The 288,358-nt window shown below is 41.2% G+C and overlaps 1 protein-coding gene and 1 pseudogene across 7 annotated transcripts; one reads left to right on the forward strand and one right to left on the reverse strand.

The window, feature by feature from the left end:
- The first annotated feature begins 10,216 nt into the window (after positions 1-10,216).
- Positions 10,217-209,720, forward strand: KHDRBS3 (KH RNA binding domain containing, signal transduction associated 3). Of its 7 annotated transcripts, none has more exons than XM_008955444.4 (11): positions 10,218-10,747; positions 73,974-74,092; positions 94,865-94,981; positions 100,983-101,129; positions 109,669-109,808; positions 134,592-134,787; positions 160,222-160,304; positions 197,963-198,021; positions 199,886-200,035; positions 201,430-201,488; positions 209,121-209,720. In XM_008955444.4, exons 1-9 carry the CDS (start codon positions 10,660-10,662, stop codon positions 199,975-199,977), a joined length of 1,041 nt encoding a protein of 346 aa, XP_008953692.2. In that variant the 5' UTR covers positions 10,218-10,659; the 3' UTR covers positions 199,978-200,035; positions 201,430-201,488; positions 209,121-209,720. The 7 variants fall into 7 exon arrangements, with proteins under 7 accessions (XP_054972953.1, XP_054972951.1, XP_008953692.2 ...); XM_003830072.5 differs by having other exon boundaries at positions 10,219-10,747; positions 199,886-201,015; XM_055116974.2 differs by lacking the exon at positions 10,218-10,747 and adding an exon at positions 10,765-10,976 and having other exon boundaries at positions 199,886-201,015.
- On the reverse strand, positions 177,271-179,308 carry LOC100984873 (microtubule-associated protein RP/EB family member 1-like; annotated as a pseudogene).
- Positions 209,721-288,358: the final 78,638 nt, after the last annotated feature.

Raw genomic sequence — 288,358 nt, forward strand, 5'->3', positions numbered from 1 at the left:
CCTTTATTCCTTCTCCAATGCCCCAAACACTTGCTTGTCTTGGATCTAACAGGGCAAAGGAAGTTCTCTCAGAGCTCAACAGGGTGCTGTCCGTGTGCCCAGTTCTGATCAGGCCTCACGTTTCCCTTGAAGGAAAGAAGAAGGGAGTTCAACAGGTATTGAGCACACACTGCGTGCAGCTCGGTGCTTTACATATAATTGGGGACATTGAGTGTTGGCAAGTGCCACACACTGTCCCAATTACTTTTCATGTCATTGAACATTTAATTCTCACAATCACATTACATGGTGGGGACAATTTCTCTCTGTTTTGTGGATAAGGAAACTGAGATACTAAAAGATTAAGTAATTAGCCCAAGGACGCAGAGCCTAAAAATGGCAGAGATGGGATTTGAACCCACAAATGCTACTTTGAGAACCTGAGCTCCTAGCCATTGTGTCTACAGCTTCCACAGGGTAGCAGAGGCATAGAAAACACACCACTTTAATATTCACAACTACCTAGTGAGGTGACCACTTTTCCTCCCGTGATACTGATTAGAGAGCTTGGTTCAGAGTGGCCTGTTAACTTGTCCTAGCTCACATGATGAGTTAATGAGAGAGGCATGGAGTGAAATTCTGGGAGAGCCCAGAAACTGTGCTCTGTCTGTGGCACCAGGATGCCTCTCTGTCTCTGGCTTCTCAACCAGAAGCCACGTGTATGCATAACCTGAATGAGGATACCAAACACTGCAGGGAGAAAACATAATTAACCAGAGTAGAAATCCAGTAAGCCAGTGCCAGATGTTTCAGGTAAAATTATTTACTACAGCACATTGCAAAAGGGTTTGGTCTTCTTTGCCTCCTCTAGATCTACTCTACCTTTTTCAACCACAGTCTCTACCCTCAGAGGTTTGCCTTTATGGAATACATCAGCTGGGCTCCCCTGATCCCTGACTTCGGTTCCAACTCAGCCAGTGGGAGGCATTCACAGGAGATCAAAGGGTGGAAGAGTGAGGTCAGGGTGTTTAGTGCCTTGGCTCCTTCCTGGACCCGCCCCTGTTCAGCAGGGCTGGTGTCTTCTATCTTCAGCCACAGCTTCTGCTGGAGGCCTGCTCCCACCTCCACAGCTCTCTCAGGTTCTGACATCTGCTCTTTCCTGGCTTCTTTAGGCACAGGATGAGAAGGTCTCCCACTGGTGGCCTAGATGGCCAAACTCTTCCCTTTGTATCTCTTTGCCTTACCCACACCTTATAAATAGCTGTTTATGAAACTCTCTTTAATGACTCCTTTTGAGTGCACCATTTGTTTCCTGCCAAGATTCTGACCAATATATGAAATAATAGGATACAGGAAAGAAAACACAAGATTCACTGTAGCATGATAAGAAAAAACTCAGAGGTCAGGCGTGGTGTCTCACACCTGTAACCCCAGCACTTTGGGAGGCCGAGGCAGGCAGATCATGAGGTCAAGAGGTTGAGACCATCTGGCCAACATGGTGAAATCCTGTCTCTACTAAAAATACAAAAATTAGCTGGGTATGGTGGCCTGCGCCTGTACTGCCAGAACTGGGGAGGCTGGGGCAGGAAAATCACTTGAACCCAGGAGGTGGAGGTTGCAGTGAGCTGAGATCCCGCCACTGCACTCCAGCCTGGTGACTGAGCAAGACTCCATCTCAAAAAAAAAAAAAAAAAAAGAAAAAGAAAAAAGAAAAAGTTCAGATTTGTTTTGTTGGAAACTATGTGCTGGGGGAAAGTGAGCATTTTGTGTGCATTAGTTCATCTCAGCCTCACAATTGGCCTGTGAAATGGTCATAATATTGATCCCACTGTGAGGCTTAGGTTTTCAGTAACTCTCCAAGAGGAAACAAGACCATATCTAGGTGATGCTGAGGTTCACAGTGCATCTGTTCCTGCTCAACAATGAGCAGAGGCATAGTGGGGAGACGAGAGCACAGGGAGTCAGCATCTCAAGAAAGACCTCCAAGCTACAGCTGAGCCCATGGAAACATCTTTGGTGCCTGTAAGAAAGAAAGGGCCACAACAGGGGGCGCACACCTGCCTTCCATCTAGTCTCCCTCCTGGTTGCTTACAGCTAGTCCCCATCCAGCACTAACTTGAGCCACAGCTTCTCCCTCAGCCCCACAAAGGAGGGACTTCCTGCTCACGCCACACCTTGTTCTGCCTAGAAGACTCTACTTCTTCCTAGTACCCAGAGTCCACTCAGAAAGGCAGTCCCGTCCTCCTGCCCTCCCTTTCCTGTATGTTCTGATTCCCTGGGTCATACCTGGCTGAATTGTAAGATACAATGCAGGAAAGGGAGTTTTGTTTTCTTGAACCAGCAAAAAATGCACAACCCTATTGTTTTATTTCTTTAAAGATTGTGAGTGCCTCCTCCAGATCATCTGAGAATTTGATGGTAGTTGTACAGTAATAGGGCCAGGAGTTGAAGTAGTCATGATAATTGCAGAGGCCACCTCGGAGAGAGGCTATCAGTTGCTTCCTAAACATCAATTGTCTTCTATTCCTTACTGAGGAACTCTACTTTTGTTGGAGGATGCGATGTGCCCAGGGAAAACACTATAGTTACCAGTTCTGCCCCTTGCAAGTAAGGGTATCCATGTGTGATACAGTTTGGTTAATGATACTTAAGCAAAAGCCATTTGATGAGGCTTCCAACAAGGCATCCTATCAGCTGCACAGACTCAACAGGTGCTGCAAATTTTCCCTTTAGCTCTTTCCCTTTTCCTTACTCCTGCCTGGAATCAGGTCATGATGCCCATGGTGGAATGAAGACAGCCCATTTTGGCCCCCTAAGTTTGATGAAGCAGAAAGATGGCAGGGGCGTGGCACACTAACAACATCTTGTAGCTGCTGCCCCTGGCCTGGACAGCCTACTCTGGGACTTCATGGGGAGGAGGGTAAGACAAGGGTGAGCCTATTTGGTTAAGCACTTACAGGTGTGTTTTCTAATCCACGTCCCAGAATATCTTCTTCTGACTCTGTACTGCCCAGTACCACAGCCACCAGCCACATGTGGCTAATGAGCATTTGAATTGGGGCTCTCATTAGTGAATAACTGGTTTTAATGTTATTTTAACTAATTAAAGTTAAATTTTAAAATGGAAGCAGTGTAAGATTTTTTTTTCATTAAACACAATTTTATAGTTTGGATAGAGCCGCATTTTACCTTAGGTGTTGAAAATTTTACATTGGATTGACATGCACTGTAGGTGCAAACTACACATCAGATTTCAAAGACTTAGTCAAAATAAATAAGAATGTAAAATATTAATATTTTAAAATTATTGATTATATATTGAAACAGTATTCTGGATACATTGGATTAAATAATTCTATTGAAACTAACTTCATCTATTTCTTTTCACATTGTCAACTGGCTTCTAGAAAATTTAAAATTAAACATGTGGCTCACATTAATTTTGGACAGTGCTGCTCTACTGATGCTGCACCCATTCTGTGCCCCTGGAGTGTCAGGTTCTGTGATAAACACTTTAAATACATGCCACTCATGGAGGTCCTAAAGTAACTGTTTGCAGGGGAGGGGGTAATACTGCCTTCATTTTGCAAGTGCAGAAAGAGAGGCACAAAGAGGCTGCCTTGCCCCAAAGCTCCCAGATTATTAGGGGCAGGCGCACAGTGGTATCAGACTCCTTAACTTGTGGCCTCAACCGCCATATGCTCAAAGGTAACTTACTCTTGAACTGTGCACAGATCATGATAGTCTGTATATCTAAGTTGCTAATGCTTGCAGACCAACAGGTATGGCTACGAAGACTGAGAGAGAATTTGCTCTCAGGATAAGATTTGCCAGAGGAAGCTGGAGCGTTGCACATGCCAGCTGTCATTAGAGGTGTGATAAAGTTGATCGAGGTTGCCCAGGTATAACCAGTAACCGCAATCTCTCCATTAACAACAAGCAATGGATTTTGAGGCATTCTGTCTCCCCTTGGTATAAATCCAGACATGGTGGTGATGAGGGCTGATATTAGTGGGAAGGCTAGTGCTACGCTAGAGAAACGCCAAAGAATGAAATTCACAGAGACGTTCAGTGAGTTTGCAGTTGAGTCACCAACAAAAGTCAACTTTGATTTCAAGAAAAAATGTTTCTCTTGTAATTCAGTGATCTAACTTAAGTCCACAATCTCAGCTTTATGTCCATTCTTTTTCCACAGCCATTTTTGTTAAGTTTGTTTCTTCCTTTCTTAACTAAAGAAAAACACAAGCCCAAGCTGGCATTTTTCTATGAAACCCGGATGTGTTCACATTTGCAGTGGACACTAAACACTTTATCACTCCCTTGGTAGCTGTTCGGACACTAAGGGTAACTTGACACTGACAGAAATATTTTGTTTCTGATTATTTTGCCAAACTCAGATATGTGCAGTTTTGCTGTAAAACATTCTACTAATGTGTACAGAATTGTTTCGTGTGTATCTCTATGCATCCTGACAAGAAATAGTGGACTAGGAGATGGACACAGATATTTTTACTACTGTGGCAATAATGTTTTACATTTCAACAGTGCTTTCCAAATCACAGCATCTTCCAAAGCACCAGAGGTGGTGATAACTTGACGCATTGTTGAAATACAGCAAGTACTTTGGCACTCCAGCATCACATATAACCTTTTACACCAGGAAGCAAAGGATGGAGGGTTTTTGCTGCATTGAGAAAAATAATAAAACACATTTCTGTGATGGTTATGTCCAAGAGCTTAGAGCACTTTTCAGGGTTTTCTCTGCAAATCTTTATTGTTCTCATCAGACCTCAACAAACAACTGCTATTAGCTACCCTTTACAAGCTCAGAAATAGGGACAGAGAAAGCTTTGGATTCTGAAAATATTACCAAGTCAGGCAGTGACGGGGTCAGATACGGGCCCTGTCGCCTCTCATCCTTGGCTCGTCTGTCCCCACCTGCCTGTGTACAGGATGGCCAGCTGACCCTGGACACACCAATTCGCGTTATTTTCCATCATTACTTTTTGTGCTTATATTTGAAATAGAGAAAGACTTCACATTGAGAAACGTCCCTCCTTTAAGCTTGCCTTATTTTTTTCTCTCACTCCTCCTATTCTATATACCTTTCTTTAATCTTCCTTTGGTTCTCCTGCCTTCTTTTTCTCCATCACATTTTTCTTTCTCCTCCCCTTTTCTTTGTCTTTTTCCATTTTCACTGTCTTCCACATAAGATCATCTTTCACCATCCTCCTTCCTAGGATGGAGTTGCAATCCTATCTGGGGTTTCCTTCTCAAACTCAAGTGGTTATCAACCCCAACGCAAACTTTGTGGGGCATGTGTCTCCACATGTGGCCACTAGGGGGTGTGTGCACAATATCTGTGTGTGTGGTTTTTTATTTATTTATTTATTTATTTTATTTTTTTAAGCTGCAGAAAGAGCCAGAATGGCTCGATTCTCTTGTCAAAGAAGAGAGCTGATGAGAGAAACTGAGGTTTCCATCCACCAAATACTGACAGGAGGGTATAGATTTGCAGGGCAGATGGATACAGAGACAGAAAGACAGGTGTCTTCAGGTATGTGAGTGACTGGGATTGAAGGTCTGATTGTATCCATCCTCACATTGGGTGGAGTGTGTGTTTGTGTGTGTGTGCGCGCATGCGCGTGCGTGTGCATGTGTATGTGTGTGTATACGCATGCAAGCATGTGTCCAATTCTCCACTTACTATCTCTGAGTCACTTAAACCTTCTGAGCAACAGTTTCCTCATCTCTAAAAAGTGGTGGCTTGTGACTACCTGAATGAGGGAGTTTTTTGGAGCTTGTTTGAGTAAAATACAAGAGAGCCACTCATAGACCAAATAGTCCTTGGTGAAGGCACTCCAGATCTACACTGGGCTTTGAACTGTGTGAAGCCTCCCAACTTTGAAGAGTTGCTTTGTGTCCTCCCCCACTTGTGTCAAGGCTTTTCAGCCACAGTTACAAGTTTTGAAAAAGTATTTCCTGCTGTAATTGACTGGAGTCAGGGATCAGAGTCAACACTCTTGTCTTCCTCCCTGACACATAAATGACTGATTTCTAGGTAAGGATGTGCCATCTTTTGGTGCCTGCCTTACATGACAAATGAATTGGCCTCAGATGGCTGGGTAGCATTGCTGTTCTGGGACTGCATTTTGGGAGACACGGATCCAGAATGAATGCTGAGTGCTTGCTGTGAACTGACCTCTGGACCAGGCACTGGGGCTGGGCAGCTGAGCAGGCTCTGAGGACAGTGTGAAGGCAAAGGGGTCCACAGATGATGAGGACCAGATGTGTTAAGTGTGAACAGGAGCACAAACAATGCTGGTGGAGAGGACAGAGAGTGGAAAAGCTTTAAAATGAACGTGGTGCCTATGTGAGCTTAATGCTTCAATTTCAACCTCAAAATGATCCTGTGAGGAGGATAGTAAGCAAGGCAGCTGGGGCCAAGCTGAGGTCTCTCTGGCCTTTGGTACAGTCGGATTAGGACTTCACAGTATGGCACTGCAGAGTTTTGGAGTAACTGGGATAGGATCCACCTTTCTTAAACAAAACAAAGAGGAAGCTTGTAGTGTGAACAGCAGTGAGAAGCTTGTAATGTGAGCAGCAAATATGAAAACTTCCTCACAGACACACTCCCTACATTTTGTGTCTCCTCTGATGACACTGAGTTTGCTGCAGCTGTGTCTGACTTATTGCAGTTAGTGTCAAAAAGGCCAGGGACTTGTCTTTCTCTCCCCAGGAGTCAGTAGGTGGGGGAAGAGGAGGCAGGTGTGGATTCTGGCAGACAGCGCTATGGCAGTGGGCTGGGGCCACAGGGACTTGCTGTGTTTTCTGAGATGGCCCAGTGTCACTGAGTGGGGTGGGTTTGGGAAGTACCCTTTTGTCTCTGGGGCTGAGAAGCTAGTCCCAGACCTGGATGTGAGAAGAAAGAGCAGCCACAGTTCCTTATTGCAGTGCGGGGCTTCCCGGCCAGACCTGAGCGCCTGGTCAGTCTAACCACAAACTCTGCAGATGGAGTAAGCAGCCCCAGTGCCCTGCCCTTAAGGGCCTTTGGAGAAGTCTGTTCTGTCCATGGCTATGTCCCCTGTACCCAGAGCAGTCTCTGCACATAGTATGTGCTCAGTGAGTACTGGTGTATTCTACAGAGACCTCTTTCGGCCTGGAAGCCAAAAGACCTGAGCGTGAGTACTACCTGCAGCAGCTTGTAGGAAAATCACCGCTTTTCCCAAGACCTGATTTCTCCTTTTCAAAAGAATCAGAGGGTTAGCGCCTGCAGGACGGTGATCTCATGAAGATGAGCAGAGCGTGCAGCACAGCATGGAGGTGCCCCACAGCCAACAGCTCAGCCAGGTTGGTGGGTGGGGACAATTTCCTGAGCATCTCACAGAGACATTCATCTCCCTCCTCCCCGGAGGACCCTGCATGAGCACTCACAGCGCTTGGCACCTGCCCTCTTGGAAGGTTCTTGGAGAAGGAGGGTCTGGAGCAGAAGATTCAGTGCCCTTGCTGTCAGTTTCCCAGTGCATAGCCCTCCTCCACAGCTGCTGGTGGACTGACTCTGCCAGCTCAGATCAGGGAGGGATGAAGAGCCAGTCAGGAGTGTCCCAGATTGCTACCTGGGAAGGCAGAACCAGGAAGGGAGAGAAAGAAGGGTCAGAGAGTCAGGTGGGCCTGGGATCCCCGCTGACAGCTGTGGAGCCTTAAGCAAGGTGGTATTAAACTGTCTCGCGCCTTAGTTTCCTTCTTTGTAAGTGGTGATCAATAGAATTTTCCTTACAGGGTGTTGTGAGAACCATAGCGAATCCTAAGTCATAAACATAGGGCTGGCACTTAATAAAAATAGTGATTACTCAAGGTCTGGACTGTCACCGGGGCAGATGGTCTGAATGGAAGACACAGAGGGAGAAGAGCTGTTAGAAGAGAGAGAGTCTAAGTGTTCCGATGAAGCCGCTGGGCATCCAGGCCCCATTGTCCTCTTCTAGCCTCATCCCAGACATTCTCTGTCCCCCTTTCCCCCTTTACAAGCAGCTTTCAGGGAACCCTACCATAGAATGTAAGTCCTGTGACACAGGAATATAAGCCAGAGGTGTATGCTTCCCTTCAGTTGTAAAAGGAAAAGACAATGTCCTATGAGTCCCTCCTGTTGTCCGGCAGGACTACTGGCATACCCCTGGTTTTGGGGGTGTGGACTGGGAAGCTCAGGCTCTAAGTTAATTAACAAAGTGGCATAGTGAGGCAGGTAGCAGCCAGGATGCAGCCATCCACACTCCTGCCCTTCTGGGTGAGGGTGGTTTGGGAAGTGCCCTTTTTGTTTCTGGGGCTGAGAGGCCAGTCATAGACCTGGGATTGAGAAGAGCAGCCACAAGCAGCCTACAAGCCTGACGCTGGGCCCAGGTCAGAAACAGAGGTGCGACAGTCACAGGTCCTTCACTCAGTTGGCCAGGCCAGGGCGAAGCACCATGTCCAGCAGTGAGGAGTCCACAGATGGGTGTCTGCCCAGCGTCCCTGGAGTTACAGCTGAAGGGAAGGCGAGGGAGGCTCAGAAGGCCCAGAGGACAGCCTTGCAGCCGGAAAAAACCCAAAGCAAAGATCAGCTCAGCATTTCCGATAGGCAGAGTGCTGTTTTGGGTATTTCATTATGAGTTAACATATTTATTCTCATGAACTTCTTATGAAATAGGTTTGGTTGTCATCTCCACTTGACGGATGAGGACCCTGAGGTGAAGAAACTTGCCCAAGGTCACAGCTAGTGAGCAGCAGACCCATGATTCCAAATCCAGGCTGTTTAACCCCAGAGGCTTTGCTTTTAACTGTGCCATTTTTCTGCTTCTTGCAAGTTGAGACTGAAGAGAGCCATGAAGAAGACTCTTACTGGGGACTCTGAAATGACACCTTACCCGGGTGAGGAGTGGAGCCTTGAGAGCGAGGGCAGTTGAGTACTCGGGTCTGGGACTTAGAGCTTCCAAGATTTCTACCACCTCCCACTCCCCTCGGGTTTGTAAAGCTGCCTCCATTTGCATTGGGAGTGCGGGGGGCTGCCTGGGGGACTGTGGCGATTGTCTCAGGCTATTGGCTGAGAGTGGTATGCCACTGACTTATTCCTCCAAGAGACATTTCCAGTACCCTCCATCCCTGCCCCCTGTACTACACACTGGTGACCTTCCCCCTCAAAAACAAAACTCAAACTCTGTCCCTGATGCTCATGGTCTACTGAAAACCGAATTACAGCTGTCTGTGAATGACCTCTGACCAAGCTGGGGGGACACAGAGAAGGGACTTGTGACTTGCTTTGCCAGGGAGGTCCTGAGAGGCTGTCCAGGGAAGGTGACATTGAGGCCGGGACTTGAGCTGGGTGTTTGAAGGCAGGAAAAACGGCAGGGCAAGGACTGGAGTCCTTGGCCTTCCTGGGGGACGTTTATTCCACATGCCTCGGGAAATCTGAAATGGCCTTGGAGAGCATTTGCTGGGGGTTGGGGGTGGGCGGAAGGGGACAGAGAGCATTGCCACTGACAGGCGGGGCGTCCCAGGGCCTCTCCCCAGGAGCGGATGAGCTCAGACGCGGCTCACTCAGCTGTGTCCAGGCACAGCCGGTTTATGACCTAAGAGAATGACAACCCAGGAGCAAGTCGGGATGACAAAGACACCCAGAAGGGCACGCGCTTTTATGTAACCGACCTCTGAGCTGGCGGATCTCAGGAGGTTGGCGCTCTGAGCTCAGGCGCGGAGAAAGGACGGCGCCCCTGCCTTACTCTCTTATAAATACGAGGGGACAGCAACGCGACATAACTTAGAGAAGTCCAGGAAGCTTTAGAGAGCAGGGCGGTCCCGCTGCTATTCCTCAGAGCGCGACTGGGGCGAACTGGGGCGCCCTTCCCAGCTCCAGCTCGGCCCTTGTCCCCTCTTCCCAGGATCACTCGCTGGGTGACCTTGGGCGAGCCACTTGACTTCTCTGAGCCCCAGTTTCCCAGTCCGTGCATCTGAAAGGCTGTAATAGCGTCGTGGGGCTCCCCACTCGGCCCTCAGGGCCAAAGGTGGGCGCCGGACACGCGGGAGGAGCCCCTGGACGCACCCCCTCTCGCAAACGCCCGGTTAGTCCCGGCTGACTCGCAGCGGAGAGCGGCCCCAGGAGGCGGCGCGCGGCGGGGCGGTGGGCGCCAGTGCGCAGGCGCGGCGCGGCAAGGCGGGGCGGCGGGCGCGGGGCGGGGCGGGGCGGAGCCGGGCGGGGCGGGGCCGGCGGCAGGCGCTGGGCGCTCAGCGCGGTGGCTCAGAGTGCGCGGGGCGGCGCGCGGCGTGCAGGTCGCCGCTGTGGCTCGGGTGCTGGCAGGTGCTGGCGGGACTGGCGGGGATCGCCGTGGACTGCCTCAGGGGCGCCGCAGCCCGCTCGGCCCGAGGGCCCGCCTAACCGCGCCGCCCGCGCCCGCTCCTCCTCAGCCCGCGCCCGGAGCGCGGGGGCCGCCGGCGCTGGGCACTCGGCGGCCACCGGGGATCGGGGCTGAGCGGTCGGTTCCCGCCCCCGTGCCGCCGCCGCCGCCGCCTTCCGGCCGACCGCCCGGCTTGGCCGCTGCTGCCGCGTCTGGCCCCCGGGTCCCCGCCGCTGGGGGCGCGGGCGGGGTCGGGGGTTGCCGGGCGCCGCCCCCCGTGCGCCTGGAGTCCACATCCCGGGCCCGGCGGCCGGCGAGCATGGAGGAGAAGTACCTGCCCGAGCTGATGGCGGAGAAGGACTCCCTGGACCCCTCCTTCACGCACGCCCTGCGCCTGGTGAACCAAGGTGAGGCGCCGGCCGTTAACTGCCGGCCGGCGGCGGTTGGGGGCCGGGTGGAAACGCGGGGGCCCGGGGGGCCCCTCCGTGCCCTCTGCTGTCAGCGGACGCGGCGGAGACGGAGGCCCGGGTGGCCTCCGGGGTCGTTTGCACGGGGACCTGGGAGGCTGTGGGACACCTAGGGGAAGACCCTGATGTGAATTTTGGGGACTTGGAAGGAGAAGGCTGGGGCGCATGGGTGAGACTTGAAGGAAATCTTTGGGGACTCGGGGACACCCAGGGGAAACTTCTGGGTGGGGGACAGCGACCATCTGGGGGCTTCGTTGGGGACGAGGTTGAATTATGTCATGGAAGGGGAGCGTGTTGGACTCGGGGAAGTAGGGCGTTTGGTTTCTCTAAGGTACTGGAGAAAAAGCTGGAGGAAAATGGAAGGACTTGAGGGACTCAAATGCAGAAGAGGTGAAGGGAACAGGTGCTTGCATTGTTAGCGAAGTTTGGGGACCTTGGAAGAGGGTTGGTGTCAGACCCCAGCACCCGAGAGGAGAGGAGCTCCGTGGTCCCAGGGGAGGAGCCCAGTTCCCCCTCCCAGCCCTTTGTCTCTCCTGTGTCCAGACTCCAGCAGCCCTGGCGGGGCAGTCAGCCCTCCCAGGGGATGGGCAGCCCATGCCAAGCCTTGCAGGCTGGCCCTTGGAGAAGTCAGTAGGGGAGAAGAGGCCGGCAAAAGAGCACCGTTCCGGAGGGCGTTGGGTTGGGTGACCCTCATTGGTGGCTGGCTTGAGGTTCGGAATAGTGGTGAAGGGAGTCCTTGCCATTTTCACACGACTCCAGCCAGCTCAGGGTGTGAAAGGTCCTAGGAAGTACTGCGTGTCAGGGATACAGAGGTTTCTGGAGGCACGCCTACCCGGGACAGTGTTCCCCTGGCTGTCTTCTCCTGTGGCTTCCTGAATCATCTGCTGGCATGCACGGTAAATTAAGCCTTCCTTCCCGGGAGCAGTCTCCTACTTTTCCTGGAATATGTGTTTCAGATGAAGATGGGTGTGGGTGCCACTGGTCTGTCTTTTCTCTGGGAAATGGCAGCAACATGATCTGGTCAGATCTGTTACCTTTTGCAGGAATTACTGTGCACTGACAGTCTGTGGTTCCCTAGATGAATCGGATCTGCTGCTCTTAGTGCTCGCCCTGGCTCTTTTATTGTTGGAAGTGAAAGATGAGGCAGACATATTCTATTTGTATATAGATACCTATATTTTAAAACAGTGACCTCCAGTTTTTGCCTGTTTCAACCAGTTCTTCAGAGTAGAGTGTGTGTGTGGTTGACCGATGGCGGAGGAGAGACTCTACTGTCTCCAAGAATTTAAGAATATTTGAATTGTTGAACAGAAATAGACTTATAGAGCTCCCTCATTTTATTTTAATTGCAGGCTTATTTTTATTTCTTTAATAAAATGGGCTTGTGAAAAAGTGAATGGGCATGCATTCCTAAATAAAAGAAAAAAATTTAAGTTTTATTTCTATGCCCTCTGAACAGTTCTGCAGTTGAGTTTGTACTCCTGTGCCTGATGATTTACATGTATCTTTTATTGCCTGCTGGGCTGTCATCTCTGTGAAAGAAATTTCTTCATACATTGCATGAGATCCGTGGCATTGGAAATATTCCGGACTGTGGACTCAAGTGCATTTTTCCTAATAAAGAAGCTGAATTAAAGTTAGGTTGTACTCAATTAAGGAACAGTTAAACTGAAAGTACAGTGCGTTATCTTATTTTAAAAGTCAGAATTATTTTCTCTGCCGTGTTGCCATAGTATTGTGTTGCTAAAACGTCCAAAATTCTTTTGGATTCTGTGTTTTTACCAGTGTTAATGGCTTCCAGTTACTTGAAACAGATATTTACTGGGGAAATGTTGCCATTTAGTGTTTTTTAGGTATTCAACTTGATAAACTTACTTTTCATAGAAGTAATTCTTATAAGAAGTATATTCCTTGCATGTGAAGGAAGGAGGAGTTGCTGCTCAGAATCTTGTCTTACTGTTAGTTTAGATGACTTCAGACTGAAACATTTTTCTCCTAAATCACAGGCTGATATTTGGAATGCAGAGCTTTATCATTTAAAACATTAATTACACTCTTATGTAACTCCAAAATTACAAGTGTTTTAAATCTGAAGCTACGTGATTATGAGGAAGCTTTGATTTTAAATCCAACCAACTTGTTATGGGCTATTTTTTCTTATTTAGTTATATTTGTGTTTGCCTCTAATGCAACTGTGTTTTCAGCAGTTATTCACATTGGAGTTGGTATTTCGGCACTAAATTGTAGAATGGGCCAGCATGGCAAACCTTAGCGTGCCATGTAATAAATATGTTTTATGGTATCTCTAAACTCTAACAAGGCCTTACGTTTGCATAGTATTTTAAAGTTTCCAAGGCGCTAGTTTTGTCCTCACACTTGCATTCCGGTAAGGCAGATGTTCATGTCTTCTCTTTTCAGGAAGGCAGCTGAGGATCCCAGCTATCTAAGCTTTTGGGCAACTGAGATTTAATTTGAAATCTCAGGTCTTCTGTCTCTGAAGACGTTGTTCTTTCTTATTTTGCCTTCCTAAAATGTTGGAATGAAATACTTCTCACTTGCTAACTTCAGACCCTGCAGAAATCAATATAATTAGTATGATTGTTTCCAACTGACTTAAATGTATAGGAAATAGTATATATCCTTTAGGACGTTTATCCTGATTTTTACAGAAAGTTTCTGTCTGCACTTGCCTTCTTTGAAGAAGCAAACATTCACGGTAGATTTATCTTCCAGGATTTTGATACTGAGGCCAAGAGGCAGTTTTGAATTAAAGCCCTCCTGTGACTAGTGTATTAGTTTAATAATCAATGCATTATGATAATGAAGCAGTTTATAGATGAGGTGTAGTCGTTCTTTAAAAATTCAGTGTTCGTAAAGATTGATCAACTTCCTAACTGAATTACTCTTTTTCTTTCTTGAGCTAGGATGACAATAAGAGATATACTCCTGTCTGGTATACATTGGCTTTTATATTTTTCCAGACTTGTGTTTCATCGTGGGCACTGATTGCTGATTTTATTTTCATTTTACCAGAATAACTGGTTCTCCTCCTCCACCTCCTAAATGAATTTGTTACCTGAATATTTATTTATTTATTTTTTTGAGACGAAGTTGCCCAGGCTCTGTTGCCCAGGCTAGAGTGCAGTGACACAATCTAGGCTCACTGTAACCTCTGCCTTCTGGGTTCGCACGATTCTCCTGCCTCAGCCTCCCGAGTAGCTGGGACTGCAGGTGTGCGCCACCATGCCTGGTTAATTTTTGTATTTTTAGTAGAGACGGGGTTTCACTGTGTTGGCCAGGCTGGTCTCGAACTCCTGACCTCGTGATCTGCCTGCCTCAGCCTCCCAAAGTGCTGGGATTACAGGTGTGAGCCACCGTGCCTGGCCTCTGAATTTGTTTCTCTAACAAAATTAGTGGTTAATGTTTATTTGATGTTAAAAGTCAGTCAAAGAAAATAGGCTTTGGGATCCCACTCCGGACCCCGCCTTGGTTCCTGTAGGGTGAATTGACATTGCAATTCTTGCCAAGGAGAGGTTAATTGCAGATGAAAGTGGTGTTGCATGTTTTATATTTGCTAGTAGGGGATGTGCTGACTCTTACTAAAAAACATCTTTAGAAATGTCTTATGCATTATAATTTAATCCAAGTCTCTGATATTGGTTTGGATGGTTTTCAATACAAGCCAAGTAACCATTAAATAAGATTACATAACGCTGTATTTTTAATTATCTGATATAATGTGTGGATTGGTGGCTGGCTCACTGCCAAGTTACATTTAGTTGTCGTTGATTACAAGAGAAAGTGGAGCTGAGGATTCAAGATTAAGGTGGTCCAGATTTGTGTCTAGGTTGATAAAAGTATTTTGTTGGTATATCAAAATGGTTTTTATATCAGATTCTCAAATATTACAATTCTTAGCATTACTTAGAATAAATATGGAGGATAAAAATATATTAAGGAAGGATTATTATTTTATGTACATCTCTTTGTAATCCACAAAACCCAGGGGCTTAAAACTTGATTTTTGGGGACCCCTTTTGGAAAACATTTCGGATTTGCTTGAATGTCACAGACTTGTAAAGTAGAGAGTAAGAATGAGAACTGCAGAACTGTATTTAGGTATGGTGCCTTCATGCTATAGTTTGTGATTTTCTGTTTCATCCAAAGGAGGATGTGATTATTTAGTTTTTAGTTTTTTATTGTTTTTCTTTGTGTTATCAGTTTTTTTGTTTTTTTTTTAAGAAAATGCGATCACTCACAGTGTTAGATATGCCATTTCTGAGTTTTATACAGTGTATTATGATTAAAAGTGACCCAGTGATTGTGAGTTACAGGGTTTTGGTATTGGACATTAGTAACAGGCTTATAGAGAACCTGCCATGCTGGTTCTCTGTGTTGGGTCCCAGGGGTAGGGAGGAAAAACAGTCTGCACTGGTGAGAAGCTCCTGCTCTCCTCTGTGTGCGTTTGAGAATGAATTTTCGGTTTGTAGATGCCCTCTTTCCTAAGGAACATCTTAGTCCTTCAACTATGCTGAAATATTTAATGATTGGATGGCTTAGATTTACTGTTAATAAATCAGCTTGTGGACATTTTTGAGGCACTTGTTGGTACTGGGTCATGTTTGTAATCTCGATACTGGTAACAGCTCAGAGATGGAGAGGTTATTAGCCTAGTTTTTCAGTTGTAGAAACCAAGATTCTGACAGCTAAAGTGACTTGTCCATGGTGACATGCTTATAATAAAATGTCAGAGTGAAGGGTCAAGCTTTGTTCTTTTACAGGTCCATTGTTCTTTTTACCATGTCCTACTGACTCTCAGTAACACTGAGAGTCTAAAGGGCTAAGTTACTGGCCAACCTGTGATGGTATAATTAGTGAATGATAGAAGGAGAATCAAAACCCTGGCTTTTTTATGTGCAGTTTGTTTTTCCTCTAGCCTGTGCTGAATTGAAAGATAAATTATATAGCATCCATTTTCATACTTCATTCTTCACATTTCTGCCGTAAGATAAGTCCTCTGACCTTTTTCAAAATGGGTTGGATTGCCTGTTTTCTGGTGTCACACAACACCTGTTGCTCTTACGGTGTGATCCTCATCACACTGCTTTGTTTGGATCTTTGTCTTTCTTGGTAAAGAGTGAGTTCCTCGGAAGACAGGGCCTGGTCTTTCCTCTGTATCTTCAGCACCTAGCATACGTCTGAGCACAGGGCCCTTGGGAACTCCTGTCTTCATTTCAGTGTTATGTGTTAATTATCATTAAGGGTAGCAGAATCAGCAAGTATATTTGGAATTTAGCAGTCAGTAAAGAGCTTTGCTTCTTACAGCTTTAGAGGACCTGAATTGGAGGTGGGGATGAAGTCAACAGTTCTGCCCATATCAATGAAAGAAGGTTCTGAGTGAAATGCAGGGTTGAACAAGCAGAAAAACATCCCAGTGCTCTTTAAATGTGGTTGCACAGTAGGGATCCTTCTCTAGGAGATAATGAGAAGATGTTGTCAGATCTGCTTTGAATCAGATGTTTATTTACTTTTATTCTTTCTTAAGGAATTTATGAAATCACTGCACTCTCATCAATTTGCTCTCCTTCTCTAAACTCCTAATGATATTTCTCATGGCAGATTAAAAACAGAATTTTGGAAGCCCTAGTCACATGCCAAATAAGGTTTCTTACCTGAGAGAGTTATCCGCGGTTTCAGATGCCAAAGGGAAACTCAGAAAGCCAGAGGAGCGATTGAAACCGCAAATTGAGTGCCAACAGCAACTTTGATATCAAAAGCCCCATTTGCCTGTTGTCACCAGTCCCGCTGAGTGAAGATAGAATGACTTATATCTTCTACCAAAACAATAGAAGGAGAGTGTTCCTTGGCGTTGGGGATGATGATTATAAAAGCCACCAATTTGAGGCTCTTCCGTGCCAGCTGCTTTCTGTGCATTCTCTCTCATCCCCGCAAGATCTTGCAAGGTAGGAGGTTTTATTCCCTGCATGCCTCCTTTATTTTTTTCAAATGAGGCCTCTAAGGCTCAAAAACACTAAGTAACTTGCCCAGTCAAGGTACACAGCTTATAAGTAGTCAGGCTGAAATTTTAAACCAAGTCTGCAGTATTTTGTTAAGATACTTTAAGAAAAGAGGTAAAAGGACAGAACTCAACATTGTTGTTTTTAAATAAATGTTTCATTATAGCAGAAGCCTCTTAGGAATTTCCATTGGTGATGAATTTTTAAAAGGGGTTACTGAAAATGTGTTTTACCAAAAAGGCAAGCTCACTTTTTTTTCTCCAGTGCTCTCCGGCAGTCTTCAGTAGGCATTCAAAGTAAGGATTTTTAAATATGTATATATTTCAGTGACCAAAAAGAAAATAGAAAAATATTCCATATAGAAAGCCAGTGAAATTCTTGCTGAAGTTCTGTCTCCTGAGGGAGCCTCCTAGAGGTGCAGTGCTTTTTGTATTTTAATACTTTGCTTATCACAAAAACAGTCGAGAGTATGATATCAGGGATTTATAGTCAGTTTATGGTATATTTGTGAATTCTTCATTCTCTAAAAATAGGTTCACAAAAGAAAAAAAAGTATTCCCACAGATAATGCTTTTGGCTTTCTGGAAGGGGGGAATATGTTTAAATATACTTGCCCTGCAGTTGCTAATGATAGTAGCTACCATTTATCAAGAGCCTTTTCTGGTTTACGTGCTTTATGTATGTTATTTCATTGAATTAGTTTAACAGTCTTAAAAGAGTAAGTCATTTTACCTTATTTTATAGATGAGAAAACCGAGGTCAGGAAGGTCACATAATTTGCCTAAGAACACATAGCTAGTAACTGGTGAATCAGGATTCAGATCCTTGTCTGCCCAACACTATGACACTATGTAGGGCACCTGTTAGCATCAGATAGAGGTGGAAGCTTTGAGTATGTCTTGTTTTTCATGTTTTACTTTTGTGGGGAATTTGGATTATGCAGCTCTTCAAATTAAATGCCTAGTATTGGACTGGGTGAGCAGGGCAGTTGCGTACCGTACAGAGGGCACACAGGGGCATGGCAAAACGGCATAGGAACTTTCTGACCAGTGGCAACATCTGGTGGGGAGCATTTACTTGGGAAACAGTGTTACTCAACAAGGAATGAGCTGGTGCAGAAAGAGCCATGTGATTACAGGTGACAGCTTTCTAGTCTGTAATCCCCTGCAAGTTACTTTATTTCTCAGAGCCTCAGTTTCCCCATCTGTGAAATTGGGGACCTTATGCCTTCTTTGTAGGGTTGCTGTTTTAGACGTAAGTACAGTGTCTAACACATAGTAGGTGCATAATAAACGTTACCTGCAATTTTTATAAAATGTTGTAAGACAGATGTGTGAGTATCGGCATCACTTTTCAGATATAATGTATATAATACAAATTCATACATAAATCATCTACTTTCATTTCTTAGGGTAATTTTATGTTGTTAGAATTATTTTAGTTTTCCAATCCAGGAAATACTGAAGGAGAAATTCAGTCTTTAGGAAGCTTCTTTCATTAATATCATGCACAAAATTAGCAGCAGCTCTGATTGATTTTTATTATGCTATTCAAGACACAGCACCTGAAGCTTAAATTAACAAATGAAGCTTCCATAAACAGTTTTATGACTGCATATCTTAAAACATGTCTGGACACCCAGCAGCCTCTCTCCACAAGCACAAGATATCTTACTCTGAATTGGTAAGCTGTAAATTTCCATAATTTTTTACATTTCCATAATTTTTCACCAATCAGCCCCTGCTGCTATTTTAAGAATTTTAAAAGGTGCTCCTAGCATATTATTGATGTTCTTCCTTGATATGATAAAGGGCAAGAGTATGTGAGGGCACCCTTTTAAATGTCTGTTTTCGATATATATCTTACACTTGGGGTCACTGTTGATTCGAGCTCCCATGGGAGAAAATATAGAAATTATGATGAAGATAAGGGGCAGTTTTCATTTTCATCATTTTCCTTGTTCTTTCTCTGCTTCAATGTTTGTGCCGTTTGTGCTCTGCTTTTCTTCCACTAGATGGCGCTCCACATAGCTAGGTTACCTTCTTTCTTTCGCATTGGTAGCTTTTTCTGAACTGAAATGAGTCTTGATCGATAAACGTGCATTGCTTTTGATTTTCATGCATTGGTATTTTTCATATTATTTATATCTTAAGAGGCATACTTGCTAATCAATATTTGCAGAAAGCCATGCCTTTTTTTGTAGCTACCATTGCTCAAGCGCCTAAGGTACGCCTGGCACTGTAGCTAGGTTCTTCACACATTTCTTCATTTAATCCATGACTTTCACGTGAATTTAGTTTTGTTGTTCTCATTTTACAGGTAAGAAGTGGAGGTTAGAGGGATTTATAACTTGTTCGAGGTCACAAAGCTAACTTATATTATAGGGATTAGTGTGCCCTAAAGAAAAGTATACTCCAAAAACATTAAATTGAAAGCTTTTGTCAAATAACTTGTTAGGATAGTCTGACTTACGGTTACTGGCCATGGTAATATGTTTATTTTGGGGGAAAATTATACTCCTCACAGTTAATTTGCTTTGGAATATATAAATCAAATTCCCAAATCCGATTTGTATAAGAAAGCACACAACAGTAACAAAAGATTTGTCAGTTGGTGTGCAAATTTCTGCTTCCTCTTGCCTTCTGTTTACTGACTTGAGTGGGCTGAGACTTGATGAGTACTAGCTATAAAATGTGGGAGGAATTTTGGACAAAGCCAGGCTTCCTGTTTTAGTAACTTTTAGCAGGGCTGAATGCTGTTAACGAGTCCCCAGGACTTAAAAAATTTATCCTTTCATTTTATTCATTTATTCAACACATATTTGTTGAATTGCTGAGTTGACCTGTGTGTTCTGGACCATGACTTTACCTCACCGAGCCTCTATTCCCTCATCTGCACATGGCAGGCAGGATGCCACCTCAGTGGTTGTCGTACATTTTAAAATAACTAAAAGAGTATAATTGGATTGTTTGTAACAGAAAGGATAAATGCTTGAGGTGAGGGATACCCATTTCCCTGATGTGGTTATTATGCATTGCATGCCTGTATCAGAATATCTCATATGTACTCCATAAATATGTACACCTACTGTGTACCCCCACAATTAAAAATAAAAATTAAAAAAGATTAAATGACAGTGGTTTCGTATTTGTTTAATTTCACTATAAATTTTTAACATAGAATATATTTGTTGTATCTAAGATGAGATTATTACACATATATTTCTGTTCCTCATATATTATCTTTTACAAATGAATACTTAAATACCTTGGCATGTATTTATTAAAAATAAGGGCCTTCCCTTTCATAACTGTCACACAATGATCCAAATTAGGAAGTTTAACAACCACACAGCGCTGTTATCTCATCTACAGTTCACATGCTGATGGCACCAGTTGTTCTGGTTTTGTCTTTTACAGGACCCAAGTCAAGATCACACATTTCGTGTAGTGTCAGGCCTCTTTAGGGTTTCAGTTTGCAGTAGCTGCTTTGTCCGCCTTTGCCTTTCGTGATAGGCATTTTGGAAAACTATACAAAAACTATACAGGCCAGTTTTTTGTAGAATGCTTCTCCATTTAGGTTGTCTGATGTTTCCTTAAAATTAGATTTGTGTCACACACTGTCTTGGCAGGAATGCCACCGAGGTGATGGTAGGTCCCTCTCAGCCCCTCGTACCCGGGCACACCACGTCTGTGTCGTGATTGGTGAAGAGTTCGATCACTTGGTTAAGGTGGTGCCAGTTTTCTCCTCTGTGAAGTTACTACTTTCCTTTGGTAATTAATTAATACTTCTGTGAGGAGATACTTTAAGACTATGTAAATAAATATCCTGCTCCTCATTAAACTCTCCCTCACATATTTTAGATCCATTAACATTTCTTACCTGAATTATTACTGTGATGGTTGTAAAATGGTAATTTTCCAACAGTCATTCCATCTACATTTATTGGTTGATATTCTACTGAAAAGGAATCTTTTCTGCTCCTTCTTTCTCCCTCTTTTTTTCAATCCCTCTCTCCCTCTTTCTTATTCAGTCGTATCTGTCTTCTAAATTCATGCATTTTTCTTTAATTCAGTGGGTTATAATCCTTTACTATCACTGTGTAAATTGAAGCTCACATTGTTTAAGATTTGGCCATTGAGGGCCCTTTGCTCTGGCTCCTGGGTCCATTGGAGAGGATCATCCCCTAAATTGGCTTAGTATTTTTTTAATCTCTGTAACAGCAACTTGTTCTATGCTCATCTTGTTCTTGCTCTGCCCTAGCCCTCAAATGAGCCATTTTCCCCAAAGGTGCCCTGGTTTCTTTAGTGTGGAATGTTGTTTAGAAGCCAAGATCTGGGTGCTGGTAGTCATTGCTTTCAGGCTCTTTCATGGACAGCTGGGAAGTAGATGCCTATCTGTGGCTGTACCTTCATTGTCTTTATGCTAAACTCTACGCCTAGGGACAGCAAACTTTTTCTATAAAGGCTAAAGAGTAAATAGTTTGTGGGCTGTGCATTCAACCTCTGCTGTTGTAGCAGAAAAACAGCCACAGACAGTATGTAAATGAATGAGAATAGTTGTGTTCTGATAAAACTTTATTTATAAAAACAGGCAGTGTGCCATGAGCTGTGGTCTGCTTACCCTTCCCTGCTCTCAGCAGAGAAACTAGGAGCCCAGGCTTTATTACCAAACTTGGTAAAATTCATTTGTACCCATGCCTTCCAAAATAGGGGCACAATAAAAGTTATTTGCATGAATGAATTAATGATAATTGTGGGCTCTTTCTATTGCAGACCTCTCATGGCTCTTTTGGACATCAGTCTCTTATGACTTGTCAATTTGTTCAGGTCCTTATTTAAAGATGAGAGGCTTTTAGAAACATAATGTGCACAATATGCAAAATAATACTGAGAAAAATGATTTTATAAACTCGTGAGGGTATTTTTCTTGTCATGATGAAATAGTTACCTTTCCCTAATGAAAGCATATCTCAAGGTATAGCCATACTGAGGCAGAGCACATGGCCCCTGCTTTGGTCTGGTGTTGCTGCATTCTGCGTAGGGTCAGCTGAGAGGCAAGACTCCAGCACCAATCAATTGGGTGAAAAATTTCAAAATTATACCCCTTTTATTGTCTCAGAACTGTTTCTTCACAGTTTTCTTTATGTAATTTATTGCTCTAATTCATTCAAAAAAGGATTTTATTACAGCAGTGAGAAATCAGGGAGTGATCCCATTCTCAGAGAAGAGTATGCCATTAGGAAGGACCGTCTGTTTTTTTTGAGACGGAGCCTCGCTCTGTTGCCCAGGCTGGAGTGCAGTGGTGCGATCTCGGCTCACTGTAAGCTCCGCCTCCCAGGTTCACGCCATTCTCCTGCCTCAGCCTCCCGAGTAGCTGGGACTACAGGCGCCCACCACCATGCCTGGCTAATTTTTTGTATTTTTAGTAGAGATGGGGTTTCACCATGTTAGCCAGGATGGTGTTTTTTTTTTTTTTTTTTGAGACGAGTCTCGCTTCTTCGCCCAGGCTGGAGTGCAATGGCGCAGTCTTGGCTCACTGAAACGTCTGCCTCCCAGGTTCAAGCAATTCTCCCGCCTCAGCCTCCCCAGTAGCTGGGATTACAGGCATGTGCCACTATTCCCAGCTAATTTTTGTATTTTTAGTAGAGACAGGGTTACACCCTGTTGGCCAGGCTGGTCTCAAACTCCTGACCTCGTGATCCACCCGCCTTGGCCTCCCAAAGTGCTGGGATTACAGGCGTGAGCCACTGTGCCCCGCCAGGACCACCTATTGTTAAAGCACAGAGACTGCCATCAAGGTGATGTCTGACACTGGAAAGAAACCAAGCGCTAGAGTACATCGCAGCCGATGCCAGCAGCTTGAGCATGAAGATGGAGGTTCATTCAGTTTAATGTGTCTCTGATGACTCTAAAATAAATCAGGCTTTAATTACTGCTTAAATTTTTATTTAATTTCAAAAATTCAAAAGTCGATTTTAAACCTGTTGGTGCGTAGCTTCTTTGGTGTTCAGCAGGCTATTCGTCTTCCTCTCTGTGAGAAGCAGCATGAGGTTCTGCTTGCTCCTTTCTCTAGAATCCAAAGGAGTGGTTTAACGTGCTGGGTCACAAAACAATCCTTGGATCTGTGGAGCATCCTGGCGTGCTGATAAAGGAAACCGAGCAGGCTTCTTTCCTCCCGTGGCTTTTATCTTCTGGGTCTTGAAGTGCCTTATAAGATTTTGATTTAACAAGTTTTACTGTTTTTTTTTTTGTTTGTTTGTTTTAACTTGAGAAGTACTAAAGTGCCTCTTTCTCTCTTAGGCTCATTAGGAATGTCTCCTTTTTGACATGCTGCCCATCGTTTGGTGTACCACCAATTCAGAACCAACAGCGATAATCCCCTGCCCTGTGTTACACGGTTTCTAATAGCTTCAGAGAATAAGGAGACAAAAAAAGAAAGTCATGCCATTAACAGTCGATTGATTGTATTCTGGATTGTATTTTTCTCATCCCTTTTTCCCCCTTGGTCTGGGTTTTGCTGCTTTTTTTTTTTTTTTTCTTCTTTCCCTGAGACAGAGTCTTGCTGTCTCACCCAGGCTGGAGTGCAATGACGTGATCTCGGCTCACTCCAACCTCTGCCTCCCAGATTCAACTGATTATCCTGCCTCAGCCTCCCAAGTAGCTGGGATTACAGGTGCCCGCCAGCACACCCAGCTAATTTTTGTAGTTTTAGTAGAGACGAAGTTTCACCATGTTGGCCAGGGTGGTCTTGAACTCCTGAGCTCAGGTGATCTGCTTGCCTCGGCCTCTGAAAGTGCTGGGATTACAGGCGTGAGCCACCCCACCCAGCTGGGTTTTGCTTCTTAAATGGGCGAAGGATGTGTTGCTACCTATGGAAATAGTAAGCTTGAATAGCTTCAGTTTCTTCATCTATAAAATGGTCATGAGAGAATCTGTGTAGCATGTCTGGTATATCTGTAAGTACTCAAAAGTTAATTAGGCGAGTAGGACAAGTTTTCTTGTTTTCCTCCTTCATGGAGCCCAGCATGGAATACTAGGCCCAGAATTGATACTCGTTGTATACTCGTGAAATGTTAACTTAGAAGAATGTGCGTGAATTCTTGTCTCACCTGTCTTAGGTAGGGCACCATGTTACTTCCAATAAAAGGTCCATGGCAGAAAGTAGTCTTTTAGGTTTGGAGAGTGAACATTAAGGCAAAAGAGTAGCATAATCTATTCAGGCTTCAGACTTTTAGACCCTTTCAGGAAATCACTATTTATAGACTTCTGGGGGAAACACCCCTAAGAGAAGACTGGTTGGGTGTCTGTTTCTCCACAGTCTTTCCTACTGGATTGGAGAAGTTGCTGTTATTTCTCCCCTTATTCAGTAAGGATCACATGCTTAGGCTGGGCTGAGTGCTGGGATGCAGAGCAAGCTAATACTTTATCCCTGCTTAAAGAGTGTTCAGCTCAGTGGGGAAGTGGCCAAATTAAAAGACATTTATATTGTGGGGTGGAAGGGCTGTAATAAAGACAAGTGCACACGGCACTATGGTGCTGCATGGAGCTTTGTTATTCCGATCTGGTGAGGGAGTGGGGACTTGTGTGTGACTCCTCACATAGTGGTAGAAACATCCTGGGCTCCAGAGTGTGATGGAACTAATGCAAGTTCACTTCTCAGAGTCTCTCTGCTTAGTATTAAACCATGGCATCTCTGAGCTCGTAGGGCTCCCTGTCTGGCTTACAGTGTGTGGTAAATGCGTCCCTGTTCTCTTCGCTCGCTCTCTGTGTGCCAGCTACTAGTGTAGTACCGTCCTCTGTGCATGCAACATTGCATTTATCACACTGCGATCGTGATGATTGGGTGGGAGTTCTTTCTCCAATGAGAATCCAGCTGCCTTACAAGCAGGGAATCTGACTCATTACCTTTGATTCCTTCTCCAGTGCTCAGCGTGGTGCCTGGGAGATAGTGGGCACTCAGTAAGTGTGTGTAGAATGAATAGCCAGTTGGTCTCAGCTTCCTCATTGTGGATGACAGCAATGAATTCATTCTTTCAGAATGCAAGTGAAAGAAGATTGAAAAAGTGTTTTCTCTTTATTAGAACTTCCAGATACTGATTTTGAGGAGAGATCTGCCATTTTTAAGATAGGTGTACCAAGAGTGTTCATTCTATGGCAGCGTGGGCACTAGCCTCGGCTCTGGTACTCAGACTCAATTGGAGGTACCCCTCTGTCACGGAAGAGTTACTGGGCCCAGGTACATACCTTCACTGCTCTAAACTCCAGGTTTTCACTTTGTAAAATAGGCACGACACTACCTCCAAGACACCAGACACATGATGATGATTCAGTGACCTGCATCAAGATGGTGCCTACTAGACTCCAGGCCCTAGAAAGCTGGGGCATTTATCCTTGCTGGGTCTCCAGTGCCCAGAGCTGTGTCTGAAATGCAAAAGACAAACTGTGTTTGTTGAATGAATGACGTATGTGAAAGCTCTTCCTAGCAGTCTTATTTGGAGAATAAAGCAAATGCAGGAATGTGTGGAGAAATGGGACAAGAGGATTAGATAGGGACTAGGATGAAGGGCCTCATGCATGGCTAAGGAGTGCGAATGTGTTTTAAGGTTCTGGATCACAGCTGAAGGATGTCATGCAGGAGAATGGCGTGCTCAGCTCTGTTTCAGACGGATCGCTTGTGGGTACTGAACAGGGAGGTTGAAACGTTTTGTATTATGTGAGTTTAGAATTACATGTGGTCTTTCTAGACACCAGCCTTACTAAAATGCATTGCCCTGCCTTTGAAGTTATGGCTGAGGATGAGATCACTCAGGGAGTGTGTGGAATCAAAAGGGAAAGGACAGGGGAGGGATCCTTGTGGCTCTATCACCATTGAAAGGTTGGGCAAAGGAAAAGAATCCCTCAGTTCTTCCTTTCCTTGCTTACTTAGCATGACTAAATAAAAAGTTTACTGAATTCTGTAAATTACACCTAAAACTGTTTATTTGAAAAGCTTTTTTTTTTTTTTTTTTGGTGATGCATTTTTTAAGTAGGAATCTTAAAACTCATTACTTCCAGTGATGCTTACCTGTATGCTTCTTGAGCCATAAGCTGATGAGAATTTGGAGGAGAGACCTTTGGTACAGAGAGCTCAGCAAGTATGGTGGAGTAGCTGGGGTGTCACAGGCTCCTCCGTCCGGAAAGCTTCCTGGCTCCTCAAAGCTTCTCTTCATTGGTGACCACGTAGCTTCCAAATTGACTTGGACTTGGTTCACACTTTCTGTTTAGATGACGTGCTTTGTGGCTTCCCATCCGCACCAGCGTATGCATGCTGAAATTGCTGCTTTCGTTCTGAATGTTTTTGGTTAGTGTTGCTACTTCTGGTAGTGGTTGGACTTAGATCTTCATGTCCTGAATATGAATCCTGTTGCTTGATGAGGTCTAGGTCATGCCTCGGGGATACTCTGAGGATATATGTGGAGTGCAGAGACAACATTCTAGACAGATATACACTTTTTATTATTAACAAACTTTGGCCACAACCTTTGATGTATAAATTGCCGGATTTCCCCAGTCCTTTCCTTGCGGCTTTGGACAGGAGCAGGCTCACTTGTCTGCTTCAGGCTGCCTTTCTCTTGGGTTGCACCTCAGTTCTTATTTATTTATTTATTTTGAGTGGAGCATAGGGGCCTCTTCCAAAATGGGTAGAGCTCAGGGGCTTTCTTATTGAAATGGCCACGTGATAAAAACGGGCTGAAAAAGGAGAGTTCCAGGAGAAAAGCCCAGAAAAGGGCCCCTCCTCAGAAGACAGCCTTTAAGCCTCTTGCTTACTGCATGGAAGCCCCACCTTCTAGCACTGAGGCCCGGTCTGATCTTCCAGAGGAATTGGAGGAGTCCATGAGAATGGCCACCATTCTTGCTTGCTGCTGCTGATGTTGCAGTTTTGAGAGAACAGCAGGATCCTTGTTGTCCTCTAGAGACTTGAGTCTATCACTGACATTTTTTCAGTTCCTTTGCTCATAGACCATACGAGGAATTAGTGATGTGTCAATTGAGAGTTCACAATCTCATTGTTCATTTAATTCACTTTATAGTTGTCAATTTCTGTGTGAGTAACCTGTAAAAGACACCTTTCCAGAAAAGTTTTGCTGTCTGTTTGAAAAAAAAATCTTTATAAACTTTCCTAATTATCTGGATTTGGATTCCTTATTTGGAGAGAAAATGTTGGCCCCAGCTTACATCACATTTACATAAATAAAGCAGTATTTCTTCTGATTAAACCAAATCCCAATATTCACAAGAGATTTCATACCACCAACTTTGCCTGGAAGCCTGACACATGCAGTATGCATGAATCGAACCAGATGCCCAGTGGAAGTATGCAGTATGTCTTGTTTAGTTTCTAAGAATTCAGACTTCATTTGAGTTGGCTGATTCTCCTAAACTCAGGTACTTCTGTGCTATGCGTTATCTCTTATTTAACACCATTGGCCCAAAATGTTAATGAGCCAGTTTATATTGCTTAATAGTCTCTAAATTCTTTATGGCAAGTCCTTGAAATCAAGCACTGTTAAGAAGATAACTCAATTTAGTTTAATAAGAAGTTGTATTCTTAAGAGATTTTATTTTAGAATGAGGTGTATCTGTGTAGGAAAAAAAATGCTTTTTCTTTTTTCAAGTTTCAGATTCAAATGTTCTTTGAGACCTATTTGAAATAAGATGGAAAAACAAAGTGAGAGTATATTGGTTTTCTATGGCTGCCATAACAAATTGCTACAAATTTGGTGGCTTTATGACCATGGGGTCCTGGAGCTCAGAAGTCCACATGGCTTCCATTGGGCTCGTGTTAAGGTGTGGGCGCTGCTGTGCTCCTTTCTGGAGGCTTCAGGGGAGAGTCTGTGCCTGAGCTTTCCAGCTCTGGAGGCTGCTTACATTCCTCGGCTTGTGGCCCCTTCCTCTGACTTCATAGCCAGCAACCCTAGGCTGAATGTTTTCGCTCTGCCATTTCTCCACTCCTCTCTCTTCCACCTTTCTTTTCCATTTGTAAGGTCCTTTGTGCTGACATTGGGCTTGCCTGGATAATCCTGGATAGTCTCCCTATCTTAAGGCTAGGTGGTTACTAACTTAGTTCCATCTGCAGCCCTAATTCTCCTTTGCCATGCGACATAACATTTACAGGTTCTGGAGGTTAGTATGTGGATGTCTTTAGGGGAGCCATTATTCTGCCTACCACAGAGGTATGACTGTGTGTGGCAAAAAACTGTTTATCAAGTATCTAGTGTATCTTCAGCCTGTTTTGTTTTGGTTTTTGAGACGGAGTTTCGCTCTTTTGCCCAGGCTGGAATGAAGTGGTGTGATCTCGGCTCACTGCAACTTCCACCCACTGGGTTCAAGCAATTCTCCTGCCTCAGCCTCCTGAGTAACTGAGATTACAAGAGCCCACCACCATGCCCAGCTAATTTTTGTAATTTTAGTAAAGATGAGGTTTCACTATGTTGGCCAGGCTGATCTTGAACTCCTGACCTCAGATGATCCACCCTCCTCAGGCTCCCAAAGTGTTAGGAGTATAGGTATGGGCCACCACGCCTGGCCTTCAGCCTGGTTTTAAATCTCAAATTATACATCAGCGGTCCTAGAGACATTAAGTGACTTGTCATTGTCACATAATTATTAATAATAATGATCTGTGATTTGTTGAGTTCTTGCTAAGTGTCAGATACCATACCAGGACATTTATAGGCCATATTTTTCCCAACCTCAATATATCCCTCTTAGATGCATGACATAAATTCCATTTTACAAGTGAGAACACAGGCTCTTCTGGAAGTTGTGACTGATGCAGTGTCACATGGCTAGCTGATAACCAAATGCTTTGGACTTCATCAGTCTGATTCCCAAACCCATGCTGTTTCTACTAAATTACAGTAGATTAAAATGGAGCGGACTTATGGAGTTACTTTGTCTTGCCTCCCACATCACAGTGCAGTCTTACCTGGACAATCTGTGTAGTATTCAGAGTGCCTGTCAGGGTGTTTGTCAGGTTGTTTGGTATCATATGTCAAAATGACCAGGTAGTTAATTAATTGACTTGACAAATTTTCTTTGTTTTCCTTCCATCTTCCCGCTTTTTTGTTTTTCTTGAGATGGAGTCTCGCTCTGTCACCTAGGCTGTAGTGCAGTGGTGTGATCTTGGCTCACTGCAACCTCTGCCTCTTGGGTTCAAGCGATTCTCCTGCCTGAGCCTCCTGAGTAGCTGGGATTACAGGTGCGCGCCACCACGCCCAGCTAATTTTTGTGTTTTCAGTAGAGATGGGGTTTCACCATATAGGTCAAGCTGGTGTTGAACTCCTGACCTCGTGATCCACCCACCTTGGCCTCCCAAAGTGCTGGGATTACAGGCATGAACCACGGCGCCCGACCCCCATTTTTATTAATAAGAATATATTGTGCTCCTCTTTAACTGCTGCATTTGTTTTTCCCCCAAACACTGTCTTCTTATCTTAATACACTGCAGTTTGGGAAATGGAAATCAGTATCCTTGCACTTGCTTTTCCCTCTGCCTTTTCGTGCTAGGTGTGTTGTATTATCTAAAGCGCCTTTTAGGTAATAACACTGTTACCATTGAGTAGATGGGGAAACCGAGCATCAGAAAGGCTAACTAACTCTCAAGGTTATGTAGTATGTAGTAGAGCAAGAACTTCAATTTGTGTCCATTTAGTTTCAAGGCTCTGTAGCTCATGGCCTCAGAAACTTTTCACATTAGGTGGGTAAAAAATATATAAAAATATAGAGTAAGGATAAAAAAGGTAAATGACATTGAAAGATGGGAATAGAGGAAATGTTGAAAGTATAGTAACTTATTTGCCAAGTGAATTATACCAGCAATTGATATAGTAGAAGTTCAGAAGAGAAAGATTATTTTAGGCTGTGGTCATTGTTGATGGCTTATGAAAGAGAAGAGATTATTTCATTTCCATAAAATTTATTCTGGGATATTCATAATCAGAAATAAAATATGTAATAATGACAATGATAACTACTATTTATTGCACATGCAATTCCAGGATCTGTTTTCCAGATCTTTTCATATATTATTTAATCTTTGCAATAATGTATATAGGTTACATATACAGATAGATAGATACAGCCATATATAGATAGATAATAATTATCTTATAGATATTGTTTTATAGATAATGAAACTAAGCCTGAGAAGTTAAATCTTAGTGTTTACTGATATGTAGCAGGGCACTATTAAAACTGAGCTCTGTTTTGACTTCAAAACCTGTGCTTTTTTTGCTGTGCTGTAAAAAGTGTATCTTATTCACAGATTTTTGCTTCCGTTCTGCATATTCAACATGGTCACTTGAAATGATTTCATAAAATATTGGAAAAATGTAGAGAAACTAAAAGTTTCTGACATAATAAGTAAACAGATGTAAAGAATACTCAGAGAACACAAATATACATATTTAAAAGTAAGGCTAAAATGTGCTTGACTTATATTGACCCTGATGAGCTCAGTGACATGAAACAAACTAGGACTTGATTCAGTGATTTGTTTCCATTGCTGTCTTCAGTAGGTTGAATTATGGCCCCTAAACATGTCCTTATCCATTCCCCACAGTTTGTGAATGTTACCTTATATGGTAAAAGGTGCTTTGCAGAAATGATGAAAAATCTTGAGATGAAGAGATTATCCTGGATCATTTGGGTGGACCTGTTATCACAGTGGTCTTTATAAGAAGGATGTGCAGGAGTCAGTCAGATAGGAGTATCACAACCAAACTGGATTGGCGTGATATGGCCATAAGCCATGGATGCTGCAGTTTTCAGAACAGGGATACCGTGTTCAGATGTGTCCTCAGTATCTGTCCATGGCTTGTAAGGAACCGGGTGCTCAGCAGGAGGTGAGTGGCTGGTGAGTGAGCATTACCACCTGAGCGCTGCCTCCTGTCAGATCAGCACCGGCATTAGAGTCTCATAGGAGTACAAACCCTGTTGTGAACTGCACATGTGAGGGATCTAGGTTGCATGCTCCTTATAAGAATCCAATCCCCCTGCACTCCTGTCTATGGAAAAATTGTCTTCCATAAAACTGGTCCCTGACACCAAAAAGGTCAGGAACTGCTGTTCTAGAAGATGGGAAGGGCAAGGAAAAGGATCGGAGCCTCTAGAAGGAATGCTGTCTTACATACCCATTTTAGATTTCTGGCCTCCAGAACTGTAAGATAATACATACATTTTTGTTACTGTGTTAAACCACTAAGTTTGTAATAATTTGTTACAGTGACAACAGGAAACTAACACAATGGCTTTAAATAATTATGAACTTTTTAATAATAATAGTTGGAGACTTCAATATCCCACTTTTAATGATGTATACAACAACTAGGTAGAAAATTAGTAAGGAAATAGTAGATTTGAACAACATTGTAAGCCAACTAGACTCAACAGACATCTGTAGAATCTGCCCCCTGGTAACCACAGGAAATGCGTTTTTCTGAAGTGCACATGAGGTGTTCTCCAGGATAGACCACATGCCAGTTCATAGAACAAGCCTCAGTGAGTTTTAAAGGATTGAAATTATGCAAAAGATATTTTCCAACCATAGTAGAATGGGATTAAGAATCAATAACAGAAAGAAATTTGGGAAATTCAAAAATATGTGGAAATTAACAAACTCCAAAATAACCAGTGAGCCAAAAAAGAACTCATAAGTGAAATTAGAAAATATTTTGACATAGATGAAAATGAAGACACTACATGTCAAAACTTAAGAGATGCAACAAAGCAGTACTTAGAGGAAAAGCCCTATATTAAAAATAAAGGTAAATCTCAAATAAGTTACCTAACCTTCCATCTTAAGACACTGGAGAGCAAATCTGAAATAAGCAGAATGAAGGAAATAACACAGGTTGGAATGGAAATTAATCAAATAAGAGAATAGAAAATTAACAGAGAAAAGTCAACAAACCGAAAGGTGGTTCTTTGAAAAGATCAACAAAATTAACAAAACTTTAGCTACATGGACTAAAAAGAAAAGAGAGAAGACTTATGTTCTGTAGATGTCTGTTAAGTGTAAAATTAGGAATGAAAACAGAGGACATTCCTTCTGACCTGATGGATTCAGAAAGGATTATAGGGAATACTATGAACAACTATATGCTAATAAATTAGATACCTTAGATGAAATGGACAGATTTCTTGAAAGACACAAATAACTGAAACTTGAAAATCTGAATATACTGGTTTATAAATTGTTAAACAACAACAAAAAACCTACTCGTTAAGAAAAGCTGAGATCCAGGTGGCTTCACTGGTGAATCCTAGCAAACATGTAAGGAAAAATTCTTAATTCTTCACAAACACTTTCAAAAATCAGAAGAGGAGGGATTGCTTCTGTCTTAGTCCTTTGGCATGCTATAACAAAATTTCTTAGACCGAGTAATTCATAAGCAACAAAAATGTATTGCTCAGAGTTCTGGAGGGTGGAAAGTCCAAGATTAAGGTGCTGAGAAATTCCGTGTCTGGGGAGTGCCTGTTCCTCATGAATGGCACCTTCTATGTGTCCTCACATGATAGAAGAGTGAAAGGGCAAACAGGCTTTCACAAGCCTCCATTGGCATTAATCCCATTATTCATGAGGGCAGAGCCCTTCTGACTTAATCACCTCTGAAAGACCCTACCTCTTTATACCATCACCTTGCAAGTCAAGTTTCATCATATGAATATTGGGGTGACACAAACTTTTAGACCATAGAAGCTTCCCAACCCATTCTTTGAGGCCATTATAACCCTGGGTCCCAAGTCAGAAAAAGACATCACAAGAAAACTACACATCAGTATCTCTTATGAATTTAGATGAAATCATCTTCAACAAAATATGAGCAAACCAAATCTCAGAACATATAAAAATGGAGGATTATGCACCATGACCATGTGGGACTTATCCTAGGAATGCAAGGTTGGGTTAGTATTCAAAAATCAAGTAATAGAATACCTCATATCAAAAGAATAAAGGACACAAACCTCATAATCATTTCAGTGGATAAAGAGAAAAGCTTTTAACGAATTCTGACCGCTTTCATGATAAAAAACACCCAACAAATTAGGAATAGAAAGGAACTTCTAAAAGCTGATAAAGTACAATATATGAAAACCCACAGGTACCATTATATTTGTGAAAGGATCAGGAACAAAGCAAAGATGTTGTCTTTACCACTTCTATTCCACATTGTCTTGGAGAGTCTAGTCAGGGCAGTTGGGCAAGAAAATAAAAGGCATATAGATTGGAAAGGAAAAGGTACAACTAAGTATTTGTAGGTGGTAATCTTGTGTGTAGAAAACAAGGAATCCACTAAAAAACTACTAAAACAAATTAATTTTAGGACATTTCTCCTTCCCCCTCCCCTTTGTATTTAAATTCAAAATGGAATATGTCTTCTAATAATAAATGTAGTATATACTTTACTGGATTATAAGTTTTCAAGATTCTTGTCTGTTTTGTAGAACCCCGTGTAAGTACCAACTGTACAAATGTCTAGTACATAGAAGGCACTCTTTACATACTTGAATGAATGCTTATTATAGAAAAAAAGTGGAAGATGTAAAAAAGGTAGAAAGGAAAAAAAAGAGAAACGTGCTTTCCATAAAGCAATCAATTTGAGATAACCATTGGTTATATTTTAGATAATTTTCTTCATTCTCCATATGAAATTTTATATTGAGTTTAATATTCTGTCGTAGTCATTTTCTTAAGTCGTCAGAAAGTTGTGAATACTGTTTTTCATAGCTGTGTAGTACTTCATGTTACATATGTCATCATATTGTTAACTGATTCTTCACTAATGAGCACTTCCAGTTTGGGAATTATTAATAATCCTGATTTGTCTGTCCTGTCTTTACACTCTGTCCATCTCTGTTCTTACCTTGATTGGCTTCCTAACCACCAGCATTATTCTTCTCCCTTTTCAGGTTTGCAATTTAAAAGGTAGCAGTGCAACAAGCAAATCCAATGAAGTCATTCTTTTGTTTAAAAATGTTTCATTAGTTATCAGATTAGATCTTCAAGATTGTTTTAGGATGGTATTCACTGCCCTGCTTACCTGTCCAGTCTTATTTCTGCCACTCCTCTCTTTGACCCTGAGGTTACAATCATGCTGGATTTCTTGTCTGATTCATGAAAGCCACGAGATATATATATGTATATATTTTTTTAATGTAAGCCTTCTGTGTACTGTTTTTTTTTTTTTATCACAGGTGCTTTTTTATCTTATGTGCATATCAACTCATATTCCTATGGACTCAGTTCAGGTGTTATCACCTACAGGAAACTGCATTGTCACCCACTTTAAATTATGGCTTGAGTACCCACTTCTGATCTCTTAGAGCATGCTGCATACCTCTGTCATAGTCTCTGTCACACTGGATTGGAATCTTCTTTATGTCTCCCCTGTAGAGGGTATGCTTTGTGAAGGCAGGGACTGTGTATGCACGGTGCTTGAAATGAAATAGGTCTTCCATAAACGTTTATTCAGTAAATTCTGCAGTGAAGCTCTTTGTACACAAGTCTACCAGCCAAATAATTTCTTTAGGAGAGCTTTTTAGAAGTTGAATAACTAGGTCAGAGTTAATCAACATTTTAAAGGTTCTTGACTTACATCATCAACTAACGTTGTCAAATTGATTTATAGATGAGTTGTATTAGTTACACTCTGCCATCATTGCATGTGAGCACTTAAGTGGGGCCTTCTAAATCATATTTTGTAGTTAAGATAATTGGTGCTGTCACTGCTTGGGCCATGGCTGTTTAGGAAGATACCAAGTAGAAAACATTTATTTGGCAGGCTTGCAGCCTGTCACCGTTTATGAGTGCTTGGTAATGGGAACAAAATGTGCCAAACTAGACAACTGAAGGTTTGGTTTTCCATTTCCCGTCCTGGTGTTTGGTTGCCTTTCAAATAGAATTTGTTGTTCCTTGATACTGTTAAATGGGCAGAGAGCTTTCTTTGGCACTCAGCATAATGATCTAAACAGTAATAGGCACTCTGCCAGAATAAATGCTTTTCAGAATTTGGAAAAGCTGTTGGAGAAGCACTTCTTTCTGGTTTTCTTCTGGGGTTTGTGAAGTTAATAAAAGATGTCATTAATGTCACTGGACTTTACATTAATGTATAACCTCAGAGTTGCTGATTAACTTATTATAGTGGCTAAAGTTGTCCATAGGCAGAAAGAAAAATAATTAACAATAATATATGCAGTCTTTGGATTTGCATTTGATAAAACCTGGAGTAGGATTACAGAGCATTTCCCAGTGTTGCCCTGGGAAATGGGAAATGGTCAGATTTTTCTTTTTTAAGCCTTAGTACGTAAGAAAAGAGGGGGAGGGTAGAATGAGCTCTTGGTTACCAGACTGGTTTCTGGAAGAAACCTCATGTCCTCTGAAATAATTCTTTATCAGTTACATGCTCAGATTGTCCTTATGCTTCTGCAGACCCAAATGTACCTACGTGTCATCTTCTTTTCCCAATCTCCATTTACTTTTTTGAGTTTTTGGGCGTGTGTGTATGCTGGGGTGGGTGAGAGGTGGCATTAGAGACTGGAAGCTTGCTGTTTGAGATGATGATTTCATTGTTTGGACAAGGGGTCTGATAGAATGGATATAAAATGGGCTCTGCAGCTATTAGCTGTGAGGATTTGGGCAAGTTAGCCTACCTCTGCAGCACTTTGCACCTCTGAAAAGTTGACTAACACCACCTAGTAGGTAGCAGGGATGTTGGGAGGTGTATGTGAAGGTCAGTGGCAGTAAATGAAGTATTTGTGAAGCACCTTATTAAACTAGTGCCTGGCCAGTAGTAGGTGCCCAACAAATGCTAATTCCTTTCTTTTTCGTAAGGCTGTTTCCATCAGAACATCTAGGAAAGAACGATGTGCGTAAAATAACAGGTAGTGCTTTGTTGTTCTCATGCTTATTCCTGGAGACAATATAATTATTTGTTTTTTTTTGTTTCTCAGCATTTCTAGACATCAAGTATCTTTCTCCGCCCCCCAACCCTGTATCTCTTTTGCATTAAAAAGAAAGGTCAAAACTGAAGGGTTTTCTCTATCGAATTGTATTTATTAATTAAATACTCTTTGCAACTGGCTGATATTTGAAAGTTGCTGATTATATTTATGGACTCTTTTCTTTTACATTAAACATGTGGCACAGTGGTCTGACCTGTCTGAAAATATCTTCTTCTCAAACCAGTAATTATTACAGTTGCGTTGTACAGCACTGAACCCAAAGCATGATGGATTGTGGCAAGTAAACACATTCTGCTGCCATTAGTGGTTTGTTGTGGTTTGTAACTGCCCATGCTGGCTGTCATTGCCATCAGATTGGGGTATAGTAAGATGTTGTCATGGTGGCTATGGGAGAAAATGGAGGGAATTTTCTGCCCTTCGGAATCTGAAGCTAATTAGTCCCTGGAACTAAATAGTATAAAGCATAGACTTCAGATTCGTACTCTGAGTTTGCATTATTCTTTACTTTTCCTTTATGAACAGAGGAGGATATTCATGTCATGAGGGTATCATATCCTTATGATAGAGGATATTTGTGTGATGAGGGCATCAGCCTTAGGTGCCTGGTTCTGTCCCCTGCATGGCCTCCTCCTGTCCATCTGCCATCTCTTGCAGGGCTGAACTTACTCTTCCAGATTTGGAGATACTTGGAGTGTTTGATGCTTGAATCCTGTCATGACCTGCTTATTCTCTCTCCCTATCTAGGGCTGTTGGGACTGTCTGTTTCTGAGCCTGGACAGGACATTTTTAGATATGTTTAGAGCATAAATGAAGAATTCCCATTGGTTTTGATGTAAGATGACTTTGAATGTTCACTATTTTTGGAAGACAGGATAGCATGGTGATGAAGATGAGGCCTCTGGAATTGGACCGCTTAGGTTTGGGTCTGTCTTATCCCTGTGGCTTACTAGCTGTATGTCCTGGGGGAAGTAATTTAACCCCTCACTACCTACATTTCCTCAGTAAATTAGAGGTAAAATGTGGAATAGGTAAAAATAACCACCACAAAGACTTAATGTGAAGTAATATGCTAACATATATAAAGCACTGAGAAATAAAAATAAAATCCTAAGCCACCCAACTGACTGGGCAGACCCCTCTTGGCCAACGGGACCCTAGAAAAACTTTAAAAACTAAGTTTCCCAGCCAAGATAAGATGGAAGGCCGATCACGCCTTAGTACACTCCCTTCCTCACCATCGCTGACCTTCTTCCTTAAGAGTTAAACAGGAACCAGCCCTGGAAAATGAAGAATGGAAGACTTTGGCTGACCCACTGCCTGACACCTGGGCTAGGCCCCTCCTCTCCGCCGGCTGTGCCTGGCAGCCACCTGGTTGTGGTTACAGAGTTTGCCTCCTGAGACCTGACCATTGCCATGAACTGGCTCTGGCCAGTTTCCAGCGGTTGTGCACAACCTGCCTCTGTGTCTAAAACTTCACCTTTGGACATTTAGAGCCTAATTTTACTGCATTTAATGTTAACTCTCTACCGCAAAGTGAACATGGCATTTATGTAATATGTATGTTTGCTCCCCTTTCATGTTTGCTCCCCACATATGTGACTCCCCTTTCATGAATATTCACAGCTCCTCCTATAAGCTGTTAAATATGTATGTTTGGCCAACTTGCTTAGCATAAAACTTCTGTTCTCCCCTTTCTTCCTCAAAGTCCTGCTTTAGATTTCAGCCAGAGGCTCAGCCTGCAGGTTGCAACCCTTAGAAAGTTCTCCTTTCCAAATTTATATATTTTAAGTTGACAATGTTTATTGCCTGGGAGGTAGTAACATTTATTAAATGCTAGCTATTATTATTATTATTTTATAGATGCTATTTGTCGAGTGCTGTGCCAACTGTGGAGCACACGAAGATAAGAAATAGCTCCTGACATCAGAAACGCAGTTGACCAGGATGTGTACAGTGGCACTGTATACAGTGTGATAAATGCTGTGTACAGAAAAAACCCTCTCTCTCCATCTCAATTATCCTTCTTACTCAGTTCAGTTTTCTTCAGTGCGCTCCTTTGCCATCTGACACATGATCCATTTATCATGTCTGTCCCCACTACAATATCAACTCTGTGTAAACAGCACTTTGTCTGTTTATTGCTATATCCCAGCACCTACAGCAGTGACTGACATGAAGGAGACATTCAATAAAAGATATTGAATGAATGAATATTGAAAGTGCTCTGGGAAGAGAAAACAATAAATTAATGTGGATGAGACAAGAAAAATTACACAGAATGGTAGTTTTTAAGTTGGGCCTTACAGGATGAGTAAGAGTTTGCCAGGTATCTACACGGTAGAGAAGGACATTTCAGCCAGAAGAGCCAAGGTTTAGAGATAAAGTATGACAGTCTATGGCATGAGTGAGGGGAAGGGGTCACACATGTTGTCACATCGGATCATTTGAGGGCTAGTTTTCCTGGATATTCATTTTTCTATTTGATTACTTTTTGTCAATCCCATGTTCTCATCTAAGTTCTTGCTTATTGCAGGAATTTTTTTATATGATAGGTTTATTTTTCTGTGTGAAGTTAATTTGCAAAATACCAGCTATTCCTCAGTGATATAATCACACACAAATAGGACTAAATAATGATGATAAAGATAAGGGTGATGACGATGATGATGGCATTTGCAAAGTCCTTCACAGTGCCTTCACGCAAGCATTTTCACCTGTTACTTCATTTTAGCATCCTGATAACACTATGAGGTATGCAGGATTGATTGGCATTTCAAGTTTATATATATATATATATATATATTTTATTTTTCTAGAGCCTCAAAATATAATGTTTACAAAGATACACCAGCCAAGAATCCTTTTAATACTACCAAGGGCCTTAGCTCCCGTCTGGTGTCTTTGTTGTTGACTTGTGTTAGGCAGTAAAGCAGTCTGGACCAGAGGGCACAGAGCAGCATGCCAGAGACTCCATTTGGGTTCCCAGTCAGCTTTCTGAGAGTGGCCGTAGTCATGAGGCACTCCTGGACTCATCCTCTTCATGTGGTCTAATGGTTTGAGAAGCGAAGTAGAAGAGGTCAGTGAGACAGGGGGTGACGAGGTGAGTCTCTTTCCAGTACATTTCTAATCACTTATTTTTCTCTTTGAAGGTACCATTTTTTTCTCTAGAATGGAAGCTCTATGAAGGAAGCGTTTTTGTATTACTCACTTTTGATTCCAGATAGTCAAAACAGTACTTGACATGTAGAAAATAGCAAACATTTTGGATGAATGGATGCTAAATAGGTGGTAGCTCAGTTTGTCTACAAGTAGTAGTACATTTTGCCCTAGGGCTCATCTGAGCTCCAGTTCTTGGATAAAGGGGAGATGAGGGAAATTTACACACAGCCCAGAGATTAGAGGTTTGCTAGTAGGAAAGGCAGATGCTATCTTCATTTTCTAACTGAAAAGACTGAGACTTAGAGAGGTTAAATAACTTGCCCAGGGTTATATGACAGGTTAAGTGGAAGAACTCTTTTCAATCCCAGGTGTCTGATATCCAGTTGAATGGCTTCCTCAGCTTCATTAGAAAGGATTACTAATATTTGTTTATATGGAATCTATGCATATTTAGATATGTATGTCTTGTGTTTTGTCTCCCAGATGTTTTCAGCATATTAACACAGTTTGAATAATATTCCTTGGTGGTGTGTACATTCATTAAAAATTGACATGCTTAATTGTGACAGAAATTGATGTGGAGAAATATTGTTATCAGATAAGATCAAACGTGAAGCATACTGCACACAAATACTTATTTTAAAAAAATATATCTGATGAAAGATACATGTTTAAAAGACTCTTGTCTTTTATTTTATTTTCTTAAAGAGGATGGTTTGAGCTAATGTTTGGACAAAATTATTTTTCTCTCCTATCAGGTATTTTGACCATAAACCTTTAGACCTATTTAAAACAAATTTTCTTCCTTTATTCTTTCCTTTATATTTCTTTAATTTTTCTCAGCATTCTATATCTTTTAAATGTCATATATTCATTGTCTAAGTATATTTGTTATTTGACACCATTTGTATTTAACGTTACATGTAACACACGCTTCTTATGTTTGCTAGGCTGTAGTATTTGTTCCCAAAAAGAAAGATATTTTAACAGCTCAATAAATGAAAGAAACGTGGTTCCTCCTGCAGCCTATCATGTATACCTGGTAAAGCTACTTATTTAGTAAGTAGCTTAGAGGTGCTGCTGGTTCCCAGGAGGGCCATTCTTGTGTCTCTTTCTGCTCATTGTTGGTTTCCTAGCACATGGTGGGCTTTAAATTTCTGTGAAATAAGTGAATTTATTAAATACCTACTATAGTAGATACTGTTCTGGGCTAGATAGAGGAGAGGAGGGGAATAAAGATGATATTCTGCTTTCAAGATGTACATAGACATGAAAAATACATTAAGAGAATAAGGTGTTACCATGGTGATCCTATCATGGTGGAAGCGTGCCCCAAGCATGGGGAGAGCCCTTGGAGAGCACAACTCATGGATATGTTTGGAGGCAGTTTTCACAGGAATGGTACATTTGAGATTGTGTTGAAAGTGTAAATGGGATGGAAGGAGAAAAGGGAGACAGGATAATAGCACATACAAAGTCCTGGAGCCTCGATAGTCCATGGTGGATTTCACAGTGGTGAAGAGTTATGGGTGGATGGCTGCTGTAAGGAAGGGAGAGAGGATGAGCGAGAACTTTCAATGTGACTAATTCCACCTGGGTATCTGTACTGATTAATGGAATGTGGACATTGCTCTAAAAGCAAGCAGAGTAATCTTTGTAACTCTGTTGGATTTAAGGGATTGCTCATAAGATGATTAGATCTTGTTACACAGAAGTGCTTCAAAAATTATATCAAATCATTGTTAAAAATTTTAATTTTAATGTTTTATTGTTTTCACAAATTGGTGCTGTGTGTGCATGTGCATAGGTGCATATGTCTGTATACATGTGTATGTATAAGTGTGTATGTGGGACATCAGTATTCAGAAAACATCTCTATATAGTATATAAGTATGTTTATATGTAAAATTGCATATATAGTTATATGTAAAATTACGTATTTTATATAGTTAGATATATTTGATTTTAACTGGTACATGTGCTGATACTGATCATGCTTTGCTTAAAGGAAGATTACTACCGTATTGATTTCAGAAACAGAACTAAGCGGGGAATGAATTTTTTAGGTCTTTGGGTTGTTATTGCCAAATTATTGAATAAGTAGCATTGTCAGGTATACGTGATAAGTTGCAGGAGGAACCATATTTATTTCATTTACTGGGATGTTAAAATAACTGTCTTATTGTGAATAGATACTGCAGCCTGGAGAGACAAAAAGTTTGCAGACCGACTTCAGATTCAGCTTATTAGGAGAAACACTTAAAAAAAAATTTATGCTCTTATGCCTACTGGTGTTTGGATTCAGCATCTAGAGATTAGAGAAAGTTAAGGATAACAATTCTCAGTGGAGTTCCAGGCATCCTTTTGAAAAATTATGTCATCCTTAACAACAGGGTGGGTTGAGAAATAGACCAATATGAGGAAGCAAGCCTACTGATATTCATAGTATAGACTTCATATTTGATCAGGAGTCTGGCTGTTACCAGAAGCATAGAAAGAGTAGATGTACAATTTGCAGCTACTAAACAGCATCCATGATTTGAATACTGTATGGCATCGTAACTTAAGGAAAAGGGGCTTGATTCTTACTGTAGTCAGCATCAAGGTAGTTCCTGCCTTGCTTAATAAGTGATGCTTATGCTTAATAAACATTTTCTGAATGACTGTTAAATGTTTGTTCCCAGCTAAGCCTGGGTTCTTAACCCAGCACTGCTAATTATTAGTTGTGCAATGTTGGTTACTTCTTTAAGCCTTCTGTATTTTTCTAAAAAATAAAGGAACTATTGTGTGTAAAAGCCCAGTAATGTACCTGCTTTTAGTGAATGACCATCCAGTAAATGGCAGCAGCTGTTAGTGTGATTAGTATTTTTAAATTATTGTGAAATTTTAGCTAGTAATATATTTAGAGAATTTCTTTTTTCTTTTTTGGTAATTCTGTCCAATGCCTTCCCCAACTCCTTTCAAAGTTTGCCTTACTAGCTAGACTCTAAACCCCAAGAGGACAGTGCCTGTTTTTTTGTTTGGTTTTGTTTTAAATTTACCACCATATCTGTCATGGTGCTGGACAGATAATGTGTGTGTGGTAAGATAGTGTGTGTGGTAAGATAATGTGTGTCTGGCCTAGACTTAATATGTGTGTATTTGTACTAGTTTTTAACAAAAATAGTTTAAAAAGTAAAGCTATTGGCCAGGCACGGTGGCTCACGCCTGTAATCCCAGCACTTTGGGAGGCCGAGGTGGGTGGATCACGAGGTCAAGAGATCGAGACCTTCCTGGCCAATATAGTGAAACCCTGTCTCTACTAAAAATACAAAAATTAGCTGGAAGTGGTGGCACACAGCTGTAGTCCCAGCTACTCAGGAGGCTGAGGCAGGAGAATCGCTTGAACTCGAAAGGTAGAGGTTGCAGTGACCCGAGATTGCGCCACTGCACTCTATCTAGCCTGGCGACAGAGCGAGACTCCATCTCAAAACAACAACAACAAAAAAGTAAAACTAGAGTCAAAAAGTTAAAAAACAAAAGTTTATAAAGTAAAAAAGTTATAGTAAGGTAATATGAATTATTTATTGAAGAAAGAAAAATATTTGTTAATAATTCAGTGTAGCCTAAGTATACAGTGTTTGATAAAGTCTACAGTAGTGTGCAGTGATGTCCTAGGCCTTCATACTCACTCACTCTTCAGAGCAACTTCTGCTCCTACAAGCTCCATTCATGGTAAGTGCCTTATACAGGTGTTCCGTTTTTTATCTTTTATAGCATATTTTTACTGTTCCTTTTCTGTTTTGGCTAGATTTAGATACATAAATACCATTGTGTTACAGTTGTCTGCAGCATTCGGTACAGTAACATGCCATACAGGTTTGTAGTTTAGGAATAATAGCCTACACCATGTAGCCTAGGTGTGTAGTGGACTGTACCCCTAGGTGTGTGTAAGTGCACTCCATGATGTTCCCACAGAAACAAAATTGCCTAATGATGCATTTCTCGGGCAGATCCCCATCATGAAGTGACACATGACTGTTTATGTTACCAGTATGGATCTTCCCTTGCCTCCCCTTCCTCTCTAGTGGCTTTTAGAAGAGAATTGCTTGCTTTTCACAATACTCCAGTGATGAGAAGTGATTGATCCCTAGTTCCTAGTCATCAGCCTAAGAACACATCCCCTTTTTTCTCCTGTCTCCCTACCTCTTACCTGGCAGGGAGAAGCTCCTGCCGTTCCCGTCTTAATAGTGTGAAAGTCACTTTTTTAGGTTTATAGGCTGCCTGTACATATTGAAGGTTAGAGCCAGTTTTTGTCCTCAAGTTTAAAATTCAGTAGGGACTAAAGTGTGGACAGTTGGTTATCAATATTAATACCTGTATCTTCAGAGTTAATATACCTTTTCAGATAATAGTAATAAATGAAAATAATATGACTTATTAAAAATCAAATGGGAAGTTTCTCTTTTTGTTTTAACCAAAGTTGTGTTTGTTTCTGAAGCTCCCATCTGTAGGTAGTGTAGAATATGAATCACAAGACCAATTTCTGATTTTTTATGATTAAAGGGATAAGACAAAGCTTAGATAATACAGAAGAGAGGATAATAGCTTGAGTATGGAGTCAGTGGGCAACATGCTGATAAAGTGTTCCTGGCCAGATGAACCTGCTCTGTGGAAAGAATTTGTACTCTGTATTGTGTGCTCCATTTAAAAATTGGTAATACATGTAATTCAGAAATCAGGAATTTTTATGTTGGCATTATTAAACATTACTTGTCAGAGATACGTGTGTTTCTTTGCGTTTCTTTGGTAGTCACAGACTTAGGTATCTGTTTCATTCTGTTGCTGAAAATGTGACTTCAGCCTTAATTTATGTATATTTTTTTCCTTTAATTTTAAGAATGCTTTTTCTGCATTGATGCTTTCTTATTTTGTACTGATGGTATTGCTCTTCTCTGCCTCATTTCTCCAAATAATTGTGAGCTTTGGAGTTGGGTTTTTTGTATGTGTTTCTATGCCTGTCTGTATCTCTTTCACCTTTCTTGAGAGGAAGAGGGATAGAAAGGTAGAATATCTTCAGTTGCTTTTCACGTCCCTAGATAATTGTGAGGTATCTATTTTTGTGTATGTGGCACTTTACTTCTCCAACCACTGTTAGGTACCTAAGGAGGGAAATTCTTTAGGTTTTAGGAAAAACCAAAACAGCCCCCACACCAAAAAAAAAGAAAGAAAAAAAAATGAACTGGAACTCATGCATTCAGTTAGCTTTATTCCATTTAGGTAAATTCTTAGGGCTGGATAAAGGTAAACAATTCTACTGTGTGTATGTATGTGTGTATACATTTAATTTTAAACTACATGCAAGAAAACTGCCCTGGTTTACAAAGCTAAGGACCAGAGAGCCCCAGGAGAGAAGAAGGGGCAGTGGTTTTCTTGGTTGGAGAAGAGAGTTGACATTCATATTCATAGATTAGCACAGTGGTTCTCAGTGTGTCATTCATGAAGCCCTGGAGGTTCCTGAGACTCTCACAGGGGGTCTTCAAGGTCCAAATGATGTTTTATAATAAGACAACGTTGTTTTAGCCTTTTTTACTATGTTAACATTTTTACTTATAATTCAGAAGCAATGGTAGGTGAAACCTAAGCCTCTTAGCAGAAATTAAGGCAGTGGCAAATTAAGGCAGTGGCACCAAACAGTACTGGTAGTAATTTTCTTTTTCACTGCCTGGTGCCAACTTCTTTTTTTTTTTTTAAGCCAATTTTACTTAAGAATGTTCCTTGATGGAGCAATAGAAATTATTAATGTTATTTAATGTTGTTCTTTGAGTACCTTTTTAAAGAAAAATATTTGTTTGTGACAAAAAGAGAAGTCCATATGTATTACTTCTTGTGGATACCATAGTACTAGATAGTTGTCTCAAGGAAGGTATCAAATAGAATGCTGATAATTGTTTGGCAAAATTCAGGGATCCCTATGATCCAGTAATATGAGATAATGGATATGAAAGTACTTTAGGTAGTAGATTATTAGGATTATTAGCACTAGACACGTGGATTGTAGTACTTAGCTTTGCTTTGTATTTTTTTTAGCTGAACTTTGTGTATCTTAAAATGCATTTCACATTTACTTTATGACAGTAATTCAAATACTTGTATATCTGTGGAACTAATCAAGATAGAGACAGCTTTATGTCTGGAGAAAGATGTAAGATATATTAAAGAAATTGGGAAGCAAAAAAGGAATATTGAGATATATGTTCTACTTCCAAATTAATCTGCATATTTGAGGTGAGGATCAAAATTCATTAGTTTACATATATATATATATTTCCTCTAAAACCATTTGTTAAATGAATGTATTTTCTCCACTGAATGCCTCTCTGTCAAAAATCGATTGACCATATGTGTGTGGGTCTAATTCTGAACACCATTCCGTTCTGTTCCTCTGTTTGTTTTTCCTTAAGCCAGTACCAAGTTATATTGATTATTAGAGCATCTTAGTAAGTTCTTGAAATCAAGTAGTGCAAGTTCTTCAACTTTGTTTTTGTTTTTCATAATTTTCCTCCCTGTTTACATAAGGACCTTGTATGCAAGATCCTTTTGCACATGTATATGTGTTTTAGGATCAGCTGACTGATTTCTGCAAAAACAGTCTACTGTGCTTTTGATAGGGATTGCATTAAATTTATAAATCAGTTTTGGAAGAAATGATATCTTAACAATATTGAGTCTTCTGATCCATGGACATGGTATATGTCTTTATTATTTACATCTTTTTAAATTTCTACCAGCAGTGTTTTGTGGTTTTCAATGTATAGGTCTTACACACATTTTATTAAATTTCTCCCTATTTCATATTTTTTGATGTTACTGGAATTTTTTTTTTTTTGAGACGGAGTCTCACTCTGTCCCCCCAGGCTGGAGTGCAGTGGCACGATCTCGGCTCACTGCAAGCTCCGCCTCCCAGGTTCACGCCATTCTCCTGCCTCAGCCTCCTGAGTAGCTGGGACAGTGGGTTTGTTGTAGACTCCTTTGGATTTTCTGGATAGTTTTTTTTTTCTCCCAAATCTGAATTACTTTTATATTTCTCTTTCTTCTCTTATCATACTGGCTAGGACCCCACTACAGTGTAGAGTAGATATGGTAAAAGAGGACATTCTTTCTTTTTTTCTGATCATAGGGAAAAATCATCCAATCTTTCATCATTAATTTTGATATGTGTAGGTTTTTCATAGATGTTCTTTATTAGGTTGAAGAAGTTTCTTTTTATTCCTGTTTTGCAGCAAGTTTTTATTATAGTAGTTGTTTAATATTTTAAAATACTTTTCTGCATCTCTTCAGTTGATGATATAGTTTTATTGGTCTGTTAATGTAGTGAATTACATTGAATATTTTCCAGTGTTAAGCCAGTCACCTACTTGGGGTGAGCCACACTAGGTGATCATGTATTATCCTGTTTAAATATTGCTAGATTTCAATTTGTTAAAAACTTAGTAATAACTTTTTCATCTTTCTTTATGAAGAATGTTGGTATGTAGTTTTCTTTTTCTTGTAAAACTTTTGTGGTTTTGGTATTAGGCTAATAAAATGAGTTGGGAAGTATTCACTCTTTATTCTGGAAGAGTTTGTGTACAATTGTTATCATTCTACCTTACATGAGTTCACCAGTGAAGCCATTGGACCTAGAATTTTCTTTGAGAAAAGTTTTTAAACTATGAATTTAGTTTCTCATATATAGAAGGCGTATTCATGCTATCTTTTCCTTTTTGAGTGAGCTTTGGTAGTTTAAGGAAATAATCTCATCTGAATTATCAAATTTATTGGTGTATAACTGTTAATAATATTCTCTGATTCTTATAGTGAATGTAGGATCTGTGGTGGTGTCAGTGTTATTCCTGACACTATTAATTCTTTACTCTTTTTTTTCTTAATCAGTCTGGCCAGAGGCTTATGAATTTTATTGAGCTTTCCAAACTATCAACTTTTGGTTTATTTTTTTCCAATATTTTGTACTTGTAATTTCATTGATGTCTTCTCGTTATTTTTTCCTCTTCTGTTTCTGTTTTTTTTTTTTTTTTTTTGAGACGGAGTCTCGCTCTGTCGCCCAGGCTGGAGTGCAGTGGCGCGATCTCGGCTCACTGCAAGCTCCGCCTCCTGGGTTCACGCCATTCTCCTGCCTCAGCCTCCTGAGTAGCTGGGACTACAGGCGCCCGCCACCACGCCCGGCTAGTTTTTTGCATTTTTAGTAGAGACGGGGTTTCACCGTGTTAGCCAGGATGGTCTGGATCTCCTGACCTCGTGATCCACCCACCTCGGCCTCCTAAAGTGCTGGGATTACAGGCTTGAGCCACCGCGCCCGGCCCTCCTCCTTTTGTTTCTTGAGCCTGATTTACTAGTTTCTTCAGTTGTCAGCTTAGATCATTGAACTGAACCATTTGTATCAATGCAGGATCCTGAGCAAGCTGGTTTTCTGCCCTTCCTCCAGAGGCAGATAACCTTTAGTGTTGGTGCTGTATGTGTGTGTAGGCTAAGTTTTTAAATCTTCCATAGTGGGTTCAAGAGAATGTCTTATCCCCTCCACCATCGCCATTCTCTCACCCAGGTGACCTATGGCTTTGGTTCCAACCCTTTGGCTGGAAGCTGTGGGGAACCTGTGGAGGTGGAGGAAGGCATTGATGGTGAGGGTTACTGACCTTGCCCTGGGGGTAGATGGTTTTTGCTTTGATTGAGAGTCTGTGATAATGCAAGCAGAGTTTGTTGTTGTTGTTTATCTAATCTCCACTTGTACCACCTAGAGGAGCTCTCTTAAGTACCCTTTCTTCTCCCCTAGTCTTGCTTGTGAGCATCTAAGTGGAATTCTGTGGAAAATGTTGGAGAATGAGTGTTTTCTCCTCGGTGTTTTAAACTATTACAGGAGCCCACATTTAGCCTCTGACGATTTGATAAGATTTTGATTGTTTTCTTCCTGCTTTCTTTTGTAGCTGCCACTTCTGTGCTCTGCCAAAGGTGAAGCATTTCTTGGGTCTCATCTCTCTTTGGAGGGGCTTTAGAATTCCACTCACCTGTTTTTGTGACCGTAACTCTCTGATGAGCTCAAAAATTATTTTGTCAATTATCCAACTTTTTGTCATTATTATGGGGCAAGCTATGTTCTCTTGCTGTTTTCTAAATCCTAAGTAGAAGTTGAATCTCAGCCTGCCAGGCTTTTAAATGCAAGCAGTTAATTACCTTTAGGACTCAGAGGAATAGCTGAATTAGAGGTAGGGGAAATATATCATGACAAGAATTAATTATATCAGGCAGAACATGATATCAGTGAGAAGACGATATTTTCTTCTTCCAGAATTTGTGCCAGTAAACAGCACTTTTACTCCCACTTCACCCTAGTGTCTGTTGGTCCTTTGCAACTTCTGATTTCACTTATCATATTCCACCATGATTTTTTTCTTTACAAGTTTGTTGAAGCTACCAAAATCTGAATTCCTAAAGGTTAGGGGCTTATTTTAATCATTGTTTCCCTAGCTGCAGTTTAGTGCCAGGTCTGTGGGCCATCACTGGATGGATAGGTAGATAATTGGAGTGAGAAGAGTGGTGAAGAGTGGAGAAGAGTTGTGTAGGAAGAGCCGATCTTGGCCTCTCCGGAGGTAATTAGAGAATTGGGGGAATGAATCTCTGAGATGGAAGTAGTTACTTGGGTTTTAAGTGTAGATATGTGGCACTTTTAATATTTTAGAAAGTGTAGTTTAAGCAAGTAAATATTACTTTTGAAATGCAAATATGTGCTACAGAGATATGTATTCCCTTCTAGGGAAGTAAAAGTAGACTCTGCAGATGAGCCAAGGGCTGTGTGAGATAGAGCACACTGAGTCCTTGAGCTGAGGGGTGCATTTAACTACAGCTAGAGAGATATATGGGCATGGATCTAGTATGAGAAAGCAGAAGTAGGAAGGAAAACTGTAGAGAGAGGGAAAGGTCATGCAAAAAAAAAAAATAGCAAAAGATAATCAGTGACTTGAAGAAAACTCTTCAGAAGCATTTTTTTTTGAGACGGAGTCTTGCTCTGATGCCCAGGCTGGAGTGCAGTGGTGTGGTCTCTGCTCACTGCAGCCTGTGCCTCCTGGGTTCAAGCAGTTCTTCTGCCTCGACCTCCCAAGTAGCTGGGATTACAGGCACATGCCATGTCACCCGGCTAATTTTTGTATTTTTAGTAGAGATGGGTTTTTGCCATGTTGGCCAGGCTGGTCTCGAACTCCTGACCTCAGGTGACCCTCCCGCCTTGGCCTCCCAAAGTGCTGGGATTACAGGTATGAGCCACCATACCTGGCACAAGCATTTTTTAAAACAAGTAATAGGGGTTTGAAAAACAAAATCTGTAAATATCCACTAGGCTGAACATGAAGGAGGCTACTTAATAGGCAGGTGGCTGCCTTGGCAGTTTCTTAACTTAAATTTCCATGTCCTGATGTATATATTTTATTTATTGCTATGTGATCAACTACCTCAAACAAAGTGGTTTAAAACAGTGTGGTGTTAACCCAGCTGGGCCAGACACTCAGCATGGCTCATCCCATGGCTGCTGGTCGGCTGGTGGTCAGTGGCTGGGAACTCAGCTGGGAGCTTAGCTGGAGTTCTTGGCCAACTAGCTTGCCTATTGCTTGCCCGTAGCTTGCCCATAGCCTTATCATGGCTTGGGCTTCTTAGAGCACAGGGGCACAGTTCACAGAGGGACTGTTGCAAGAGTGAGCAATCAAGAGGCTAAGACAGGATCGAAATGCATCTTATGACCTAGACAAGGAAGCCCCAGAATGCTACTTCTGCCACATTCTTTTGGTTCAGTCAGTCAGTAAAGTGAGCCCAGACTGAAGAGGAAGTGAATTAGACACCTCTGTCCTTGGAAGGAGCAACAGAGGGAAGTTGGGACCATCGTCGTCATTTGAATGGTGATGAGCACAAACAAGGCTTCACTCTTTTACAAGGCAGACTAGCCCTCAGAGCCCATTGGTATCGTCCAGTTTGAATATCCTCACTTCATTCCTGGACTGCTCTGAGTGCCAGTTGAGTCAGAAAATCAGCTATGCTGTTAACAGTGGATGTGTCGGAAATGCTCCGGCCGTCCTAAAGGCAGGTTTAGAGGAGTATTTCTGACGAGGAGATTGTGTCTTGTGACCTCAGCAGCCCCTGCTTGCATGTCTTTTCTGCCTCTTCATCGCTACATTTTAATGGCTGTTTTCAAGGCCTTTAGGGTTTGTAAATGTTTCTTTTCTGCATGAATTCAGCCTTATTACCTTTTATCACAAGCATCACAAGCATCTCTTGTGGTCTCTTACTAATAGGAAGTGACATACCAGAAAACTCTTTTCTTGGGCGTGAAGAGGGAGTCACAGGCACAAATTATAAGGTTATTAGGACAAAAAAAGTAATATATCAAAATAAATTGATAATGTTTTACTATAAATGCCTAAAACAGCAGACATTTATTAATGTCTTCCATATATCAAGCACTGTGCTTAGGAGTTGCTCTTTATGCACTGAAGTTATTTAATTTTTTTCAGTAACCATGGTATGTAAATAATATTTTCCTCCCTTTTACAAATGAATAAAGTGTTAACCAAGTGAGTAAGTTACCTATCTGAGGTCGTAAAAAGCTAGAAATTGGACATTCTGTTTGTATTATTCCATTTGACTTCTCAAAAATACATTCTTATTCTGTTAATAATTGAGCCACTGTTAGAGGATTTACATGTGATAATAGGAAGCAGTGCTGTCCTTTTGCACTTAATTACCATGGCATGATGGTGCCTTCCTTCCTTGATGCTGCCCTGTGAACCTAGGTTGGTGGCTGGCTTCTTAAGCTAATGTGTTCATTAAAGGATGATGCATGGCTCTGTATGAAGGGGATGAATGGGTTAGAAGACGTTCTCAACCTCAGAGATGAAAAAAAAAATACAGTTCTATCTATATTGCACTGCGCCAAGGAACTGAAGCTTTATTACATAAAACACACTTTCCTTGGGGATTGTTTTGGGGATGACAAATAAGAGAGCTTTTTAGTTTTAATTAAGGAATGCCTCAGCAGCAGTCTTCTAAGTGGTTCAACTACCGTACTGCATTACTTCTCACGAAGCAAGCCATCCTCCCTAGGGTGGCCAGAATGATCTTTTATCAACCAGACCTGATCACATAATTCTTGTGTTGAAAACTTTTCAAGAGATCTTAGTTTACATGTCCTTTCTTTGATCTGAAGTGGACTGGATTGAGCCCATCTGCTGATAGATTTCATAGCCCTGCCTACACACCTGTTCAGAACATTCATTAACCTTTGCTGTAATTGTCTCCCTAATGGCTTCCTTCCCTGCCTGCTTTGTTTCTTGAGCATCAAAACTTTGTTTTTCTTGTTTCTGGAAGAATTCTGCAGCCAGTATATAGTCTGTAAAATGTTAGAGGCATTCTATAAATCAATGAATGAAAATGGTTTCAAGTAATGGTGAAAAGTTGTTTTTTCTTCTTTTTTTAAAAATATCATTACGTATGCATAGATTAATCATTCATTTAGTCATCTAAAATACGTTAAATATATACTCTGAAATACGGAGGGTGCAGAATTAAGAAAGCCCTTGATCTGGTCCCCATGCGCACAATCAGGTGTGGAGACAGAACTAATACCTGTGGGGAGCGTCGTGGAAGCATTGCACCAATGTACCTGTCATGGACAGAACTGGGTATTGTTTTAAACAAATCTGCATTACTGTACATTTGAGTTAGATCCATTTTAGAGTGGTTTTGCTCATTTTATATACTCTTAGAATTGACTGACTTAATATTTCTCATACCCTACAACCACAGATCAGTTTTGGTGCCTATTCTAGTGGGCAGGCACCTGATTATACAGGTAAAAGAGGTGGAACATGGCAAAGAACACGAGAGAGTGCAGTTGTGGTTGGGAAGGGTAGGTACTTTCAGTGTCTTTTTTTGGTGTCATTGTGATGTGCATACAGGAAATATAATGACAATACATATAGGTAATACCAGTATCTTCTATGAGGCATTGTTTGTATTTGTTTTCTGTTTTAGCTCCTTACAGCAGTCCTGCATATTAAGCATATTATTAGGTATATTTTGTCAATAAAGAAACAGAATGTCAGAAATTAATTTTGCTAAAGTTACGCAGCTGCTAAGTGGTGGAGCTGTAATTTAAATCCACTTCTGCCTATTCTTGAGTCAGTCTTTCTCCTAATCCACCTTAATGCTATTAAAACTCCTGATAGACTTGGCTACATGTGTATATGTTCTTTTATCTACACAAAATGCAAATTGCAACCCTTTTCTTATCTGGAACTTGGTCTTTCATTTTAATTTCCTCTTTTTGGAGATATAAAATCTTAGATACGGGATATAGCCAGCAAGCAGCATTTTTGTATGACACATTATCTACACATCTCAGTTTGTTCTTTCATTGCATTTTTTAAGTTATTCATTTTCACTCTAGAAGCATCAGAATGTTTTAAAGGCATTTATCTTATTTACTTTCTCTTTCTGGGTTTTTAACCCTGCCAGGAGGGAGGAGGTTGCTCTGAATTTTATTTGATCAAAGAGACTTTTTATATCATGTGACAATGAAAACTATTTTTAAGCAATTCCATTTTTTCTTTATCTGGTCATTCCTGTGCTAGAGTTCTTACCCCCTTCTAACCCCACAAAATTAAAAATAAAATATAAAGTTGTTTTGTGACATTTAAAGTAAAGTTTCCAGTTGTTAGCCTATAACAGTTACAGTTTACAGTTGCAAGTTTATAGGAGTTAAGACTATATAATGGCTATAATTACCTTCAGGAGTTTGAAATGGAAAATCATGTTTTCCTGTTTAGTGATTTTTTCATATCATTAATTGAAGAAAGTATATCACTCATCCCAGAAAATCACTGCAGCTGCTGATAGACTTAGCCCCCAAAACATGGATTTCAAGAGGAGATGAAAGTTTAGCTCAGAGGTCAGAGGTCAGCGAGAGAAAATTCAGTTCATTGTGAGGTGTCATAAGCCAGGATTTGGTAGTTTGGTTCTTTTTTTTTTTTTTTTTTTTTTTTTTTTTTTTTTTTTTTTGTAACTAAAGCGGTTAGAAGTAATAGAGTGGAGCACGTAGTGTGCTTCATATTGTGTCTCTTAAAGTTTTTTGTTTCCAAAGAATAGAAACTGACTTTGGCCAAACAACAAAACAAATTTGTTCAGAAGGATTTGAGGAACTCCTAGGGCTGATGGAAGACAATGGAAGTAGGTTTTTAAATGCGAGAACAGAGGCTACTCTGAAGAGGAATTATCTGGAAAGGAAGCAGAAGTTCACCTTACTCTCTTCAGGGAAGGCAGTTAGCTCTTAACTACGGGCCTTGGCTGGGCTGGGTGGGAAGAGGCAGGGAGCTCTGAAGATACTTCCTAGAAGAAATGAAAAATAAAGCTCAGAAAACTTGTGGTTTAGTTAAGGTCACTCAACTAGTTTATGACAAAAACCAAAAGAGATCTCACATCTGCTGATGGTTTAAGATTCTTTTATGTATTCATTTCTTCATCCGGTACTTGCCACAATCCAGGTGCTCTGCTGAGGGCTGGCATTTAGCCACGAGTAAGACAGATCTAAACAATTTATGGTAAATGCTACAAAGTAGTATAGGGTGAATGCTTTTGAAAGATGAGTAAAATGATTAACTAGGAATTAGTGGAACCTTATATTAAGTATATCGTGCTTGAATTAAATATTCTCACTAAAGAATGTGGTGACCATTGTTTTAGCCAAAAAACATGGACCTTTTATCAGATACAGATTCAGTACCTACTTGTTCTACTTAACTTGATAGGGAAAAAAAAAGACCCTCCTGCATTTGTTTCCTTCCTTTGAAGATTAATTAAGATGGTATATTGAAAAGTGCCTCAACTGTGTCTGCTGTTTGGTAGGCTCTCAATAAATGCTGGTTCCCATCTCCTCCTGTCTTTAAACCATAGCTAGAACAGTTTATGGTTGAAAGATATTTAACTTATAAAACAAACAGAAGCAAAATAGCTGAATTCTGAGCTCTTTTTCTTTATTCTGTTATGTTTTCTTAGAATTTAAGGTCTTCAAACATATCCAGTTGGTGACTCTTCAGTGTACATAAAGGCAGGATGCTTTGGCATTCAGACTTTTAAAAGGCTACATAAAATACCAGTCATGATATGGATCATGTTTTAGACAAAGTTTTTTTCTTTTAGCATATTGTTTCTATGAGTTGCAAAAATTATTTCCTGAAGAATCAAATGTAGCTATTTGTCTGACAAACAAGAAACTTAAAAGGTATCAAAGAATGCTTAAGATATCTGAATACATTTGAAAGAACACGAATTAATTCAACAGATTTGAGCTGGAAGTAAGATTAGAGGAAAAGAAAAAGTCATACTATATTTTTTACCTATTGTTTAGTAAGATTTATAACTTTTACCAGTTATCCAAAAATGTAGCTTATCAATTTTTTTTTCTCTAGCTCACAGAAAAGTTTGAGTGTAGGGATTTTTTGTTCTTCTTCTTTCATAGATATCATATAGTAGAATTTTCTTTAATGTCTTACATTTAGTCTCAGAGACGTCTTGTCCTTGCAAAATGATCTTGTAATCACAAGAAGACATTTTCATATGCTGTTGTATAGTAATTCTCGCTTTTTGCACTCTTCGGTCCTTGGCCTTATAACGTATGAATTCTTTCACTGAATTCACACTGTCACATCTTGCACTTTTTGCACGCATTATTGAAGCCTTTTAATTTGCTTCACTCTGCTAACATAGGTAGTTGCAAGACCTGTAGAGGATTTTAAAACCACTTTAAAAAATACATATATTTTTATTCCTGACATCTTGTTGAGATATTCTTGTTTAAGTTGTTTAACCTTAATAATATTAATAGCATTTGACACTAAGTCATCAGAACAGAACAGTCACAGGGCATTGCCATTAGGTACAGTTTTGTCTCTTTCCGAGCTATGAATCTTCCTGCTACTGCCCTATATAAATGTCTCCCTAGACTTCCCAGTCCTGTCATAAAGGAACTTAGCATAGCGTTAAAAGTCCTTCCCAATCTGTCTACCTTTTCACTTTATCACCAGATACTCTCCCCTTGTACCTTTATGCTTTTGTCTCACTGCTGTTCTTTATTCTTTGAGAACATGGATATATCTATGAAGTTTTGCCAATGCTGTTCCCTATGCATAGGATACCTCTCCACATATCCAAGCCCATTTGTTTGGGCTCTGCTAGAATACTACTCATTCTGAAGTTTCCCTTGATTTTTTGACCTAGAAGTGTTTGTCTTCTATATATATTGTAATATTTTATTTGTACTTTTTATAAAAGTGCTTACAATTTAAATTTATACTTTACATTGTGAGTATCCACATGTAGTCTTCATTAAATCTATGTTTCTTGAGAATAGGGTCGGCATCATATTACACAGTAACATAACTACCGTTTATTGAGCTCAGCGATGCCTGTCTCCAAAGTCCGTGTGTGCTTTTTCCAACCCGTCGAGCTGCTGCTTAGAATTATTATGTATTAGGGAACATTGAGAGCATGTTGTAAGCACTCAGTAAATTCTGTTCAATGAAAGAATAAATGTCTCGATTTCAGTGGAATCTCTTTCTGCTGATCACCTCTTTTCCACTTCCTTTTTGTTTTTTAGGTGTATTCTAGATGTATTCTGTAGTAACCTCTAGCCACATGAGGCAATTTAAATTTAAATTAATCAGAATGAAATAAAACTAAGAATTCAGATCTTCAGTCACACTAATCACCTTTCAAGTGCTCACTAGCCACGCATGTGGCCAGTGGCTGCTATATTTGACTGCACAGACATAGAGCATTTTTGTGATCATAGAAAGTTATCTTGGACAGTGCTGGTCTTCATGTTTTGATTGCCATCAAGGTCATCACTGCACATCTGTGGTATGACTGTGTGATATACTTTTAGGACAGGAATAACATAGTAGACAAAAGCGTCATACATAAATATACCTGTGTATAATATAATAAAACACTTCTCAATGTTAGGTTATTCCAGAAGTACATTTTTCTGTAGACCTTGGGCACATGCACAGTTCTCTTAACTGCTTTAGGGAAACTGCTTTATGCAGTTGCTACTGTCACGGCACTATGGAGGGAAGCCAACATATTTTTTCCCTGAAGCTTTGAGCTTAAGAGAGCTAGCCAGGCTACAAAAGGCCTAACTCTGTAGCCCTGGTTTAGATGGAAAAGTTCCCTGTAATGACCCTTGTTCTGTAACTTACATCTGAGGATTAAACGTGGCCTCCTGCGTTGGAATTGCCTTGGGACCCTTGAAATGGTCACACTGACACAGGAGTAGCTCTTTCACGTTCTGAAAGTTTTTTTTTTTTTTTTTTTCTTCCCCCGTGAACTCATTTAGTTCCACCTCAGCTAGTGAGGTAGTAGGTGATCTTCATGTTACTGATGCGAAGCTGAGTCTCGGAGAGGTTAAGTAACTCACCCAAATAAACCCAAAGTATAAGTTATGATAGTAGAGTTCTGGAACCTCCAACTTCAAGTACAAAATTCTTGTAATTTTAACACGTCCATACCCTTGTCAATGGTAGGACTGCCACAATTGATTGGTTTTCTGAGTCAAGAGAATTTGGAGTTACTATAATGATACTTTAATCTTTTTTTGTGATCAGCATATTTAATTCTAGTTATATTCATATTTAAATTTGTATTACCTCTTATTAGCTCTCATAAATATGTAGAACTGAAGGGTGCAGTAAGTTAGAGTTTGTTATGTGTGGTTTCTAGAAATGACACTTGAGGTGTGCTGTTAATCACAACTCTAGAGGTAGACCTCAGCTTGCCTAAGCGATTGTCAAGAGGACCGAGAGCCTTCTGACTTGCTTTTTGCTTTTTTCTCAGTGTCATACTGTAAGTAAGTGCTGGCATGTGATTTGAACTTACGTTTTTATTAGTTTTTATTACTTCATGTCTCACTAAATTAAGCTCCTCTTTCCATATCATTATTAATTTTGACTCTCTTACTGCAGGTGTCAAAAAGCTAGACAGTTGTGCTTGTCTGGAGGCTGTAGGTTAGTATGCTGTTGTGGGAGTGCCAAAGCAAAAACAGGTGACAAAATAGCTCGTTTAAACGGTCACTTAGGGCTATTTTTGCATTTTCCTCTAAGGAACTTAATTTTACGTTCATTTTATGCCTCCTGTTTTGGCTTCATTTGTTCCCAAGCTTGAAATCATGGAATTTAACTTGGCTGGTTGTAGCATTTGTATGTAATACCTGTAATACAGTTTCTTTGTCAGAGGCATAATTAACAATATGATTTGTACATCTACTGCCTTCTGGTATTCACAACAGAGTTTGTAAACTTAATTAGTTCTTGGAATAGCAAATGTTTTGAAGATGATAAACACTTTCCCTCTGAATAATGTGTTGAATGGTTGTATATTCATAGAAATTTACTCTATGCTACTCAAATTAGAATGCTGATAGGTATGCTTCTCAAGGTAAACATCACCTGCAGTTGCATATTCCCAGATTATATTGTCTTCCTGTACTTTTCACAGGGGAAATCAGACATTTAGCTCAGATAATTTAGCCTCCAGGAATATTCATTGTGGCTTCATTGTATAGAGAACATCTATGCTAATGTCATTACATAGATGCCATTTTCTCAAACTTTGATGGTGATCATGATGATATATAGTAGGGGAGGAGTGGGTAATAACCAGGCACACCACTATAGCAGTACTTCACTTATTCTCTGCTCTCAGCTCTTCAAGATGTAGTCGAGACCAAAGAAGTAGCAAGAAAGCACTCTCAGCAGCTCCAAGAGATGCTGCAAAAAAATATGCTGATGCCCAGGAAAGCTTGTCTCACCTTTTCTTTAGGGCCTTATTAACCATCAGTACATCACAGTTCTTAAAAAGTTTAGCTATTTGGTTTTCCAAAAAGCAATATTGAAGTAGAGGGAACAAATTAGAAAGACCTCAATGCCATTAGATTAGTGATTTTCAACCCTAGGAGTTGGGGATGGGTCATACATGCCTGCGTTTTCCCCCATTTTTATGCATGGAGAAACTAGAGCTCAGTGAGGCCAAGTGATTTGCCAGAGGTTCTCTAGTGCTGAGGCTTGGTCTGTCCTCCAAAACCTTGGCCTGTCTACCACTTCCCTGCCCTGCTTGTGGTCCCTTGGGACCCTTGAGAGATCTCCTTCAGGGCTAGCCTAGTCTCTGGCACATTGTACTTAAGACCTCCCGCCTGCTGATTCCCAGGTACTTTCCACTATACTTCAGGCATTTACTAAGAGGGTGTATCAATCAGGTAAACAGAAATCATGCCAGATATTTTAGCAGAGAGGATTGAATAGCAGGAATTGGTTAGACAGGTGCTGGTTGACCCAAAAAGCAAATGGGGAGTACTGAAGTGATACAGAAATAGTAACAAAAGGTTAGCAGCAAGCCATCACCCTCAAGGCTGGAAGAGCAAAAGAAGTAATTTGGAGGAAGTAGGACCAAGGCCCTGTTGGTATTGTTACCTCAGGAGCTTGAAGAGGGTCCTCACAGGGCTGGGACTCAGACCTCCGAGAAATGGGTCCTGGCTTGCTGAGGAGGTATGGTGAGCGTGGTTCTGGGAATGTAGGGTAAAAAAATCACTGTAACTGCTAGAATTTAGAACCATCACTCTGATCTGCTGCCAGGAACTGGAAACACAGTGGAAAGGAACAAGTCCCCTACCTCACATTCCCGATTCGCAGAACCTCATAGGGAGCCACTGGCAGAGGAGAAATGAGGTTTTCCAAATCTCTACCCAGCATTCCAGGACAGTGTATAGGCGGGTAGGTGTGGAGCTAAGAGACCATAGCTTAATAACTGGCATAGATGGCTTGTTTGTGGAAATGAAAGATGACTTCCACTTTTGTTAATTCAAACCTTGAGTATTCTTAAACGTTCATCAAGTCTCACCATGCTTTTTCATAAAGAATATCATCATTTATTCACTTGTATTCACTCAACAAAAATTTCAGAATGTGTGTTCTATTCAAGGTGCAAAACTAGTGACTGGGGATAAGATGATGAATAACACAGTTTTACCTGTCAAGCTAGTCAGCAGGACAGATGATAAAAATGTGTGTAACTCTCAGGGTTGAAAGGAACCTCCAAGTCCAACCTTCCATCAGATGATTGGATCCTTCCTTCTGTAACTTTCCTCTTTTTTTTTTTTTTTGAGATGGAGTCTTGCTCTGTTGCCCAGGCTGGAGTGTAGTAGCGCTGTCTCGGCTCACTGCAACCCCTGCCTTCAAGGTTCAAGCAATTCTCCTGCCTCAGCCGCCCAAGTAGGTGGGACTACAGGCGCCTGCCACCACACCTGGCTAATTTTTGTAATTTTAGTAGAGACGGGGTGTCACCATACTGGCCAGGCTGGTCTCGAACTCCTGACATTGTGATCCTCCCGCCTTGGCCTCCCAAAGTGCTTGGATTACAGGCGTGAGCCACTGCACCCGGCTGAACTTAAAAATATTTTAAAGACAGTTAGTTCCATCCTTGGTCAAATTTATTGTTAGAATCTTCAACTCAGTAATTTGTACTGGACCTCTTTTCTCTATAATTTCTATCTTTGGTCCTAATTGTACCATTGGTTTTTTTACTGACAAATCTAACCCTTTTTTTACATAATATACAAAACTACTTGTGTTATAAGTTTGATTCTCTCCTGAATCATTTATCCTGTAGGATAAACATTTTCGTTTATTTCAGCTGGCTTTCCTAGGCAGTGCTCTTCAACTTTTTTCTATTATTGCCTCTTTTATGGAGCCTTTTAGACATCTTTTTTCCTAATTATCTGCCCGCCCCAAATAAACAGACTGCAGATATATTCTATATTTGTTTATGTGTCATGGACCTTTGGTGAGCTGGCAACCGTAGTTCCTATAATTATTGACAAATTCTTCAAAGGGATCTAGTGGAATGCTTTTCTAGATTCCTGGCCCTGTTATTAGTCTTAGTGTTAGTATCTTAGCTAGTCATGTGTAATAAAGATCATCAAACTATTCCACCTCCTGTTTTTAAGATGAGAATAGAAGACAGTCAGATATCCATCTAAGGCACTTATTGTTAGTTTTAGTCAAAGTAAAGATCTGTATTTATTCTTTGATTCTGTCTCATTTGCCCAGACGGGCAATGTGAAATGACTAGGAATCTGTATATTCAGCCCTAAAGTAGATCAGTCTGTTTTCAGTAGATTTGGCAAGTGGAACCCTCTAGAATGCGTAATTTTTTAACTAAACACTTTATGGTCGAAGGACAAAATGAAAACAAATGCCATTGACTGGCCATGGTGTACTTATTTATTTTTTTAACGAAATCCCTACGTTTTTAATGTGTAACTTGCCTCAGAACGTGAGTGTCTACATTTAACTTGACAACATCCCTTAAAGGAAACCCCCAGTGGGAATGTCCACTGTGAAGAGAGAGCATCTGACTCTAGGCGGAGCAATATGTAAAATGTGACTGGAGAGTGACCTAGTATGCATAACACTCCCTGTCTTTAAATTGATATGAGAAGACAGGTCCCATTTTCAGTAATTCTGTAGCTCTATGCTGAGATATTTCATTTCCACAGAGGCTGTGACAAAGTCTGTGCAAACTGATTTTTCATCAGTGTCTTAATTTTCTATCATGAGTAAATCTAAGTGACAGGATGTATATTTCTGCTGTAATTGTGTTTTGCTTTTAAAAAGTGTTTTATGCCTGTTTGGCCGTTTTCAGGTGGCTTAGAAAAAAACATTGAGTATGAGTAGAATTCTTTATATAAAAGTGACCCCCTTTAATATCATCATACGGAAAATATGATTTAATGTCTTAAGGTTCTTTTCCCGCCCTGAATTTACTCTGAGCCTTTACTGTGTAAACAGGGACTGGTTCAGAAACCGATGTAAAAATGTGTGGACATATAATAATAAATCCTATTTTGAATTTATTTTAAATAGTGTCAGTGTATTATGGTACATCTAACCAACAGAAAATATTCGTTTGTAGTTCTATTAGATATGAAAGTAATAGAGAATAAGGTGCTTGTATTATATGGTTGTTATAGAATATCATTAGTATAGTCATATTTCTATCTCAAAGTGTGATAATGCCAGCGGGATAAATGAGAAAGACATTGAATCTTCACACAAAGGAAATGGGTTTTATAATGAGTGCAGTCTGAATAGAACTAATCACTTTCTTGGATCATTACTTCACCTAATCATAAAACCTTTTTTAATTCAGATCCTTGCAGGATTCTAATTGGTGACCTCTGGAGCCTGATAATTGTTTAAGGTAGCTGGTCTTTTGCAGTATACTTAATGATGTTTGCAATTAAAAGTGAGAAATGTGATTTAACCCACAGGTGTAAATAAAAATGTAGATTTTCCTTTTTCAATCTTTAATAGTTACTCCCATCCCCTCCTTCCCAAAGTTAGTGACTTAAGTCATTACTAACTTGAATTAGTCCAGTGCACTGGTTACCTCATTTAGTCTGTGGACTTACTATTTATTTGATAAATGCATTGGGTTATATTAAGAATAATCCTCAATTATTTAGAATAGCTAAGGGACTGGTCTGTTTGGGAAGACAGGAACTCCTAGCCTCTTTTTTCCTGTTGTTTAGGTATACTTTCCTGCTTGTCATTTTTGATTTAAGTAAAAACTTAGCCAGTCTTTCTAGCCAGTTTCCGTAAATATTTATTTCAGAACTTTCCTGACTACCAGATAAAAATGAGTCATTAGAAGAGAAACTCACCAGTATTCACCATTGGGACCAATAAATCTGTAGGTGAACCTCAATCTCAGTCATTTGTTGTCCTCACCACTGTGCATAATAGCATGATATAATTTAGTTTGTACTATTGTACATTTATGATGTTTTTATGTTCCTCTTTTACATATCTTAGTAAATGGGGGTCATTAAATGAATACAGTTGACTATCCCAATAGAATTCCATATATTTGTTGGAGGTGAAACTTAATTTGTTTCATTGACTTGTTTCTTGGAAGGTTTTATTTTGTTTTGAAGCCAGCATCTTGTAATTTGGTATCTGGGGAAACAAGCAAAACCTTTGAGAGTCGGACAATGCTGGAACCGAACTTTAGTTCTGCCATTTATTAGGTGTGGGAAAAAGGGAGTGGTAATTTCTGTCCCGGCACTCTGAGAAGTTATGAGGACTGAATGTTTATAAAGCCTCCAGTATAGAGTCTAGAATATGATAATTATTCAACTTGTTAGATTCCTTCTACCAGTTTTAGGGAACATCCCATCTTCAATTTCTACTCTTTGGTCCTTATTGTTTTAAAATTTTAACAAACCTATGAAATTTACGAATGTATTTAAATTTGTTAGAATATAGTACCAAAATCCAGTAACCTACTCATTTGTGAAGACCTTTGAGTATTTCCTCTTGTTTAAGGATACATTTATCTCATTGAAGCATTGAATGACTATGTCTTATCTTTATGTTTCTCTTTCCTGTCATAATGCCTTTCATTTTGTGAATGACTACGTATAATTAAGGAGAAATTAATGTGACAAATGCTACACTGGTAGCATTAGTTTTCTTAAGAATTGTACAAAATTTTAATAATTCTGAGTAGTGTTTGGAATTTTTAAATGTATCTGGATTTGGTTCTCTGGAATCATTTTGGTGTCACAAATTCTTCTTGAAATCCATTCTATAAGATAAGAGCTATTGATAGATAAACTTAGGTACATTGAAATTTTCTTTTTCCGTTTTTTTTTTTTTTTTGCGTAAAGACCTGGGTGTCTCTCTGTGCAGGCTGGAGCGCAGTAGTGCAGGCATAGGTCACTACAGCCGTGACCTCCTGGGCTCAAGCGATTCTCCTGCCTCAGCTTCCAGAGTAGCTGGGACTACAGGCACGCACTACCATGCCTAATTATTTTATTTTTTGTAGAGACATTGTTCAGGCTGTCTTGAACTCCTGGGATCAAGTGACCCTCTTTCCTTAGCCTCTCAAAGTACTGTAATTACAGGTGTTAGCCACAGTGCCTGGCTAGGCACATTGAAATTGTAATGCCTTTATTTGAGCAGACGTGAATTGGGCAGCGTCGGAGCTCAAGTGGTTCAGCGAAGGAGAGTGAGGGCAGAACTTTTATAAAATGTTTGTAGAAACAAGACAAAGAAAATATTTGATTGGTTAAAGTGGAAAGTCCCTAGTTAGAGGATAGTTGATGGTGCTTTTTCTGAGACGGAGTCTCATTCTGTCGCCCAGGCTGGAGTGCAGTGGCATAATCTCGGCTCACTGCAACCTCCACCTCCTGCGTTCAAGTGATTCTCCTGCCTCAGCCTCCTCAGTAGCTGGGACTATAGGCACATGCCACCATGCCTGGCTAATTTTTATATTTTTAGTAGAGACGGGGTTTCACCGTGTTGGCCAGGATGGTCTCAATCTCCTGACGTAATGACCCACCCGCCTTGGCCTCCCAAAGTTCTGAGATTACAGGCTTGAGCCACTGCACCCAGCCAGTTGATGGTTTTTGATTGGTAGTCTCTAGTTCCAGGTTAGTTGGTGGTTTCTCATTGGTTAAGCTTAAGTATTCTCTTCCTAGTCTGTGGTCATTCACTCTAAGTTGGGTTTCAGTTTGCTTCCGTATGAACCGAAAGCTCTGGAGCCGTCTCAGTGTACTGGCCTCCTCTCTCCCCCCCACCTTTTTTAACAGTATAAATAAATCATCACAAATTAGGATTGTATTTTAAATAAAACTATATTTGCTTTGTGTGTTGTAGTTTCAAAGCACTTTCATAGGCATTTCTTTTGATACTTGTAATAACTTGGTGAGTTTCCCCAAAATGTAATAATCCAAAACATTTTTTCTCACCCCAAATCAAGATCTCTCTGCTACAGTAATACTAAGAAAGTAGAGGAAGCATGGACATAGGAATCAGATAACTTGGGGCTGGAATCCTGAATCTCTGTTGGATGTGGGACTCTAGCTTAGTCACTGGATGTCTATAAATAGTCATCTCCTTTCTGTAAATGAACATTGTATCTACTTTGCAGCAGTGTTGCAGAGATTGACTACTTGGAAGATAGTCGTTAAATAAATTCCAGCTGCTAATATCATTGTAATATTTTTGTTAATTAGCCATGATGGGTAGAATTAATTAATTTCTCCTTCTCTCCATCCTCCTCATTATTCTTCCTTTCTTTTCCTCCTGTCTTCCTTTTTGGAAATTTGACTGTCATTTTCTCGTGTGTATGTTTTAATCTTATGTGTTGTATGTATATTTAAGGACATTTTACGCACAAATATTTGCTCTGTTTTTTTTGTTTGTTTGTTGTTGTTGTTGTTGTTGTTTTTGGAGACAGTGTCTAGCTCTGTCACCCAGGCTGGAGTGCAGTGGCGCGATCTCGGCTCACTGCAAGCCCCGCCTCCTGGGTTCACGCCATTCTCCTGCCTAAGCCTCCCGAGTAGCTGGGACTACAGGTGCCTGCCACCATGCCAGGCTAATTTTTTTTGTATTTTGAGTAGAGACGGTGTTTCACTGTGTTAGCCAGGATGGTCTTGATCTCCTGACCTCGTAATCCGCCCGTCTCGGCCTCCCAAAGTGCTAGGATTACAGGCGTGAGCCACCGCACCCAGCCCTGCTCTGTGTTTATAAAAATCAGTTTTCCAAGCATTTGTAATATTTAGAGTATCGAGTGTTTCTTTCTCCCTAGATGGTATATTTATGCGTATTTATGATGAGCTTATTTGTCCTTATTAGACTGATATGTGTCTCTACTCTGCTGTGCCATTTGTTCATGGAATATTACTTGCAAGATTAGGCACTGTATGAATCAATCTAGTTTGGGTAGTTATAGTGTGTTCAACTCTGGTTTGAATGTAATGAGGATTCAGTTAGGTTTGGATTGCTTAAATAAAATAATTCTTTAGTGAAAACGTTTGTCATGTTGGAGGTTAAAAAATTCCTTTTCAGATTAGCAGCTACAGTAACATTTTAGCAATTTGTCCAATAGAATTTACGATGGCTGTAAATACTCTTTATATTTCTTTTAAAAACAATTTAAATACTCCAGCTGGACTGTTGTACTATTTTGAAATAGATTTCTGAATGTTGAGCATCTTAGCTTTTCATTTTATTATAGATTTGGGCCAATGCCTGTCCTTTAATTAAACTTTACACAAGAGTTAAGGTGTTTGGAAAAGTCGAGGGGGGGCGGTAATAACTCTATTGATTTTATTAATTTCCACACTAGTAGGTCATTGTGCAGGCTGATTTGAATTATTCAGTTATTTTCTGACCCTTTTTTGAACTTCTATTAGTTCTTATAAAACAAGTTACAGTTTTTAGAAGAGCAGTTTTCAGCAGTGACTGCTAGCTAACTCTTTACAAACTCACTATACTCCTTTAAATTATTTTAAACATTCATTCATTCATTTATTCAACCATTTAGTAACCATTTGTGCAGCCGTTATCCTAAATCACTATGCTAAGTGTTAGAATATAACAAAAATGAATAAATAGATGTTCTTAACCTTCCATGAGCTTACCATCTTGTTGGGCATAGGAAGTGTGAACAATGAGTATATGAAAATATACTCTGTTGTGGTACAAGTTTTATACAGCAAAACAGGTCATTGCGAAGGATATTATCAATTCATCTGTGGGGTGAAGGGGAAGTTGATGTTTTAATTAAGCGCTGGAGGCTGGGCGCAGTGGCTCACACCTGTAATCCCAGCACTTTGGGAGGCCGAGGCAGGCAGATGACAAGGTCAGGAGATCGAGACCACGGTGAAAACCCCGTCTCTACTAAAAATACAAAAAATTAGCTGGGCGCAGTGGCAGGCGCCTGTAGTCCCAGCTACTCAGGAGGCTGAGGCAGGAGAATGGCATGAACCCGGGAGGCGGAGCTTGCAGTGAGCCGAGATTGCGCCACTGCACTCCAGCCTGGGCAACAGAGCAAGACTCCGTCTCAAAAAAAAAAAGAAAAAAGCTGGACACAGACTTGCAATTTCTAGGTTGCTCAAGAGATATAAAGTTAAATTAGATAAAATCTCACCCCTCAAGAACTTACTGTCTAGTATAGGCATGTACGGTATTTGGCAAATGCCTATATAGAACTTAACTGGACCAGGTATTGTTGTTCTTTGCAAATATTAAATTATTTAATCCTCATAAAAAACCCTATGGGGGGCAGGCGCTGTTATTTCTACATTTCTTTGATGAGGAAATTGTGACTTATAAGTTACTTTCTGACAGCCATATAATTAAGTACCATAGCAGGGATTCAAACTCAAGCAGTTGGATCCTGGCTGCATTATTTCAAAGACTCTTACTCTCTGAGGTTTTATGTTTTTGTTTTTTTTTACTGAGAAAGTTCTTATTACTTAGCAGTTAAGAATTCAACAATGAGCAGTGTTCATAAAGGTGTCTTGGATGCAGAAAGTGGACCCTTTTGCCATTATTTTTATCTCTTCAATTTTGGGGGCCAGAGTACCAATTTTTACCTTAATTTAAAACCATGGAAATTGACCGTTTACATTAGGGGATAACCATGCAGGACCTTGGAGTATTTTTTGATTTAATCATCTTAGGCTTCAGTGACTAAAGAGCTATAGTCATGTCTCCTCTGCCCCTCTTTTTTTTTTTTTCCTTCATCTACTTTATGCAAAGATTGCTTCTGTTTGACTCCTTTGTACTCACTTAACTCTGTAATTTGCTTATTTTGATGTTAGTGGAATTTATATTTTCATTTGGATTTGGACCTAGAACTGTCTCCTGATATCACACAAAATTCCTTCAGCCGTTCCTTTAAGTCCACTTTGAGAGCTCACTAAAGATCACCAGTACTGAGGTTCTGTAATTTCAAGCTGTTCTCTATACATTGAAGCAGTGCTTCCCGCAGAATGACTTGGCTGTAGGAGAATAAAGTGAAGGGATAAGCAGATGTGGCTACATTAAGAACGTCCAATACTTGTGATTTACAGCTTTAGAACATTTTCACATCTCACTTCAGGAAAGAAGGAAAAAAGAGATTAAAGGGTGTAGTCTTTAATTATTTACAATAGCTAAGAGGTGGAAACACTCCAAATATCTGTCAACCAATGAATGGATAAACAAAATGTGTTATATAGCTACAGTGGAATATTATTCCGCCTTAAAAAGTAAGGAGATACTGCCACATGCTGCCCCGTGGATGAGCCTTGAGGGCATTATGCTAAGTGAAATAAGCCAAGCATGGAAAGACAAATACTGTATGATTCTTCTTATATGACACAGCTAAGCAGTCACATTTATGTAAACAAAATAGAATGGTAGTTACCAAGGGCTGGGGGGAAGGGAAAATGGGGAGTAGTTTAATGTGCATAGGGTTTCACTTGTGCGAGACAGAAAAGTTCTGGACATCTGTTGCACAACAGTGTGGATGGACTGAACAGCACACTTAAAAATGGTTGACTATAAATTTTGTGTTCTTTTAAATAACAGTTTAAAAAATAAAAGGTATGGGCTTGAAGTCAGATATATCTAGATTTGAATTCTGACTGTGCTATTAGCTCTCTAACCTTTGCAAACTTCTTAACCATTTCAGTCCTCAGGATCTCACTGTAAAATGCAGGCGGCAGATCATATATTTGTTAGCATAAAGAGATAATTTAAGTCAAACGCACAGCCCTGTACTTCATGAGTCGTCATCAACAAAGTAATAATTATAATTTAATTACTGCTGGTATAAGTGACCCCTTAAATAATTTTCATCATTTTTCAATATTTTGCTGTGTAAATTTATGTATGGTGAGCTCAGATGGATATTTTTGTATGTAAAGGAGGTATTAGAAATTCCTTTTAAAGATTCCTTGTGGGGCTGGGCGCGGTGGCTCACGCCTGTAATCCCAGCACTTTGGGAGGCCGAGGCGGGCGGATCACAAGGTCAGGAGATTGAGACCATCCTGGCTAACACGGTGAAACCCCGTCTCTACTAAAAATACAAAAAATTAGCCAGGCGTGGTGGCGGGTGCCTGTGGTCCCAGCTACTGGGGAGGCTGAGGCAGGAGAATGACGTGAACCCGGGAGGCAGAGCTTGCAGTGAGCCGAGATCGAGCCACTGCACTCCAGCCAGGGCGACAGAGCGAGACTCCGTCTTAAAAAAAAAAAAAAAAAAAAAAAAAAAAGATTCCTTGTGTTTGCTAAAGATGAAGGGTTGGAGTTTTATTGTTGTCATTGTTGATTTTTTTTTTGTTTTTGCCTTATCAGGTCCTCTTTCCACCCTTCCTACTCTGCTCTGTGCCCAAAGGCTGATATGCATGGTACAAGACCTGTATCATAGATATATTTACCCTCTGGCTTTGAGCTGGGTTAAGAGCTATCCACTAGCGGTCAATAGCAGAAGCTTGGCAGGAGAGAGAAGTGAGCCCAAAGTGTATATTTGCTTTGGCCCTTCCTGCTGTGTCACCACAAATTAACTGCTTTCCTGTGTGCAGTCTGTAGCCCCATCAGGCTACCATATTAGTCTCTTTTTCTTTTCCTTTCCTGGCCCCCGCATGCCATTTTAGATGGGTAAAATATTCACGTGCTTAAGAGATTTAAAGCAGTGCAAAAAGAGATACAGTGAAAAGTATTTCTGTACCCTGTCTACTTTGTCCTCTCCATGCCAAATAGATAACTAGTTTCTTATACTGTCTTTTGTTGCTTAACCACAGGGATGTGTGTTCTGAGGAATGCATCCTTAGATGATTTTGTTGTTGTGGACCATGATAGATTGCACTTAAACACACCTGGATGGTGCAGCCTGCTTGCTGTACACATAGGCTAGGTGATATAGCCTGTTGCTGCTAGGCTACAAACCTAGACAGCATGTTGCAAAGCCAGAGTACATGTTACCATACTGAGTACTGTAGGCAGTTGTAACACAGTGGTAAGTATTTTGTGTATTTAAACATAGAAAAAGCACAATAAAAATACAGTGCAAAAGACAAAACATGGAATACTTGCATAGGACACTTACCATGAGTGGAGCTTGTGGAACTGGAAGTTGCTCTGGGTGAGTCAGTGGTTGAGTGGTGAGTGAATATGAAGGACTGGGTCATTACTGCACACTTTTATACATCTGGCAGCATGGAAGGTTTGTTTACACTATCATTGCCACAAACATGTAATGCTTTGTGCTGCAAGGTTACCACAGCTAAGCCATTACTAGGCAGTAGGAATTTTTCAGCTTCATTATAATCTTACAAGACCACTGTCATATATGTTGACTGTAATGTCACTACATGATGTAAAACTGTATATCAATAGGGAGATGTTTTCTGTGTGTATATAAGTAAACATTTGTTTCTTACATTGTGTGTGTGTGTGTGTGTGTGTGTGTGAGTAAACAGTGCATTTGGTACCGATCTTTGACTATCAGAACATGAAGTTTCCTCATTTTGTGCAGTAGCCACATGCTATTTTATTCCAGGGTGTGCTCTAGCCTACTTACCCAGCTCCTGTTGATAAGACATTTAGGTGGTTCCCAGTGCTTTGCTATTAAAGACAATGCGGTAGCGGATAATTTTGTGAGTAATATTCCACATCTATCTAAGTATATATGTAGGTTAAATTTCTAGAAATGAAGTTGCTAGAACAAAGGAAAAATAATCTGTGTTTGATTATATGAGAGAAATGAAGCTACTTTAAAAATTTTACATTACTAAAATTTTTATATTGGAAACTTATTTAAATGCAAAGATTATTTAGCTATTTTTAGAATATTAGTGGACTTTAGTATATCTGGTACCTTAAAAAGGAGGCCGTTGCTTAGGAAGTTCTGTACTAGACCAAAGCAAAACAAATGAACAAACAAAAAACAATACAGATATTATTACTGAAAACAAGAATTCTGCAGTGAGAGGTTTGGTGTACATGGTTTGAAAACATAGCATTTTAATCCCCTACATTATCTAAAACCTTAATCACACATTTGCTTATTATTTCTGAGCTAGGAGATGGTATTGGTACCTTAAGCTGTTTGGTACCAAATGTAATCTGGGGATTAGTGAAAGTCAAATCCCCTATGCATTCGTCCTTGAAAATCTGATTGGGTTTTCTCTATTGGTGGCCTCACTTTGCCACAGTTAACTAGAGGGTCACATCCATCTTGGTGGATCTCAAGCATCTTTCCTCCCTCAGGGAAGATGAGAGCGGTAGTAGCAGGGGTTTTTGAATATGCAACTCTCAGTTAGGGACAGGCATAAATCCTTGAGACAGCTGTCTCAAGATTTCGTAGATAATTTTGTGCAATTCTCCATTTTATGTATTTCTGGATTTCAAAAAAAAATTAAGCTACTTATAATGCTCATTCAAGTAGAAAATAAAAATTGTTGATTGAACAGCATCTGCTAAAAACAAGAAAAGTTTTAACCAGTTTTGAATTGTATATTGGAAGGCACAAGGGCCTGAGAAAAGTACAGCATTCATGATTTAAACCAGGTCTGTTTGACTCCCGCGATGGGGCTCAGGGCTCTTTGCATTGTTGTGTGGTGCTTTAGGCTTGTTAAATGCAAACCTATATGCTTCTGATATGGCATCAGGCTTAAAAAATTTAAAAAAAATCTTAAAATATTCCAACATCATTCAAAATTTAAGATAGAAACAGTGCATTCTAGCAACTTAAGATTTGTAGGATGCTGTGTATATGTAGAGAGGAAATTAGATATTTTATATAGATTTTCTTTCATTTTCCTTTTTAAAATAATAGATGATCTGAAACTAATATGTGATAAAATACGTAATTCCTAATTTTTAAAAGCTTACCTATATGATTTTCTTACGACAAAATGTTAAGTGACACTGACACAAGGAAGAACATGTGGAATTCTGAATTAATGGATTTAAATATTGTACATCTGGTGTGAGTTTTCAACAATTACTAAACTACTTTGTTTTTTGTTGTTGTTGTTGTTGTTTTTGAGACGGGGTCTTGCTCTGCCGCCCAGGGTGGAGGTGCAGTGGCAGGATCTCACCTCACTGCAAGCTCCGCCTCCCGGGTTCACGCCATTCTCCTGCCTCAGCCTCCCCAGTAGCTGGACTACAGGCGCCTGCCACCACGTCCAGCTAATTTTTTGTATTTTTTAGTAGAGACCTTGTTAGCCAGGATGGTCTCAATCTCCTGACCTCGTGATCCACCCGCCTCGGCCTCCCAAAGTACTGGGATTACAGGTGTGAGCCATCGCGCCTGGCCTAAACTACTTTGTCAATTGAAAAGGAGGCAGTTGAATCTATTTTGACACACATACACATACCATACAAAAAAAAATTTTAGGACGTTTCAGTGTACCTGATTTTGTTGAATCGTCTAACTATGCCAAAGGTATTTCTAATTATTGCATAAATAGATAATGAAAGGTGGGATTTATTTTCTTCTAATTAAAGCTGAAGTCATGAATTGTTATACCCGGAGCAGCTGATGTGAGACTTACTGCTCTTTCCTGAAGAAAACAAAACCAGTGTAGCTCATTGATACCATTGGTGCTACAATTTTCAAACTGTGTGTGTGTGTCAATTCTATTCATGGAAAATTTCTGAAAGAGTATATAAAAACAGTTGATTACAATTATTTCTGGAGTTGAAGTGATAGGAGAAACCTTAAAAAAATTTTATATCCTGTCATATTGTTTTAAATTTTTACCATGTTCATGTATCATTTTTATAGAAAAAATCAATAAAATTAAAGGTACTCTTCTATTTCTGTGTATATTTTTCCTTTACAGGTTCCACTTAAAATTAATTTTTCAGGATCAAAACATAGTGTAGTACAAGAAAGCAGACAAAATGACAAATTCATTTATTTGGTGACTTAGTCTTTATCTCTTCTTGGAAGCTTTGATTAGAAGCTGCAGATATAATTTGCTGTTTCCTTCTCTTAGCCATCCTTTCTTATCTTCAGTTTCTACCCTGCTTCCTTCCGTCTCCCCCATCTCATCACTCTTAATCCCTATTGTATAGTGTTTTCAGACACTTACCAATTCTTTGATGCCAGCTGTGTATCCAGTAATTCAATTCTGAAGCTAACTGCGGAGTTAGCATCAGGCCCCCTCCCCTCCGCACAGATCAAGGGCTTAATCCCACAAGACTGCTGACACTTCAGATGCCAGCCACAATGTAATGCTCAGGCTACCCAGATTTCTGCCTAACTACAAATTTGGAGGCTCCAGGATCCTTCCTCAGGTTTGGTAATTTGCTATAATGACTCACAGAACTCAGGAAAGCGCTTTGCTTACTGTTAGTGACCAAAGTTTCATCAAGGAGTGAGAGGCTTTGTCAGCATTTGTAAGTCACATGAGATCCTAAGGTTTTAGAACCAAATCGTTGGATATTCTAGTTCCCTTTTCTCATTTTAAACTTGAAGAACCTGCATCCTAACTGATATACTTTTTTCTAATTGCAAAGACAATTATTAGCAGATCTGAGACGAGAATCTAGAATTTTTATGTCCCATTTAGTGTCCTTTAAATTGTAATAATTCTTTGTTGCTCATTCAAAACCTTTGTTTAATAGACAATCATTTAGTTCGAAATGGGAGGCTGCATATTATGATGGAGTGAAAGCTCCTCCGTGGTATTATGAAGCCCATTGGCTGTTTCAGTGGTGACAGAAGCCCCAGGCCCAAAGCCTCTAGCTTAAATAAATCTTTCATTTATCCCAAGATACTGTAAAAATCTTTCTTACTTGTTTTTCTGATATGACATAAAAATGGTGGGAGAGACTGCACAGGCACCTTGTCTTTGGAGCCAAACAAATCTGAGGGTAAATCTTAACCTTTGCCATTTATTGTGAAGTCACCTCTTTGAACCTCCTCTTTGTCATCTGTCTTGAGGATTGAATTATGTCATGAATGTGAGGTATGTTGTTCAGGGATGGCACATATTAAATTCTTAAATGTTCCTAGCTTAACAAGCAAAATGGATAAATACGTGTATTCCTTTGTACAGCTGATGACGTCTTTGATACCTTCTCCAGGCTGTTCTTTATCCTTCTCTGAACCTGGGTGTCTATAGGTTGGGGCTTGGAGGTAACAGTACTCATTCATTCAGCATTCATGCAAGCACCTAATTTTGTATCTCTTGTGCAACCAAATACCGTGGGCCATAGGGTGGATGAAACTTTATGCTAAAATTTTCTAGGATCTGGAACTTGCTTAGTTTAAGATATTTAAGAGTGAATAAATAGATTTTTACCTAAGAGAAATTTATGTTACAGAGGGAGAGGTAGCACATTTTTTTTTCCATCTAAGGGTAGCAGTAGAGTTGCACGTAAAGTGCTTTGTGAGTATCAAGGTGAGAGTGATTGATTCTTCCATTCTTGCCACCCCATTGAGGAAAGAAACACTTGCACAGAAAAGGAGATTTAATGTGGTTGAGTCTCGAAAGGAGATGAAGATGAAATCATCATAACAAGTAGAGTGAAGAGCATTAGTAAAGACATTAGCATATAGTTGATATGTGTCACATGCAAGGAGGGAAGATTTGACTGGGGAGGTGGGCTACTGGAAGGTTGTCTAGGGTGTTTAATGCCATCGTAGAATCAGTTCTTGGTTGTAGAAGCCTTGAAAAGCCAGGCAAGATTGATAACTAGGGATGTTCCAGCACTTTGTATCACTGAACTGTGAATACTTAATGGCTTTTCTTGTTTATTTGATCAGCCTTATCTAGTTATCCAGAAGACCTGAAGTAACTTATTTTTGTGTTGGTTATCTGGTCTGTTTTTCTCCTCTGTTGGTATGAGCAGTTGAGATTTGACTTTGTAGAGCCATGATACATGCATTTATTCCATTTATGAAGAATCATTGATGAAACCGGAAATGTACTTGAAAACATTTGCCTCAATTTAATAGTCCATACTTCAGTAGTAGTTGATTTCATGCCACTACAGAGCTAACCAGAACACCCAGCCCCTGCATTTCTGAGTCATACACTTCATGGTTATCTTTTTGCCTCCACAGAAATAGAAAAGTTTCAAAAAGGAGAAGGCAAGGATGAAGAAAAGTACATCGATGTGGTGATTAATAAGAACATGAAGCTGGGACAGAAAGTGTTAATTCCCGTAAAACAGTTCCCTAAGGTAAGACAGTGAGGTCTACACTGCAGGTATTTTAACCTGAATCAAAGGGGAGCAGATGTTTAATTTATATTCTGTTTGGTGTTTTTAGAGATGTTTTCTCTTAGCATCCCCCTACACACACTTTTAAAGTTAATTAAAAACTTAGTAAATTTATTCATTCTATCTTTTCCCTTTAGTGTGAGTTACAGATTCCTGAAAATATATCCTTTTGAGTCAAACTAGCAGTGTGACTTTGGGAAGCCTCTTCAACTTCTTTCCACTTCAGTTTCCTCATTTGTAATATGAGGTTGGATGGTTTAAAATTAAATGAGATAATCTGTGTTAAATGCTTGGTACATAAAGGTTCAAAAATATCATTGTTTATGTTTTATTTAAATGCTATTTTTCTTTTGTCTTCTGAATGTTCATATACATGATTCTTGCATACTGTTGTGTGTATTAGTAGTTCATTTCTTTTTATTGATGAATAATAATCTGTTACCTGAATATATCATTGTTGTTTATCCATTTGTCTAGGCACTTTTAATTTTTTGGTTACTATAAATTAAATTTCTCTGAACACTTTTATACAAGTTGTTTCCTTTTCTTTTTCTTTTTTTAACGTTGTATTTTGTTTTAAGTTCTGGGATACATGCGCAGGACGTGCAGGTTTGTTACATAGGTAAATGTGTGCCATGGGGGTTTGCCCCATCACCTAGGTATTAAGCCCCACATGCATTAGCTATTTATCCTGATGCTCTCCCTCCCCCTGCCCCCATGACAGGCCCCACTGTGTGTTGTTCCCCTCCCTGTGTCCGTGTGTTCTCATTGTTCGGCTCCCACTTATCAGTGAGAACATGCGGTGTTTGCTTTTCTGTTCCTGTGTTAGTCTGCTGAAGATAATAGCTTCCAGCTCCTTCCATGTCCCTGCAAAGGACATGATCTCATTCCTCTTTAGGGCTGCATAGTATTCCATAGTGTATATGTACCACATTTTCTTTATCCAGCCTGTCATTGATAGGGATTTGGGTTGATTCCATGTCTTTGCTATTTGTACAAGTTGTTTCATAACCAGATATGTTTGTTACTCTTTATTAAATACGCAGTATTGAAAATTGTTGTGTATTTAGTATTACAAGAAATTGTCATACTTTTTTCCAAAGCACTTATACCTTGTACCATTTCCACAAACAATGTGTGCAGGCTGTAGCTGCCTCATACCCTCATCAGTATTTGGTGCTGTCAGCCTTTTTTATTTTAGCCATTTTGATGGTATATTGGTATCTTCCTGTGGTATGAAGTTGCATTTACCTTATGATTGATCATTTTGTGCAATTTTTCATATCCTTATTGGCTATTCATGTATTTGAATCTTGAAATCTTTGCCAACCTCAAGGAAATGTTAGAGTTCTTTATAAGTTATACTCTTCTGTATTTTCTCTAAAAATGTTATTGTAGCTTTTACTTTTAGGTCTATGATATATCTCAAATGAATTTTTGTATATGGTATGAGATAGAGGCTCAAGTTCATCTTTTTTCCCATATGGTTATCTAGTTTTTCTTGCACTATTTGTTGAAAGATGTTTCCCTCCACTGATTGTTTTGGTGCCTTTGATGAGACAATCAGGTGAGCATGTAAGTGGGGGTATATTTCTAAGCTTTTAGTTCACTTATTTTAATCTATTTATGAATCCTTATGCCAGTACCACACTGTCTTGATTACTGTAGGCTTTTACATAGTGATACATGAGTTTAGGTAATGTAGTTCCTCCACCTTTGTCCTTCTTTTTCAGGATTACTTAGATACTTTAGATCCTTTACAATTACATATAAATATAAGAATTTCTTTGTTAATTACTACAAAACCATCTGCTGGGATTAGAATTGCAATTGCATTGCATCTGTTGAGCAATTTGTGGGAGATTTGACATCTTAACAATATTGAGTCTTCCCTTTAATTTCTGTCAACAGCGCTTTGTACTTTTTAAGATAGGAGTTTTGTATGTCTTTTGTTAAACTTATTCTTAAATATTTTGTGTTTTTGACACTATCGTAAATTGAATATTTTTAAATTTCTATTTTCCAGTTTTTTTTTCTAATATAAAATTTTGTATGTTAACCATGTCTCCTGCTACCTTGCTAAATTTAAATTCACTTATTCTAGTAAGTTGTTTTGTAGACTTCTTAGGATTTGTCATGCACATCATTATACCATTTGCTTAAATAGTTTACTTCTCCCTTTCCAGTTTCTATGCATCTTATTATTTTACTTGCATTATTTTGTCTAATATCTCCAGTGTAATGCTGAAGACAAATGAGGACAGTAGGAATTATTCCTGTTTCTAATCAAGGAGGAAAGCATGCAATTATTTTAACATTAAGAACAATATTAGTTACAGGTTTTTTTGGTAGATTTCATTTGCTAGGTAGAGGAAGTTCCCTTCTGCTTCAGTTTTACTGAGAGTTCTGATCCTCAGTGGGTGGTAAATTTTTTTGAATGCTTTTTCTACATCGATTGAAATAAACACAATATATTTCTCTACACTGTTTATATGGTAGATTTTAATGATTGATTTTTAAAACTAAAACCTTTGTATTCTTGGGTTAAACCCTACTTAATAGTGATATATTATCTGTTTTATATAGTGCTGGATTCAGTTGCATCTTATTTTAATGAGTGATACTGACTTATACTATTTTTTTTTTTGATACAGAGTCTCGCTCTGTTGCCCAGGCTGTAGTGCAGTCACGCGACCTTGACTCACTGCAACCTCCATCTCCTGGGTTCAAGTGATTCTCATGCCCCAGTCTCCCGAGTAGCTGGGATTACAGACATGCATCACCATGCCTGGCTAACATTTGTATTTTTGGTAGAGATGAGCCTTCTCCATGTTGACCAGGCTGGCCTAATGTGATTTGCCCACCTCTGCCTCCCAAAGTGCTGGGATTACAGGCAGAAGCCACCACTCCCAGACTGACCTGTACAGTTTTTAAAATAATATTTTTGTCAGATTTTAATGTTAGTGTTATGCTAGTTTCATAAAATGACTTGGGAAGTGTTTCCATTTTCTCAGAGAACATATATCAGATTGGTGTTACTTATTCCTAAATATTTGATAGATTCACCAGTGAAGCAATCTGGGCCTGGAGTTTGATAATGAATTCAGTATCTTTGGTATGACACTAGACAGATTTCCTATGACATCTTTCGTGAAAATTTGTTTTTAAAAGGATTTGTACATTTTATCATAATATTTCAGTTACTACTTCAATTATTTTTCTGATCGTTTCTCCTCTCATTCTTTTGAGATTTCAATTACACATATTTCAGCCTTTTGTCACTCTCACAAAAGTTTCTGTGGCTCTGTTTTTTTTTTTTCCTGTCCTTCAGATTTTATAACTTTTACTGCTGTATCTTAAACTCATTGATTCTTTTCTGTCCTCATTTTGCTATTAACCCACCAAGTAATTTTTTTATATCAGGAATCGTAATTATCTGTTTCAGAATTTACATTTGAATCATATATACATGTATGTATGTAAAAACATTTTTTTCTCTCTTGGGATTTTCTATTTTTTAATTCATTGCAAGTGTTATTTTCCTCTCTGTCACAGTACGGTTAAATAGGTCCTTGAACATCTCTGTCTACTAATTTCTAAGTCTTCTAAGTCTTGGCCATCTTAGATTTATTTTGCACTGGGAGTCTTTTATCTTGATGAAGAGCCGTATTGCTTCAGCCCTTTGCATTTTGAGTAATTTTGGATTGTATGCTGGCTATTGTGAATGTACATTGTAGAAACCTTGGATTCTGTTACTTTCGCGGAAGAATTTTGATATTTTTGTTTTAGCAGCTAATTAACTTGGTTGGATTCAGGGTATAAACTGTGTCTATTGGGTAAGAGTTCAAGTCTCAGTTCATTTCTTTCCTTAATTTGGCTTTTTGTGTCTAATTTTTGTCACGTGATTCAGAGGCCAGCCAGAGATTTCAGAAGATTTTATACATAATATTTGGTTATCTGCAACTCTGACCGTCTTTTCTAGTATTCCCCCCTCACATTTCAGCACTATGGTTTTCTCAGTCTCTGCCACTAAGGCCAAAAGCTTTAAAATGAGTAAATTCACCCCAGGGTATTTCCTTTGCTGAAGTCATAACTTTCTTTCAGAATCTGCCTGTTTTCGATCAGTCTTCAGTGCTTCAGACAGTTAACTTTTATATTTTGCTGTGAGTTTAGGAGTTTACAGTTGATATTTATAGGTGGGCAGCCTGTTAGGAATGTTCTCAGCCATACCTGCAGAACTCAGGGGAATATATGTGTCTTGTAAACAGAAAATTACGTTACGAACATTTCATAGACAGACTCATTACTCAAACAAAACATGACTGGTGGAAATCTTTGTATATTGATTCTTTGTGCTCAATATGCTCTGTATACTTAATATGCAATAGATAGAAAGATGACCAGATTATAGACCCTGTCTTTAAGTAGTTCATAGTCTAGTTGATGATGATTAACCTGAAACTAATACTTTGTTGTCTCCAAGTTTGTAAATGAAATAAAATAAAGTGCAGTCATGTGCTGCATAGTGATTTCAGTCAATGATGGACTGCATATATGATGGTGATCCCATAAGATTATAATACTGTATTTTTGCTGTATCTTTTCTATGTTTAGAAATATAAATATTTACCATTGTGTGACAATTGCTTATAGTACTTAGTACAGTAGCATGAGGTACAGGTTTGTAGCCTAGGAACAATAGGCTATACTATATAGCCTAGGTATACAGTAGGATATGCCATCTAGGTTTGTGTAAGTGTACTCTTTGATGTTTGCACAATGAGGAAATCACCTGACAATGCATTTCTCGGAATGTGTTCACATCATTATTGACTCATAACATCAATAAAGTGTATGAAATAAAATCTCAAATATTGTTTTTCATTGTCAGCTTTGAGGTAAGGGAAGAAAAATTATAATATTTAAATTATAATTTAAAATTTAATTTAAAATTTAAATTATAATTTAAAAATTATAATTTCTGTGTTTGAGATTAGAGTCCATTTCAAGTACTTACAATGTCTGAAGTAGACCATTTAGAAGTTACTACTTTCAGGATACTGAAAAACAATATTTCTGCTTAGCATAATGGAGCATACAGGTTTCAAGCCAGCCCTGTTTCAAGCTAATATAGCACTGCAATCAGTCCTAAGAAGAAGCTTTCATGCTTGTGTCAGTTAATAGAATGAACTGGAGGAAACGAAATAGCTGGAATAGCTGTGAGTAGAGAATAGTGTAGTGTGGAATTAATGCTGATGGTACACTTCCAGCTTCTGGGGCAAGAGAGAACTACTGTTTGTGAAACTCCATCTGATAAAGTGATTTCCATTAATTGAATAATTTCTCTTCTGTTAATGAACCATTTTCAACACTCTTTCAATGGCACAGCATTGGACACATGAATCATTTAGTGTTCAGACCTTAATGTATATTCACTCTCTTGAGTTATGTATCTGAGCTTGTAAAGGGTGAAATTCTAAATGCTGTTTTATGATTTTTTTAGAAGTTCTTTTTAGAAGCTATGGAAATTGTTCTCCATGGGTTTTTTTTTTTGCAGATAAACCTTAACCTCTGGTGCTGATCAGCGCCAGCTTGGAACATGGTCAATATAAACCCCAAATCAACATTGGAACAAGGTACCCTGTCTTTGAGGACCTACAGATACATTATGGTTTAGGGTTTACATTTTTTTTTTATTCACTGGTTCATCCGTCAGTGGATCCGGCTCTGTCTATACCTAGCATTTATTAAGAGTCTTCTCTGAGCCAGACATTGTTCTGGGAAAATCGAAGTGGTTAAGTCATGGTCTTTGGGCTAAAAAACTGCCAGTTTTTTTGGTGAATGCAGATGAATAAGTTAATATTAATAATACAGGTTGCCCTGAAAGAACAAAGAAGAGGATCCTGGTGATAGGCTCAGAGAAGGCTGCTCTAAGGAGGTTGTCTCTAAAGAGTCTGGCTGGCTGGGGTCAGAAGTGAGATAGTGAAATTGAAGGGTGGTGACAGAGGAGCACTATATTGAAGCACAGAAGGCATTTGGGGAATTACAAGCCATTTAATTTGACTAGACAGATTTTTATAGAAGACATAAATGAAGTTGTAAGGGAGCAGAATGTGGGTGGCATTGGCCAAAGGTCCTGCAAAGTTAAAGTAGAGAATGACATTTGAACTGTTTTAGATGATGAGGCTTCTCCAGGTGCTTAATGATGGCAAACTATTTCAGGAGAGGGAATGCCACATGCATAGTCATGCTGGAGTGAAAGAATGCATAGGGACCATTTTAAAAAGTGAGTTGTAATATGACATTAAATACGTTATATCTCTATGCATAATGCTCTGTTTTAAGTGTCTGTGCTATAATATTAAGTGAAAAAAGAAAAGTCAAGATACAGAAAATCCAGAATCCAAGTTGGGGAATTATTTGAAAAAGCGAACCAGAATCTTAATAGCAGTTGTTTTTGTGATATTTTTCTACTTCACACGTTTCTGTACATGAACGTTTTAATAACTTAGTGTAACCTTTATTAATATAAAAACATTTTCCATTTTTTGGGAAAATGTGCCTGAGGTTTTTACTCAGGAGGTATTTTTGTACTGTGATTGTGATTCTCAAGGTTTAGTGTGCTATGTTAAGTCTATAAGTTTAAATTAGGTTTATTAAATTTATTAATTCGATAATTGTTCTTTTAGCCTCTAAGCATTCTCATCTGTGTACATACTATCTGCAGTAACTTTGTCTTAACCAGCAAAAGTTTTTCTAGAATCTGAATGTTGGGAATGTGATATATTTGTTCTCTTCATATAAATGGTTAGGTCAAGGATCTTTGAGAGATAAAACATGTCTGTTCCTGGTGTTTCAGGGAAACTTTCTTTTTTGAAGTGGGCTTGCATTTTTTCCTTGTAGTATGTCATAGACAATTTAAAACCCTTTAAATTACTACTTGGTAGAAGCCTATTCCATGGAAAACATCATGGATTTACAGATTTCCTAGGATAGTGAATATTTTACAGTCATAGAGATATGTTAAATGTTGCCATTTTTGTTGCTCCTGTTTGATTTTCAGAGACATAATATTTTTTCAGATAATTTATGTGAAAATGATTTTTGATGTTCACGTGGTAATTTACCTCTAGAAATAAAGTGATAATGTATATGTAGGCTAGTTTTTTGTATCCACAGTGCCAAAATTAATTTGGTTGTCTTAGACCTTTGTGGTGCTATAGCAAAACACTGAGACTGGGTCATTTATAAAGAACAGAAATTTATTTCTTACATTTCTGGAGGCTGGGAAATCTAAGATCAAGCCACCTGTATTTGGTGTGTGGTGGGGGCCCTCTTGCTGCCTCCTCGCATAGTAGTATGCGGAAGAGCAAAAAGAGCCTCAGCTAATTAATTACCTTAGCCCTTTTAAAAGGCTTGAATCCATTCATAGGGGCAGAGTCCTCATGACTTCAGCACTTCCCAAAAGGCCCCACCTCTTAATTACCCCCACAGTGGCCATTTTCAACATGAATTGGAGGGGAAACATTGAAACCATAGCAGCTGGCTAGTTGGGATTTTGAATCTTGTTGACATCAAGGCAGCCTGATATTAAAAATAATCACTTAAGGATACATTTAGTTACTATGAGTCACTCCTAGTATTCATTAAATCTTGGGCCTATGATAAAGTAGAAAGGCCACTATGGATTATATAAATTTAGAGAAACTGGTTGGCGCATAATGGCCATTGTTTTATGATGGACGGTTCTCTTCTACTTTCTCATTTTGTCAACCTACATCTTGTAGTGGGAACTGGAAGGAAGAGAACCGGTAAGCGGCAGCAGGAGGAGTAAATCTTCAGAAGCTACATTTGTCCTGTTCTCAGAGGCTCTGGACTTGGGTCTTGTGACACAGCCCCTATCTGTGAGAATTGGGAAGTTATTTAGGTTGGTATTTACAAATATGACAGCATTTCAGATGTATTGTGGAGGGAATTAAAATCTTAACGTTTGCTCTCCTTACAGTGCTTGATTATTGAGGCAGAAAGCAACACTTGAACTTAAATTTGAAACTTAAAGTGAAAATAAAATTGAAATTTGAAAATAAAATTTTCAGTAAGATTGAAACTTAAAGTGAAATCCAAAAACAGCCAGGCATATATTGAGGGGTTCCTGAAATAATCTAGTGATATTGTTTGGGGGCATATTATTATCATTGGTGTTATTTTCCTGAGCCAATGAATAATTAAAAATTTGATTATAATCCTTATATATAGGCCCCCTAAAATTTTTATTACATTTAAAAGACTAGAAACAGTCTATTACATGTATGTTTGTCACAAAGCAGTAAATTTAGAAATTAAAGTGTGTGGGCCGGTTGCGGTGGCTCATGCCTGTAATCCCAGCACTTTGGGAGGCTGAGGTGGGCAGATCACGAGGTCAGGAGATTGAGACCACAGTGAAACCCTGTCTCTACTAAAAATACAAAAAAAATTAGCCAGGCGTGGTGGCGGGTGCCTGTAGTCCCAGCTACTTGGGAGGCTGAGGCAGGAGAATGGCGTGAAACGCGGGAGGTGGAGCTTGCAGTGAGCCGAGATCATGCCACTGCACTCCAGCCTGAGCCTGGGGGCACAAAGTGAGACTCTCATCTCAAAAAAAAAAAAAAGAAAGAAAAAGAAATTAAAGTCTGTGATGAATTTTGTTATATTTAACTCTTTAATTACATCTCTGCTTACTTTGAGGGTACGTCATAGAGGATATATCTCTATGTCTATTGCTGAACCAAAAAGCAAAAATATTTTTAGTGGTTTAGCAATATACTGCTGGGCTTATATATCTTGGATATTACTATACTGATTATTTTGGCTCTGGGCTCCATAAGGATCACCAAATTGGACCAACTGAAAATTGCATGACTATACTGGTATTGGAGATAGGAAATGTGCACAGAACATAATCCCTCTTTTCTAGGATGCAGTCTTCTGGAGGAAAATGGCAAAAATTCATGCTGTAGATTGAACTATAAATTTCCATTAAAAGAAATAATCAATATGTAATTACATGAAAAATGGACACATAATACAAAGGCAGACTGATAATCATGGTTACAGAGAAAGAAGTCAGGCTTTTGAGCCAGCCTGACCTGTGCTTTCTGGCACTGGGTGCATCACCTGTCTCTGTTCTGACTGTTAGACCAAATGGCCACTGAACACTTCCACTTGGATACCCCACAAACATCTTAGAGATTTGCCATGTCCATATCTGAACTTCATACCTCCTCTTCTTGGCCAACCTTGACTTTTTCCTGCGTTTTTTACTTGAGTAAATGACAGACAACAGTGTATTTGAGTACTCGTGCCAGATACCAGGACATAATTTTTGTCTACGCACTTCTCTCTCATTGACCTGCTTGCCTCCATCCTTCAGATACCATTCATTTACTTTCTAAATTATCATCTATCTCTCTTTACATTTCATTTCACTCCTTAATTTAGAACACTGTCACCCCTTACCCTGTCTATTGCAATAGATTCTTTGCTGTATCAGTTTCTTGCCTTTGATTTTAAATCTTTCATATCATTCTCCCCACTTGTAGCCTGACTTTTGTAGTCTGGGATTTTCTGAATTAACGGTTTCATGTTTATGGGCTTCATAGCTTGTCCTCCACACACTTCCTCCTGGAATATCCAACCTTAAGCAAATGCAGATAGCAAGTATGTAAGTTAGCTTATTTCAGATTGTATATTACTTGCGTGTGCCTGTGTGTGTGCATGTCTATGTTTTTTTTTGCTGATATTATATTCTGGAAAAGTTACTTGTACACTTCATTGATCTTTAGAATTATTAACGTCTAAATAAGTTGGGCTGTTTATCATTTAGAAATGGATATTAGGTTAAAATTACAGTCAATGGAGTAACACCAAATAATCTCAACCACTACTAATAATACCTAGTGATCTGTAGTTGGAAAATTAATATATTTAAATAATAGTATTTATAGCTTTAATATAGTAATCTCTGCAACAACAACAAAAAAATCAATAAAAACCTTATTGAATAGTGCTATTCAATTTGGAGAAAAATAAGCTTTAACTCCATAAGTATTTATTGAGAAACGATTATATACGAAAAATGCTTAATTAAATGTGGGTCCTACTTGCTCTCAAATAATTCATAATCTAATAGGGGAAACGATAAATTTTACTAAATAATATAGGATAAAGATTGAATTAATATTACAAAGGTAGAGGCACAGCATAGAATTTAAGGACGTGATGGAGAGTTATTTCTAGAGAAATAATTATGGATGAAATTAAATTTAGTCTTTAAGAATAAATTCAGGACATTAACAGACATGAGGGAGAAAGGTAGAGTAACTGTTGGGCTAGAATGACTTCATTATGGGGAATAGTGGATCATAACATTCGTTTAAATCATAAGGAATATATTCTGGAATGCCTTCAGTGCTTTACTTGGGCGTGGAATTGTATATATCTCGAAGAGAATCCTGAAATATTTGTGATATTGAAATAAACACCTAAACACAAGTTTGGAATGACTTATTCTTAGGACATTAAAATGCCCACGTAAAAAGCGATTGTTATTTTCAGGGGTGATTATCAGGATCTTGAAAATGATTATCAGTAATGCAAAGCTTGACTCAGTTAGCAACTATGCTAAGAAACAAGTGTTTTGTTTCTGAGGAGGCTACTTCATTTCATGTGAATGCCATGGTCCCAAGTCCATTGTTAGGTTTACTATTGTTTAGAGTTTGGCATTTACTACACTGATATAATTCAAATGAGATCAGAATCCTGAATACTAAGAATGGGGATTTATTTAAGTAATCATTGTGTTAGTGGTCAAATTATTAAACTTAAAATGTCCCATTGAGCTAATAAAAGTATTGATGGGTTCTTTCAAGAGGATAAAGGGAAAATAAACCTTGTTTGTTCTCCCTTTGTATTTTTGTCCTTGGGCAGGAAATAGGTAAGTGTAGATTATAAACTAAAGATGTTCTTTGAAAGCTTTCGTTCTCCCCAGTAAAGTACAGAAAGCAAGTGCTTGAGTGGTGTTCTCCAAAGAGGAGTGCATGCTAATACATTTGGGAGCTGGGAAAATACAGTAGAACTTCTATTTATGTGTAGACTTCTGTTATGTGTGTGTACACACACGGAGTGGTTTTTTGTGTGTGAGGCATTATTCTAAGCACTTTACTATTAACTCATTTAATCTTTATAACATAAGATAGACATTATTATTTCCTGTTGACATGTGAAAAAAAATGGAAGAACAGAGAAGTTGAGTAACTTGCTAAAAGTTACTAAGTATCGGGCACTTGAATCCTAGAAGTCTGACTCCAGGGCCTATGCTTTTAAGAAATTAAACTTTATTAATATTTAGTGCATGGATTAGTACAGTACCCTTACATGATTCATCTAAGTCCAGTTATATGCACTTTGAGACAGTATCCTGAAGTGAAAGGGGCTATTCCACAATGCAGGTCTCACAAAGGTATTAGTATTAGATAAACAATGTGAATTTATTTCGCTAGATGTGAGTCCGAAGTAGAATGTAAAATGGAGGATATAAAGAATTTTTTTTTAAATGTTTAGATACAGTGCAAGGTACAGTTCTCAATTTACATTGGTTGAACTCAAGATTTTTTTACTTTATGATGGCGTGAAAGCAAAACACCATTTATTAATTCATTTGCTTTCAGTGTACTGGGGCATACAGCTATTTATATGTGCCTGGTTGCAGATTTATGGATTATGTTAGCTAGTTTTAATTAAACATGTCCTCCAGTGGGCAAATATTACTGCAAAAGACACTGTTAATTAAAGGTTGTAGATAAATACAATCTAAATTAGTGGCAAAACCAGAGAGCTGATCCTTCTTTTGTGCCTAGTACAACTCAGCCTTATAAAAAGATTAAAAACAACTATGATCCAGTTGGATATGACAAGAACAGTCTTCTCAGTTGGAGCTATTTCTCTACATATGGTAGTGTTAATGATGAATCTCTTGGCCTAGATAAGTATTGCAGTATTAACCAGTGATAGAACAGGCATATGATTTTTAGATAGATAAATGTGTGTGTGTACACACACACAGTACCCATTGAAGGAGCAAAGGTGTAAATGTGGGTGGGGATAATTCTTACATTGCCTAACTTAAGACTGTGGAATATTTGAGGTAATAACCTATAGGTAGTATTTACATTTGCTGTCACCATGGAATGTACTGATGGACCTGCTTTATGGCCTTCTTCCTTTCTCACAGTTTCTTAGCTGTTAAACTGATTTGAGATATATACTGATCCTCACTTACAATGAGGTTTTGTCCCAATAAGCCACTTGTAGGTTAAAAATATTGTAAGTCAAAAATGTATTTGACACACCTAAGCTACTGAACATCAAAGCTTAGCCTAGCCTACCTTAAATATGTTCGGAACACTCAACATTAGCCTATAGTTGGGCAAAATCATTTAACACAAAGCCTGTTTTATAATGAAGTCTTGGATATCTCATGTAATTTATCAAATATTGAACTGAAATTGAAAAACCAGAATGGTCGTATGGATACTGGAAATAAAGTTTCCTACTGCACGTGTTTTGCTTTCACACCATCATAAAGTCAAAAAATCCTAAGTTGAACCATTGTAAGTCGAGAACTGTCTATATCTTGTACTGTATCCAAACATTTTTTAAAAAAATTCTTTATATCCTCCTTTTTACTTTCTACTTTAGACCCACCTCTAGAGAAATAAATTTACATTGTTTATCTAATACTAATATCCTTTATTTTACAATTCTTCTCAGGTGTTTTTTTTTTAAACATTTTTAGATAAACACTTAGAACTTAAGCTCAATTACAAGTCCTTGTTGGCCAGTTAGACCCCATATACCAAAAATGTGCTTCCTTTCATCTCCCTGTGTGGTATATTCTAGGTTTTGTTTTAATTAACATCTTGGGTAGTGATTAATACTTTTGGGGCATTAATTTCAGTTGGCATTTGTCATTCACTTTTGTATGCATGAAATATTCCTTGCCTGTCATAAGTTACATGCTGTTCTAGACAGTCATTGAGGTAAAAAGATGAGTAAGACAGGGTTTCCGCGCTCAGAGAAATCACCACCTTGCTTCCCAACTTAGGAAAAAGAAGGCAACAGGCAGGTAGCTAGCCAGGCCTTAGAAAAGACCATAATGTTTGAGGGTATTAAAATTTGACTTTTTGATCAGTGACTGCTTTGTCATTTTTATCAGTGGTGTAGTGTATATATTGTGCTCTGCCCCAATGACCATACATGCAAGCCTTCAGGCCCTGCGTGGTGCCCTTCCCGGAGTTTGTCTGACTCTGCGTCTCGCTTACCTGATTGCATGCAGCAGAATTGACACAATGCCAGTTCCAAGCCTGAGCTTTAAGAAAGACTTCTAGCTTCTGCTTTTCTCATCTTGGAAATCAGACACCATGCACAAGCCTATTCACGCTGAGGCTGCCATGGTAAATGGAAGCTTAAGATACTCAGGTGAAGAAGAGTCAGGCAAACCAGCAGGAACTAAGGTCCCCGCTGACAGCCACCACTAACTCATGAGCCTGTCTGCCCCCAGCAGTGCCGAAGTTGCTGAATTGTGAGCAAATAAATAAGATGGTTATTTTTCAAGACCATTCAATTTGGAAGTAGTTTGTTATGTAGTAGTGGATAACCAAGATAGCCTTTAAAGTGGAACTTTTCTGTGCCTAATTTTCTCATTTGTGTGAAAATCAGTTAAGGTTGTGTGAAAATCATATAGTTTATACCTGTTAATATACCTGTTTATTATATTAACTATAATAAATTATTATATATAGTTAAACTATATATAAACTATTATATATAGTTTATACCTGTTACTTGCAAATAGGGACTCATAATTTCTGTAGAATATAGTTTGTTCTGAAAAGAGTTTTGATGTCTTTAATTGAATATAACATTATGTCTTTATGGGATAGAACAGTTATTATATATTTATATGTGTGTTGGGTCAAGAAGTTTAACTCAATTGCAAAATGCTGTATAAGAAATTTTCTTTTTTTATCCTATGGGTCACTTAACTTTGCAGAATGTGACTTTTCTTTTTAAATACCAGAAGGTATCCCAGTCCATTTGTGCTGCCGCCATGAAATATTTGAGACTGAGGAATGTATAAAGCACAGAAATTTATATTCTCACAGTTCTGGAGGCTGGGAAGTCCAAAGTCAAGGCACCGGCAGGTTTACTGTGTGGCGAGGGCATGGTCCCTGCTTCTAAGATGGTACCTTAAACACCGATTCCTCCTGAAGATTAGGCTTTTGTTCAGGAGAAGGACATAGGATAGGTGGCTCTGGGCAGATTTCAGCAATCCCTTATCCCCCACTATCTCCCCAGGGGAAGTGGTTTCTTTATTTTCTTTAATTTTCTCTGTCAGTGCCTGGGGGTAGGAGGGATTTTTTTGCAGAAAAAGCTTTTAAGAAGGTTTCAACTTTTCTAATTGGGTGGTTTCCAGGGCTTCATACTCTCATGCTAGCCCACCCCCAGATGAGCAAATGCTTGAGTTTTATTCCTCCCTGTAGATTCCTGGACAGAGATACCTACAGGGAGAAATAATTTTTGCCCATGGACTTCAGTGTTAATTTGCTTTCTGTCCAGTTTTTTTTGTTTGTTTGTTTAAAAGGTGGATGTGACGTTCCTTCCAACTCTGTACTTCTGAACTGAATGTGCAGTTCTTGGAGCACAGCAGTTTTGAGAAGCTGAAAGAAATCCAGAATGGCTAAAATTAAAAGCAGAAATGTGGTGAGGCTAGAGAGGTGAGCCAGAGCTAGCATGCTTCGGAAGGGCTTTTCACAGCAGTAGCAAAACACTAGCACTCAGGTTCGCAGGACAGTCACATCGTTGTATTTTAAGCAGAGGTGTAATATGGGCAACTTGTGTTTTAAAAAGACCTTTCTGTTGATTGAAGGAGATGGAAGTGGATACAGAGAAAGGACTCTACAGTGGTCCAGAGAGAGCAGATGAGGGCCTAGACTAGGGTGGTTGTGGGAGGACTGAAGAAAATGGACAGATTTAAGAGATGTTTAGGAGGTAAAATCATTAACATATAACTAATTAGATCATTAACATGTATTAAACGCCCTCTCTATTCATGTTGGAGAGATAAAGCAGTGAACACACAGGCCTAGTCAGTGCCCTCATGCAGTAGGTGGCAGGCTTCAGGCTTGAGTTGCTGCGAAGACAGTGGCACCATTTGCTGGGCTAAGGGACTCTGGAAGAAGAGCATGTTTGAAGCTATGGTGGCGGAGTTTCCAAGTTCAGTGTTGAGTGTTGTGTTAGAGGTCAGTAAGATATCCCTTTATTATACTAATCAGCTTTTTGGTGAGCACTCAGTTATGGGAAACCTTTTAATGGAGACCGTGACAGGTTCTTGAGATTTAGTTGTTTATGAAATGACAGCTTAACTGTAATTGCTCCCCAAGGAACAGTGTCATGTCACAATTATAGTTTAGATCAATTAAAGCTAGTTCAGAAAGGCGCTTGGTCTTTACCAGTGAATAATATAATTATTGTAGCTTATACATCATGCAGTGAAACTCAGATATACTTACTATATGTTGTTATACCATCTTCATAATCACTTGAAAACCAACTCAGGGTATGTGACTTTTCCTGATTAGTGGAAACAAGCAGTTCAGCTAATCTTTAATGGAGAAAATAATGGGACTTTGGATGGTTTGTGTTTAAAAATGTAACATTTGTGTGTCTGTGAGAGATACAATAATTGACATCTGGAGAAAAATTATTAGTCTTAGGAATGATAATTTGTAAATTTGTAAAATGATAATTTCCATGTAAGTGAACAAATAAAATTATTAATGAATATTAATATTAATAAATGAATATGTATTAATGGACAAATGAGGTTATTTATACAAATGAATATTAAAATGTATTTTCTTATTTCTTACTGTCTTGCAGATATAGTTTTTAAAATAAAAAATCAGGACATGGATAAGGGGAGATTTTATTTGAAAAGGTGACTGCAAGACCACAGAAAGGGACTATTGGCAATAGGGAGAGGGGATATTAAAAAGGGAGAAAGCACTGACCATGAGAACTGTAAGTTATATCTCAGAAGTCAGGCAGAAAAAGGCTTTCCTTTCATGGGTGAAGTGATTGAGGCCAGAATGGTGTGGGGCAGTGCGATGAATGGGTGGTAGTGGCAGGATGGGACAGTGATCAGAGAACACTACCCTGAGCTTGGCCTGTTTTCCAAAGGGGCTTTTGGGTGGAGCTTGTCTGCTAGTTCAGATTGAAGATGGGTCAAAGTTCAGGGGTCTGGACAAAGGAGAGAAGTGGAACCGAAGTTTAACTAACTCAGGACATATGTCTTTTTCTGATTGACCAGTGGAAACAAACAGTTCAGATAATTTTTAAGGGGCAAAATAATGGGAATTTTGAGGGTTTGTGTCTGTCCTTGCTGTAGGTAAATAAAGGGTCCTCTGTGAGTCTTATCTAAGTTATGTGGGTAAGAGTGGGCCTTTGCAACAAGCACTTTCCAGAAACACAAAAGGGTGGGGAGATTTTGTAATCATCACTGTTTTTAGGTGCACAGGGCTGCTCAGGTAAACTTCAACATTGTCACCGTGCTTAACACTTTATCTGATATTTTATTCTTCATAATGACCCTGAAATGTAATGACTTTTATAAGCCACACCTGGTAAATGTGAAACTGAAAACTAGAAATGCTGAGAAACCGCTGTGTTCACATTGCTGATAAGATGAGGGCACTGTATGATGACACCCCTTCAGAACCCATAGCAAGTGGGACATCAGGAGGTGTTATGGGACTAATGGCAAAGAAGACAACTATGCCGCTTTCGTTGTTTATTATTTATATCATCCAGAAAGTCCAAAATACATACTCAGTCCATCTATTGGTTAGGCCTTTTCTTGTTGCGAATACCGACTATGACTAGCTTGAAGGATTTTTTCTTTAAAAAAAGGAAAACAACAAAAAACAACAACAAAAAAAACCTACCTTAGGGTGTCCTATAGAATGCGTGGAGGAATTGAACTTGCAAACTGAAAAGACAGTAATAAGGGCTTTAAGCCTAAGAAATGGTCTCTGGCTTTTCCCTCTAGCAGTATTTCTTACCTGGGCCACAATTGACATTTTAAACAGGACACTTTGGTGAAGGGCAGGACCATCTGTTTCTGATGCCTGACATAGGCCTTTGCCCCTGAGTCCCAGTAGTGACCCTAGTCATTGTGACAACCAAATAAACATGCTAAATATTTCCAAGTGTCCCACAGGGAGGTGATGCAACACCTGCAGTTTGAGAACCTGCCGGAGCAGCCAAGCACATTACCATTATTGTGACTCAGCTCTCAGGACATTCAGTATCCACATAATCAGTTCTAAATTTCAGAATCTCTTGATTTCCAGTCAAAGGCCAATTCCTCGGCCGATCTGGGTGGCCTGGGCCAGGTCATGCCATTTTCAGTGTGGTGGCTCCCTTGGTAGCCTTGTCCCACTTGCCATAGGTTCTGAAGGGGATGCAGTTCCACAGTAGGTGGGTCTTGTTCAGATAAAATTGTATATATCCACAACAGTTAAATTCATCTATTTATTACTTACTAATTTGGCATCAAGTATACGCAATCTGCTGGCTGCTCTCTTAGGTGATTTTCTTATACTTTCTTACTTAATTCATGCGACCTGCACCCACAGTAGGTAATATGGTCTGTGTTTTGTGGATGAAAAGTCTGAGACTCAGGAGGCTTCATTTGACTCAGGAGATAGAAGTAACTTGACTAGGGAGATACATGGTTGAACAGAGTTGAGAGGAAAAAGAAGGGAAAATAAAAGTGTTTCTGGTTGTCACAGTATTCATTTATGTACTTTTTGTGAACAAAACACTAACAGAAGTTAAGTGGAAAAAAGAAACCCCTAAAGGTATATAAAAGTCATATAAAATGCTTTTTCTTTTTACCTGGAATGCTGTCAAGTGACCTTTAATCAATCATATCTTTCTATGGACTTCAGATTCTTCTGTATAAAATTAGATGTTTGGATTGGATGATTTCTAAAGCCTCTTAATTTTTATCACTTGGGAACTATTTGACCTAACTTAAGATGCAAGATAAATATGACTATTTGACTATCAAAATTTATTTTTGCTCCATTTTTGAAACCTATTAAAATAAATATAAATGAAATAAAAAGGCATAAATTTATGAAGATCACAAGAATGGGAGAGTGAGACAACAATAGGCAAATGATGTCTGTAAAATTTTGGTGCTTGCAAAATAAATAGATAAATGGTAACGGAGACCAGAGAAAGCAGAACCCTGAGCTGGCAGACGGGGAAGAATTCAACCAGAAACATGTTCATTACTGTGGGAAAACTCGAGAGCGCTCAGGAATTGTAGGTAGCAATTACTGTAAACGTGGATTTATGGATTAGAACTGACAAGAGTAGACTTGGTTGAAAGGTATAAGAAGTAGTTAGATCACAAGATGTTCTCATCTTATAAAACCAGGCATCTGCCCCTCCACACTCTAGCAAAAGACCAGAGGTTTCCTGAAGAGGTTGAATTGGACAACTGTGAGGCTCCAAGATACAGACAGATACAACTGAGGATGAGGGTGAGATATCACACTGAAAATGAGGGAATTGTTTCCTTTAAATAAAAGTGTGCGTGCTTAGTGATGGGATTCCCAGTATTCTGGCAGCTGGGCTTACACCTCCTCTTAAGAGATTGAGGAGTTTCTCTTCAGGGAAGTGCCTCGCCCAAGTGAAACGAAATACAGATACTGATATTTCAGTAGCTCTTGATAAAATAACTCAGCTGCCATATTTGCAATGAAGACTACTGTTGCCAAGTCCCATGTATGAAAACACAACTTCCAGTCAGCAATCCGGAATTTTTAAGAACAGATAGTAGAGGATTACCAGACATCTGAGGAAATCCCATAAAAGAGAAAGAGACCAGCCCACAAAATGGGGAAGGGGAGACTCTTGGAAGAAGCAGATACTTTAAACTCCAAGGCGGGGACAGGCTGCTGTCATCAATATCTTCAGAAAGGATGAGAAATTTAATTGTTTCCACAAAGTATAACAAAACACCATAAAGAAGAAACAGCTTTAAGACAGTCCTATTCGTAAACATTTGATAGCAAAAATGAAGGAATCAGTAGGTATATAGGAAATGTATTTAAATTCTCCAGAAAGTAAAACAGAGAGACACAAATAATAAAAGAGAAATTTAGAGATAGCAGTCCATCTCAGGATGTCCAATGTCCAAATAATAGAATTTTCAGAAAGATAATAAAAGTAAATGGGGAGCTAGAATCAGGTGGGATTGTATGGGTCAGTACCCAGTCCCATTCTTGCTCCCCATTTACTCCACTTTTTCACTCTGTAGTAGTATTAGACTTTGTAAACTCTGCAAGTATAACTTTTATATTTAAAAATATTTTACGGAAAATGGCATTTTAACAAGCAAAAAATAATTACATGCAAAGATTAAAAATATATATTTGAGTTTTGGTTGAAGACCAATGAAATTAAAAGTTGGAAGGAAAAAATACCACTTAGATTTTTTAAAGTGCTAAGTACTTATTTCAGGAAAATTACTTCAATTGCCATAGTTAGGTAAATTGAGGAACAATTTTCTCTCAGAAACAGCAGCACAGCAGTGGCATGGATCACGGAAGAAGTGGCTGCTATGTGAGTTTGTAATCAAGCATCTTGCCAAGGCGAACAGCTTCCTCCCTGCTGATTTTCTATTTGGTAGCAAGAAGTAGTCATGATTTACCTTAATTATAGCAAGGCTTTTAAAAATTGTGTGAAATTCCTGATTTTTTTTTTTTGTATTCAAGATGTGTGTGTTGAGTGTCTGTTATCTGGCAAGCATTGTTTTAAACAGTTTATTTATACTGACTTATTTAATCCTTAGAACAGCCCTATGAAGGTAGGTCTTGTTGTCATTCCTATTTTACAGATGAAGAAACTGAGGTATAGACAGGTTAGGTAACTTGCCCAGGTTTACTCAGCTGGCAAACAGAAAAGGCTAGGTTTTAAATCATGGTAGTCTGGTTACAGAAGGCATACCCTTAATTAATTCACTACTATTCTGCTTGTTAAGGAACCACAGACATCTAAGTTTAAATAAATTGCCCGCATTCCCATAGCTAGTTATTTTAGAAGCAATGAATTTTATTGTAAAGCTTCCATCAGCCACCGAATGCTTAAGAACTCATCTAAGCCAGTCCTCTCATTGATTGAATAACTAGATCTAAGGGCTGACCAGGTAGAAGAACCAGGTATTCCACAGTGACCAGTCTAGTGCATATTAGAGACACCTGGTGTCATTTTTTCTCACCTACATTCTCATCCTAGAAGTGTTCATTCATGGTGATATTTAACGTGTGCTGAAACTGTTAGGATAGCAACCGAGGAATTCTGGGAAATTAGCTTCATTCACAGTTGTGGAATATAGCCATCACTGAAATAAATATAAAGAAATATATCAGGGTTTTTTATTTTACGTTTAGCCCCGTTTTATGTGGTTTGTGGGAAACATCATATTTTAATGCATGTAGCAGGAGCTTAAATATTTGCCATTAATCAATGATGTGTAGCACACTACAGTGTTTCTTAACATTCAAGATTAAGAAATTACTTTCAGATATAAATACTACAAATTTGGTTGTTTATTTTTCCTAGTTCAACTTTGTGGGGAAACTTTTGGGTCCACGTGGCAATTCTCTGAAGCGTTTACAAGAAGAAACCTTGACAAAAATGTCCATCCTTGGGAAAGGTTCCATGAGAGACAAGGCCAAGGTAATATTAATTATAGAAAACGGCTAAGTTGTGTATCATGTTATATTATGTGCTCATATATTATCCACTGTATTCATACATAGTTACATAAGGGGATGTATTTGTGATACTGTTTAGAAAATTGAGTCACTCTGGTCAGCTTCAGAATATGTAGTAACTTAAACCTGCATCTGTAACCTTTATAGTCATACATTAAATAAAAACATAATACTTAAAGTTTTGATTGCAGTTGTAATATGTCACCTTGTAGGAAGTAAGGTAATATTAAAATTATCATGAAAAGAAATAAAAGCTATCTATAGTCTCATCATTACTGTTTGCATTTTAGATTACTGTTTTTGGAGTCTTTTTTTCTGTGCAGACCTTACATATAGTTGAGTTTATAATGTATATGCTTTTATTTCTTCTTTTTGTCTTTTATTTGATATTGTGTGCATTTTAGAATGTTACTAAAATTGATTTTAAGTGTTTTAGTAATTGCTTATTGTTCTAACACGTAATTGTTCTACTTAGATGTATTCACATTAATAGTCATGGTTTTTAACCAGCTAAAAATAGTGTTATTTTTATTGATCATTTTCTTAAATATGCCAATTCTGAAAATTTTCTCATATCATAATGTGTGTCACATTGTTCTCTAAAGACACGTGTTGTTTTCTCATTATTAAAAGATTTATATTACTGAGAACCAAATCTACATTGAGTGATCACATACCGTGAAATGTTGAACAATGATATTTTAAACACAGGTGATTTAAACACAATCCAACATCCTCACAAAAAAGCTATCTAAACAATAGCTTTTATAATACAAATGGCCAGTATTTGTTTATTCAGCTGCTACTGTGAGTCAGGCACTGTGTGAAACATGTTACATGCATTCCTTCATGTTATCCTTGGAAAAATGATGGGAGATAATATTTTCTTCATTTTACATGTAAGGAAACTGAGATTCAGAGAACTTGAGTATATTATCTGGGTTAATTTGAGAATTTTTTTTTTTTGATTAACACGGTTAATAAAACCATGGTTTTCTGACAACAGCACCCGTATATTTTCGACAGCATTGGAAAACATGACATGTTTCAGATTTGTGTGGGATACTGTTTAAAAGTACAGATTCCCATACCTCTACTTGTTTAGGGTAGAAACTCAAAATGAATTTCAGTAGGTGTTTGAAATGATTCCAGTGCATGGCCTGGTTTTGTTAATTACTCACTAAACATTGCTGTCTTAAATTATGACTTCAATTCTCTGACTCATCTATTCTGGCAGTAGGAGAAAATGAAAACATATATTTGGCCAGTTGGTCAGAAATTATGTGTATTTTGCAGGAAAGTACTCTACCCTTGCTGATATCTTAGTTCACGCTCTAATAAGGCCATCTGGTAATGGGCTGCACAATATGAGCAGTGAAACCCACAAGCAGGATTCCACTGTCCCACTTATTTAGTTTGTTGTTAAGGGGGTTGGTCAGAACCACTGCTTGGTCAGAAGCAGTGTTTTGTAGCATACAGTGGTAGTTATCAGGGCATCCACCATGAATTTTACAGGTAGAAGGGAAACAAAGAAGGCAAAGCTTTATCTGGATTGTATGCCCGAGTTAACAGCAAGTGCCTGACTACCCATATAATGAAAGGGATCCTAAATATTATCAGCTTGGTGTCAGGGCTTGGTGGGCCTTCCAGATGATATTGTCATATCAAGGCTGTCTGCTGTTGGCATATTGGACACACAGCATGTCAATAGCCAGTGATCCTTTTTGAGGGGAGTCGGTGTTATGAAGTAATGCATGACTTCCCTCCTGGCCACCGTGGCCATTTTGCTGATGAGCACCTTGAGTTGCATGGAGACTGCTGGGGATTAAGGTGCTCTAGCATCTGCTGCAATGAGTCCCCTTGACTACCTGGCTGAATGCCGGCTCTGCATTTGCATGGGACACCCTGTTTTTACATGATTGACCCTCTTTTCCAGATCACCCATTCACTGGTTCTTTCATTTCTATGTCTTTGGAAATCAGTATGGTGATTCTGCAAGTGGCTGATTGTGTATATTTCATCAAGGCACTCAGGAACCAGGGAGGGGAGTAGCATACATTGTGGATTTACAATCCACTGAACCCACTGTCAGTGGACTGGGACCAGAAGTCTCCTTACCTTCTAATCCCATAAGCCCCACTCTGCTTGGTGGCCCTCAGTAGAGTGGCATTAGGTCAGAATCAGTTCTGTTAATTCTCAAACTGTCTAAGTGTTTCCTCTGCTCGGTGTAAAGTCACTCTAGTAAAATGTCCGAGATCCTTGCTGGGATCTGAGATTCAGAGAATTTGAATATATTATCTGGGTTTATTAGAGAGATTCATTGTTTTGGGAGGACTAGGAGGAAGCTCACACACTAGGAAATATCATAGTTACTGTATGCAAGCAGCCTTTTCCCTGGGTTTAACATAGCTCTCTTATTCTCTGCATGTTTGGTTAAGCAGAGATTGATTGTAGGCCAGGAGATGATAAGGAGGAGGAGTAGTGAAGCATGAGAATTGTCATCTCCCTTCAAGGAACTACCTCGGCTGTGTAAGCAACATGGGAAAAGCATCACCAGGCAGCCTTTTGCCGTGTGGAAGGCTCTGTGGCATTTCAGTATTTGAGTACTCAAAGTTATTTGAATCCTCCCAGATGTCAGTGTGTTCTCAGGTTTAATTTATTCTTAGGTTTTCACTGTTATCCAGACACTGTCCTGAGTCTCACATAAGAGACGGCTGGGCATCTGTATTGTTATTCACCCGCACACAGACTTGAACTCTGCACCTGTTTGTTGGCCCTGTCAACCTGTGGCTGCAAGCGGTGCACCCTAGCTTACTTCTGGCTCTTTGGGCTTGAACTGATAATGTAAAGCCCCAGTCTGTCATTTTCTCTCTAAACTCTTTTCCACCAGCTTTGTCTATCTCTTGTCCACCTGTACTCCCCTCCCCATTTTTGTCCCATACTGTGCTGTAGCCCCTGTCACATGATCCATCAGTCATTCTTTCAAAAGCATTTTACTGAGGGTGACCACAGATGATCATTTAAGTAACAGGTTTGCAACTTAAATGGATACTGGCCAGTCATGGTGGCTCATGCCTGTAATCCCAGCACTTTGGGAGGCCAAGGCGGGGGGATCACCTGAGGTCAGGAGTTCGAGACCAGCCTGGCCAACATAGTGAAACCCCATCTATACTAAAAATATAAAAATTAGCCAGGCATAGTGGTGCACGCCTGTAATCCCAGCTACTCCAGATGCTGAGACACAAGAATTGCTTGAACCCGGGAGGCAGAGGTTGCAGTGAGCTGAGATTGAGCCACTGCACTCTAACCTGGGTGAAAGAGCGAGATTCTGTCTCCCAAAAAAAAAATAAATTAAAAAAAAAAGATACTACTAGTATCCCATCTGCTGTATTATAATCAGATTGTCACTGTCTGAATTCTTGAATATTGATTTCAGTTGATCCTTTTTACTAGTTTTAGTTTTCAGAAGTTATCAGTTAATATGTTTATTTCTAAAGAGATTCCCATTACTTATTATTTTAATCTCATCCATTTAGATTTTCAGAGTGTTCACTATTAAAATCTAATGTGAATATAATTTTTCTGCATTTATTTGCTACGTTTATGAAGTTATGGGAGTCATTATTGATGTATATCAGTTGGTTACATAGCATAATAATCATGACAGTGCTCCGGTCTGTTGAGCCTTCAGCTTGTGCCAAACTTCATGCTGGATGTTTTGCCTGCATCATTTATACTATACAATAATAGAATAAATGATAGTGATATAATAATTATCATTACTATATTTATCATTTACTGAGTGCTTATTATGTGCAAGGCTTCATCCTAAAGACGTTTTGTTTGTTAACTCCTTTATTACTATAACAGCCTTATGAGATAAGTACTATACTATTATTTTCCCACTTAAAAATCACCCCTTTAAGATGAGGGTAATGTAATCTGCCCAAGTCATACAGTTAATGTTGGATTAGGGGTTTAATGCAGAATTTCAACATCTGTGTTTTTCTCCAAATAACACATTGCCTGTCATCATTAATCTGTAGAGTAGTTTGGTAATAACTCCCCTCTCTGTGGGATTGTACCCTGGCTACAGCTATGATAAGAAATCCTCTCTGTCCAGCTTAAGTTTGTGATAGAAATAAAAATGCTTGAATAAGAATGAACAATTATAATCTTTCATTAACATCATTATTTTGGTACTCTATTAGAAAAGGATAAGTGTTTGTTGCAATAATTTGTGCTTTCAGGGATGAATTGCTGTACATAGAATGCAATTTTTAAAACTTGAGCAATGAGAGAGATTCAGATCAGATGGTTGAAATGTTCTGATTAGAACAATGAAGAGTTGGCATAAGATAATGTTTTGTATAGTCAAAACAAATTTCAAAGGAAATTTATAGAATATTATGGCAGCTTATATTTACATATATTCCCTTATATTTTTTCCTTTCATTCAGTTTCTGGCCTACTTCTATTAATGTGATGGAAGCTAGAATGTATTGGTGCCTATTATATGTTAGGCAGTGTACTAGGTAGTATATACACTGCCTCCTTTCGCCAGCATTTATATAAAGCTGTCCCTTGTATTCTCAGTAGTTCTGCATTAATATACATGTGCTACCAATAAACAGATTTTGCAAATTAAGTATTGGATTACATACAGTCTGTCTAAACTCACATGGCTAGTGACTGGCATAGCTGAGATGAAATTATAGCTGACTAAATCCCATGCCCATTTCCCGCTCTGTGTATTAGTCTTTCTTTTCTTTGTAAGAGTTCAAATTAGTCAAGTAACAGAAGTTGAATCCTTCAAGGGTGAAGTCAAGGGCTATGTGCCTCTAGCATTTATTTTATCATTGGCCTCTTGCTTAATTGTGAAATTAAAAGGTGGTATTGCCAGGAATTCCTGGGGTTCTCTTGGTTATGGGATAGCCTTTTTGAGAGACTAGAAAGATTTCTTATCTTTTGGAAATTAGCCTCAGATTCCTGTTAATCTTAATCTGTCTGATACTAACATTGGAAACAGAGACTAATGGAAGACCCAGATTCTGAAATCAGGACCTAAAATTGAAGATTAGTTAGGAAAAGGCAGTGGAGCAAAATCAGTAGTTCCTTAACCATCTGGTTTTTTCTCCTCCTAGTTTTCCTCCTGCACTTCCTTATGGAAACAAACAAAGATTAAAAACTTTTGTCATAATTATGTAAAATAATGTAATAAAGTCTTTCATTTTGTTTTATTCACTGTTTTATTCTCGGATAGAATATAGTGCTTGGTATGTAGAAATGTTTTTTGAATGAATATGTGAACGAGCAAATTGACATAGCAATGAATGAATGTTTAATCATTCATTCAACGAATCTTTGTTGAACATCTGTATACCAAGCACTTCTCTAGACATGGAAAATGCATCACTAAGCAAAGCAGTCACAGTGTCTGCTCCATGGTAATCACTTTTTACTAAGAGAAGATAGAAAATAGACATTTTTTTAAAATAAGGTATTTCAGATAGTGATAAGTGCCTTGTACCAGCATCACAGAGACGCACACAGCCAGTGTAGAAGTGGGCACGTGATCTCAGCCAGGTTGAGAAGCACAAAAGAAGCGTGGGCAGTGGCTGCGGAGGGTTGAGCAAAGGAGACTGGAGAAGGTGAAGACACCCTAGCAGCGGAAGTGAGCAGATGATGGGGCTCCTACAAGTCAGCGTCTGGAGTGGGACATTATGTAGCAGCAGTAGGAAGCCTTTGAGTGTGTGTAAAAGCCTGGGAATATCAGGATCACATTTATAGCTTAAACCTTCTTTTTTAGAGTAGTGTCTACTGTTGCATGAATTTTCTGTGACAACCGCTTGCCAAATGGATTGTTTTTATTTTGGGGGTTAGTTTTTATTTATTTATTTATTTATCTTTCATTTCTTATAATGACACGTTTTTAAATGTGATTTCTTTTTTCTTTTTTCCAGGAAGAAGAGTTGAGGAAAAGTGGAGAAGCGAAGTACTTCCATCTCAATGATGATCTCCATGTTCTCATTGAAGTGTTTGCCCCACCTGCAGAAGCTTATGCCAGGATGGGACATGCTTTGGAAGAAATCAAAAAGTTCCTCATCCCTGTTAGTACCATTTTTCTTGATAGTTAACTTGTACTTTAAAGTCTTTGCTTTAATCCTTGATAATTCTTGTCTGTAACTGTTATTTGCATAGCTCCTTTTCTGCTGTAAAGCTGTATGGACATCACCTCAAGTAGACCTTACAGTGTCCCTGTAAATTACTGGGCATTATTCCTTATGTATATATGAGGTGTTAGAATTTCAGGAAGATTTAATAATATGGCCAAGGTTACATGGCTAAAAAACTTGCATAGCACAATCACTAGTTCAGGTTTTGAAACGCTTTTCCTACGATTTTATGTGACACTGTACAATTTTTTTGTTCTCCAACACAAAACCATTAGTGCCTCTGTGTGCCATGCACAGTGCTTGGTGTTGGCATGCAGACTTGAATAAAAGCAGTCCCTGCCCTCATTTAGTATAATATAATACGTAATTTAGAGGAAAAGAGAAACATCAACAGATGATTTCAGTACAACATGATAAATATAACAGACATAACCATAATGAGCCCAGAGGGGATGGGCTATTTAGCTAGCTTCTGCCAAGTATTTTGGATGTTTTGTTAAAAATTGTCTGTTTTAACCCTTTCAGACACCTTGACATTGCTAAGGATGTGACAATTTAAAGGGAATACATCTCTACCTCTGTTACGAAAGTTGATTTAAGTCTTTTGTGTGATTTGTATGCTCTTGATAAAAGGACTTTTTATGTCATTTGCATGCTCTTAATAAAAAGAATCGTAAAGCATCAACACTTTGGCTCTGCAGACAATTTATTTTAGAGAAGCTGACACATCTGCCAAGTAGTTCTCTGGATAAGACTGTCTTTGGTTATCCCAGGTTAGTTTGGTGGATTGACTTACATACTACAGCACATGTACTGTGATTATATTATCCGTGAGGAAAACAATTATTATATTTATAGGGAAAGGATATTTAAATCACTTTTGCCTTTAAAAAGCCAGGACATAGAATTGCATTAAGTATGTAATAACCTGGGAACTGAAATGGCTAGTATTTTCTTTAGTTCCCATGAGCAAATATGACAATCTATTTATTCTTTTAGTTTAAAAACAAAATTTCTAAGGGCTTACTATGTGGTAGGCAGATGTGAACTAATAAAATACATGATCCCTCATGGAGTTTAATGGCAAAGTCAGATATGAGTCAGTTTTTCATATAAATGACTACAAAATTGAAACTATGGCGAGACCACAGCTAAGGAGAGGAGTAAGTTTTGGTGATCATGCAGTGTGGACCAGGCAGTGCAGATCTAGCCAGGTGAAACAGATTCTCTTTTCCAAAGATGGCTGCAGTAGCACCATTTATCCCATGACCCTTACAATCCTTCCCCAGAGGTAGACTCTAATTTACCTCACACAGAATCTGGACTGGCCAAAAGAGTCTTTGCCTAATGAAGGTCACCAGGATTTTCTACTGTTTTATTTTAAAAATTTTTCAGTATTCTTTCACTTAAAATACATTTTGAGTTAATTTGTATATTTGAGGTTAGTCTCTAAATTTATTTTTTTCTAGATGGATGTCAGTTGTCCTAGCACCATATGTTGAAAAGACAATCATTTCCTCATTCAGTACCTTAGTACCATTGTTGAAAATTGACTAAACATAAATGTAAAGGTTTATTTCTGCATTCTCAAATTCTTTTTCATTGATTTGTATGCCTACTCTTAATGCCAGTAGCATGCTCTTAATTACTTTAGCCTTAAGTAAATCTGGAAATCTAGGTTGTGTAAATTGTCCAACTTTGTTCTTTTTCAAACATTTTTTGGCTTTTCTGGCTTCTTAGCATTTTCATATGTGTTTTAGGATCAGCTTCTTAATTTCTATTAAAAAAAAGCTGGCTAGGATTTGATAGATATTATATTGAATCTATAGATTAGTTTGGGGATAATTTTCATCTTAACAATTTTGAGTTTTCCAATCCAGGAACATGAAATGTTTCTTCACTTTTAAAAAAGATATTTTAAAAATTTTCTCAACAGTGTTTTATAGTGTTCAGGGTGTCAGCCTTTTCCTTTCCTTTTGCAAAATTGATTTGTAAATATTGTATACTTTTTGATACTACTGTGAGTGCAATTTTTAAAATTTCATTTTCAGATGATTACTAGTGTATAGAAATGCAATTGAGTTTTGTATATTGATTTTGTATCTTGTGATCTTGCCAAACGTGTTTATTAGTTCCAGTGTGATGTTTTTTAATAGAATCACTACAATGATTAAGTGGAATCCTAATTAGTGGAATACAGGAGCAAGTCATCTGTGAATAAAGACAACTTAACTAGTTCTTTTCCAATATGGATGCCTTTAATTTTTTTAATGTAATGTTGTTATTCTATTCTATTCCATTCCACTCCATTCCCTTCCTTATGACACTGACTAGAACCGTCAATGCAGTGTTGTTTTTAAAATTGGAGGGGAAAGCATTCAGTCTTTCACCATTGGCTATAGGTTTTTTTTATTGCTACCCTTTGTCATGTTGAAGAAGTTCTCTTATATTTCTAATGGATGAGAGTTTTTATCATGAATAAATGTATAAACATGGGTATTGAATTTTGCAAATCTTTTTCCTCCTGAGATGATTGTGTGGTTTTATTCTCCTTTATTTTGTGAATAATAGTGTATTACATTAGTTGATTTCAGATGTGAAGCCACATTTGCATTGCGAGGATAATTCCCACTTGGTCATGGCATGTAGTCTTCTTTATGTGTTGCTAGATATGGTTTACTAATAGTTTGTTAAGGATTTTTACATCTGTAATTATGAGGGATATTGGTTTGTCACACAGTATTTTTCTGGAGTCTTTTATATTAACTTACACTATTTTGGGTGCCCTTCATTTCTTCCTGTGGATAGAGCTGCCATATGGTATTATTTCTTTTCAGCCTGAAGGTTTTTCTTTAGACTTTCCTGTAACCTAGGTCTGCTAGCAAAAAGTCTTTTGTTTTTCTGGGAATGTCTTTATTTTACCTACATCCTAAAAAACAGGTTATATAATTATTGATTGATCGTTTTTGTTTTTTGTTTCTCCAGCACTTTGAATATGCTACTCTGCTACCTTCTGACCTCTGTTATTTTTGATGAGAAGAGTCATTAATCATTTTGCTGTTCTCCTGTGTATAATCTGTTGTTTTTCTCTTGCTGCTGTCAAGATTTTTTCTGCCTCTGGTTGTCAGCAATTTGGGTGTGATGTATGTTTATCCTATTTGTTGGCTAAGCTTTGTGCATCTATAGGTTTATGTTTTTCATTAAATGTGGAAAGTTTTCAGCTATTTAAACTTTTTCTGCCTTTCTACCCCCCACCACACCCCCTAATTCCAGTTACGTGTATGTTGATACACATGCTGGTGTCTCATGGATTTCTTACATTCAGGGTTTTTCATCCTTTTTTCTCCATGTACCTCAGACTGGATAATTTTAATGGACTAGTCTTCAAGTTAACTACTTCTGCCAGCTCATAGCTGTTATTGAACTCCTCTAGTGAATTTTTCATTGTCGGCAATACGCTTTTTAAATTTTCTTTTGTTGCAATTCCAACATCTGGGCCCTCTCCAAGACAGCCTCTTTGTACTGCTTTTCTCCCCCTGAGTATAGGTCACGTTTTCCTGTTTCTTTGCATGTTTCTTAATTTTTTGTTGAAAAGTCTGTATTTTCGATAACATAGCAAACCTGTAATCTGATGTATTTTCTTCCCAGAGGGGTTTTTGTTGCTGAGGTGTTTTTTAATTTTTTTTTATTTTTTTGTCTTCTATTTCTTTAATAATTTAGTTGGAATAAATTTGCAGCCTGTCTTCCTCATAGTTACAGCTAATAATATCTCTGTTAATGTGTTTTTTTCTTGCGTTTATTTTTAAACCTGGCCTGCTAGGGATGTTGTCTGTGTCAGCACTGCTTAGTGGACAGCCAAGGGGAGCTCGTGTTCAGACAGCTGTGTAAGTGAGGTTTCCATCCTCCGATGATGGAGCTGTGTGTGTACATAGGGGAGTGGATCCAAGAAGACTCTCGTCATGTCCACCCTGGCTTTTCTGTTGCTCTGGGATGCCTCCTGTCTCCGCTGCATATATGTGCACTCACCTTCAGGAAAGATTGTATGGAGAGCTTTGCCTCACTCTCTTCTTGCTGTCCATGCATATAGCCTTCCATCCAGCCAGAGGTGTGTGGCGAGCTTTTCAAGACTGTCTCATTTTCTGAATTATCTGTCCAATTTCTGGCTAGCCTGATGGTCAGTTTCTTGACGCCACCCAAGATGGCAATACTAGGTGCATCCTTAGGCAAGCAGGCCAGACTCTCATATTTCTTACCTGAAATGTAGCACTTTTTAATGAATAAATATATTATATTTTCAGTTTATTGTGTACCATTAGTCAGTTTTCAGACTCCTAAAATGGTTACTTTGAACCATTTCATCAGTTTTTATTTTGCTTTTTATGGGGGAGGCTTTGCTGAGCTCCTCCCTTAGCTGTACCAGAAGTCACATGTCCTGTTAGTACCTTTTGTTTTTAACTTACGTGATTTTGGACCTTGTTCCTATGAGCATATGCAGTTTTATTTCATTCTTTTTAATGTCTGCATAATATTTTATTATATGCATGTTCCAGAGTTTATTTAATTGGCCCTCAAATAATGAACATTGAGGTTACTTCTTATAGATCACAACACAAACAGTGATCCTAGGATTAACCTTGGACATAACTATTGGCCTATTTTGGCAAATATAGCTGAAGAGTAAATTCCTAACAGAGAGCCCACTGAATTTTTATGAGTTACTTTTAATGATTTCATTTAAAAACTTTTTCTCCATTCTTCAGGCTAACATACATTTGAATAGATTGTAAGCTCACTGGATAGTCAAGTCCTGCTTACACATATTTACTCAAAATTGTAATGGCTTTTCTGCTCTTTACAATTCATGATGGTGTTAATGTTGTAATAGTTTCACTTTTCAGACGGGGAGTTAAAATGATAATTTAAAATGCAAAATTACAGAAATAAGTTAGTCTGTAAGCTACTATGAATGATTTGCCTTCTCTACTAATTTAAAAGCATTTTTCAAAGACCAAGAAAATACTAACTATAATGGTTATATCAACAGTGTCCATTTGACACCAGGAGAAACAGTCACCTAGAATTTTAAAAAATTGTCTACAATCACATAGCTGTTAAGTTCAGGTGGTTAAATTTAGTCTTAGCCTCAGAAGTGATTGACTCAAATTCCATATTTCTTTCCCTACTACACTATTGTTAAATGTAGTTTTTCAAAGATGATATCTTAAATGGACGTTATAGTTTTTGTGATACTGTTATAATCACCTAACCTTACTTAGAACAATACTTTTTAATTTTTAATTTGTTTTTGAATAGGGCCTCGACTGTGTTCTTTTTGCATGAATCTATTTTTAACTTCATACAATTTAGTATTACACCTCCTAACACTTTTCAGCAGGTCAAATATTTACCATTTATGTAGCACATTATATTTAGAGCTTTACAAATCACTTATTTAGAATGTGTTTTACAAATTATGTATTAATCTTCACACATTTTCAGTAAAATGGCTGGGAACATACTAATAGGCTTATTTTAGAGAGGTTGAAATAATGATGGAAAGAATCAGATGTTTCCCCTGAGGTCACAATACCTGAAATAAGTCAGGGAAATAATTTATATTTACAATAAAATATTGACTCCATTCTTAATTTTTCCTGTCAATCACAGTTACTTGTATTGGTCATTATTTGCCTTCTCTTCTTCCTGCTTTGCAAGTGTTAGCTGATTATGATTTTAACTTTCTTTTTGGTTGGTGTTCATATATTTTTAATTCCAGAATGCCTTCTACTACAAGTTTCAAGTCATTTTTTGCATTCTGCTTTTGAAAAATTTTTTTAAATAAATATCCTGAATTTCTTTCAGGTTTTTAATTCTAAATAATAAATAATTCAGGAATCTGTCTCCTCTAAATGTTCTATTTACACTCGAATATGCTCATGTTTCTTCTGTCTTAAAATCCTCTGTTCCTCCCTGCAAACTATGATCCTTTCTGTCTCGTTTTCATTGTGGCCATACAGCTGGAAGAAGCTGCCTGCCTTTAATTTCTGTGGCTTACTGCTATTTATTATTTATTCCACTGAAATGGATTCCATCTCCACCTTTCACCCAAACTATTTCTGACAGTAGTGGCTTTACTGTTAATGAATCCCATAGAATTAGGACTTGCTGTTTTGGCAGAATGTAAATACAACACTGACTTCCTGTGGCTTTTATAATGTAATATCTTCTTCTCCTCCTCAGTTTCTTGCCACACCTTTTCAGTATACTCTGTGAAGATTCACTCCTTATGTTTTCATCTAAGACAAGCTTGTCCAACCCACGTGCCACATGTGGCCCAGGAAGGCTTTGAATGTGGCCCAGCACAAATCCGTAAACTCTCTTAAAATATTGAAACATTGAGTTTTTTTTTTTTTTGGTAGTTCACCAGGTATCATTAGTGTTAGTGTATTTTGTGTGTGGCCCAATACAATTCTTCCAGTGTGGACCAGTGAAGCCAAAAAAATTGACCCCCCAGAACTAAGAGTTGTATAGTTTTAGTTATTTACAGTTAGGTCTCTTGATTCATTTTGTTCTAATTTCTGTGTATAACATGAAGTATGTAGGGCTCTCACTTTATTTTTTATTTGTTTATTTGTTTATAGTTATATGGCTTTCTAGTTATTGCAGTACCAGCTGCAGAAGAGACTACTTAAAAAAGCAGTTGACTGTAACTTGTATCTGAGTTCTCACTTCTATTTCATTGATCTTTTTTAAAGATCTTTTTTAAAATTTATTTTTTATTATACTTTAGGTTCTGGGTTACATGTGCAGAACGTGCAGTTTTGTTACATAGGTATACACGTGCCCTGGTGGTTTGCTGCACCCGTCAACCCGTCACCTACGTTAATTCTCCAAATGTTATCCCTCCCCTAGCCCCCCATCCCTCGACAGGCGCTGGTATGTGATGTTCCCCTCACTGTGTCCATGTGTTCTCATTGTCCACCTCCCACTTATGAGTGAGAACGTGCGGTATTTGGTTTTCTGATCTTGTGATAGTTTGCTGAGAATGATGGTTTCCAGCTTCATCCATGTCCCTACAAAGGACATGAACCCATCCTTTTTTATGGCTGCATAGTATTCCATGGTGTATATGTGCCACATTTTCTTAATCCAGTCTATCATTGATGGACATTTGGGTTGGTTCCAAGTCTTTGCTATTGTGAATAGTGCTGCAGTAAACATACATGTGCATGTGTCTTTATCCTAGAATGATTTATAATCCTCTGGGTGTATGCCCAGTAATGGGATTGCTGGGTCAAATGGTATTTCTAGTTCTAGATCCTTGAGGAAACGCCACACTGTCTTCCATGTAGTTGAACTAATTTAAACTCCCACCAACAATGTAAAAGCATTCCTATTTTTCCACATCCTCTCCAGCGTCTGTTGTTTCCTGACTTTTTAATGATCGCCATTCTAACTGGTGTGAGATGGTATCTCATTGTGGTTTTGATTGCATTTCTCTAATGGCCAGTATGATGAGCATTTTTTCATATAACTGTTGGCTGCATAAATGTCTTCTTTTGAGAAGTGTCTGTTCATATCCTTTGCCCATTTTTTGATGGGGTTGTTTGCTTTTTTCTTGTAAATTTGTTTAAGTTCTTTGTAGATTCTGGTTATTACCCCTTTAGTTCTCATCCTGAGGCAGGACTTCTTGTAACAAACTTACTATTTCCTTTTTGATCCTTTAGACCTGAACTTTCCCTTTTTTGTAAAATAGATTACATTTAAATTTACCCATGTCTTAGCTGATGATTGTTGAATGGAGTTCAGGGTGCTAAGGAAGCAGGAGAAATCAAGGACGACTCCTAGAGTTTCTTAGTTGAATATTTTGATAATAATTTAAGATGAAAGAGCAAATTTTCAGGAATAAGATTATGTGTTCAATTCTGAAAATGTTGAATTTCACAACTTGTATAATTTTCTACTGGAAATGTACAAAAAGCCTGTGTCCCTGTGGTTCTTAACTACATGAAGGCTATGCTGTTGTATATATATATATATCCTTCCTCTTTGCTAGAGTGAAGTCCTTGGGTGCTGGGCTATGGCTTAATTCCTCTTTGTTTCTCTGTTACTTGGTTCATTATAGATAATCAATACCTGCTAGTTGAATTGAGTTGTAAATAACAACACCCATATATCAGTTTTATGGTATTTTAATTTTATTATAAATGTCTCACTTGCAAAGTATGCCCAGAGAAAGGTTAGTGGCTGATTATAGAAAATTTTAGCTTGAGGAAAAAATGCTGTAGTTTTTTTCTTCCTTTTTTACAAGAATTTATTATCACATTTTTATTTTAGCAAATTTGTATTTTGTTTTGTAAATTCAACTATTTTCCTAACCCTTTTTTCTATTAAGAATTACTTGCTTTTTGTTCTAAATATTTTTGCATTTCTAATATGAAGTGAATTTTGCTATCTTCTGTCTTTTGTGTAGGATTATAATGATGAGATCAGGCAAGCACAGCTCCAGGAGTTAACATATTTGAATGGTGGTTCAGAAAATGCAGATGTTCCAGTGGTTCGAGGGAAACCCACCTTGCGTACAAGAGGTGTACCAGCCCCAGCAATAACCAGGTAGGTGTAATTTTTTTTTTAGGTTAACATACCGTGGCAGCAGTTTTAATATTTCCTTTATTAGTAGCCAAAACCAGTTCTATCTGAACAAAACTTGTATTCATGTGGGCATGGTGGCACATGCCTGTAGTCCCAGCTACTAGGGAATCTGAGACCAGGAGTTCGAGGCCATGGTATGCTACGATAGTGCCTGTGAATAGCTGCTGCACTCCAATGTGGGCAACGTAGTGAGACCCTATCACTTTAAAAATCATAATCATAACTTTTTTAAGCCTATGGTCAAACAATGTGATGTGATATTAAGGGGATTTACTTTGGAGTGAGATATTCCTGGGCTTAAATATAACCTGTGACACTTATTAGCTGATGATTCTAGGTGAATATTATTATTCACTGTAATATTACTTTTTTAATTTTTTTAAATGAGACTTGTTTTTTATGTAAGTAATCACATTGATATGAAGATTGGGCTAGCAGTCACTTGTGTTTTGCCATTGAGTAAACCATCAGGCTAGTTCATTGCAACATCACCAATCCTAAGCACAGTGTCAGACACCAAGTCAGTGCCCACATGCTTGTTGTCATTTTATTCACTGTAAAAGCTCTGTGGCATCTGTAAATTCCTGAGCTGGTCTAGGCACACACATTTTTTATTTCTCTCCTTGGATTGGCGATTAATGTTAATGGGAAAATGTTTTGAAGAAATCATAAATCTGATATGACTATCTCAAATTTATTTGAGAATTATTTTTAATTTTTCAATCTTTGAAGTCAGTGGAAAGAATAATGCAAATTTTTCAATTAAACTAATGACTATGGATAAATTTTTATTTTAGATAGAATTTTGCATGAAGTAATTTAAAATAGCATTCTTGTATATCTCTAAGTTTATTTGGGAGAATAAAAAGTCACTTCCTCAATTATGCATTGCTGATTAGAGCAATGTCAGAGCAGTTATGCAAGAAACATAGATATGGGTATGATACCTATGGATTTTCTCTATTAATAAAAAGAGCTAATAGTAATAGGGTTGCTATTGATGATTTTATGAGATAATTTATGTAGGTACTCAGTAAATGGTAAATCTCTTTCATTTCTATTTTTTCTACCATTAAATTTACTTGAAATCTTAGGAACTTACTTACCTGCTTCATTATTTTCATGTGGCTGCTGTGACAAATTACCACAGATTTTTTTTTTTGGCTGAAAATGATAGAAATGTATTCTCTGATCGTTATGGAGGCCAGATGCCAAAATCACTATCACTAGGCCAAAGTCAAGGTGTTGGCAAGGTCGTTCTCTCCCTGGAGGCTCTAGGGGAGATTCCTTTCCATATCTCTTCCAGTTTCGATGGCTACAACATTCCTTGATTTGTAGGCACGTCACTTTAACCTCTCCATCCTCACACTGCCTTCTCTTATGTCTATAATCTTCTGCCTCCCTTTTACAAGGAGACATGTGATTATATTTAGGGCACACCAGGATAATCCAGAGTAATCTTTCCATCTCAAGATCTAAATCACATCTGTAAAATTTCTTCTTCTAGATAAGGTAATGTAACTAGATAAGGTAACCTTGTCTAGAAATTTCTTTTTCTAGATAAGGTTCCTGGGATTAGGACAGCATAATTTTGAGTGACCTACTAGTCTAGTTAGTTTTATCTTTGCTGTGATAGGAGCTTGTACATTTACAAGCCAAATACAACAAAATATATTTTATTTTATTTTGTTTATTTATTTATTTTTTGAGATGGAGTGTTGCCCTGTCACCCGGGCTGGAGTGCAGTAGCACAATCTTGGCTCACTGCAACCTCCACCTCCCGGGTTCAAATAATTCTCCTGCCTCAGCCTCCCGAGTAGCTGGGATTACAGGCACCTGCCACCACACCTGGTTTATTTATTTATTTATTTTTTGTATTTTTAATAGAGACGGGGTTTCACCATGTTGGCCAGGCTGCTCTCTAACTCCTGACCTCGTGATCTGCCTGCCTTGGCCTCCCAAAGTGCTGGGATTACAGGCGTGAGCCACCATGCCCGGCCAACAAAATATATTTTAAAAACTCTTCTGAAAGTCTCCAAACTTATCCCTACATTACCAGTTTATGTTTGTTTGTTTATTTGTAAATGCAGATAAATAGTGCGTGCTCATTCATAAGTGGCTAGTTGCATTATTGATGCCATTGCAGACAGCAAACCTCCCAATCAAGAAATTATCTCCTACCCCTTTGAAATAATAGAGACTCAAACATCTGTCCTCAAATCTCACCCAAAAAGTGAACAGAAAATACATATAGATAAGTAAAAAGAGAAACAGTCCAGGCACAGTGGCTTATGCCTGTAATCCCAGTGCTTTGGGAGGCCAAGGCAAGAGGATTGCTTGAGGACAGGAGTTAGAGACCAGTCTGGGCAACATAGCCAGACCCCATCTCTGCAAAAATAAAAATAAACTAAAAAGAGAAACATAAGTCTCCCACACATGACATTTATATGTCAGCATTCCAATCTTCTTAGTGAAATATAGATAAAAAGATATCTCTGTATATATATACAGTTTATTTTTAGTGATATATATGTATCTCTTATGATGAACACTATATGTAGTATTCATCATAAGAAATTATTTACCTGTTATATTAGTTTCCTGTGGCTGCTGTATATAACTTTATACAAGTAAGAGTAGTACACAGAAAAGTGCATGTTACAACATTTATTTTATATATGTACATATCTTTATATATGTGTGTATGTAATAAAATTAACCCAGTGATATTTCACTTAAGATTAAATTACTCTTACACCTTTTTGCAGAATACCAGCACAGAATGAATATCCCCTCCAGAATAGAGTGTGGAGAATCGAGCACATCCGCTGCTGTTGTTTAGGGGATACTGTGTTCCTCACACTAGATCTGCCATTTTTACTGAATATAATTTATAATTCAGTTGTCGGTTTCTAAATTAAGTTGTTGAAAATGTTATGAACAGAGGAGGAAGACAGAAGTAGTTTTTTTGTTTATTTTGAATACAGTACCTGGACAGATACCTCCATCTGCACAGATGAAAACTCATCCCTCGTGATTACAGCATATGCATTGCTTGTCATTTAAAGCTGTTTTAATGTCTTGATGGTTAATATTCTGTGATAACATTATTTTTAAGTTCAAATTTTAGACGCTAGTTTCAGTTTGTGGTGGAGTAATGATTGGTTCAGTGCCAGAGTTAAATACCTTTACTTGCGTACTTACAGTTACCACCTGTGTACTTGAAATCATAAACAGCTCATATGCTAGGCACCAGCAGGGCACTGAACACACAACCCACTTTCCTTCCTCCATACGATTATGGTCTTCCTTGGTCCCAAGTCCTTTAAACACCTTGTTTCTACAGTACAATGTTTATATTCGTACGGCAGGAATTCAAAGCCTTCTCGGTACGTGTTTTCTCAAATCCTTTGTACAGTTTTGTCTACTGATTATTTTGCCATATTTCCTGTGTATTTAACCAACCCTAGGGTAGAAGCTTTGTTTCATAAAGTTGGTGCTTGTATTCTTCTATATCTTTGCTCACTTGTTTCTTCTGTCTCCCCTTTTCAAAATCATTATTACCTTCAAGTCTGAATTGAAACTCATTTTAACAAACACTTATATTGCAGCTACTGTTGGTTGAGTACTTTTCTAAGGACTTTACAGATATTAACTAAGTTATGCCTCATCATAGTCCGATGAGGTGGGCACTGTTTTGTTAACATCACCATTTTTCAAATGAGGACAGTGAGACCAGGGAGGTAGATTCTTTGCCCAAAGTCATGCAGCTAGTGGTTGGTAGAGCCAGGTGGAATCCAGGCAGTCTGCTTTCATAATCCAAACCTCTCCTCTCTGCTTGGTCCTTCCCTTGTGTTTTGATCCAGAATAAGTAATAAGTTTTTTTTTTTTTCCCATTCCCTTACTGTAGTTCTCCCAGATAATTTTCATTCTAGCACTTTTATTGTGTTTTCATTATGGCGCATGATCACACTTTTAATACAAGATGAAAAGACTTAAATAGTCATGCACCACAAAATGACATTTTAGGTCAAGGACGGACAGAACATGTAACCGTGGTCCCATAAGATTATAATAGAACTGAAAAGTCCCCATTGCCTAGTGACGATGATGATCTTGATGATCTTGACCCTATGTAGTCCTAGGCTATAGGCTAATGTGCGTTTGTATCTTAATTGCATACGAAAACAGCTTAAAAAATAATTTAAAACGTTAACAGAAGAGTACTGATAGAATAAAGATATAAAGAAAATATTTTTGTACAGATTCACAGTGTTTGTGTTTTAAGCCAAGTGTTGCTAGAAAAGAGTCAAAAAGTTTAAAAAAAAAGTTAAAAGTTGACAAATTTTTAAAAATTACAGTAAGCTAAGGGTAATTTTTGAAGAAAGGAAAATATTTTTAAAATAAATTTAGTGTAGTCCAAGTTTATAATGTTTATAAAGTCTATGGTAGTGTCCTAGGCCTTCACATTCACTTGTCACTCACTCACTCACTCACCCAGCACAACTTCCAGTCTTCCAAGTTCCACTCATGGTAAGTGCCCTATCTAGGTGTACCATTCTCCATCTTTTATATTGTCATGTCTCCATCTTTTATTGTGTCTCCACTGTACCTTTTCTGTGTTTAGATATGTGTAGATACACACACACCTATCATTGTGTTATAGTCACATACAGTATTCAGTACAATAACATGCTGAACAAGTCTGTAGCCAAGGAACAGTAGGCTGTATCATATAGCCTAGGCGTGTAGTAGGCTACGCCACCTAGGTTTATGTAAGTACACTCTGTGATGTTTGTACGATGACAAAAACACCTAAGGAGCTGTTCCTTAGAAGGTATCCTCATAGCTAAGCGACTGTATTTATTTTCTCCTTTTTTTCATGAAATCACATGCGGTAACTAATGATAGGTGGTAACTAATGCCCAACTAATATAGTCCACAGAATAAAACTAAGGTAAATATAAATTGATGAGCAAATTAGGGTAGAAAATTACAAAAACCCAAGGGTAAGGTCAGTACACAAAAACGTACATATTACAACATTCCGTAGTGTTGGCAGAATTGGTCTTGAAATTATACTTTGAGTTGCCTTGTGGCTAAAGATGAGGGAAATATGGCTACAGAATTCAGTGTCTAAATGTCCAAAACCAGTCACAATACATACAAAAGAAAAACATACTTGTTGGAGCCTATGAATTTCTACTTAAGACTTGTGAGAAAAATCTCCAATGAATAGCCATAAATTGGCCTTCATATGATGTGATAATATCTTCAATGGCATTCTTGTTTGCCATATTCAGTTCCTTAGTAAGTCATTTTTCTTTTGCCTTTAAAATCAACCTCAAGTCATTTTTTCTTTAATCATCTCTGCTATCCTTCCCAGTCTAATCCACACTACTCTTCCATTTTCAGTCACAATGATTTTTTCAAATTAAATGTGATCTTATATTTTCCATACTTAAAATCCTTCAGTGGCTCCTTTCCAGTTAGAAGGGAATCCACACTTCCTCATATGCACTTACATATCCAGCACTTGGCACTCTCCTCCCCTATCTGACTCTATCTTATTCCACTTTTCCATTGTCTTAACTCCAGCGTTACTGGTCTCCTTTCTGTTGCTCCTTAAATAGCCGAAGCTCATTTCTTTCCCAGATCCTTCACATTTATTCTCCTTCTCGTTGAAGGCTTTGTCTCCAGGTGTCTGGCCGCCTCCCTCTCAGCATTGCATCCTCAGCATACACGGTCAGAGAAGCCCTTGCCGAGCACGCAGTGTGAAGGGTCCTTCCTCTCAGCCAGAAGCTGGCTCAGAACCCCCTGTCCTGGTGGAGTAGTATCATTGGTCAAGCCAATTTACCTTATTTATTCACTTTGTCATTGGTTATTCCTTATGGGTAATGCAAATCCATAAAGACCCATGTGTCCCTAGTACCTTGCATATAGTAATTGCTCAGTAAACAATAATGTGAATAAAGTGCTATAGCACATTCTTTAGCCTCTTTCTGATCAAGTGTTGACCACTGGAAATATTCTTTTGCTAATGCTGATCTTATTTGCCACAGGACTGGGTATGTGAAGGTACTGGTTTTGTCTGACTCAACAGTTGTGAGCCATCCAGGATGCTGCCTTCTGTTCCTCTCCTAACACTCGGTGGCTTCTGTGCTGCTTTTCCATTGACCTTTGCTCTGGCTCTTCTGGCCCTTTCTTCCACGTAGGAGCAGTCCTACCTTCCCACATTTGATACCAGAAGCAGCAAGAAGAAACATGAACAAAAGAGATTATGCCCTCTTTTTAAGTATTAAGTGCGTGTTCACAGATATTGGTGCTTAATGTAGTGGTTTTGTTTTAAGTGAGAACATTAGGCTAACCCAGTCACCCAGGGTCGTTTATCAGTTTTCATCGAATCAGGGAAATTTTCAGCTACTGTTTCTTCCGATATTTCACTTGCCCCTTTCCCTGTTTCCACACTATGGGAACTGTCAGCTTAAGATAATCCTTTATAGTTTCTTTTGAGCATTAGATCATATGTTACTGATTTTCATGATGTCACATCTTTGTGACGCTGGTATTTTACCAGATGCTGTGATAAACAATAAACATTATCTGAAAAAAAGTGTGGATCAGGAAATGAGAGTGACAGTGTCCCATCTGATCCCATGGTTTGAGAAGTTACGTAGCACCCAATATGCATAATTGCTGTTATTTAATAATGAAATAAAATATTTCCTTTCAATTATGATACATCTTATAAAATAATGTGTATTATTCTTCAAACAGCTGCAATGTTGTTGAGAAATAAATATGTAAGTTGTTTGGTACTCACAATTTAATTACCAAATTTGTTCCTTATTGGTTTGGCCTGGAGTGAATATCATGAAAAAATTACTGAAACACTAAGGACATTGTGAACTGAGAAATTTGGGGAAGTGTCTTTATGATATTGTCCTACAGGCTGAGTCTCTGCCCATTTTTCATTATTTTTTTGTCTGTTTTCCAGACTGGTCTATGTCTTGACCTAGCCTCAAAGTTCACTGCCTCCTTCGTTTGTATTTTGAAGCCAATCCGATGATATTTTCATTTCAGATGCTTTATATTTTCAGATATAAAATTTTCATTTGATTTTTAATAGTTTTTTATTTGTCTGCTGAGATTTTCTATCTTTTTGTTCATTACCAGGATATTTTCTTTTGTAATCACACCCAGGTTTGGCTGCTGGCTGCTCACTGCTCAAAAGCCAGACACAAGAGGCAAACACAGGAGGTGAGGGTTGATGGGAAGAAAAGCAGGTTTAATTAGAGAGCCAACAAATTAAGAAGATGACGAACTAGCGTTCTAAATGTTAAAATTTACCCTAGGGTTTTTAAAGGGAAACTTGGTGTGGGAGACACGTGGGAGTGCTGCAGAGTGTAGGGGCTGCGAGTCTTGTTCCATTGGCTGTCGTGGATAATCGCCTACCCGGAGGCCTGGCTGGTGTCACCTTGACTTCAGACCAGTGGCGGTGGACTAATTGTTCGTGATTCCTGCTAAGTGGAAGGATTCCAAAGGAGCTTCTTGCCTGGTTTAAGATTACCCTCTGGAATTTCTTAAGCAAGAACATGATTTGATAAGCATGCATTGCTGGAGGGGAGTTTCTTTAGAGGGAAGGAATGAAGAGGTGAGAGGGGAGGGAAGGAAGAAGAAGTGGGTGATTTTTGAAACTGAGATCCCTGGTTATACTTTTACACATTATAAATTTTTGAGAGTTTTGTTTAATTCCTTGTCTGCTAATTAATCTGGTTATGTTGGAGTAAATATTGTGCTTTGAAAACTCTAGAATTTGCTATATTCCTCCAAACAGTGTTGCTTTTATTTATTTTTTTAGACTGTTTAAGCAGATAGCTTGATTGAACTCTAACTGCAGACTGTATCTCTTGGTAAGCAGCTAAAATCTCAGATGAGCTTCTTCATCCTTTTCAGGGATACTTGCAGTCTGCCCTGTGCATTTGTGGTTCGGTTGTCACTAGAGAGTTGGTGAGAGTTCATACACAGAATCTGTGGCTCCCTATCTCTGGCTCTCTTCCTTCTACAGTTCCTTCCTCACTTTCCAGCAGCTGTGGTTGCTGGAAACTTTGGCCTGTGATTCTTCAAGCGCAAAGACTCAGAGCCTTCCATTGGAGTCTTGGCTGCTCAGCATGCCCCCTGCAGCCTGTCCTCATTGGAAACACCATAAGAAGTCACCTCATTCAGTTACCTTTCTTCAAGCGTCATAACCCTTTGGAATCTACCTAGTCATTACCCAGTAACTTCAAGTAATTGCTTTTTGTATTTTATCCAAAGATTAGTTTTTTGCCTAAGGTTTGATTTGGTTTGAGCTTATGTTGTTATACCAGAAGTAGAACCTTGTGTGTTTTGAGAAAACACATGTGCCAGAAATTTCATATGTGTGGCTCTTCAATGCCTCACAACAGCCATGTATAAGTGAAATATTATTATCTCTATTTTATACATGATGAAAGTAGACTACAAATGTAGAGTTATACATCTTCTTCAAGTGTTAGGCAGTTAGTTGTTAGTGGAGTCAGGATTAATACCTAACGCCCTCAATTGAGTTGTTGCTCTCCTCGGTTTCCTCTGTAGTTTTATATTTGAAAAATAATACTCCCAATGTTTGCTGAATATACTAAATTTCTTATTAGCAGGCGTTCTCTCTGAATATAAATGTAACGTTAAAGTCGAAGTTCTTCACATTAGAGGAGGAACTTGATTTTTTAATGTTGAAATGTTATAATAAGCCAAAGCCAAAGTATTATAATAATATCTTCATAATTCAATCAAACACGGTACATTCAAGCCTCCCAAGAATGTAAAACTAGAAACAGTAGAGGATGAAGTAAATCAGCTGATGAAAGAAATGCCGAGATAGAGAGGAATTAACAACGAAACCTTCATTATTAAAGTTTTATTTTGGCTGGGCACCATGACTCAGAACTGAAATCCCAGCAGTTGCAGAGGCCAAGGTGGGAAGATCACTTGAGCCCATGAGTTTGTGACCAGCATGGGCTGTATAGTGAGACTTTATCTTTACAAAAAAAAAAAAATTAAAAATTAAAAATCAGCCGAGTGTGGTGGCACATGCCTATAGTCACAGCTACTCAGGAGGCTGAGGTGGGAGGATCGCTTGAGCCCAGGAAGCAGAGGTTGCAGTGAGCCGAGATGGTTATAAAAACAAAAAGTTCTGTTTGAATATTCAAACCTAGTAGTACATCATCAATTGTACTTAATCCAGACATGCATATTACAAAGCCCCTGCTTTGGCTGGTAGAGCAATAAACAGTTAATAGAAGAAACAGTCACATTTACTTCTGCTAAATAAAACAGCACAGATCCTTTAATGGACCCCAAGTGGTGGCAGTCTTCATTGACTGCATAATTACTCCTGAACGCCTCTGAATTAACTGCCTGCATATTAACGCCCTTGGACACATCTATAGCAGCTGAGTGGGGTTGGAGTTGACCACTTGTCAGGATGATGAGGAACTGCGTTAACTGCTGTGCCAAAGAGCTTTTAAGCTATTCCCTTGTGATTGTTAATAGCACTATTAACAATGGTTTGGGTCAGAAAACTCTGGGTGCAACTCAGTAAAACTTCATCCTAGATACAGAGAATAAAGGCGTTCTCAGATGTGGAAAACACGTCAGTTCACACTTGTGTAAGCACTTCCTGAAGGCCCCAGAAGAGAGATTCCATCAGACATTTTCATTAGTATATTTTCATTATGTATTTCCCCTATGTTTAATTATTGAAATGTACTATTTCCAAAAGTATGGAATAACTCCAGTTTGGGTATTATACATCTTTTCTGAGCATGTAGCACCCCGTGCTATACTTTGCTGTTACTAGGACCATATGGCAATGCAATTACTAAGTGTGTTAATCTCTAGACTAGCTTGGGCTCGTAGTAGAGAGGGAATGTGCCTTTTGCCCTTTGTATTGTTGGGTCCAAGCATGGTGTTGAAATTCAGTGTGTGCTCAATAAATATTCACTGAAATAGTAAGTGGAGATCAGGTTTTTAAAAGTCTGAGAAATCCGTAACTGCTTCTATGTCAGGATTACATTTACCACCACCCCAACACCACAGATTATATATTCCATGTGGCCTTCCCATTACCCAAAAGACTAAGAGCAAGGTACTATGAATTTAGCCTTGGACTGAATACATGTTTAACCGTTTAATTTGCAGGCCTGTTGCCTGCTGGAATTAAAAAATTTTCTTTTCTTTGCACATAGAAAAGAAAGCTTTAGAATCAGACCTAAATTCAAATGTCACTACCACTACTACTTAAGGGGCACAGGAAGGCTCCTTCTCTACACTTTAGTCAGATGGGGGCAGCACTGCCAATATTAAAAGTTTCCCCTGAGGAGTCAAAGCATGCCCTGTGTAATGCGGTTACTGCCTTCCTTGCCACACACACAGCCCCAAACAAAAGCTGCTTCCCGTCTTCCATTTCCCTCACCCAACTTTAATTTAAAGAATATTAAAATACTTTAATTCCTTATGCTGTCTCCATTCTGGATATTATATATTTTGTTTAAAATTTTCAAAGCCTAAAACCATAACACCATTATACAATAAAAACTATAAGCATGATTGGCTGCTAAAACTGAATTTATTCTAAAAAATAGGGTAACTCACTGGTTTTCAATATAGAGCTTTTTCAAAAAATAACTAATCAAGAACCTTACTTTCAGAGATGCTTATTCATGTACCCTCCTTTCCCCTAAATTCCACTAAATGAGTGAAAAAAATGTTTTAAAATCTATAAACGTACTGGAAATTATTAAATTACTAAATGTAAGACATTTCTGGAAGAGAAAAAGTGATGGGACTAAAATGACAAGAAACATCGAGAAGAATGCATTATAAAAGGCTGCCAGGGAGTTAAGAGTGTTTATAAAGAAGCCCAAAAGAAACTCTGAGCTAAGAGAATAAACACGGAGAAAAGAATTAAAATGACAAGTAAACAAATATACGTAGCTGTCAAGTCCAAATATAAAGATTCGGAAGAACTAGTGAAAGTAATAAACGTGTGCTCTCTGAAACAATCAATGGAAACCTGTTTCTTAAAACAATTTAAGAGGTTAAAGAAGACTGACCGGTCATCTGAATTTGTAGGAATTCTCTTTTCCAGCCCATTTGCTGACCAGCTTTTGAATGATCATTTTCCTGTGCTCTGCTCTTGCCTCCCCCTGTAACTGGTGCCTACATTTTATAGTCAGTTTTGTCTACAAAGCAGCCTTTCATTATCAGTTTATATTGAAGGACCATGTTAAAATCTGGGCTTAGATTTTTTTAACTTCACATTTTTTAAATTTTGTGTTTTTATTCGTTTGTTTAAACAATGGTGTCTTCTAAATTTTATGAGACAATTGAGTTTTACTGTTTGGAAAACTAAACCAATCACCATTAGGAGCCCTGTAGTTTAAAAAAAAGCAATAATGCCTCAACCGTTTTTATTCATAGTTGGTTTCATTAAAAAAAGAATAGCAGAATATTTTAGTAAGAAGTTTTCTGAAATTCATAAATTATTTCATCTTTTGAAATATAATGCAGTACTTAAGAAATACCAAACCTGTATGTAATTCTGACGTGCACTGAAATGAAGATTTAGAATCATTAACTCTAGGCCTTGAGATAGAGAAATGCACATTTCAGGATTCAACATACATAGAAAAACTAGTGTTAAATTGGCTGCTATAAAATTACTGGGCAAATTGGCAAGATAATTATAGAATTGTCATTAAGCAAAAACTTTAGGTAACGACCAGGTAAGAGGTTTTAAATTAAGTAGCAACATCAAATTCACCAGGAGTTTTTCTAAGTTTGGATTGTCTTGAGATACAAACTAACTTGAGAGTTAGTAATTTGAAATTATAACAAAAAGTGAACACTTACAGGAAAGTTATACTTTCCTTCCTTGTAATTTCCTGGAAAGAAAAAATATATATATTTAACCTACTGTAGAACGTGTGAATCTACTTAGAAGGTGAGCCGCATGGTCTCTGGGCGACACTCTCTTGGTTACTGTTACATTCCCACTGCCCACAACAGGGCCTGCGGCACAGCAGTCACCCAGGGCAGGTTCTGTGGTGGAGATGAAGGAGTGAATGCTCTCTAGGAGGCCTTGCTCAGTGCGGAGTGCCAGGCTGCAAAGACCTTGTTTCCTGTTCCCCCTTACCCACCTGGTGCCCTCTGTCTTTTTACTCCTAACACCAAACCCAATTCCATACAGTTTTTTAAGAAGAAAGAAAAAAACAAAAACAAAAACAAAAAACAAAACCTCTCTGCCTCTTACTTTATTAAAAAAGATAGTTTTTGTCTATAATCTTTAATAATCTGTGATTCTTATAAGGCAGCCTTACGGGGCAATTCTGTATCTGTTGATTATGAATTTATATCTCTATATATGTAGACTAGAAGGCAGAATGCACTTATTTTGGCAAAACTTTCTTTTATGCATACACATTTTAGGAATTTAATATTGTGTTATTTTGATAATATAAAAATAAATGTCCTTAACTCCACTGCCATTTGGAATGTTTAAAGCCTTCCATTAAAAAAAATCTTTATTTTTAGCGGCGTAAACACCAAAGTGTTACATACTGAATAGAAATGTTACAAGATATTATCTTTAAAATTGATTAAGAATATTATAGATGCTAAAGATTATCTTCATAACTGCAAATGATGTACTTTCCTTCTATAGTGTATGAAGTTATGAGAAATTTTATTAGGAAAACTGAATAGTTAATATTAGGGCCATAAATGTTTTACCAGAGTATGGTATGATTTATATTAATGTACCAATCAATATTAAAAAGTCCTTTTTTTATTAAGGAAAGGGTAGATATAGGAAAATGGTAATATATTTCCTAACTGGATAAAATTATGGAAATTTTAAATAAAAGAACACTCCATTGGGATGTTATTTAAATTGCTTGTTTCTCTACCGGGTTTACCTGCTCAGGCCATTCTCCCATCCAGTCACCCTCTTCTCCTTCCTTCCAACTCTGTGCCTACTGGGTAGTCTGTGTATTTAATCCCAACTAGGCTTGTTACCTGGCATGAGTACCCCACATCTCAGGCAGAAAACTGGACGACTTACCATGGAAATGAGTTTCTGTGCTTTTTCTTGCTGTAAGGTCCACCGAATTCCTTCTACTGAAATCAGCCTTCAGTATTCAATTACTTTTTATTAAAGCACTTTCTGATGGTGTGTTAATGAGCAACCACACTGGAGCTGATGAAGGGGAGACAAAAAGCGGAAAATCTTTGGTTTCTTTTAAAATCACTTGCATAGGCTTTGAGAAGACAATAACAGAGGCAAATAGTGTTACAAATTGGGTAACTTCTGACAAGAACTTGTAGTTGAAATGCTAGCCAGGGATGAACAGACAAGAAATGCAACTAGGCACAGATTCTCTCAGTTACAGCTCAGCCAGCACTTTTTTTTTTTTTTTTTGAGACGGAGTCTCGCTCTGTCGCCCAGGCTGGAGTGCAGTGGTGTGATCTCTGCTCACTGCAAGCTCTGCCTCCCGGGTTCACGCCATTCTCCTGCCTCAGCCTCCCAAGTAGCTGGGACTACAGGCGCCCGCTACCACGCCCGGCTAATTTTTTGTATTTTTAGTAGAGACGGGGTTTCACCGTGTTAGCCAGGATGGTCTCGATCTCCTGACCTCGTGATCCGCCCGCCTCGGCCTCCCAAAGTGCTGGGATTACAGGCGTGAGCCACCGCGCCCGGCCCAGCCAGCACTTTTACATGTCCCGTGCAACATAAAGCTGGAGAAATGTTCTGCGCCTGCTGTAGACATCACCAACGGGAGGAAGCTTGACACCTGGGTTGCCAACTTATTTTTTCCTAAAGTTTAAACAAGATCCACTAATAAGCTAAGACAGTTTAGGGCAAAAGGAATCCAGTGAGTATGTTTATGTACCGTGGCTCTCTCTTCCCTACCACACTTTGGTTTTTCAGAACTTGTAATACTTTTACTCAAAACCTCTTTGAAAATCATCTGTTTCTGAAGCTAGGTCATTAGTATCACAGATTTTCCTTAAATCCTTTTTGTGATAAGAATTGAAGTTCAGCAATGAGGAAGTCATTGTATTTACCTGAGTAAGTCTAGAGGTTAAAAGAGGAAAATCAGAGACAAACAACTATTACAGAGTGGTTATAAATAAAGGAGAAGAGACATGAAGAAAAGAGTGCCATGAAAATACAAACGACCATGCAAGTAATTCCACGGGGAGAGCGGATATGAACAAACAGAATAAATCAGATGGGATAGTGCTGGCGGGAAGTCATCCCAGTTAAGGGTGCAAAGGCTTGGAGGCAGAAAAGAAGCAGGGCGTTCGAGGCTGGGGATTAGAGTGGGGGAACTCTGGCACTGGGGAAGCCAGAGTTTCCAGAGTCACCCCGAACTCTTACTCACTGTGTGGCCTTGGGGAGCTTGGGGTTACTTCTCTCTAAGCCATAGTTCTCTCTTCAATAAAATGGAGATAGAAAGATAAGCACACACTTCCAAATCCTACTTAATTTTTAAAATTTCCTTTTCAAGGAATCAAACTGTGCTGTAATTCCTTTTTTGATTACTCAAAATAATTCGATACTAAAAACTGAATTCGTGTAGCACAGATACTTGATCAGCCCCTCAACAGAGGACCGTAGGCAAATTACTTCTCTGTCTTAAACTTATCTATTATCAAATGGATCATTGTTTCCAGAGAGGAAGGAATTTTTTGCTGCATAGTTCCAAAAGGCGGTAGAGCTGATAGTTAGAAATGACAGAGAAAGATTTTTGTTTTTAAATGAAGGAAAAAAGTAAAAGCATGCTAAAAATCAGAATTGGAAGACAGTGGGTGATATAGGCTTCAAAATAAATAAGGAGCTCTCTGTTATCAGAGACTTCGCTGGGTACAAAGAGAAGAAAAATAACTCTCTTGCACTTAAGAATGTACTTCCTTATATACTGTCTTATTTGTCAATAATTTTACCAGGAACCAGTTTGTAACTTGTTAAATTGTATCTTGTAAAGTGCCTTGGATTTCTTTTATACTCTATACAATGTAGGATAAGGAAGCAGTTGCTCAATTAGTTTTTTTTTTTTTAATTGCATTGAAGATTGGATGAAACACAGAATAAAGAAAAGAAATAACCAATAACCTGCTTCATAAAAGGGCTACAACCTCTGGATCTAAGACTCAGCTCATCAAAAGATGGTTTGCAGACCAGCAGCAGCGCTTGAGGGCCTGTTAGAAAAGCAGAATGTAAACCCCACTCTGGCCTAAAACAAGGTCCTCAGGCGATGTGGTTGCGCATGAACGCGTGAGATGCGCTGCCCTAGAACCACATTTCGGGTGGTCTCTAGAGTTGCTCAGAGTAAGAGCTGCCAACATCATCTCTTCAAAAGTTTTAGTCTTCATCAGCTCTGACAGTTTCTTCCCTGTGTTGTAAGAGACTATAACTGTAGGCTGTTTCGCCTTTTCCTTTTGTCAGCCTTCTCATTTGCATAGCAACCTTAGGCAAGGAAAACACTCTTAGAATGATTAAAGTTTATTCTCAGAAAAGCTCTCTCACAGAAATGAAGCAAGATTGTCAAATGTATTAGGAATGTTATAGGAAAGATACAGTTACCCCTCAGGTGCTTATTGCATCAGGACACAGACCTCAAATGGATCTCTGGGAAGGTTTTTCTCACTGTGAGCCCTGATAGAAGACTAAGGCCCTGTCACTAGATCTTGCAGGCCCCACTCTGTAGTCAGCGTGGGTCCTGCTGCATCTGAGTGAACTGGAGTCAGCTGTTATTTTCCCACGTCACCAAGTTAGCAATGCTGGAGCTCGCTTAAGCAGTCAGGGCATCTGCCACTGAATTCATTGTTCTACCTGCTGTACGTGGCTGCTTCTCATAAAATTTATAGACAAAAGCCAAAAAATTTAGTATGTGTTTACAAACTCTTATCAGACCACATTGCTGTTGCTAAATGTGTAAAATGAGAACTGACATGAGTTGTACTTTCTGTCTCCTTCCCTCATCTTTCACTAAACAGCCAAAAGGAAAGTATCAGGACAGAGTAGAAGCAGAAGTCTGTGTACTAATTACCACTTACTACATGCCTGTTTTAGGCTATGCACTTTACATACCCAGGGTGTAAACATCGCAGCTATTCTGCCATAGGATTTATTAACCCCAGTTTACAGATAGGAAAACTGAGGCTTAAAGATCAAATGACAGAACTGCATTTGAGTATTAATGTGTTGGAACCCAAAGTGTATGCTTTTTCATTACATCTTAAAAGTTTGTATTAGTCTGTAAACTAAATAATTCATTTCTGAGTGACTGTTTTTTTGTTTTTGTTTTTGTTTTTGTTTGGTATTTGTTCATTCAAAGCATTCTTCCCATGGCAGCTCACTACAAAAGCCTTCCTGGATTTTTTTCATATCTGAGTTTCAAGACCAGAAACCGTGTCACCCTGCTGAAAAACCCAAAAAGAAAGAATTATTGCATTGTAGACCATCCATTAATCTGCTTTCAAAACTCTATGCAGATGTGTTATCTTTTTGCTCTTCTGTTACACTCAGTTTGTGGTACCCTATTCCTATCAATTTGGATCTGCTTTTCTGTTTTTAAAAAAAGTGTCATTGATTATCAAGTTCTCACTAATAGATGCTTTTTCTCTTCTCATCCCCATGTTATCAATCCAGCTGTTCAGCCTTGCCCTGAATGTTATTTGTAGCACTCAGTGAAAACTTTGTGATAAGACAGGATTCTTGTGTTAGCACGTCACCTCCATCATGTTAGCACGTCACCTCCATCATGTTAGCACGTCACCTCCATCATGTTAGCACGTCACCTCCATCATGTTAGCACGTCACCTCCATCATGTTAGCACGTCACCTCCATCATGTTAGCACGTCACCTCCATCATGTTAGCACGTCACCTCCATCATGTTAGCACGTCACCTCCATCATGTTAGCACGTCACCTCCATCATGTTAGCACGTCACCTCCATCATGTTAACACGTCACCTCCATCGTGTTAGCACGTCACCTCCATCATGTTAGCACATCACCTCCATCGTGCCTTTCTTCCACCAGTGTCATCTAAAGCATTGTTAATGCTATTGCTGCTTAATACCACTCCTGTAGAATTTCAGCACCTAAAAAACTAATTTTCAAAATATCTTTTATAGATAAGCGTCCAGAACAACTAGATATATATCAAATGACTTGTCTAAAATTCCATAGCAGATAAAAATGCCTTAGTGTGATTTCATACACGAGTGGGGCATAACCAACAATGTCAATGATCGTGGAAGAGAAGTGTGGGCTTCTTGAATATATAAATGTATGTCTTTCAATTTGATGAAAGGCATACATTTATATATTCAAGAAGCATATTGAATATTTTGTAATTCATAAAGTACCTTGGATGGCAATCATGGATATTGGATAAGGAAAACAGGAAGCATTAATTAGTTTAAATATACACTAACTAATGAAAATGTCACAAAGGAGTTAGATGCACTATAGCTACAAACTACTCTTTAATCATGTTAAAGATTTCTCTAGATATATATACTGGAGATATACAAAGATGGGTAAGACACTACAGAAATTATATCATCATTACCATTCAGAGTGATTGAAGTTTAAATAAACTGTTGATTTTTATTGAGTCAGTAAAAATTCTAAACACTTTATGTGCACTGTCTCATGTTTCTCTCCTAATAACACAAAAGTGGGCTCTATGTTTAGCCTCATTTCATAGTTGAGGAAACTGACCTGGACAGTTCAGACCCTTGATTAGTTTGAGTGCTAATTGTCAGGTAGATGTTAAGCTAGTAAGTACATGAGGAATTGAATCCTGATCTGATTCCAATGTTTTTGCTCATGACAACTATTTTTACTGTACCAATTGTTATGGTCTAGGATTTTAAAGAAAAAGCCTAATTTACAATAGTCATTAAAGGTTTACCTGAGGGTGAGCTGATGAAAAAGTGTTATTTTTTTCTTTTTACTGCATTAGACATATTATATTAGGATTAGGTTCAACTGCTAATACCAAATATGCACCTGTAGTGGCTTAACCCAGTAGAAATATTACGTCCTTCTCCTGCCCCAGTTAAAACCTGTACAGCGATGCCACACTGTCCTTCCCCAGCTCCATAGAGCTCGTGGCTCACTGTGGCTCCCCACTTAAAACCTGCACAGCGATGCCACACTGTCCTTCCCCAGCTCCACAGAGCTTATGGCTACGCTTTTCTTAGCCTTTCACTTTTTCCCTCAAGCCTGCTGCCCTTACAAACATGTCTGCATCCTATGCAGGAAGAAGAAAAGAGTGAAAGGGAAAAGAGAATGCCAACTATGTAATTTTAAAGAGTTTCCCATAAATCTCAGTCAGTGCTAATTAATATCTTATTGGCCAGAATTGGATCACAGGCCACCATAGCTGCAAGAAAGCTGCAAAACTGAGATTTTTTTTTTAATTTACTTAGTATTTTAGAACAGTTGTGGCTTTACAGAAAGATTGTGAAAATAGTACAGAGAGTTTTCGTATATCCTGCATGTGGTTTTTCTCTATTATTAACATCTTACATTAGCATGGCTCACTTATTTCAGTTTATGAACCAATATTGACACATTGTTAACTATTATTGACAATACTGGTATAGTATTAACTAAAGTCCATTTCAGGTTTCCTTAGTTTTTACCTAGTGTCCTTTTTCTGTTCCAGAATCCCTGGAATACAACATCACGTTGAGTTGTCCTGTCTCCTTAGGCTGCTCTTGGCTGTGACAGTTTCTTAGACTTGTTTGTTTTGATGATCTTAACAGTTTTGAGGAGTACTAATCAGGTTTTTTTAAAGATGTTTCTCAATTGGGATTTGTCAGGTTTGTTTTCATCATTAACCTGGGCTTATGAGTTTGGGGAACCAAAACCACAGAGGTAAAATGCCATGTTTGCCACATCATATCAAGTATACGTACTGTCCACATGACTTATGCTCATGTTACCTTGATAACGTAGCTGAGGTCATGCTTGTCAAGTTTCTCCACTGTCGAATTCCTCATTTTTCTTTCTTTTCTTACTATCTCCTTTAAAAGGAAGTCACTATGGGGAACCCCTGATTAAGAAGTGGGGAATTACAGTTCACTTCCCCTAGGTGGATTATCTACAAAAATTATCTGGAAGATTTGTGCCTTCTCCCCTATTTATCTATTGATTGATTGATTCAGTCATTTCTGTCAGTGTGGACTCATGGATATTAATTTTATACATTGTGTTACAATTCGGTACCACTGTCTTTTCTTGCTCAGATTGTCTCAGCTTTGGCCATTGGGAGTTCTTTCAGTTGGCTTTGACACATGCCCATAATTTGAGGGTTTAATTCAAACATAATTTGAGGGTTTTTTTTTTTTAACACTTTCTTACTTTCTGGCACTACACATTGCTCCAGACTAGTCTTAGATATTTCTACCTCCAGTCCTAAAATCAGTCATTTCTCCAAGAAGCTCTGGTTCCATTTATTGGAGTATGGTATTAGAAACCAAGGTCAGGCTGCTGGCCCGCTTGTTGTTTCTGGGATGTGCTGAAGTCTGCGCTTTCTCAGCTGACATAGAATGGACATATATGTGTATGTACTAACCTATGTATATACACATATTTATGCATATTTAACCATCTGTAAATATATTAAACTAAACATGAGTTCATAATGATGTCTCTGATTTTAATCTGTTCCCACATTGACCATTATAGCCTCTTCCCTTTGCTTATTACTCCACTCCACCGTGAGAAACTGGCTCCCACCATTCTTTTATTTAATTGTTGAGTTCCAGGATACATGTACAGTGACATCAGAATGGTTAACCTGTACTTACACTTCTTCCTGTAGAAAGTAACTTCATCAACTAGAACAGTGCTTATTTACGGTTTTTTTTTTCCCTTTAGTCTAACAGACTTCTCTCATTTCTAAGTTTACTTTTCTCCAATCCCTTCAATAAAATTGTTCTCATATGCTTTAACCTAGTTAAAATGTTTGTTCACATTCAGCATTGCATCCTGAGAGTCTCCTACTTCCTCAATAATATTGTGGTTTTTAGTGTGCAAACATGAAAATTCACTCTCTGTGCTGTGAGGTTGTTTGGGTTTTGACAAGTGCTTTGTGTCATGTATTCACCGTCATTTTGGTATCATACAGAATAGTTTTATCACCCTAAGCTATAGTTATTCAACCTTCTCTCCACCCCTTAAACTGTGTTAACTACTGATTTTTTTTTTATCATCTCTCTAGTTTTAGTATTTTCAGTATGTCATACAGTTGAAAGCATATAGTATGTAGCCTTTCCAGAGTGGCTTCTTTCACTTAGAAATGTGCATTTAAGATTTATTCCTAGTTTTTGTGGATTGTTAGCTCATTTCTTTCTACTGCTGAATCATTTTCTACTGTATGCATGTAACCCAGTTTGCTTATCTGTTCATCTATCGAAGGGCATCTTGGTTGCTATGAATAAAGCTGCTATAAGCATTTATGTGAAAGTTTTTATGTAGGCATAAGTTTTCAGAACCATTGGGTAAAAACCTAAGAATACAACTGCTAGATTGTATAATAAGGCTATGTTTAGCTTTTCAAGAAATTGCCAAACTGTCTAAGTGGCTGTATATACTATGTTGCGTTCCAGGCAGGAATGAGAGTTAATGTTTTTCATATCCTCACCAACAATTGGTATATTCAGTTATTTATTTTAGTCATTTTAATAAGGGAGAAGTGGTATCTCACTTTTGTTTTAGTTTGAATCCCCTAGTGACAAATGATGTTGAACATCTTTATTTGGTTATTTGCCATCTGTAGATCTTCTTTGGTGAGTTGTCTGTTCAAGTATTTTGCCTGCTTTTTAAGTGGGTCATTTTGCTTTCTTATTGTTGAGTTATAAAAGTTTTTTCTGTGTTTTGGATACAAATCCTTTATCAGCTAACATGTTTCCCAAATATTTTCTTCCTTTCTGTGGCTTGTCTCTTTATCTCTTAATAGTGTCCTACACAAAGCCGAAGTCTATAATTTTAACAAAGTAGAACTTACCAATTTTTCTTTCAAGGACTTTTTTGATATTGTATCTAAAAACTCATCACCAAACTAATATAATACAGATTTTCTTCTGTGCTTTCTGTTTTATGTTTTATGTTTAAAGTTTTATGTTTCATATTTGGTTTTAAGATACATTTTGAGTTGATTTTTGTGAAAGATGTCTGTGTCTAGGTGTCTACTTTTTTTTTAGCTTATTGATATTCACTTGTTCCTGTACCATTTGTTGAAAAAAAACATTATTTTCCATTGAACTGTCTTTGCTCCTTTGTCAGTAATCAGTTGACTGTATTTCTGAGGGTCAGTTTCTGGGCTCTGTATTTTGTTCCATTGATCTGTCTTTTCTTTCGCAAATACCGCGCTGTCTTGATTGTAGCTTTATAATAAGTCTTGAAATTATGTATTATGAGTCTTCTAACATTGTTTTTCTTGTCAGTATTGTGTTGTCTGTTCTGGGTCTTTTGCCTTTCCATGTGTACTTTAGAAAATGTTTGTCAATGTCTAAAAATATATCACTTGCTGAGATTTTGATTAGGATTGCATTGAATCTGTAGATTAGTTGGGAAGAACTGGAGTCTTAACAATGTTATGACCATGAACGTGGATGTTACTCCTTTGAGTTCTTCCATCAGAGTTTTGTAGTTTTCTGCATAGGAATACTGTACGTATTTTGTTAAATTTGTACCAAAACATGCAATTTTTTTTGGCTTCAGTAAATGTTTTTTGTTCTTAAAATTCCAATTATTTATTGCTGGTATGTAGGAAAGCATTTGACTGGTAACCTTTTATTACCTTGTTTTACTAGCTTATTAGCTATAGGAGTATGTGTAGGGTTTGAGGGGTTTGGGGGACTATTTTTGGGGATTTTTTTACATTGCCAGTGATGTCACCTGTGAACAAAGGAAGTTTTACTTTTTTCTTCAAAATCTGTATGAGTTTTATTTACTTTTCTTGTCCTATTGAAGTAGGTGGGACTTCTAGCATAGTGTTGAATAGTAGTTGTGAGAGTAGACATCCTTGCCTTGTTCCCAATCTTAAGGGGAAAGCATTCAATTGCTCACAATTCAGTATGTTGCAGGTTTGCTGTACATGTTCTTTCTTTTCTTGAGACAGAGTCTCGCTCTGTCACCCAGGCTGGAGTGCATCTAGGTGGCACCATCTAGGCTCACTGCAACCTCTGCCTCCCAGGTTCAAGTAATTCTCATGCCTCAGCCTGAGTAGCTGGCATTACAGGCATGTATCACCACGCCTGGCTAATTTTTGTCTTTTTTCAGTAGAGACGGGGTTTCACCATCTTGGCCATGCTGGTTTGGAACTCCTGATCTCAAGTGATCCACCCATGTTGGCCTCACAAAGTTCTGGGATTACAGGTGTGAGCCACCATTCCAGCCCAATGTTCTTTTTCAACTTGAGGAAATTTACTGAAAGTTGTTATGAATGAATGTCGCCATTGGCTGCATGCTTTTTCTGCTCTATTTATATGATCACATGATTTTCCTACTTTGGCCTTGTTGATGTGGTGGATTACATTGATTTTCTAATATTAAATCAACCTTATGTACCTGGAATAAATCCTACTTGGTTATGGTGTATAATTCTTTTAGTACATTATGGAATGGAGTTTGCTAATAGTTTTGAGGATTTTTGTACCTGTGTTCATGAGAGATGCTGATTTCTAGTTCTTCACTTTAGACTGTCTTTATCCACATTGGTTATGAGGAGGCCTTGTTCTTGTTCCCCCTCAGACCACATCTCATTCTAAGGAGGTCACAGAGCAGTTGGGCTGGTCACAAATCTGGCACCTGTTAATGCTTTTCCTCCCCATATCTGGCCAGTTGTAGCCTCTGAGGGTGATTTAGTATTTTGAGAGATACTTCCTTTGTCAGGTCCCAACCAGTGCTCAAGAATAGGCTGGGGACAGTCACCTCTGGCCTCCCTGGCTGGCCCAGACTGGTCCCAGCCTCTGACGAGTAATGTAGAAATACTTTGAACGAGGCACTTCCAATGACCAGCCCCACAGATTGGGTTAGGAAGTGTTCCCTCTGCTTTTATTTTTTGGACAAGATTATAGAGAACTGGTATCATTTCATTCTTTAATATTTGACAAAATTCATTGAAACCATATGGAGTTGATGCTTTCTTTTTTGGAAGATCATTAACTATTGATTAAATTTATTTAATAGACATAAGCCCATTCAGATTATTTAATTCTCTTTGTGTTGGTCATTATGAATCAGAATCAGTCACATTCATGTAAGTTAAAAAATGTGTGAGCTTGGAGTTGTTCATAATATTTCTTCATTATTCTTAAATGTCCTTGAGGTCAAAAATAATGAAATCCTCTTCCTCTCTCTCTCTCTCTTTTTTTTTTTTTTTTCTGAGACAGAGTCACTCTGTCACCCAGGCTGGAGTGCAGTGGTGCGATCCTGGCTCACTGCAACCTCAGCCTCTTGGGTTCAAGTGATTGTTGTTGCTCAGCCTCCCAAGTAGCTGGGACTATAGGCACACACCACCGTGCCCAGCTAATTTTTGTATTTTTAGTAGAGATGGAGTTTTGCCATGTTGACCAGGCTGGTCTTGAACTCTTGGCCTCAGGTGATCCACCTGCCTTGGCCTCCCAAAGTGCTGGGATTACAGGCCTGAGCCATCACACCCGGCCAAAACCCTCTTCATTTCTGATATTGGTGTTTGGGCTTTTTTTTTCTCTTTAGCCTGTCTAGAGGTTTATCAATTTCATCAGTCTTTTCAAAGTCCAGCTTTGGGTTTTGATAATTTGCTATTTTTGGAAAATGAGTCTTTAGCTGCATATTTGCTATCCCAGACACACTGAAGAAGGAGGAAGCTGATCTGTAGGCAACCAGCCTGCCAGCTGCAGTTCTTCCTGGAGGGCCTTGTCCAGATGAGGTCATCATGCTGTGTCTGTATTCTCTGGGGTAGCCACACTTTTCTGTCCTTATGTTTTCTCAGGTTTTTGCTTCTGTGGAGCCATTCTTGATAGAGCCATCTCCTTCCTTCCTGACTTGAAGTCTTAGGATTTACATAAGAAATACATGAATATGTTGAATTCTACCTCAGAAAATGCCTGTGTTTACTTAACCTAAGAATGTTGTTTTATTACCATGTGGTTGACACATTATTCGGGAAAGTACATTTTATTGTCTCTCTGGTGGAATTTTGGCATATATTTTGGCCTCTGGCTTTGCTCACAGCTGTTCTGAGACAGTTTTAAAATCTCTCTGAGCCTCAGTTTCCTTGTCCTGAGATAAGCAAGAAAAGGCACACCTCATAGTGTGGGAGTGAAGTTTGGGTGTAATCCTGGCATGGCATTATATAGAAGTCTTGGGTGCATGTGGCTTCTCCAAATATCACAGTTTCCTACTCTGTGTATTGACCAGAGATTAACTCCAGACTTCTATATTGTTGCTAGACGAACTGCCTAAATGCCTTAATTTCCTTTTGACAGACACCTGTTTCATGTTTGCTTTAGTTCTTTGCTTGTGACTTCCTTCTTCCTTTTTACAAAAATATAGAACATTGATTTTGTTTCTGAGGTATAAATATATGTGAATAACAGAATGTTAGAGACTGTGATAGATATTGCTAATTTGACCCTCTTGGTTACAGGGGAAGGGGAGGAGTTACAGCCCGGCCAGTTGGAGTTGTAGTACCACGAGGGACGCCAACTCCCAGAGGAGTCCTGTCCACCCGAGGGCCAGTGAGTCGGGGAAGAGGACTTCTCACTCCCAGAGCAAGAGGAGTCCCCCCAACTGGGTACAGACCTCCACCGCCACCCCCGACACAAGAGACTTATGGAGAATATGTAAGTGAAGGTGTCAGACAACAGCCTTGTTCATCAGATTGACTTAATCCAGACGTAGCACTGGATATTGTACCCACGTATGCTTACTCACCTTGTTTTGGTTCTTGAGTATTCTACTTTGTTTCAGCAAATATTTATTGAGTGCTAAAGAAGTACTTAATACTAGAGGTATAAAAATGGCCTGATCTTTTTCATCAAATAGTTTAAATCTAAGGTATGGAAGAGGAGTTTGGGTGGTGGGGAGGTATAAGACTAAGGTTCAGGAGACATATTTTCAAGCCCTTACAGGAATTTAATGTAACATTCTTGCATATTTCACTCCTGAATACTTCAGTCATTTAAAAAATAATTGCCTGCGTATACCAAGATGGTTTCAGCCTTAACTGTTTCCTTTTAAGCTACTCTGCTGAGTATGGATTCTTAGTGGAAATTCTTTTCAGTAAAGAAAACAAAAGTTCTCTATTTTCAATTAGTGCAAATCAGTTTTTCATTTATCATTCAGCAATTCTTTGATATAATTCATAGACTGACTTAACATAAGAGAGAATAATAACCGTGAAAGTTGAGGGGGAAGGGAATTCGTTGATGTCCTCATTTACCATAAATGAAGAAAATAAGAAGCAATGGATAGGTGATCAATATTAATAATTGAAATTGTTAAAGTAAGTGTATGTGAACCATTGTCAATGAAAGGGAAGCAGTAACAATGATAAAATGCAAGTATCAGTAGGTTTTCATTGTTTTACTTTAGGAGAGATCTCTTGCTAGGTGCTCTGTGCCTCTTTGCATAGTTTCTAGAAGGTTGCAATAATCCCCTGGGCCTCAGACAACCTCTTCAACCTCATCTGTGTGGCCACTGGTAAGATCAAAGTCTTTGTCTTGGACATATTTAAGTTTTTGTAATTCCCTGAACATTCTGTGTCATCTTAGTCTTCTAGACCTTTGCTTATACTGCCTGCCTCAGCCTAGAATGGTGTTCTTATGTTTCATTTGACTGTCTCCTTGTGTCCTTCTACACTTAGGTCAACCATTGCTAGGGAAATTTAGAGGTGGTAATAGCTAACCTGTTGAGCATTAATACAGTTCTTACATTTCTCTCTCCCACCTAGCTTGTGAACCTCTGGAAGGGCAGGAATGGATAGCTTTTATCTCTTTATACTTGGGAGAGAGTGCATACTGGGAGCCCACTGAATTATATTTTAACAAATCCCATAATAGTTTTACAAGTTTGTTATTCAGTTGAGGAAGGTATGTGTTTCCTCTCTTTGAATTCGTTACAGTTAGATGTGTTCCTACTTCCTAATATTCTTACCAGATGACAATAATAATTATGCCTCAGCTCTTCCATAAATGCTGAGTATCCTGAAAGTATCAGGGACTCTGAAGGAGAGGAAATCTTAAATTCCTTTTAGGTAGGCCCAGTGTCTGTTCATTTCCACTTTGGCTTACATTGATTTCTTAGGTTTAGATTTAATACAGATGTGGTTGGATGATGTAGTAGAAATTGCCAGGCAGGTTGTGTGGGAAACCTGGATCCTATACCCCATTTTACCATAAATTTTAATATCAGGCAAGATATTTAACTTTTTGGGCTTCATAATCCACTTATTTCAGAAAGAACTATTGCCTTCATTACATGTATTCATCTTTCCATTCAATAAAGATTGGATTTCTACCATGTGAGCCAGACACACATGTTGTCTGTCTCAGCATGTATACTCTAATTATTAGAGTCTGGAAATAAATTATATAGATTAATAAAACTGAAAAATTCTTGAAAGGTTAAAGTGCAAAGGAGGAAAAGCAAAAGCAAGAGACATTCAAGACATTTGGGTTTGCTGCTTGTACTTTTGATTGTTTTATTTATTTTTTATTTTTGTAAATGATAGGAAAGGCATTAAAACAATTGAATTGAGAAGTATTCTGTAGGATTAATTTACTCCCTTTTCCATCTGCTACCAAAGATAATGGGATAATGGCCCTGTTGAAGATTACCTGCATTTTTCCAGAACCAGACAAAGGTTTAAGAGCTCTAAAGGAAAAAGTCAACCTTCATTGTTTGATTCCCACACTCACTCATGCCTGGCACTCTTCCAGGCACTGACTGTTACTGCAGCTGTGATTTCAACACAGAGCCAGTGCTCTTTCTGTCACATGGTAGTGTTGCCTTCAAATAACTGACGGTCATATCCGCCAGTGTTCTAATTTGGCTGGAATGCAGTATTTGCAATTTTATCAGCATCATACAATTACAAGTCTTGCATACATAAAACAGCTGTGTGCTTTCCAGGTGTGCTTTGGGTAGTATAGTGGGACACCAAAGGAAAAGAAATACCATCATGAGTGCACCTCCTTCCCCGAGTTGAATTATCATCATGAAGGGTTCAGATTACAAACGTTATAGTTTTCCCACTTAATTTAGCATCTATTATTCCTGGCAGTGCCTTTTAAGATTACTAGTCAAGAGAAAAGATCTTCCTCATTTAGCCTAGCATTTTGTGAGCTGCCTTGGCACAGTTATAGTAAAAGCTTCAGTGGCTTTTTCAGTATAGTAAAAGCTTCACTGTATATAACAAACTTTGCTGGTACTTGGTATAAGGAGCAGATAAAGCCCTTCAGCTTACTTACAGTGGCTTGCCATCAGTAGCACTACCTTGCAGATACCCGTTTGACCTCATCTTCCTCCACTGACCCAGTTTTCTACTTCCAACTTTTCTAATACAGCTTGCAACCTCTGGCATAACTTCAGACCTTGGCCATTGGTCTCAACTGTTTGAAAACCTAAAGATTACTCACCCATCATGCTTAGTTTTGCAGCATGGTAGGGGGAATGGGAAGTAAATTCTTCTTAAAAAAATTTTTTATGTTGGGCTCAGCACGATGCTCACGCTTGTAATCCTAGCATTTTCAGAGGCCAAGGTGGGCACATCACTTGAGGTCAGGAGTTCAAGACCAGCCTGGCCAACATGGTGAAACCTCATCTCTACCAAAAAAAAAAATACAAAAATTAGCCGGGTGTAGTGGTGCGCACCTGTAAACCCACCTACTTAGGAGGCTGAGGTGGGAGAATTGCTTGAACCCGGCAGGTGGAGGTTGCAGTGAGCTGTGATCGCCCCCACTGCACCCCAGCCTGGGTGACAGAGCGAGACTCCGTCTCAAAAAAAAAAAAAAAGAAAAGAAAAATTGTTTCTTTGTTTCTTGGATTTTAGATAGGGTGGGTGTATTATAAGATACCCAACTTAGAAAACCAAGGAGCTTGTAACACAAATAAATGGTTATTCATTCATGCATCAAATGGGAAAGTTGGCCATCTTTGAATATACTAAAATTATTACATGGAACTAGAACATCTTAAATTAGATTCTAAATTCCATGAGGGTAGGCACTCTCCCCCTGCCTCCCCTTCCTCCCACCCACCACACTTCACCTTTTTATTCCCAATAACTAGTATATAATGTCTGGCACATAGTAGGTCTTTAGTAAATATTTACTGAATGAATGAATGAATGGTCACAAGATGGTTTTTAAAAATTGTCTCCTGCAGAGAACCCACCACAGATGCCTTCTGTGTGATTTTTCAGTTTTATTCACATAGCAATTTATATGTAACATAGTATTTAGTATATAGCTATGTAGAACAATCATAATATGTCTAGTTTTCAAAAGATTATTAACTTCTAAGGAAAAATTCTTTATCTCTAGGTTAATCTCTGGCTACTAGCTCAGTTTTTGGCACATTGTAAGCACTTAGTAAATGTTCATTGGACTGAACAACCTTATACAGAGACTTGATAACATTGTTCAGATGAAGATTACCATGGATTTTTCCTAAGTTACTGGTAAAAGCATGTGATGGGAAGAAATATGATAGTATTTGAGAAAATAACTTTCCTAAGTTACTGTTGTCTTCTAGCACTGGACAGGTAGTCACAGGTTACAAATGAATAAGATTAATTTTGTTAGCTCCTGAAGGAAACAGAAAAACCTACTGTAAATCTCATCTCAGTATAAAAAGGGGCTTTAAAGAAGGATGTAATATTTGATGAGAAACTGCTCTCCACAAGGCACTTTGATATATGTCACGTTTTCCTTATAACCACCTACTATGATCTCTACTGTACAAATGAGAATTTAAGGTCAGGGAAGTTAAGTGCCTTGCCCAAAGTCACAGGAGTGGTAAAGAAGGAGCAGATTCAGGATTCAAAGTTCAAGGCCTATGTTCTGTCTTGAAAACCCAGTGCTTTAAAAAACAAAACCAAAAAAAAAAAAAAAACAGTGTTCCACTAGCCGAGGTTATAAATAAAATCTCTTCATCTTTGGAGAAAGTGTAACAGATGCTGTGTGTTCCCTTCATCAGAAATGCCATAAAAGGGATTATAGGACACTGAATTAAATAACCTCTGTGTTCCTTGCGATTCAGTAATTCCCTGGTTTTAAGCTACCCGAAGTAGGTAAATGGAAATGAACTGTTAGGAAGAAAGGGATGATGTTCGGATTAAAAAAAATGAACAAAGCGCTACTAATACATTTATTGGCAAAAATACGAATAACACTTTCATTTAAGAATTTCTCAACATCTGTACCTCTGAAAGGGGCTTGTCATTTCTTTGGAACTCAGAAACGTAATTTTTAAAAATCTCCTTGGAATATATCCAGTGATAAAGGTTTGATTTCTATACAATGTGTTTGGCTATATCAAACCAACTCAGTTTACTTTTCATCAACTTTCATTTAAAATTTACTATCTGAGGCCATTATTTCCAGAATAAAAGATGAAAAAAGATCACATCAGTGGTTTACTTAAACAAAATGAGGAAAATTCTATTTTTTAAAATCCTGCCACAATAGCTACATTTTTCAGAAAGTATGCATTTCAATCTTTAAAGATACTCAGTGATTTTCAGATTATGTGTACTGCAAGTATTCTGATACAGTTTTAGGCCCAAGAAAAATTTAGTCAACGGTATCTGTTCTAGTTCTTTTTAAATACTTATATTTTGCCCATTTTAGAAAACGTACTGTTAGCCAAAGTGAGAAAACTTGACAATTCGCAGGTATTTCCTTGTAAAATGTGCCTATTGAAATTCGTCTGATATTTCTCAAGGTGAGTTGGTGAAGATATTGGATCATTTATACTGTCATCTGAGCCAACTGTTCTTCATCGGAGTCACTGTAACAAAATATTCCCTGAGTGTGTGTCATTGGGATGAACATCTGTTAGCAAATACATCTATTTGACTTTGTGATTGTTATTACGGGAGTACGTATGACACAGCCATTTGAGTAGGATAGTCTAGCCATTGGTAACACCAAATCCATCTCTCAGTAATTCTCCTTTTCAGAATAACTCTCAAACAAGATAATTTAACGTGGTTAGCTTTTTTCCAAAATGAAGAAAACAGATAGTGGATGTTTTTTCAGTTATTTAAGTATAAATTTGGGACCTTCCGCTCTACTTTTAACTTAGTAAAATTAGATATAATTACAGTAACTCCTCATCTCTTTTTGGAGAACAAGAAGTACCTTTTTTCCAAAATGACATTGATTTATTGTTTATGTCCAAATAATTAAATAACTGACAAATTAATTAGGATAACCCAGTACACATTCAATGAGAGCACTTTAATAATTTAAAATGCTGGTGTAATTACACAGGAAAGCATGCCTGAGGTGTCCTGGCAGAGCCCAATTTATGAATTTCTAAAGTGAAACCATTTTTTATAAATTGTTTTAGGGTCAACATGCAAAGAAAACACACAATCTGAATAAATCAGCATCCCCCTAACACTCAGTATGGTAGTTTTATCTAGTATCTCTGTAAGATCTTTTTCATTTCCATTACTTCACCTAAACACTTGCATGTTATTAGCTACTGAAAGGAAAACTGTTTCCTCTTTACTGCTGCTCTCAATACGTCACTTTTGCACTGTATGTATAGGTTGTGTTCGTTTTCTGCAAACATCGACTGTGTGTCCTGCAGTTTAATTCTGACACCATTTACCAGGAGTTAGCACAGACCCTACAGTTAAAGGCTTAGTCCCACTTGAGGTGCCAGTTGCAACTGGTGGGCCCCCAGGTTACCCACAACTTGTGTCAGACTTGGATGGAAATTGGAGATTCCCACAACCCCTTTCTTATGTTTGATAATTTGTTAGAATGGCTCAGAACTCAGGAAAGTAGTGTACTTACTACTGCTAATTTGTTATGAAAGGATACAGGTCAGGATCAGTCAGATGGAAGAGACGCATAGGGCAAGGTGTTGGGGAGGGCATTCCACGCCCTCTCCAGGTAGCCACCCTCGCGGCACCTCTGTGTCCTCACCCAGCCTGCAGGCGCTCCAAACCCCTTCAGCTGGAGTTTTTAATGGAGGCCTCACTACATAGGCGTACTTGATTAAATAATTGGCCATTAGCGATTGACTCAATCTCCAGCCCCTTCCCCTCCTTGGAGGTCAAAGGTGGGGCAGCAAGTTTCAACCCTTTAATCACAGGGATGGTTCTCTTGACAGCCAGCCACCTCTCCTCTTTCCTTAGGGGCTTTCTGGAAGTCATCTTATTGATGTAAACTCTTCTGTGATGGAAAGGGGCTTGTTATGAATAACAAAAGGCCCTCCTTTCACTTTTATTGCTCTTATCACTTAGAGAATTCCAGGGGTTTTAGGAGCTGTGAGCCAGGAGCTGTGGAAGACAATCAAACTATACATTTCTTACTATATCATAGTATCAAAACTACCAAATCTAAATTTCTAACTCTGGTGTCATCTGTTCACGGTCCCCTCTCCCTGAATGCCCTATAAGCACTTTGAAAGCTGTGATATAGACCAACACAAAGGGCCTCATTCTTCCCCAGAGTTTCTTGTTAAGATGAATGGCACTACCATATAATCAGACTCCCAAGTTCAAATTCTTTCATCTTCCTTCTCTGTATTCAAATAGCTACCAAGTCTTTTCACTTGTTCCTCATGAATAGCTGTTTGATTTCAAGCTCATCTACATTGCCGTTGGTTTTGTTATGATGCTATTTTTGTGCACTATTTTATTCCCAGCACCTAACATATAGTAGTCACTTAATAAATACTGGTAGTTTGGACGGATGGATGCACAACAGACAGAAGTTGTCATAGCCTCCTCAGTTGCACCTTTGCTTGTAGTCTTGCTCCAGCTCGTTCCTTTCCTTAAATAATATATTCTTCATACTACTTCCAGTGTACTTTCTAATATCTAACATCGGATATGCTACTGCCCTCCACCTCCCCCCATAAGGAAGAGAGCTAGTTGAAAATTCTAGAAGGATCTTAGTCTCTTCAGGATAAAGTTGAGACTCCTCTGCATTGTGTTTAAGGGCCTTCCTGAGACCTTTCATCCTCCTGTTGACTAACCGACTGTCATTTTGCATTCAGTCTATCCCAATTGCAGTCCCTTAAACATAGCAGGAACTGTAAACTGTTTTCCCGAGCTCTTGGCTCCCTTTGAATGTGCTTTCTTATTTTGTCCATGCCAACTCTGTTTACTATTTATAGCCTTAGATCATGGAGCCTTCTGGACATCTTTCATGTCCCTTTAACAAATTGTACCCACCTCTATGTTTACTTACTTGTCCTTGTCCTCAGTAGACTGTGGGATCCTTTAGGGAATGAACTATGTCTTTGTTTTATCGTAGTATATACAGTCTCACAGAACCTGACATTTTGGAGATACTAAGTAAATATGTGGAGGATGGACAACATGGCCTTTGTCAACGCCAACTAATTCTGTGTCGTGCCATGTGTTATGTATACTTTTCAGCACACTTAGTGCAATAAAATTGAGGATCTTAAACAAGTTTTAGCAAACATAACATGGTCCACTTAGTGAACTAATAAGTATGAAAGACAATGCAATTTAATATAAAGATTATTATTCTGAGAGGCAAAATACAGTCATGTATCCCTTAACAAAGGAGATACATCCTGAGAAATGCATCATTAGGCGATTTCATCATTGTGTGAACACCATAGAGTGTTCTTAGACAAACTTAGATGGTAGAGCTCACTACCGCCTAGGCTATATGCTTTTAGGTAACAAACCTGTACAGCATGTTACTGTACTGAATACTGTAGACAGTTGTAACACAATGGGACATCTGTGTCTGTAAACATGTCTAAACATAGAAAAGATACAGTAAAAATGTGGTATTAAAATCTTAACGGCTCCACTGTCCTATATGTGGTCCATAGTGACCAAAATGTCATTACGTGGTATGTGGCTGTACTTGGTTTCTAACCTCCTTTCTCTTCAGAGTGACCATCTATTGTGTTTTTATGCAGACTATTTAACCTTTCTGGGCCCGAATTTTCTTTTAACCTGCAAAATAGTGGTGATGATACATAGGTAGCAGGTTAGTCTAAATGACGTTCTTAACCTCTTTCCAACTTAAAAAATCTGCAGCGGTTTGAGTATGTTTGTCAAAATTTGGTTTCCACTCTCACCCTAAAGATGGTTTTTGAAATAAAAAAATTGTGTTTTCATCAAATAGAAACCTTTAATTGAAAAGTAAGTTACAGAATAAACAAATACATGTTTTAATGATGGTAGAAACAAGCTAAAAATGAGTAGTTGTGAGCCTTTTGAATTCTAAAACATCTTGAAAAATGTTTTACAAAATGAGATTTAAAAAATACAGACTTGCCATCCCTTAAGATGTGTAAACTAAAATTGCCTTAGGAATTCTCATCATACTATTCTCTAAATCATTTAATTATGATTGCATCAGCTCTCTATTCATAGGAAGTACTTATTATTCACTAATATCTCTTGATATCTCAATGTTGTGTAATCAATTCTAAGCATTTGAGGCTGAGCTGATGGCTTAATCACCTTTAAAGGTAAGTATGGTAGGGCATTTTAAATGTAGTCATACAAGCTCATAAGAATACAAAAACTCCTTTCTTCAGCAGATATTTTTTATTCTTTGATTATCTAACTATAAGATGTTTGTTGAACAGAGTGTGGAATCATCCTTAAATCATCTCCTGAGGCTTGGTAGTGCCTACTTAAGAGAGGCACTAGGTACCTTTGCAAAGTCACACAGTCTATTAGGGCAGAGCTAGAATTTAAAGCCCAGCGTTCTGGCTCTAGAGCCCATGCTCCAGCACCCTGTCAATGTATTCTAATGGAGAAGCTAACAAATAAATGGGAAAATTTATTTAATCTCTTTGGACATAAAAGTTATTATACAGAATTTTGAGCAAGTGATACTAAGGAATAATTGGTTTTACCAATCCTTCTGCAACCACTGCAGGATGTGTTATTTCCTCATAGGACAGCTACCTTTGGTTAACTTAATCCAGGTTTAAAGAGTCAAAGAGATAGTTTTGAAGAGGAGCAGAAATATAAACCTCCTGTTGTACGAGCAGGCCTCCCTTGTCTGTGTGTTCTCCAGCTTCATGACTCACTAAGGCTGTGTAAGATGAAAGTTGTCTTGAAGAAAACACTGTTGCTACCATAAATGGTGCCTTCATCTGTACATGGGAATAGAGGGACCACTGTTTTCTCTTTGTGATAAGAATAAACTCTTCTGAAATTTTGATGACTAGGAACATCAATGAAGGCCTTTAGGGGAAACGAAATGTATTTTTTAGTATACATGTTGTTATTTAATGTGGATTTTATTTAAGGACTCAGTGAAGTCATCCTTCTCACTTTTTTGAGAAAGCTAGAGCTCACCTGAAGCTTTAATTGTGACTAGTTTGGGAATTTTTGTAGAGACGGGAGTTGTACTGACGGCAAATTTCCCCAATGCAGTGACTACTCACATAATTTTTGACAGTTAACTAATCTCAAAACTGCTTCAATTATCTTGTTTTCCATAGTGAGAAATTTAATTAAAACAGAGTACAGATTGTGAAAAGGTTATTTATGAAAATGCATTTTAAATGTGAATTGAAAAGCCTAGGGACACCTTTTTATTTTAGATAAAAAGATGAAGGTTCTATAATTTTTCATATTCATTTTACCAGAAGCCAGGGTAAGAGCAGTAGGCAGTTTACTTGAAATGTCTTATCAGGAGCCTCACAAATCAATCTTTTGCCTAAATTGCTTGAAAGGTTGACTTATTTTAGGAATGTAAGACTTTAGGAAATAAGTTCAGATTTAAAATATATGAGTATGGAAGTTTTTTTTTGGTTTTTGGGTTTTTTTCTTCCTACATTAAAACAACAACAAAACACCTTATCAAGGAAGTGGAAAGCTCTAAAATGAAAATGTCATTAAGGCATGGAAAGCAAATTGTGCTGTCATAATTAGGCTTGCCCGTCCAAGTTAGTTGAGCTATAATGGTTTTATGTGAGCTGATGTGACAGATGTAACATATCCCTCAGGTGATTTAGGGCTGAGGCAGGGAAAGGAACTTGTGAACCACTGGATTATTCCTTTGTTATAATGGACTATCTGCAAGAACCTGCCATGTTTGTTTTACAGTTTTCAACCAGCATTCATAGAACACGGTCTCTGCCTTTAAGTAGATTAGAGTCTAAGAAGGAACATAATGTTGGGGAGGAAAAGTAATTTTCTGTCTACCCTCTGAGTTCTTAGCTGGAATGTACCCAACGGAAAAAAGTTTTTTGACATGCATATTTTATATATATGGGAGAGATACCCAGGGAATTAGTAAATCTCAAAGAGGGGGCTTCGAACTCTGGTTTATATAGCATCTTCCGTAAGGAACAGTAAATTTTTGCAGAAATGACTAGATAGTCTCTAGGGAGAGCAAATTCTGGAAAGGCAAATAAATGGAAGTTTGTTATATAGATTCCTCTGTTGCCATCTCAGGCTAATAAGGGTCCAAAGTTATCTTGGTGGGCCTCGTTGTCTCACTCCTGTAATCCCAGCACTTTGGGAGGCCGGAGTTGGAGGTTTGCTTGAGGCCAGGAGTTCAAGACCAGGCTGGGCAGCATATTGAGACCCCGTCTCTGCAAAATTAAAATAAATTTAAGAAAATAAACTTGTGTTCAGTGATCAACCTTGGTCCCTCCTGGTAGATAGGGGAGGAGAGAAACCTTTGCCTTTATAAATTTATGTCTTGCTTTGATACAGATATAAGAGGGCAGAGAGGGCAGAGAGCTTTTTTAATCTGCTGATTCTCAATTAGCTTCAGCTCAAAATAATCTTTATGCTAAAGTGGCATATTTTGGGTTGGCATGCCTGATCTCCTGGAGTAGTTGTCACCCCCACTTTGAATTCTTTCATATTTTCTTGTTTATTTTAGGTGGTCAATCTGTTATTTGGATCCACAAGTATACATCTTATTTAAGGTACTTATCTTAGAGTAATGTAAGTACTTTTATTTTTCTTATTACTCTCCATTATACTTTAAGTTGTTAGTGGTAGGTAGGAGCTATGTCTTTTGATCTACAGGACCCAGTATATTTTGGTTGAGACAGGGTCTTGTTCTGTCACCCAGGCTGGAGTGCAGTGGTACAGTTAGAACTCACTGCAGTCTCAACGTCCTGGACTCAAGCGATCCTCCTGCCTCAGCATTCTGAGTAGCTGGCACCACATGTGTGTGCCACTTTGCCCGGCTAATTTTTTTTATTTTTTATAGAAACAAGGTCTCACTTTGTTACCCAGAATGATCTCAGACTCCTGGCCTCTAGCAACCCTCCTGCCTCGGCTTCCACAAGTGCTGGGATTACAGGTGTGAGCCACTGTGCCCAGCCTGGATTTCCTGATGCAGAGACGAAACAGAGTTAACCTTGAGAATTAGAACACCTATAATTGACTTATGTACAAAGAATAGGGAGGAACAAACAGGAAAGTACAACTGCTTGATGGAATGTGGTAAGACTTTAGAGGAGACAACATTTAAACCAAACAGGAAGGGGATGAGTAGCACTCAGGTAGGAGGAACCAAGAGGACTCTGTGCAGACTCGATGTGATATTTAAAGGCATGGACACAGGGAGGATCTTAGTGTGCTGCAGTCAGCCAGAAGAATTTTGGTGATGTCCATTATTGATGAGGTTTATTGTCATCTTTATACATTTTTATTCTATTCATTTTGTTTATAGGTAGAATAGAGCATGAGGTACATAACAGGATGTGGAATGAGGACTATGGTGGTTAAAAGTAAATAAAATAAAAAAGCAATTTTAAAATAGAACTACGTTGTTGGGTTGGGTGACAGAAGTGGAAGGCCAGTTGGCCATCTCGATATGTTCTTATAGTGTGGCATTATCTAGGAGAGTTCACTACAGTATAGGGTCTGACCCTCAATTTTATAGGGCCAGGCAGTATATCATAGGGGTTAAAAGCAAAGTTGGGAGCCAAACTGACTTTCGAATCCTTGCCCTGTCTTTAATTGCTATGTGACCTTACTCAAATTGCTTAACTGTTCTGTGCCTCAGTTCCTAATTCAAAGATGGAAATACTAGGGCTTATCACATGAGATTGTTAAGTTATAAAGATGAGGTAAGTTGCCATGTGGAAAGTACTTGATACCTGACACATTAAAGGTGATAAATAATTTTGTTGTTGGCTCAAAAATCTAATTCTTCAGTTTACCAATGTAGCTCAATCTTTCAGAGCATACTCTTGCTGTATATTGGACATTAATATATAAAAATTGTAATATCCAGTACTATTCACATGTGCTAGAATGACTAAAATTAAAAAGGTATTTTGAATTGTGGACTGGGATGTGGCACAATAGGAACTCTGATGCACTGCTGTGGGAATGTACACTGCTCCAGCCACTTTGGAAAAATGTCTGACACATTTGGCTGTCTGTTATGAGCACAGGCCTCCCCAGGACCTAGCAGTGGGTAATTCCTCAGCAGAGATGCACACTTAGATGCACTGGAAGACATGTGTAAGAATCCTGTAGGCAAAACCTAAAAGAAGCAAAATGTCTATCAATAATAGAATGGATGAACAAATTATAGTATAATCATTCAGTATTTTAAAGCAGTAAGAATAAACCAATTGTTGCTACACACAGCATTGATGAATCTCACAAACATAATACTTAATGAAAGAAAAATGGCACAGAATAGTAGATATTCTGATTTCATTTATATAAAGCTCAAAGCCGGCAAAACTCATTGATGGTGCTGAGAGTCAGGATGGTGGTTACTTTTGGGGCAAGACGGTGATTCAGAGGGAACAAGGGCAGCTTCTGGCAACTGTTGATGTCCCATTTCTTGATCTGAGCATTGGTTACTTTTTTACTCCTGCTGTGTGGCTTGGTTGTATTCACTTGGTGAGAATTCACTAAGCTGTGTACTTAGGATATGTACCTTTTTATGACTTATTTTATGCTTGAATAAAAAGTTTAAAAATATGACCAATTTGTGAATTAAGAGAATTGATAAGACTAAATAGACCAGATGCTCTCATTTATAACAGAATAACACATCTTCCTTCAAGCAGATCTGTTATTAGACCACGTGATAATCTGAAGGTTACTCAGTAAGTCTAAAAGCAGATCAGAGAATAATCTTAATGCAAATATTTTAAAACTCTGATAGCTTGTTCTTAACATTTTCCCTGTATAGAAGTCTCTGCACTGTGAATTACATGTGCCTTCTGGTGGGCCAGTAGCCATTTCCCCTTCACAGTGGGACTAAAGACACTTGGCATCTCTCATCTGGCACATCATTCCAAGAGGGGCTCTTGTTCTCAAGGAAGAGCACTTGGAAGAATGAATGAATCAATATAAATCCATGACTAATTGAATGCTCACCCTGTGCCAGGCACTGGGAACACAGTGGTCGACAGGCAGATGAAGCCCTTGTTCTTGTGGAGACTCCATTTCTATTGGAAGACATAGACAATAAATAATACATATTGGGTATTGATGAAAGTCAGCTTCCAGACTCTTGCTGAGCATGACTACAAAAGGTGAAAGAAACAATCAACAAATAACCAAAAAATCTTTGAAGGCATGAAAGCTAAAATGGTTAAAAAAATAATAATAACTGGGCCAACAGCTTGGGGGGAAATGAAAATGAAAGGCAATTTTCCTCTGAATCACAGAGAATGAAAAATGACTCATGTGACTATTTCCTCAACTGTCCTAAGAATGGTACATAGCTAGTATCATTCTAGATACAAAGGAAAGACATTAATTCATGTTATACACAGTGGATGTCTTAGGACATCAGGTTTCATTCTCTGGTGGAACCCTGGTGAGAAAGACTGCAATGAGTTTCTGCCAATTTCTAAAGAAGGTAGGTGAGAATGTGAACTGAGTCTTAAAAGAAATCTAGAGCCTGGAGAAGTTTTAAAAAATGGGCCTTAAGGGTCCACCCAGCTTAGGTGAAGGGACTGATAAATCCCCTTGGCTGTGGAATGGATCCCAGAGAAGCTATACTTCCAGAGAATGCACTGATGGTCAGCTTCCAATCATAGCAGTCCTTTGTGGGACTAAGGTTAACCTAGACTTACTAATTCTCCTATCCTGGAGAAATATAGCAACATAGTCCTGAAATTATTTTTTTCATGTGTAATTGCTGATATTCAATAAAAAAAATTACAGACATACAAGAAGGTACTATAATAAACTAAGGAAAAGTACAGAAGCAGACACAGTGGATTCAGATAGCAAACATTATACTCAATTATAATAAAGGAATTAAAAAATAAATGTGATGATTTAAACAGAACTGGAATGTATAGAAAAATAGACATTTTGTAACTGAAAAGAACTAAATGGATGGGTTCAGTAGCAGATTAGACAGAGCTGGAGAAAGAACTAGTACGCTAGAAGTTAGATCAGCGAAGCGTGAAGAGAAGAGACTGGACCACATGGAAAGGACCCTGAGCACAAAGTCTCTCATGTCCACTTTGCTCATTTAAAGCCCAGAGGTTCCACACGGTCTGGTCCCTGCACCTCTCTCCCAGCTCACTCCACTTTTCCTTCTTGTCTTACTCTATTCCTGCTGCTATAATAAAATTATAATATTAATAAACTATAATAATCAGATGTAATTAGATATTTTAGATGGATAATTTATAAAAGAAATGTATTCTCACATTTTTGGAGGCTGTGCAGTCCAAGATCAAGACACCTACAGATGAAGTGGTGAAGACTTGCTCTCTGATTCATCGATGGTGCCTCTTGCAGTGTCCCCACAGGGCAGAAGGGCAAAATGGATGGCAGGGACTGGAGGTCCAGGCAGCTCTCTGAAGCCTGTCACGAAGGCATTAAACCAGTTCACGAGAGCCTGCATGTCTTAAGCACTTCGCAAGAGGCCCAACTTCTTAATTCCACCACAATGGACATTAAGTTTCAACATAAATGTTGGAAGTACACAAACATGCAAACCACAGCACCCCTCTACCTCATGGCCTTTATGCTTGCTGTTCATTCTATCTGAAATTCTCTCCCCCTAGTCCCCTAAAATCCGTGTGACCAGCTCCCTCACGGCTTTCACATTTGTATTCAAAGTCTTGTCTGTAAGGATTTCCCTGGCCATAGTGTCTAAAATCTCAAACCTCCCCAACACTCTCATTATCTTATATACCATATATTTTGCTTGGTTTTGTTTCTCTGCTTCCCCATGAGGACAAAGATACTTGTTTTGTTTTGTTTGTGTTGAATGCTATGTCCCCGGTGCTCAGCACAGTGCCTGACATCTAGTTGGCATTCAACAACATCTGCTTCCCAGGATAGATGGAAAGATGTCCATAAAAATCTGTAGCATGATGCAAGGTTAATATGGACCCAGTGAAATTTAGTTATTCCTCCTTTTTCCTATCTTTGTGGAATTTCTGGTCTAATTTCATTTTCTTTAATTTTTTTATTTACAGTTAGTTTTCCCTTCACTTGTTTGTAGGATTTCTGACTTAACTTCATTGTTATTTTGTTTTTCTTTCAGTGTATTTTTCAGCACCTTGACAAATTAAACAAATGAAATTCTACCTCAGTTGGATATGAACTAAGAGAAGAGATCCTATGAATGATTGACACAGACATATTTTAAAAGGCTGTATTCAGATGTGGATAGAATAGCAGCTAATCTTGGTCAGTCATTACCTAAAAACCAAAGTAGTTAATACAAGTGATTGCAGGATGGAAATGTAGACATCACATTTTAGAGAAAGTTTTAAGAATTCATCATATTCTAAAAAGTCAAATACCTTGGATAGCTTTGATTTTTCTCTGATCTGACAGCTTGAGAGTGTTAAAAGGAATAGGTCTTTAGCTAAAACAAAACTACCTTTATTAGGTATGAACTATGCCAAACAATTTTCATAAATATTTTTTGGCTAATCTTCCCACAACCACTGGTAACAACCAGGAGGTATATTATGATTACCATTTTGCAAATTTTAAAATTGGGATTCAGAGAGATTAGTGACTTCCCCAAAGCCACACAGCTAGTAAGTGGCAGAGCTGGAATTTGAACATAGTCATCAGACTCCAAAGACTGATGCAAGGAAGTTGTATTAGTGTAGAAGTCACATAATATTTTCCTCACAGCCCTAAAATAAACAACTGGGCATGTGATTTAATTCTTAAATGATGACTTATTTAAATGATATGAGAAAGATTCTTATTTAGAATCATTGTTAATATGGTAATTTTTATCTTTAGTTGGCTTTGTGATATGCTCATAGTCTAATGAGTCTCAGAGGTGACACTGCATCGACCCAGATACTATTACCCAGAACCCCAGTGAAAACTGAATTTCTGAAAAGACTGTTTTCAGTTAATATTTGTTTTTTAAACTCAATCAAATTATAAGACTAAGCTTTTAACGTTGCGTTTTATATGAAAACTTTTTACGTGTTGAAGTGACCAGTTATTATCGCAATTAAAGTTAGATGTCAGATAGCATAATTACAGTCTTTTAAAATGACTCAAAACTGAAACAGTATTTTAAAAATCACTCTTTTGTAAATTCATCTGTTCACTTAAAATGATTTTTCCTGAGTTTAAATGTGAGTTTACTTGTAACAGAAATAGAATTAAATAGGTCATACTGTTTCCTTTATCCTGGAAAATCTCTTTTTAAAGCAAGATTTCTCTGTTGTTTGGCCACGTGTCGGTTTGAGTTTTATAGGTCGGGAATGACAAATGAAGAATCTCCACCTGTGTAAGAACACATCTTCCCTTCCTGTAGCCTGGCATCCGCCAAGCAGACAGCTCACCCCTGCCAGCTCAGTGCCGTTTCGAAGCTAAAAAGTCAGACTTGATGAATAAGCAAGTCTTTTTAATGAGGCAAACATTATTTATGTTTATAATAACTAATTTCTCATCCATGTTTGTTCAGTTTTTAATAATGTTCTGATATCAAAAGTAGAATACAGAGTTCCACAGGCAGTTTTCTGCTGAGGGCAGGGAATCTAAGACTGATACTTAATGTTTGACAGAAAATGATATAGGTGAGTTCTTGTCATCAAATTTTACAGTATTGTAATACATACTGCATTTTATTATACAGTGTTTCCTCAAGTTGCATTCTTCTTAAAGAAGCACTTAACTACATTTCCTGCCACTTGTCATTAATTAGTTCTTTTCATCATTTATTCAACAAACGTGACCACATGCCTCCTATGTGCTAGACACTGGGAATACAAGAGAAAGGGCCTGCTTTTTACCCTTAAGGACCTTACAGACTAGTGAAAGGAGAGGAGGCAAAGAAATAATTACAGAAGCTATGAATATACAAGTTATTGGTTATCATGGACGCAGGAAGGAGAGAGGGATAATTCAGCCTGGAGTCTTCTTGTTGGCTCACCAAAAAGGTGATGTCAGAGGAAACAGCCTGTGCGGAGGAATTGCGGGTGAAACGACACAGCTGCTGCAGGGCCGTCACGCAGGTGCTGAAGCACACAGCACCAAGCAGCAGTGGCAGGCACCTCCCTCACAGCACCAGGCAGCAGTGGCAGGCACCTCCCTCACAGCACCAGGCAGCAGTGGCAGGCACCTCCCTCACAGCACCAGGCAGCAGTGGCAGGCACCTCCCTCACAGCACCAGGCAGCAGTGGCAGGCACCTCCCTCACAGCACCAGGCAGCAGTGGCAGGCACCTCCCTCACAGCACCAGGCAGCAGTGGCAGGCACCTCCCTCACAGCACCAGGCAGCAGTGGCAGGCACCTCCCTCACAGCACCAGGCAGCAGTGGCAGGCACCTCCCTCACAGCACCAGGCAGCAGTGGCAGGCACCTCCCTCACAGCACCAGGCAGCAGTGGCAGGCACCTCCCTCACAGCACCAGGCAGCAGTGGCAGGCACCTCCCTCACAGCACCAGGCAGCAGTGGCAGGCACCTCCCTCACAGCACCAGGCAGCAGCGGCAGGCACCTCCCTGGGTGAGTTGCTGAGGGCAGAACTGTGAGAGGCTTAGGAATTTGTTCTTTATCTTGTCTCTTTATTTATTGGTTAATCTTCCCCTATTGTTCTCAGGACAGAGGAGTGCAGAGTGGAGATTTTAAGCAGGGAGGGAAGGGGTACAAGTGAGGATTTGCATTCTAGGTGTATAATTTTTGGAGGAATGTTTAGATAAGGAAGCATTAGAAATCCAGGATCAATTAGGGTCTCTGACTAGTCCAGTTGAAGAATTCTGAATGATTCTGATGAATCTAATAATTCTGAATGAAATGATTCACATTAGGAATGTAGAGGAAGTGGGGATGGGTGTGAGATAGATTTAGGGAGATTAAAAATAGACTCATTGGCTAGTTAGATGACAATGGGATGGTAAAGCAGAAAGCACTGATTTTTCTCCAGATGTTAATGCCTTCCTAGGTGTGTGTGGACTGATGGATTCTCACCACAGTATTAGAGACCTCTTGTATCTCCTGCACTGCCTTGCTCACAAGTGCACGGTCTGATTTTTAAAGTGCAAGGAAAGGGATAAAACATCTTTGCAGTACATTTTGACAACATAGGGATGCGTTATATATGTATGTATTTGAGATAAGGTCCTCCTCTGTCATCCAGACTGGAATGCAGTGGCCTGGTCTTGGCCCTGCACAGCCTTGGTCTGCAGCCTCCGCCTCCCGGGTTCAAGCAGTCCTTCCAACACAGCCTCTCAAGTAGCTGGGAATACAGGTGCCCACCACCATGCCTGGCTAAGTTTTGTATTTTTTTAGTAGAGACCAGATTTCTCCGTGTTGCCTAGGCTGGGTCTCAAACTCCTGGGCTCAAAACAGTCCGCCCACCTCAGCCTTCCAAAGTGCTAGGATTAGTAAAGGAGCTTTATTTAGCTTCTTCCAAAGGAGATTCCTTAGGTTGCTTGTGACTTTATACTGCCAGGTTTCCTCACTTTTGATCATCTGATGAATGGCTAGAGGCTCTGGAGATATATGAACCAGCTGAGGAATATTCAGGAAAGAGGTGAGAGGACTAAACAGAGAAGGATTTGGCCTGCTTTGCCTCTAGAGGCATTCAGTCCAGCAATGTAATGAACATCTTTTAAGTCCTCATTATGTTCCAGGCACTGTTGCTACTCTGTGCCTGGTGTGATAGTGTGAAAGAATGAATAAGACACAATCCATATTCAGAAAGGTAGGTGAAGCAAAAAGCAAGGCATATTGTATGCAGCCCAGTAATGGAAGTACATATATTAGGTCCATTGTTGGCATAACAAAGGTGTCATGGACGGTTTTCATGGGACTCAGAAGTTATAACAGAATTGGAAGCTCTCATTTGAGCTTCACCTTGAAAAATTCACTAGACAGAGCAGGCCAGAGACTTGCAGGAAACAGCACATGAACTAGAAATAGTCATTGCATGGGAGGCACAGGACACATTGCAGAAAAATGAGTCTGACATGTAGACTGGGGCTTGTCACAATGGGGTCCTCTAGGAGCAAATATGGAAATGTGAAAAATTACACAAAAATTTCAAATATAAAGTAAACCTTTCAGCATATCTGAGCAGTGCCAGCACTGAAGTGTAGTGAGTTCCTCATCCCAGGTCTTGGCAAGCTTTTTAAGAGTAGATTCTTTTTTTTTTTTTTTTTTTTTTGAGACGGAGTCTCGCTCTGTCGCCCAGGCTGGAGTGCAGTGGCGCGATCTCGGCTCACTGCAAGCTCTGCCTCCCGGGTTCACGCCATTCTCCTGCCTCAGCCTCCCGAGTAGCTGGGACTACAGGCGCCCGCTACCACGCCCGGCTAATTTTTTGTATTTTTAGTAGAGACGGGGTTTCACCGTGTTAGCCAGGATGGTCTCGATCTCCTGACCTCGTGATCCGCCCGCCTCGGCCTCCCAAAGAAGAGTAGATTCTAAGCTTAGATATTTGCTTGATCTAAATCTTTGACATCCCCTTCTATACTTTGATTGCACTCAATTATCTGTTGAGTTATAGCAAATAATACATTCACTATTTTTTAAATTTCTATCTTAGCCTCAGAAACATCTACTGAAGAATTTTATAATATAAAACTATGTAAATGAGAAAAAATGAGCAACCAGTGATTCAGAACACTGGAAGATAAGAGCATCAGGGAAAAAAGGGAGGCCTGCTAAACCCTCAGATCACCCAGTCCTCAGATAAAAAAATCTTAAGGTTTGGAGGCTCTTACTCAACTCCACTACTCTCTCCTTTTCCTCGTTTTAATCATTTGCTGAGTCATTTGTTTATTGGTTAATCCCCCTTCACTGTTGTTCTCAGCCAGTGACCTCATCTCCTACCTTGTGATAAAAATAGTAGATGTTCAACAAGAATTCCGTGTGCTCCCTACCTGGAACCTTAGACACTGATTTGCAGTCACACTCAGCTTTTCCTCCTTTTCTCCTATTGCACCCTGCTTCATGCTTCCCTATATGTTTCAAGCGTTGTCCACTGAACAAATAATACTCGTCATAATGGAAGTACAAAATATTCACCACCATGGCCAAATCGAACTGTGAAATTGAAATCCTCCTGAATGAAATCTTGTGAAAATTGCAAATTTAATCTCTTAAAATCTTCAGTATAAAAATATCGAAGTCAATAACTCAAAGACCTAAACAATTTGAAAATTCAGATAAATTGCTAGTATTATAATATCTGACAGAATAATTGAGTAAGGAATGAGTGTCATAACTGTAGGGTTAAAACAGTATACTGCTTAATATTTTAGTTTTTTTTAATAATTCTAGTCATTTACAATCTTGATTCTTCAAATAAGCACAGAAATAGAATTATTTGAAGAAGCATATTCTTTTCAAGCTAACATTACTAAAGTAACCATGATCTTTGCATTTTGCCCAACTGTGTGCACGATACAGTGACCTAGTTGCAAGTCTCAACTTCATCTTCACCCTTTCTGTTTCGTGCCCACACACCAAGAGATATTTCATAAACACAACATGAATGATGTCATCCAAATTCAAATCCTTATTCCTTAACTTGGTCCTTCATGAGCTAGTGTATAATTTTCTGGGTCTCCTCTTCCATTTGCACCATACAGAGGAACCATAACAAGCTATTTGATTCCTTGAATGAGCTTAGTTCTTATCTTCCTGTACCTCCGTTGTTTTGCACCTGCTGTTCATTCTGCCTAATTTTAATTTTTAATGACTATTTTAATGGAAACTTCTACTTGCTGTGCTTTGAAGCTAACTTCTAGCATTGATACACCTGGGAAATTTTCTTCCACTTTTCTCTTTCCTAACTGGGCTGGTCTATCCCACCTCAGTGCTTACCCTTGACATGGCAATTGACTTGTAGAATTATAGTTGTCTCTTTAGTTGTCTGTCAGCTGTCTCCCACTACACCTGATGTCATCCTACTTACTAGACTCCTTTCCAACCATGGTGTCTAGCAGAGTGCCAGAAATGGCATAGGTGCTAAGTGATGAAGGTTTAATTTAATAGGAATTTTCCTTCCATTAGGAGCCTCCAGCTTCTTTTAATTCATAAGAATTATTTGTAATGTCTGCATTTTGCTACTTACCTGATAACCAAAATCATCTCAAAGTATTTGTTTGTTGTCTGATAGCTTTCTCTCCCTTGATTGACTATTGGAAGATCATACTCAAATTAGTAATCTACCTTCAGCTACTATGAAGAACACTGTGGCTTGCAAATTGTGTTATAGTCATATTCATGACTTCTGTTATTCCTCTGCCCCCATTTAATGACTATCATTTTATATTATACATTCTCATCAAAGTACAAAACATATAGCTCTTTGACAAATATTCAGTTGCTCTTTTCTAAAAAAATTTTTTTAAATATTAGTGATCATATATAAATTATGTCTTACTCCTACAAAGACAGCACCATCCCTTCATATTAATATTTATTTTACAAAGTTGAAAGCTTTATAGTAGCACACTATTTTGATTACTGTAGCTTTATAGTAAATTCTGACTTGGGAAGACTTATGGTCTATCCTGAAGAATGTTTCATGCGCAGTGGAGAAGAATGTGTATTCGGTTCTTTTTGAGTAGTGTGCTCTATAGATGTCAATTAGGTATAATTGATTTGTATTGTTGTTCAAATGTCTTTTTTTCTTTTTTGGCCTTCTTTCTAGATATTCTACTTATTACTGAAAGTGTGTTGATGAAGTACCCAACTATTATTGTTGAATTGTCTATTTCTCCCTTTAATTCTGGTAGTTTTGCTTCATGTATTTTGAAGCTCTTTTGTTACATATATTTTTTATATATGCATACATGTTTATAATTATTTTACCTTCTTGATGGATTGATCTTTTTATCATTTTTTAAAATGTCATTTTTCTCTAATAATTTTTGTCTGAAAGTCTCTTTTGTCTAATGTTAGTATTATAGCTACTCTAGTACTCTTTTAGTTACTATTTTCATGGAATATCTTCTTCCATACTTTTCCTTTCAACCTGTTTTTATGTTTGAACCTAAAGTGTGTCTCTTGTAGACAGCATGTGGTTGGATCATTTTTCCCATAATGCTGATTTCTTCCTTTTAATAGGTGTGTTTAATCCATTTACACTTAATGTAATTACTGATAATGTAGGATTTATGCCTGCCATCTTGCCATTTGTTTTCTACATATTTTAGGTCTTTTTTGTACCTTACTTCCTTCTTTTCTGTTAAATGTTTTTTTTTTTTTTTTCACTGCACTGCTTTATTTGTTGTTTCTTTTTCTACATTTTTATTTTTAAATTACTTATATTGCTTTCTCAGAATTAAACCAACACAAAAATGCTTTTTAATAGCTCCATTCTCTCCACTCATTTTTGTCTTATTACTATCATACAAATTACATCTTTGTACATTGCATACCCATCAACATAGATTTATAATTATTTCTTTGTGTATTTGTCCTTTAAATTGGATAGAAGGAAAAGAGTTACAAATAAAAAAAAAGTTTATACTATCTTTTATATTTACCTAAGGATTTACCAGTGTTCTTTGTTTTTTTTAATGTGGATTCAAATGACCTTTGTCTTAACTTCTCCTTCATTTTTGAAGGATAGTTTTGCTGGATGGAGAAATTTTAGTTGACAATCTTTTTTTTTTTCTTAAGAATTTGTTAATATGGCTTCCTGTTGTCTTCTGGCCTTTATAGTTTTTGTTAGAAATCAGCTGCTAATATTATAAAAATCTCTTGCATGTGATAAGTTGCTTCTCTCTTTCCACTTTCAAGATTCTGTCTTTGTCTTTCAGCAGTTTGACAATAACCATGTCTACATTTGGGTCTCTGAGTTTATCCTTTTTGGAGATTATTGAGCTTCTTGGATGTGTAGATTACAGTTTTTCATTAAATTTTGGAAGTTTTCAGCCATCGTCTCTCAAAATAATCTCTATTCCTTTCTATTTTTTCCTTTGGGTCTGTCAGTATTTATATGCTCATGTATTTTCATACATTTGATGCTGTCCCATAGGTCTCTGATACTCTGTTCATTCATATTTTTTTCTCTTCCTCAGACTGTATTTTCTCCACTCATCCATCTTCAAGTTGACTGACTTTTTTCTTCATCCTAGTTCTATCTGCTGATGAGCTTCTCAAATGAATATTTTACTTTATTATTATACTTCGCAACTTAAGAATTTATTTTGGTTCTTTTTTATGTTTTCTATATCTATATTAATATACTTTGTTTGATGAGACACTGTTCTTATACTTTTCTTTAGTTGGTTAGAAAGGGTATTGTTTGATTCCTTGACTACACAACTATCCCCTGTGTATACCAAAATCCACACATAATCAAGTTTCATAATCAGCCCTGCAGAACATACATATTTGAAAAGTTGGTTCTCCATATATATGAGTTTCACAGTCTATGAATACTGTATTTTTTAGTTGAAAAAAATCTGCAGTAAGTGAACCCACACAGTTCAAATATATGTTGTTCAAGTGTCAACTGTATTGAAAATAACCAAATTAAAGTCTTTGTCTAGTAAGTCCAATGTCTCATCTTCCTCAAGGACTGTTTCTATTGACTGCTTTTTTTCTTGTGTAGGGACATACTTTTGTGAGTTTTTTTGCGTGTCTCAGTTTTTTGTTGTTGTTGTTTAAAACTGAACATTTAATGTGTAAACTCTGGAAATCAATTTTTTCCATGGTTTCTTGTTTTTGTTATTTAGTGACTTTTCTAAACTAATCTTATAAAGTCTCTATTTCTTGTGCATTGCCATTGAAGTCTCCTCTGTGTTAGTTTACTAGTCAGCTAATGATTGGGCAGAGATTTTAGTAAATGCCTAGAAACTTTCTAATCTTTGCCAAGGGCCTCTGGGTACCTATTGGGACTCATGCTTAACCTCAAGGTCAGCCAGAAGAGAGAGCTCAGAGCCCTCTCAGGTCTTTTCTGGGCATGGATATGGCACTGTGCATGGTCCCGGCCTTCTAGATTGCCAGGAATCATTCAGAGCTTTACAAGACCTGTTTTGGACACCTCATTCCCCACTTTTCTTTTGAAGATTTTTGATTAGCCCATTGTTTGTTCAGTTTTTCTTCACTACCTCAGGCAGCAGAAATGTCAAACAATTGCCTTTAAGTATTTTCTTCAGATACCCTGAGGAAAAAGGCATTTTGCAAGGGGTGAAGTCTGAGTCAGGTCAAATGAAGACAGTTCTCTAGGAATGGGGTTTTGTCAGAACTCCAGCCTTGTTCTGCCCCCTCCAGCAGCATCCAGACTCCTGGTGATTGTGGCTGTTGGTTTTCAAGGTTCCTTCAGAGCTGGGGAGTGGGGCATGGGAATAAGACAAGTTAGAATAGCACAAAGCTCACTGTTCTTACCAGGATTCAGCCATTTAAAAAAAAGAAAAAAGACAATGTTTTCTAGAGCTCTGCAATCTTTTGGTTAATTTCCAGGGTTCTGAAAATGGTGATTCTGACCATTTTTACCAATTGCTCTTTGCTTTTGTAGAGAGAATGTTTGGAAGTTCTTCACCGTTTTCACTCCTATATTTTTCTTTACACTATAAGTAGACATATAATTAAATGCTAGCTGAATTAATGGAAATTCACTAAAAGCAGAATGCTTCTTTCTTTTTAGAAACTTCTCTGAATGTTTTTGTACTTCTCCTGTTATGTTTTAGGACTATGATGATGGATATGGCACTGCTTATGATGAACAGAGTTATGATTCCTATGATAACAGCTATAGCACCCCAGCCCAAAGGTAAGAGTCAGTCTTTATTACCAGACCCCACAACAGAAACCATTCCCTTCCACATTCATATATTCTGGGAAAAGTATGGCAGTCAGCTAGAGAGGGTAATTGGCTTGCCCTGTTTTTGTATTTGTTTAAATGGAGAAGCCCTGTCTGTTCTAGCAACCAGCATGTATTACCCTACCCAAGTTTACTATAATGTTAAAGAAATCAGGCTTGGGAAATAAAAACCGAAATTTTAGTCTAAAAATTCAACTTGAATGTTCAGTATATTTTGAGAAGGAACAATGGCCTCAAAGTCTGTGACTATTTAGTCTTAAGGCCCAAAATTACATTGGAAATGTGTAAGTATCCTACATTGTCAGTGCCTGGAGAAGAAAGTGTCAAAAGTTTTGTTTCCTATTCATAGGACATTTCAATTTCTAAGTAGCAGCTCTCCTGTTTTCTATCAACTTCAAACTCCTACCTGTGAATAATGACTTAGTTGTGATTTATTTTCCAAAGAAATATTTACCCACAAATAATTAAATGTTACCAGAGGCAAAACAGAGCTTCATACTTACCTCTTCTGATAATATTACCTTGATGTTCATTGATACATGAAATTAGTGTTTCTTATGTTGAGAATGTTTTCCTAAATATGTGGAAACCTTTTGTTTTATGTTTAAAATTCTAAGTGGAAGACAAAGGTAGATATACACATAAAACAAAATATTGGCTTTGTAGTGATTCTGAAGCATAAGAAAATATGGACTATGAGGTGATTTTGATGAAACACAAATTCACTTTTGAACTCGTCCAGTGCCAGTCAAGCTTTGAACACATAGGTTCTCTTTATTTGTTAACTCTGGTACTGAGGTAGATAGGGATATAAAAAAACTTTTTGTTTTTGCTCATACCAAATTGTATTCTTCTATAACTTGTAAGTATTGAGTAGCCTTCAAACTTTGACTCTCAACTGGTCTTTGTTGGTGGAAGCCTGTATATCGTGTTTGTGCCCTTTAGTGTGTTGAGGGTAGACCTAACACTTACGGAGCCCAGTGACTGGCATGTGGTGAATGCTTGATAAGATTTTGTATACACCGTCTCATTTAGGTATCCCAGCAACTTTATGAAGTATATGCCATTGTTTTCATTGTATACATGAAGAAAAGGAGCACAAAATTAAGTAATTTGCCAGAAATTGCACAGGAAGTGAAAAGATGAAATTCTAAGTCAGATATTCTAACTCAAAGATATGTACCCTTTATAAATAAGTCCTTCTCAGATTTTGTTTAAAAACATAAATATCCACAAATATTTCAGTATGTAGTCTAAATATCCTGGCAAAGCAAGTCTCCCATCCCCACAGCATTTGCTGAGTGCATACTATATTCCTGGCACTGTTTCCATAAGTTCTGTAAGGCCTTACAGTGTAGGTTGTCTGAACACATCAATCCTGACAACAGTACTATAAAGCTGATGGTATTGCTGTAGATGAGGAGATCACATAACCAAGAGATTCTGGCACTTGCTTGTGACCGAACAGCTGATAAAATGGTAACAGGTGTGTGACTGTCAAGTGCATATTCTTAACCCTGGTACATTTGTGTGAGAGGCTCACTGCACATTTCTGTTAGTTCTGTTCCCGTATCTGTTATGGGATGTATATACAGTTATGCGTCGTTTAACGACTGGGATATGATCTGAGAAATGTGTCCTTAGGCAATTTTGTCATTGTGTGAACATCATAGATTGTACTTACACACCTACATGATACAGCCTGCTACACATCTGGGCTGTATGGTCTACCTGAACAGCATGTTACTATACTGAATACTGCAGGCAGTGGACACACAATGGTATTTCTGTATCTAAACATGTATAAACATAGAAAAACTTCAGTAAAAATGTGGTATAAAAGATAAAAAGTGGTATACCCATACAGGTCACTTACCATGAATGCAGCTCGAAGGACTGGAAGTTGCTCTTGGGTGAGTCAGTGAGTGAGTGGTGAGTGAATGTGAAGGCCTAGGACATTACCGCGCACCACTGCAGGCTTTATAAACACTAAACGCTTAGGCTACACTCAATTTATTAAAAAGTCTTCTTCTTTCTTCAATAGTAAATTAACCTTAGCCCTCTGTAACTTCTTTACGTTATAAACTTGTAGTTTTTATTAATTTTTGACTCTTGTAATAATACTTAGCTTAAAACACAAATACATTGTACAGCTGTACAAATATATTTTTTCATATCCTTATTCTATATACTTTTATCTATTTTAATTTTTTTTTTTTTTACTTTGTAAATTTTTTTTTCCCCTCTGTCACCCAGGCTGGAATGCAGTGGCGTGATCTCAGCTCACTGCAACCTCCTCCTTCCAGGTTTAAGGAATTCTTGTGCCTCAACCTCCGGAGTAGCTGAGATTACAGGCATGTGCCACCATGCTTGGCTGATTTTTGTATTTATAGTAGAGATAGGGTTTCGCCATGTTGCTCAGGCTGGTCTTGAACCCCTGGGCTCAAGCAGTGTGCCCACCTTGGCCTCCAAAAGAGCTGGGATTACAGGTGTGAGCCACCACACCGGGCCTACCTTTTTGAAAATTAAAAACAAAGACATAAATACACACATTTGCATAGACCTACACAGGCTCAGGATCTTTGAGATGTCATAGGTGACAGGAATTTCTCAGCACCATTATGATATCGTAGCGCCACCGCTGTACCTGCAGTCTGTTGTTGACTGAGACGTCGTTATGCAGCACGTGACTCTATTCCGTGTGTTGGACTTTCAAATGCAAGCATGTTTTTTGGCTTGAACAGTATCACAATATAGTGATGTTTACGGTTCGATTCATTCTGTGGAGAAAAGAGAAGCGACTTAATATTTATTGAGTTTTTAATATGTTTCAGATACTATGCTAAATGCTTTTTGTATTTGATTTCAGTAGATCTTCACAGGCATCAACCCAGTCCTATACAATAAATAGAGTTTCCTCCAGTTAATAGATGTAGAAACCAAGATGTAACTTTTTTTATGAAGTATATTTACAATACAAGATTATAGTCCATGTGATCTTCTGGTTTTTGATATTTGATATAAAGAACCAAACTTAAAGCATTTGCCCTATTAAATGCTGTGATCTGTCAAGGAGAGTGATGTCAAAATGTGACTGCAGGTAAACTGATAGATCACTAAGGGGAGCTAGCATTTACTTAGAGCCTGCTCTAAATCAGGCATGGAATTTAATCTGTTACTTATGTGTCTTGTTTTAATACAAATGACAACAGCAAGAGTTAATATACATGATGAAACTGAGGCTCAGAGAAGTAGGTGACTAATCCCAAATGTGAACCCAGGCTTTTAAAGCTCATGGTCTTTCTACTTGAAGCTCTGATTATAGATTTATATGGCAGATGATAAGCATTTATTCTTTGGTTATTTATTCAATCAGTGTTTATTGAATGTCCATTTTGTGCTAGGCATTATGCTTGATGCTTGGAATACAAAGATTATTAAGATGGAGACTCTATCCTTGAAAAGCTTACTGGCTAGAATAAAACAAATGTAAATATTTTAAAACAATGTAATATTCTAATTATCGTGAGCGGTCTGAGGAGAAATTCATTGTTTTCATAAGAAGACTATGCTAAATTCTGGTTGGGAATACTGTGGGCATTTACCTGAGAACGTGAAGGATAAGTAGTAGTCACCAGGTGACAAACAGGGAAGAGCAGTTCACAGAGTAAGGCCAGCAAGTCACAGAGGCATGAAACAGGAAGTTTTGTGTGGCAACTACACATAATTGTGTAGGGCTGAAATATGTGGCACACAGGAGCTGTGGGGAGAGAGGGGCCAGGAGGAGTGGCAGCATGTTTCCTCCACAGGGAGCTGAGACAGTGCCATTGAAGAGTTACATGTAAAGGTATGATGTGTTTATACTTGAATTTAGAGAAATTAATTAGATGACAGTTGTGAAGGCTGGATTGGCAGATGGTGAGCCCAGAGGCAGAGACTAATTAAGATACTGTTATGTTATAAATTATAAGCCCTTTAAATATCTGGAAAGATTCACTAAAAGAAGCATCTTTTGTGACAGCCAGTCTACCTTCTTTGAAGTGATCTTTTCTGTGCTACAACTTGTCTTACCTGAAGGAGTACAGAGAACTGTATCAGAAGTGCTCACATGGACAAGTACAGAAGCCACTGCTAGATACTCTTGAGTGTTCATTTAATCCTCATAACATGTCAAATAAACATCTGTCCCTTTTAAAGAAGAAAACAGTGGCTCACACAATTAGATAACTTGCTTCAGATCGTACAGTTTACACAAAGGAGACAAACTTTGAACTGAGGTCTGACTGTAACTATATATTAATATCTTTTCCACTACAGCACTCTTAGCTTACACTGAATAACTGCTCTGCTATAAATTGAAAGGAAGCAGCTATATATAGTGTGGGGTGAAGAAATGGTTCTGTGCACCATATTAGTTTACTATATGGGGCTGCCATAATAAAACACTCCAGTCTTCTTAAGTCCTCTCTCCCGGGCTTGCAGATGGCTGCCTTCTCTCCATGTCCTCCCATGCTCTTTTATCTGTGCACTAACATTTCTGGTGTCTCTTTTTGTATCCAAATTTTCTTTTCTTTGAAGGACACCAGTCAGATTGGATTAGAACCCACTCTAAAGGCCTCATTTCAATTTAAATCAGCTCTTTAAAGGCATTGTCTCCAAATACAGTCACAGTCTGAGATCCTGGATTAGGGTTTCAATATATGAGTTTCAGAAGGCAAGGTACACAATTCAGCACATAAAATGCACATACTCTAACACCGGTTTAAGCACAACACTGCATGTTTCAGAATTAGGAACCTGGTATGAACTAGTTAGGATAGCAGATTTTCAGATCATCCCCATTATCGAATAGTAGACATTAACAAGGAAATCATCACGGCCATCATCTTAGATTTCCTTTGTGCTTGGCATTATTTCATCTACTTTACATAAATTATCTCCCCTCTCTGCATCCCCTTCGATATTGCTAAATTCAAGTTTAAAAATGTTATTCCCAAATTCAGAGAAGTGAAGTTCCTCATTCCCAAATTCAGAGAAGTAAAGCCCAAAGAAATCACCTCGGTGCCAAAACATTCTCTTTTATACTGTCTCCATTGCCTTTCAGCTCTCCTTTTGTCATGGTTTTGATTACAGTTGCTGGGACTCATTCCTGTTTATATTTCCCATATACAGTATTCAAAAATCTAATACTTTGTGATGCTTTAAAATCTCTTAGGAATTCTGCTTCAATATGCACTAGAAGTTTTGCCTTATCAAATTTGGACTACCTTAAGCAAATAGGGAATTTAATTTATATTAAATATACATATTACAGTCGTAGGCTTAGACTAGTGAAATTAAGAAATTTATTTTTCCACTTTTACATGAGATCCCTTCAGTGAATAGCATTTACTGCCACTGCTGTCAAGGAGCACCCAGTTTTCAGATGCACTGGTGGGCAGTGCCATATAGCACTTGATGTCTTATCTAACATGTCTTGATTTTGACAATTCAGGTTCCGTAAGATTTCATACGTAAATAGTTCTCTCAATTCAGAATTTGAAAGTACGTGCAATGCTACAGTTATAGTTCAGTATTAGTGAAGAATTCTTCACTTGGCCTCCTTTTAGAGTACAAAGCTGTTCTGCAAATGTTCTTTGACGTTTTATGCAGTAGGAGGGAGCACAGAGCAGAGGTAAAAGCTGCTCAGTCCCCCATGGCAGCCACTAGACATGGAGCTGTGGACCCTTGACCCGTGGCCAGTCCAGATTGAGATGTGCTGGAAGTGTAAAACTCACACCACATTCCAGAGACTTTGTATGACAAAAAGAATGTTAAAAAAAATTATTAAAATTAATTTCACCTATTTCTTTTTACTTTTTTTACATGTGGCTACTGGAAAGCTCTCTATTACAGCGTCTTCTCATAGACAGCACTGAGTTAAATGATTCTGGCTGTGTCTGTCTCTGGCACATACTCACTTAGGGGTAAGCAAGACAACAAGACAGTCCACAAGCCGCAGAAAGAGAACTGGAAAGCGGCCCCTCATATTCCTACTTTTTAAATTCCTATTTTAATGTTTGTATGTTATTTAAAATATAGCTTAGTAATATTATAGTATGCATAAGCACATTACAGTTACAAGTTCAAAAACATTTTTATTTATGCCGATGTATTATCAGAAACAGAGACCGGTGCCACAGTGGTTAAGTCTGACGGACCTATGGTCAGACGCCAACTTTAACATTTACTGGCTCTGTAATTTGAGGTGAGTTATTTAACCTCTCTAAGCCTCCTTTTATAAAATGTGTAACTGTTTCTACTTGTGAGAACAGTGTAAAAAGATTGTCGTTTAGAGGGCCGGCCTGAAGGCTGAAAGAGACAGGAAAGCACGTAGTCTTTGTAAACTGTGTAGAGGGAAGTCTGTTGTCCACTCTGTTGTCTCTGCTTGAGGACTGAATGAGATGGTTTGCATAGGGAGGTAGCACAGTGTGAGCCCGAGTTCCTGCCATCCTTCTGCAGCTCTAAATTCCTTCTGCTTGTTGTTTCACACAAGAGTGGCTACGAAGAGCAGGTTCTGGGAAACCTGCAAGGACTGTGCGAGCAAATGTTTTATAGTGAGAGAGGAAACCTTGCAAAGGGCTTCTTTCCTGTGGATGGTCAGTGTCAGTATTTCCTGTACACTGAGAGTCGGTAAGGTCAACACCCATATCCTACCTGAAAACAAACTTGAGTAAGACAGCAAGGCAGCCTGGCTACCGTTGGGTATGATCTGTTGTGTGGAAGGGCTTCTTTCCATAGTGACTTTTAAACTCCTGAGGTCCTCATTATTATGACACTGTTGTGTTACAGAAACAAGTTTATCTTTGGAGGTTTTACAAATTAGGAATTTTTTTCTTCCAATTTTCAAATACCTTGCATTCAAATCAGAGTACAAATGAGAATTCCCATAAAAAAATTCAGTATAATTCAGGTACATTTCCCCATTGATTTTTGTAATGACCTTGATAATGCTAACATTACAGTATAAAACAAAAGTATCGTTTATCTAACTTCACACATTTAATGAGTAACAAGATTTTGACACAGTTACTATGAAGAGAAATATAAACTATTCTTTACAATATTGGAATTATTCTAATACACATTGGCTCAAAAATAGATGTTGATTACTTCCTGTGGATACACAGCTTCGGAATAGCTAGTATAGTGAATCAAAACGAATGGGTGATAATGACCTCAGCCCTCAGAGCCCTTCCTCTGCCCCGACATGGCTTGAATCTTCACAGACCATTTCTGCCTCCTGGAAACCCCTGGTAAATGTCTTTATTTTATTCTAAGCTAAGTGGAATTAGTTTATATTTGATGTCTTATTTACAATCCTAATAACTATCATAATATTTTTAGTCTATGTTTCTGAAAAAGTATAAATTCTCCAAAGAACTGTTTGGCTCCTATAGTGATCATAAACTAAATAGAACATAAAGGGTCTCAAAAAGTGCTAATAGAAATTGAGCATTATAAACTGTCAACAAAATACTTCTAACACAGTACTATGTAGACATCAACAAAAAACAAGGGATATCAACCCAAATTACCCCCATAGACCCGTAAATACTTAATTCTCAAGACCCCATGGTAAGAAAAAAAAACCAAAAAAAAAGAGTAGAGACAGGGGTGAAAAAGTGAAGCTACAACCCTGTAAAGAAAAAAAAAATTATTTGGTGACACTTGTTAAAGCACAGTAAGGCAGACTTTATTCAGGACCACTGCAATAGATACATGGACCACTGCACTGGGACTTTGCAGTGGGGAAGAGAGACCAGGCTCCACTCTGCATCTAGCATTAGCAAGTGGGAATTCATAGCCAAGAAGTCGGGCTAGGGTCAGGAGATAGAAAATTACTGAGAGGAAACATCAGTGGTAGGGGGGATTTTGGCTGAACTGACCTAACAGGATTCTTGCCGGAGGCAGGCCAGAATGGTCAGACATCCCCTCCCCTGGGGAATGATGGAGGATAAGGAACCTGATTAGATATTGAGGGTGATCAGATATCATGGGTGGTGTGTTCTTGCTAAACTGACTCAGCAAGGTTCTTTTTTAAAACTGGATTTTACAAGGAGCTCCACAGATGGGCCTAGGAGAAGGATCAGGAGGCTGACTAAAGTTTAGCCAAGCAGAGAATCTTTGTCAGCTCTGACAGGGAAAAGGGAAGGAACAGCCCAAGACTGAATGTTAGCATGTGTAAGTATTGCTGTTTATTATAGTTATTATATATTGACCATCTGCTGTAGTGTATCAGACACACATACACACACAACCACCCTCTGATCTTAATTTTAACCTTAAAAGGTGGATATTATCCTCAATTTATTATTGAGAAAACTGAGACTCAGAGTTTAAGTAGCCTGAGTGACACTCTTAATGACATTATTGATTTCAAGGTCCATTTTCATTCCATTATACTAGTGTTTTTCAAAGAGTAGTACCCATATCATTGACGTCTCACAATGTGATTTCAGATGCTACATGGGCAGACTTCTTAAAAAATTTTAATGATTAGATTATAAAGTTATTGGAAGAGTGTGGTTAGCATATCAAACACATGATTTTATGATTATTGCTATAATTCAGTGATGTCAAGTTCATTTAAAGTAAAAGAAAATTAACATGGAGAGTTAGTATGAAGTCACGAACAGGATAGGTGTGTATGTAGATGGCAAGTATACTGCATATCCTGAGAGTTGTCCCTGAATGGCTGGGGTTTGGTGAATGCCACACTGAGCATTTGTGTCACCAGTCAGTGGACAACCTGAAACACTGCTCATACTGAAAGTTTGATTAGATGAGTCTGAGAAGCAAGACTGAGCTTCTCACTAAGTTACAGTGTCCTACCAAATTTGATGCCTTGATTTTATTGAAAATAAGAAGTTTTGTATCTTCACCAGGAATTTCTTTAGAATTAAACTAATAAAAAAGGAAAATGTTTTTCAAGATTCATTTACTTAACAAAGTTTGAAGGAATGAAATATCTATTGCGTACTTACCAAGTGTGAGTTACTATGTATCTAGGTGCTCTCATACATATTCTGTCATTTAATTCCTAAGAACTTCTGTAGGATTGTCATTCCTTAATTTTACAAAAGGAGTTGACATTCACAGAATTTGAACTTGACCAAAGTCACATAGCTAATTCATATCAGTTAGTCCTCATACTGTTCTCTTTGAGATCAAGCTTACATTCTTTTGCCTAACTCAAAAGCAACTAGTAAGGGGGAAAAAAATTACGTTCCTATAAATGTAGAGAAGACCACCACATGGAATCTTCATGCATGATCTCCACAAGTGTATGACAACACGGTAGTGGGGCAAAGGCAAGCTAATGGCAATAAATCAATTGCCACTGTCACTTTACTCTTTAATGTTCTTGAGAATACATGAGATTTATCACTGAGGAATTGTAGAATAATGGTAGTAAATGAAAACAAAGTCCACCAGGGAGATGTACTACATCATTTGGATTTAGCGCTGCCATCTGCTTAATAGCATTGAGAAGACTGCAGCAGTACTTATGATCAACCATTCATAGCAATGACAGATGCTGCAGAGAGTGAACATACCAGGGAAGCAGGTTCATTACTAAAATGTAGATTATGTGACAGGGTTTCTAAAAAGCGCTTGTGTTGATGACCAAACCTCCAGTTTTAAATCTTCACTATAGAATTTTAAGTCTGTAAGATAAAGACCTACTCTAAAGTCTTCCCATGTTTCATTCCTCGTGTTTCATACATTCTTAAAATGTATTTATTTATTTTTTAAAGAATTTTTTCTACAAATCTTGCATATATAGTCTCTTTTTGATGGAAGAGAATAATAACTTTTGTATAATTTCTGACTTTTAAAATGAGGTAGCATTATTGTTAGTAAAAAAAGATGGTGACTATAAATCCACAAAAGCTTGGACTTGAATGTCAGCTCTACTACTTTCTTAGCTCTACGATGTTGACTAGGTTGCTTCTTTGAGTCTTTTCTCTTCTGTAAAATGATGACTGTTTGACTTACAACATTGTAATTAAATGAGATAGCAGATGTAATATACATAATAGTTCAATAAATTTGCTGTAGTAGCCTGTAGTAGGTGTTTACCATTGTAAGCATTTTATAGCCTTTTTAGCTACTTTTATTTTATTTTATTTTATTTTATTTTTCAGAGACAGAGTCTTACTCTGTCTCAGGCTGGCATACAGTGGCACCGTCTTTGCTTACTGCAACCTCCATCTCCTAGGTTCAAGCGATTCTCCTGCCTCAGCCTCCCAGGTAGCTGGGACTACAGGAGTGCTCCACCACACCCAGCTAATTTTTGTGTTTATAGTAGAGACAGGGTTTTGTCATGTTGGCCAGGCTGGTCTCAAACTCCTGACCTCAGGTGATCTGCCTGCCTCAGCCTCCCAAAGTTCTGGGATTACAGGCGTGAGCCACCACACCCAGCCAGTAGCTACTATTATTATACCATTTTATGGATGAGGAAATTGTGGCACAGAGACCGTGGAACTTCCCTGAACTCATGGAGAGTGAGTGCTAGAGCTGGCATGTGAACCCAGGCAGTCTAAGCACTCTGCTATACTACCTCTCTATGTAACTGTTGTTATTATGAGTTTAAGTATTATATCCAGAAACTATTATAGTCTTTTCTGAGAACGTCTCCAGTCAATAAAATCCCAACAAATAATCTGAATAAAATTATGCATGCCATTTTGATACCTTATTTGTGCAATAAAAAGTTGTTAAAGGCTCATTTAATTTAGATTGTTTAGAGTCCTAAACTGTGTCAGAAGCACAGACTTGAGGACAGAGCTCTAAGTTACTTGTTGCAGGTTGACTTGTAATGGAGAATGTCGGTGCCTGAATTCCCCAGAATCGATTCATACCTCATTGTTAGACTCACAACTTTAGAAATTGAAATAATATTCAGACATGGTGTGGATCATATTTTTCCCTTGTATTTGTCATCATGAAGGGATATGTTCCTTTTGGAAGGTAATTTATGAGTGTGCATTGAGAGCCTTAAAAATATTTGTGACTTATGAACCAATATTTTTACAATAAGTGCCTGAACTTACAATGTAACAGTGAGTGTCTGACAGTGCGAATATATTTAAGAGCTCTTTAATTGAAAAGAGTAAGCAATTTCTGGAAGAGTTCTGGGAAGGAGGGGGTTAGGTGATAAATTCAGTTTCTCAACCTGTTGGATAGATAGTAATATAATTAATTTAAGTGGCATTGAGATTTAGGAAAAAGTTAATAGGTTCATTTGGGATGTGTTGAATTTAGGTTGTCCACAGAATTGTAACAATTACATTAATAATTGATATAAAAATGGTTTACATACTAATAAGTCATTATATCAATGGTAACTATATTTCTCTCCCAGTTTTTCTTAGTAGTTACAAAATGTATTATGGTTAGATTTTTACCCCAATTTTAGGAAGTAACTGAGTTGTAGTTTTATTTTTTGTATTCTCTTTCATTGATGTCTTAAAGTATGTGTACCCAGTGTTTTGACATGGTTAATCTCCCAGAAATTAGAGTAAGATAGTCAATTCCAAAGTATATTAAACAAGATAGAGTGAAAATATTATATGATTAGGAGTCAGGCCGACCTGACCTTTCCACTTCGCTGTGTATGTGATCTTTCACTAACCCTCAATTTTCCCACCTACAAAACATAGTGAGAGAATATACTTGAACAGTTTAGTATGGAGCCTGGCACGTGGCACTTGGAATTTGTGATTGTGTTTTATGTATCTGTCACTGCTGGGCATTTTGCTGGTGCTCTGTAAGTAGTACTGACTGTGGAGGGATGATCATTGGCACCTTCGTTATCACCAGGTGATAGATTGCTTCCAGCTTACCTCATATCTGCTCATTTTCTGTGCAGAGTATCACAAACCTAACTTGGAGCACACTGCAAGTGTAAAGGCATAAATGCTTTGCTTTTTTGTTCGTTGTTTCTTACTCTGATGCTTTTTTGTTCAGTGTTCTGTAAAGGACCAAAAAGTAGGCATATACATTAGAAAGTAGGAAAATAATCATTAAAACTTGCATGTATTTCCTTTATCTATCATTTATAAGGATTGCTGTACCACATGAAAATGAATTTATGTTGTTTGTAAGTTTATAAAATAGAAGTATTTCATCCAATTGCAACCTTTTTGAAATAGTTTATCAAAAGTATTGGATATAGTCTTAAACATTGCTAAATTTTAGAGACATTGGAAATAAAAAATACATGTAGGTATATAGCCCAATAAGACATCTTACATAAAGGAAAAAAAAAACCTATCCATGTTGTCTTAGCCAAAGTAATATAATTAAAACAGTGTCTCAATTAAGGCTGCATAAAGATGTAGTAAATTAAAGTGTGACCATGGGCAAGTTATTTAACCTGTGCTCTAGAGTAAAATGGGGATGACAATAATAGTACTGACCTCATGGGGTTGTTGTAAAGTTAAGCGAAATGGAAAGCATGTCATATATGGAAAGCATATCACACATCGTAAATGCTATCAATAGCTATCATTAAAGTCCTACAATTCTTTATCTAAAACTGTCGAAGCTAAATATGTCTTACATTCCAATTTTTGGAATTTTGGAAAAACAATACAGGATACATACACATACCATATGTTAGTACAGCTCCAGTGGAGCCCTGCGTGTGCTTCTCCAGGATAATGATTGCCCCTTGGATTCTTTGAAGTTTATGGTCAGGGAAACTGGTTACAAAGGGGTGTAAAGCATATGTGGCAATTTGAAAACGAAGGGGATTTCTTAAGGGAGCTGTGTGGCATTCAGCCTTGGCAGTTTCTAATCCCACCAAATATAGCAATATTGCTAGTGCTAGCAAGTTATTTTTAAACAGAGTGGATTAAATAATTGATACAAGACTGTTTCTTCTATTAGAAGTCATCACTTTAACAAGGCCTTTTTTTTTTTTTTTTAATTGAGACAGGGTATCAATCTGTCGCCCAGGCTGGTATATAGTGGCGTGATCTCTGCTCACTGCAACCTCCGCCCCTTGGCTGAAGCGATTCTCCATCCTCAGCCTCCTGAGTAGCTGGGACCACAGGCACGAGACGGTGCCACTGTCACTTTACTCTTTAATGTTCATACTCAGCTAATTTTCGTATTTTTTTTAGAGACGGAGTTTTGCCATGTTGCCCAAGCTGGTCTTGAACTTTTGAGTTCAAAGCGATCTGTCAGCCTCAGCCTCCCGAAGTGCTGGGATTACAGGTGTGAGCTACCACACCCGGTAGCAAGGCCCTTCCTGACCTGGCCCCAATTCCTTCTCTGCCTCATCTCAGGTCACTCACTCATGTAATGTAACCTGATACTGAGTTTCACAGTTATGGCTCATTTATACTTGACTCAATAACCTATTAAAATGTAAAGTCTAACTTGTGAAAGTACATTGTCATCAAAATCTTCATGGCTCCTTAGTTAATCTCAAATATACCTTTTGAAGATATTGTGGTTTTTAGAATTTTCTAAAATGGTGCAAACAGGACAATTTGCCTTTCTTTGTATTTTAGTCTTTGCCAGATTGCTTGCAACAGAGCTACCAGTTTCTTGGATGAGTAGTTACACCATCCAACAACCCTCGGTGATTCTCCTCACCTCACATCCCATTCTTCCATGTCCTATAAGTACTAAGGCTTCTGTGTTTCCGCAATGCTCTGTGCTTGCTCTGTCCTCCAGCGGAACCTGCTGGACTGTTGAGAATCCATCTCCTTTTTATAGAGTCCCGCAGCAGCAGGGACCCTTTTGTACTCATGTTTATATCACCAACACCTAATGCAGTACTGATCAGAAAGGTGATCTATGTGTGTTCTTCAGTTGAATTGATAACGTGTAAGTTTGCATCTGTTTTAAACATTTCTTTATTAGAAACCCAGTAAGAAATCTTGTACCGTTGTAAGTCTAATGTGAAAATTGATGTAGTCTTCAACTCTGGCTACGTGGAAGAATCACCTGTGCAGCCTTAAAAAAAAAGTGGGGGGAGGATGGGGGGGGTGCCAAGAAAATCACCTGTTATTTTTTAATCTGAGTCTTGGTGTAGAGCAGCTACTATAAATTCTTTAAACTCTACAGATAATTCTGATAAGCAGCCAAAGGTTGAGAACTATTCTTCTTGAGTAATAAGTACTATATAAATTAGATAATATGTGTAAAGCACTTTGCACGGTGCCTACCAGATAGTTGCCAAGGAAATACTTGTTTCCCCCAAAAATAAATTGTTGGCCTTTCTGTAATGTCTTCCATACATTCATTCTGCAAACAACTATTGAAACCTTCAGTGAGCCAAATTGTTCAAAAATACCTTATTCCAAAGGGAAATTTGATGTTTTCTATTAGAATATAAGTGCCCAACATACTTAAAACTGTCACTATTAGAATGTAAGCTCTGCAGGGGCAGGAATCTTCATCCTGTTTTGTTCATCAACACTTCTTAAGCACCTGAGATAGTGAGTTGTTGTTTAGTGGGTAGATTCTAAACTGTTGTCAGTAATAGATGACCATTCTACCAGGCAAACCAGAAGGAAGTTTTTGTGCAGAAGAGCACAAAAAAAAAAAAAAACGTGCAGTGGTCCTATGAAGAGATTGACTTGGTGTGCATTGGTAGTGACCAGTTTTTCAGTGAGGCTGCAGCCTACGGTGCCTAGGAAGGAAGGTGCACTAAGTGTCTATAGAAAGATCCATAGAGAACATTTTGTGATGGACCTTCATACCAGGCTCAGGAGTTCCACAGATTTTGTTTTTGTTTTTGTTTTTATCAATGAAGGTGCTCCCCATGCCCGTAACCCCCACACTGGTCCAAGTGAATGTCACCTTGCTTGTGGAGCACCCGGAGCCTGGCTGTTGCTTGCCCCGCCTCCACTCCACTCCTGAGCTATCATGTCTCCCTACTGCAGCCCACGTGATATTTTCCGTATAATTACATGCTCTCATAATACCCAGCAGTTTTCCATCATAACTGCAATTTTATATTGAAGTGATTATTTGATCAATGTCTGTCTTCTTTTTTCAATCTATTCACTGTCCCCTCCCCCAGTGCCTACCACAGTGCTAGAACATACATAGTGCTCAATAAATATTTATTGAATAAATGTGGAGAGGTAGAATTTTACTTTACATCAGTAATGTTAAAACAAAATAGGTATTCTTATCACAATTTCTTATCTGATTAAAATACAATACTATAAGTGTCGTAGTTTAAGTTCTTTTAATGCTGCATATTTGAAGAGTGAGCCTGTATAATTTGATATGCAGATTGATGTAAGTTAGTGTGCCACCAGATTCCCCAGAAACACTAAAAACCATTTGCTGCCCTAACATTGTGTCAAAGGAAGATGCTGACAATCCCATAAAAAATCAAAAGGTATAATTATTTCACATGTGTAAATATTGCAGCTCACAATCAGTGTTTTCCTAAAGAGTAATAGATATGGCTTTGAAATCTAAATATCAAATGTGTTTATCAGAAATCTCCTCAAAAAGATATGTTAGTATACCAGATGGAAGGATTGGCTGTAAAAACAAATGCAAAATTCACAAATGATCCAGAGAAATACTATAACCTGGCTCATAATATGTTGATGGACCATTTCTAATGGTATCGGAAGAGCCAAGTAATCCAATCCCAAAAGATTCCATGCCTTGACACCCAGTGTAGTTGGACTTGAGAAATCAAAAACAGAAATACAAAAAAATAGGCTTAAGGAACCCAACCTTGATCTTGGTCTTTCCCCAAAGTTGTATATTTTTTGAACTTCTAAGCACATATTTCATTTGCGGCAGCCTTCCCAGCCTTCCTGCCACTTGGTAACCAATCTCTGACCCCTTTTCTACTCTCCAGACCTTCCCCGGAACCTCAGTCTGTGCTAACAGTTCTCCTTATTACATGTCCCCAGTATTTCAACCTGGTTTTTCAATGTTAGGTTCCATGAAATTCTAATATGTAGTTTCAATACTTCATGCAAAGAATTGTCATTAAAATTACTCGTGATGTCTAGTGACAGTATCTGTAATTGATAGTATTTTGTAAGTCATCCTTTGCCAGAAAAAAAAAAAGCGATAAGGATCTGTTCCCTTGTGTGTCTTCATAAGAAATCTTAGTTTTCTTGTTAGCGTTTCTGAGAAATTAATTGATGTTTGAAATTAACAAGCTACAGTAAAAATACTGAAGCTTGAGTCAAAAGACATGTCTGAATTTGAATCCTGACTGTCATGTAATGTGTTACCTTGAGCGAGCCGCACAGTAAGCCTTATGAAACCTTACGCTTAACTAATAAAGTGAGTAGGCAAATTAATGTTCACCTTCCTGAAAGTTAAATAAAATTATGAAGTTGCAGAGTACTAAGCAAACAAAAGGAAACTGTTGTTGGTATTTTTTTAGGGTTGTGTCACCAAAGCTAACTTCCTTACTTTTTTTTTTTTTTTCTCTCTTGAAATACAGAATTTTATTTAGAAACTGTTTAAAGTAGAAAAAAACCCTGTCAAGAAAGACCAGGTGGAAAATGGGTTCCCAATAAAATGGAATTTTAGGGCAACAAAAGTCTAAAAGGCCACAAAAGAGAAATAGCACCACTGTCATTTGAACAATGGCTAGTTACTCACATTTTTTGGCATTGTTAATCACTGAATCTGGGTTTTCCTCTGAATTCCACACAGCATGCACTACACAACAATTTTATCATAAAATACTTGCTTTCTACACACATTTTAGGACAAGCTACCACCAGAAATAAATCAATGCAAATACATCAGGGGCTGAACAATCTCAGTAGTGAGTGAGACACATTTTGCAGAGTCCTGCAAATGAGGGAGAGTTAAGGAATGAAATATTTTAAATATTAATTTTTAGACATGGTACTATATTTTCTGCAAAAGAAAGTTAACATTTAGCCACACACTAATGCATTTTATCTCCAAAGAAACTAGTGTACTGGCAAAGTATTCAGATTACAGTGGACAGCAGATACCGAAAATACCCCAGCCTTGCAGATCCCAAGGCAACAATGGCTTTCACTGACCACTCCCTTTGCCAGAGATCCAGAAAGAATTGCAGCATGGTCACCTGCCTGCTTTACTTCCAGCTCTAAGCAGCAAACTTCAAGGAGCCAAAGAGGAGTCCCCAGTGGGCAAAGGGAGCAGAGAAGAGAAACATGGTAAATGTAAACCTAAAAGACAGTAAAATGGGATACAATCCCCATTCAAATCCCAGAGATGTGGGCAAGTCCCCAAAAGTAGTTGTTAGATTAAAAATCTGGGCACACCTCACTTCCTCAAAAACATAATACATAGAAATTTTGGGGATAACTGGAAAAATAGAAATGCTTAATGAAAACCGAGCTCTTCAACTCGAACATCTCAAGGCTAAAACACATCCTCTGTTATATCCAGGCAATGATGCCGCTTGCTTTTTAGCACGGATGCAGTTGGCCAGTGACACCAAATGGCTTCATAGGGCAACTTTTTAGACCAAAGTCTAGGCCTATGAGGCTTCAAGCAGCCCTGTAAGACAGAAGTTTCCAAAGGTTTCAAGGTCTGGCCCTTCCTTCCCCAACACAATGTCAAACACAGTATCTCCTGTCATGTTACATTTTATATTTTGAAATATGGAAGCATATTTTAAATATTCTTAAGGCATTTATTTATTACAACATTCTCTGATTTCACATTAGCTTAAAATTCAATTCAGTCTTTACATTTCTCCACTGAGGTCGCCACGTCAGCATATTATATAACACCTTCTCCAGCACTCAGTGTGACCCGCATCTGCATGGTGAGCCCCACGGTCAGCCTCTTTGTTTCCTAGGTGAACCAACTAGATGTTAATACTGCTCTGCTACAAGGTAAAAGCTCCTGACTCAAACTTATTGGAAAAGGAGTGAAACGTCTGCAAAATGCACTTTAACAAGAGGCACTTTTTGCTTATGAAAAGAAACCAGTGAGTCCTCTAAGGATAATAAAAGGGAGTATTTTACAGTTAAGCACATGATTTGGGGTGAAGAATTCAGATGTTGCTCTGCTGGTCCAGGCTGTTAATACTCTTCTTGCTCCTCCTGTGGGCCTCCTTCATCAGATGTCACAAAGCCTTCATCTGTGGCATACAGAATGTCTACAATCCTCTGCAATACAGGGTCGTTTTCCCCCTCGTTCTCCTGGCAAATCAATTCAATGTTCTATAGCTTTCCGAAGTAGAAATCCCTCTCTTTCTCCAAGTCTTCAACAGTAAGTTTCAATACATTGAGTGCTGCATCAACTCAGCTGCCTCGTCGTCCCCATTGCGCACACCAGGGTTCTTTCACACCACGCCAGGGCAGCCTTAGGAGCCACAGCAGTTCTCTGTGTTGAGATGGGCCTCAGGGGAGCTGCACTGCTAGAACTGAGAGGTTTCTTGGGTGTATTCAGAGCTGGAGCAACGAGAGAGGGAGCCACTGCAGTTTCTTGACCTTGTCTGGCAGCCACAGGGTCAGTCTTTTCCATCATAATTTCCATCAAAAAACTTCTTGAACCACTGAACAAATTCAAAATTTTCCTGAAACTTTCCTTTTACTAATTTGTCCACAGGAATTATTTTGTCAACACCCATCCTCTTAAAACCTACTGGTAGTATTTTGAAGTTCTGGATGCATCCGTGTTCTAGCTTAGCTTAGAATTTCACTTTCTTCAAGGCGGTGAAGCCAGGGAACAGCATGTCCATAAACTGACACTAGGCAGCCCCTGAGCACAGCTGTTCGATCTTTGTCACGTTCAACTGCAGAGACTAATTGATCCAGGCCAGCATGTCATGTCGACTTAGATTATCACTGGTCACTGACGTTGAGTATACGTTCACTGCCATCTTCGGCTCTTGGCGGAACCGTGTCCACTGCCCGCACCCAGCTCCGGTTCCAGTTCCTTACTTTTTAGGCAAGAATGAATGTTTGCTGAATAGATTGTATGACAACAAAAATAAGGACTCATTTAAAAAGGACTTCTGCTTTAATATCATTAACGGCTGTCCTTCATATATGTATATAACACATTATTTCATTTAAACTTTACAACAGTCCTATGAAAGATTTTTTTTTAAACTTTTACAGATGAGAAATTGAATTAACTTTAAGCTGACAGAGAATAAATCCTAAAGTCTAATTTCTGATATTTGTTTGGCTTCAAAGCCTGATTTTTAACTATTCTATGCCAGCTTCTAAAATTATTACAGTAAGATGGAGAAACCTGCTTAAAAATGAAAACCTGAGCCTATAAAAGTAAATATGGCATTGCACAGACCTCGCACATGGACATCAGCATGTCCTCTGTGAGCTGCACGCCCGGCCATTGCTGAGGCTTCCTGGCATGGTGGACTTGGGTGTGTTGGAGGAGTAAAGAGGCACAGTGGGAACTGAGGCAGTTCTCATAAGGAAAACATGATTCTCCTTGTCTCCTTTTTCTTGGAATCTAATAAAAATTAATAATTTTTTTTCAATTATGTAGAACCATCTGCAACCTTTTAAGCAACTTTGTAGTAGGAAGGAGTAGCAGGACATTGCCGTTTTCTGTTAAAATAAGAAAATAAGGTTAGCTATCTCTATATCAGAAAAATACAGGGATACTCACACGCCTTATTTCCGAATGCATTGCTGTGGCTTTTAGGGACGGGTTAAACTCTGAATTAATCATAAATTCAATCAAATTAGATGTTTTAGTTTTCTCTCATGCAAGGATGTAATCAGCTCCAAGCTGACGTGACAGCTTTCTATAGTTACTAAGAATCCAGACTGCTTCTGCCCTTCTCTTCCGCACTCCTTCACCCTGGCTTCTATCCCAAGGCTCTTCTCATTCACAGTGGCTATTATACTTCCAGCTGCCAAGTTGAGGTTCAGGCAGGAAGAAGGGGGAAGAGTGGAAAGCCATGCCTCCTAGGTGAGTTGGCCTTCTGTTAGGAAATTTCCTGGAAGCTTCACTCCATAAATTTTGCTTCTATCTCATTGGCTACTTCATCTGCAAAAGGATTGATACATTATCACTAGCACCCAATCCCCAGCCTTATAAGGGATCTGTTGGTAAGAAAGAAGGTGAAGATGCATGTTAAACAGGCAGCAACAAATGCCTATTGGTTCTTACCTTTTAACATACAAATTAGGGATTTTTCTTTTAGATTTTTTCCTTTTACTGAGATATAATGTACATACAGCAAAGAGCATAAATTTTTATTTATCTGAAAAAAAATAGTTCAGTGAAAGTTAACATATGTATACACCCACATAACCATGAGGAGAACATTTCCAGCACCCCAGAAGTTTCTCTGGCTTTTTCTCTTAGATGTTGCTTATCAGTTATCTTACCTCTAGCCATCTCCTTTTGATTCTGAATTACATGGCTTTTTTTTAGAGTACCCAAACATATCTCTTATTATTCTGAGAATGTAGTGATTGACAGTTAAATTAGATGGTAGTGAAAAACAGGTGGTGTTGAAAAAATCTACACTTGGCATTCGGAGTAACTAGACTTCTATTCTGATTCCATGTATTCTAGCCATGTGACTTAGACAATGTCTAAACTTTATGCCTCTGATTAGCTGCTTTCTTATTACTAAGCCAGAATGAATGCTGTTGTTCTGCTTAGAATGATTTTTTTCTTCATCTTTGTCTGGCTTTTCTGTTGTCAATTGAAGCATTTCTTTTTTCAGGAATCTTCTCATGTCCCCCAAAACTGGTTCAGGTATCCCACCTCTGAGTTCCTACAGAACTCTGGGTTTCTCGGTATCATCGTGTTCCATTCCCCGGTTGACACTTGTCTCACTTGTACACTAGACTCAACATGGTTTATCACAAAGACCAAATCTTGTTTGCTGCTGCATTCCAAGGCCCAGCATATAGTGGGTGCTCTGTAAATATCTGCTGAACAGATGTCGAATGAAAAAGATGGTCTCTGAACCTCCTAATTTCATACTAAGATTATTCCACAAAACACAGTAGAAGTGGTGAGAGCTTGTTTTCTTAAATGGCAGAAAAATGTTGTTTTTAAACCTAAATTTATGAAATAGACATAAGAGCTTTATTGCAACTTTATTTTAAAGATGAAAGATAAATTACATAGAATACATGGCTTATAATAGGTATTTGATAAGTGATATCTATTATTAGTGTGATATTAAATTTTATTTGCATGTCTTTGTGTCTCATGTGACTGTGAACTCATTGTCTCCACATGCCCATCATCTAGCATCAGATAGTAGTAGTTGCAATAGGGTCATTTCTATATCAGTCTTGCCAGAAACTTCCAGGGCACATGCTTCCTTATTGCTTCCTCTGAGTAATCTGTCTTCCTGAGTTTTCTTACACAGAAGGTTGTACTCAAGCTTTGTGGAGAATAAAATAAGAGAAAAAGGATTCTGAGTGTCTCATGAGAGATTAAGGTTAAACACAAAGCAAGAACTTTCTGGCAGACCTGTTCGAGGGTATTACTGTGACAGGTTATTCAGGTTTCATCCCTAGAAGTCTTTGAAAGTGGAGAGATAATCATTTCTCTCAGATGATTAAGACAGTTTAGCCTGAAGGCCAGTAGTTGGGCCACATGACCTCTGAAGATCGATTTCTTCCCTTTGATTCAGCCAAGTACCAGTAAGTTCCTGCACTTTGTAGTGGAGATAAAGTTTAGAAGTATTTCATAGTAGAAAAGGGAAGGGACCAGCTGTAAAAGACAAAAGTTTGTGTCTCCAATTCTCTGGCAAACCTGTGTTAGCATTTGAAATCCTTTTATTTGACAAAGTGATTGTTGTATCTGAGGTTTTGCAAACTTAGTTACAATAGGGTTAAGGATAATAGTCACCATTTATTTTGTACTGACTAAATGGCAGGCCAGTGACTAGTGTTTTGTGTAGGTGAACTCATTTAATTATTACTCATTCATTATCAGCCTGGCTGTAAGACAGCTGTAGCAGACACTTATTGAGCAGAAAGTATAAGCCAGATTTCTTCATTCATTCATTCCTTCTATCAGTGTCTTTATTGAGCACCTTTTATGTCTGAAACACTTCTAGAAACTGGAACTTAAAAGATTTAACTGCCTGCCCGAGCTTACCCTGCTTCTAAGTGGAAGAAGAGGATTCAAAACTCAGAGAGCCTTTAATCCAAACTCTGGGCTCTTAGTCATTACTGCATGCTAGGTCTCCATAACAATAATGGACTTTGTTCATAAAATGCTTTCACATACAATCGTAGTTGATCCTATAGCAGCCAGTGAAATACCTAGAATGTGAGATGGAGAGGCATTGGATTGAGGTGCAAAGAAATACTGAAGTTATTGATCGGGACATCTAGAATACTGTAGGACTGTTAGAACCCATGTTCTATGTCTGAGCTTGAATACTTCACCTGATAGGAGAGCAAATGCTCCAACCCCAGTAAATTCAGTAACTCCTGTCAGGCTTCTGACTGTTTCATGGCAGCAGACTCCACCCATATAGTAACTTCTGGAAGATTATGGAAAAAGCCGAGACAATGGGCAGAAACACCTCCCGAGGGGAAACATTCTGCTGCTGGACCCTGTCAGGAGATGGTTTATGGTGGGAGTGAAGAGATGAAAGACAAGCCACCAGCATTTACAGCGACATGATCTGGGGCAGAGAGGGAGTAAGGAATGTCTGGTACCAAGGCTAGAAAACCTCCTGGAAGAGAACCTGGAACAAGTAATTGCCTATGGAGTCCCACCTGAGCTTGATGGAGCATCAATGCCTGTGCTTTCCTGAGGAAGGAGCCCTTGGGTCTGGAATTCCTGTGGTGGTCTGGGTTTCAGCAGACTGACTCCCTGGGGAGTATCTGGGTAGTCTAATATTGCTAATTTTGATAACATAAAACCTTGGTCTCAGAGAAATTAAGAAGAGCATTGTTGTAGTTACACAGACCTTTGTTCTAATCCTGGCTTCACCACTTAACCAGCTATGTGATTTTAAATAAGTTTCTTAATTTACCAAACCTACTTTTTTTTTCTGTTTTGTGAAATGGGGTAATATCTACCCACAATGAGTTATAAAGTTTAATGTATGTATGTATGTATGTATGTATGTATGTATGTATGTATATACAGATGTGTTGCTTAACAATTGGGATACATTCTGAGAAATGCATCCTTAGGTAATTTCATCATTAGGGGAACATCATAGAGTGACTTACTCAAACCTAGATGGGATAGCCTAATGCACACCTAGGCTAGATGATACAGCCTCATGCTTCTAGGCTACAGACCTGGACAGCATGTCATTGCACTGAATACTGTGGGCAATGGTAACGGTGGTCAGTATCTGTGTATCTAAACGTATCTAAACATAGAAAAGATACAGTAAAAATATGGTGTAAAAAAAGATGGTACACCTGTATAAGGCACTTACCATGAATGGAGCTTGAAGGACTGGAAGTTACTGTGGGTGAGTCAGTGAGTGGGTGGTGAGTGACTATGAAGGCCTGGGACGTTACTATGCACTATTGTAGACTTCATAGACATTGTATGCATAGGCTACACTGCACATATTAAAAAGTGTTTTTCGGCTGGGCGCGGTGGCTCACGCCTGTAATCCCAGCGCTTTGGGAGGCCAAGGCAGGTGGATTGCCTGAGGTCAGGAGTTCGAGACCAGTCTGGCCAACATGGTGAAACCCCATCTCTACTAAAAATACAAAAAAATTAGCCAGGTGTGATGATGTGCACCTGTAATCCCAACTACTCAGGAGGCTGAGGCAGGGGAATTGCTTGAACCGGGGAGGTGGAGGTTGTAGTTAGCTGAGATCGCGACACTGCACTCCAGCCTGGGCAACAGAGCGAGACTCCGTCTCGGAAAAAAAAAAAAAAAGGATTTTTCTTCAATAATAAATTAACAGCTTACTATAACTTTTTTACTTTATAAACTTTAGTTTTTTAACTTTTTGACTCTTTCATAATAACACTTAGCTTAAAACACAAACATATTGTACAACTATACAAAAATGTGTCCTTATTTCATAAGCTTTTTCTGTTTTTAAACTAATGTTTTGGTTTTTTTTTTAACTTTTTAAACGTTTCTGTTAAAAACTAAGACAGACACACACTACATAGTGTCAGGATCATCTACATCCTTGTCTTCTACCTCCACATCTTGTGCCTCTGGAAGATCTTTAGGGACAGTAACATGCATGAAGCTGTCATCTCCTAGGATAAGAGTACCTTCTTCTGGTTACCTGCTGAAGGACCTGCCTAAAGCTGTTTTACAGATCAAGTAAACACAGCTAAAACAGCTTCGGGCAGGTCCTTTAGGAGGTAACCAGATACGTTTTCCTTTTTAATAAGTAGAAGGAATATACTCTAAAGTAATGGTAAAAAGTATAATATGGTAAATACACAACCACTGGCATAGTCCTTTAATTTTATTTTCTAGTATGATGTACCGTACATAATTGTATGTGCTAGACTTTTATATGACCGGCAGCACAATAGATTTATTTACACCAGTGTCACCAACACAAGTAATGCATTGCGCTATGATGCTACCACGGCTACAGTGATAGAAATATTTCAGCTCCATTATAAGTTGAAGGGACTGCCCTGGTATATATGGTCTGGCATTGACTGAAACATCATTATGCAGTGCTTGACTGTTTATATATACACATGCGCACACACTTCCTCTACAAAACCCAAAGCCAAAGTGTGCAAAAGTTGTCTCAACTCGCTGTCTTCACTTGATCTTCTTCTACTTTCTCTTGAACTTGATCTTTTGGTCCCCACGCTGCTACTGAAACAACACTGTTCAGGTCCTCAGTGACCTCCTCTGAGCACCTTTGCCACACTTGATGAGGGAATCCGTCGTTCCTTCTGAAGAGCCTTAGGCCCTCACCATCTCAGAGCCTCTGGGCTCCTCTCTCTCTGGCTGGGTGTTCTCCATCTCTTGCTAGACCCTCCTCTTCTTGCCCTCTGCATTCTGGAGTCAAGGGGGCTCACTCCTTTGACCTCTTCTCCATTTGCTCTCTTCTCAGTGGTCTCACTGTCTCAGGTTTTAACGACCAAGAGCAATGATGATGACTCCCAGATTTATGTCTGCAGGTCAGACCTGTCTCCTGACCCCTAGATTCTCTTTCCAGCAGCCTCCTCTCCAGAGGAGGGTCTCTCAAACCTAACGTGTCCCAAATCAAACTCCGGAACTCTCCCTGCCCTGAAAGCTGTTGCTGCTATCCTCTTCCCTTTCTCTATAAATGATAATTCTGTTTTTTTCTTGGAACCAAGAAAAATTTCCCATTTCACTCAACCGAGATTTTAAAAACACACACATAAGAAATGAAAGCCTCTCAGTGGCCTGCATGACCCTGCATGGTCCACCTGCCTTCTTACTGATTCTGTGGCCCTCTCCCTTGTCCTCTCTGCTCCAATTGCACTGCCTTCCTTTCTAGCCTTCAGCTGTACCAAGAATGTGTCCCCTGAAGAACTTGACATTTGATGGTCCCTCTCCCCACAGTACTGTGCCCCCAGATAATATCTGCATATCTCCTCCAATTCCTTCAAATCTCAGCTCAGATGATACCTTATTAGAGAGAGTTCTCTGACTAAACTATAAAATAACAATCTTAGTTCAGTTCTTCCAATCTCTTAGCTGCTCTTCTTACTCTCAGTAGCACATCTGATCATGCGACGTATTATTTATACATATATATAGTTTATTGTCTGTCTTTCCCATTAAAGACAGCTCCATGAAAGTAGTGAATTTGTGTTGTTTATTAAATATGTTTTAAATAACTTGAATCCATGCATGAATGAATGCATGCATGATATGATTGTCTCATATTATTTGATTTTGTGCATGGCCACTGCTGAAGTTGGTAAGTGGCAGAGCCAGGACTCAGCCTGGTCTCACTAGAGCAGGAGCTCTCTCTCCTGCACAGTGCGGTGTTCATGCCCTCACCTCCCACTGGGTGATGCAGAGATAATTAACAACAAGGCTTCACTGCTGTGCACCCCAGTTTGCATATAAATGCAAGGGTAAAATGGATAACTTTCTTCTAGAGCAATGGCAAGACTTAATAAATCAGGTGAGTCTGCTTTCCTCATAGAATTTATAGAAATATAAGCTCATGTTAATGCCACAATAAGGTTCAGATTTTAATAGTCTCTGTCTTATGAAATATAGGGACTGTTAAGTATTTAAATAAAACCAGTTTCTTTTTTTAATTACTAATTTATAAGAGGAAAGGATCTGTTTTCTCAGCTATCATTTTAAAATTCTGTTTTGTCCCTGGGAGATAAATTTTCAGTTATGACTTTTTTAAAGATTTTATTTTTGCCACAGTCCTAGATTCACAGCAACATTGAGAGGAAGGCACAGATTTCCCACAGGCACCCTGCCTCTACACATGCACAGCCTCCCCATTATCCACATCTGCCACCAGAGTGGTGTGTTTGTTACAATCAGTGAACCTACATTGACACATGATCATCACTCAAAGCCCTTAGTTGACATTAGAGTTCACTCTTGGTGTTGTAGATTCTCTGGGTTTGCACAAATGTATAATGTCATGTGTCCACCATGAGAGTATCACCCAGAGTACTTTCACTGCCCTGAACATCCTCTGTGCTCTACCCAGTCATTCCTCCCTCCCCTCAACCCCTGTCAGTTGCTGACTCAGTTACATGTGTATACACTTGATATCAACCCATTTCTTAAAATAGGATTCTGTTGTAAACTGGGATTTTTGTTAACTCTTAATTAAATGGGGAGCAGGAATGATTCCTCAAATTATTTTAAGTCCTACTTCCCACTGTTTTTCCCAAATCACATTTTATAGCTTGAGAAACATGGTGAAATTATTTTTTAAGTTTGCCCTTGTTTTCCCTCCCCTGTCAGCACTGTGATGGATGTTCTCCTGAGCAGTGAAATGTCTAACAGTCAGGTTCACAATATCAACTCTGAAAGCTCTATAATTTAGAAAGCCAGACCTTCAATTTTTGTAAGCTGATAGGATTGCTGAATCTTTCTCTTAGAGGGGGATTCTCTGATTAAACTATAAATTTGGTTTGGCGTTTTCAATGGAAAATTATGTAAATATTTCAATTATTGTCAAATGAATGTGATTTTTAATTCCTAAAGAAAATTATTTATTTGAAACTTAAGTTTGTTTCTCTTTTCTTATATTCTTGGCACTAGTAGATAAAACATGCCAGTTAGGGAACTGAAGCTATTCCCATGTTAAAACTGTTTGTAAGGATTTGAGGGTAATCTCTATATTTGCATTGCTTATTTGACATGCTAGTTTCTCTGACTTTTTGCTGTCTGCCCCAGAAGACCAAGCTTTGTAGTCATGGTGTTATGTGAGATCTGAGACTAAGCAGTTGTGACATCGGGCTCTGTCCTCTGGCTAACTAGTTAGTGAATACTTCCTCCCTCATCACTGCTGGACAAGGAGACAGTTTTCCAGATAAAAGAATCATTCTTCAGGCAAGCGTAATGCTCACTCTGCCGGCCTCCTAAAATTTACTGAAGCCATGTGTCCTAGGCCAGTGGTTCTGAAAGTTTTTGATCTCACAATCCCTGTATACTTCATACTCTTAAAAACTAGTGAAGTACATTGGTGTGGTGTGGGGAAAAAAATTGCTGAGAGCCACAACATGCTTTAATGTATGTGGTTTATATATATTAATATTTATCATATTAGAAACTAAAACAGAAACATTTAAAAATTTTATCAATCATTAAATGTAACAGTCAACCCATTGCTTGTAATCTATTTTTATGAAAAATCTCTATTTTCTTAAAAAATGGTAAAAATTGTGGATTCTCATTTATGCTTTTGCATTCCTTCTGATGTGATATGTTGTTTTGATTGAAGTAGTTGGAACAACAGATGTGTCACTGGAAAGGGGAAAGCAGCCCTTTCAAATAATAGACAATATTCTTCTTTGAGACGGAATCTTGCTCATTGCCCAGCCTGGAGTGTAGTGGCGCGATCTTGGCTCACCGCAACCTCTGCCTCCTGGGTTCAAGCGATTCTCCTGCCTCAGCCTCCCGAGTAGCTGGGATTATAGGCATGCGCCACCATGCCTGGCTAATTTTGTATTTTTAGTAGAGAAGGGGGTTCACCACATTAGCCAGGCTGGTCTCCAGCTCCCAACCTCAGATGATCCACCTACCTCGGTCTCCCAAAGTGCTGGGATTACAGGCGTGAGCCACTGCACCCAGCCTGGCAGGTAGTAGTTTCTTAAAGATTAGTTGTAACGTAGACTCTAAAACCATACCAGTAACCTTTTCATACTCTGTTACATTAAAATACCTTGGTCTGCTGTATACTTGGGTTTTTTGGCATCATGCATGCATCATTTGAAAAATGTCACTTCGCTGAGTTACGCATATCTTCAAAGTGCTGTTAACACATTTCATTATGCAATATCAAAAAAGTCATATTATCACCACTGATCTCAACAGAGATAAGTATTGACTTGACCATCAGTTTACAGTAGCAAATATTGGTTTTCCAAAATTGCAGTTTTTACTGGAAAGCTCAGATTCTGTCATTGGTAATAAATACTGTCAGTTGTTTTACTTAAAGTGACAGGCTCACTTTATTCATTTTTGAGAAAATGTGAACCAGATACCCAAGTCTGAGTAAGCCTAGTTCATTGCTGTGAGTTATTTCACGTAACAATGATGTTTATGGAAAAGGCAGCTAGTTGGCCTCACAATGTAAGAAATGGCCCCAGGTGCTTTTCCTTGAGATCACCCTTGTACTTCAGTGTGCCCCAGAATTGCTTTCAAGAGCACTTTTCCCGTCATCATACAGAAGTTAAGAGTGTCTTTAATAGTTGAGATTTAATAAAATTAGTAAATGTTTACTTCATCAAGGACATTGTTAAGTGAAAATGCCTTAAAGAAAAGAAAAAGAATTCTCATGCAGCTTCGTGCCACTGCCTTGACTTTTGGTCAACCACCAACAATTTTACCCACCACATAAAAGGTCAGTATAGTGAGAAAGACACATAACATCTTAGTGTTATTCTGAAAACACTTTGACTTGATGAAACCCTGAAAGAGTTCGTGGGTCACACTTTAGAAACCACTACCCTAGGCTGTTTTGAAAACTAAGATGCAGTAACACTGTGGGAGAGGTGGGCTCGTGATGGATCCAGCAGCAAGAGAAGAATAAAGCAAGCTGTCTGAAACATTTGACACCTCATGCAGCCTTCCCATCAACTGAATCGTCCTCACATTGTAAGGCCCTTGAGGGCAGAAATATCATCATTGCCTGCGATCACATGGACAGCAGTCTGTGCATGCCAGGGACACCCACAAAGAGATGCTGAGCTTCTGCCTTACTCATCAGAACTGGCCCCATGTAGCCTCGGAATTCTCAGGGGAAGAGGGACAGGCTAACCGTAACGTATTTACTCTGAACACATTTAACAAAACAAGACGAGAATGAAGTTAGTGCCATCTCTTTTTCCAGATTAGATGACAGTAGTTGTAGCAGTGGCATTGCCCTAGTAGGAGCACTAGTGAACAAGGACCAAGGAAAAGCCAAAATTCAGCAAAGTTGTGGTCAGGTGACTGGACTTTGGCTGTAACTCTTTTTCCACCCAACTTGCATAACCTAATTCTGGAGCATATTATTCAATACCCTCCTGGGGAAATATTGTTAAATGTTATAAAAGAACTATTAGATAAGTAAGGCTCTTATTGAAAGCACACTGGAAATTTTTTAGTCATTTACCTTAAAGGAATTTCAAATCTTCAGTTATGTATGATAATGTGAAAACAAGAGTAGTCCCAAAGTTTATTTTAAATATTACATTTCATTTATTTTGCTTCATTTATAAAAATTCCTAACGGTTATTGTAACAATTAAAGGCTCCTTCTAAATAGAAAGGAAATACAAAACTAGGTCAGTCTAGAGCAATTACCTGGATTATGCATGACTCTTTACATTTTTCCTATCACATAATAAGCAGTTAGTAGGTGTTAGCTGAAGTCTTAAATTTTATCATGACGATTACAGATAAGATTTTCCTTAAAGGAATGGGGCAAAATAATCAAGAAAAATTTTTGCATTAAATTTAAATAGTACAGAACTTAGTAATGTGACTTCTAAAGGAATTTACTACCCCTTCGCCCACCCGCCCCCCCACACTGTCACAGACATGGCAACAAAACATTATTATTACAGGCGAGTTATTGAGACGTGGACAAAGTTTTCAGTCCCAGTGTTTGTATGAGCCATTCGTGTATCTGTTGGAATGCTGCTACATGCTAGATGTCAGCACTGTCCAGAACAAATATGAATGAGGTGTCATTCCTGTCTTCTGTCTCAGTTTTCTTACCTGTAAAATTAAATAATATGTCTACCTCAAATAATATATTTTGAGAATTAAAAGATTATCTAAGTGCATTGTAAACTGAAAAGGACTTTTAAGAAACTGTAGATTGAATCAAGAAGATGGACTAAGAGCCTATATCTGGTCCACCCACCCCTCCTTTTTAAAATCCCATGAAGTGACAGAAACAAGTTTTGAAAGATTCCTGAGAAAGAGGAAGTAGATGAAACCAAACCTCTGAAAAAAAAAAAAACCACACAAAACCCCATTCAAGAGAAGGGTGCTACAATGGTAGAGTGGCTTAGGGAAGATTTAACCCCCACATCAATGGCTATAAAGGATAGAAAGAAGCTCAGGGTGTTCTCATAACTGATTGAAGAACTGTCTCTGAAACAGCAAGGCTGGTCTGCTCTGCCTCCAACTCAGTGGTTCTGAGTGCAGGGTAATGGTGTTGGATCCCAGAGTAAAGCTGTAACAATGCGAGGCCAAACCTCGGGTAGTCCCACCCTCTGGAGGACCCAGGAGCCCCCAGAGACAAAGCGTACATTACTAGCACATCCCACCCAATAGTATATTGTATCCTTCTCCATAGCCACCAGAAGAAGCCTGTTTTAAATAAGGGGTAGCTTTTATACACAAGCAAACTGAGAATCTCAAAAGCAAAAACTAACACATATCTAAAATTTATAAAGCATTTAAGAAACATCATACTCAACAAACTGGAAAACTAACACCTTGAATAAACAGCTCACAGAATAGAAAATGATTATAAAATAAGTGACTAAATCTTAGATGGATAGGAAGACATAGTGTTCATAAAGTCCAAACCAGTTATAGAGTTGGGAATTTAGAAGTTAGTAGATGGCTAGCTGGGTGCCGTGGCTCACGCCTGTAATCCCAGCACTTTGGGAGGCCCAGGCAGGCACATCACGAGGTCAGGAGATTGAGACCATCCTGGCCAACATGGTGAAACCCTGTCTCTACTAAAAATACAAAAATTAGCTGGGCATGGTGGCACGTGCCTGTGGTCCCAGCTACTCCCAGCTACTCGGACGGCTGAGGCAGGAGAATTGCTTGAACCTGGGAGGCGGAGGTTGTAGTGAGCCAAGAGCGCGCCACTGCACTCCAGCCTGGAAACAGAGCGAGAGAGTGAGACTCCGTCTCAAAAAAAAAAAAAAAAAAAGAAGTAGCTAGTGAGGTAGGAAGGAAACCAGGAAGTATAACATCCTGGGAGCAAAGTGAAGAAAGTATGTCAAGGAAGAGGTGTAGTAATCAGCTATATCAGGTAGTTACTGATTGGTCACATAACATGTGGATGAGCATTGACCATTGAATTTAGCAACTTGAAGTTCAGTGGTTACCTTGATAAGGGATGAAAAGTTTAAGAGGAGTAATGGTGATGATTGCAATGAAGTTGAAAGGCTAACTGGTATAATCCTAGAAACTAAAAGAGAGGAAATCATAGAGAGTGGGATATATGAAGTTGAAGATTGAAGTTATTGCTAATGGCAAGATCCTAGAGTGTGACGTGGAGGGGTTGGCTAAAGGAGGCCAGGTCAGTGGACAAGAGGAGCCAGAAAGTTGAGAGGCCTGCGTGTTTGAAGGATCCATCCTCCCATATGCTGAAATCACCAGGACTCAGGACAGTGATGCTGTTGGGAGATTGAAAAGCTGGGTGTTTGTTCAGAAGAGTGAAGCATGATGGTCTGGAAGAGGCAGAGGTGTCTGTACCTTAGGGGAGGGAGGAGTTAGCCACAAAAAGAAAAATACTCTCCTTTCCTCTAGGCCCATTGTATTCAAGCCATTTTTGCATTGCCTTAAAGAAGTACCTGAGGCTGGGTAATTTGTAATGAAAAGAGGTTTAATTGGCTCACAGTTCTGCAGGCTGTACAGGGCCTCAGGGAGCTGTTACTCATGGCAGAAGGCCAAGTGAGAGGGAGCGGAGAAAGAACAGGGTGGTGCCACAGGCTTTTAAACAACCACATCTTGTGAACTGAGCAAGAACTCACTTATCACCAAGGGGATGGTGCTAAACCATTCATGAGGGATCTGCCCCCATGATCCAGTCACCTCCCACCAAGCCCCACCTCCAACACGGGGGATTACATTTCCACATGAGATTTGCAAGGGGACAAACATCCAAACCACATCACCCAGTGATATCTCGGCTGTGGGAGTTAAAGAAAAAAGTGGAGAGGGTTGCTGGGGAAGAATTGTCATTAGAGGTAAATCAAGTTTTCATTGAGCAAGAAACTTTCAAAGAAGAGATTGAGACTATATAAGGGATTTTTGCTAGTGATGGAGCATGAATTCCAGAGGGTGCAGTGACAGAATTGCAGGGGAGGGTAGGAGATGAGGACAGATGGGGGTATGCAGAATTTTAGGTGTGCTAAAGACAAAGAGCAACGTAGTGATTTAGAGCTTCCTGAGCTGACATAAATACAAGCAAAAGGCCTAATGAGATAGTTCCAGTGAATTTAAAGTAGAAATTGGTAGAGAGGCTCAAAGAGGTTGCAGGAGTAGAGGAAAGACAAATGTCAGGAGTTTCTTCTTAACCCCACTCATAGAGGTGGGATGACCTGGGGAAGGTAGACTTCATCCCACTTGAGTCCTTGCTCAGGGTTTGTGGTCTTCCTGTTGACCTCTGTAGATGTAGGGTAGAAGGCCTAAGTAGACATGAACTTGGTCTCAGTGCTATGATTTGTTCCTTGACACCTATCAGGAGAGGGACAGAGGGACATGCTGTCTCCTGATGTTAGGGGCTATTTCTTGACTCAAGTTGATGGAATTGATGTAAACCTCTGGGAAATCCAGGAATGATGCTGAGCACGCCGGCTTCCTTTGACCCGTTGTAACAGGGTGGGTCATGGAGAGAGGGTAGAGACATGATCCTGGTGCCAGGAAGGGAAGCCCCCCTCTTGATCTGTTGAGAGAGGGGCCTCCCTGATCCCTTTGATGGAGTTGAGAAGTATTTGGCCTAATGTGTTTTCTTGCCTGTTATCAATATGAAAAGTTGTGTCCATAAATGAAGAGATTTTTAGTGTTTTTTCCCTTTGCCATATGTTGGGGTTTTAGTTTATCGCTGGGAAATAGGACATGTCTTTGGTTAATAGACATTTGAGGTACAAGAAACAAAATGCTGTGAAAGCAATTCAGATGGAACTGACAGGTATGAGAATGGGGCCCAGCTGCTCCCAGCTCCTCGGCTTGATGACAGTCTTGCAATAAATAATCAGAAACTGGGTGAAATGATAGCAAATGTCAGTTTTAAGTTTTCACTTGTCAAAACTAAGATTGTCTCATCACCAAACCATTGCTGGACCTAATCCTGCTACCTTTTATCTTCTTGTGCATTAAAAAACATTCTTTACCCTCATTTTTATTATGCTGAACTGTGTTATAGCACCTCACAGTAAATTTCCAGTCTATGCTCATGTTCATCACTGCTCACTTCATTTAATAAAGGAGGTTTAGTTTGGTCAGAAAGGAGTTGTTAACTCTTCTGTTTATTAGTCACAGGACCTGTCATTTACAGTTCCAAGTTAAACAATTGGGAACTGTCTCAGTCAAGGAAATCCCTTTCAGTTTTATGGTGAGGTTACTCATTTATCTGTGCAACAGAGAGAAAATTCTCAAGAACATCAAGGTTGTATTTGTCTGAGGAGCCATTATGATGTAACTTCTGACCCTTGGAAAGAAGACTGAGGTTCATTTAATTTAGCACTGAGTTTCCAAGAAGCATTTGCCAGTTTATTTTCAACAAAATGAGAAATTATGTTGACTACTGTGGAGCTAGATGCTGTGAAAGAGCCATGGAAGATGTTAGAGCTGCCAGGAGACCTGAGCAGCGTCTAGACCAGCCCCTGATTTGGCAGATGAACAGGAAGACTCCCACGTGGAAGCCACAATCCCAAGGTGGCACTGCGGGTAAAGGCCCAGGCCTTGACTGACAGCTGACAGACATTTTTGTCAAAAGCTTTAATTGAGTCTCAATTTCAATTCTCAAGACAAGAGAAATATTCTATTAATACTTTAATAGCATTCTCATATTTAAAGCTATCATATCTTAAGAAGCAGGAAAGCCGTGTTTTTTCTTTTGTTGTTAGTTTCTGCTGGTTTATTATCTTTTTGAATATGAAAATTGATCTGCTCTCTTTTCAGTTAGTCCCTCTTCTTCTCACCATAACTGTATATTATTCCGTGAGGGAAAATTAGGACTACAGAAAGGAAGCCAGAGAGAGACTAAGGCAGTCACAGATCACTATGATCATGTGGCAGCATGTTTCATGTGGGCCCGACTTCTGTTTCTGAGCATGAGGAAGGATCATTAAAGCCCTAGGGAGAGCAAACAAGAGAAGTTCTGGAAGAGCAAAAGGCCATGTCAAAGTGGGAACCAATCACATAAGGTGTCCACCCGTGGTGAGCAAAAGCCACCTGCAGCATTTGTGTTCAGCACATGGCAGTGGTAGTGTTCTGAGCTTTGAGTGTAGGTGCTGCCACTTATAAGTTGAGTGACCCTGGGCAGATGGCTCAGCTTGGGCCTCAGCTGCCTCGTCTATAAAAGCATAGAGTTTTTTTAGATTAGGTGAGTTCATGCACATGAGAAGTTGTCAGTAGGGCAGTGGTGTAGCTCACAATAGTTGCATTCCTCTCACACTCCTTTTTCTTCTAAATTTTTTTAGGAATGCCAGCCCTTAATTTGAAGACCATTTTTTAAAACTCTGTGGCTCCATGTACCTCTGTGGAAAAATTGCACATTGCTACTTGGTATATTAGGTCAGCTGTAGTAGTGACTATTCTGTAATGCGTTAAGCCAGCGGAGCTTAACCACAGCCCATTTCAGAGAGCTTATTTTATACAGAGAACTCAAATCATAACCTCCGTGTTACACCGTATTTAATTAGCTTGTAAGGATATGATTAAGCCAGGATAACAAGGTGGGGCCTATATTCTATGTGTGGAAGAAGTATTCTAAGGAATATTCCGGTCCAGACATTTGTCTTTTTTTTTTTTTCTGTGATGGAGTCTCGCTCTGTCGCCAGGCTGGAGTGCAGTGGCACGATCTCAGCTCACTGCAACCTCCGCCTCCTGGGTTCAAGCAGTTCCCCTGCCTCAGCATCCCAAGTAGCTGGGACTACAGACGTCACCACGCCCAGCTAATTTTTATATACTTTTTTTTAGTAGAGACAGGGTTTCACCATGTTGGCCAGGATGGTCTCGATCTTCTGACCTCGTGATCCGCCCGCCTCAGCCTCCCAAAGTGCTGAGATTACAGGCATGAGCCACCGCGCCTGGCCTGGTCCAGGCATTTTTCATCAATACTTACTATATTTGATTGAACTGCTTGTTGACACCTAGATTTTCCAACCTATCTCCTGCCTCTGCTTTGCATATTCTGTTTCTTCTGCCTGGAAGACCCTTGCTGCCATTGCCTCTGTCCATTCCTTCTCCACCTGTCTTCACCTTCACCCTCAGAACACTGTGCAAGCACTGCATGCTCCAAGCCATTCATGACACACTACACTAGAGTGATGGAGGTGCCCCTTCTCCATATACCCACTTAACATATGTAACGTGAGGGTCTCCTCCAGGCCAAAAGAATGAGAACCAGGGCATGCTGTCATGGGAAACCAACCTCACTCAGGGATACCAGCAAGGTTCTCTTTGGAAGTGGCATTTAGGTTAAGGGCTTGAGTTGGAAATAGCCTGGAGGAGAGGAGAGAAGGGCCTTCTGGCAGAAAGAGTAGCAAATATAAAAAGTCATGCCCACATGTTTGAGATAAAAAGGAACATAGCTCCATTGCTTACACTTTTCTCATAGGAATGGCCATGCTGTGCCGTAGTCATTAAATGTGATGATTAGTCTCTGGTGTCATTTTCCTGAGAAAGAAAACGTGGGGGAAAAACTCCGTGTGGTTGTGACCACAAGTCTGGCCTGTGTAGTCACAGAGATTCAGTTATACTGTTCTCCATGCAATTTAGCCTGGCTTCTTAGCTCTTCTGGTCTGCAGTATCCTTATCTGTCAAATGGGTATGGCAGTTTTACTATCCGAGGCCGGGGGTGATGTGGGATCTCAGCGGCTGGTGTTCAGTAGACATTCACAGCAAGCATCTGTGCTCCTCAAACTGTGACTTCCTGAGGTGTTAAACATCTGAGCTGGATCATTTTCCATTTTGATTAGAAACCTCTTGATTGTATGAAATTGGAAGAATGGGGATGTTTATTTCCATGACAGTCTAAGATAACAAATTCAGGATGGTGGTTTCCCTACAAAATTGAGTGGGAAAGAGGAAAGCCTGAGAGGGTACACGGAAACTCTTTCTCAAATACTCAGAATGGTTATGGCTGAGTAATCTAGACTTTTCACAAGTCTATTCCTGTAAAAAATTATTCCTAGTTCAAATACATTGTATATATGTAGGCTGTTTTGCATCATCTGCAAAATGGCAGTGAGAACCCTTCCCTCTTGCTGTCAGTGATGGCTCTTTCCTCGTGCTCTCTCAAGGATGTTGTACGTTGGAACGTGGATTTGCCTGTACTTTGAAAAGATCCTTGGCCTCGTGTAACCAGACTTGTGACTGGATTGCAGAGATCCATTTCCCTGCTCTCCTGTCCCATGTGGCCATGGCTGCTGAGTCCTCTTTTCCCAGCAGCTTCCAGATGGTGATGCAACAGTGCCGGTCAAAGAAAACATTTCATCTGGGCATTTGTTTTTAATGTACTATAAAGTACAGCACCCACAATTCATGCAGCACCAGGTTCTCTGGTAGACGAGGGTGTAAGAAGAAATAAAGTCTTTGCCTTCTGTAAACATCCCATCTATTGGAAAGGAGGTGTTTACCTCCTCCCCCACTCCCACAGTGCCTTGCACAGGCCCAGCCCTAGCTCTTGGCACACTGGGCTAGAATTGTCCACACAATCCTCCCTCTCCGCAGACTCCCAGTCTTCCCAGGTCAGGTGCTGTCTTTGTATTCCCTCGTGCACTTTTAGGCACTTACTGTGTGTTGCGTGGCCAATTGTTGTGGTTAAAATGTCGAAACATATTTATTATGTATTAAAATTAGGGAGCTAGACAAGGGTCCTTTGATAATCCCAAAGTTGACACTTCTGCTTTAGAACTCTGTGATCTCGGTGGGAATTTCTTTGAATTTTCAGTCCTGCCCTTCATTAGTTGTCTTTAAGTTTTACAATACGTTATTGAATACTGTTGAAACTCACAGCCAGATGATTTTGTCCTTTGTTTTGTTTTGATCACTTGCAGTGGTGCTGATTACTATGATTACGGACATGGACTCAGTGAGGAGACTTATGATTCCTACGGTGAGTGACTGGCCAGAGCATGTGAACAGAGGGAGGAGAGATGGCCGTAGAAAGACCTTAAAGATATTAATGGGAAGAGAATAAGGACATTTGGACTCTGAAACAGCAGCTTCCTGTCAATTCATTTGTGCATGTCTAGCTATTTTTAGGGCTCCTTTATTATTTAAATATTTAAAGAGGACTAAAGACTTGCTGAAGATTGCATGAATCCAGATTCTGAACTTAAATTTTATGTTTGAGTTGGTTGCCGTGTGCTGATTTTCTCACAGAGTAGTTTTTCAAACTGCAGACACTTGATAGCTGGGTCTTTTTGAAGTGTCTTTGTTTCCTGACAGTGAAGGGAAATGAAGCAATTGAGACTACAGCTCTAAAGTGATTCTCCCATCTTCATCTTTATGTTTTAATTCATTTCCAATCTCAAACCCTCTGAAAAAAATTACACTGGGAGTCATTTCATAAAGGTTACAAAAGCACTGAGCCAAGGAGGAGATACAGGGTCTGTAAGCTTTACAAAGGGCAGCAGCTAAACCCCTCTTAATTCAGTGGAGCTGGTAGAGATGCTGTGGACTTCATGTCCAAAGTCTCACTATGCAGAACGATGACAGGTTTAATAATTAAAAGAATTGGCGGCAGCAACATAATGGTAGTAAGAAGAGCCTTTGCCGCAGGGCAAGGAGATCAGAGAACATGAAGCTTCAATCAGTTGCAAAGCTCTGATGAATCCCTGGTACCCGGTGCAAGTATATCAGGATTGTGGTTAATGGATGTTAGGACATTTCTCTTAACAGAACTGAAAAACCATTTTCCGGTGTTAAACCTTTTGAAGTGCATTTTGTTGTATCACCTGCCCGAAGCTGTGATGGCTGCACCTTGGATATTTTTGTTGTTGTTGTTGTTATCCGTAACAAACACTTAAGAGAAATATGTTGGTTTGCTGAATGCAGGCTACCTAAATTGATGCAAGTTAGCTTGAGGGAGTGACGTTGATTGCATGTTTTGTATCAAAAGAAGAGGTCATTTTAAGCATTTTTCCTTCACAGCTTTTTAAATTGGTCTCTGTGGACACATGGCTTTTAAATTGCTGTATGTTGCAGCAGGGATGTTAACTGTTTGATGTCCAAGACTTATAGATAACTCATTAAAAGTTATCTTCAGGCTGAACAGGTGTTTAATTTCAGGAGATAAAGATGATAGAATGTCCCTGGTTATTAATACCATTGTCCAGTACGGATTTAGCATTATGATGAATGAAATCTGACATTATGTCGTTAAATTCATTTCATATTCATGAAGTGCTATTGAGAAGTGAAGTTCAACCCAATGCAACTTTCCTTCAGTCTTTCCGTGAAAGCGCCTGTGAAAAGTGAGGTCATATTTCCCTTTCTCAGTCTGCCCCTTCCCGTTTTGCTCTCCGGTTTTCTTCTTTGTCTTCACAGATGTTTATCTATGTTTTTTCTTTGTTTTTGCTGTTGGAAGACATCTAAGTGATCCTTTTCCCATTCTCTTTTTCACTTATAAATGTCCTGATGTTTAGCAAAAGGCAGTTCTCTTTGCTACTTGAGCTTGTAAACTGTTGTTAAATGAGTAACCAAAAGGAAAGTCCTTGCGAAGTTGGTTACCATTTCAGATACAAGAACCGTTTATCTTCCCATGCTGACGAATTTTGCGAGTGAGATGATTATTTTTCCTTGTGTTTGTAATTTATTTAAGTAAATTCCTTGTTTGTTTTTCTTTTCAGTACACCAGGGGTATATATTTTCAATATGACATGTACCTTTGGTTCAGGGCTAAGTTAGAGTCTGAAAAATGAAGCCTGTGGGATTCATGGCAGTGATCTAATTGTGATTCATCTTACTGATTGTAGGGCAAGAAGAGTGGACTAACTCAAGACACAAGGCACCTTCAGCGAGGACAGCAAAGGGCGTCTACAGAGACCAGCCATATGGCAGATACTGATTGTACTGTCTGATGTTGTGAAATAGCCAATCTCCACCAGTCCTGTATACTGTTCAAAGTAATTTTTTTCTATGAACAATCCCTTTTTAAATAAATCAAAATGCTTAAAATCTGAATGGATGGAACTTAAAACTACTTTGTTGAAACATCAACCTGGGCAGAAAAAAAAAAAAAAAGACATGTAAAATTTTGTTATTTCCAGTCTGTATATGAAAAAAATAGGTCATCAAAAGGAAAAAAAATAACTTTGATTAACTAGTGTTAAACAAAAAATAGGTTTACTAAATATGTTAATCTATTCTTTTAACATAAGCCTCACCTTTCATTTTAAAGGTTTCCATAGAATTTAGTTATTTTATCTTTCAGCCATATGCTAGTTTTTTTTTCTCTTGCCAACATGCGTAAAAAGGGAAGCCAATTACAAGTGCAAATAATGTGGTATTCTTTTGTAACTCAAGTCTTGAAATGTTCTGTAGTGTTAAGCAAAGTCTCCTCTTGCTTGATACTAAATAAACTTTTGAAAGAAATTTTGTGTGTGTGAGCTAACAATTTCATGGGTTTTTTTTTATTTAAAAAGGCCTTCATAAATAGTTGTAAACAGGGAAAGAATTCATTTAACAATGCTTGTCATAAAAGGGTCACACTAAACATTGTACAACTTATTTTAAAAATGGTATAAAATTAAATGTACCATTATATACTCACCATAGATTTAAATGCTGTTTAAAGAGTCCAAATGGTATCGAGCTGCTTGAGTGGCACGTTAAACTACGCAAAACCAAATCTTGTTTAAAAACTGGTTTTAAAATAACTACTGGATTTTCTGAAAAAGATGTGATCAGTTTTCATCTTGTTGAGCGTTTTTTCACTAGTGCAACTTTGGATTTTTTATGAGAATTTTGGTACCTTAATGAACACCTCGCTCCATGCTGGAAGCACTAAGCACAAAGCTTTTAAAGACTTTCTGGCTTGACTAATTGAGGTCGCACTCGCCAAGGCTGAGGATGTGTAACCCTTAAACGGTCTTCATTTTCAAAGGTAAATAAATCAAATAAGATTTTAATCTCACTTAATTTATCTTAATATAACTAATAAAACCAGGGAGATTACAACTTAGCAAGTTTCATTATCCATTTTAGAAAAGTTTTAAGATCACCTAAATTCTCATTTTAAAAAGTTTAATTTGTTTTAGTAATCTAAAAAGGCTTAGTTTAGTCAGTTTAATTGGGGCCAATTACTCCCTATTAAACAACTGTAAAACCTCATAACTAGTTATTTGTAATACATTATTTGGTTAGTAATTGAGGGCACTTCTTAAAACTGACAAATATTTAATAAAGTTATTCTTTAATCATTAAGCTTTTTTAATTGTAGATTGTGTAAAATGTTTAATTTTTATTTCTTGGATTTTTTTCTGTTTATGTTGAGTAAAAAGGTCTTTTCTTTTGTTAGGAAATGTCAGCCATCTTGGAATGTCACAGGAACTGGTTGAACACCTGAAGCAAACAAAGGTAAGTTTGCCTTTTTGTTCCAATTATCCTGACCTGTGTGGAAGATGAAGACAATTTCACACTTACCTGAAGTCACATGGAAAATTTCGCCTGCTGGTTTCCTAGTACAACACTAGTGATTGTGTCAGATTAACTCCAAAGGTCAGAAAAGAAGCTTCCTGAATGTAAACAGGTCAGACCCAGGAAGCTTCATTATAAGCGGCAGAGATTGGAGGCTCAGGTCATCCTGATATTTAAATATTCAGATTACTTTCTTCAGAAAATATCTAGCAGTCTAGTCAATAGCATGAAAAAAAAAATTCCAGATTATTCAATAAAAAGAGCAGTTTGCCAAATTTAATATATAATATCCCAATTTTAGTTTTCTATGTGCGTGCATAGGCAAAAAAATTACACAGATATGCTGGAAATTTTTGACAGTATTTATCTTAGTCTTATGGAAGCATGGTTTTCTGTGCTTCTGAATTTTATGAAACAAATGATAAGTATTATAAAATGTATTTTATAAAAATTACTTCATAAAATGTAAAAATCTGGGGACCTATAAAGGAAAAGTATTATTATTTTTGTCTCTCTTTTTACATTTTCTTGATTTTTTTTCTAAAGCATCAAAAAATACTACTTAGGCCCTGATCTTCCAGAGAGTCTTACTTTTTCAGTGTTTGTATTTGAGCTCTGCCACTTAGCTGTGTGACTTTGGGCAAGTCTCACTTTCTCCATCAGTTCAGTGAAAATGATGCTTATCCCATGCAGTTGTTAGAAGAATTAAGATAATATCATCAGAGTGTTTTGTAACCTGAAAGTGATACAATCATGTAAAGTTTAATTGTCAAAGTTGTATTCACATATTTAATATATATGAAAAATATGTGAGCTTGGTTTTCCCTAATAGCCAAAATTAGCCTGAAATAATTAAATTGCTTTTAGAAAGAAAATAATTCTCATCATTTTTGTAGACCAAACTAAGTTTATTGTATTTTCTGTTTGTTTGTCTGTTTGGATTTTTGTTGTTGTTCGTTTTTCTCTTGTACGGAATGGGAATGTGACATCCACCACATCTCTGTAGTGTGTGATGTTATTGAAATTTTTCACAATTTTTTTCTTTATTAAATAATTTTTTTTAAGGAGTTGGCATACAGAATAATAAGAATTATGGAGAGGTAGAGGGTCAATCCTCAGGTGCTATTCAGAGTTAATTAACAGGAAATACTGTACAATTTTATGTTTATTGTCATTTTTTCAAAGCTTCCATAGCTTTATCAGACTGTAAAAGGAATTGTGATCCAGAAAGGCCCAGATCACTATCCGACAGGAACTTTCCTACTTGGCCTTTGAGATCTTCTCTTATCTGGCTGATGCTCCACCAGACCTGATTTTTTTCTATTTCCATGGGAAGACCCTGCTATAGATAAGCCAGTCTTCTCATGTCTCTAAGAGCACATTTCATTGTTCCCAAATCGCTTCCCCCTAACCTTTGTTTTCACCCCCTTGGAATTCATTTATTTTCTCATATGGCAGCATATATGGAACATGAGCTCCATGCTGGACACAACAGAGGCTCTGGTCATACAAAGACTGATAAGACATGGAACCCGGTATTCAAATACCGCAAAACCGAATGGAGGTGACAGCCCCATGACACACAACTTTGCTATTGCCTGTATCTTTGCATGAAGAAACCATACCCGTCCTTCAGAACTCAGCCCCATGCCCTCTCTTCCATGATGTCCTCACCAGTTAAATCAGGCTGTGATCCTCCACCCTCTCTAAAGAGCATGTTTGGTTTATATTTCCTCATTTTAGTATTGGTATCATATGACACATATTGGTTGTAAGTTGCCATAAAAGCCAAGCATGTGCTTATCACTTTCTGTAGATTATTTTATTGAATCCTCACAGCCATAAGAAGGTATCATCTACATTTTTAAAAAGGAAGAAATTTAAGCTTCAGGAGGTGAATTTCACACTTACGTTGCTCATGTACCTTATAACTGGTAGAGCCCGGATTTGAACCGATTGACTTCAATCCAGAGTCTTTGATCTTAACCATGTTGTTATACTGTCATTCTTTATATTACAGTGGCTCCTCCCTTAGATTAAAGGCTCTTTAAGAGCAGAAGCCTTTAATTTGTGTTACCTTGTATCCCAGAGAGTATCTCACGCAACACTGAGCATTGTGATAACTGCCCCCTTCTCTTTCTCTACCCCGCCCCTGCCCCAGATTCCTTCATGGAGAGAGTCTTTCACTTGTTTAGGTTCTGAATCTTCTTGTACTCAGGTATTCCAAGTCAAGTCAGTATCATTATTTACTCAGATATATTTCCTGAACACCTGCTGTGTTGCAGATGGTAGGAAGACAGTGATTAAAGACATCATTGTTGTCCTTGCAAGTGCCACAGTCTACTGGGGAAATGGGCAAAGACCATGTCTGTAAAGCTCTGACAGAGATACATGTGCTTTCTAGGCACATGGAAGGGAGATGTGTAACTCAGGCAAGTTGGTCAGAGGTAGCAGAAGGGGCCCATGGAGATATTAAGACCAGTAGAAGATAACCACACAGGGCAGGTACTCTCAGAGCATCCATACTTCCGCTCTGCCCTTCACCCGCTTTGTGACCTTGAGTCAGTGAGTTAACCTCTCTAAACAAGAGTCTAAACTGCAGGTTCCCCACTTATAAAATAGACATAGTCTATATATATATTTATATATATATATGATATATAAAATATCATAGTCATGATACCTTAGTATTGCTGTGAAGATTAGAAGCATGCCTGGGACAAATAAAGGTGTTCACTCATTGGTTGCTATATGTAAATATTTGCAATTATAAGAAAACATGATCATTGAGGAAACTTCAGGTATATTAGATAATTAGAGAAAGTAAGAGACAATGCTGGCTGGGTAGGACAAGGGACATGTAATGAAGGGTCTTGTAGGTTCTGCTAAGAAGCTCAAATTCAGTGCAACCATTTTCAAGTGTAGTATCCTCTTTGCCTTTAAGCTTGGCCTACTCCATTCCCTTGGGCAGATATAGTGCCTCATTTAGTCTGTGTTCCAAAAAGAACTCTACAAACTTCTGTTTCCACTGGTTAGTGATTTTATAACCAATCAGTGCCTTAAAAAATAGTTGCTCTCACTTTTTCATCCTCTTGTCCCCATCTCTTCACATAGTTATTTGACAGTGTAAGGGTTTAGTAAGTGAATGGTATTGTCACTGTGAGCAAGATGATTCCTAACAGGCAGTGTTAGGAACGGTTAGCCCAGACCCCAAAAAACCCACACAGTCATGTTAACGATACTATAATTTAGATAGTCTAGCTCCCTTGTTTAACTCAAAATGAAAGACTCTGGTCACTGTATACAGAGACAGGTTCCAGAATGTAAAACTAATGATTTGAAGAAAAAATAAAATTGTAGAGTCAAAAATGAAAATATGAGACATTTTATAGAATATGTGACAAATTTAAGGAATAAAGTTTATTTTCTGTGCAAACAATATCTACTATTTATATTGATATTCAGTGTTTTGTAGGGACAGAAAGGAAAAAAATCCATCATTATTTTAAAATAACAGTCTATTTTATGCCTGATTCTGTTTCTATTTCTGATTGGGAAAGGCTACAGATCATTTTTCAATCTGAATTTCACCCTCCCTTATCGATGGAAAATCCTGTCCAGTTGAAGTTGATTCTGACTGACATTCCTGTTTCAAAAATCTCAGTTATGTATTTCAGTGATTAGCATCCATTGCTGAAATCATTTTTCAGATCTTAATGTGATGAGTCCTTCAGTGACTTTCAGGATAAAGCTCAGCCTCCTTGGCTCTGAACATCAAGCCCTGTGTGATTCTGCTGCTGGCCTCCCCAGCCGCCTGGAGCACAGCATGCTCTGACCCCAGCCCACTGTGGTCCAGCCCTGATAGATTGAAAACCATCTAGAGCTTTTCTATCAGTGCCATTCTCTGCCTGAAGTAACAGTTCCTTACCCCACTCAAATAAATGAACACAAATGAATGAACACAACTCTTACCCAGCTCTTGGTCTAGCTAGCTGTTGCTGGCCTATCCAGACTTCCCAGTGGAGCTTGAAGCATCCCCTCACCCTGGAGGCCCTCCCTAGCCTGCCATCTTCGCAGCTCTACTGTGGACCCTCATCTTGCTCTATGAATTCTGCAATACAGTATCCTGAGATTGGCTGTTTACCCTCCTTTCCTCCCACCAGATTGTAAATATCTTTAGTGCAATTACCATGCCTTATGCCTAGTAAGTGGTAAATGAACAAGTCGTTGGATGTATGAGTGAATAAAGTGGATGTGGTAGCTCAGTGGCTGATAGTACAGGACAATGTACTAGGTCTTGTTTGGCCTTATTAGATTAAATTAGTCATCCTTTCATTTGAGGAGAACTTACCAGGTTATTAAGTTCTGTCCTGTGTGTTTATCTCATTTGAACTGCTGCTGGCGGGATTTGTGTGTCTGCTGCCTAACACAGGTCCTAGTACCTAACAGACAGTCAAAACAAGGAGATAGAATAAACAAACAGGTACCATTGTGAAGTGTGCGGGGATGGTGGTGTTATCCTGAGGCTGGATTTCTGTTCTGCTTGTTGGTGGGTTTTTCTCCCTGACTGCAAGACTTGAAGTTCCTTAAAGATAGAAGAACCATGTCTTATTGGACTTGTACTTCCAAATCCTAGCACACTGCCTGGCACATAGACATAGTGGGAACTGACAGGGTGTTCAGTGAGGAACGAATGAGTAACAAATGAACCTATAATTCTCGAAACACTGACACTGAGCACTTTTCAGTACAGACAGTCCCTACTACAATAGTTTGACTTAGAACATTTCCCCTTTACAATGGTGGAAATGTAGTACATGTTCAGTAGAAAGTGTACTTCAGATTTTGAATATGTATCTTTTCTGCAGCTAGCCATAGTGGTATGATACTCTTGCCATGCCAGGCAGTGGCAGTGAGCCATTTTGTTTTTCACTTTGAGTACAGCATTCAAAAATTACTTGAGATATCAAACTTTATTATAAAATAGGCCTTGTGTTCGATGATTCAGCCCAACCGTATGCTAATGTAAGTGTTTTGAGTATGTTTAAGGTAGGCTAAGCTAAGCTATGATGTTTGGTAGGTTAAGTATATTGCATACATTTCCAACTTAATGTTTTTGACTTACAGTGGGTTTATGAGGACATAACCCCATCCTAAGATGAGGAGCATTTGTATTAATTTGTTTTCTTAGTGGGAGTGTGATATTTCTCTAACCATTAGATTTTTTTCAATGATAAATGCGAAGTTGGAAAACCAAAATGTGCCCTTTATTTAGTCAGTAATACATGTGCTTGGTACAAAATATATACACACAATGGTGTTAATTCCCACCTTTACCCCCACACACCCACAGGTAACTATTTGTATTGATTTTCATGTATCTTTCCAGAGATAGTCTGTGCATAAGTAAAGCATTTTTTTAAATTATCACTATTTTTTACATAGAAAACAATATACCATTTTCTCCCCTCATTTCACTTTGAAGTATGTCTTAGAGCTCATTTTCTGTTATTTTATACTAGAAAGCTACCTTTTTCTTTTTATTGGCTGAATAATATTTATATGAAAGAGCCATAATCCAAACAACTACTGACAGAGATGTAGTTAGTTTCTAATATTTTGCTCACATTAAAGGCAATGCAAGAAGCCATGTTTATAAACATCTGTGGAATGAATTTTTAAAGTAGACCTACTGGGCTTTTATAGATGTTTCCCATAGAGGTCATGGTGCATCTTCATATGCTTTTGTAAAAGAAACCTATCTAAATGCTACATGTATTCATTATGATCTATAAGATTAGCTCCTGTGGCCACACCAGAAACTCATCTGCTCAAAAGTTGGTTTAAAATGGTCTTTTATACACAGCATGACGTCTGGCATGTGGCAGGCTGGTTACCCTGTGTGATTTAGCGAAGAGATGCAGGGTGTGCTGGGTCCAGTAAGGACACCTCCTGGACACTCGTCTGTGTCTTATGGGGACAGCTGAAAGTCCTGCGACCCTTCCTCAGACTCCTGCTGGTCTCCTCGCATTCCTGGAGCTTATTTACATCAGCAAGTGTATTGTTAAGGGCTGGCCCGTGGTGGGGCAGGCTTCGTGGAAAGTAAGGTGGCCACACCAGGGTAGCAGGAGAGGCCGACAGGCTCTCTGAGGAAACAGACAGGATCTCCTCTAGCACTCCCCTGCACGGGCTCATTGCCCACCCTCTCTTCTTCTCTGGTTATCCAGATCCTCCCATTTCTTCAAGATCTTTTATCTCTCTCAGCCAAAAGAGCCTTCTCTTCTCTCCGCATGAGAACCCTGGCTGAGAGGACTGGATTGGCAGATGTCTCATTCTGACCTGCCGGTTGATGGGATGGTGCTGTGTAAATGTCCTTCATCCCTAGTATGCTCCTTGAGGGTCACAGGTGTGTCTGTCACATTTTATAAACCTGAAAGCATTCAGCACAAGCCATTCAAGAAATATTTATTGGTTAATTAAGGCAATGCCCTCATCAATAGATTTACTGTATTAGATGTTTAACTTTTTAAAGGATTCACCTTTAAATAACAGTTTGCATCTGATTCATCCTAGCAGTACTGATGCTTTATGCAGGTGACACTGAGATGCCCACCGTGTCCCTGGCACTCTGCGGCAATAAAAGGCTAGAGAAGGGCAGGGATGGTGCAGAGGAGAAAGGGATGAACTTGCTCCGAGGACAAAGGAAGAAATAAAACCTGAATGGAGTTTTGAAAGTCGAAATCTTGCAAGCCAGGAAGGGAGAAGAAAATGTGAAGACATAATAAGCTAATACAGGTGGGAGAGGAGGGTGTCAACCAAGACATGAAATGGCGTCATGTGTTTTAGGAACGTATAAGCAGCTGCTGGAATATAATATGCTGGGAGAGAAATGAAAGAGATGCATCTGGAGACAGAGGAAGGGGCTGGGTCCTATGGAGCCATCGGCGATGTCCTGAGTTGTTTTGAGCACACTTTGTGGTATCAAACAGTTACCTAGGGCCTGGGACTTGTATGACCAGAGTCGTGAGAAGTCAACATCACCACAATGGCCATTTCTCCGCTGCGATTGGGTTTTTTGTTTGTTTGTTTGTTTGTTTTTCTGATCACTAGCCAGTTTTTTAAATAACAGAGTTTTGTTTCGTATGACACATCAAAATAGGTTCTTTGGGGTTAGGTAATACAATTTAAAATATATCTGAAAGTTCAGTCTCTTATCAGGTGACAAGAATGCAAGGACTCTGCCAGGGTGGACCCCTAGGAACTCATAGGTTAATATTTGAGGTTTTATGTAAAACAAGGCATTGCCATGCTGAAATCACTCCATGAATATCATAATGGATAGTAGTGCAATCATCATTAAACCAGTTAATCATTTGTCTGTCTTTATTGAACACAAATATTTTATGTCCTTAATTTTAACGATTCTGTTTTGCATTATTTTCCATAAACGTCCTTATTTCTATTAAGTGTCTACTTGCCTGAATCCTCTAAACCCTGCCATTCCCAACAGAGCATATGGTTATTATTAATTTCTTGATATATACAAATATATTTCATTTTCCTCTCTTTCAGGAACTTTCCTTCTATATATGGACTGCTTAAGAATCGTCAACTCACCAACGTGCCTAGTCAGTAAATGAATCCACTTGGGAACTTGAAAAACATCTTAATTAATTTTTGTTTGCATAATTTCGTGTTCTGTGACATGTTTTTATTATATGGTATGCTTTTAATTTGGAGAACCTACTTTTTTAAAAAACAGAAAGAAAATCTATCTTATTTCGTTGTCTCCCAGTAACAAAAAGAGAATGATTTGTATAGTAGTTAATAAAGGCTGCCTATTGAAATCTCTTCTACTTTAAACCTAGAAAAACAAAGTCTTGTTATTTCAGCACAGCTCTAAATTATATACACTTGAAAACCATGTACAGCTGCAACTCACTGCAAGAAGTCAAGATTCTACACATATTCCACATTTGAAAATGATTTATCCATCTCAGTTATGGACTAATAAATATGAAAGCATTATGCAAAAAGTATTCTGTCACATAAAAGGTTAATTATAAAGGCTTCTGCGGGAAGCAGAGTGGCACTGTCAGAATGGAAACATGATTTTCATGCCTCAGTGTAATTTGTTATGAAACATAAAGGTCATAATCCCTGTGGACAGTATTATTCTCTTCATTCTCTTTTCATCATTTACTAGTGCATTGTGATTTTAATTCAATATGCCCCGGGAGGATGTGTTGTATTTCTTCTGTTAGAAGCTCGCACAATATGTTCCCTGGACTTGGAATTTTAAGAACTGTCTTGCACATTGTTAAATTGTTGCTTTCTTGCCTCAAAGACACATTTTTTTGAGGCATTCACTTTTTACAGCATGCCGTGTTTGGAGCATTGTGTTAACGACAGAATGACTTCAAATAGCTTAGCTTTTTCTTCTCCTCGTATGCATCCTAAAACATCATTCTTTTGTACCTTTTAGATGTGTCCAGTACACATTTCTCTGTCTCAGAAACGCGTAGAATACAAGCCTGTGTGTTAGAGCAGTGGCTCTCTGCAGCGAGTCGGGGGTGCGAGAGTGAAGGGTAAATGTCTGTCATGAGGGCGAGCTCAGGAGGGCTACGGACAGCTAGGAAGCAGCTTCAGGCACCCTTTGGTTCAGAATTAATTTTAAACAAATAGGAACTTTAGAACATAAGTCAGACTATGGTAAATTGAAAAGAATTTGAACTTTTTTTTTGCTTGCTTCCTTTTTACCTGCTGAGTTACTAATACAAATCACAAATCTACAAGTAAAATCCCATGGATTCAAACCTTCTGACTTAACTTCCAACTGTCCCCTTCTCCTTGATCCCACTCCTACAATCTAATTTTGGCTTCTTACTTTACTGCCTACATTATTTAATTCATTAAGTACATCATTGAGAACTTAACTGCTGGGTACCATCTAACATACTAGAGAGAGGGCGGAGAAAAAAAACAGAGGCGGTCTTACCCTGGAGAAGCTTAGATCCCCCTGGGAGGAACAGGCCAAACACCATGAGAATGTCAGGTGCTGACGGAGCCATGGAGAAAATTAGACCATGGTAACAGGAAGAAGTGCTAGACTTTAGTTTGAGTAGGCGAGGTAACTTTTTAGCAGGGACCATAAAAAGTAAAGAACTAAGCTACATTAAGAGACTAGCAAGTGCAGAGGTCCTGAGGTGGGAGCATGCTTGGGCACTTGAGGACCGGCAGCAAGGATGCCAGAGCAGAAGTAATGGAGTGAGCAAGGGACAAAGAATTAAATGAAATCAGTGGGCTGGTTGGGGGCCAGAGAATAAAGTGCCAATGTTGAGCTTTAATGGGAGCTGATGGGCAGATGGGAGGAGGAGTTGACAAGCACAGGAGTCGTGTGATGCAATGTGCATTTTAACAGAACCACTCTGGCAGTGTCTGAGAATAGCCTATGGGGCAAAGTGGAGAGACCCATTGGAGGCCACTGCTATGAACGTAAGAAGTAATGCTAGCATAGTCCGGGGTGGTAGGGTGTAAGCACTGAGAACTGGCCAGACATTCATGTGTATTTTGAAAAAGTAAAGCCAGTAAGACTTAGTGCACAGATTGGTTGTGAGATACAGAAATTAAGTTGGATGATCCGAAGATCTGGGTCCAGAGGCACTGGAAAACTAGAATTGCCTCTTTCTGAGATGGGGAGATTTTAGGAGGACAAGGTGATTATGTTAAGTTTTGAGATACAGATCTGGAGGTGGGAGAGATCTCAGCTGGAGACAGAAATTTAAGAACCGTCAAAATATAGATGTCATTTAAAGCTGTAGTTTGAGTGGAGATCAGAGAACAGACCATGGAATGTCACATCACTTATAAGTCAGTGAGATGAAGAGGAACCAGAAAAGGAGACCAAGAAGGAGCTGCCATGAAGGAAGAAGAGAACCAAGAGTAATGCCCTGGAAGACAGCTGAAGAAAGGATTTCAGGGAAAAGGGATGTGATCCTTTGCTGCAGATAGATAGGTCGAGAGAAATGAAGAGTAAAGATTGGACACACACAGTAATAACAGAAAAGTCATCGGTAGTCTTGATTTACTTCATAGAACGAAGGTTTGGAACAGATTCAAGAAGAATGGGAGGAAAGGAATTAGTCTAGTCAACTCTTTCAAGGATCTTGCTTTAAGGAATTGTTGGAGAGGGGTATAGAGTTGAGAGAAAAAGCTTGAGTATGTAGGAGAGATAAGTGAGGGTTGCTGGAGAGATGTCCACGAGCAGGTCTGTGCACACACATTTTGTGCACGCACGGCCTAGGTGGGTGCAGAAGCAGGAAGGTAGATAAGACAGAGGGCATAGCACTCATCATGCCAATAGGTTCCACAGTTCTGCTGCTGCCAAAGCTATATGACGTAGACATTAAATGGCGCATGTTCTACCGTGACCAAAATACTTCAGAGCCTCCTACAGCTTCCAGGCTAACTTGCAGATTTCTTGGGTTATCACACACGTTCCTTCATGATTTTCCTCCTACCTACCTCTTTAGCCTGAAATTTCCACTATGGTAACTACCAGGTAAATTCTAACTTCTATGCCATCTTGGCATTGCTATCTGTCGTTTTATTCAAGATTTTCCTGGTCTCGATAGAATGAGTGATTTTCAACCAGAACATGGACATTTTAGGTATTAGGAGATTCTGGATCATATTTAGATGGCCTCCTTAGGGCTTTGGTGAGGGAAGGGAGGTGCTGCCTTGTTCCTGCCAGGTGGAAGGAGAAACAGTCCAGGTTCCCCATTTGGCCTCTGTTGATAAGGGGAGGGGGAAGGAGGGCCTTCTTGTTACTGCTGGGTAGGTTCCAGGTCTTAAAAAGCTGCCACTGATACCACCCTGACTCCACTGGCATGATATGTGGGGGTGTGATGGCCTCATTACCACTGAGCAGTGGATGATAAAACTGACTCTCCACTACGCCTCTCTGACACCACCCCAGCTGGGAGGGAGTAGGGTGTCTCCTTACTGCCAGGTGGAGGTCCAAGTTTTTCCCATAGTGTCCATTGACACTATTGGGTATCATCGCCACCAAGCCGACATGAAAGTCCTGGCTTTCTGCTTGGCGTCTCTGGCAGCAGGCACTGTTCCACACCCGCATGTATTCTTCACTAGGGCCACTAGGAGCGGCTTGTAGCTCTTCAGGTTGGCTGATCTTTTTCACTTCTTCAGCTGGTCCACCTCACTCGGCTTCCTCTAACCCAGTGATTCCCAACTTTTTCAGGGCATGGCACGTAAAGAAAATTATATACAAAACTCATTGGGGTGAGTGGAGGAGACCCAGAGCTTATTAACCCTAACCCAGCCCCAAGCTGCCCCAGAAGCTGAAGAAAATCAATGTTTTTGTACACCTTTCACCCATTCACAGCACAGTGAAGCTCCCAAGATTTTAGCCAACTCATTCTTCAAGATTTAGCCCCAGAAACTCTAACCCACAACACCCCATACCTATGTCATCAGACTATGTTAGAGTCATCCTAACAGTTTCTGTCCTCCTGCTAGGCTTTACAAGCCCTTGTCTCAGTCCCTTAGGGCTGCTATAACAACATACCTTAGCCTGGGTAATTTATTAACAATAGAAATGTACTGCTCACAGTTCTGGAGGCTGGGAGTCCAGAGTGCCGGCAGATACAGTGTCTGCTGAAGGCTTGATCTCCACTTCAAAGATGGCACCTTCTGTGTGTCCTCACATGGCAGAAGAGGATAAAAGGATGGGAGCTTCTGTGACCCTCTTTCATAAGGGCACTAATCCTGTTCCTAAGGGCAGCCTAATGACCTAATCACTCTTTTTTTTTTTTTTCTGGATACCGGGTCTTTGCTCTGTCACCCAGGCTGACAGGCAGTGGTGCAGTCATAGCTTGCTGCAGCCCTGAACTCCTCAGGTCCCACCTTTCAATACTATCACATTGGATACTAGGTTTCATCATATGAATTTAGGGTGACATCAACATTCAGACCACTGCATTCTACCACTGGACCCCCAAAATTCATGTCCTCACATGTAAAAATATTCATTTCACTCCAGTGACCCCAAAAGTCTTAACTTTTTCCAGTACTAACTCCTGAGTCTGAAGTCCACAATGTCATCTAAATCAGATATGGTTGAGACTCAAGGTACAATTTATTCTGATGCAAATTGCTCTCCAGCTGTGAAATCAAATGTGGTTCCAAAATACAATGGTGGGACAGGCATAGGATAGGCTTCCATTGCAAAAGGGAGAAATAGGAAAGAATAAAGGGGCAATAGATCCTGACCAAATCCAAAACCCAACAGGGCAAACATTTAAGGCTCCACAATAATATTCAACTCCAAGTTCTACATTCTGGACACACTGGGGTAGGAGTTGGGCCTCCAAGGATCCACAGGGCTCTACCTCCATGGCTTTGCTGGGTGTAACCCACGTGGCAGCGCTCACAGGTTAGAGTTTCACGCCTGTGGCTTTCTCGCTGGAGTTTCATGCCGGTAACTCCACCAGTCTAGGGTCTCCAGAGTGGCCCTGCTCCCATGGCTACCCTAGGTATTGCATTAATGGGGGCTCTCTGCTGTAGTCCTGCCCCCACCCACAGCTCCACTAGGCACTACCACCTCCCAAGATCTTCAAATGCCTTCAGGGTCATTCTTCCATTGTCTTGATGAAATGCACCAGACTTTGCCCATTCATGCTAATCTCCTTATCAAGTGGTCTCTTTGCTACACCTTTGGTATGAGTCTCTCATGAACACATTTTCTCGTTCTCTGCAGGCTGAGATTTTTCCAAATTTTTGTTCTGCCTCCCTTTGGATTATAAATTTCATCTTTAATTTGTTTCTTCTTGCATTTTACTATAGGCTGTCAAGAGAAGTCATGCCACACCCTCAATACTTTGCTTAGAAATATTTCTTCTGCTAAATATACAATTTGATCACTTGCAACTTCTACCTTCCCCAAAACACTGAGACATGAACACAATTCAGCCAAGTTCTTTGCCACTTTGTAACAAGGATGGCCTCTCCTTTAGTTTCAAGTAATACATTCCTCATTTCTGTTTGAGACCATCAGAATGGCCTTTTCCATCCATATTTCTATCAACATTCTGTTCACAGTCATTTAGGTCATCTCAAGAGGATTGAGGCCTCTACAGCTCTCCTCTTCTGAGCCCTGACCAGAATCACCCCTAAGGCTCCTGTCATGGCAGTATACCTCAAAACTCTTCCAGCCTCTGCTCATTACCCAGTTCCAAGGCCACTTCACATTTTTAGGTATTTGTTACAGCATTACCCCACTTGTTGGTATCAGTTTTGGTCTTAGTTTGTTGGAGCTGCCATAACAAAATACCTTAGGCTGGGTAGTTCATAAACAATAGAAATGTATTGCAGTTCTGGAGGCTGGGGAATCCAAGATCAAGGCACCGGCAGATTCTGTGTCTTGGTGAGGGCTGCTCTCTACTTAAAGATGGCACCTTCTTCGTGACCTAACGTGGTAGGAGGGGACAAGGGAGCTCACTCAAGGCCCTTTCAGAAGGGCACTAATCCTGTATGAGGATGGAGCCCTCATGACCTAATCACTTTGCAAAGGCTCCACCTCTGAATACTGTCACATTGGGTGATCGTGACCCACAGCCTCAGGTAGTAAACTCAACTGGGGCTGCAGTCATCTGAAGGCTTGGCTGGGGCTGGAGAATCCACTTGCAAATTCAGCTTCCACTCACAGGGCTGTTGGCCAGATGTCTCCACTCCTTGCCACACGGGCCTCTCTGGAGGCTGCCTGAGTGTCCTCACAACATGACATCTGGCTTCCCCAGAGCAGGTGTTGCAAGGGAAGGAGAGTCCGTGTGAGGCGCACACAAGACAGAAGCCACAGACTTTTATACTCTCATTTCAGAAGTGACTTCACATCGCTCCTACCACATGCAATTTGTTAAACAGCACTCCTGTGCCATGTAGGAGAACACAAGGGTGTGGATGCCAGGAGGCAGGGCCACGGAGGACTCTCTTGGAGGCTGGCTCCCACCTGGGCAAGGTACATTACATCTCTGTGCCTTAGTGTCCTCACTACAAAGCGGGGATAGTACTGCCTACCTCAAGGGGTTGCCAGAATTTAGTGATATGCATGCCAAGCCCTTAAAATGAGGCCTGACACATAGTAAGCACTTGATACATATTGGCCATTTCTAGCAGGGTAATACTCCCCCACCACACACGCGCACACACACACACACACACACACAGAACCAGTGTAGAATGTTGAAGCCATCCCTTCGCCTCCTGCAGTTCTGCTGCTCCACCGATCCTCCATGCCGGATCCACATCTACCCCTCTTTCCTGCCTTGGCTGGGGGCCACATCATTTCTGCAAGATGATTGCAGCATCAGCGACACTCCTCAGGTGTCCACTCCATTTGTAACCCATCTGTAATTTGCCCTTTATCATGCCTTCTATTAATCTTCCTAAAGTGCAAATCATTTTCCCAACCCCTTACACCCTTTTAATTGCCTCCAGGGTAAAGCTCAAGCTCCCTGGTTTGGTCCTCATGCCCTTCACCCTCTGGCCCAGCCTCCCTCTCCGCGCTGCTCCCTCCCCATATTCCATGCCCACTGGACTCACTGTGTTCAAACGCTGCAGCTGGCCCCACACACCTCCATGGTCTATTCTTTCCCATGGCATCCAGGTCCTCCTCACCTGCAGTGTCACTCGATCCCAAAGGCGTCCCTGACCCTGTCAGAGATATTCCTTCCTCCTTCCAACATGTGCCCCGAGAGCCTGGCCCTTCCATCTAGTGGGTGGTTTCACGCTGCGCGGAGGTGCCTGCCTTGCGTGTCTGCCTCTCCCCCAACCCAGCGCCTGGAACCTGGTTCTGGATGCCCCAGTGTCCCCATCCCCTGCATCTGCCTCCCTAGGTGCTTCCCCTTGTCCAGGCATAGAGAAAGGTAGAAATCTTGCAGGTGGGAGGGTGTAGTGAGGAGCAGGGAACTTACATTTCTCAAGCACCTCCTAAGACTCACTGAAGTCAGAGCATCCTCCCAGAACCACATAAGGTGGGTGTGTGGAGCCTGAACTGGAAGACGGCGAAACAGACTGGTGATGAACAGCCCCCCGAAAACCTCACAGCCACTGCCTGTGGAGCTGAGGTCTGAGCCCCGGGCTTGCCGGCCACCGCACAGCCTTCTAGGAGTGTTAGGCCATCAATAGCAGTGCAGAATATAAAAATATAAAACACATTTTTATAGCACAAAGGAGTACAGTTTTATTAATTAACATCAGAAGATTTCATTGACAAGAGAAATGCTTCCCATGTTCCCTGAAGGCATTTAGATAATTTTACAAATGGAAGAAATGTTGCAGTTTCAGATATTGGCGAAGCTCACTCTCTGCTCTGAGTCCCTTTCAAAATCCCAAACTCTCGTAGCCAGTGAGGGGCCCATTAAGAACAGTGCATCCACATAGCCAGCTCACCAGGAAAACAGGGACATCTGCTAACGAATGCAGGAAACTCAGAAGTCTCTTCTACTAGGTTGCATTTTTGCTATTTAGGTATCTTTCTTTTGAGGTAACAGACAAACAGAGATACAGAGATAAAATAGGTACATACATAAAATTGAAAAGGGTTGGCATCCCTCCATGTGCCACACAGCAGAGGCTTTCTCCGGTTACCACATTTCAGGAGCTACTTTGGAGTGGTGGGGTTTTCATGAACCCAGCGTTTGCACTGGGGCTAGAAATGCAGTGTCTGCTCGCCGGCACCTTGCTGTCTGCTGCAGAAGCAGCTGCTGCTCGGGGTGTGGGGGCCTGGCCTAACGTTCCCTATGGGCTGTCGGCTGTGGTTCTGCAGAAGCTCAGCATGGACTTGCAGGCTGCAGCTTCCTCCTGGCTGGCTGGCGTGTGTGGATCCCCTTGGCATGCCACGAAGACTTTTCCTTTTGGAAACTGCCCCTCCTTCTCTCACAGGTACCCTTTTGTGTCCCCTCTTCCTCTCCTGAGGCAGCAGCAGTGTAGTGCCTTCATTCAGGCACTCGTACTGCAAGACCTCCTCTGTGCTGACATGCCTCCCCTACGTCACACAGCTAGTGGGTGGCCCATCTTTGCAACGAAAACCTGGCATAGCACTGACCTTTTGAGGCGTGTTCCTTCTAAGGCAGTGACCTCCAAGGGTGGGGTGAGGACACTTACATACCAGCAGGAGCCGAGCGAAATGCTTGCTAAGGGAGAGAATGTGCCCATGGCTTCTCCCCTTCCACCAGCACATGTGGCCAAGAATCCGCCAGCGGCCGCTCCTCATGCCTGGTGCACCTGTTGAGCATTTGCCACCACTTGTCATGCGAGTGAGTCACAGCCTGCCTGAAACTGCACTGTCTCTGCTGGGGCTTTAGCCCCGGTTTCCTTGGCTGGTTCTCCATCTCCCTACCTGCTGCTTCCTGAGCCCTTGCCCGCCTGGCAATCTTCCTAGCCTTCTTCCCTCCAGAGGATTCCGGCCCCCTCTGGAGCTGCTTACCAGCCTTGGTCAGCTGCCTAACAGCAGGAACCGAGAGGCTGACCCCAGACACTCTTCTGCCAGTTTCTTCCAGTCTTTGGCCGCATCAGTGTCAGATACAGAGTGTGTCCAGGCCGGCCTCTGATGTCCTGTTACTGGATTGGTTCTCCAGAGCCAGGCTATGCTTTCAACTTCTTTTCCCATCAGTCAGCTAAGCAGTGTGGAAGATCCCTCTCTGAGCCTCAGTCCTTTCATCTGTAAAATGGAGATACTTCCTTACCTACTCTAGAACGTTATTGAGGGACTCTCAAAGCCTGAGATTGGTAAAGTGGGCCATGGGCAGTAGAAAAGTTATATGGAAAACAGGCAACTGTGGCTCACCTATTCATTCACCAAACGCTGATGCGCACCTCCTATGTGTTGGCCTCTGCTGGGTGCAGGAGATGTAGGGAGGAAAGACATACCCCGTCCCGAGCAGCTCACAAACTCAGAGAGAGGGAGAGAAGAGGGGAAGGTAGACAGGAGAGTCACAGACACACACATTTTCTAAAAACCAAAAATCAGACAAAGACTGTTTAGCTCTCTAGTCTAATGTGGTATGTCAGCTGAACAAAATTCAGGGTGATCTCAAACAAAATGCTGTGATGTGCTAATTTGTTCTCTACCCCTGACTTCCCCAAAGCATGCCCCTGGGGAAGCAGCCTGGAGCTGTCTAGGGGAGATCAGCATCCCTGGCCAAAGAGAATTCATCCCTGTCACGAAAACACTGCGGACAAAGGGCATGGTTTCCAAAAATGTCAAAAGATGATCACAGAGGTAAGATCAGAAATCTTCAAAAGCAGAAAGCCAAAGGCAGCACAGCACAGGCAGCTGAGGCTCCTGCTACCTGGGCCTCTGGCCGCACAGCACCGTCTGTGAAGCATCCCTAGAGGAAGCTTAAAATCCGAGGCAGTTCCTGGAGCGCTGGGCAGCACAGGCCTCCGCCTGCGTACTCTAGGTTGGGAGTGATACGGTGTTCATAATGGAAACCATGAGCTTTTCACATGAAGAACAGAGGCCGTATTAATCATTCCAAAGACCACACTGGCTTGATTGAAGTGAGCTGTTCCTTCCACCCCTTAATTCCTCCAGCTCAAACTAACCGCTGCAACTGTATTACAGGATATTTATTTCCCCAGATCTTTTTTTTTTTTTTTTTGCCTACACATCTATTATACTGAATAATTGAGGTCAAATTGTAGATACTTAAAAGAATTCTTTCCTATTCAACAATATTAAACAACATGCCTATTTCTCTGCTTCCACATAGCCAACAACATGTTGCTTTTGGGCCACACTGTGTTTTAGATTTCATTTATTGCCAAATAAACACACAAACGTCCAGCTTTCTGGCTTCTCTTGGGAGAGCGGATGATCTGCAACTGCAGCCTGCCTTCCACGTGCTCGTGGGCGGCTGGATGGCGGGCCGTGTGGCCGAGGCACAGCCCGGGGTCCCCCCTGTTCTCTGTTACCCCCAGCCAGCCTGCTTCAGATACTTGCTGGTAACTATTCAGCCTCATTTTCCATTTGCAGTTGACGTCTATGGCCCAAGCAGTGAGGCCTTGTCCTATACTTTGTTTTGTGGCACAAGGGAGTCAAATTAGCTAGAATAACTAGCAACCCAGTCTTGTGACTGTACCACAGTAAGATGGCTGCATGAACCACTCAGCAAAATGTCTGCTTAGGCCCGTCTCCTAGTCCACCGTGAGTGAATGGGAAGGAGGGGGGCAGGACTCCAGATGGCTGCAACGCCTCCACTAGGTTCCCTGGGTGGGCATCTGCCAGCCCCTCATTGATAACCTGCAGCAAGCCCGGAAGACAGAGTCATCCCCCACCTCCCAGTCCTTCAGGTGAGAAAGGAGGGGCCCTACCACAGCAGCTACAGGTGACAGGAGAAATCCCACACCTGAGCAAGGGTCAACAAACAGCTGACCCCTCCCCCTAAAGCCCCCCCGCACCCCAGTCTCCCCCCAGTGCAGTTCTCCCTGCCCGCTGGGCCTCAGGCTGTTCTGCTCCTTTCTCATCTTCACGCCTTGCGTTAAGGCTGTGATGGCTGCACTTCTGCGGATGCGGGACATTTTGGGTCTTGGGACCCTCTTCCTGCTGGTGCTCAGTCTCTCTCCATCCTTGCGTCCTCAGAAGGCACAAGAGATGATTCCCCCTGCCAGAGAGCTGGCCTCTTTATCCAGGCTAAAGATTCCACCAGACACACAGCAGGTGCGCCAGGCATTCTCAGTGATCAAGGGAGTGAAATCCCGAGCAAACAGGCGTATCGTGGTGAGACAGGACCAGGATCCCCAGTAAGCCTGGACACCCCAAGGACACAGTGAGCGTGTGGCCCCCCAAAGCCCTGAGTTACAGACTCAGACCAGCCACTGCCTAAACCCTTCCCAACGAGTCATTTCCACCACGCTGAGTACGTCTTTGTTGGTAATGCCTGGAAAGGCGGGGGATGCTCCTGGAACAGAGCAGGTCCTCCATAGCTGCTCAATGTTCCTGGGAAGAGGAGGCCAGGGAGAGGGAGAGCTATGAAGGGTAGAGTCAAGATGAGGGCCAGCCAGAGGGCTGGACCCATGGCCTAATTCAGATTCAGGCACTGCCTATGCTAGGCCTAGGTCACAGACATGCATTCAGGGAGGTCTCAAAGCACCCAGCACTCTGCCCTGTCTCTACTAAGAGCAGGGCCAGACTCCGCAGAGGAGACGGAGATGCATTGCCTGTGAACCCAGGGCCATGCAGGTACAGGCTGCACCAGGGATATGCATTTCAGCTCAGGAAGAGGGCAGGAGAAGGGCGCCCCTACACTCCTGAACTGCCCTTCCAAGTACCGGGGTACATGCCCTTGTGGCTGTGATGGGGTCAGTGCAGTGCGGTGGGCCTGGCTTTGTGATTTGAGGGCAGTCCCATAATCCTCTGAGCCTCTGTTTTCTCAGTTAACAAGTTGGGATGATAGCAGCAGCCTCACGGTGTTTGTGGAAAGAAGGAAAGAAAGAAAGAGAGAGAGAAAGAAAGAGAAAGAGAGAGAAAAAGAAAGAAAGAGAAAAAGAAAGAAAGAAAGAGAGAAAAACCTGGGTAAAGCTGGCCCCAGTCCTCGCACAGAGCAGGCACTACCCCATGGCCTGTCTCCTTGTCTCTGAGAAGTGCCCCACGGTCCCCTCAGCCTATAGGCAGGGGTGGCAGGGGGAGTGGAGTGCAGAGAAGCAGAAAGGGGAATAAAGGAAAGCAGAAGCTGCCCCGACTCTTGCAGACAGGCTCCTCGTCTGCTCCGTGATGACTTTCTATTTTTAGTTGACAGTGCTCTCTGTGACCTGCTTTGTAAATAGATGCTTTGCAGAAATAGATCGGGGCCATGCTGTGGGGGGTGAGAGGAGAAGTGGGCAGGGGACCAGGGCGCACCAAGGGGCTTAACCTCCCTTCTTCCTCCAACATGAGAACTGGGCCTTGAGAAATGAGAGCCAGGAGGACATCAGTTGTTGGACGAGGGTTACGGAGTGGCAGCCCAGGCTGTGCCCCCTTTTCTGGGGCCACTTTGAGGGCATTCAGGGCATTCACTGCACAAAAGTTGTTTCCTTCGTTTTATCAGAATTGCAGTAAATTCAGCCAGAAAGAAAAGAGGATTCAGCTGGTCACAGCAAGCCCAGCATGATAAAAAGAGCATCAGCCCAAGATCCACGAGGAAGAGAAGGGACCTAAGCTCAGGTGCATTTCCTGCGGGAGGTGCTACACTGGGGACCCATACACAGGGAGTGTGGTCTGTAGTCCTGACAGCTGGGACACACAGCCCCACTTAACTCCTGAGGGATATGACCCTCCGAGATTCTAGGGCTTGCCCGCGATCCGCAGCGGGAGGGGGCAGCGCTGGGATACAGGGTCCCTCCGCCTGGCCCTGCAGCAGGGGCTGCTGTAGCTGCACCTCCCAGGTGCCCTCTCACTCCCGATGGGCATCGCGTCCCAGCCCTGGCCCCTGGCCCTCCATTATGGCAAGCGAGGCCTGTGACAGACACCACCTCTGGGCCAGGTCACTTACAGATGATGTGCCTTCTCTGCTCAGCTCCTCTCTGGGAGGACAAAGCCACCTCTTGCACCCAAGGAAGGGGCTGAACAGCTGCCAGGACTCCCCGCAAACCCTCTGGGACCACAACACAAGTGGAAATAGTTCTTCATGAGGTGATGCTGGAGACAGAGGACGTTTTATGTTTGGTTTTGCTTTTTGGATAGCCTGTTCTCATGAGTGCAGATTCCTGGGTCTATGTTGCTCCCCACTACATTTTGCAGTTATGGGTCCTAAGAATGTTCTAGATGAGCCACATCCACCCTCTAAACCTCAGTAGTCTCATGTGGAAAATGGAAGGATTGCTATAAACCTGTCCCAATCCCTTGCATCTTGTGGTTCTGGGGTTCTCAGGACCACTCTGCTTCTGTCCCAAAGCCCTGGATGGGCACAGAGAGGACACAGAAGGTGGGGCTGCCAGGTGGGTCGGGGCTGGCCCACCTCTCTCTGCGTAGGCGCCGGCAGCCCTAGTGGCCCCTCCTCACCGCTTTTCATTTCCTCCCTCCCTCTTCTGCCTCACATTTTAGCTACAAAGTCAAGTAACCTCTCCAGGCTCAGTTATCTGATTGAAAATCTAACAAACACTCTCAGTGTCCTACTGGACACTCTCTCGGCCACTTTTGAGAACACCAGAAGCTTCTGTGGGCAACCCCTACACATGTTGGTGGCTTCTTGCCTCAAGTACTGTGGTTTTGTCTACCTCAGGAACGTGCTTGTGGAATGGCACCCCCAGAAGAAATGCTCAGCCAGTGAGAGAGGGCATATGGTGGGTGGCACTTGAATGCCCTGGGTTCCTTGCCGCTTGCTGTGAGAATTCAGAAGCATGTTCCGCCCCCACTTTTCAGAGGGACCCAAGTGGGACTGAGCCCCAGGCTCCTGACCAGAGACTGCTCACAAGCACACCCTCTCTCGGCCTCTCTCCTGTCCCCCAGCCTCCCCACTGTCCCACTGTGCTTCCCCGGATCACCTCCCAAGGAAACGGTTTGTATCCTGTCTTAGGGGCTGCTTTGGGAGAAACACAAACTAGTAGACAGAATGATGTCCATGCTCTAATCCCTAGAAGCTGCAAACATGTTATGGTCACCCGGCAAAGGGGACGGTGTAGTTATGATTGGTGAAGGATCGTGAGATGGGGAAATTATTCTGCATGATCCAGCCGGGCCCCAATGGAATCACAAGGGTCCTTCTAATGGGAAGACAGGAGGGTCAAAGTCAGAGAGAGCAGATGTGAGTATGGATCCTAGGAGTGGAGTGATGTGCTTTGATGATGGAGGATGGGCCCATGAGCCAAGGAATGTGGGCGGCCTCTAGAAGCTGAAAGAGACAAGGAACAGAATCTCCTCTAGGGCCTCCAGAAAGAAACACAACCCACCCACAGCTTGGTTTTAGCTCAGTGAGACCCATACTGGACTTCTAACCTACAGAGAAAATAAACTTGTGTTGCATTCAGGCGCTAAGTATGTGGCAATTTGTTACAGGAGAAATAGGAAACAAATACACAGAACTAAGACAACTTGGGCAGTCCTTGAGAGTAATGGGAAGAGCTCAAGTTTTGGAGCAAGGTGGCCTGCTTTGAATTACCTGGCTTTGCTAACCAGCTGGAAGGCTTTAGGTGAATTCCGCAACCCCTCTAACTCTTGATTCTCTGACCTGGGTTTTCTGACAGATTTCTGAGGTTGCTTAAGAGGAGACTCAGCAGGAGGTGGGTAAGAAGAAGAAGCCGAGGCAATTTATTTTTCATTTCCCTTAAATGCCAGCAACATTTTGCATTCTGCATAGAGAAAACATACCATCTCATTGCCTCTGAGGAAAAATATATTGCTCCTGTTAGTTACATAATTGAATTCATAGAAGTTGGTGGATTTTTATCATTTTTATTTACTTTCATGCTTTGTCTCACCCCTCATAAAAGGATTTGGGGATGGTTTCCAGCAATGCATGGATGCGATACATAAGGATGAAAGGAACAGATGAGGACGTGTGGGAAAAAGCAACTGGGTTGAGGAAATGAGACGCAGGCAGAGGAAGGTGTGATTGGAGGGCATCATGCATACCATAAGGCCTAAAATGGTCCCCTGAGCATCCCAGCAGCCAAGGCAAAAAGGACAGAGGATAGCTGCAAGGTTCAAGTGTCCAGAAGATATATCCTTTGGGGTGTGTGGAAGAACACACAGGATCACCCTAGCAGCCTGAGGAGGCAGGGGCTGGAGAGAAGGTCAAAGGCGAAGGGCAGGAAGGTGTCACCCAGGAACCTTCCTGGAAGAGGCAATGCATGCTTCCTCTTGCGGAGGAGAGTCAGAGGTTAGAGGAAGAATGAAAGACAGTCCAGGCAACGAGAGCAGTATGCCCCATGCCCTGGGAAGAAATGGAGCACTTATGCGGGGCATGCAAGCAGGCCATGCTTTGGGGGAAGGTTGGAGCTGAGGCTGGGAGGTAGCAAGGCCTCCATGTCCTGCAGCACTTTGCTGCCATGCTGAGGAGCTACAACTTGGCTTTCTGGACTGTGAAGGGCGCTTGGGGGTTTGAGTTGGAGACGCAACGTCATGAGATCCACATTTTAGAAGGAGCCAGCTGATATGTGGAGGGGATCACCGCAGCTGGAGGCAGCTCTCGTAGCAGTCCTTGGAGAGAGAACACATTTGTCGAATCCTCAGCTGGCTCCTTTCCCACTGCCCCAGGCGGTGTGGGGAATTGGCTAAGGGAGGTGCAGGAAGAATAGAGATGCAGGGACTGGCACAAGCCGGGGAAGCCAGAGCTCTCCCCTGACCCCATTCATCAGCCCTCCTGGCTCATCTGGTTTCTGCAGCCCCCAACCCGAGGGAGCAGATGAAGCCCAAAGCATATTCCCAGCAATATGGAGACCACCTTGTCGAGCTGTGGTTGGTCCAAAAAGCCTGGGCTACTCTCAGACTCTAAACCACCTCATGCCTGGGAAGCTCCATCCATAGGAGTCCTGGTTTCCTGTGGCCATAGAAGTATCTCTCCTCTCTCCCTCCAGTCTCTGCAGGATGACCAGAGGTGCTTTTCCAAGATAGGCCAACCTGCACCAGCTGGCCCCACTCACTCTTAGGCACTCCTTCCCCCCGTCCTTCTGAGCACCCTCAGCCCTGGCCCCAGCCTGCCTCTCAGCCTCCACCCCATGCTTTGAATGCTGCCAACAAAGGAAGGTGGGTGGTCAGGCCCTAAATGGGAGATGAGCACGCTGAGGACAGCAGAGGGGCCTGCTGGCCCTTCCTAAGCAAGTGTGGGCTGGGGCCAGGATCTAAATTATCTCTAGGACTCTGCAAGCAGCTCTTTCTGCTCTCCCAGCTGACGACAGCTGCCATGCCCTGGCCAGCCCTGGCCAGCCCTGGCACCCAAAACAAAGGCAGCTTGTGATGAAGAGCGCAGGCTCCCGAATGGGACTCCAATGCTGGCTTCACCTCAGGGCTACCCACATTGCCTTGGGCAGGTTATGCCATCTCTGTGTCCTCTCGGCAGGGCAGGCTGCAAAATAGCAGCTCAGTCAGAGTTGGTGTGAGGATCAAATGAGAGAACAGGGGAGAGATCTCCGCCCTGAACCTGATTCTCCAGCCGGGGCCATGCTGGCTGCTGTTATCATGATCATTCCCTTATCTGTTTAGCTGCAGTGAGGGCTGTGGTGAGGGCTAAGTGGAAGCGCCCTGCAGACCCCAGAAGGGGAAGGAGAGCCGAAGTCTCAGGGGATCAGCAGTGTGTCCAGCACTTTGTGTTTGTTGAGACGGGACAGGCTTGCTGGACTCTCACTTTTCAATGCCGGTTTTGGAGATTTGTATCCGTTAGAAGCCTTTTGTTTCCAAGCCTCAGAACAACCCAGAACACGCTGGCTCTCAGCCAAAGGGAATTATTGATTCAAGTAAGCCAAAAAGTCCAGAGGATAAAGCTAGCTTGTCTCTTAAATCTGGTCCCTTGGGGCTGGCGCCATTCCTGGACTAACTGCTCTCTTCCGGTCTCAAGACAGCCAAGCCTTCTTCCAGGTGAGATCTGGTCACCCTTACCCAGCCAAGACTCTGTGGTGCATTCTGATTGGACAGACTTGAGTCACACGCCCCAGCCAAGACTCTGTGATGCACTCTGATTGAACAGCCTTCAGTCACATGCCCCAGCCAAGACTCTGGGATGCATTCTGATTGGACAGACTTCAGTCACATGCCCCAGCAAGGCTCTATGATGCACTCTGATTGGACAGACTGGGGTCACTGTGCTAGTCCAAAAACAAATTGCTGTAGCCAGAGAATGAAGACTTTGAAGGGCTCCAGAGGTCTTGTTCTCCTGCCCTGGGTCTGAGGCTGAGGTGAGGATCACTTGTACACCAGAGGCAGAAATGGGGCACAGATGCCCTCTGGGTTGCTGCGGGCTGAAGTTAACAGGAAAGGCTCGGTGGAGGCCATGGATTTATGAAAAAGGAGAGGTTAGAAATGGCCCAAAGGATGCCAGGGAGAGAAGAGAACATTGCAAACGGATGTTCAAATCACACCCCTTTCTCAAAAATCAGTGCAGCCCATCTGAGAGTTTGGAAATTTGGTGCCTCTCGGCTAAGGTTGCCAGATTAAGCAAATAAAAATATAAGATGCCCAGTTCAATTTGAATTTCAGATAAGCAACAAATAAATCTTTATGTATAAGTATGTCCTTTGCCATATTTGGGACATGTTTTACAAGAAGAAATAATTCATCGTTTAAAACTCAGATTTAACTGGATGTGCTGTATTTCACTGGGCAACCCTGCAATCTGGGCTCTCCCTTTGTTTTGAAGCATCCTCAGACCCTTCAAAGAGACTTGTTCTGTGTAAATGCTGGTAGAACTCACACTCCCTGGCATCATCCCCCAGAACGGAGATTTTCCAGCTCAGTATAACGTCAGTATCATGAGCAGCTTCCAGCAGTCAGAGCTGTCCCAGGAGGCAGAGAGTCTTCTCACAGTGGAACAGTTCTCTTCCCACTGCAAATTCCCAGGGGCAGAGAGCTCCCCTGGCCTTTGTCAGCTGGGCAGAGCTCATCTGTTAGAAGATTCCATGTGCTGGAATCCTCGCTTTTTTCTCATCTCTGGTTGGGACCAGAGGAAAACAGTTATTTTGGAGGGTGTGTCATCCTCGTAAAACTAAACTTGCCCATGCAAGGGGTGGTGGGGAGGGGGCTCTCTCAAGCTCTAAAGTTGGGTTATGGGGAGGCAAAAGTTTTGGCAAATCCTTCTAGCCCTGTAGCTAGGTCACATGATCCTTTAACCAAGCTTAATAATGAGCAGCAGACTTAGTTGCACGTGACAGAAAATTTCAAATAATTGTGATTAAACAATAGTTTTTTTCTTTCACATACAAATGATGTCCATAAATAAGTCAGATGATGCAGGGCTGATATGGGGACTCCACAGGGCCATCAGATCCTGGCCTTTCTCTCCATTACCTGAAATGCAGGCTTTCATCTTGAGAGTCACCTCACAGGCCAAGATGGCTGCTGGAGTTCCAGCCATTGCCTCCACATTCCATACCGCAGAAGGAAAGACAGAAGCAGTACCCATCCCAGCTAAGTTAGCTCCTCTTGTACAATCTTCTTGTAAGTCTGACACTACATTTTAGTTTACATCTTCTTGGCCCATACTTGGCAACCACTTCTAACTGCAAGGGAGGCTGGACAGTGTTATCTTTTGATGGAGAAAGAGAGAAGGAATGTCAGATCACCACAAGCAGTTTCTGCTATAAATAACAGAAGGTGCCATTTTGATTACTCAACTGACTTCAGAGTTCTCAATTGCTTCTGTTATCTTGGATGGAGCAAGGTAGATTTTTTGTTTGTTTGTTTTTAATTGAGACAGAGTCTCACTCTGTCGCCCAGGCTGGAGTGCAGTGGTGCGATCTCAGCTCACTGCCAACCTCTGCCACCCAGGTTCAAGCCATTCCCATGCTTCAGCCTCCCAAGTAGCTGGGAATCCAGGCGCCCACCACCATGACCAGTTAATTTTTTGTATTTTTAGTAGAGACAGGGTTTCGCCATGTTGGCCAGGCTGTTCTTGAACTACTGATCTCAGGTGTTTTGCCTTCCTCGGCTTCCCAAATTGCTGGGATTACAGCTGTGTGCCACCGCACCTGGCCAAGGTGGGGTTTTATATCAGTTCCCTGAACACACAGAAGTTCAAGCAGATAAGCTGCTCCCTCTGGCCTGGGAAGGGAGTCCTGCTTTTACTGATGGTTGTACATGGCCAGCAGTTTTCTAACCCTTTCTCCCAACAAAATCTTACTAGTATGAAGAACTGGTGAAACTGGAGCTGCTCCAGCTAGGACCAGGATCTTCCCCAGGACACCTCCTGGGCTGAGCCCAGGCAAACCCCCAGTTTATAAGGAACAGAGTTGGAAAACCACTAAACCAGCCAACCTTGGAAACCCCTTCCTGTTCTGAGGTCCTACTACTCTCAGGGTTGTTGACGACCACAAGGTCCCCTTTCTCCAAGGTGACCTCAGACACAGGCCTACCAGCTTTCTTGAAGATACTATCATGGAGTACTCTGCTTAGAGTTAGGGAATCCCTTAAGGATCAGCTTTGGATTTGGGAATTCACTGTTGCCAAACTGTCATTAAAGGATAAGGCTCCAGGGGAGCTCAGGGCTCCCTCCCCTCACCCAGAGTCTGGGTCAAGGCCAGGCCAAGCTGAGCACAGCACTGGGGGTGGGATGGTATCTGGTATCTCTCCCTACTGTGAGAAGGGAAAGGACTTGGAGACTCAGTGTCAGCCAAGGCTCCTACTCATTTCCGTCTCCTGCCTGCCCTCTGGGCAGCACCTATCTCCATGGCTTCCTCCAGCTTGAGAGAAGGTGGCCTCCTCCCCACCCCACCCGCTTGGAAACCAGTTAGGAAGAGGATGAAGACTGGTATGTCCCTTTGTGTCTGCTTCTGAATGGTGTATTTTGGGTCCTACCTAATCCAGCCCTCGGGTGGTGGTCCAAGCCCTCATGGGTGGTCACAGCTGTCTTCGTCAGTTTCCCTTGACCCAAGGCATTTCAATAGGCTGGTGAAAGAGGTTTATGGAGAAGGGACTTGGGAATCCTGGAGCCTTAGCCATCTCTAATCTTTTCACCAGAAAAGACTCAGCAGGAGAACCAGTGAAGAATGACTTCCTCCCACACATGCACACTTCAGGAGAGTTCATCACTGAGGGGGTGTGGCCGGCTCCCCAGGGAGAGCCCCTCCTTCCCATCTCACTGGGCTGCTGCCTTGTCTCTGGGCACCTGTGCATCCTCAGGGCTGGGCGCACTCACACACAGCAGATGCTTCATGCACACTGGGTGAGCTGAGGCCTGAAAGGGGCGAATGGTTGGGGCCACACAGTGAGCAGTGCATTTGCCATGAATGACAGACGCCCACAAAGGAATGAAAAATTGCTTTAAAAAAGAAGCTGGTGTCTGCCTTACTTATTTATGTGTTTATTCATTTATCACTTACATTCTGTCTACCTCTTGGAAAGGATTTGGGAAGTCTTACAATATTGAAACACACATAAAAGAAGCAAAAAAAAAAAAACCTACACAAAATAAAGATCATATAAAAGAAACTAGAAAAAATATATATGTATAGACTACTTGTGCTGAAGTCGTTTCTGCCTCTGAGCTATTAATTTAGCTCCGAGGTGCCTGGAGGTAAAGCAGGAAGGGAAACATAGTCACATGGGCTGTTCAGCTCACCAGGTCGAGGGGAAATGACACTCGTTCTCCCTCACCTCTTCTCTCCCTCACTCTGCCTCATGGTGTCCACACCCGCAGCCTCCTCTTTAGCTTCATGAATAATGGTGAGGATCATAGCTTGGTCCACTCTTCAGCAGACATTAAATGCTCAGTCCAGCAGTTCTCAGCTGTTGTCACGATCAGCTAGGGGCGCATGTGACTGGTAATAGTTTGCATATCAAAGTATATGAATGTATTTGCTTTGTTAAAATAATTAGGAATGGCTTCAAGAGCATCCCCAAAGCAGCTCTCAGAAGCAGCAGGGAAGGGAGGGGAAGCTCCAGCCTCTGCCAGGCCAAAACCCTTAGCCTCTGCCAGGCCCTTCCTCCCAGCATCCCTGGGTGTGCTGGCACTGGAGAGCTGCCAGAGTAGCCTCTTCCCAAAGGTACAGCTCCGTGTGACAAGGAGGGTGAAATGGATGCCCCCCGTGCATCTGGGTGGGGAGAGGAGGAGGAAGGGACGGGGAGATGGTGAGAATCATCGCCACCCTGAGTGACGACCTCCAAGTGCTGTAGGAACGACCTTCTCCCCTTAAAGCGATGCCAGCCACACAGCTGAAGGAAAAATATGGGAGCCATTAGGACATCATGAAGATGGGGCAAAGGGTCTTGCAGTGAGGGGTAGGTGAAAGGAGCTCGCTGGGTCTGTGGAGGCCAGGTCTGCTTGCCAGTCAGTGGATGTGATTACTATGAAGACATGTGTGGGAGCAGGGATATTGCCCATTTTTGACCATAGCCCTTCCCTTTGGAAGTGACCATGCTGGGCCAGGTGCAGTGGCTCATTCCTATAATCCCAGCACTTTGGGAAGCTGAGGTGGGTGGATCACTTGAGGTCGGGAGTTTGAGACAACCCTGGCCAATGTGTTGAAACCCCATCTCTACTAAAAATACAAAAATTAGCCCGGCGTGGTGGCAGGTGCCTGTAATCCCAGCTACTTGGGAGACTGAGGCAGGAGAACTGCTTGAACCCAGAAGGTGGAGGTTGCAGTGAGCTGAGACAGTGCCATTGCACTCCAGCCTGGGCGACAGAGTGAGACTCATCTCAAAATTAAAAAAATAAAAAATAAAAAGAAGTGACCATCCTGTCCCATCTTCACTGTAAGAATACCACCTCTCTCCCTCCTCTCCTCCTGACAAATAGTTCTGATTTTGCTTGCATACTTCTGATGATGGGCAGCTCACTGTCTCTCCGAGGGAGCTCATTCCTTCTTAGACAGCTCTGACAAGACAGTGTGAAAAGCGTTAAAACAGAGGTTGACGTGGGAGATCGGGAACCAGAGGAGGGGCTCACTTAGTTCTGTCTTCCTCCACTGGACTGTGGGCAACTTGACTGCAGGGAGTGGGTATCATTAATATTTACATCTTCAGCCATGGGCACAGTGCTTAGCACACAGCACACGCATACTATACACGTGCAGATAGGAGTAGGCAGAGCGGAGATAGAGGGCAGAAAAAAATCAGGGAAGGGAGGATAGAAGAAAATTCATACTTGGCCGGGTGCAGTGGCTCACACCTGTAATCCCAGCACTTTGGGAGGCTGAGAAGGAGGGTCGCTTGAGGCCAGGAGTTTGAGACCAGCCTGGGCAACATAACGAGTCCCCCATCTCAGAAATAAATAAATAAGTAAGAAGAATTAGTACTTCCTCTTATTGATCTAAAGCTTGCTTTCCTGTTGCTTGTACCCACTGGCTTTTGCTCTGTGCTTTACATCATAGAGAGTGGATACAACCTCTCCTCCTGACAGCCCTTCCAGATATTGAAAGTGACAATCGCACTATGGCCCCAAAACACATGTTCCAGGCTAAGGATCTTCAGGCCCTCGATTCTTTTCCTATGCCTGAATTCTTTCAGTTCCCGGGCTGGTCAGGGGCAGCACAGAAACAACAGCAGTGATAATAGCCCACAACCCCAACCCAGACAACGTGAGCTCATGGAATCCTCACTGCTCACACTCCATGCCAGAGAGCATGAGCTCATGGCATCTTCACTGTTGTCAGTTAGATTCCATCATTGCCGGCATATTACAGATGAGAGAACGAGGCATAGAGAGGATGAATGGGTGTCCTGGGTCACAAAGTGAGTAAGTGTAGGAGCAGGGTTTGATTCCAGGCAGCTGGGCTTGGGGATGGGTGGGCAGGAGCTGCTTCCATCGACAGGCACTGGGCATGGGGAAGGGCGGGCAGGAGCTGCTTCCAGCGACAGGCACTGGGCTTGTTCCTTCCACCGTGTCTTAAGGCCCCTGATACCCTGGGGTGAGCTGGAAACTCTCATTTAGAAGGTAAGGAACTAGAGCTTCTGAGGCTAAAGAACTTTCCAAAACTCAAAGATAGTGCTTCCTGGCAGATCTGGGCCTTCTCTCTCCTTGCCTAGGTCAGGACCTGGATCCCACCCAAGCCTCTGACCCATGGTTCCTGCAGGGCCGAAGGTGCAGGCTGTTCATATGCACATGCTTTGGCTCACCCTACAAGAATCGATTTGGTGTGTCTGGGGTAGAGCGCAGGGCCCAGGCATCCGTATTTTTCAACAGTTCCCTGAATGATTCTGTGTGCCGTCAGGTTGAGCATCCTTCTAACCAGAGTAGGGAATCTATGATGCTAACTCTTTGGTGTTTGTCCAGTCTTTGCTGAGAAATCTCCGATGACAGAGAACTTGCTCCCTCTTAGATTGTCCAGCCCATCCCTGATGGTCAGCTTCCACTGAACTCACACAGCAGCTGTTCTCCTCCTACCCTGAATCCTTCTCCCCTCTGCTCTACCCTGCTCCCTCCCCCAGGAAGCTGACCTCTATGGCTTCTGGTTGGGTTCCATCAGTGGGGGACCTGGGTCAGACTCTGGGGTGTCTGCTCAGCGGGTTGGTCCCCACATTCTTTTGGGGCAGTGGTTCTGAGCATGACAGTGCTCTTCTGCCTGTGGCCACTGCTCCTGTCTGGCACCCTCATTCATGACTGTGCTTCTCACCAGGTTCTGGAAACCACCCTCTCCCCTGATCTCAGGCCCGGCTGGCAATGGCTTCCAACACTGCTGGTCTCTGGGGACGTCAGCAGCTTCTGCTGCTGCTCTTACTATGCCCACATCTTTGCCCACAGTCCCTCTTGTGAAAGCTTGGAGCATCATTCCTGGCAGTCCACTAGAGGAAGTCTACTGCCTCATCCCCAGGCAGCTCCCCAGCATTTCAGAACAGTCGCTGTGCACATGGAGAACGCTTCTTCCCACTGAAGAGCCGCCTCCAGCATCACCATCATCTCCCTGCTTCTTCTCTTATTGCCGGGAGAACCTAGGAGAGGCTCACGGCATCCTCCGCTTCCAGACAACTCAAGGCCCACCATGATGACTGGAGCCCCACTGTCTAGAAGATGAATGTAATATTGGTAAATTTAAAACCCTAGTACTCAGAAAGCACTCACCAATTTTACATTTTGAATGAGTTCCTCGAGGAGCTAAAGCTTTATATTGTATATTAGCCTTGCAGAAACTTGAAAAATGGGTTTAAACAAGTTAGTCTTTCATAGTGCCTTTCCTACTGCTGACCCTGGAGGCCCTGGTCCCAAGGTTATAACAACAAGCTCCAGAGAGCACCAACTAAGCCTGGCACTGGGCCGAGTGGCTGATACCTAATCATTTAGTTTAATCCTTGGAATGAGTCTGAGGAAGGTAGACTCACAGCCCCACCCTGCAGATGAGGAAACGCAAGCCCAGAGAGTTTCAGGAACTTACCCAACACCACACAGCCTTGTGGTGCAGAGCTGGGGTTTTTGTCCCAGGCAGTCAAGTGCTAGGTTCCAGACTCCTCCCTGCAGTGCAGCAGCCCCACGTGCACTGGTGGGCCCAGTTCCTTCCATTTCTCTGCTCTGCCATCCTCAGCGGGGGCTTCCATTCTCAAGGTGGCCACAGCAGTTCTAGCCACTGTGTCTGTGGTTCAAGCAGGGAAAAGGAGAATGGCCAGGGGCAAAGCTCGTCTGTCAGTTGAGACAGCCCCATTTAAAGAGCTTTACCGGAAGCCCCACCTTGTAACTTCTAACTGAAGCCCATTTGACGAGGCAGGAACAGAGCGACCCCAGCACAAACTGTTTCTGAGAGTCTTAGTCTGGGTCTTTCCCAGAACAGGGCTTCAGATGCAGGTTTGGCTGCAGGTAGAATATACATGAGGGAGCAGAGAGAATGAGACTGAGAAAGGAGAAAAAGCAATAGTGTGTGGTTATTGCCTGGGAGCAACTAGAGCTCAGTCTCTCCTGCGTCCCCCAAAAAGGATGCCTTCCAAAATTGCCTCCCCAAAGGCGGTGGCTGGACCTTGTGCACTGACACCATCCCCACTAGTTGGAGGTTGCCCCGCACTGTCATGTTACTCTAATCCAGCCAAGCAGGCTGGTAGAGGGCCCCAATCCTCCCTCCCTGAGGGGCTATGTTCTGGTGGCCTTGACCTCAGGTGGCAGTCACACATTCCCTGCTATCTCTGGGTGTGAAGCATCAAGGGCCATCCCAGTGAGTCCCCTGAATTCCAGACATGCTTATCCCTTCTGCATCACGTGGGGCCAACCCTACCTTCTTGTGCCATCAGGGTTGAGTGTCCCCACTACTGTAGGAACTCTTCTCTCTGTCTGCTGGCCCACCAGCATGAGGCCCCAAAGTGGCCAGGCAGCAGGCACAGGGTTAGATTAAGGGTAAACTTTACCTGTGTCCTGGTGGGACCATCTTGTTCTGGGAACCAGGACATTGAACCCAGCACACACTAGAGCTGCAGGGACGGGAAGCCATTTTCTTTGAGGAAGTCACCAGCAGTGACAGTGAGGGGACCAATCCTCCTTCCACCTCCTGTTCCTAGAAGTGTGTACTCCAACTACTGGCTCTGAGTCCTGCACACTGACCATGGGCTCACTGCACACACTGCAGCCCCCAGGACAGAGCCCTGGCCTGCTGTTGGCTGAGCCACCATCTCAGCTGAGCCTGCTGCCTCTGGGTGATGTGGCGTCGGGAGGAACAGTAGATCCCATGGTCCTGCATGCGTGATTGTACCGCCTTGGCCTGTGCACCTATCTGGTTCTGTGTGGTGCACAAACAAGCTGTCCCCAAAGAGCCATCCCCAAACTGCACATAAAAGAGCAAAATAAATGTTGTTTTAAGTCAGAGGTCAGCAAACTTATTCTGTGAAGGGCAAGGTAGTAAATATGTTAGGCTTTGCAGGATATACAGTTTCTGTCATAGCTACTCAACTTGCCACTGTAGCATGAAAGCAGCCTTAACACATGGGCATGGCTGTGTTCCAATAAAACTTTATTGACAAAAACAGGTGGAGGGCCACATTTGGCCCAAGGGCTATAATTTACTCACCACTGTGTTGAGCCACTAAGTTTTGGTATGGTTTTTTTGTGCCACAGTCAGTGGCTGGAGCATCTGTGCCTTTCCTCCATCTACCTCATCTCCTATCCCCTTGTCATGGCAGTACCTATCGTGCGCTTGTTACTGCTGACCAATGAGGGACCCAGTGCTAGACTCTCATCCGGAGTGCTGCCTCCCGGGGCCACTTTTGGTACCATCTGTCTTAGTCTGGGTTCCCCCAAAGCAGATCCCAAGACAGACTTAGCCACTGGCAGACTCAAGGGTGATCCTGGGAAAAGAAGTAAGGCCAGAGGGCGTGTGCACCATGGATGGAGAAGGCACTGCACAGACTATCACTGAGCTGATGATGCTTGGAGCTGTGGCCATGTTTTGCAACTGTCAGGGCAGGGGGCTGGGCTGAGGCTGGGGCTGGGCCACGGATGCATGCCCTCCAGTGGGTGAAGGTGGCTCCAGGGATGTGAATTCCCCCATACTCTGAACATCCCTGGGTGAGCAGCTGTGGCTCTGGATGCACCCTGGGGTCAGACAAGCTAAAAGATGTGGCTGATATAGGAAGTGGGATGTTGCCAGGAGACACTCAGCCCAGCCACAGCTGAAACCCTAGGTGGGCTGCGGGGAGGGGTGGAGAACACAAAAAGCATCCCCTTCAGCAGTGGTTTTCTTTTCTTTTTCTTTTTTTAAATTATACTTTAAGTTATAGGGTACATGTGCACAACGTGCAGGCTTGTTACATATGTATACATGTGCCATGTTTGTGTGCTGCACCCATTAACTCATCATTTACGTTAGGTATATCTCCTAATGCTATCCCTCCCCCCTCCCCCCACCCCACGACAGGCCCCAGTGTGTGATGTTCCCCTTCCTGTGTCCAAGTGTTCTCATTGTTCAATTCCCACCTATGAGTGAGACTATGTGGTGTTTGGTTTTTTGTCCTTGTGATAGTTTGCTGAGAATGATGGTTTCCAGCTTCATCCATGTCCCTACATAGGACATGAACTCATCCTTTTTTATGGCTGCATAGTATTCCATGGTGTATATGTGCCACATTTTCTTAATCCAGTGTTCTCAAACTTCAGCTGCATCAGAATCACCCTGAGGCTTGTTATAATGCAGATTCCAGGGACCCACCCCCAGGGTTTCAGATTGATTTGGTCTGAGCAGGGGCCTGAAAATTCACATTTCTAATAAGCTTCCATGCCATGCTGCTGCTGCCGGTCCCAGTCAATATTTGGAGAACCACTGGATAGAGAGAGTGGATGCTGGGTAGGCAGCTGCCAGTCTCTCTCGTACTTATCAAGTGGGCTATCCTTTGTGCCTGCTAAGGGTGTGAGTCTGTGTGTTTGTGTGTGTGTGCGCATGTGAGAGAAAGGGAGAGGGAGAAAGAGAAGGGGATTGATAGAGCCTGGTGTATCTATCACTAACTAAAAGTGTGATATTGCTAAAGTCTCCTTGCCTCCAAGCCTCCAAGTTTCCCTACCTGTACACTAAGGCTGGGCCGCACGATGGCCCAGGGCTCTTCCAGCTCTGATGTGATGATTGTTTACAAAAGGAAAGGGCTCAAAACCAGGCTTCACAGTACACTGAGATTCAAATGCACCTCCCTTTCCAACTTTTGCAATGGAACTATCTCCCAGAAATGTTTAAAAGTGCTTAGGGGATAAAAAGAGGAAAGAAATGGAATGAATTGCCCAGTGAAGGGAAATCCCCAGCAGGTTTTTCTATAGACAAGTGCTGCACATTCCCACAGGGAGCTGCCACTCTCAAAATGCTAGCAGGGGAGGTCAAGGATGGGGATCCGCTCAAAAGTAAATGAGGTCAGAGGCTCCCAGGGCTGAAAGGTACTCCCGGGGCTCAGCCCCACAGGTTGGCTTCCAGTCCTCTCAAAACAGAAATTCAGCAAGGCCAAACACCCTGTGCTTCTCTACAGCGGCTCAGCTGGGTGTTTTGCAGAAACTTGGGCACAGAACCCACACAGACTTCCCTTTGAGTCCTGCCTCCCACACTCAGCGCTGGGTGGCCCTGGACAAGCCACTTGGATCTGCCTGACTCGGGGCCCCGCGCATGCACAATGGGAATGGGAATGGAACCTCATGTGGAATTTACCCAGGAAGCATTTGTGGCACACCTGAGGTCCTAGGATTTTAAGGAGGATTCCATAAAATAACATGGTGAGATTAGTGTAACAATAATTGTTTTGTCAGCAGTAACATGATCTACAACAGCTACCATTACCAATTTTTATTACTGTCAATTTTCTACTCTCAATCTGCTATGAACTTCTCTGGAGTTGTTCCGTTAGGTTTATCTCCACTGTGGTGTGGGAGGGACCTTGCTGTGTAACCTCGAGCAGGTCACCTCACATTTTTGAGCTTGTCTTTTCGTGAGTTACAGGGTGGCTAATTATGTTTATTTGCAGGATTGATGTGAGAACAAACTGCGAAGGCTGCTCACGTGAGGACATTTAATGCATCATCGGGTCCCCAGCAGAGAGGAAGTGCAGACGGCAGGATGGCCGTGTTCGCCACAGGCCTCCCTGCCTATGTAGGCACTACATTTGTTTTTTCTTTGTTAGATAAAACTTGTTCAGCCCTGACTATGAGCCAGGCACTAGGCTAAGAGCTTTCCTTGAATTATTTCACTTGACCCTGATTAGTTTATGGGTTAAGTGTAATCATTATCATCCTCTTTACGCTTGTGAGGAAGTCAAGAACCCAGAGCGGGCAAGTGGGGGGAGAGGCAGATTCACACTCAAGTCCTGCAAACCCCCAGGCTTGTTGTGCACCGGGTGCCTGCTCCAAGGACCCCAGACCAAAGGCCCAGCTGTGTGCTCAGGGCAGAACAGAATGGATGGACTTGCCTCTCCTCGAACGAGGCTCTTTCTCCTGCCCGGTTCTCTCCACAGCCACTGCTCTGTCCCCAGGTTGTGAAGATGCATGGGCTTGATTAGGCTGGGCTCAAGCCCTGTTTATCATCATCTGCACACCTTTCCGAAAGCCCCTTGCGTTTTAAGAAGAGTGGACTTGGTGTCATGCAGCATTGTTCTGATTAGAAAGAACAGGCATGGCTGTAGAATCGATTCAGGAGTCGGGAGTCCGGCTGCTTTCAGAAGCTTCCAGGGCAGGGCCTCGGAAAGCAGGACAGCCAGTCTGTAATGATGAAGGATGACCCAGCCTGCGGCACTGAGCTGAGGGGCGTCTTCAGGGTCTGAAGGTTCTGGTCGGTTCAATGAGATACTGACTGCAGAGCTCCCTCCCCATGTGGCACCTGGAACTATGGTGGCATCTCAGAGTGTCAGGAGCAAGGATTCTGAATACGAGTGACTGTGGAAGAATCCTGGATTTCTCCTAGACTAGCAGCCATCCAGCCACCTGTGCCAGTGAGATCATGGTCAGGCATGGACACGGCACATGGCACGGCCTGTGAGCAATGGTTCTTTTTCAAGAAAAGGCTCAGGTTTCATGGCACAGCAGCGGATGTGCCCCACACGTGGGTGTGGACTTCCTCCCTTAGTCCTGTACTCAGGTATACCACCTGCTCATGGGCTGTGGGTCCTGTGCCTATGTCACTCAGCCAACTCCGCCCCTTTCCCAGGAACAGTGAGCATGAATGGACACTTTAAACTCTTAGCTCATTTAATCCTTGCAACAGTTCTGTGAGGCAGATATTATTATTAGCCCATTGAACAGCTGAAGCAATTGAAGCAAAAGGAGATGTTGCGTCAAAGGTTACTCAGCTGGTAAGTGGTTCAGTGGATTTAAGCCCAGGCCTCCCATTCTAACAGACACACTCCCCAGCCCCCTCTGGACTCCCAGGGCTTATTAGCTCAGGTGCCACCAGCTCCAGGAAGACCTCTTGGCCCTGCCAATGGAGTGGCCCTGCCTTGATTCCTGTTTTCCCCATTAGAATGACATGAGGCCCTTCTGTATCTGCCTCTCACATTAGACTTTCACCTCCTCTCAGGGGAAAAACTGTGTCTGGTGCCTGTTTTTAAAGCCCCTGAGCTGAGTCCTTGCCTGAGGCCACAGCCTCCAGTGTTTATTGTAGCCTTGGGCTAGTTCCTCACACTCTTTCATCTGACTGTATTTGTCAAGGTTCTCCAGAGAGACAGGACCAGCATGATATAAATAGATATAAAAGAGGTATTTATCAGGGGAATTGGTCACACCATAATGAAGGCTGAGAAGTCCAATGACTGTCTGCAAGCTGGAGATCCAGGAAAGCCAGTAGTGTGGCTCAATGCAAGTCTGAAAGCCTCAGAACCAGGGAAGCCTATATCATAACTCTCAGTCTGAGGCCAAAGGCCCGAGAATGGGAGTGATGGAGTGAGTCCTGGAGACTAACAGCCAGAGAACCTGGAATCTTGACATCCAAGGACAGGAGAAGAAGGGCGTCCCAGTTCTAGAAAACAGAGAGAAAGAATCCACCCTTCCTCTGCCTTTTTGTTCCATTAGGGCTCCCAGTGAATTGGATGGTGCCTGCCCACATTGAGAGCAGATCTTCCTCACTCAGTCGACCAGCTCACTAGTCACAGCTTAATCCAGTGAATTGGATACCTGAGGTTGACCTCAGGAGATGATGAGGGCTCCAGAAGATGATGTTTGCAGAATCCTCAGCACGTTGCAGGCAGCTCAGAGCCTGCCCAAGAGATGGATGATGCCCTTCCTAGCCCAGAGTTCCAGTTCCAGTTGATACCCCCAGGCTGGCATTGATGCCCATATCACACACGCATCCTCTGTGGGTGGGATCACACCAGAGCACTATTAAGTTGTGGGAAATTCACAGTCCCCATCCTGACCCTGGGCCTGGCTGGCATTCAATGAGTGTGCTATGAAGAGTTCCATGGGTGAAGGAGGGCATTCCTAAGTCAGTTGGCTGAGATGAGTTTTGAGCTCTTGAAGGCCCAATTCACACCGCACCATTTCAGTAAGCTCCAGCTGTTTACCGACCCAGTGTGGACGATGCTGCTAAGCATCCTGCATGCCGGAGGGCCCAGAAAGGCTGTGCCCCTGCCCCTGTCCCTGAGTGAGTGGTTCTAGGGTCTTAGACACAGCAAGAGAGGCCTGTATGCATGACCCTCCTTGACTATCACAGCAACCACGCATGATAGATACCATTATTCTCAACTAGCATATTAGGACAATTAGGCACCGAGAGGTTAAGTGCCCTTTTGGAAGTCAGAATTGGGTGCTGACCACTCCAACTGGGCTTCATACCAGCTACTCTCCAGTGGCCACTCTGCTGTATGCTCTTCACACAAACCCTCATTTGGAATTCCTATTTCCACTGACCAATGGACTCTTGGAATGCAGGGCTCCTTTGAGGCCAAAGGTTCCTTTGAGGTCCACTCCCTGAGAACAATCTGCAGGAGAGGCAGCACAGGGGTGAGGGTTGGCAACAGTGTGTCTAGAGCACGAAGTGGGCATTCCACAGACGCAGGCCTTTTAACGCAATTGTGTGTGCCACAACCTAGTTCTGTTACCTTGAGGCTGTCTCTTCACCTCTCTGGATTTCCATTTCCTCGTCTGTAAAATGCATGGAATTATATGATTCACGATTCCCTTCTGGCTCCAACATTCCATGGGTCTGTCTGTCCAGTGGCACTTGGTCATCCCTGTAACACCAAAAGGCAAGCAGGGTAGAGTAGAATTGCAATTGAGTAATTAGAATCATCAGAATTGAAAAATCATCATCAAACCATGGAAGCTGCTTACAGAGTGTTCAGTAAATGATCTTCATTTATTGCTACAAATTGTGTCTGCATATAAGATTGGCAAAGCCCCCTAACAGCTTAATACTTCTAGAACAGAGGTTGACAAACAATGGCCTGCCCCCTAAATCCAGCCCTCAGACTGATTTTGTAAATGAAATTGCATTGGTCACACAGCCATGACCATTTTCCTTCATACTTGCCCTGGCTGAGCGGTTGGGACAGAGACCATGTTCCAAAGCTTAAAATACTATCTGGTCTTTTACAGATAAAGTTTATTGATATTTGTCCTAGAAGATGAACAGTTAACTTAGCCAAATAAATATCTCATATGTGAGATTGTGTCTTTTTGGCCTAGTCTCAATGGTGTCTTCTGACATTCCTCTACACATAGCTTAAAAGTTTCAGGTGTAGACCGGGCACGGTGGCTCATGCCTGTAATCCCAGCACTTTGGGAGGCCGAGGCAGGTGGATCATGAGGTCAAGAAATTAAGACCTGGCCAACATGGTGAAACCCCATCTCTACTAAAAATACAAAAATTAGCTAGGCGTGGTGGCGCGTGCCTGTAATCCCAGCTACTCGGGAGGCTGAGGCAGGAGAATCACTTGAACCCGGGAGGCGGAGGTTGCAGTGAGCCGAGATTGCGCCATTGCACTCCAGCCTGGGTGACAGAGCAAGACTTCATCTCAAAACAAAAACAAAAGCAAAAAACAAAAGAAATTTCAGGTGTAACAACGTACATACTTGTGGTTCCTTGAACACTGAGATCTTTGCACCTCCTTGCCTTTGCCTGCGCTGTTTCCCCTGGTGGAAAGGCCATTCCTCCCAGCCTTCCCCAGCTCTCTTCCCACTTGGTCTCCTCTGTGAACCTTCACACACATCGCCTGGGCTGTTTTGAACCCCGGAGCCCACTGCTTGCACTTCTCTGGCATTTAAAGTCCTGCGTTCTTTGTGGAGTCACCTGTCTCTCTCTTCCATTGGACTGTGTGCTCCTGAATGACCAGGACCTTGCTTGTGTGGGTCACTGAAAATTTCCTATGCCCCAAGCAGGGTCTAGGTGTGTGGTAAGTGCTCAGTAAAGATGATTGAGTGTATGACTAATGATACCCCGCCCAAACAGGAGCACCTGATTAATTCTAACATCTGTCAGTGCTTAAGTAGGAGCCTCACAAAGACCTTGTTATCCTTTTAAAAAGTTAAAAATATGATTGCCAGCAGGTTGGTACACATCTGCAAATAGCATTTCTAAGCAAACAATGGATAACAATTGCATTATACAATTGCACCGCGTGGAGAACTGGAAATGGCCTAGCCTTTATTCGGCATCAGGAGGACCTGGATGTACACCAGGAAGCTGGAATCTTAGAAGTGTGGAAGGAAAGAGGAAGGGTCCCAGTTAATTCCAAGAAAGACTATAGCACCAGTAACTCCTAACATCTAACTTCTTAAACCTTTGAGAATTTTAAAATCTTAGAATAGAAAATAACTTGGAGGGTTTTTAGTATTTTTCTTTTTTCTGGAGACGGAGTCTCGCTGTCTCCCAGGCTGGAGTGCAGTGGCGCCATCTCGGCTCACTGCAAGCTCTGCCTCCCAGGTTCACGCCATTCTCCTGCCTCAGCCTCCCGCGTAGCTAGTGTGTCCGGAATTGGTGGGTTCTTGGTCTCACTGACTCCAAGAATGAAGCTGCGGACCAGTGTGGTAAGTGTTACAGTTCTTAAAGGCGGCGTGTCCGGAGTTTGTACCTTTTGATGTTCGCATGTGTTTGGAGTTTCTTCCTTCTGGTGGGTTCGTGGTCTCGCTGGCTCAGGAGTGAAGCTGCAGACCTTCGAGGTGGGTGTTACAGCTCTTAAGGCTGCAGGGCTGGAGTTGTCAGTTACTCCCGGTGGGTTCATGGTCTCGCTGGCTTCAGGAGTGAAGCTGCAGACCTCTGTGGTGAGTGTTACAGCTCATAAAGGCAGTGTGGACCCAAACAGTAAGCAGCAGCAAGATTTATTGCAAAAAGCGAAAGAACAAACCCTCCACGCTGTGGAAGGGGACCCCAGCGTGTTGCCACTGCTGGCTCTGGCAGCCTGCCTTTATTCTCTGGCCCCACCCACATCCTGCTGATTGGTCCATTTTACAGAGAGCTGGTTGGTCTGTTTTACAGAGAGCTGATTGGTCCGTTTTGACAGGGTGCTGATTGGTGCATTTACAATCCCTGAGCTAGACACAAAAGTTCTCCACCTCCCCTCTAGATTAGCTAGATACAGAGTGTGGACACAAAGGTTCTCCAAGTCACCACCAGAGTAGCTAGATACAGTGTCGATTGGTGCACTCAGGAACCCTGAGCTAGACACAGGGTGCTGATTGGTGTGTTTACCAAGCTTGAGCTGGATATAGAGTGCTGATTGGTGTATTTACAATCCCTTAACTACACATAAAGGTTCTCTAAGTCCCCACCAGACTCAGGAGGCCCAGCTGGCTTCACCCAGTGGATTCCGCACTGGGGCTGCAGGTGGAACTGCCTGCCAGTCCCGCGCCGTGTGCCCTCACTCCTCACCCCTTGGGAAGTAGATGGGACTGGGCGCCGTGGAGCAGGAAGCGGCGCTTGTCAGGGAGTTTCGGGCCTCGCGGGAGCCCGCCGCCAGGGGGAGGCTCAGACATGGCGGGCTGCAGGTCCCAAGTCCTGCCCGGCGAGGAGGCAGCTAAGGCCCGGCGAGAAGTCGAGCACAGCAGCTGCTGGCCCAGGTGCTAAGCCCCTCACTGCCGGGGCCGGCGGGCCCGCGGAGCCCACGCCCACCCAGAACTCGCGCTGGCCCGCAGGCACCGCGCGCACCGCTGGCAGCCCCGGTTCCCGCCCGCGCCGCTCCCTCCACAACTCCCCCAAGCTGAGGGAGCCGGCTCCGGCCGTGGCCAGCTCAGAAAGGGGCTCCCACAGTGCAGCGGCGGGCCGAAGGGTTCCTCAAGTGCTGCCAAAGTGGGAGCCCAGGCAGAGGAGCGAGGGCTGCGAGGACTGCCAGCACGCTGTCACCTCTCACTGGGACTACAGGTGCCCACCACCACCCCCGGCTAATTTTTTGTATTTTTAGTAGAGACGGGGTGTCACCGTGTTAGCCAGAATGATCTCGATCTCCTGACCTCGTGATCCGCCTGCCTCGGCCTCCCAAAGTGCTGGGATTACAGACGTGAGCCCCCGTGCCTGGCCGGTTTTTAGTATTTTTAAGTGGTGTCATTTATCTGCTCCCTTCCAGCTCCACGAAAGATTAATCCTGGCTAACAACCCCCTCCCTGCTCCATTCAGGTAAATATGCTCATCTTTCCTGCCCAAGAGTAACTATTATCATGTGTGTGTATTTGTGTGTGTGTGTGTGTGTGTGTGTGTGTGAGAATCATCTTTTTGCATTACTTTATACTTCCAGTAACTTATTTATATGTCTCCAAACAATATATTGCTTAATTTTGCCTTTTTAGAAGTTTTACGTAAGTGTGATAATATGAGATATATTCTTCTGTAACTTGCTGCTTTCACTCAACAGTGCGCATTTGAGATTCATTTGAGTGGACCTGTTTAGCTACCACACCATTATTTTCTCTCCTGGATATTCAGTTATTTTAATAAATCAAAATGTGTTTATCTTTAAAAAATAAATCAATCTCATCGGGGGCATGCTGAACAATTTATTTGCCCAAGTATAAAGGAAGTGATTACTTAAAAAAAAAAAAAAAAAAGAAGAAAGAAAAGCCCATTTGAATCTCTGAAAAGACTGGCAGTGGAGGCATGGCCTGTGTCTTCTTATCTTCTATTTATACTACAAAGTCTTCCCTAAGACCCAGTCCTGCCCTGTAGGAGCTTAATGTCTAGGACAGATCATCAGCCCATGTGGTGCCCCAGATGCACTCAACTGCTTCTATTCTGAGCTCTCTATGTCTTGGAGAGTCTTAGAATTTTGTGCAAACACTTGGGAACAGCTCAGAGAAGGGTGCACAACACCTAACTAGAAGATGAAAACTGTCCTTGGAAGAATTCCATGGAGAATTTGTTGCCATCATTATGCTGCCCCATTTATTTTCACATTATTCTCTCCTATTTCATTCCAGTCTGGGTTTTTTTTTTTTTTTAAATGCACAAATCTTGACTTTCCTCTAAGAATGCCCACGTGGCTCCCCACCCTGGCATGCTGAGGGCTGCCCTCTGAGACCCTCACTGTTGCTCATCTCTGCTGGAAATTTACTTTAGAACTGGAGTGGCTCCCATGGAGTCCCACTTTCTTATGTCACCAATGGTTTCAATACATCATCATTAAATCGACTGACTGTGACGTGTGGGGTGGGGGCAGGTGAGAGAAACTCATCAAATGCTGGTTGTCAGGAAATGTAGGAAAAAAGCACATCAGCAGAAGTGGCCAAGGCACATTTGGGAATTGACTTTTTTATTGTTTCTTTTGCTTAGCTCTGGCTTGAATTTCCAAACTCACTTTTGAATTTCAATCTCAATGTTAGTTGCAACATACAGGTTGTAAGGAACTAAGGGGAGAGAAAGTCAATGTTCAATCAGGTTTCTCTGTGTACGCGTGCTTTTATTTTAAAAAATGATAAGTGCGCAAATAGAGGGAAAAATAACAAAATAAGATTGAATTTTTGTTTTGGGCATTGGACAAATATGTTGGGAATGAATGGAGATAATTCTCAGTATTGTTTTATTACTCATGCTGGGCACATCACACTTGGGGTTTTATTACTATTTAGAACTTTTAAGTTGAACCATATGAAAATGCTGGCTTTGGGCCGGGTGCGGTGGCTCACACCTGTAATCCCAGCACTTTGGGAGGCCGAGGCGGGCAGATCACGAGGTCAGGAGATGGAGACCATCCTGGCTAACATGGTGAAACCCCGTCTCTACTAAAAATACAAAAAAAGTAGCCAGGCATGGTGGCGGGCACCTGTAATCCCACCTACTCGGGAGGCTGAGGCAGGAGAATGGCGTGAACCCAGGAGGCGGAGCTTGCAGTGAGCTGAGACTCCGTCTTAAAAAGAAAAAAAAAAAAAGGAAAGAAAGAAAATGTTGGCTTTGTAAGTTAAGATGACCTAGCACTGGCATTTTCATATGATTCAAATTAATATACATTGATTTGCATTGCTACCTGATTAATGTCTGTTTCCTGCACTGATCTGAGAGCTCCACAGGGACAGGAGCCATGTTTGTTTTTTATACTAGGACTACCAGGATGTCTAGTAAACAGTAAGTGTTTGTTAATTATGTCATTGAAAAAATGCAAAATGACCCAAGAAAGGGGAATCACAGACATGTGGGCTATGAGTAGGGGCCTTGCCCATTTAGCTGAGGCTGGAGTTTGTGTGATGCCAAGTGTCAGAACGCCAGGATGAGTGTGTGAACTGCCAGCAGGAGGCCAGCATCTCAAATAGAAAGAGGTCCTTGGCATCAGCATTTCAGAGGGACAAATGTAGGAGATTCCTGCAGGTATTTCAGGGCAGCTTCTTTGGGAAGCAGACTCTGAGATGGGCATGCACATGCAGGAATTTATTAGGGAGTGCTCTGGAGGTCACTTCTATGGGAGTAAGGATAGGAAGAAGGGTTAGACAGTGGGAGGAGTTGAGTGGTGCAGCCCCAGTAAGCCTTCAGCCAACCCCACCAGGAGCTCTGAGGCTGGGATGGCCCTTCAGAGTAGTCCTGAGGTGGAGGAAGGGGACTGTATCTATTCTTGACCAGTTATTGAATGTGGACTGACCAAGAGGGGGCATGACCTTGGATGAGGTAAGTCAGCACTTGCAGCAGCTGGGGGAGTAAGTCCTTTCATTCTGAAGGGGGATCTTGGTGCATCACAGCATCCATTACAGGCATAATACACAGTGAGAGTCATGTGGAATGGATGGAGAAGTACCTGCAGCCCACAATGTAAGTGCTGGGGGAAGTGGAGAACCTGGATCACAAGCGGTGCCAGGGATGCCTGAAGCTCCATAGAGACCTGAAAATCCAGAGGCTCTTGGGAACATGGTGGAAAAACTCAATGGATGAAAATCCCAGGACTTAACTCTGCTCTGAGCAGGTTAAAATTGGTCAGAGTTGCAGTTCTAGCACTTCTGGAGGTAGGGAAAGAGCCTTAGAAGTTCTCTTTTGGTATTTTTTCATAAAACCGCATTTCATAACAGGTAAGTGTACTATGAAACATGACAAAGTTACAATTCTGTATTTATTTTTCATTATGAAAATAATATGTCTCTGTTAAAGGAGGTCAGAAAAATACAGAGAAGAAGAAAAATGAAAATTAGTTATAGATCCCCTAATCAGAGATCACTATGAACACTTGGAAATATTTTCTCCTGTTTGCTATCATTCTCCTCATAGTTACCTTTGTTGAGTTATAATCAAATTGTTCTTGTAATTTTATATCTTGATTATTTACTCTAACATAATAAAGCATTTGTATTGACCGTATCTTATTTCCTTGGGTACCATAATTTGCCTATCCAATTTGTTTTCATATTCCTCCTATTGTAAACATTGATATGTTAAAATTTTGTATGTCAATGTCCACATATTCATCATTAATTACATTACTAGAAAAGCTTTCTAATATGGAATAACTTGATTAAAATATATGAATATGTATTAGTCTGTTCTTATGCTGCTGATAAAGACATACCAGAGACTGGGCAATTTAAAGAAAAAGAGGTTTGATGGACTCACAGTTCCACATGGCTGGGGAGGCCTCACAATCATGGCAGAAGGCAGAAGGCGCATCTTACATGGCAGCAGACGAGAGAATGAGAGCCAAGAAAAAGGGGTTTCCCCTTATAAAACTATCAGCTCTTGTGACACTTTTTCACTACCATGATGACAGTATGGGGAAAACCACCCCCATGATTCAGCTATCTCCCACTGGGTCCTTCCCACAACATGTGAGAATTATAGGAGCTACAATTCAAGATGAGATTTGGGTACGAATACAGCCGAACCCTGTTGGAATATTTCTACTTTCTTTGATTGGAAGAGGCTTTGCAAGATACTGATTTATCTCCACCCACCAGCAGCACACTGAAGGAGGGCTGTGGTTGGCATCACACAGGCTGTGCCTCATTGTGTTCATTGCCTTTCTCCTGTCCACTCCCTGAAGTTCTCATCATCTCACAAGGCTCAGCTCTTGACTTAGCCCTGTCTCCTGCAAACTGAATTGGTCTAGCCCTTCCCCAGAACACCTATCAACTTTGCCTGACCTCTTCACTGCCCATTCCCTGGTCCCTGTCCTATGGCAACAAAGAGTAAGCATGTGCGGGCTTTGGTCTTTACATTGCTCACCACCCATGGGGGAGACCCATACACAGAGTATATAACAATGTTCTTAGTTGCCTTTCTATGTTAGTGAAGTTACTTTCCATGTTCTAACTATCAAAAAATAATGGAATGGACATTTTCCTTGGTTTCCTAAATCACCAATATAAAATTCTTCATGGAAGTTCATTTTGTGTGTGTGTGTGATAGGTTCCATGCAAGCCTGAAGACCAGATGGTGTTCAGAAAAGCTGTGTGGAATAAATGAATGAGTAAGTGAATACTGTTGGATGATTATTATTTTGTACTTTTTTTTAGATTTGCCTATATATTTACCAATGTAGTTGCTTATTCTCTTTTCTGAAATCCTTTTTTTTTTTTTTTTTTTCTGAAATGGAGTCTCTGTTGCCCAGGCTGGAGTGCAGTGGCATGATCTCTGCTCACTGCAACCTCTGTCTCCTGGGTTCAACCGATTCTCCTGCTTCAGCCTTCTGAGGAGCTGGGAGTACGGGTGCATGCCAACATGCCCGGCTAATTTTTGTACTTTTAGTAGAGACAGGGTTTCACCATTTTGGTCAGGCTGGTCTTGAACTCCTGACCTCGTGATCTACCCGCCTCAGCCTCCCAAACTGCTGGGACTACAGGCGTGAGCCACTGTGTCTGGCCTATTCTGAAATCCTTTAAGCCTTCAGAGGATGATTTTTCTTCTGCCTGGAATGTTCCCTTCAGATTTTTTTTGCAGTGAGAGGCTGTGGGTCACAAATATTCTCAGTTGGTAATTGTCTTTTATTGTGCCCTACATCTTTATAGATTGTTTTGCAGCACGTACAATTCTAGGTTGACATTTATTTTTTTCTTCACACATTGGAGACATTTTACTGTTTTCTGGCTTTGACTGTTGCTATTGGAAGTCAGTTTTACATTTATGGTTATTCCTTTAGAGGTAATCTGTCTTCTGTCTCTGGATGCTTTTAGAATGTTCTCTTGGTTTTTGGTATTGTTCAGTTTCTTAATGATTGGGATGGTCTGTTTGTGATGTGTTGGGCTTCCTGAATCCTGACCTGTCTTTCATCATGTCAAGGAAATTCTTTGAAATGTCCTATTCACATGTTCCCTCTTTGCCATTTTCATCATTTGGAAATTTGCTCATAAAATGACAAGACTTTTCACACTAGTCCCATTGTTGTTTTATTGATACATAATAATTGTACATATTTATGGGGTATATGTAATATTTTGATAGAGGCACACAATGTGTAATAATCAAATCAAGGGTGAGAATATTCATCACTTCAAACTTTTGTCATTTCTTTGTGATGAAGACATTTTAAATTTTCTCCTCTAGCTATTTTGAAATACACAATATATTACTGTTAACTATAGTTACACTACTGTGCTATTGATTACTAGAACTCATTTCTTCTATCTACCTGTATTTTTGTACGCATTAACCAACCTCTCTTCACTGCTCCCTCATTCTTCCCAGCCTCTGGTAACTATCATTCTAGTCTCTACATCCATGAGATCAACTTTTTAGCTTCCACATATAAGTGAAAATATGTGATATTTTTCTTTTTGTACCTGGCTTATTTGATTTCTGGTTTCATTCATGTTGCTGTAAATGACAGGACTTTATTCATTTTTGTGAATAAATAGTGTTCTATTGTGTATATATGCCACATTTTCTTTATCCATTTATTCATCGATGCACACTCAGGTTTCGTTTTTTGAGGAACCTCCATACTGTTTTCCACAGTGACTGTACTAATTACATTCCAATTAGCAGGGTACTAGTTTTCCCCTTTCTCTGCATCTTTGCCAACATCTCTTATTTTTTGTCTTTTTGATAATATCCAGTTTAACTGTGGTGAGATGATATCTCAATGTGGTTTTGGTTTGCATTTCCCTCATAATTAGTGATTTTAAGTATTTTTTCATATGCCTATTGGCCATTTATATGTCCTCACTTGAGAAATGTCTATTCAGATCATTTGCCTATTTCCTAAAGGATTATTCGTGTTTTTTTTTTCCTATTGAGTTGTTTGACTTCTTTATATATTCTTGTTATTAATCTCTTGTTCAGTAGTTTGCAAATATTTTCTCCCACTCAGTGGGTTATCACTTTACTCTATTGACTGTTTCCTTCACTGTGCAGAAGCTTTTTAGCTTGGTGTAATTCCATTTGCCTATTTTTGCTTTGGTTGCCTGTGTTTTTGAGGTCTTACCAAAAAAATCTTTGCTCATACCAATGTCCTGAAGCATTTCCCCAGTGTTTTTATTTTTCACTATTTTGATAGTTTCGGGTCTTACATTTAAGTCTTTAATCCATTTTGATTTGTTTTTTGTAGATGGTGAGAGATGGGTGTTAAATTTGATTTTAGATATCCAAATTTAGATTAGATATCCAATTTTAAATAATGTATGTTTTAAATATAAATTAAATATAAAAATTTAAATAACTTGAATATTTTGCATTTAGGTATTTCATTTTCCCAGCATCATTTATTGAAAGACTGTCCTTTCCTTGATGTACATTCTTGGCACCTTTGTTAAAAATAAGTTGGGCATAAATGCATGAATTTATTTCTGAGTTTCCTATTCTGTTTCATTGGTCTGTGTGTCCTTTTTGTCTGCCAGTACTATGCTGTTTTTGTTACTATAGCTTTGTAGTATATTTTGAAGTCAGGTAGTGATGCCTACAGTTTTGTTCTTTTTACTCAGGATTGCTCTGGCTATTCAGGGTCCTCTTTAGTTCTAAATAAATTTAAGAATGATTTTTTCTATTTCTGTAAAGAATGACATTGGTATTTTGATAGGGATTACATTGAATCTGTAAATCAGTTTTGGTAGTATGATCATTTTTACAACGTTAATTTTTCCAGTCCATGAACATGATATATCTTTCTATTTTTGAGGTGACTTCTTTAATTCTTTTCATCAGTGTTTTATAGTTTTCCTTGTAGATATATTTTAGATCCTTGGTTAAATTTATTCCTAGGTATTTTATGATTTGTAGTAGCTATTGGAAATGGGATTGCTTTTCTAATTTATTTTTTCACTAGTTTGCTGTTGGCATATAGAAATACTACTGATTTTTGTATGCTAATTTTGTATTCTGCAGCTTTACTAAATTCACTCATCAGTTATAACAGTTTTTTGGTGGAGCTTTTAAGGTATGTGTATGTATGATCACTTCATCTGAAAACAGGGACAATTTGTCTTCTTTCTTTCTGTTAAGTGAAAAGGTCATATACACAAACTGGCCCCCAAAAGCTGAAGGGGCAGAGGAAACAAAAAACAAAACAGACAAATCCAGTTTGTCTACAAAGTGTGTTTTGCGAACTTGCAGACAGAAACATGGTCTTGGGTTGCCACAAGACAAGTACATCACTGCACTGTTACTCTGCAGACTCAAGGCTTATATAGCATAGGAAAAGGTTAAACATGCTCCAGCAAGACAATTAAAGACAACCCTCCAGAATGGGCAAAATGCTGTATGTATAATAGCCTATAATTTGTGCAGTAATATCAAGGTTGACATACTTACACTAAGCACAGTAAATAAAGTAGAAATCAGGAGGCTTTCACACGACTGGGGCTATTCAGAAGTCAACATGGCAGATTAGCATCCGAGATGGAGTCACTTTTTTCTTCCCACTTTCCAGTTTGGATGTACTTTATGTTTTCTCTTGCATAACTGTGCTGGGAAGGACTTCCAGTTCTATGTTCTAAGAGTGGTGAGAGTAGGTATCCTTGTCTTCTTTCAGTTCTTAGAAGAAAAGCTTTCATCTTTTCCCTATTCAGCATAATGTTAGTGGTGGGGTTTTCATATATGGCCTTTATTATGTTGGAAGTATACTTCTTTTATACCTACTTTGTTGAAGGGTTTTATCCTGATACAATGTTGAATTGTATCAAATGTTTTTCTGCATGTATTGAGATGATCATGTGGTTTTGGTTCTGTTCTGTTGATGTGATGAAGTATGTTTATTAATTTGTGTATGTTGGACCATCCTTATGTCCCTGGGATAAGTCCCACTTTATCGTGATGAATTATCTTTTTAATGTACTGTTGGATTCAGTTTGCTAGTATTGCGTTGAGGATTTTTGCATCTATGTTCATTAGGGATATTGGCTTAGAATTTTTTGATATTGTTGTTGTTGTTTCCTTGTCTGGCTTTGGTATCAGAGTAATCCTGGCCTCATAGGATAAATTTGGAAAAACTCCCTTCTCTTCAATTTTATGGAAGATTTTGAGAAGAATTGTTATTTGCACTTATTTAACTGTTTGGTAAAATTCATCAGTAAAACCATCAGGTCCTGAGCCTTTCTTTGATTGAAGACTTTTTGTTACTGATTTAATCTCATTACTCATTATTAGTCTGTTCAGCTTTTTCATTTCTTCTTAGTTCAGTCTTGGAAGGTTTTATGTGTCCAGGAATTTATCCATTTCTGTTAGGTTTTCCCATTTGTTGGAGTATAGTTGTTTTCAATAGTATCTAATGATTCTTGATCTTTCTGTGGTATCTGTCATAATGTCTCCTTTTTTTGTTACTGGTTTTATTCATTTGGGTCTTTTCTCTTTCTTCTTTGGTTAGCCTAGCTAATGGTTTGCAGATGTCATCATTTCAAAAAATTAACTTTTTGTTTTGTTGATCTTTTGTATTCTTTTGTCTCAATTTTATTTCTGCTCTGTTCTTTTTTTCTTTTTTTTCCCTTTTTCCATAGGTTATTGGTATACAGTAGGTATTTGCTTATATGAGTAAGTTCTTTAGTGGTGATTTGTGAGATGTTGTTGCACCCATCACCCAAGCAGTATACACTGCACCCTATCATAAAAGACCCTATGAGTCTTTTATACCTCACCCCCTTAATGGTGACTCATAAATCTTTCTTCACTCTTTTTTATTCTAATTTCTTTTTTTTCCCTCTACTTGGGCAATTTCAAACAACATATCTTCAAGTTCATTGATTCTTTCTTCTGCTAAATAAAGTCTTCTATTGAAGCTCTCTGTTATATTTTTATTTCATTCAATAAATTCTTCAGCTGTGGAATTTCTGTTTCATTCTTTTTTATGATATCTCTCTTTGTTGAATTTCTTATTCATATTATGACTTCCTAATTTTGTCAAAATGTCTTATTTGTATTTTTGTATATCTTGTTGAGTTTCCTTATGATCATTATGATCATTATTTTGAATTCCTTTTCTGGTAATTCATTGATTTTATTTTTACTGGGGTCTATGACTAGAGAGTTATATTCTTTTGATAGTGTGATGCTTCCTTGCTTTTTCTTGCTTATTGTGTCCCTGCATTGATGTCTGTGCATCTGGTGGAACAGTCACTTCTAAACTTTCTAGAGTGGCTTTTGTAGAGAAAAACTCTCACCCACAGTTGGGTCTTAGTATGTCACTTGGGAAGGGCATGGTGACTCTGTTTCTGGGTAGGTGAAATGGTACAGTCTTCATGCCATTTCTTAATCTATGTTCAACATCAGCAATAACTGTGGGCACCTCACTGTTTAGGCTATAAATGTCTGTGGTAGCAGTGGTGTTAGCATAGGTGTTTAATGTCCTCAGTGGCAAGGGCTTTTAGACTTCTCCTATTCTTATTTTTCCCACAATGGGGAGACGTAACTGAGGGGATCCTTCTTGGTGTCTGGCCTCATATGGTCTAGAAGCAGCTGCTGTGATTCTGTGTTTCAGGTACAAGTGCTTGGAGTGGCTGTGGGGTCAGGGTCCCAGTCTCAGGTTCTCAGGAACCTATGTGGCACCTGAATTTTGGGGTACAGTTTTGCTCTGTGGCATGGTTGAATGTAGCTTGCCTGCAGCACTAGGATCTGTGATTCTGAGATACCACCTAGCAGTTGGGGTCCAGGTGGTTGGGTTGTAGCTATGATTCTACCCTGGCCCAACTCCAGGGAAGAAGGGTTGCTCTGGAAGTTTGAGCCCAGGGTGCAGAGTATGGCTGTAATTCTGTAGCCTGAGCCAATAGGGCCGAGTAGCATCTCAGGTCCTTTGGGATGAGGCATTGTGTAGTGGTGACTCTAGACCCTGAGATGGTGGGGCTCAGCAATATCCCAGACCTTATGGAACCAGGTAAAGCAGCAGAAAGTTCCCCAGAGTGGCCAAACACAGCTGTCATTTGGACTCCGGAGGACAGGGAACAGTATAGTGATGACTCACTGCAGAGAGAGGGGTGTCTCAGTAGCTCAGACTCTAGAGTGCTAGTCCAGTTCCAGGGAAGCAGGGTGCTAGAGTTGTTTGGCCTGTAGTGTGGGGTGTCTCAGCTCAGCCACTGCTCTGTTTTCCTGAGATGCAGGGTACTATGTCAGCTTAGCCCTAGGATGTGTAGCTGCTCAGGTCAGCGAAAGCAGCAATTTCCCAGAAGGTGATGCGCCACTTCAGCTCAGGCCTAGGAGTGCGACTATTCTGGATGGCCCAGATACTGTTTCCCTGCAATGCAGGGCTTTTCCAAGGCACCATTTCCTCAGGAGGCAGTGTGCAGTTTCATCTCAGGGCACTTAGGGACAGGGCACAGCTACAGTTGAGAGAGGTAGATGGAGTTGTTTTGCCACAGCACCATTTACCCAAGAAGATCTAGCCTGAGGGGGTGAGAGTGGGGTAAATGAAGCAATTCCACCTCTACTTGGCCCCACGAGGAAGGGAGTAGCAATTGCTTACAGCTTGGCTTGGGGATGGGTGGCCACTGGGTGGGGGTAGTTTGATGGCAGTTTAGCCTCAGAGATGAAGGGGTACCATAGCTACTCACCCTCGGAGTAAGACACATTCCAGCAGTTCTTCTAGTTCCTAGATGGTGTAGCACAGTAGCAGATTAAACCACATGAGAGGGGCACAGTGCCAGCTCCTTCCCTGAGGGGACCACAGCTATGTGGCCTCCAGGAAGCTTCCCATCTGGGCTTAGTGCCTGTGAGGACTGCAGGGGACCCCAGCAGTGAGGTCTGAGATATCCAAGGTGTAGGTGGGGGCTGCTGGGATCCTCTTGCCTACCTTTCACTGTAGGGAGCAGTTCCTCCTGGTTCCCAGCTGATCCTGGTTGAGGGATGAGGTGGTGTCCTGGTGTTACCTTCCATTCTCTGTGTGGCTGTCCTGACTTTCTGTGCTCACCAAAGTTTCTGTTACTCCTTTGACATACTCCAGTGCTCTCCTTTAGTTATTTTTGTTAAAATATCATTGTTTATTCTTTGTTCTGGTTGTCTTTGTAGAAGGGTTGAGCACTAGGGGCTTCTAGTCGGCTCTCTTGCTGATGTCACTCTCCTCATTCATTCTACTCTCCTTGATTTTTAACCTTGTGTTTATATTTTTCCAGCTTGATGTCTGTATGTTACACTCAGGGTAATTTCTCTAGAATCTCTTTCATGAATTCTTCCTTTATCTGTAGCCAGTCTGCTCTTTAGCCTACACATTAAGTTTTAAATTTCAATTATTTTATTTTTATTTAGAGAAGTACTACTTTTTAGGTCTGCTTGTTTATTTTTATCTTCTCCTATTCCTTATTCATGTAGTTTTCTCTTTTTTATGTCTTTAAACAGTAAATGTACCAATTTTATATTGCATGTCGTTATTTCCACTTCTGATTCCACATTCACAGTGTCTTATTTCCTCAAGTGTTTTGAGATTTAAAAATATTGTAAACTCATTTTCCTTGGATATTTATCTGCAGGAATTCTTTGATTACTGGAATGAAGTTGTATTCTTTTAGAAACAATTTGTATTTGTGGCCGGGTGCGGTGGCTCACGCCTGTAATCCCAGCACTTTGGGAGGCCAAGGCGGGTGGATCACGAAGTCAGGAGATCGAGACCATCTTGGCTAACATGGTGAAACCCCGTCTCTACTAAAAATACAAAAAATTAGCCAGGCGTGGTGGCAGGCACTGGTAGTCCCAGCTACGTGGGAGGCTGAGGCAGGAGAATGGCGTGAACCCAGGAGGCGGAGCTTGCAGTGAGCTGAGATATCGCCAGTGCACTCCAGCCTGGGGGACAGAGCAAGACTCCATCTCAAAAAGAAAAAAAAAAAAAGAATTTGTATTTGCTTCATTTTAAAATAAATGTCAAACTTTGAGTCTATTATGGATTGAATATTTTTGTACCCTCCAAATTCATATGTTGAAGTCCTAACCCTCAATGTGACTGTATTTGGAGATAGGTCCTGTAGGGAGATGGGTAAGGTTAAATGAGGTCATAAGGGTGGGGCTCTAATCTAATATAATTTATAAAAAGAGGAAGAGACACAAGAGCACTCTTTCTGCATGCATACACAGAACAAAGGCCACGTGAGGACGCAGAGAGAAGGGGCAGTCTTCAAGCAAGGAAGAGAGATCTCACCAGAAAACTTCCCCGCTGGAACCTTGCTTTTGAATTTCCAGCCTCTGGTACTGTGAGAAAATGAATTTTTATTGTTTAAACTGCTCAGTCTATGGTATTTTGCTGTGGCAGCCTGAGCAGACTAACACAGGATCTTTTAAACAACACTAAGAGTAATAATTTATTCTGTAAATATGCATGACAGCTTTCTAGTGGCTATGAATTCTCAGGGAGGTATTGCTTCCATCTACACAGTTTTGAGGTAGCGATGGGGAAATTTTCCTGTTGCTTCTATGCAGGTTATGTTTTCCGTTTCTTCCCTCATCTCTCCTGTTCACACTTATGGAGTAGATTCTAGTCCTTTGGGATTCCAGCTTCATTTGGAATCTCCTGTTGGACTTCCTACCACTGCCCAGCTCCATTTTTATTCTCCCACATGGAATGTGGTCATTAACACGGAAGCTCAGACGCACCAGGGCCCAGCAGACAGCCCTGGTGAAAGCAGACTTCCCACTGCCTATCTCTCTGGCTTCCTTTTCCACTTTGATTTTTGGCCTCTGAGAATTGTTCTAATTTTTTTCCAAGTTTGGTAATACATTGAAAACATTACAAAACTGTCTCCAGCATCTGTAGTTGTTGTCCTGTGAGAGGATAGTTCGGGGTATTCAGTCTCCAACACTGCCAGAGATAGAAGCTCACTTAGTTCAGGACCATGTCCAGTCAATTTCTTCCTGGTGAGGCACTGGGGAGGGGAAGAACTCGTCTGTTCTGTGGGGATAGTGAATGTGGCAGACAGGTACATGGATGTCCCCTATGAACTACACTTCCTGGTATTCATTTCCTATCTGACATTGCCTCTGAGTTTGGCCATGTGGCTTGCTTTGGCTAATGGGACATTAGTAGCCATGATGCAAGCAAAGTCTTTAAAAGTGTTCAGGTATTGGGGCTTTTCTTCTGGGAATCCAGTTGCCATGTTCTAAGGAAATCTAGGCTATGGGCTGTCAAGGAAGCCATGTGAAGGAGTTGTAGAAGATAAGACACCACAGAGAGTCGGGTTAACTGAAGCTCCTAGACAAGCTCGCAGCTGAATGCAGTGGCCTGGGTGAGCCACAGAGACCGTAGTGCTACCCAGTAAACCCAGAAATAGAACCCCCCCTTAGCCCAGGGCCAGATATCATGAAACTCTGTGCCCCAAGCATGACGAAGCCCTGGGCCAGGCACAGAGGGAGATTCACGCAATGCATGTCTGTTTGGTTGTGGAGGAAGAATGATGAGAAATAGTGAATTGATGCTATTTTAAGGCACTAAGTTTTGGGGGAAGCATACGCAGCATAAATAAACCAATGAGGATTGACCTGTGTCTCCAGTTTCCCCCAGGCTAGGGACACACATGTAGGAGAGTTAAATCAGAGAGTCTGGTTGAAGAATTTCTGTCTTGGCTTTTTATTTCAATCCTCGTGTTTTATGTAAGTGTGAAGGCTGTCACACATTCCCTGGGGGATTTGGTGCAGCATCATCCTCCCTTGAGGCCTCATTTTCTTCATCTCTGACATGAAGGGCTTGGGCCACTGGTTCCTTGAGTTCCTCAGGTCCTTTGCAAATCTAGGTTTCAGTGTTCTATGTATACTGAACACTGGTTTGGATCTGTCTTCCTACTAGGCCCTCAGGGAGATAAGAACAGAAATAAAAAGCACCACCTCTAACCTTGTGAGTTTGGATTCCCAGTGGGGAACACACCTTATAGACACATCCACTAGACTCACATGATGGCATAGAATCCAGGAATGCCTTTCAGGTTCTATTGCCTTTTCCTGTGGACTGGACCCGCGGTTTGATGTATGAGTCAGGCAATAGGTATCCACTGCTCTCCTCTATCTGCCTGGATATAAGCTAGATTCTTGTTTTTTAAGAGACAAGGTCTCGCCTTGTTGCTCAGGCTGGCCTTGAACTCCTGGGCTCACGTGATCCTTCTGCTCAGCCTCCTGAGTTGCTGGGACTACAGGTGTGCATCACTGTGCCCAGGCATAAGTTAAATTCTGTAATCAGAAGCAAAGCGAGTGGGCAGGTCTCTCTGGGATGGTGCTTTGCTGCCGAGACCTGTGGTGTAAGATGAAGTTAACCCTTAAACAGCCAGGAAGTTTGCTCCAGACCACAGGGCCCTGCACATAGAAAAGATTTGGTAGTTTCAGGAAGAGAAGGAAAGCCACTGTGGCTTTAGACTCAGTGAAATGGGGCTGGGATAGGGTGAGGTTAGAGTGGCAGGCGGGATTCCACGTCATGAAGGGTCTGATAAATCATGGGGAAGAGTCAGGACTTTTCTCTTGATGGTGTTGAAAAAGCAATGAGGAGTGGCATGGTTAGTTTATGTCTTTGAAGATCACTAGTTATTGCTGTTTGGAGACAAGCTTTTCGGAGGGAGGAGTTGGGGCTGGGATCAAGAGATTCAAAGGAAGCCAGGACAACCGCAAATGAGGGGCCTCATTCAGGCCTCGAAATCAGGTCAAGCGTCCACCCCCACACCAGTCAACTTCAGGCAGGCAAATGGAGCCTCAGCAAGGGTTTCATCAAGGAGTTTAAAATGGGAATTAGGGTGTCTGTGGATGTGGGGGTGCTGGGGAAGCCAGGTCTGGAAGGGGATGTCAGAGAGTCACCCTCGGGGACTAAACAAGTTGGAGCTTGTGGGAAATGCAAGAGGCCGAAGCTGTCTGGCCCCTTGACTGTGGTCATGGAGGGAGAGTAGGTGGGAGGGCCATGGAAACGCTGCCGTTAGGCAGTGTTCCCCCTCTGGTCACCGCTGCCTCTGTGACCTTCATTGCCTCTGTGTGCCTGGTGGGATCAGATGGTCAGCAGGGCTAGTGGTCAGGACATGAGCAAGGATGGCTGGGGCCCACCAGACAGCTCTGCACCTGCTCATACCGGAGAATGGCCTCTGCCTCCCTCCTACCTCCCAAACTACACACAGGTCCTCCCTTCTTCACCTCTATCTGAGAGCCACTCAGGAGGGACTTAGGGGGTGTAGACCTCTGCAGGCAGGAGCACAGTGCCAAGGTGACAGCACCCAGCCCAACCCCTGCTCCTTCAGCTTGCTAGAATTATTTTCATTTGCTGAAATTGGCTTTCTTCCCACAGTGTGAATTTTGTCTGCTTTCAGCATCTTCATTTCATATTCTGTGGACCCTTTACCTGAGAGAGATGAAGTCTTGTTTCAGTTGAAAGTTTCCGGGAGAAGAGCTCTGATGAGGCTGGATCTAGTCAGCTTCTCAGGCATAGAAGAGGGGGTGGGGAGGGTCTGAGGAAATATGGCCCCTATGGTGACCCTGGAGAGGGATTAGGGGTGGGATGGGCAGTTTCCAGGCGAAATGGGTAGGGGTGTCCTAAGTAGATATCACAAATCTGTTGCTATGTTTTGCATGTCTGTGTGTCTCCAATATTCATGTTGAAACTAAATGCCCAACGCAACAGTATTACGATGTGGGGCCTTTAGGCCCTGAGAGCTTAGCCCTTCCAGATGGGATTAGTGATCTTATAAAAGGGCTTGAGGGGCGAGTTCACCTCTTTCATCCCTTCTGCTCTGTGAGGACACAGCGTTCATCCCCTCCCAGGATGCAGCAACAAGGTGCCACCATGGAAGCAGAGTTTGGGCTCTCACCACCAAACCTGCTGCTTCCTTGATCTTGAACTTCCCAGGCTTCAGAACTGTGAAAAATATTTTTTATTGTTTATAAAGTACCCAATCTGTGGTTTTTTGTTTTAGCAGCACAAACAGACTAAGACATCAATGTATCACCATTGAGCCCAGGTTACTCAGGCTGGGGGAGGTGGGAGGTGGTTTCCCTGAGAACGTGGGGGCAGACAGACTCAATAGTGACTTCTGAGAAGGAGAGAGAGAACTGAAGGTCTGATTTGGAGAGGCCACAGATGTTATCAGCCTAAGGAGCAAAGCCGAGAGCAGGCTTGGGAGAATGGATGTAAGTTGGGAGCTGAGTAAATACTGGAGGGAGCTGGAGGTAAGTGTGGATACCAGGTGAGGGGTCCTCAATACATGCCTCTTCATAGCAGTCTGGGTGGTCTGACTCAGATGGTCACTGCTGTAGCAAGCCTGGAAGGAAGAGGTTAGTTAGTTGTCCCAGAGAAGCTGGGGAGTGCTTCCTGGAGGAGGCAAGATTGTTCTGTGTTCCTCATCATTTTACTGAGTTGAGTCTGCTCTCCTTTCCTCTCTTGATTCACTTCCCCCATTTTTGGTGTTTATCACCTCTGCTTATAAGAGAAGAAGTTAGGACTGGGCATGGTGGCTCATGCCTGTAATCCCAGCACTTTGGGAGGCCAAGGCAGGAGGGTCACTTGAGGTCAGGAGTTCAAGACCAGCCTGACCAACATGGTGAAACCCCATCTGTACTAAAAATACAAAAATTACGTGAGTGTGGTGGCACATGTCTGTAATCCCAGCTACTTGGGAGACTGAGGCAGGAGAATCGCTTGAACCTAAGGGTCCCTCAATGGATAAAGAAGTTTGGAGATAGATAGACAGACAGGTAGGTGGATAGATAGATAGATAGATAGATAGATAGATAGATAGATAGATATTAATAGATATTAATAGATGCAAATATATAATGGAATATTGTTCAGCCCCAAAAAAGAAGGGATCATGTCATCTGTCATTGGAGACAGATGCTTCCATATCTTGGCTATTGAGAATCATGCTTCAATGACCAAAATATATAAGGAGTTCATATAACCCAATAGCTAAAAAATAACCCAATTAAAAATGGACAAAAGACCTGATATTTGTATCATTACATTTATTTTATAGGAGAGAAAACTACGTCTCAGAATAAATCAGAACTTTCCCCGGGCTAGCTGACTAGTTAAGTGTGGTGACAATTCACAAGCAGATCAGCCTGTGCTTGTACCTCCTCTCTGTGTTGCCACTGACTGGGGGTGGACACCATTTCTCTCTCTTTGTTGGGAGCAGAATTTTGCCTTTCCCTCTTGGGACTAGAAAAGCCTGCAGTCATTGCTGCAGGTGTGATGTTGTTTCTTAGCCCGTGTCAAGATCAATTAGCCCTTCTCCATAGCTCCGACTCTCTGAACACTTCAGCCATCTGGCAATTATGAAGTCTTTCAGCCTGGCAGTTATTTCTTTGCTGGCATCTTGAATTTCTCCAGTTCCCCTGGTGACTTTGTTAGAGGTGTGGATGAGGTGACCCACAGTAATGTTAAATTGCATGTCTCAGGAGGCCTGGGCAGGTGGATTGCTCAGTGAAGCTCTTCGAAGTGTCCTTTTGCCTGGTACCCACAGGGAAAGTCAGGCCAAGGTATTTCAGGGACCCTGGGTGGAAGGCAGCAGATCTCGATCTGAATCCCTCTTACTCTCTGCCTCTTAATCTCAATGGACATTTCCTCACTTGTGAAATGGTGATGACAATAGCTCCGGAAGTTGGGTGGAGCTGAGGAGGTGACAGCTGTGGAGTGGCAGTAATAAGTTGGGAACATTTCTCAAACTTCAGTGGGCACAGGGTCTCTGGGGATCTTATAAAAATGAACATTCACTTGAAGCTATTAGATCTGGGATAGGGCCTAAGACTCTGCATTTCTAATATTCTCCAGTGATGCTGACGCCTGACAGGAGGACCACACTGTGTGTAGCGAGGGTGTGAAGCACTAGGCAGATGGCAGGGATGAGGGTGGTTATTTGTCTAGACAACGAGATCCCAAACACAGAAGTTTACTAACAGAAAACCAAAATCACCAAGGGATCCCACAGTGGTAGAGAGAGTAGAGAGAGAAGCACGGCATCTCAGGCTCAACGCAGGGAGCACACAGGTCCATGGGCTGGGGTGTGTGCCCACACTTCCTAAGCTTGTACCCTGGTATGCATCCTAAGCACATTCCAGGGGCTGTGGCAGATGGTGCACAGTAGATGGAGAGGGAGATGCTTTAGTTCTGTTTCACCAATGACCAAACTGATTCCGTAGAGATTAGGTGCCTTGCCCAGAGTCACACTGTAACAAGGGACAGAGCTGGGATAGGAGCACCCTGGCTGTCTTGCTCCAAGCCCATGGCATCTCCTTATTGAAGGGCAGAGGGAATTGAAGGGGGTGTATGTGACAAGAGGCTCTGGCACCCCTTGGGACACTGGGGGATGGGAGCCCACAGTCTCCAGTTGCTGTCCCCGTAGAGCACTCTCTTCTCCCACTCTGTCCCAGAGACTCACTCGGTTTTCCTGCCTACTCAGAGCAGCCATTAACCTCATCTGTCCATGGCACCCTCTGCCCCAATAGCCCCCGGCTGCAGGGCAGTGTGGCCTCCCAGCAGCCACAGGCTTGTCTCAGCGTATCGAATGCTTATAATTTTACATCATCTCAGTGTCCATTTTTAAATTGAAGCTTAATTTTTTATACCAGAAGCAGGGTTCAGTCCCCGTTGGCACAGTTGTTAATGATATCCCCAATCCAAGTGGCCCCAGGCGATGGCCAGAAATAAAACTGAGAGGTCTGCCTTACCTAGCAGGCTGGGCTCCTGGCTCTTCTGCCACTTCCTTAAAGGAAACATTCAGACATTTGCCACCTCTCAGACACAGCATGACCTCCTAGAAATAGTGCCTGCTTGCTTTAAACCCAGCATTAAAGCTCCCCACGGGAAACCTGTTGGGATAACACCCTGGGCCCAGTGAGGACGTTGGCCCATGGGTCACTCCCACCACCCACTGTGCCGTGCTCCCTGACCTCCCTGTGTGCCTGTGTACGTGAGTATGTGTGAGTGCGTGCGTGTGCGTGTGTGTGTGTGGCCTCCTGCATGCTGTGTACTTCCCAGGGTCTGTGAGTACTAAAAATGCTTAAAATTTCACATTGTGGTTGTGTCATTGAAGCCGTGCCCACCATCTGACCCCTGATGGGGACTCACGCAGGTAGGTTCCTGCTGGCACTCTTTTGTCTGGGCCTCTCAGCTGCTGGCGACAGTAGTTACCGGCTGAGTTGATAATGGAACTCAAAGAGTTTCATTCAAAACACCCTCTTAGTGCCTCGCCCTGGAAGCAGATCAGAAACTAAACTCACAGAATCAGCTGTGGGACACAGTGAATGCCCTGATCACCCCCTGAGAGTCTCATTTCCCATGGGCCATATGACAATGTTCCAGCCAATGGGTGTGAATGGAAGTGCGCAGCCGACCTCTAGGCCACACCTTTTATTCGTTTATATTTATTTATGGATTCATTATTTTAGAGACAGGTTCTCACTCCATTGTCCGGGCTGGAGGGCAGTAGTGTGATCACAGATCACCACAGCCTGGAATGCCTGGGCTCAAGTGACCCTCCCATCTCAGCCTCCCAAGTTGCTGGGGCCATGGGCTCGTGCCACTGTGTCGGCTAATTTTTTTTATTTTTAGTAGAGAGAGGGTCTCACTATGTTGTCTATGCTGGTCTCAAACTCCTGGGCTCAAGCAATTCTCCTACCTCGGCCTCCCAAAGTGCTGGGATCCTGACAGCCGTGAACCACTGTGCTCGGCCTCTGCATCTTTTAAGAAGAAAATGGCTTGTCTCCCAAGACCTGATTTCCTCCTTCCTCCAGCTGGAACTCAGATGTGGAACAGAGGAAGTGGCTTCAACTGTGCAGGTGAGGTCAGTGCCTGAAAGAAGCAAAGCAAAAAGAGGGAAGGTCCTTGGCGCTGGGATTCCCTGTGTGGCTGAGCAAAGACCCGCCCTGGACCCACACACCTCCAGGCCATTACCAGCAAGAGAGAGAACTGGGTATTGTTGGACTTCGATATTTTTGGGCCTCTCTTATAGCAGCTTAGCCTGTCCCTTCAGGAACTCATAATCAGTGGTTTCGAATCTTAACTCGGAACCTTGAGTTATTTTAGTCATTGAAGTTTTCCTTTCCTCAGGGATTGTTTTTAACCTTCCTGCCCAAGTCAGTTTCCATAATGTGCTTTCTTATTTCCACATACCTCCCTGTCGAAGCACTTATGGTTATAATTTTGCATTTATGGTTGTGCATCTATGATCGACATCTAGCTTCCCTACTGGGCCTTGAAAACAAAATTTGTCTTTCTTATTTTTGCTTACTCATGTAAGCACCTAATAATGTATCTCAGCACCTAATACAATGATGCCATGACTTTTTTAAAGCATGGATGAATGAATGAATGAATAAATGAGTGAGAGAGGAAGGGAAGAAGAAAGAAAGGACAGAAGGAGGGAAGAAAGGACAGGAGGAAGGAAGGAAGGAAGGGAGGGAGGGAGGGAGAGAGGGAGGGAGGGAGGGAGGGGAGGAGGGAGGATCTCAGTGATTAAAGCTTTCGGAGATGTGAAACCTCAGTTTGGAGTTAGTGTGAGATAGAACTGGCACATAGGAAGATGGAAATCTTCTGTTGGTGTGCTCATCCCCCCACCTCTGTTTCTCCTAGATCACCCCTATAGGAAAAGGGAGCTGCCTGTCTAGAGGTCTTGGGTCCCTGAGATCCAGAGAAAGAGAAAGGACTGGGCACAAAGGGAAGTTGCTGGTGCACTTTCTTGGAATCCTAACAATAACAAGACACCTTATCGAGCATCTCGGAAACTCAGAATCAATCTTCAAGCTGCATTTCATGTGCCACATTCTCCTGGCTCTCAGAGAGCCTTTCTGTTATCCCTCTGTACAGTGCACCTCTTCTTGTATCTTTTTATATCAGCAACTGCTAACTTACAGAAGGCTGGAAGTGTGGGACATTCTTCTGGAACTCTTTGAGAGTCTGTCCCTGACCTGCTGCCATCACCTGTGTGTCCTGTAGTGTGTGTTTCCCACAAACAAGGACATTCTCCTGCATAACCACACTGCATCCATCAAAATCAGCAGGCTGGCACTGATGCATGGCTACATCCCATCCTCAGACTCACCCGAGTTTCCTCAATCATCCCGGGAACATCCTTTGTATACCAAAAGTATAACCTATTGCTTCAGTTATCACGCCCCTTTAGAATTCTTCTTTCCCTGACTTGGAGGGCCTTAACACTTGAAAATTTCAGTCCAGTCCTTATGTAGAATACTTCTTGCCCCAAACTCAGATTTTCTTGATGTTTCTTCAAGATCAGATCCAGGCCACCAGATTGTTGCCAATATCCTTTGGCAAGGATATTGCAAAAGCAACATGGTGCTTGTGTTGTCCCATCCCTTGAATAAGATAGAATGCCCCATCCCACTCCACTGTGAAATGTCTTTTCCTTTACAAGTACTAAGTATTATTTGGGGAAGTTACATTCAAAATATGTTCATATTCCACTCTTCAAGATATGTTCAATATTATTTATCAGTATAAACTAGCAGTTTCCTGTTTTATTCTATGAATTATAATCTATTACACTCATTCTGATGCTCTGGTTTCTCTGATTTAGTCAGTGGGAACCCTGTTAAGTTGGCTACCATGTCCTATGGACATGTTCCTTTTATTCTTTTTACACTACTTTGATCTCTGGCACAACATGTGCCAGGGTCATTTTGTACATTCCCTTTCTTAGCCTTGGACATAGGCATGGCTCAAGAAGCCCTGATTCCTTTTAGAAGAGAATGGTGTCTAGAGGCCAAATCAGGATGTGAGGTGTGCTCCTCACTAATGGAGTGTGGCTGCTTCCAGGCGCTGCCATTGGGCATTTGTGTCTATGTCTATTTCTGTATCTATCTGCATAGACTGAAACCATGTGTTGACTGAGATGAGTGATTTCAATCCACCATCAGAGAATGTATTCTAGCTTTCACCCTTCTGTATTGTAAGTCCTTCTCCCACTGAGAAATCTAGCTTCTCTCCCCCTTCATATATTCAACCATTCAATGAATCCTCCTGTATATGTCAAATCTTCCATGTCTATTGCCACCACCTACCCCACACAGACGCTCCCCTACTCCAGCTTAGGCTCTGAATTCCTCTTCCAGCTACCCCATGCATGGCTGCCCAACTCCCCGTGCCTGGGCTCCAACACTTCACACAGAAGGCATTCAATAAATGCCTGTTGTGTGAGTGAAGGAAGAACATCATGGGTAAAGCACAGAGGGAAGGAGGGAGGAACCAAGTGGGTCAGTACCGCTGGAGCAGGAGCCTAGGACTAGCTTTGGAGCAGGGAAGATGGAGAGGAGAGCTCAGAATTCTGTGGAAAAGAGGCTCTCTGAGTCCTCAGAAGAGTAGGAAGTTAAGAGCCATCTTTTGGCTGGAGGAGAATAGATGAGACCTGTGTTTTGGAAGCGGCTCTCTGATTCCTCAGAAGAGTAGGAAGTTAAGAGCCATCTTTTGGCTGGAGGAGAATAGATGAGACCTGTGTTTTGGAAGCAGCTCTCTTGCCAACCTATGAAGGAAGAGCTATAGGGAAGGGAAGAGAAAACCGGAGGGCCACAGAGTGACTCGGGAAACAGGCAGTGCTGTGTGTGTGTGTGTGTGTGTGTGTGTGTGTGTGTGTGTGTGTAGAGGGGCCTAGGGGTCCAATCAGAGGCCATGTCATCTGGTGACATTGTGACCTTCTGTTCCTGACTTTCAGTTCTATAGTTACTTCTGCAAATGGAAATGCAGTCTCTCTCAGATGTGATATTTTCGATGCTCTCATGTATAAATGCATAAAAAAGAGAGATTCTTTTCATACTTCATCTACTTTCTTGTCAGTCTCAGCTTCATTTTCAATTCCCTACTTCAGTGTCCTAATTTCCTTCTTGATGGATTGCTTGATTCCATCCTTGTCGGCTCACTGCTTAAGAAAAGCAGCGTGAGCGTGGGGTTGGGTTGTCTCTCTCTCTCCCTCTTTTTTCTTTCTTTTCTTTAAATTCTAGAAGCAGCTGGGGAATGTGGTTAGTTGTACTGAAGGCGGGATCTAGTGACTGGATCCATTTTTAGATCCCACATGCTGTTATGGCTGGTCTTGGGCGGGGGTGACCACTGGACCCCTAAAAACAGCTCCAGGATGGGAACTAATGGTTGCTGAGCATGCATATAAACCAATATAGGACTATGTACTGTGAACATTTTCTCACCTCTGATAACCTGATGTGTTTTCTTTTTTGGTCCTTATTTACTTGGTTGTTTTCCACTTTTGCCTTGTCATCTAGGTTGCTTAGGGCTACAATATCATTCACTTAGAGCATGCACTCTTCCCTTTTATAGAAGAGGGAACTGTCTTAGTCCATCTGCGTTGCTATAAAGGAATACCTGGGACCAATACCTAAGGTTCTGCAGACTGTATAAGGAGTATGGTGCTCGCATCTGCTCAGTATCCCATGAAGGCCTCTGCTCAGTATCCCATGAAGGCCTCAGGCTGCTTCCACTCATGGTGGAAGGTGAAGGGGAGCCAGTGTGTGCAAAGACTACACAGCAAAAGAGGAAGCAAGAGGTGAGCAGAGGTGACAGGCTCTTTAACAACTACCTCTGATGGGGACTAATAGAGTGAGAACTCACTCCCCTCCCCTCCAGAAGGGCATTAGTCTATTCATGAAGGATCTACATCCATGTCTCAAACATTAGGCTCCAACAGGTTCAAATTTTAACATGAGGTTTTGGGGGACAAACGTCCAAATTACAGTAGAAATTAAGCTGTTAAGTGACTTCCCCAGAAACAGCTACTAAATCACAAGGCCTAGAATGAGAGTCTCTCTATGGAATAATGGATCCCAAATTTTAGAGTTATAAGAACAATTCTGGGTTCCAGAAATTTTGATGCAGTGGTTTGGGAGAGGGCAGAGCACACCACTTTTTAACAAGCAACTCTGCCATTTATAAGCTTGTGTAATCGGGAAAATTACTTGGTTTCTTTGAGTCTCAGCTTTCTCATTTGTAAATTGGGAACACTATTCCTTACTTACTAGCTGTTCTTTCTGCCCAGAATGCTTTCACCCGCATATCCTCTCTTTCACCTTCCATGAGACCACCCAATTAATATAGCCTCCTGTGGCCCAGCACCTCCAATCCCCTCACACTGCCTGACACTTTTTCCCATAGCATCTGTGACCTAATGTGCTCCAGATGCACAGATTTATCGTGCTGGTCACTCATTGTCTGCCTCCTTCCTCTAGGATGTTGGCTCTGTTGGGTAGTTATTTTCAGTGATGTGACTCAAGCGCCTGGGAGATGTGCAGACACACTAGACTGTTTTGAAGATTAAACTTAACATCATCTTTATGCAGTTAGCACCGTTCTTGCTGTGCAGAAAAGCCTTTTGATAGACGGTGGTTATTATCAATTTCCCTCTCTGCTGGCTTTGTCCTGGAGCCCGCTTCCAGCACCCCTCACCCCACATCTATACATCTTCCCTCATACCAAAGCTCTCCTGAGGCACATTTCCAAGCCTGGCACCCACCTGTGCCAGGAACTGTCACTATTTTGGTTTTATACCCAAGGGTTGGCAGAGCAAGGCGTGCATTCTTCTTGGTGAGGGAGTGGAAGGGCTCTGCTGGATAAGTTTCAGAGAGAGAGAAGTGGCTGTGGCTGGCGGGGCTGCACCAAGTGTGCATCCCATTTCCTGGGCTAATGGAAGCCCACACCAGAGGCCCGATCCCTGCTCAGCTACTCTCCTGTTTCTGCACGGCCAAGGGTGAGGCAGGGAACAGGCTGTGCAGCTAGGTAAGAGCACCTTGGATCATATATCTAACAGCTGCCCTGGGGCTGGGAAACTGTCGGAGGGGGTGAGCTGCTGAGACTGAAGACCAAGCAGGATGGTCTCAGGGTACCCAAATTTGAGGTTGTTATGGACTGAGTATATCCCCCAAATTTATATGCTGAAACCCTAATCCGCCTGTGATAGTATTTGGAGATGGGTCTTTGGGAGGTAATTTAGGTCATGAGGGCAGAGCCCCCATGATGGGATTAGTGCCCCTATAAAAAGAGATGGGACAGAGCTTGCTTTTTCTCCCTGCTCTCCATCATGTGAGGATAAAGCAAGAAGACAGCCTTCTGCAAACTAGGAGGAGAGTCCTCACCAGAACCTGGCCATGCTGGCACACTTCTCTCAAACTTCACAGCTTCCTCAAATATGAGAAATAACTTCTGTTGTTCAATTCACCCAGTCTATGGCGATTGGTTATGACAGCCTGAGCTAACAAAGACAGGAGCCCTGGGGCTGAGGACCACATTCAGCTTCTCCTCTCAGCCAACTTCTAACTAGGTCCCTGAGTGTGCTGGATGCTTTTCCCACCCATACAAGGGCAACCATTAGCTTCTGGACACCCTGGCTGTGGGACAGATGAAGGAGGAAATGGTGTTGCGTGTTTCAAACTGTACGCCAACCCTAGACGAGGTGATATGCCCAGCATCTTCACAGGATTGCTTTGAAGCCCCCACTTCACTGGTAATTACAGTTTAGTATCTGTCTTCCTTGCTAAATCATGAGCTTCTCAAGGGCAGGACTGAGTCCCTTGTTCACTGTGTGTCCGCAGCACTCAGCTCAATGTCTTGTACATAAATATGTGTTAAATTAATCAATAGTTAACAAAATGTTAAAATGGAACTCTTTCTGTTCCTAAAGTCTAGAATCAAAAAGGTGATTAGTATCTCTAAGTTCCAGAGAGAGAGACAATGGATCAAATGTGTGGGGCTCACCTAAATGTGTGAGGTCACCTAAACTGCTTTTGCCACCTGTACTGTAATAGTTCTATTTAGGCCCTCAGTTGATTGGTTGATGCTCTTCTACATTGGTGAGGGCAGATTGTCTGTACTCAGTCTACTGATACAAATGCTAATCTCTTCCAGAAACATCCTCACAGACATACCCAGAAATAATGTTTTACCAGCTATCCGAGGATGTATCAAAGCATCCTTCAGCCCAGTTGAGTTGACACATACACTTAACCATCCCAAGGGGATTTGAGGCAGAAGCCTTTTCATGTCTTTCCTGGAAATCACAGAAGTAGAGGACTGCTGGTGTGCAACATAAGACCTGGGTTCAAATCTGCTCATTCTCCATCTAGTTGTGCAAGCAAGGACAAGTCACTTCTCTGAGCACACTGCTCATCATCAGGAAGACGGGAATAATGAGAGCTTGTCTTTCAGAGCTGTTTCAAAACTTAGAGAGTTGTAAAAAGTGCTCAGTACAGAGTAGGCATTCAATAAAGAATAGTGGCAATAATAACAACAATAAGACTGTTATTGTTATTCCCCGTTCTGAGAAAACCACCTTGCATTTAATAGATGTTCAATGAATTATTCTGGCTGAGTTAATTTTCTTGTGATACTCAAAAACAGGAATGTCCTGACTGCAGACAAAAAGGCTCACTCAATTAACTCCATGTTTTGAAGTGTCAATAAGGGCAGAAAAAAGGCATTTCTTTGCTTCTTGTTTTTATGATCTCATCATCTGCTATGGTTTTTAGATGAGAAAATGTGATTGTCAATTAAGAATCTGAAAAAGTGTTCCCTTTATTAAAAGACACACACACAAAACATAAGCACCATATTTCACACTGAATCGGAGCTGCTGCTGGCTAGCTGAAATTTACTGCCTCGTGTCCCAGCAAAGAGAATTTGCAGCTGGATTAATGCCCCTTTCTCTGGTAGTGAATCAATTTTGTACTTATGGCCGTATTTTCACCCAAGTGATGGGCAGCAATGGCTGCTATTTTGTAGCCACTGTAGGAAAACTCAGGGGTACCTCCCAAGAAAGGCACTTTGAGCATCCTCCATGAATAATGTAGCCTCATGACATTTTCTGGGGAGAGGCGTTTTAGTAAGTCCAGCTTGGTCATTTCAAAGATGGGAAAACTGAGATGGGGCCTTAGCAAAGCACATACGCTCCTTTCCATCAGGCTGGGTTCCTCACTGTGGCCTCTGAGAGTGGTCCCAGAAGCCTCTCCAAATGCTCCATCCAGAGAGTCTTCTGGGGCCACTTTCCTCTTTGCATCCCACATTCTGGGAATGCCGGGCTTCTTCCTTCTTGGCCTCATGCACCCCTTCTTCTGCCTGGCCTGGCTGTGTTGTGACTCTACCTGGGGTTCTTCTGTTGTCCCTCAGCAGAGGAGTTGTGTTTGTTTGTTCTCATGCTGCTAATAAAGACATACCCAAGACTGGGTAATTTAAAAGAAAAAGAGGTTTAATGGTCTCACAGTTCCACATGGCTGGAGAAACCTCACAATCATGGCAGAAGGCAAATAAGGAGCAAAGTCATGTCTTACATGGTGGCAGGCAAGAAAGCGTGTACAGAACGGCCCTTTATAAAACCATCAGATCTCATGAGACTTATTCACTATCACAAGAACGGCATGGGAAAAACCTGTCCCCATGACTCAATTACCTCCCAACAGGTCCCTCCCACAACATGTGGGGATGTGGGGAGCTACAATCCAAGATGAGATTTGGATGTGGACACAGCCAAACCTTATCAGGAGAGTTCTAGGTTAGGCTCCTGTTGTGTGCTCCTCTCAGCCAGAAAGTTGTCATGGCACTTACACATGTGTCTTTAATCAATGAATGTTTAGCACCAAGCTTCCTTCCTAAGCATCTTCCCTGTACAGATTCCAGGCTCCATGAAGGCCAGCCCCCTCAGTCCCCTGCATTGAGCCCTGAGCATCTTTGTGGAAGGAATGAATTTGCGATAGCTGGATGACTGCAAGGTCCAGATGTAGAGACATGTGGCAGCATCTAGGGGGGTGGTAAGAAGCTCCTTATGTTTGAAATGAAGGTTCTGGGCAAGTGGAGGGAGATGAGATTGGTGAGGTGGGTGGGTGGGCTGGGAGGACACACCATGTCTTACCGGATCATGCACAGATGTCTGGGCCCTCTGCCTCGATGCTGGAAGACGTGGCCTGTTTGGGGTGTGAGTTAGAACCGTACTCTCCAAACTCTGTTGTGCAGAGGAATCACCTGGGGGTAGTGTGAAAATGCACATGGAGACTTCCTAGGTCTGAGTGGCACCTGAGGGTCTATATTTCCCACAAGCTCCAGGGTGAGGCCAGTGCTGCTGGCTTTAGAGCCATCATTTCCATCAGTTAGTGGAGGATGGCATGGAGGCTGAGGGGGAGGGAGGCCGAGACTCCAGTTTGGAGGCAGTCAGAGTGGTCTAGGGTCATGAAGAGGCAGAGCAGCAGGGATGGAAGGAGAGGCAGCCCGTGGAACTCAACCACCATCGGTCATCATGAGGGTTCGGGTATCTGATGCTTGGATTTCCTTAAAAATTTAGTGTCTAGTGGCATGTACCTCACCTGTCAGTGCTTATGGTTGCTTATTTCAAAACTGAAAGAACTCTATTTAAAAAATAATGGACTGTGCAGCCATGCTGCTCTCTGTACCCTGGTACCCTGTGCTGGGCAGAAGACTAGAGTCCTTTCCAGTTCCAGATGAGATTCAGGTCCTCCAGGTGTGGGGCTGGAGCCTTGGCCTTGAACCCAGCTCCTCTGTTTGGAACCTAAGCCTGCTACACCCCTCTCTACTGGGCCTGACCACTGTTTTCCTACCCAGATAAGCTGGGCCAGCCAGCTTCATGCAGCTGCCACATGGTCCTGTTGTTCCTCAGCCTGCAGCTCAGACCCTCCTGTGTCAGAGGAGTCAGGGGAGGCCACAGGGGATTGGTTAAGAATTTGGATTTATTCTAACTGCAAGAGAAAGCTTTTGGTTTTTTAAAATTTATTTGACTCTGATCAGCCCAGATACACAGCCCGTCTTTGGCACTGGACTTATGTGCTGGTCATCTTTCACCTGCAAGGACAGCCCTCTTGCAGAGACCACCACTGCCCTGCCCCTGCCTGGTGCACTTCTTCTTTCCTTCTGGGATACCAGTCATCTTGGGCCAAGCCTACCAGAGTCATGATAGTCCCTGACAAGAGCCACTTGGGTAGAAGCCACCTAGGACAGTCCGCTGGTCACCCGCCCATGTCTATTCTCTTCTTCCCTAACAACAAACCAATACAACTCCCATTTTGTTAGCGGGAGCAATGACCTGCTAAGAGAGTCCACCTCCCAGCCGCCCTGGTCTTGGGCTTGGCTGTGTGGCTGGGTTCAGTGGATGTGATATGAGGGGAAGTTGCTGGATGCACTTCCCAAAGTGCTCCTGCAAAGGGATCTTATTCACCTGGGAATCGCCTTTTGCCCTTCCTCAATTCTCCCTCCTGCTACCTGGAATGAAAGCGTGGAGGCTGGAACCCCAGCACCTGTGTTGTGGGTAACAAATACGTTATTCATGACCCACTGCCAAGAGCAGTGTGTCCTCGCTTGTTGGCAGTTCCAGCTTCTCATGTGGGTCTCTTACATTCCATCCGGCACCTAGGACTTATCAATGAGTGCACCTCATTTCTCTCTCCACAGTATCCTTGGCTGGGTCCAAGTCCACAGGAGAAATTCTGGCACTGTCTAGTCCCTGCTCCTGCTCTGCTGTGAGACCACAGACCCCAGCTCTGCCACCTGCTGGGATGGGCAGAAAGAGCAAACCCCAGGTGTGCTGGGCACCATGCTCTGTTAATAATATATTAGTAATATTCCCGGTTATATTACATGGTATATTTGGGACTAGTCCATCATAAAACAAGTCCTGGAGAAAAGCATATTTGTTGCATTCTTTACTGTTGAAAAAGCAGTCTCAGAGAGATTCTCCAATTCATCATTCCTTTTGCTCCTCACTGGATAATCATTTGTGGCTCTCCTGCTATGAGCTGGAACTTTATGGACTAGATATTACTGAGTTGGCTTTCTAGGGAAAGATATAAACAGTTGATAAATTGGCAAACATGGACAAAGCCAGAAATTAGTGTGATTTGGACAATTAAAATAGGCCGATGGGGCAGAGAATGACCGAGTGATGGAGGAAGGAAGGTAAGAGACATTTAGATTGAGTGACAGAAAGGGACTGGGCACCAGTTCTTTAAAACTCAGTGAGAAGAACTTTCTGGTGAGGAAGAACAGCCAGGACAATGGTCCTCATGCAGGAACTGGCCTGGATATTTGGGGAATTGAGGGTGGGTGAATGGAGCCACACGGGACAAAAAAGGAGGCACGAGAGACCACGGGGCCTCGGCAGGCTTTGGTTAAGAATCCGAATTTTATACTAAGTGCAAAAGGAAGATTTGGATTTTTTTAATTATTTGAAAATAATTTTAGATTTACAGAAAAGTTGCAAAGACAGCACAGAGAGTTCCTGTCTACCCTTCACCAGCTTCCTCTCATGTTAACATCTTACATAACCATGGCCCATTTATCAATGCTAAAAATTAACACTGATGTAACCCTCTTAACTAAGCTACAGACTTTATTCAGATTTCAGTGGCTTGTTCACTGATGTCCCTTTTCTGTCCCAGAATCCTATCCAGGATCCTACGCTGCATTTAGTCATCCCGGCTCCTGAGGCTCCTCCGATCTGTGACAACTCCTGGGTCTGTCCTTGTTTTTCATGACCTGATGCTTTTGAAGAGTAGCAGTCAGCATCTTGCAGAATGTTCCTCAGTTTGGATTTATCTACAGTTTTCCTGTGATTAGACTGAGGCTGTGGGTTTCGGGGAAGAAGATGGAGTGCCCTTCTTATCACATTGTATCTTATCGGAGAGTAAGTGGTTGCAAGAAGATCTATCCCTGGTGGCATGAACCTTGTTGCCTTCAATAGGGTGGTGACTGCCAGGATTCCTCACTGGAGAGCTGCTGTTTTTCCCATCCGTATCAGTTTCCAGGGCTGCTGTAACAAATCACCACAAACTAGATAGCTTAAAACAACAGAAATTCATTCCCACAGAGGATGGAAGCCAGAAGTCTGAAATCAAGGTGTCTGCAGAGCCATACTACTTCTGGAGGCTCCAGGGAGTATCCATCCTCGCCTCTTCCAGCTTCTGCTGGTTGCCAACAGCCCCTGGGGACCCCTCACTCCAGTCTCTGCCTCTGTCTTCACATAGCCTTCTCCTTGCATGACTCGGCATGTCTGTGTCTCTAAGTCTTATAAGAACACCAGTCGTCTTGGGTCTACGGCCCACCCTCATCTTAACCAGTCACATCTGCATAGCCCCAGTTTCCAAATAAGGCCACATTCACAGGTACCAGGGGTTAGGACTTCATCATACCATTATAGGGCACATGATTCCACCCGTAACAACTCCTTCGATTTACACTTGGCAATGATCACTTTCGCTGCTTTATGCAGAATGCTCTGTTGGGGGTAAGGGCAAAGCAGGGAGGCCAATTAAAAGGTCATCACTGTCACTGAGGCAAGAAAAGGGACACTAGGGGTCTAGACCAGGGTGGGGGCAAAGGCCCTGGAGGGCAGGGTCTGCACTCAGAATACATTTTGGAGGTGGAGCCAATAGGACCTGCTGGTGAGTGCGTGGGTGTGTGGGATATTGAGGGAAAGACAAGAATCAATGATTCTCCAATGTCTGGCTGGAGCCACAGTAAAGTGCCGCTTAGTGTGACAAAGGAGACCCATGGAGGGACAGGCTGGCAGTGCTACGTCTGATCATGTTAGGACACCCAAGGAGGGAGGTTAAGGTGCCACATCTCCCAGCCCCAGAGGAGTTGAGGGGTCTCCCAGCAAAGCAATGACAGCCGCAAGAGAAGAGGCCGGGCGCGGTGGCTCACGCCTGTAATCCCAGCACTTTGGGAGGCCGAGGCGGGCGGATCACGAGGTCAGGAGATCGAGACCAGCCTGGCTAACACGGTGAAACCCCGTCTCTACTAAAAATACAAAAAATTAGCCGGGCGTGGTAGCGGGCGCCTGTAGTCCCAGCTACTCGGGAGGCTGAGGCAGGAGAATGGTGTGAACCCAGGAGGCGGAGCTTGCAGTGAGCTGAGATCGCGCCACTGCACTCCAGCCTGGGCGACAGAGCGAGACTCCGTCTCAAAAAAAAAAAAAAAAAAAAAAAAAAGGGAAGAGTTCATCTCTCCTTTGTCCAGTCAAGGTTCTCTGGAATGAGATGGGTCTGTAGGGGAGACATGAGAGGACCCCTCATGTTTGATTCACTTTAAAGATTAACGACCCATTTCCTGAGGGGGATAAAAGGCAAAACCTTTCTGACCACCTAAAATGAAAGATCTTAATCTAATTCTGTACGCTCCTGGCAGCTGTGGTTACATATGCCCGCCTCGTCAGCGATCACACAGTCCAATCTAAAGAGTTTTCTGTTCTCTTTTCAGAAAGCAAAGGTTCCTCGGGCATCCTGAGTTCTGTGTGTGGGGCCGCGGCTGTTTCTGTTGAGCGCTCGGGTGCCTTAATGGCCCGGCATTGATTAGAGCTATTGACCTCTTGGTTTCAAGTAACTGACAAGGTTTCCAATGGATCCAGATAATTAAGGCTTCTCAAATGGCAACTAATAATTTGCATTTGCAGTGCGGCCAGCCTTAGGAGCTCGGGGAACCCACACAGGTGAGAAATGAAAGAAAAAGCTCTTCCTGGTGGTCATCTGATCTTTCCTAATGGAGTCTTAGAAAAATCATTTCGCCCTCCCGCCCTATCTTGCTGAAGTTATTAAGTGACCTAGGGGAGCTATTTTCATTTATTGGAAAGCACTTGGGACCAGCTCACAGCATTAAGGAGTGTGGGGTGGTTCTCAAGTCTATCTCCTGCTTCTCATCCCTCTGTCACTCACGAGGACACTCCCAGAGGGTCTATTCTAAGAGGTCTTTGTGCTTCCAGCCCCTCCCTCCTCGAATCCCTCTTTCACATTGTCACCAGTAAGATCTTCCTAAGCCCAAGTTTGGACCATTGTCCTTCTGCTTTCACACCTCCATTGTATCCAGAATTAAAGTCCAAATTCCTGTGTAAGATGGGTCCTAATTCTTTGCACCCCCCACTTCCTCTCTCCACACCCCTGCCTAGATCGAAGTGGATACAGTGGGTGTAGATCCTTAAACATGGAATTCAGGCTTACCCGTGTGAATTTCTTAGCACTGGAATATCAGTGGGTGAGCCCTGAATGGAGTCCTGACATGTGCTTGAGTGGCTGGGGTCACCCTCTTGAAGTCTGGTGATCTGCCGATGAGAAGAGCATGCCAGCAGCAGCTGCTGGGCCAAGGACAATAAGAAACATGTGGAACCGACTGGGACCCACGCTGCAGCCTGGAGCCCAGCCACACCACGCCTGGTGTAGATCAGCGAAGCCACGACCAGCCCACACAACTGTGGAATGTGAGAACTGGTGCTTATTGTCACGAGCAACTGAGTTTGGGAGTGGCTTGTTATGCAGCATTGTTAACGCCATAGCTGACAGATACTTCCCACATCGTATGATGGTTAATTACATATGAACTTCCCCCCTCAAGACTAAGATATTAAAGGCAAAGACCCTGCTCCTCCTTATCCCAGATACAGCTCAGAGCTGTAATACAATAGGTGCTCAGAAATTGTTGGGAGAAACTAAAATAACTGCACAGGAAGCAAACCCAAAAAAAGGAGAAAAAATCTTTTTTGGGGGAATGGATTGTTTATAACACATGTGTAACAATAACAACGGTATTTATGGAGCATTAGCTGTGTGCCAGGCTGAGTTCTAACACTTTTAAATCCATTTCCTCATTTACTGTTATTATCCTTGTTTTTCAGGTGACAGAGCTGAGGCTCAGTGAGGTTGAGGGATTTGCCCCAAGCACACGGACACTGAGGGGAGGAGCCGTGCTTTTCAGCTCTTCTGTGTATTATTTCCTTTTATCACATAGAGTGAGAGCTGGGCTGCCCAACCCTGTAAGGATGGCAAGTGAGGCCCTGAGGCTAAGGAACCTCACCAGTTGGAACAAGACATCAGGATTTGAACCAGTTTCTGTTTGCTCCCAAAGCCAAACGCTGAAATGGGGCAATGCAAAAGCTCTCCTGGGAAAAAACAAGGCTGGGATGAGGCCAAGGAGAGAAGGTGCTGAGTGTAGGGACAGTGAGCGTGGGGACTGTGTTGGGAACAGAGACGCAGAGAGGGGGAGCTCAGATAGGGCTGGGTAGGGGAGATTCTGGTAGGCAGTTGGATTTCATTCTGTCCTCTCTTGGTAGAAAAGGCTCTGGCTCCAAATGTGTGGAGCACAGGAGTGCAACGTAACTGTCAACTTGTTTTCTTCTGGAATCCATCTGAACTGACTCCATCCTGGAGCCCTGGCTCCTAGGTGGACTTGATTTCCTGGCTTTTCATCACTGCTCCTGTGGCCAGCTGATGTTTACTGTCACTGGTGAGCCAGCCTTCCAGGCTCTGTCCTGTTCATCGTGTGAGCCCTGGGCCAGACACACTTCTGTCATAATAGCAGACAGTTACTGAGCACAAGATAAGCACATTCCCCTCATGCACTCATGTTAGCCTCACAATGGCCTAGAAACTAAAAGCTGTTACCGTTCCCACTTTACAGAGAAGGAAACTGAGTTGCAGGTGTTAGTAGCTGCCAAGTTTACACAGTTAGTAGGTGGTAGAGTGAGGATTTGGCCCCAGGCATTCTAACCACTGAGACCAGGCTCTCAGCCACCAAGCCATGCTTGCCACATGAATACAAGGATTCTCTCAGTCCTCGCCTGTTCTCTTCTTCCTTGCTTGCCCCTCACTTCCCCTGGGCTACCCAGCTACCTATATATTTCATTTTCGTAAATTAGAAAAAAGGTGCCCTTCCTTTTGGACAGATGTAGCCCCCCATCAGGGTGCAAACCTTGGTGAGTGGCATGTGGGCTGACCTCAGCTCTCTCTGCACCCTTGTTCAGCGCACCCCTCACCTCCCTCCACTGTGAGCAGCTGGCAACACCCTGGTTTGGTGTTGCAAGCCTGGCTGTTCTCCAGGTTCCACCCAGATGGCTGTTCTGGCATCTGTCGTTGCCCCACCAGGTGGGGATGGTTGGCAGGGAGGATGCAGACCCTTGTCCCCAATCCCAGCCAGCCAGGCTGCTGCACAAGGGGTAGGGTGTTTGGCAACAGCTGCAGGGAGGTGAGTAGGGTGAGAAAAGAAAGGATGAGAAGGGAAAGGTTTTGATTTTTCTTATGTTGGAGTCAGAAAAAATTAACTTTAACTCCTGACCAGCCCCTCTACTGGCCTGTGCAGCACCTTTTTGAGAATAAGAAAATGCTGCCCATCCCTTAAACCTTTCACTGCCAACTGCAGAGAAAGTGTCCCAAACCGTAATAATGACAAATGTAAATGGCACCCCAGAGCTGCACAGTGGACAACATGAACAACTGTGTATGGCGGCCCTGATCCTGACAAGTCACAGTGTTCTTGAACTTCATTATCTTCACCCATAAAGAGCGGTTTTATAGTCCTTATAGAAATCGGTTAATATGCGTTAACTGATACTATATTATTATTGTTGCTGTTGTCAGATTTCAGTACTGATAGAAATGATTGTGATATTGATGAAGACACTAGGCATTGATAGAGGATTTATGCTCTTCCAATGAGGTTTAAAATCTATTTTCTAATTGTCTGGTACAGTCACATAGCGGTCTATATATCCATTTTACAGGTCAGGAAACTAACTGATGTATTATTCAGTGGCTTGGACAGAACAAGACAATCAGGAAAATCAAAAGCAGCATTCCAACTCCCCCAGTTCTCACTCAGCTTCTCACCATGGTCCTCTGCCCTTCTGGAGCAGTGGTGTGTGTGTGTGTGTGTGAGTGTGTGTGTGTCTGTGGTGTCTTTGTTCAGTGTGTCTTTGTTCAAAGTGTACCGCTGTTGGAAAGTTTTATGAAGTTGCCTTCTGTCATTGTTCCAGATTTATTGCTTTAATTTGTTTTGGCTTTGTATACACAGGAGCTGCATTTTCCTTTGTTCTACCCCGGTTTGAACCTGCCTGTAGGGTATAAAAATATATTTTTATATTTCAGCCTCTACAGTTTTCTTCTCCAGTGACCAATGTTAAGCAAGAAAATGATTTACTTTGGACTTGAGGGTCAGCAAACTGTGAAGTCATTTGTACCAGTAGCACTCATATATTTATGGAGAAAAACATGTACACATGTGCTAGGACCATCGAAGGCCACTGGAGTCCTGTGGGATGAGCCAAGATTTTCAGGGGAATTGTGGTCTCTCTCTCTCTGTCTCTCTCTCTGTCATTTCACAATATATCATCTACCCTGAGGAGATTCTCCCACAGAAATGCCCACTCCACAAGGGGGTCTCTGAGACCTCCACAGAGCTCCCTGGTCTTGTCCCCCCATCCCAGCCATATGGGCTCTTGATGGGTCCCCTGTGAGCTGGCCATGCAGAGGTGATGTCTTAACCTGTGTCCTTTCTCCCACAGCTTCATGGAGGCTGCCCACTGGCAGACTCCATTGTCTCTGGAAAAGTTAAACTGATACCTTGAGACGGTGTGTCACTCAAAGCTTTTACGACATACATATATAACAACATTATGTGGGGAGCCACTGGGGGAAGGAAGAAAGGAAGAAAAGATGTTGGAAGGAAGGAAAGAAAGAGAGAAGGAAAGAAGAAAAGAAGGAGAGAAAGGAGGAAAAAAGGAAACGAGGGAGGGAGGGATGAGAAGCAAGACTAGAGTTTGAGACTGTGAGAGACAAAACCCATGAATTCCTGTTCTTTCCTTCATTTAACTCTTCTTTTTTATGAGATGGAGTTTCACTCGTTGCCTAGGCTGGAGTGTAGTGGCCTGAACTTGGCTCACCACAACCTCCACCTCCCGGATTTAAGTGATTCTCCTGCCTCAGCCTCCCAAGTAGCTGGGATTACAGGCATGCACCACCACACCCAGCTAATTTTGTATTTTTAGTAGAAACAGGGTTTCTCCATGTTGGTCAGGCTGGTCTTGAACTCTCAACCTCAGGTGATCAGCCCACTTCGGCCTCGCAAGTGCTGGGATTACAGGAGTGAGCCACCACACCCAGCCTCATTTAACTCTTCTATGCAGGTATGCAAACTTGTATTTTCCTCCCTCTCTCTTCCAGATGATAGTCACTGGCATCCCCTATAACTTACATTCCCTGATGCCTCTCTCCAGGCACCCTCTCCCCCGCCACCCACCATAGGCAGGGCATGTCCGACTCCAAAGTGTCATTTTTGACCCCTCACTTGCTTACTCCCATTTTCAATCCATCAACAGATCTTGTTATTTTCATGCCTTTCTGTCCACTTTCCTGTCTCCACCATAACTGCCACCAAGGCAAAGCTCCCACTAAAGCCCCCACAGCCCATCTCCACCTGCACATCCACTGAGCAGACGCCATCTCTGCCTGCACATCCACTGAGCAGACCTTCCAACTGACACCCACCTGCTCCCATCACTCCCCTGCATAGCCCCCCGCCAGGGCCCCCTCCTGCTCTTAGAGCAGAACCCGACTTCTTGCCCCATCTCTGAAATCCTGAACTGTCAGTCAAGGTTCTCAGTTGCAAACCACAGAGCACACTCTGCATAGAAAAGAAATCTATCGAAGGAGAGCACGTGGCTTTCAGTATCTCCAAGAAAGCAAGAGAATCAGGCATGGGAGCTTCACCACCAGGTACAATGCCCCCATCATGGGGCATGGCTGCTCCCACGAGTGAGGCCACCCTCCCAGGATGGGAAGGAGTTCCTGGTTTCTGATTTGGGAGATGTGGGCTGAAAATGGGAAGGACTCAGACACCAGGCAGGTGTTTGAGAGATTCTCGCGCAGACACTTGGCAGGATGTGGACAGTAGTCCCCACAACAACTGTGCACACCCTGCCTAGCCCATCTCAGATGCCCTCCGCAGCCATCCTTGCCCCCTGTGACTCTTCTTCCCTTTCCTCCCTGCCCACAGCCTGCTCCTCCTTCAGCTGTCTCCAGTGGCCCTTGCTGCAGGTCTGTCTTCTCCCCCGACACCCTGCTGAACCAGGTCTCTCTGCCCCCCTCTCTCATTGGTCTTTTGCCTTTGCCTTCGCAGCATTGCTGGGGTCCACATCCTGTGGTCTGGTCCACTTCTGACTTCAGCTGCAGCCTGCTGGACAGTTCACAGCACTCAGATGCCCCTCATGCTGCAGAGGTCAATGGGTATGGCTGGATCCCTGTCTCTCCTACAAAGCTGAGAGCTTGCTCACTGGAGAACCAGCTCACAGAGACATGCAGGAGAGGTCATCACCTGGGGGTGCCCCAAAGCTGTGGGGTGGAGCCAGGGTGGTGCCCGAGTGTCCCACCTATTGGGAGTTTTCCATCCACTTCTCAGGTTCCAGCTGCACCGAGCCCTGCAGCAACCCCACGGAGGCCTCCCTAGATTGGCCTTTCCTCCATCACAGCCTCACTCTCCCTCTCCTGCTTCCTGCAATCAACTTCCAAACAAATATGTAAATCCAAGTCCTTGTCTCAAGCCTGCTTTTGAGGAAATCAAAACTAAGTCAACACTTCTCAGGTTGTGATTTTGTGTATGGGGCTGACTTGTGAAATATTAATTTCCTTTGAGTCCAGGAGCCCATGGACTCAATGGGCTCCACTCTATGGCAGCTCCGTGTGTCCAATTTGCCTGTCACCATATCCTGAATGCAGTTCCTGACACATAATAAGTGTTCAATAAATACATGTGAAATAAATGAACAAATGATCGCTGTATTATGGGCTGTGATGCCAATTATCCTGCTTTGAGGAGGCAGTTGCAGGTGTGTCAGGCATAAGACACCGTTCTTTGTGTCAATGTGGCCTGGCTCTTCTGGTTGTTGTGGATTGAACCTGACCCTAATTCAGCCATCTGTGGCCTGACAAAAGGGAAAGCAATGTCCTAGAGCTCTGGCCAACAGACCCATCCTATCCTGGAGGACATCAGGTCCCAGAGGGAGTGTCAGTGTCAGTGGAACGGGAGGCAGAGACAGAGATGGAGCTGAGCTGGGAGCCGATGGGGTTACCGGACACTGCACTTCCTGCCTCACCTTGGAGAGAACAAAACACACACACCTGGGCTGCCCTCATCTCCATTCTAGGCTGGACCCCCCGAAGAGGAATCTCAAGTAAGTTCCCCTTGGCCTCAGGCTGTGTTAGCCAGGCTGAAAGCAGCACCACCTGGAGGTGCACTGGTGTACTTGCTTTGGTTGGTCCCACCTAAAGGTGCATGACTGGAGGTGCTCTGGCCTCTAGGTGCACTGGCAGGAGGTGCTCCCTCTTGAAGGTGCACGGATTTTAGATGCTCTCACCAGAAAGCGCATGGGCTCAAGGTGCTCCCACCTGAAAGATGAATGGGAGGGGCATTTGTTCTCATTCTCAGACAGAGGTTACAAAAGTTTTTCTGTTAAAGATCAGATAGTAAATACTTCAGGCTCTGTGGGCCAGGTCAAAAAGTCTCTGTTTCAACTTCTCAACTCAACAGTTGAATCACTAAAGCAGCCAAAGGCAATACATCAATAAATGGACATGGCTGTGTCCCAGTAAAACTTTATTTAAAAGTGAGCAGATTTGACTCACTGGCCCTAACTTGCCAATCCCTACTCTAAAGTCACCTCAGGGATCCTATCCTGCCCCCGATTGGTGGGCAGGTGTTTCCACTGCCCTGCTCCCTGACACCTCACCTGGAGCCACTGGGAAGTCTGGTTTCTTGGCTGAACTCTCAGGTTTCTGGCAACTCACCTGAACTTATTCTATGTGCACTTCCCTGCCTCCTTTTCCTTCCCTCCCACAGCATGAGAATTGTGAGGGCCCAGATCATGTCCCATGAGCTGTGGAGTCTGGCGTTGGCTCTTTCAATGTTGGCTGTGTGCCTTTGGCTAACGGACTCAGCCTTTCTAAGCAGAGTTCATCTGCCAGCAGGGAGCACTGGCAAGAGACACCGAAGTCAGCCAGGGGTGCATAGCTAATGAATAGAATAGCCAAGGGGCACACTGAAGGGTTGGTAGGACTTGAATGACATAAGGAGGAAGGGTGCTTCTGGTAGAGGGAGCCCCACCTGCAAAGCTCAGGCAGCATGAACTAATGAACCTCTCTCTACAAAATATTGAAAACAAGCAAACAAACAAACTCTGTCATTGACATTGGTACGTAATTTCCTGCCCACCTCTTAAAGTACTTGTGAGGCTCTGAAGGGGTATGGCAGGTGTGGCTGGGGCCTGGATGGGCAGAGGCTGGGGTTTGGTGTCTTGCTTCATCTGTTGCATCCAGGAGCTCTCGGCCCTTTGGGCATTTGATCGGCCTGAGCTAATGTGCCTGAGAAAGGGAAAGGGATGGAGGGTTTTGCACTGGGGCCTGGGCTGGAGGCCTTGGCTGTGCAGATTGTTTCCTCCCAGCTGTGGACCAGGGCTCGGTCCAGAGTTCTTTTCTTTGCAAACCCTGGAGGTTCCAGTGGAGGGGGGCTGCATGGCTGGGTCTTACTCTCAGAACAGCACAAAGCCTGGCCCAGCCCTGGATGTCTTCACCAGCAGAGAATGTGACCAAAAGGGTGGGAGGAGGAGGAAGGATTGGCTCCTCCATACCCAGGTGACACCCCTGCAGCCCACTGAGCTTATCACGGGGTGCTGCGCTCTTAGTCATACAGGTGGGGCCAAGGAGCTAGTGCAATGCATCACTAAAGGGTCAAACCACCTCATTCATCTCCTGGGACTGTGAGGCTCCCGGGAACCCAGTGAGAAACCTGATAGAGAAACGTGCTTCAGGTGGCTCAGGCCCTCTTGTGGGTGTACTCATTTCCTAACGCTGATGTGACAAATTATACAAACCGGTGGCTTGAAACAACAGCAATTCATTCTTTCACAGTCCAAGATCAAGGTATCGGCAGGATTGGTTCCCCCTGAAGGCTCTGAGGGAGAAGCCGCCCCAGGCCTCGCTCCTGGTGGCTGCAGGCAGTCCTGGGCATTCCTAGGCTCGGAGCTGCATCCGTCCAGCCTCTGCCTCCACCTCCACAGGGCCTTCCTCCCTGTGTCCCTTTGTGTCTCAAATCTCCCTCTCCTTTCTCTTACCAGGACACTTGTCATTGGATTTAAGGCTCACCTCAAATCCACATGATCTCATCTCAAGATCTTTCACTTAATTTCATCTGTAAGGACCCTATTTCCAAATAAGGTTACATGCTCAGATACCTGGAGGCTTAAAACTTGGACACAGTTTTTTTTCAGGAACACAGTTCTACCCACTCCAGTGGGTGTGTACCTCGTGGAGGCAGCCCTTCCCCCCAAATTCAGCCCCACCTCCTTCTCACACCTCCCGGTCTCCTTTGGAGGCGCCCTTAAATCTTGCCTCGCCTTCACTGTTTTCTCTCTGTCTGGCTTCAAATCACTCTCATTCCATCTCTTTCACAGCTGACTTCAATGAGCTGAAGGGCAGCCTTCCCTCTCTCCAGGCAGCCACCCAGGCCTGAAACTAATCCTCTCTTCAGCTCTCCTTTTGGGGTCCTGCTGCGTGGCTTTCCACTGGGAAAGTGAGAGGCAGAGATACCGTCCCCTTTGTCTGGTAGCCACAGCCCAGTGTCCCAGGGCTGGGCTGGGTTCTTAATAAGTTTTGGGGGATGAGAGGCCAATGGTGAGGCTGGGCCCAGAAGGCTGATGAGGTCAGAATCCATTACCGCTCTGCAATTCTCCTTCTCCGAAGAAAGAATTTTACTCTGGGAGTGAGTTTTCCCAGAAAAGATTTTTAAGACAACTGTCTGAAAGCTCTTCTCAAAAACCACACCTAAAAACAGAAGCCTTCCCTCTAGCCATCTGGACTCCTAGCAAAGAAAAAAAAATGACAAGGCAAAGGAAAGTAACGTAAGTGGAAAAGTCAGCATCAAGAGAGTGAGTTTGCCAGGTCAGGCTTGTCCTGGGGAGGGGAGACTTTGCCTCTTCTTTATGTCTTGTCTGGACTCTGATTCTCTTGTCTGCTTCTTTAAATGCAGGGGGCATGTTAACATTACTCAGAGTTCTCCTAAACTCGTCGGCGCAGACTAGCTTCAGAAAGGTTACAGTATTCATTCCAGGCTTTAGTCTCCTCACCTGAAAAATGGGGTAATAAAACCCGCCTTGCAGGATGGCCTAGAGAGTCAATCAAATAAGATGGAGAAAGAGCGAGCATGGTGCCTGGCACCTAAGCAGTGATCAGCAGTGTTTGCTGTAGCTTCACTTCACCTCGTGAACACTTGATGGAATTGGTATGATTCTCTTTCCCACAGATTGGACAGGTTCTGTCACTTGTCCATGCTCACTAGCTGGGCAGGACAGAGTCTGTAGACGTCCTGAGTCCATGTGATTCCAGAGCTCTGCTCCGACTCCCGACTGCCAAGTTCTGACCTCTCTTCATCCTCTCTCTTTCTCAACCCGGTTTTTCTTCAGTCTTCATCCCTCTCAGCTCTGTCCTTTCTCTGTTAAGCCAGGGTTTATGATCAGGACTGGGGCTGAGGTGGGGCAGAGGATATGTTGGGTTGAAAAATACTGGATTTGGACTCGAGAGACTGGAGACAGAGTCCAAGCCCACACTCCATGTGTAGTGAAACCTGGGCCCCCACCTGCGTGCCTGGAGCACTATCCTTACCTGTAGTTGGCTGTGCGGGTCACTCCAGCTCTTACCTTCTCTCAGGCTGCAGTGAGGTACTGGAGGGAGGTGACGGAGCCTGCTCTGTGTGCAGAACATTGCAGCGTGCAGTCCCTCATTTCAAACCCAGATAGGACTTGCCAATGCACCCTGCAGGGCACTAGGAAGCCAGGACACAGCCCCCACCCCATGTCACAGAGATGCGTTTGCAGACACAGTTATCCAAATCCACTTCACGCCTGGTTCAACATCTTCCAGGCTCTCTAGAAGGTACTCGCAAGTTCAACAATTTTTCTTGTCAGTTTCCTTTTCGTTCCAATATCAATGGAAGAAAATGTTTTTGTATGTATGTTTACTGTTCCTGAAATTTAATATTTAATGTCCTTGAAAAAAGTCAATTCCCCCAGAAAAGGTGCCTTCGTTCATGCCACCTGACCTTTGCACATGCTACTCCGTCTCCCTGAAGCACCCTTCCTTCCTGTTTTCCTGAAGTTCTACCAGCCCTTCCTTGTGTAGTTTGGCCAGTGTGTTCTTTTCCTCTGAGCCCCTGGGCTGGCTCAGACTTCTGTGGCTTTTCCTAGGGCCCCTATGGAGGCTGTCATTTTCTGCCCCTGGGCGTCAACATTCTGTGTCTGTGTTGTGGACAAGCTCCTGGATATGGAGCTCTGTCAATGGGACCAATATCTTCTCCATCTCCATATTCTCCGTCCCCACCATGATGTGAGTGATGGAGTGAGGAACGGAGGATTTGCCCACCTGTCTCTGTGCCAGTCAGGTCTAAGAACCAGCCACAGAGGCTCAAAAATGCAAATCAAATGTGTCTGCTTCAAATTAAGTCCATTTTCTGGTCTAGTGGGGGTAGCTGTTTCTTAGCCAATAAATATTAATAAGAAAAATAAACCAATCTTTTAGGCTTCTTTTCCCCAGCTGCCACCCCAGGGTTATAAATTATGTACTGCCTGAGTCTGTTTTGACAGTTGTGATAAAGTGGTTTTCAGATTCAAAGAGCATTTTTCCTGAAAGAATGCAGCATTGTGCATTTTTGGTACAATCACCACTACCTTGCCCCTGCCCCCCCACCTTTTTCCTGTCTAGGAGGAAGGTTTGACTAGAGTAGCTATTTTTCTACTCTGGGGCCTTTTCTGTCACCACTTTGCCAAACAAACACTATGGTTTTTTTTTTTTGGTTTTTTTTGCTTTTTTTTTTGAGACAGAGTCTCACTCTGTTGCACCCAGGCTGGAGTGCAGTGGTGCAATCTCAGCTCACTGGCTCACTGTAACCTCTGCCTCCCAGGTTCAAGCAATTCTGCTGCCTCAGCCTCCCGAGTAGCTGGGATTACAGATGCCCGCCACCAACGCCTGGCTAATTTTTTGTATTTTTAGTAGAGATGGGGTTTCATCATGTTGGTCAGGCTGGTTTTGAACCCCTGACCTCAGGTAATCCACCCACCTTGGCCTCCCAAAGTGCTGGGATTACAGGCGTGAGCCACTGCACTGGCTGATTTTTTTTTAAACTTCTGACTGTTATCACAAAAACTCAGAAAGATTTTAATGAGCTGGAGTAAACTTCCTTCAGTGGTGGGCGTGATGGGCTGTGGTTGCCCCAGCTTTTGACCCCTGTT

Source organism: Pan paniscus, chromosome 7 (assembly GCF_029289425.2).
Source record: "Pan paniscus chromosome 7, NHGRI_mPanPan1-v2.0_pri, whole genome shotgun sequence".
In the NCBI taxonomy this organism is placed as follows: domain Eukaryota; kingdom Metazoa; phylum Chordata; class Mammalia; order Primates; family Hominidae; genus Pan; species Pan paniscus.

What these genes read in the sequence shown, in the direction of transcription:
- KHDRBS3 (XM_008955444.4), top strand. Translation starts at nt 10,660, where the DNA reads ATGGAGGAGAAGTACCTGCCCGAGCTGATGGCGGAGAAGGACTCCCTG. An exon ending in CCATGAGAGACAAGGCCAAG is followed by an intron (nt 94,982 to 100,982) that starts GTAATATTAATT and finishes TCTTTTTTCCAG; the next exon opens with GAAGAAGAGTTGAGGAAAAG. An exon ending in GGAGACTTATGATTCCTACG is followed by an intron (nt 198,022 to 199,885) that starts GTGAGTGACTGG and finishes TACTGATTGTAG; the next exon opens with GGCAAGAAGAGTGGACTAAC.